This window comes from Canis lupus, chromosome 19 (assembly GCF_048164855.1).
Source record: "Canis lupus baileyi chromosome 19, mCanLup2.hap1, whole genome shotgun sequence".
Classification (NCBI taxonomy): domain Eukaryota; kingdom Metazoa; phylum Chordata; class Mammalia; order Carnivora; family Canidae; genus Canis; species Canis lupus.
Window position 1 is genome coordinate 24,332,270 of NC_132856.1, and position 288,358 is coordinate 24,620,627.

The 288,358-nt window shown below is 39.5% G+C and overlaps 2 protein-coding genes and 1 long non-coding RNA gene across 5 annotated transcripts; 2 read left to right on the forward strand and 1 right to left on the reverse strand.

Annotated features, from left to right (window-relative positions):
- Positions 1–20,500: 20,500 nt before the first annotated feature.
- On the reverse strand, positions 20,501–26,585 carry LOC140611295 (uncharacterized). The gene is made up of 2 exons (XR_012012574.1): positions 25,567–26,585; positions 20,501–22,435 (listed from the first exon to the last, which is right to left on the reverse strand). It is a non-coding gene; the product is annotated as an uncharacterized lncRNA (long non-coding RNA).
- Positions 26,586–26,783: 198 nt separating this feature from the next.
- TAFA4 (TAFA chemokine like family member 4) lies at positions 26,784–200,292 on the forward strand. 3 transcript variants are annotated; one of them, XM_072785453.1, is made up of 6 exons: positions 26,784–27,044; positions 72,798–72,934; positions 76,625–76,740; positions 172,488–172,643; positions 182,193–182,317; positions 190,810–200,292. In XM_072785453.1, the coding sequence occupies exons 2-6, from the start codon at positions 72,921–72,923 to the stop codon at positions 190,819–190,821; spliced, it is 423 nt and encodes a 140-aa protein (XP_072641554.1). In that variant the 5' UTR covers positions 26,784–27,044; positions 72,798–72,920; the 3' UTR covers positions 190,822–200,292. The 3 variants fall into 3 exon arrangements, with proteins under 3 accessions (XP_072641554.1, XP_072641551.1, XP_072641553.1); XM_072785450.1 differs by having other exon boundaries at positions 26,785–27,044; positions 182,193–182,276; XM_072785452.1 differs by lacking the exon at positions 26,784–27,044 and adding an exon at positions 67,057–67,081 and having other exon boundaries at positions 182,193–182,276.
- LOC140611196 (glyceraldehyde-3-phosphate dehydrogenase-like) lies at positions 139,908–141,032 on the forward strand. The gene has a single exon (XM_072788061.1). The coding sequence runs from the start codon at positions 139,908–139,910 to the stop codon at positions 140,907–140,909; it is 1,002 nt and encodes a 333-aa protein (XP_072644162.1). The 3' UTR covers positions 140,910–141,032.
- Positions 200,293–288,358: the final 88,066 nt, after the last annotated feature.

Genomic DNA, 288,358 nt, shown 5'->3' on the forward strand with positions numbered 1-288,358 from the left:
AGCATCAGCAGAAATATCCAGGAGCCCAGGCACATGGGTGAGTGAGACTGTGAGTGTTTTGGTGGCGGCAGCCACTTGCCAATGTCCATTTCTCAGCAACAGGATAGGAACTTGGAGAAGCAGGATGTCAGTGGAAGATGGACAAGGAGGAGACAGAGAACTTGAGGTTCAAAAATGTTAAACTCTATTAAAGGTCAATAAATAGTATTACAATGCAGAAGTTGAGCTAAATATGGAAACAATTTTTGAGTTGTTTCCAGAAATGATTGATACTACAAATTCATATGTGACCAATGCATGTAAGCCATCCCTTGGCATTTATTTTTTTGGGGGGGTTGATTGGTTTCCAGCTAGAGTAACCTTATCCAATGAGGACAGTTAACTGATTCACCAGATGATTTTGAAAATTTGGATCTGAAGTGTCTGTCTCCACCATTCCATTCATTGGTCACCTTCTTGCTTTCTTCTTCTTCTTCTTCTTCTTCTTCTTCTTCTTCTTCTTCTTCTTCTTCTTCTTCACTAATATCAATCTTTATCTAATTTTTTAAATCTAAAAATGGCATGCAGGATAATTTCACAGTACAGAATATCTCCAGACCCTTGAATATTTTATGGAGTCAGTAAAAGATTTTAATTGTTATGCATCAGAAATGTCTCCAGGCACCTACTTAGACAACCCTTGCTTTTCTTCCCCCAAGACTTATCTATCCTATGACCCAGCCCCAGAAGATCAAGTAGTCACAGTGATACTTTGATGAATGAACACCAGCAAAGAAGTTCATAGCTGATAAGGTGTTAATTGTGGCTATTCCTCCTAGTATCTATTTACAATTAACAGAGACTTCTGATGCCATGACTGAAAGGAATGGATAATATAAATGTTTTATTAGCAATGCCAGAGAAAGAAATCTGTGGAGGCAGGAGGGCATTTATGTCTTCAAATCAAATCACACAAGAAGAAAATTTGTAGATCACATTAAAGAATTTGGGTTTTATTCTCAACAGTGTGCCTCCCAATACAATGGAAAGTGACATAATCATATCTGGAGTTTAGAAATGTCAATCTGGATTGTGTGGAAGCAGGGCAGGAGGCAGAGAAAGTAGGAGAAGAGTGTAGAAGTCCATGAACAAGGATAGTGGGTAGTGAGGATGGAGTGATACAGGTGGATATTAGGAATTAGATTCTATAGGCCCTGATTATCAATTTAATGCAGAATGTGAGGGTGAAGGAGAAGTCAAGGATAATGCTTAGGATGCAGTAGAGGGCTACATCACAGCAACACGAAGGCAGGGAGAGAGTCAGGCTTTAGAGGAAAGGTGGTAAGTTCCATTTTGTGCTAGGATCAAGGTGACTGGGAGGTATCCATGTAGAGGTACCTGGTGGTTGCAGGAATCTGGGAACATAGGAAAATAGTTGCTGCTGACATAGAATGATGGTTGAAGCCCTGGGAATGGATAGAATGAGACAGTGGCCAGTCAACAAAGACTACAGGTGAACACATGGGAGATGAGCCCTTCTTATATCAGCCCTCTCAGGTTTGCAGTTATACCTGATAGAATTAATTTCTTTTTTTTTCTAAAGATTTTATTTATTTATTTATTTGAGAGAGAGAGAGAGAGAGAGAGTGAGCAGGAAGAGAGGCAGAAGGAGAGGGAGAGTCTTAAGCAGACTCCACGCTGAGCATGAAGCCCCACATAGGGCTGAAGTGGGGCTCCAACTCATGACCTAGAGATACAACATGAGCCAAAACCAAGAGTTCATCGCTTAAGCAACTGCATCATCCAGGTGTCTCTAGAATTAGTTTCTTTGAGGAGAATAGCTCCTGCTATCAGGGAAGGTGTCAGAGTCATTGAGCCATCTTTAAACATTTAAGTTGGAAGAGATTCTCAAGATCTTATGCAGATTAAAGATGGCCACAGATTTTTTTTTTTTAAATTCTTCCCTTCTAGAGATGGGATTTATTACTCCCTTGTACTCCCCTCACATTGTAAGTCTAGGTGGTCTTTGTGACTGCTTTGAACAATTGATTATGGTGGAAGTAACCTTGCGCCGGTATCTGGGCCCACACACTGCTAGGTACTCTCAGAATACTTGCTCTTGGCCGCCACTAAGAAGTCTGACTATCCTGCTGGAGAGATCACTGGGAGAGGTTCTGAGATTGCATGGAGGAGAGGGACCCAGCTGAGCCCAGCCTTCCAGCTGGCCCCCACCAAGGCACTTGTGAGTGAAACAGTTCTGGATGCTTCAAACCAGCCAGCAGCTCAATACCACAGAGTGACTTCTATGATCTCAGTCAACATTATGGGAAGGAGAAGTTCTCAGCTAAGCTCTGCCTGAATTCCTGTCCCACTAAATTGTGAGATCCAGTGAAATGTTTGTTGTTTTAAGTCACTGCATTTTGGGGTTATCTATTCAGCACTAAAAAACGGAAACAGTTGTCTCTGCTGTATTCCCTCCTAATAGAACTTTGTAAAACATGATATCATCAGGTGAGTGTTCTTTTAAGCCAGAGACCTATATGTTAGACCAAAACCTGTATTTTCATCTGTAAATTGAGCATGAGAAAATCCGCTCTTCCTTCTTTTCAGAGTTATTTTAGAGCTCAAGAAAGATAATATATATGAATGCGTTTCACAAATTATAAAGCACTCTATAAATACAGATGAATTTAAACAGAATCTACAGATACAGTTTAAATATCATTTTATTGTAAAAGAAAAAAAAGTTTTAGGGGCACCTGGCTGGCTCAGTGAGAGGAGCATGCAGCTCTTGATCTCAGGGTTTTGAGTTCGAGCCCCATGTTGGGTGTACAGAACACTTAAATAAATAAATATAAGAAACATTTTAAAATAAAAGAGTTTTAAACTGATATTACAAGTTTTAAGAGTGTTAAATATAAAATGTTAATGAAATGAATGTACTTACAATTTTAAGTTACATTAGATCAATCAGAATTACTTTGACTCTTCATAAATTGATTTGAAAGCTTTTTATCAGTTCTCACTGCTTATTTAGTATTTTGATTCTTTACAAAAAGATGGAAGTTCATTTTTACCTCTTCTTTCACCATGTGTTGCTCTAAAAAGGGCCTTATTTACTTGAAGAAATTGAACAGATTCATTTTGGTTGAGAACAAGGAGTAGAATTGGATCCAAATTGATACACAGCAGGTACTGACTTCCTTGGATGGCTTGGTGCTAGCTACAGATGACTAGCTTTTAAACATTTGTCACATTACCTCTTTAGTAAATTGAATTACCAAATTAGCATCAGTTGCTCAGCAATCTGGTGATCTGGTACCAGTTTTCTTCAGGGTAATTGAATTAATTTGTGTAATTTAAATGAACACCAATCTTGCAATTTTTCCATCACGATGCTTTTGAAAAAGTAGATGGATGTAGAGTTCAAATCAAATTGTGTCCTTTTTTTTTTTTAAAGATTTTATTTATTCATTCATGAGAGACAGAAAGAGAGAGAGAGAGAGGCAGAGGGAGAAGCAGGCTCCATGCAGGGAGCCCGACATGGGACTCGATCCGGGGACTCCAGGATCACGCCCTGGGCCGAAGGCAGGTGCTAAACTGCTGAGGCACCCAGGGATCCCTGAATTGTGTCCTTAATAGAAACATAGGAAGAGATGCTTTCCAGTGTTTATATTTAGTTTATACACACACCTATAGTGTCCAATGCAAAGCAAAAGCAAGATAAAGTCAGCTGTTAGGTGGGGGGTTAGTTAGGGTTTGGTCCTATATACTAGGCTTTCTCATTCTTGACACTGTTGACCGTTTAAGGACAGATAATCCTTTGTTGTATCAGGCTGTGCCGTACATTGTAGAATAGTTAGGAGCATCTCTGGCCTCTACTCACTAGATGCCAGTAGCAAGTCTCAGGCTCAACTCAGTTGTGACAACCAAAAATGCCTATGGCCATCGCCAGATGTCTCCTCTGGGGCCCAGATTGGCCCCTGCTGGGCATCATTGTTGTAGACAATTCAGTTTGTTTCTCATACTAGAGAGCAAACAAATTTTGCCCCAAACTCCTCCCCACTTGACATCCGAACCTCCCCAACCAACTGCTTTAATGCATCACATACATTTCTATTTAATTAGCCCATCCCTGGTAGCGTTTTCTGGGGCAATGAGCTCGTGTTTATCCCCTTTGATATTTGACAATGGACTGCTCTTCATGAGACTCATTCGGAGGCTGACGTCCATATTTGGAGGTGATTTTTTTTAAAAGAAGTCATCCTTTAAAAGGTCATAAAACACTTGGCATTAGGTTCTTAGAGTGTGTGATGAATATTTTAATAGTTAAAAATGTAGCCAGGCAGCAAGGAAATGATTTAATGTTGTAAATAAATCTCTTTGTGGGATTTAATGTGCAAAAATGGACAGCAATGGCTTTAAAAAATCATTCCCCAAATGATGGGATCTATACAATGGTGCACTCTGTATGTCGGATCCATATCTGGAGTAAATGTTCACTATGTCTTTTTTAGATATTGGAGGAAGACACTAAGATCATTTTCTCTCTGAGGACCTCTATCTTTTTTTCTCAAAACTAGAAGCCCATAAAGTCAACTTTCTGGGAAATAGTACTAATACCAGAACCCTGAAGAGAACAGCATTCATTATCTTCTACTAGATATTATGAATACTTTGTAACATGGATGTGGTGCTTATGATGTGTCAAACACTGATCTAAAAGCCTTACATATGTTGATACTTAACACCATGAGCTAATTTAGTTTATCAACTATGGCCTGTGGGCCAAATTTGACCACTGCCTATTTTTGTACAGCCTGTGAACTACAAATGTCGTTTACAGTTTTTAAGAATTGAAACATAAAATCAAAAGAAGAAAAATATTTCTTGACAACTGAAAATTATATGAGATTCAGCAAAAGACATCTAAAAAAAGGACTGTTATCCAACATATACAAAGAAGTTAAAAAATGGGCCAATGGCCTTAACAGAATGGTCACCAAAGATGTACAGATGGCAAACAAAGCTATGAAAAGATGCTCCACATCAGAGGTCATCAGCAGAATGCAAATTAAGACAGCAGTGAGACCCACCACACACGTTAGATTGGCCAAATCTAGGACACTGACAACACCAAATACTGACAAAGATGTGGATCAAGAGAACTCTCATACTTTGCTGGGGAGAATGCACTTTGGAAGACAGCTGGGGTGCTTCTTACAAAACTAGCCATACTCTTACCGTAAGTTCCAGCAAGTGTGCTACTTGGTATTTACCCAAAGGACTTAGAAACCTATGTCTGCACAAAAAGCTGCAAAAAGATATTTAGACCAGCTTTATGGTTAATTGCCAAAACTTGGAAGCAACCAAGATGTTCTTCAGTAAGTGAGTAGATAAACAAACTGTGGAAGATCTAGACAATGAAATATTATTTGGTGCTAAAATCATTAGCTATCAAGCCACGAAAAGATGTAGAGAAACCTTAAATACATAGTACTAAGAAACCAAGCCGAAAAGCCATGGACTATATGAATCCAACTATATGACATTCTGGAAAAGGTAAACCTATGAAGACAGTAAAAAGATCAGTCATTGCATATTGTTGGAGATGAATAGGTGGAGCACAGAGGATTTTTAGGGCAGTAAAGATACTCAGTATGATATTATAACGATGGGTATATATCATGATATATTTGTCCAAACCCATAGAATGTACACTACCAAGAGTGAGCCTTAAGGTAAATTATGGACTCTGCATGATTATGATGTGCTAATGTAGGTTCATCTTTGGTTAAAAGAAATATTCTGGTGAGTAGTGTTGATAATGGAGGAGGCTATTCATGTGTGGGGGCAGAGGTATATGGGAACTCTCTGTACCTCCCTCTTAATTTTGTTTCAAATGTAAAACTGCTCTAAAAAATGTAAAATTGTTCTTAAAAAAGTCACATGCTCAGTCTTATTTGTTTGATAGTGAGAGCCAGAGAGAGAAAGAGAGCACTAGTGTGGGGAGGAGCGGAGGAAGAAGCAGAATCCTCACTGAGCAGGGAGGCTGATGTGGGACTGGATCCCAGGACTCTGGGATCATGACCTGAGCAGAAGGCAGATACGTAACTGACTGAGCCACCCAAGCAGCCCCCAAAGTAAAATCTTTTAAAAGAGAAAGTCTTTTTTTTTTTTTTTAAGATTTTTAAATTTTTATTTATTTATGAGAGACAGAGAGAGAGAGGCGGAGGGAGAAGCAGGCTCCCTACGGAGAACCCAAAGCGGGACATGATCCCAGGACCCTAGGATCACACCCTGAGCCAAAGGCAGACACTCAACCTCTGAGCTACTGAGCCCCTTAAAGGGAAAGACTTACCAAAAAAAAGTCCTATTAAAAAATTATGTGTGATTCAAATCCCAGTGTCCATAAATAAAGTTTTATTGGGACATAGCCACACCCACTATTTTACATAGTGCCTAGGCTGCTTTCATTCTACAACAAAAGCAGAACAGTTGTAACAATGCTTGGACCATGAAGTCTAAAGTATTTAGTATCTGGTTTTTAGAAAAAGTTGGTTGACCCTGAGCAGGGTTTTTTCACTGTCCCCATTTTATAGAGGTGAAGACGGAAGGTACAGAGAGGTAAATGGTTTGTTCAAGTCACACATCAAATATGTGGCAGAGTCAGGATCTGAACTTGGATAGACTGGCCTCAGAATTTCTTTACTCTTCCGTGGTACCAAAATATGATGACAATAAAACTTGCCAGTACGAACTCCTTGTTTAAAAAACAAACCAACAGAAACAACTCCCCACAACTGAGCTCTTTTTATTATACTATACAGTCCATTCATCCTTTACTTTTGTTCTTAGGTCCCTAAGCAGCAATTACTGAATGAAACGGAGAGCATTTTGCACTCCTTAGGCTGTGTATATATTCCCTTCAAGATCTCCAAGGATGAACGTTTGCAATTCTCCTTTTATTCTGCAGGATTCTCGCTGTACAAGGAATCACCCCTGAGGTGCAGGGTCCCACAGGCTGGGAATACAGGTAGGTAACTGTTTTCCTGCTACATGGGAACAGGTAAGGAAGGAGGAAATGTCAAGGATAGAAGGACAGTTTCTGAGTCTGCTGTAATTGAAATTTTAATGTCTATGTAGAACAGTTAGGATCTTAAAAAAAAAAAAAAAAAAAAAAAAAAAAGAAAAGAAAAAACAACCCAGAATCTCATCCAACAGTCTGGCCCAGAATTGGCCGTGCTTCATTCAATTTATCCATTTCAGAAGATGAAAGGCTGTGTCGTCTGCCAGGATTTAGCGTCCAGTCCCAGGGAATCATTGTGCTTCTAATCTGATGTTTGGGCCATGACGCCATCCCCCTCTGCCTGCTGGTCAAGATCAGCTCCTTTTTTTGTGATGTTGTTAAAAGGCCCTTGCCATGGACTGGTTTCAAACAGCATTTGGCTCCATAGGGAACCCAGCTAACAGGTCTTCTGTTTTATTTTATTCCTTTTAGAATTTAGAGGGGTATTCATTCCTAGTAGCAGAGGGCTATAATAATTTTCATTTTATTAAAAACAGCCACACCAAAAGAAATTAAGAGTATGGAATGTTCTAGATCTTGATTGGAGTGATGGTTCTATGAGTAGATTGCACTTGTCAAAGCTTATCCAAACAGTATGCTTAAGAACTGAGCACTTTTACCTCAGTTTAAAGGGCATTAGAGGGGGAAAAGTATGGAAACCAGATTTCTTTTTTTTTTTTTTTTAAGAGTAAGAACAGTTAATTATAGCACCTCTCTAAGGCTGGTTAAAGCCAGAATTACTCTCTAGTAATCACTTCTAATTCTTTAGATTTCTTGAATCCCAGATCAAGGTATCTCCTTGCGGGAGGCTTAAATTCATTCCCTCTAATTTGTGTTCTGCATTCCTTTGAAAGCAGTCATTCTAAGGCCACATAAGGATAACTGATATTTATCCCTATAAATAGTCAGTGTCAGAAAGGTAATCTTTATCTTTGAGTCTCTTTATTATGCCACGTTGGATTTACAATTAAATAAAGATAGAAAATCTACCTGGGATAGGGGGCAGTGAATGTATTTAGTGCTTATTTCCTGCAGCATGTGAGGAGAGTGAAGTGTGGAGATAAGAAATATGACTTTAAAATAAAAAATCTTTGGTTGCAATCGTTCATCATGCCTCCGATACAGATTTCCAGTCTTAGATATAAATATTTCAGGATCAAGATGCTTTCATCTTTCTCTGCCTTGCAAGAAGGGAAGATTGGAAACAATCTTCCTTAAAGTAAGCAGCTTTAATCATTGTTTCTAAATCAACTGAACTGTGTTGGAAAAAAAGAAGATGTAAGAATCCTATAATCCCTGGTTTAGTGGTAATGAAATTGTCCAGGCTGAGAAGGGAACAGATGGATTTTGATTAATTTCCACTAAGACCAGCAAGTATCAACCTCAATATTCTTTATAAACTTGTCAGGGTAAATGTTTTATGGTCATAAGAGGATGAAGAAAAAAAAAAGATGTAGAATAAACATGATTTATAACTGGGTTATGAATAGTTAAGGGGGATATACTTAAAAACAAACACTGCCCTCATCAACATGCCAAAATTCAGATTCACTGGATCGGGGCAATTTTTTTCAGAGACCTTTTCAGATTTAATGTCTTAAAGAATGAAAGAGGTTGTTTTTGTTGTTGTTTTTCAGAGAGGATCCGTTGCCCCAGGTATCCTGTAAACAGGGCCATCCCCTATCGTGGGCTTAATGATAAGAATACAAGCAAGACTCAGAGCTGAGAAGCTGTACCTCAGATTCGACATTTATGATTCCAGGATGATAATTGGAAACAAAGATGAACTTTACGAAGACATAATCTGGAATGAACTTAGACGATTCAGTTGCCACAGTTCATTAGTTTTATGGTTGATACTCAGGGTGCTGAGGGGTAGATTCTCAGCTTCTCCTGTCCTTTTAGGGACCTCCCTCCTCCTCCAGTCCGTCAAAGAATTGACCGGCCAAGGGGATCAAGGGATCCAGGGGCTTAGCACTTTAAATTTGGCATTACCTTGAAATTACAACTGAAGATTTGAAAAAGGCAAAGAAGGAATCTGAAGAGCCTTCCGTCCCACGTTGCGGGGCATGAGGCGTGAAACTCCAAAAGAAAATCAATAACTTTGTTTTCGATTTAAAAATACTTTTGCTGCCTCGCCTTTTTCCCCAGCACAGGTTCACATCGTCCACTTCCTTCCGCCTGGTCCCTGAGAGCTGGCTGAGCCAGGAGAAGCCCAAATATAACCTTTAAGATCATCAATAGTTAACAGATTGCCAATTAAAGGCAGTATTTTAATCAAAACATTCTCGGTTCTCATTTGAAAACCAGACAAAAAACACCAACTTGCTTTTCTGATACTTGGAGTGAAACTGTGACCCGAGAACAGATAGAAAGTGTTCTCTCCTTTCCAGCTATGGAGTGATATAGTCACATGGGGAAAGTGAGGATTATTCATGAAGTATGTGACTGTTGCACCATCAGCCTCTGGAACGTGGTTGCGTCGTAAAGGAATTAGGCATTAACTCAACACTAGATACTCCAGTTTTCTTCCTTTATTATCTTGGCTTCATCGCTGTGACTTGGAAACAGGATCTGCTGAAGGACAAGGAGGCTGGGTCCACTGTAATGGAAACAGGCTCTTTGGGAAATCTGACCCCAGGATCATGATCTTCAGTTGATAGTAGCCCACCTTCCTGGAAGCTTCTATTTTTTGTCTGTTAGGTATGTAGGTAGAAGGGTTAGCATCTGTCAGAGTCCTGGCAGGAGACAAGCGGGCCTGACTTCTCTATTATGCATAAAAGGCACAGTGCCTAGGGCCCAGGACACTTCTAGGAACCCATGAAAATATTCTCCTTTCTTCTAAAATCAGAAGAGAAAAGTAGATGTAATCCAACTGGGATTACATTCATCTTTTTACCAAAGTAGTCACAAAATATCTCTTAATAGTTTTTTTTTTTTTTAGATTTTATTTATTTATTCATGAGAGACACAGAGAGAGAGAGAGAGAGAGAGGCAGAGACACAGGCAGAGGGAGAAGCAGGCTCCATGCAGGGAGCCTGATGTAGGACTCGATCCTGGAGTCCCAGGCAGGTGCTAAACCGCTGAGCCACCCAGGGATCCCCAGTCCCTCTCTTAATAGTTTTTTAGTGGAGGAAGGCGTTCATGAAAATAGAAATGCCATGTAGACCTATGTATAGACTGGTGACAATTTCAAAGATTTTAACCAAAAAGAATGAAGCACAGGGGCCCTTGGTAAAGGTGTTGTTTGGATTTGGTAAATCAGCAAGGGGGTGGTGAAGCACCCAGGGACTAGCAACCATGGGAATTACCACCACCTTTGGGCCTGATTCACAAGGGTGGGTGACCAGTGGCCAAACCCAACTAGAAGCCAGAGGGAAAGGGGCTCAGAGGTTCGGTTCATGTGGGTCAGCTTTGTAGGGCATGGAGCAGGGAACAGGGCAGGCAGGAGCAGAAAATGTGTTGGGGATGGGACGTGGGGTTGTCAACAAAGGATAATCAGTGCTAGGATCATACTCCAACCATTGCATGTCTCTAGATATTTTAGGTGAGTGTAGCTCCTGCCCTGTGTAGGATTAATAGGATCTATGCCTGGATTATAGAAGGAGGAATTTTCTTTTTTTCTTCCAAAGATTTATTTATTTGAGAGAGTGTGTGTGAGTGGGGGGTGGGAGAAAGAGAAAGAGAGGAATTAAGCAGACTCTGCACTGAGCAAGGAGCCCAAAACCAGGATTAGATCTCAAGATCCTGAGATCAAAACCTGAGTTGAAACCAAGAGTTGGACACTTAACCGACTGAGCCACTCAGGGGCCCCAGGAACTTATTTTCTGCTTCAGAAGAAAATACACAGATTCTGAAGGATAGTACTCCATCGTGTGACAAGTGACCCAACCTTTCATGCTCCTTTGCTTTATTTCGGAAGCGTCTGTCTTTTAGCTTTTAGGTTTTCTAAATCCCTTCACAATCAGGGCTCAACCTCCTGTTCAAGCCTAATGAGGAGACAGTCGAGAGAAGTGGCCAAGGAAAGCCTTTTGAATCAGACTGCCTGGCCAGCTGGGATATATATCGAATAGCTGTACAACCTCTCTGTGCCTCAGTTTCTTTATCTGTAAAAGTAGGATAATAGAGTACCTGTTTCATAGGATGGGGGGGGGGATTAAATGAAATAATGGTAGCAAAATGTATGTTGTGTTTATTGTGAGATGAGCACTATTCTAAGTGCTTTATGTATATTAGTTAATATACCACATACAGAAAAGCAGAGATTTCAACATGAAGAGAGATGAATTTGGGATGGTATTATTTGGGTATCTGCACGCAGCTGTGCTCGAAAGTAAAACTGCCACGCAAGTTTTCATATATGTGAATCAATAAATGTTTCCTAATTTTTTGGGGGTGTTCTAAGACAGCCAAATTGAATTTCTGTCACTTGCAACCAGGACAGTTCCAATAAAGTGGATGCTCTATAGATACGTACGTATGTATATGCACCTATGTATATTGTATGTATTTGTATATACACAAATATATCTTCATTAGCTAAATAAATCAAGGGGAAGGGGCACCTGGGTGGCTCAGAGGTTGAGCATCTGCCTTTAGCTCAGGTCATGATCTGGGGTCCTGGGATTGAGTCCCGCATCAGGCTCCCCGCAGGGAGCCTGCTTCTCCCTCTGCCTATGTCTCTGCCTCTCTCTCTGTGTCTCTCATGAATAAATAAATAAAATCTTTAAAAATAAATCAATCAAGAGGAAGATGGAAGAATGCATAGATAATGTTTCTAAACTTTGAAGAATGCTGCTCTAGAGAGCCTTCCATTAAGGGAACTGGTGAAAATGACCTCGAATTTGTTCAGGACTTACAGCCCAGGTGATTGTGTGTATCTGATTTGGAACAGTCCTCACAACCACCCTGTGAGGGCAGTCAGTACTAATGTTATGCCCACTTTATCGAGGAGGATAGAGGAGCCTCAGAAAGCTAGCATAACTTTCCCAAAGTCAATTAGCTGATGAGTTTGTTGAGCTAGAATTGAACCCAAAGCCCATGCTCTTTTTCTTATAATAGGCTTCCTCCTCCTGTTGCCCTCAAAGTGCAAGGATGGATGGACCATGGCTTTGAGCCGGTGTGGTTTTTGCCATCGTCTTTTGTTGCTCAGAGAAGGCTCGCATAACCGCAAGAGCAAGGCAAAGGATGATGGGGTCAGAATTGTGGTGATGAGCACAGTTCATAATAATAAATGAACTGCATGCATCAGCTTTGAACAGGCAACCATCTCTCCCGCAGAGTGACTGAATGGACAGAGACTTTCCTCTACCTGTTGCCACACACTGTGTGTGCATTAATAGCAAAGCTCTCCGTGTTTACTTCTGCCGCAAACCCAGAGAGCAACTGTCTTATTGTGTTATATGCTTTGGCAACTACAGAAGAGTCTGCAATGGCACCTGCTGGCCCACATCCAGAAGCAAATTCCTTCCTAATGATTCCTATCTGTTGACAATAGTGCTGCCCTCTTTGGAACAAAAGGCAGGTCCTACTGGTGAGTGGAGGTGGGCAGGTAGTGGGGGAGCATTTCTTGGGCTCAGAGCTCCAGCGCTTCAGTTCTCCCAGAGGGCGCCTGAGGTCGAGGTGGGGAGCTGGTGAGTCAGGAGGCTTACTCCAGCGTGGCTGAAGCACTCAGCCTTTACCATATCCTTCAACTCAGGAATGAAGAATGGAAGAAATCCGTAGACCTTTACAAGGTCAAGAGTCCCATCTCTTGGGGCTAATATCAAATGATTGTTAAAGTTCCTGTGATCTCCCTGCCACTCAACTCCTCCTGCTTCCTCTGTGCTTCCAGAGCTTTCTACAGCATTCACTATTTTTCTCCAATGCCCTTTCCTTTTTAAAAAAAAAAATTCATTTCCCTCTCCGTCATAAAAAGTCATTATATTATAGAGCACTGGAAAAAGAAATCTCGTAATTCCATACCTGAAAAGAATTATTCTAAACGTTTGCACTCTCTTTCTTGTTTTATTTGTTTATTTATTTTTAAAGATTTTAAGTAATCTCTAGACCCAACATGGGGCCCGAACTTACGACTCTGAGATCAAGAGTCACATGCTCTACTGACTGAGTCAGCTGGGACTCTCTTCCTTTACTTTAGAAGATATTTTATTTTCTAGTTAAAAGCTTGTGACTCCAAGAGGGCAGCAATCTCTTTATATTTTAGGTGGCTAGCACGTAGAGGGTATTTGGGAAATGTTTGCTAATCTACTTGGTTGAGGTGAGCACATATGCAGTATTGATTTTCTCTTGCTTGAAAAATTTTGGGGGGGACGCCTGGGTGGCTCAGTGGTTGAGCATCTGCCTTCTGCTCAGGGCGTGATCTCAGGGTCCTGGGATGGAGTCCTGCATCAGGCTCCCTGTGAGGAGTCTGCTTCTCCCTCTGCCTATGTCTCTGCCTCTCTCTGTCTCTTATGAATAAATAAATTCTTAGAAAAATTTTTTTCAATTAGTTATATCAAAGTTGCCTAGAAACTTCATCAGTCAATTTACACCAAAGACGAAAGATGTTTCCCTTAGTAACTAAACCTCCTGTACCTCAGGCTCCTGGTTCCTTTCTTCTGACTCCTATCTGTCTCTGCCTATTTTTTAAAGCCTTTTTGAGATGTAATTCACATCCCATAAAATTAACCTATTTAGAGTGCACAGTTCAGTGTTTTTAGTATACTGACAGAGTTGTGCAATCAGCACCACTACCATATTAGACCGTTTTCATCTCCCCAAAAGAAACCCTATACCCATTTAGCAGTCAATCCCTGTTTCCTCCTCCGCAGCCTGTGGCTACTAGTCTACTTTCTCTCTTTATGGATTTGCTCATTCTGGACATTTCAGATAAATGTAATCATGCAGTATGAAGTCTTCTGTGCCTGGATTATTTCATTTAATAATGAAATGAAGCATAATGTTCTCAGAGTTCATCCATATTGTAACAAGTATTCCTTTTTATTGTTGCTCTGTTTTACTGTCTATTGCTTCTTCACATTCTTTGAGAGCTTTTAGTGGCATATTTGTTCAGATGTCTCCTGCTATTCAATATTTGCCTCCTTTACCCAACTGTGTTACATCTAACATATCCCTTCACTCGGGGCCCCAAGGATTAAGTAAACAACCATCTCAGAATTTGCAGATTCTAAGAAACGGTTCTATGTAACGTACATTTACCCAATTGGATATTCAACTATTAGAAAGCAAGTATGTTTGAAGGTAATATTCTTATATACAGAGAAAGACGTGCACATAGAGAATGGCTCCAAAGGTTAGGCAGACAATCAGGAGAAGTATAATAAAATTTCTAGATGAATCTGTCAAATACTTTATTAAGAAAAAGTACTAACCTGCAAAAGAATTTCAGTTAACTGAAGGAGGGATTGGCATCAACTGGGTTCTAGGAAATAGAAAAGATATATGATGTTCTAAATTGGCTCATTTTTTGGGTATTATTAGAACCAAGTGAAATTGGTTCAAGTTTATCTGGAGCTTTGAAGTCTAGCCCTCAAATCAGTGAGTGTCAATTACCTCAATGTATGCTGCCAAGAAGATCACTTATTATTAATGGATCGTGAAATGGGATGTTAGGATAATTCTTTGTTATGAGTTCTGTCTCTGAGTACAATTGAGTTGTTTTCCTAACTGTATTTCAGAGGTCTAGGATATTTCTGTATCTAATCAACTCATCGCTTTTTCCCCTGCATATTATTAAGGCATTCATTAGCTTTCAGCAGCACTGCAGAAGTTGGCTTTGGTTTAAAATTGTGCCCATGGTAGAGGGAATGCTTCTACAAACCACTTAAAACATTATTAAGCTGTACTCTTTTCCCCCTCAGAATTTATTTAATCTCATTAAACCTAAAAAATGGCTAAGCAGAGGGTAGCATTTTCATTTTTTCTTGGTGAATCAAAACATGAAAAAGAATGCAAACATTAAGAGGTAATGAACATTGGATGCACTCTCTATTCTAACTTTTCAGACTTGAAGCAGTATAAAATACTTAGATGTCATTATCTAAAATACTTATGATGGGGTTGTTTTTCCTCGATAAGAAATTAATTGGTAATAAATCTGTGTTAGAGTGTAACTGGAAGTAAAAACAGACTGTACCAACTTAATTTGGCTTCAGGGATAAGATGGAAGCAGATGTTGGAATTAGCATTTTAAAATATTATCCCTCTAAGTCAGCATTTGGAGAGGAGATTGGTTGTGGAATTTTGCACGGGAAGCCGTAGGTTCACTCATCCAAGGTCTCATAGCCTTGAACTATGTTCTGGGGCCTCTGGAATACTCACAAAATAGTACTTAGAGACATAACTCATAACCAAGAATTATCCTAACATCCTCATGCCCACAAATTCGCACATCAACCATGAGCATGGGACATACTCGTCTTCTCTGAATTATTTCAATTTTGGCAGCATATATGCTACCAGTGTGAGCACTATCAGCCAAAAGCCCAGGTGACTCAGATAAGATGGGTTTTAGTCCTCTGTTGCTAGATAATTGTGTTGCCATGGGCAGGTCATTTAACTTCTGGGAACACCTGTTTTCTTATCGATAAAAAAGGACAATTAATAGCTGCCCTACATACTCGACAAAGTGGGAAAGTAAAAAACACTAGAGAAATAGAGGGTATATTTTATTTTATTATTAGTTTTAAAGATTTTATTTATTTATTTGACAGAGAAAGAGAGAGAGAGAGAGAGAGAACAAGCAGGGAGAGCAGCAGTCAGAGGGAGAGGGAGAAGCAGGCTCTCCGCTGAGCAGGGAACCCCATGTGGGGCTCAATCTCAGGACCCTGAGATCATGACCTGAGCCAAAAGCAAATATTTAACTGACTAAGCCACCCAGGTGCCCTTAGAAGGTATATTATAAATCAGCAAACTATGACTTAAATTAATGAAATAGCAAATGTTATAGACACAATTCCCAAATATCCATTTTCTCTAAGAACATTCCTTTGGAATTCACGCTAAGAAAACAATCAAAGGAATATATGAAGATATTCATCGGAGCATTATTAATACTGGTGAGATATTGGGAGTAACCTAGACTTCCTGCAATAGGGGACTGGCTGATTAAATTATGTTATGGCTATTTCAAGGAATGCCATACCTCTATGAAAATCCAAAACAGGGCAGCCCCAGTGGCTCAGAGGTTTAGCACCGCCTTCAGCCCAGGGTGTGATCCTGGAGACCCAGGATCGAGTCCCACGTCTGGCTCCCTGCATGGAGCCTGCTTTTCCCTCTGCCTGTGTCTCTGTCTTTCTCTCTCTGTGTCTCTCATGAATAAGTAAATAAATAATCTTAAAAAAAAAAGAAAAAAAGAAAATTCACAACATGATGTGAAGTGGGAAAGTTGCAGGTAACAAAACAGTATAACCTGCGGTTACATGGCTCTACTCTTTGGTTTTGTGGAAATAAAAAATATATATAGGAAAAGTTGTGTGTAGGTAAAACTAACAATGATTATTTCTGAGTGAGTAGAGTATGGATTATTTTCTTTTTTTTTGTAGGAGGGTGATGTGTGTTCTTAAGGTTTTCTGTGTAAAGAGCATACAACTTTTTTATAAGAAAGATATGTGTGTGTGTAATCTCTCTTTCAGTCTTTCTCTCCTCCCATGTTATTGATCCTCAACCTGGTCATTTTCTCTCCACCTTCCACCCTCGTGACTATTTGGCAATGTCTGACGTTATTTTGGCTGTCACAACTTGGAGGTACTACTGGCATGGAGTAGGTTGAGGCCACGGATCCTGCTAAGCATTCTGCAATGCCCAGGGTAGCCTCCCCAACAAAGAATTACCTGGCCAAAGTATCAATAGCACCCAGCTTGAGAAGCCCTGTGCACATCCATCCTTTGTCAGACTTCTGTTGGTGGTCTCACAACAACTAAGGAGAGCTGTCCATGGTGGTCTCTGTAGATAAAGCTCACTCTCTTCTTACTTTCTTCTTTTCACTGGATCTTGTCTTCCGTCCAGCCTATGGAATCTTGCCTTGTCTGAAAGTTAGAGGGGAGGCTATTTTTTCCCAATCTATTGTTCAAGATATGCTGTGGCTTTTTGATATTCAAAAACTTGGCTTCTGGGGCTCAGAAGCCCTTTCAAAACTATTATCTCCAGCATGGGTTTCAGCGGCCTATTTTGAAACTCATAAGCCATGGCTTTGTGTCTTTGTTCTCAGAGTTTTGCTTTGGTACATTTTTCCCTAGGGTTGTAAGCATACTGTCTAGCTGCTTGAATTTGTTACAGGCGAGAATGGAAAGTAGGGTCATGGACTAAAAGGAAGTACAAGGGAATATTTTAAAAATCATCTCAGCACATGTATTTACTCCTTAAAATTTATGACAGTGGTGTGCTAATAATCTTTACAAAATAAGGTGCTGACATGATGAATCATACTTTACTTTTTATTTGTGCCTCTTAAAAATCTTATTAAAATGTTGGAATGTTCTGAATTCACCAGGGGCAAAACCAACTCAGTGTGGAACCTAGTTTATCATGACTGGGTGGAAGTGTCGCCTTGGGGATCGCCGTATTCAACCTGACACCCACTCCTTGATATTCTCTATCTCATTCTCTTCTGCCTGGCCCTATATGCCTGTGCCAATTTGCAAGATTTATTTAGAAATTCATGTGTAAAAGGGAGATTCTCTTGAATTTTCCAGGCTGGGTACAATGTGAGGATATGCAGCATAATCGTGGCAGGAAAATTACTAAGTCCTACAAAACAAACTATTTGAAGTTTCTTTCATCTTGTGGCACGTAGAAGCATGATCACTGTTATCTTCACAAATTCTAACTCAACTTCCCCTTTTGCTGAGAGAGTATGTAATGTGTGGAACCTTGCTGAGAGCGAGCACCAATAGGTGAGGCTGTCACAGCTATTCCCTACCTATGATCCTTCACTTGGTAGCCCCCACTCTCTCTTGTGGCTTTAGTGAATACCTCTAGGAGTCCAAGTAGATAGATGATTTCCAAATCTACATTTCCAGCCCAGATATTTTTATACTACTCAAGGTTCTGAGGCATCTCGTAGCAGGTGGAAACACATTTTTTATTTATAGACTTTGTAGCTTGAAAAATCACATTAAGAAAGATCAGATAGGCTCTCTGAACCTCAGTTTATCATCTGTAAAGTGGAGAGAATAAAGGTTCTCTAAGGGAGTTATTACAATAAGGAAAGGAGATAATGTGGATAAAAACATCAAATGCGTTAGCCATGCCCCACTCAGATCACAAAATTTCCAGAGACTGGAACTCCCAGGAAACTGAGTCAGGGACTCCCTGAACCTTTCTTTCAGAGGTGTTATGGTCTCAGAGTCAATGTTTCTCTTTGGTCTCTAGTTCTGTGGGTTGGCTTCTTTGTAACTTCAGTTGCACATTGCCTATAATTATCTGTCACATAATTATCATGTCAATAAATAAAATAAATAAATAAATGGCTCAGTCTCTTGGGCTCCCATTTTTTTAGGGAGGGGAATCTCCTTTTCAAATTCCAGGGGGAAAAGTGTGATTGGTTCATGCTACTTTTCTAACAAGACCACACAAGTCAGAAATATTGGATGGATGCATAGTTCTAGGCTTAGGAGCCCAAACTAATCTAATTAGCTATTGTCATATGAGTTGGTCAATCAGGGCATTGCATAAGGCAGACTCCCGGAATGGACATTAGTTCTTTTTGGAGGAATTCATAACTGTATGATTATAGTGGCGTTGCTATTCACCTCCTACACCCTGCCTGGGCATGGGGATGGGCTTGTAAAACAAGCTGGCCTAGACTACTTTAACTTGAAGCCAGCATTTCTGTTCAATTTAGGGTCATATTGCTGGATATGGCTTGGAGCTGTTGAAGGACATCTTTCCTGCCTTACCTTCTCTTGGTAAGGGAGAATGAAGCCAATCCACACAAAAGAACAGTCAAGAGATGAGGAAGAAATATTTACACAGTCATGCCCTCCCTCAAATACCAATATCTAGTTACATTTCTAGAGCATCTCAATTATGTAAACAGCCTCTTTTTTGCCTCTGTCCATTTGTGTTGAGTTTCTGTCACTTGCAATCAAGGATTCTGGCAAGGATGCTTTCTTAGAAGGGCATGTTTGGCAGGCAGGAAAATGTCTAGTATTGCAACTTGCTTGAAATCCATGGGATTTGAGGCCTACTGATAGATTTGGCCTCCCTGCTGGATAAGTCCCTGATCAAGAGTATTTCAAATGTCAGACGTCCAAGTGAAGCCTCTTAAATCCTACTTTAACATTTATGACCTTTGACTAAATAATGTTGTTTCAAGGTAGAGGCAAAATATTCAAGTCCAAAAATAAAAGTTGAATGGCATGTGGATTTTGTTGTCTGTATTAAAATAGAGCAAATGGAAAGAAAGTTGGAATAAAACCGGTGTTTTTATTTCTGCTTTCTCCAAAACTTTCTTCTAGAAGTCTAGAAGAGTAAATAGGACAGGTAAGGACTGGAAATACTAATATTTTCACCATAAGATTGCCATATTATTAACTTGCATGATATAAGCTCAGCATCCTTGGAATCCAAGTTCCAAAGATACTTGATGACACTCCCCTCTTTGCCATCATCCTCATCTAGACTGAGTCTTTTCAAAGGAAGCTGAGTTGATGAACAGGGCAGGAAGAGATTCCTAGTACATGTCATCACTCAGCACGATGTGGAGGCTGCCCCTGAGAGTGCAGAGTTAGAAAGGAAAGAACAATAGTGGAGCCAAGGGTAGACCCATGGTGGGATACAAATGTGACTCTAAACTCTGTGTTTCCTCAGAATAGCATTCTTATCAGCTTATCATTGGTCAAGCATTTCTGCATTTCTGCCAATAGTCTCTCCTATGTTTAAAAATTTCAGCCTCCTTCCTGGGCACCTGGGTGGCTCAGTGGTTGAGCATATGCCTTTGGCTCAGGTCATGATCCCGGAGCCCTGGGATCGAGTCCCACATCAGGTTCCCTGCATGGATTCTGCTTCTCCCTCTGCCTATGTCCCTGCCTCTCTGTGTGTATCTCTCATGAATAAATAAAATCTTTTAAAAAATAAAAATAAAATAAATAAAAATTTCAGCCTCCTTCCTGATTTTGTTGGGTCTCACCTCAATTTTGCTATATGCCCAAATTATTATTACTATTATTGTCATGTTTATCTTTAATTGGTGTTACCTTTTAATTTAATCTCATTCTAAATAACAGTATCCATAAAGTCACAAGTTTGGTGTTTTCATTTAGCTTTTCCCTCCCCAATATCCATCACAATAAATTAAAACTATTAAAATAATTCTTCTGTGTATCACTCAAAATAGTTTTGTAAGAAAACTGTGAGATGTAAAGCACATTTTGGAAAAAAAAAAACAACTCTAGGTTAATATACTGTTTCTTGTGTTACTGCATTTACACGTTACAAATACAGGAGAGATCACAGTTAGAAGCTTTATTTCTGGACATCAGTAGTAGACTGCAGAAGGTTATGTTAGAGTCTAGGAGGTGAGAACCAGTAAATTTTGATGGAGCAGAGGGGTTAGAGAAACAATAATTTCTTGCTTACTTTCTTTCTCCCCTGTTAGACTGGCAGCCCTGAGAGGAGTGGCTTTATGGTTATCTTGTGATCAGCGTATCCTAGTAAGAAGCAGAGAGCCTGGCATATAGTAGGGAGTCAATATGTGTTGGAGGAAGAAAGTGTAAACTGAATAAGGATTCCATCTAGGTCATTATGGTATGCTTCTGTTAAGTTCTTTGGGGTCAGGGATTATGAATGCCTTTTACAGTGGAATCTCAAGTGCCTAGTATCATGTCTAGCACAAACGAAATTTAAATATTTTTTTGTTTACATGAAAATATGTTTAGTCTAAGTTTGGTTAACTCTGATACAAATTGAATTACACCTCATCTTTAAAGCTTTACAATTTTGCCATTTTTGATTGATTGATTGATTGTTCAATTTATTTTTTATCCCCCCCCCCAATTTTTGATTGATTTAGAAGAATTTGTTAGTTAAACTATTTTTAGGTTGTGGTAAAATACACATAACAGAAGATTTACCATCTTAACCATTTTTAAGGGTACAGTTCAGAGGCGTTAAGTACATTCATGTTGTGCAACCATCACTACTGTCCATCTCCAGGCCCCTATTCACCTAGCAAAACTGAAACTCTATACCCATTAAACACAAACTGCCATTCTCCCCAATCCGTCTACTCTGCAACTACCATTCTACTTTCTGTGTGTACAAATTTGACTACTTTAGGTACCCCCTATAAGAGGGATTATACACTAGATCTCCTTTCTGACTGGCTTATTCCACTTAGCATAATGTCTTCTGTGTTCACCCTTCTAGGAGCATGTATCAGAATATCCTCCCTTTTAAAGGCTAGATAATACTATATTGTATGTGTATACCACATTTTGTTTATCCATTCAAGGACACTTGGGTTGCTTCTCTCTTTTGGCTATGTGTATAACACTGCAATGAACATAGATGCGAAAATCTGACAAAAACTTTAAATAAATTCATAAAAGAATCAATGAAAACATACATTAATGAATGACAACAGCAGTCTTCTGTGTAGCTGGGGGCAATATGACCACATTGGGAGATGGAGGGGTGGAGGGGACAGAGAAAAAGAGAATACCAAAGGGGTATTGTTTCTCTGATGATTCTACCTGAGGTTGGTCCTGCTTCAAACTAGCTTACATTGCTCCGTGCAACAGCTTTTGTGTGATCTCTAAAAATGCCTTCCCACCGTGGTTTCATAAATCCTTCTTATGCTAATTGGCCCTGAAGTGCTGTTCTTTTGCAAGGCATAAATTATTGAAGCGGTTGTGGTCAGTGAAGGAAAGGATAGTGAAACCCACCTGAGCCTTCCAAAGCGAACGGCCAGATGCCTTGTCTGGGTTCCAGAAGTTTAAAGCAAGCCTGACCACGCCATCCCAGGCAGGAAGTCATTTAACAGCTAAAACTGCTGCCCACTTCCTAAGTGAGGCGCAGGGAATCCGGGATCCGATGAGAGATACCTCACATCTTTTCACCATTGCAAGTTTCCCGGGCTTTTTCCCCCTGAACAAGACTGTAGGGAAGCCACTAGAATAGAAAGTGATTCACAAAGACCGACTGAAGCCATTTTTAGATGTTCATTCTCAGGCAGGAGGACCTATTAGGATCCACGTAAAGAGGGCCAGAGCTGGCTTTGCACATTGTGCTGGGCATCTGGTTTGGCAGGGGGTGTATTTGAGTGAGGGGAGGGACCCCCTTTGTGTTGGGGGAGTGTCAATGTACAAGATACGGATGTCTGACAAGGCAGGGTGAGCTCAGAAGCTTGACTCACATTTCCTCAGAGGATGCTGGAAAAACAAGCTGAAAACAAAAAAAATACATCAGTCATTTCATTTATCAAAGTTCTTGCAGTTCCCAGTTTGAAGTAAGGGGAAGCAAAGCAAATATCTGCCTAGAAAAGTGAACTTGAAAGCTAGAGGGCTGGGGTAAATAAAAAAAAAAAAAAGTCAGAAAACAGTGCTTTGAAAATTTCAAAGACAAATGCAAAGGGATATACAAATGCTTTTTGCTTTCTGCTCGCCTGCCCCAGCCTGAGCCTCCAAGCTCAAGAGACTGGCTCAAGGCCCCGGTCTGGCATCAAATAGCAGTTTCAACTGTAGGCATACTACTTTACCTTTTTTCAGCTCCAGTTTTCCCATCTGTGAAATGGATGTTACAAATACAAGAACTTCCATCCCAGGATTGTGAGGATAATACCCCACATGAAGCACTTGGCATAAGGAGCCACACATAAGCCCCCCATTCATGGTAGTTAGTATTCTTGTGAGTCTCCCAAGTAAAAATTATGTTCAAAGTGCAAATTTTAAAACCGAATCTTCGCTTGATCATATAAGGATTTTACAAACGGGCCTCATAGAGTTAGAATGTTAGCTATCAGTGGATTGATTAATCACCAGGACGTGCCCAACAGATGCTACAAATCAGGAAAATAAACACAATGTCTAAGCCATGTGGTATCACCATCTACAAACACAGAGGCGAGTCAGAGGGTGTTTTGTGAGTGTGCGTGTGCATGCAAAACCCTGTTGGCACAACCTTTACTGGTTCTTACGTAAGAAGGTAAATAATTGGACCCCATTTTTATGAAGCAGACATTAATTGATTTTGCACTATCTCAAAGAATGCAAAAGGCAAAATGGATGTTAAAGACAGAAAGGAAGGGTGTTATGGAATGAATGGCAGGGATTTTTTTTTTTTTTTTTTTTTTTTAAAGAGGGATTGTTTTCTTTGCCTACAACAGTTTTTACCAGCTCTTTGCTTGGATGGCTTTCTGTCACTGAGGTCTTGGCTCATATGTCACTACCTCATGGGGACCTTCCCTGGGCAGCCAACCTAAATTAAACCCATCTAAACCCATCCCCCATTCTTTTAATCCTCTAGCCTTGCTTTCTTTTCTTTTAAGCCCTTACTCTGGTCTGAAATTACCTTGTTCATATAGTTGTTGATTTGCTCACTGTCCAATTCTTCCTGTAACAAGACACACAGGTCACATGAAAGCAATGGCCACATCTGCCTTGTTTTTAACAGTAATCCATTGCCTGGTGCATAGCAGGCATTCAATAAATAGATGATGAAGAAATGGAATAATTGGGGCTTATTTGGCTTAATTTAATTTAATTTAATTTAATTAATTTACTTAGAGAGTGAGTCGGAGTGGGGAGGGGGAGAGGGTGAACGAGAGAGAATCCCAAGTAGACTCCAAACTGAGCAATTTGCTGATGTGGGGCTCAATCTCATGACCCTGAGATCATGACCTAAGTTGAAATCAAGAGTTAGTCACTTTAATGGACTGAGTCACCCAGGTGCCCTTCATTTGGCTTTTCTTTTTAGAAAACATAATTTGCTGGGGCACCTGAATGGCTCAGTTGGTTGGGCATCTGCCTTCGGCTTGGGTCATAACCCTGGGGTTCTAGGATCCAGCCCTGCATTGTGCTTCCTACTCAGTGGGGTAGCCTGTTTCTCCCTCTCCCCACCCCCTTTGTGCTCTTTCTTGCTTTCTCTCAAAAAAATAAATTCTTGAAAAAAACCATCATAATTTGCTCTTGTGGTGATTTGGTTAGTAAATCTCAATTCATCAGATCCCTTTGGCTTCTTGCCATTGCACAAAAGACACTGGAAAATTATAGATGGGATTTAACTATGTCATCTTCCCTCAGAGTCATATACTTTTATTAGTTTTCTAGGGCTGCTTTAATTAGGGGGCCTAACACCAGAAATTTATCCGGTACTCTGTTCTAGAGGTTAGACATCTGAGAGCAAGAAGTTGGTAAGGTCGGTTCCTTCTGAGGGCTGAGAGACAGTCTCTTCGGTGGCTCTCTCCCCTTCTGATGGTCTGTCTGTAATCTTCGGTGTTCCTAGCCTTACAGATGCATCACCCCTATCTGTGTCTTCATCTTCACATGATGTTCTCCCGATGTCTTTGTTTTCAAATTTCCTCTTTTTGTAAGGATGCTAGTTACATAGAATGAAGCCCACCCTAAAGACCTTATTTTAACCTGATTACCTCTGTAAAGACCCCATCTCCAAATAAGGTCACATTCCAAGATACTAGGGGTTAAGACATCAATTTATGAATTTGGAGGATACAGTTAAACCCCTAACAATACTGAACACCCAGGATGGGAGAATATGGTATTAGGTAGAGCCACAGAATTGCTTACATTCCCCTCCCTGCCCCTCTCAACACCCCCATAAGTCCAGGGAAACCTGGATTTAGAAAAACCGCAGTGCTTAAGTGAATACTCAGACCTGTGGCAGGACCATGCTTGATACAAAGTGTCCAGTCAAGAAATATTTGGTGAATGAATGAATGTGGAGTTCTAAATGACTTGCTCCCTCCACTCTTCTAAGTCTTTGTTCCAAAGGTCAGGTGACAACTAGCCTGACCACTATATTTAAAATCACCCCCACCCCAGCACTAATCCCTTTACACATTTAATTTCTCCCTACAACACACCTTCTCCTCAACTGTATTTTACTTATTTGTCACGTTATTGCCAGTTTTTGTTCACTAGAGGGTAAGCTCCATAGGAGCAGGAGTTTTTTCTGTTGTGTTTACTTCTGTAGATACTAGCACCTATTTTCAGTGCCTGACCCTCGATTTTTTCGAGTGAATGAATGAATGAATGGTCTCAGGAGAGAGGTCTGACATCTCCTGGCCTGTAGTTTCAGGTTTTCCTTGTTCCTGTCCTTGTTCTCCCCAGAATCTCAGCACAAAGGGACATCTCAAAGATCAAGCCCCTGCTCTGATGCTTGAATTCCGCCTAAGACTGGGGACTAGTTGGTAGCGGTTGTCTGGCTCAGAGCCCCAATTTTGATAATTAGAGAGCAAAGGATAGAAAGTGTTACATGATACACAAGATAATATGGTATGGGATACGTGTGTGCAGAGGATAAAGGTATGGGGAAGAGAGACAGAAAGGCTTCCATACCTTCGTTCCAGCAGCAGGCTCAGAGAAGGGCAAATATACTTTGGAGTGCAGCTGGGGCAGGATGACGCATTATTTCATGTCGCTGCAGAGTAAAAGGATCAGAAGCTTGTGAGGCAAACCGTCCACAGGGAACAGCATAGTCCTGTAGAGCAACGCTCCTCAAACTGTTTGCATAAACTAACCACCTGGGGATCTTGTTCAAATGAAGTTTCCGATTCCAGGGTGGGGTCTCAAAGTCTGCATTTCTAACAAAGTCTCCAGGGGGGCCTCTTCTAGACTACACTGCGAATAGCAAAGAAAGTGGATTCTGCAACCAGCCTTCCCGGGTTCAAATTACACACAGTCGCCCCTGATGAGCTGTGATCTTCAGTAAATTAGCCTCTTTGTGCCTCAGTTTTCCTATCTATAGAATGGACATCACACGAAGTATTCTCGTGTAAAATGAATACTATTTATATGTCACAGATGAGGGCAGCCCGGGTGGCTCAGCGGTTCAGCGTCAGCCTTCGGCCCAGGGCATGACCCTGGAGACCCGGGATCGAATCCTGCGTCGGGCTCCCTGCGTGGAGCCTGCTTCTCCCTCTGCCTGTGTCTCCGCCTCTCTCAGTGTGTGTGTCTCTCATCAATAAATAAAATCTTAAAAAAAAAAAAAAAACGTCACGGATGATTAGCGTCACTTCACTTGGAGAAGGGTTAGCACAGAGTGCGACTCAAACAAGTCTGAGCTGTACTTCCAGAATTTTTAAAATAAGAAAGGATTCCGGTGTTGACGTTGCGCGTGGATTCTCCTCCTCTCCCATGCAGGCAAGTTACGTAAGGGGCCAGGTTAGTGAAGCCCCAGGGCGGCTAAGGACGCCTTGTTTGCAAACTGTTTGGGGCCCTCGGATGGGGACGCCCTGCGTGGGGGTCGCTTCTGGTTGGGAGCCGAGCTCTGAATTCCGCCGGGCTCCCGCGGCTCTCAGGTGTTCCGGGAGGGTACCTTTGCGCAGCACCTGCCGGGCGGCGACCACGGCGGGGCGCTCGGGAGAGGCGCCGGGAGCCGAGCGGGGGCGCGGGGCGGGGCCGGGGGCCGGCCCACGTGGACCTCCGGGGCTCCGGGGCAGGGGCAGCCGCGCGCCCGGCCAATCAGCGCGGCCCGCGGGGCGCCCGGCCCCTCCCGGCCCCTCCCGGCCCCTCCCGGCCCCTCCGGGCCCCTCCCCGCCCGAGCGCCCCAGCGCCCGCCGGCTCCACCGCGCACCGCTCGCCACCCCGCGCGCGCCCGGCTGCGCCGGACCCGGGGCCCGGAGTCCTACCTGCGCTGCTGCGCCAGCTTCGGAGAGACCTGGGAACTCGCGCCGAGAGCCTGCGGGGGGCGATGGGCCACTCCCGGGGCGCCCGCGGGGAGGTGGCGCGGTGAGCATCCTCCGGCTTCGGAGCGGAGGTCCGTGCCTGCACCTGCGCGCGCCGGCTCCGAGTCCCGGACGCTGCGGCTCTCTCCGGTAAGGAGGGTTGGCAGGGCAGAGGAGGGAGGGGGGCGGGAAGACGGGGTGCGCTTGGCTGAACCCCCCCCCCCCAGTGCTCAGGCTGTCTCCAGGGCGCGGCAGCCGCCTCTCAGGCTGATCCCGACTTGGCTCGGGGCAGCCCCCCTCATTCCGACGCTCCGCTGCGGTGGGTGGCTTGCGCCCCGAAGTTGGGAGCGGCGCTCCTAAGTGCAGCTGGGGCGGCTGCCAACTTTGGGGTTTGTGTCTGCCTCTCAGAGATCCCCGGGGTGCCCCTTGGAGGCGCGAGGGGCCGCTTGATGCATCGCTGTGGGGAGGGGGCGCGCCGGCCCGGAGTGAGCAGTGGCTTCGCAGCCTGGGGTTCAGCCCGTGGGTCTGAGCCGGGACCCGCTGGGAGCCCGCTTAGCCTGCGCCTGGGGTCCTGGCTGCGGGGCTCCCGCTGGAAGGACGCTGCGCGCCCCCGGGGCACAGCTTTCGGCCGAAGCGCTAAGCTTCCCGCCCAAGTGGGAAACTCCAGGGGGTCTCGAAGTGCAGCACCTCGCGATTGCCCGCCAGGCCGGAGGGTCTCCGTCGCTTCTTCCCCTCTTTTTCAAACCTTCTGGTGCCTCATTTGCCTTGGCAACCGGCTCTTGCAAGGGAGGGCACCTTTAACCCCCCACTCCTGGCTTGGGAAGGATGGGACGCGGAGAGGGACTGATACCCTCCCGCGCCTGGGGAGGCAGCCCGAGCCAGGCGCGGTGCCGCCGGTGCGTTTTTCTCCTGAATCGGTATCACTGAACGTTTTGGGGGTTCCACGGCTGCCGCTGAGAGCCTCAGCCAAGCTATGATTCAACTCCCAGGAAGGTGTACATGCGCAGGTTCATGCTGGGAAGTACCCAGGTGTCCACATCCCTGCACCCCAACCGGGATTTAAGCCCCCTTGGGGAAGCACTTGCTGAAGCATCTGCATCCCTGTACTCTTTCCCAGTTAACTTTTCTATGGCCGTCCCTCCAAGACTAGCAAGGTTGATGTGATGTGACAGGCGATCCCGGTGTGTGGGGATGGGCGTGTTCAAAGCCCTTAGTCGGCTTCTTTCTCTAATATCCTTGATGTAGGGATTATCCACACCAACCCGAAAATTCCACCTGCAACACCCAGACACCCACACTTGCCCAATCACAATATAATCAGTGTTTTCCACTTGGTCATTCTTGAACAGATGTATGACTTAAAAAATTCTTCAACAGCTCGCTGTGGGTTTTACAGTGACAAGCACTTCTGCTAAGTTTGTAGTCATAAATCTAGTGCATAAGCCTAACACTTGCTTTGGATTGGAAATACAGATCTTAATAAGGCAGCAAGAGAATGGTTTTTCAGAATCATCGTGACTAATGATGACTTAACGTCCTCCCAAACTGACCGCGCCAGTTGGCATTGCTCAGTTGTGCAAAAAGCTTTCTTCATATGTGTGGACATTTCTTGACCAGTAATCTCATAAAGCTGTATTTCAAGGTTTCCTCCGTCAGTTCTGCTCATTGTTCTGCTTTGTGTGACTTTTCTGCCTTCCCTCTGTGCCATTTTAACTACCTTTGACACTTTAAAATTTATTACAAGGTTTTAAGTCACGATTTGACTTGGCCAATTTTCCCTGTTAAAGATAAGAAAGTTGCTATTCCCAGAAAAGCAAGAGCTGCTAGTTCACTTATTTTTCAAGGACTTTAATTTTTTTTTTTAACTTGTCTCCCAAACACACACAAAAACCTCACAAATATCTCTACTTAATTACCGAATATTTTTCATTGGAGGCAACATTTCCATATTTCTAGTACTAGAATGTTCTAGGTCACTTGAATTTCAATATTCATTTTTTGCTTTTTTTAGAGATGTGTATTGTTTGATGACCTAGTTCCATTTAGTCTAAAAAAAAAGTCTTTGTCCCCCTAACTCCTTTTCAGTGGCACATAGCCTTTCTCTAATAGCTGCTTTTATCTGCACAGCTCATTTATTGTTACACTTAATATAATACTTTGTTATGTAAATGACATGTTGATGCATATGATATTAAAACTGCATTCACTGGGGATTAACCCATGGGGATGACATCATCACCAGCCAATCCTCTATCTGATTTGAACATGCATTGACAAGAGTCACATTATCATATTGAGCAAGGGTTTCTATATTGCCTGTGATGAATGAGAGAAAGAGGGAAATCATTTTGGCTCTTTCTTACTCTCAATTAGCTTCCCAGTTGGAGAGTTTTGGGGATTTCTATACTAAGAAGCTTAGTTTAATAAATTCTCCGATTGCAATTTATAGATCTCTTTAGAATTTGCAGAAGTATGTTTACCCCCTTATGCCTTCCTCTTCTTAGGGAGTCTTATACATTTTGGTTCTATTTCTTTACAAATATGGATAGACATCATAGTAAATGGACTAGTCCTTTGACTTTTTTTAATCTCAATATAAATGGAGCATCTAGATGATGGATTCATTTGTGTACATATGTGCATTTCATCAGGTGTTGGATAAATAAATCTGCTAGAATTAGCAAAATGACTTCAAGTCTTGAAGCCAATTGTGGATGACTGGGAGATCATACAGTGTTCTTAATCCTAATTTGTTAGGGAGATACAGGATTGAGGTGAGGGACAGGCATTGGGAAAGAGACATCCACAAACTGGTGAATTGATCTTGGCCACATTAATCACTTCATAAACTATTTGTTTTGAAAATATGACCAAAAAAAGCTCACGTCCTTCCTAGTAGTCCTTACAGACATAGGCTTGAATTACACTTTGTAATAATACCCCACTCAGTTCATGATCTCTGGCAACCCACCTCTCACAAGATAAAATGAGCTTTGATATCTTTTAGAAAAATAAAAGTAACTCTTCGTGTTTTACAGTTGCTAATTCAAGCTAATCCACTTTCTTTCCTAAAGTCTGTGAAAAAGGGCTCCTGTGTGTTTTTTTAAACATAAATTTAATTGCATAATCTGGTTTAAAGAAAGACTCAAAGGCTCACAGAATTTTAAAGCTGGAGAGTACCTCAAGAGTTCAGTATTCTAAAAGATCAAGGGTAGAAGGTGTTAGGACTTAAGTCTTCTGCAGCGTAAAGAGAACGGGGATCCTAACTTCTAGCCCAGTCTCCTTTCCTGACTTTTCCAATAAAGGCCTGCAAGGTCGTGTTGGGATGGTGGAAGGACCCCTCATTTCAGCTGTCCCTGTAGAGGAGGACTGCGTCCACCTCTTTCACTATCAAGGATCAGTTTGTTAGAACATTATGCTGGTTGAACCCAGCTCAGGGATTTGACACCTGTATGTACCAGCTAGCTTGGGCCACTACCTAGTAGTTGTCGTAATATCTGCAGTTACGAAAGGAACATTTAAAGGGGGGGTGGTGGCGGGCACCTGGGTGTCTCAGTTGGTTAAGTCTGCCTTTGGCTCAGGTCAGAATCCCAGGGTCCTGGGTTGAGTCCTGCATCAGACTCCCTGCTCCACGGGGAGCCAGCTTCTCCCTCTGCCTCTGTCTCTCTCTCTGTCTCTCATGAATAAATAAATAAAATCTCTAAAAAAAATAAAGGGTGGTGGCAGTGGAAGAGGATTGGGGTAGGGTGATTTAATTTGGACCTATTTGAGCACGTGAAAAGACACAAATATTAAAATGAAGATGAGGCATGTTACAAGGTTTGAGAGCTCAGAATATTAATTTATCGTGTGATAGCCTCCTCTTTCATACTTTGTACTTTGTAGTTGCTGTAAAACCAAACTGGTAATTTGGAAAAAACCCCCTCTATTTTCTGGTATGGTTGTAAGTAATGATAATGGTGCCCTGCATTTGTTGAACACGTAGTGTGTGGCAGGTGTAGAATGTTGATGTTAATGAAACATCCTGGTTAATAAATGGCTTTCTGTATATGGGTGAACTACTGATTTTCAAAGAGTCATGAATCTAAAACCGTATTGAATCCTTTTTTGTCACTCTTTTTAATTCAAAAGATGTCAGGATCTTTCAGTAGCAAGTCATTAGCATGAACATAGATAATTTTAATTCAAAAGTATGGTAGTGTCAGATATTAGGGAGTTCTTGTTAATAAAATGGCAAATAAAAATAAGACACTATATTTAGAAAGATAGATAGTAAAGATGTGGCTAATTTGTCTTTCATAAGATTGGTTGTAGTATTGTTAGTGCAGAAGAATAAAATACCTCTTTTAGAAAAATTTCCTTGTATTTCTTATGAAGAGAAAACACTAGGCTTTTTTTTTTTAAATAAAAATGTGGCATTGCCAAAAAAAAAACTATGTGTTTTTTTTTTCTGTAAGTTGATTTCAAACTAGAAAGCAATTGAACATATCTGCAGCATTTCATTTGTCTTAACTAAAGGTGGAACTGTCCAAAGCCAGTTATTATTAGTTTTTAAATGACGATTGTATCTACTTGAATTTTCTGTTTCATATCTGTGTCACATATCCCAAAGTTTTCTCTGAAAATTCAGTTTATTTTATTCATTGACTTTCATCTTTTGCTTAATGAATAATGAAAATACTGATGAGACTTGGGTATGCCATAGGTGCTTCCCTCTGCATTACTGGACCTAAAACTCAGACTTGAGGCACAGTGTCTAAAATAATCAAAGAAGGTTTCCAGCAAGCAAGATATTTAAAGACCATCTAGGGCAGTGGTTCTCTCTTTTTCTTTATTTTTTGTGTATTTTTTTTATTGGAGATCAATTTGCCAACATATAGCATGACACCCAGTGCTCATCCCGTCAAGTGCACCCCTCAGTGCCCATCATCTAGGCACCCCATCCCCCCCGCCCACCTTAGGGTAGTGGTTCTCAACTGGGGGCAGTTTTGCTCTGTAGGGGACCTTTGCCAACATCTGGAGACAGTTTTGCTTGTTATAACGTGGGATGGAGTTAGGTAGGTCTGTAGTGGGTAGAGGCAAGTGGTGCTGCTAAACTTCCAATAAGGCATAGGGCAGCCCCCAAAACAAAGAACCCCGGAGCCTGAAATATGAATAGTGGGGAGGTGGAGAAACACCGATCCAGAGCAACTTGGGGCCCAGACCAGTGAAATGGCTTATCCAGTGTCCTCAGCTCCCTATTTCTGGCAGAGAGCTGAGGTCTCTAATGTATAAGCTAAGATTCTTGTCATCACTCCAGGCTTCTGTTTTGAAGATGTCTTTTCTTTTTGATTTAATTTATAAAGATAATACAGGTATGTGGTAGAAAATTCAAAACACTGTAAAAGGGGTTGAAAAGGAAAGTGAAAAATGAATCCAGTTCTGCCATTGAGATAATACCTTTCTGTGTTTCAATATGTATATTTCCAATTTCCCCCTTCTGCCTTTATCTTCATGTAGATGGTTAGACCAAATCATTTTAGATAAATGGGGTCACCAATCATATAATCGGTACTGCTTTGTTTACTCGGCAAAGGGCCATGAGAAGCCCTTTGGTGTACTCATGGCTGGGGAAGGAGTCTGACATCCATGGGGTCAGATGAAATCCCCTTGATTGTGAAGACTTTCTCTTCAGTGGTGGCCATTTACCTGCATATATATGAGACTCGGATGCACTGTGGAGCCATTCTGGGAAGGATGATAGTTCAGTGGAAAGAGCTCTAGGTCATTCTTTTTCATGGCTGTATGTTTTTTCTCTTTAAAAATGCATCTTCCTACTGGCCGTGAAACACCTGAACTTAAAAAGCAATTTTGAATTTCTTTATAATGCATTCCCCTCTGCCAAAGACAGCAAGTTTCATAATGTCAGTGCTGGAATACGTCCTTCAGTTCGATTTTTTATTGTTGGTGTCCGGTTTAAGATTTTAAGTAGTTTGAAAGCCAGACGTATTTTATACAGTGGGGCATTTAGTTAAGGCCATCTCAAAATACATAGTTGGGGTGAATTCTCTGTATATGTCAGAAGGGGCAAGAATTCACTGGGGCCTGCAATCTCCGTTACTATTTAAATCATTTGGCAGCTCTTCCAGAAGCAGCCAGATTGTAATGTAAACATCTGTTACCTTTTCTCTGCTTTCAGAACTGATTATGCAACCCGGCTTCACATCCGAGACACAGCTTTCTTCATCTATATTTTTGGATTAATTCCTTCTCAACACACACACACACGCGCACACACACATGCACACATCCACGGACAGAAATCAAAAGAGCCATAAAATTGGTTACCATGGGTCCAGTCCTCCCAGGATAAAACTCGTGTCTTCACACTTTGTTCTGCTCTTTGCAGACCGTTGGATCTGCTCAGGAGCATGGAGTTCCATTAAGCAAGCTGGGCGATGGCTAGGAGTCTGTCCCCTGGTACCAGTCTGGTTCTCCCTGTGTGCTGAATTTTCACTCACCTCAGCTGAGGGGATTTGGGGAATGAACTGGTTAACATTTAAACATCCCCAGTAAGGGCGTGTACTACCAGTGGGGGCTGGAGTGGGCAGGAGTGGGCAAGGAGGCATTTAAATGGAATTGGACATTAGATAGCAAATGTCTCTTTCACTGAAGTTTTCTGCAGGTATTTGCCATTTTCACATTAGGGAATGCTTGTTAAATATTTGCTCTTGGCCTTTCAAAAAATTATAATAGCTATAATAGCTATCATTTATTGAATCACTGTGCTAAGTGTTTTATTTTTTTATTTTTATTTTTTATTTTTTTAAAGATTTTATTTATTTATTCATGATAGTCACACAGAGAGAGAGAGAGAGAGGCAGAGACACAGGCAGAGGGAGAAGCAGGCTCCATGCAGGGAGCCCGATCCTGGGTCTCCAGGATCCCGCCCCGGGGCCAAAGGCAGGCGCCAAACCCCTGAGCCACCCAGGGATCCCTATTTTTTTATTTTTAGAGATTTATTTATTTGATAGAGAAAGTGAGAGAGAGAGAGAGAGAGATTGTGGTAGGGGGAGGGGCAGAGGGAGAGAGAGAGAGAAAGTCTCAAGCAGGCTCTGTACTGAGCACAGAGCCCGACATGGGGCTCTATCTCACGGCCCTGAGATCACAACGTGAACAAAAACCAAGAATTGGTTCCCCAACTGACTGTGCCACCCAGGCGTCCCTCCACTAAGTGTTTTAAAACATTGCACTTAAAAAAATTGCACTTAAATACAAATAACATAAGTTTACCTCCTTATTAGCCTTTTTTATTTTTAAAAATTTTTTATTAAGATTTTATTTTTAAGTCATCTCTGCACAACATGGGACTTGAACTCACAACCTCAAGATCAAGAGTCATGTACTCTACTGATTGAGCCAGCTAGGCACCCCACTACTTAACCATTTATAGGTCCGTTTTTAGGTGTGTAATCCAGGGGCTTTAAGTGTTCACAGTGTTGGGACGTCTGGGTGGCTCAGAGGTTTAGTGCCTGCCTTCAGCCCAGAGTGTGATCCTGGGGTCCTGGGATCGAGTCCCACATTGGGCTCCCTGTGTGGAACCTGCTTCTCTCTCTGCCTCTCTCTCTCGGTGTCCCTCATGAATAAATAAATAAAATCTTAAAAAAAAAAAAGTGTTCACATCGTTGTGTAGCCATTACCACTGTCCATCCTCAGAACGCTGTTCATCCTATAAAACTGAAGCTCTGTGCCCATTAAACAGCAGCTCCTCTACTCCCTCCTCTCAGCTCCTAGCAGTGAATTCTTCTTTCTATCTCTAAGAATTTAACTGCTCCAGGTACCTCATTGAAGGAGAATCATACAGTATTTCTCCTTTTGTGACTGGCTTATTTCACTTTGGATAGTGTCTTCAAGGTTCATCCATGTTGCAATGTTCCCTTTTAAGGCTGGGAGCACGTGGGTTGCTGCTACCTTTTTGGCTACAGCAAATAATGCTCCCATGCACATGGGTGTACAGATACCTCTTTGAGTCTCTGCTTTCAATTCTTTTGGGTATGTACTCAGAAATGGAATTGCTGGATCATATGGTAATTCCATTCTTAATTTTTTGAGAACCTGTCATACTGTTTTCCATAGAGGCTATATCGTTTTACCACACTATCATTTAATCCTCCCTTACTAAGTCCCATAAGGTGAAGAGAGTCATCATCTCCTTCCTGTACATCAGGAAAGTGAAGGACATTGGATGGGGCCACAGGTAGCTTGTGGCAGGAGCCACAGTTTGAACCCAGGCAGTGTGATAGAGCCAAAGCTCTTACTTGATCGCTCATTCTTCCAGTTTAAGAAAGATTAACCGAATGCCTCATGTGCACAGCCCAGGTGTGGTGGGGGATAAGAGATAAATAACAAATGTGTTTATTGTGAGGAAAAGCTCTGAAAGTCCTCATCCCGCCTCACTAAGGAATTTGATTGAGATGTGGAGCTCCTGTGGGCCCCATCATTGTGAAATTGGTATTTGATCAAAATAATAAGAGACCAATAAATATACACTGTGGTTATTCTGGCTGTTAATTTTAGTGCTGCCTCAAATCCTCTGGCGATTAATAACCATGCAGCTCATGGTTTTTAGAATGCCATGCCAATGTTTGCTTTTCGTTGGAGGTGGGGGGTAGTGGTGGGTGTAGACAGTACAAGGAAATAATAGAGATCAAGATAAGCTTTAGGTAGGATCTGAATGATGATTGTGTTTCTATTTTACAGAGACGGTAGGCAGAGGACGTGGGCATCTTTCCCTCCAAAAACACAGCTTAATGGAGTTATCGCAAAAGAAGGCACGTTTAGTCACTTTATAGAATTAACAATTGATCAGTTTTGTGGTTCCCGAGTCCTTTATAAGCACCCCATGTTTATTCATTATTGTGATTACACAGTGGAAGCGGCTCTGCTTGATGTGATGAGCAAAAGCAAGACGCCAAGGCATTTAAATACACTTGAAATTAACGTTTGCACAAATAGGTGTCTGATGGGGTATTCTAATTTGATTCTAAAGGCCTAGAAATAAGCCCGTAGCTAAGGGTGTCCTCCTGGGAATCCTAAGTCAGATGTGTGTAAGTTCATTTGCAAGGATTCTGTGTTATTTAAAATGAAAACTGCAGCGTTTGGAACACATCAGCCCCACGTCCTTCGTGGGCGAGCCGGGGAAGCAGAGGACCAGTAAGCTTGGCTGTTGATACTGGCCTGTATTGGGTCCCCCTCTGGGTGGAGGAGCAAGCGCCGGTGCTCCTGATCGCAGAGGAAAAGTCAGCCTGTCCTGATACATATACTCGAACAAAGTACACTAATCATCCTATGGAAGTATTAATCAGAGAAAGAAAATACTCCTCAAGTCTGAAAGTTAAGGTCACCCTGAGAAAAAGGACTGGCAACAGTCCTAGAAAACTCTTGTTTCTTCAAGACATTTGATTCCAAATTTACTCCCTTCACATTTACAAAAGACTCATGATCCCAAGTGTAAACTCAGTTTCTGGTTTGATGTGCAAATATTTCTGAACCATAGCATAAATAGACATGAACTTACAAGCAGTTGACTACATCCATATACAAGTTTCAAAGTCCTCATTTACTTAGAAGTGAGTAACGAGGAGAGATGAATATAGGGTTTATGCTGATTGCAGATTTTCTTTTGTCCTCTGAACAGTCTGGATTTAAAAAAATCTATTTCATGTTATCAATTCTGTTTGGTATGCCCGTATCCCAATTGTAATTCCTTTTATTGAAGTATAGCTGGCAGACAATGTTACATTGGTGTCAGGCGTGCAACACAGCGATTTGACAAGCCTGCACATGATGCTGTGCTCACCCCAAGTGTAGCTACCCTCTCTTCCTACACAGCACTACTAAAGTAGCATTGACACTATTCCCTATGCTGTATCTTTTATCTTCCTAACTTACTCACTACACAACTGGAAGCCTGTATCATCCATTCCCCTTCACCCATATTGCGCAATCCCCAAGGCGCCACCCCCCCTGCCCGCAATTTTGTTTGTTCTCTGTATTTATGGATCTGTTTCTGCTTTAGGGTAGTTTGTTTCTTTGTTTGTTTTTCAGGTTCCACGTATAAGTGAAATCATATGGTATTTGTCTTTTTCTGTATGATTTGCTTCACTTAGCATAACACCCTCCAGGTCCATCCATGTTGTCACAAATGGCAAAGTCTCATTTTTTTTTTAAGATTTTATTTATTTATTCATGAGAGACATGCACAGAGAGAGACGCAGAGACATAGGCAGAAGTAGAAGCAGGTGAGCCTGATATGGTGAGCCTGATGTGGGACCTGATCTGCGGGCCCCAGGATCACAACCTGAGCCAAGGGCAGACGCTCGACCAATGAGCAACCCAGGCGTCCCAAGGTCTCATTCTTTTTTATGGCTGAGTAATATTCTACTGTGTGTGTGTATGTACATGCCACATCTTCTTTATTCATCTATTGATGGGCAGTTGGGTTGTTTCATATCTTGTCCACTATAAATAATGTTTCAATAAACATAAAACATAAGGGTGCCTATATATATTTGAATTAGTGCTTTTGTTTTCTTTGGGTAAATACTGCTGTGGAATTACTGGACTGTATGGTATTTATATTTTTAATTTTTTGAGGACTGTTTTCCATAGTAGCTGTACCAGTTTGTATTACTACCATCATCGTGCATTCTTCTCCAATTCTTTTTTTTTTTTTAAGACTTTATTTATTTATTCATGAGAGACAGAGAGAGAGAGGCAGAGACAGAAGCAGAGACTGGAGCAGGCTCCATGCAGGGAGCCCAGCGTGGGACTCGATCCTGGAACTCCAGGATCACACCCTGGACTGAAGACCGCTGAGCCACACCCTTCTCCAGTTCTTAATATTTTCACTTAGACTGGTGCATAAGAACTTTCTGGAGGATTTTGTTGGAATACAGATTCCCAGGGGTCACCCTCAGAGCTACTGTTTCTATAAGTCTAGGACAGAGCCTAGGAATCTACATTTTTGACAAACTTCCCCTGAGCACTGATGCTGCCAAGCCTGTGCTTCACACTTCTTTTTACAGTTCCGTCTTTCAGTTAAAAAAATTGTAATATGGACATTTTCATACAATGAGGTTGTTTTTTGATTAAGTCGTGAGTTTCTCATTTTGTAATATGCTGGTTGAGTTTGTCTAAATTGTATAATTCTGAAAATCAATTATTTTTTTGTAAAAGATTATATTCATTTGAGAGAGTGGGAGAGAAAGCACAAGCAGGGAGAGGAGCTTCTGGGAGGGAGGGGGAGAAGCAGGCTCCCTGCTGAGCAAGGAGCCTGATGCAAGGCTCTCCCAGAACCCTGAAATCATGACCTGAGAGCTGAAGGCAGACGCTTAACCGACTAAGCTAGCCAGGTGCCCCTGAAGATCAATTTAAATTACTGAGCCCAAAATACAAATTAGATGTTCTTTGGATCAGTGTTATATATGAGAAACTGATTTTGGTAATGTCTGTAAGTTTATTTCAGAGTGTAAGGTGTATTTTCTGCAGTTGAGGACTTTTAGAATAAGAATCATATAGTTTAAATGGATATCGAGGCAGTTTTGCTATACATAGCACATAACCAGCATAGCACCTTCTGGCTGATGTCTATATGGATCAGGAAAAAAAATGTGGCTTCTATTTTCCTATAGTCTGAGTCTGATTTAAATTGTAATCCTATCGGCAGGTGACACACAGGAATTTCGTTTTGGTTCCTGTATAGTTAAGACTCAGCAGATGTTAAAAGCTGATGTGGATTTAAGATTTCATCCGTTCTGGGAATAATTGGAGATTTAGTTAGGACCCAGAAGATGGAGTTGCAGATAGAGTTATAGGACTTGAGGGGGTATGGGAAGTTTTTTGCACAGATGCCTGGCTTGTTGCATTCTCTTACCACTTGGAGGAATAAATTATCATCTGTGTTTGCTTAAATGAAAAGCTTGCAGTGGATTTTACTTTGTCTTGCGCTATTAACAAGAACTTGAAGTTTGCAAACCAAGGTCTCTTCTGAATGAAAAACAAATGTCGAAGAACTTGAGTTTTTAAATCATCATTCATTTTTTTAAAAAAATTGCGGTTTTGTGAGAATTTTTAGAGACAGGCCGACTTACAGAAATATGTGGGTGCCCGCAGGAAGGTGACGATTGGCAGCCACCAAGAAGAGTGGATGGGCTGGGTCAGAGCCACTTAACCTCCTCTGTCTCCAGAGCTGTGTTTTAATTACGTGGCTGGTTTGCAGAGCTGTGGTGCTCTCTCGAAGGCTGCGGCGTGTTGCGTATGACTAGGTTTGCGCTAACATTTCCTCGGGACCCATCAGTCACTGCTGTCCCTTTGGCAGGTTTCACTCTGGTCATCTATGCCCGACTGTCAAAATGCTATAGCTCTCCTCCCTGGCTGCTTGCCATTTTGCCCTTTCCCCCCGTCCAGTGCTCAACTCCAGACAGTAAGAAGATGAGGCTTCCAGGCCGAGTGGCGGACTAGGGCACTGCAGAAGCTGTTTACATGGAAGATAAAACAGAAGGATCCAAACAACAAATTTGCCCTAATCTTTTTTTTTTTTTTTTTTAGAACAAATATGCACTTAAAAAGAAAAAAGTATGGCATTTTATTTACTGTAAAGCCCAGAGCATGGGATGGAATGCTCTGCTGGCGGGGAATGGCTGGTCAGTGTTACTACAGCTCCTATTGTATCAAATGGACAGGGATGCCCGCAGAGATAATAGAGGAGCACAGCAACCAGTGACCTTGTGGAAGCCCCACTGGTAACATGCAAGTTGTAAAAAAATAAAAGTAAAATTGCAGCAAGATTACAAGTAAAGAGCACCCCTAATGACCCCTCCAGCCCATTTCTAAACCTCTCTCCCCAAATCCTATTAAGAGTATGGCTGGTATCTTTCTGCACATATTGAAAATACATTATATCTCAAAGAAATCCCAACATGAGGGGCGAGATTGGCCTTGATGATGTGCTAGTAGACTCTCTAACCATTTGAAGTTCATTTGTCGGTGCTCACTGACCAACAGAAGTAGGAAGCAGATCTGGCATTTTACATTTATTTAAAGGTAACATGTGGAAATATCACAGTCTATTGAACTTTTCTATTTATGTTATTTAAATTGTGTATGTTTCCTAAATATGCAGTACCGTCTGACTTTTCTCACTTAAATAGTAATTTACTACACATCTGGTTCAATGATTTGAATTGTTTGCTTACCTTTGTCTTGGAGATCAGTCCATATCGATACATACATAGCTCTCGTCTGTTTCTTTAGCTGTCTCACTTTCATTAGGAATGTACTACGTTTGATTTAGTTGTTCCCAACAGGTGGGCATTCAGATTTGTCCATTTTTTTTCTATTATAGAGAATATTGTGAGAATTTTTTTTTTGAACGTATAGTTGACATACGATATTATATTAGTTTTGAGTGTACAACATAGTGGTTTAAGAGTTATATACATTATAAAATTAAGTGTAGTTAGCATCTGTTAATACAAAGTTATTATTATTTTTTAAAAAGATTTTATGTATTTATTCATGAGAGACCCAGAGATAGAGAGAGGCAGAGACACAGGCAGAGGGAGAAGCAGGCTCCACGCAGGGAGCCTGATGCAGGACTCCATCCTGGGACTCCAGGATCACGCCCTGGGCTGAAGGCGGTGCTAACCGCTGAGCCACCTGGGCTGCCCTCAATACAAAGTTATTACAGTCTTATTGACTGTATTCCTATACTGTGCTTTTCATCCCTGTCAATTTTTTGTTTTGTAATTGGAAGTTTGCACCTCTTTTATTTTTAATTTATTTATGATAGAGAGAGAGAGAGAGAGAGAGAGAGAGAGGCAGAGACATAGGCAGAGGGAGAAGCAGGCTCCATGCACCGGGAGCCCGATATGGGATTCGATCCTGAGTCTCCAGGATCGCGCCCTGGGCCAAAGTCAGGCGCCAAACCGCTGCACCACCCAGGGATCCCGGAAGTTTACACTTCGTAATCCACTTCATCTATTTTGCCCGTACTGTTTTCCATAGTAGTTGCACCAATTTACATTCCTACCAACAGTCCATGAGGATACCCTTTTTTTAAAAAAAAGATCGATCCATCTATGTATCTATGTATCTATGTATCTATGTATGTATCTATCTATCTATCTATGAAAGAGAAAGACCATGCATGCAAGAGTGGGGGATGGGGGTGAGAAGGAGGAGGAAGAGGAACAGACTCCACACTGAGCTAGGGCCACTGTGGGCTTGATCCCAGGACCCAGAGGTCATGACCTGAGCTGAAATCAAGAGTCAGACACCTAACTGACTGAGCCACAGGTGCCGCGAGGATTCCCTTTTCTAGAGAATATTCTTGAACAAATTTAAATCTCACACTGAGATGCAGTGTTTACCAGTTAAAGTCCTCTAATAATAACATGTAACTTTGTAGCCATTTGTAGTTTTTTTTTTTTTTTTTTTAAGTAGACCTGAAATAGCCTCCTCAGAAGGATGTGTTTTATAGTATCAGGTTGCTTAAGAATGCATCTGGAAGGGGCGCCTGGGTGGGTCAATGGTTGAGCATCTGCCGACTGGTCCTGGGATCCAGTCCCGCATTGAGCTCCCCACGGGGAGCCTGCCTCTCCTTCTGCCTATGTCTCTGCCTCTCTCTCTCTCTCTCTCTCTGTGTCTCCCAGGAATAAATAAATTATATATATATATATATATATATATATATACACACACACAAGAATGCATCTGGAAAATGTGGGGACTGCAGAAAGCCTCTTACATTTTCTCGGGAATTAAGATATATAAACTCCAGAACAGATTAGGCTTTGGACTTTGTAGATAAACATTCTTAAAAGTTCCAATAGAACTTTATGCCATGAGGGAGAACATTCTAAAGTCTGTGTAGTCCACTAGCAGAAGCTACCCAGCCACATGGGACTGTAGAGAACTTGAAATGTGGCTGTAGTGACCAAGGAACTGCATTTTAAATTTTATTTTTTACTTGATTTAAAAATTTTTTTAAATTCAATTAAATTTTATTTAAACTAATTTAGCTTTACCTTTAAATAGCCACTTGTGTGTTGTGGCTGTCATTTTGGACACTGCAGGTGGAAGGTAAACCCTGTAGGAGATACAGCTACTATTTTACTGTTTGACTCCCAAAATGTTTTAGTAAGTGACTCATCAAGAGAGAGAAATTTAGTCTGTTTTGTTCGACAAGAGACCCAAGACTCTTTAATTGAAAATAGAGAGATAAATAATTTACTGAAAACAGGAGGGAGTCGTTAAGATTTATCAGGTGTTTTCCTTCCCTCGTTCAGACTCCTGTCTGGTCTAACCTGGCCAGGCTGCCTGATGGGAGCCCCATCGTTCTACTGGGGCAGTTCTTTGTAAAGTGAATTGATGGCTATGTAAATACAGCCATTAACCTCAAGCACCTCAGACAGCTCCTTGGGCGCTGCAGTTCTCTTGCCCTTGAAAATGCTGGTTGATGGATGCCATGATATTAAAAAAATTTTTTTCTTCTCTAACTGTTTGGAAACACTGGACCTTCTAAGGTATAGGCCAAAGGGGCCAGTGAAATTGAGGGCCTACTAGGTGTAAATACGCTGGCAAGAGTTTGGAATTCTATTGTTACAGAGGGGTATTTTATAGGTTTGCTCTAGAAAGAGAAGAAATAGGACCCTGTATATTCATAGGTACATCTTTGGAAAAAAAAAACCACACTGGGATATAATTTGAAAGCACTGGTCAAAGGAAGTTTGTGGAGAATTTGGAGTTTCTCCAAATTTGCAAATGGAGTTTTATAATTCTGAAATTTTGTATATATTTTAAAATTAATAGCATATCTTGCTGTTAAAAATACCTTCTCTGACTTTTCTTGGAAGATAGGTGGAGGGGACTGAGTGGGGGTGAAGACAGAAGATTGATAAGATTCCCATGTGGAAAATGCACGTGGTTGGGGCTCCTGGCTGGCTCAGTCAGTAGGACATGCAGCTCTTGAACAAAGTCGTGAGTTTGAGTCCCACGTTGGGCATGGAGCCTATGAGAAAAAAAATAAGAAAAAGAAAAAATGCATCTGGTTGTAGGAGAAGTAGCAGTTGTGTAGAAGTAGGGCCAAAAGATGGCAGTTGCTGCTAGTGTCTTGATTTTCTGATGTCATCTATGATCTGTTCCCCTTGCTTATTCTCCTCTAACCACCGTGGCCATCTCTCATTTCCTAGAATGCCTAAACTCTCTTTCTACAGTGACTCTCTATTTGATGTTCCTTTTTTTTCCTTGGAATGTGCATCCTGCTTGTCTCCTTTTCTTTTTTGGCTGGCTCCTTCTCATTCTTTAAATCTCGAATGTTACCCCAAGTACATAAATCCCTTACCTACTCAGAGCAACAGCAATCTGGCCTCCTATAAAGCATTGGTGGGTGTTTCCAATTGCTGACTATGTGGAAATGCTTTGAAAACTGCAGCTTAGTGTATAAATGCACACTGTCATTATTCCTGAAGTTCTGCCAAAAGCCACATTGCCTGTGCCAAGCCGTAGTGATCTTCCATAAGGCTGGGCACTGGTGTGAAAACGCAGAGGTGTTGAATTCAGAGCCTGGGCTTCTACCTTTCCATCTGATCCTCAGTATATGCCATCACTTCTCTGAGCTCTCCATCTTACCACATTGACACACAGGGGAGGAAGGCTGTGATCTTGTTCTTGGGTTTGGATGAGATAGAAACACACATGATTTTATAAGTAAATTTCACAGAAGACAAAACCTGAAAATTCAAACCGTACAATACCTTAGTCTCATAATAAGTGCAGTTGAGGAAGAGCTAATCTGAGGGCACATCTGAAACTTGTTATTATATTAACACGATGAGGAAGTATGCAACACTGACCAAGTCTTCTGCAAGGTTTCCTGAGGTGATGGTATCGGAGAATTTGCCTTTCTTTCATTTACTTAATTATTGATCATCCGTTTCTACAGAGTGTATATATACAATAGAGGGTTGTGGAAGAGATGTTAGTTGACATGATATCTACTTTTTTTATGCATCTAGAAATAGATACATAACATTTATTTTTCCTTCTTCCTTCCTCACACTTTGATTTCTAACCAGGCATATGCTCTACAGAATCATGACTGGTTCACAACCTCTCTGGCGCTAAGGTGGACATGTGAGTACATGTAGAAAAGTCAGGGGGTTTTCTATTCTGCAGAATCTTGCTAAAATCAAGAGTGGAGCCCTTTGTGGATCTCTTGAGTCCTGGAATGTGATGTGATAGTTGGTGCTCCAGCAGCTATATTGGTCTGTGAGGTGACCTTGAGGATGATAGGCAGGTAGGAAGAAGGCAGAAGAGGAAGACAGAAGCAGTGGGAGGCCTTGATGGTTGTGTGGTGCTAAGGTACCTGCCTTGGCCTGTCGACCACTGGACTTAATTTTCATAGAAGAGCAAGTCATTTTGTGTTGAAATCTTTATTTTCTACATCATTGTTGTAGGCAGTGATGTGAAATGATACAGGTGAAAGGTTAGCACCAACTCCTTAATGAGTTCGTAATGTGGTAGAAGGATTTATGGTTCATAAATCCAGAAGATTCTTTCAAGTTTTGTGTAGACATAGCTTTAGTTCTGAAAAACCTGAGTAATGGGAAAAGGCATGTGATACCACAGATTTGGGTGGTGGGGACTCCTCCTACACAGAGAAATACTGAGGGCCATTTCTGGGGAGGGTTAAACAGAGATATTCTGTGGTTTGGGGGCAAGATATGAAGAGAAAATTGCCAGGGCTATTAAAAGCCATTAGAGAATTCTCCAAATTGCCAATATTGAAGTTAGTTACAACTCATTCTCAAATAAATTGAAGTCTTACCCATTTGATGTGTTTTGACAGAAAATGTGTATTTATTGCCTGAAATGACTCCAATTGCTGAGCTCTGAACCACAGTATATCATAAATGATTAACATTAGACAGAGCCAGAAGGAACCTCACACTTTTTCCTGAGCAGCATTCTATAAGAAACAATTTCTCACAACTGTAAGGTATTTACCCTATTTCTAAAAGTACACATGCATCCTAGTGGGCTTTGGACTTGTCTGTCAAAAAGAGTTACTGCTTTTGTGGACAGAGAAATAGTCACTTAAAATCTAAGGAAATGAACAGTCAGCATATCTTGATCAATACCATATTTATTGAATGGGGATTAGAGCGTTCTCTGGGTTTCTTTCGTCTTCCATATATTTCTCGAAGGCCCATTTTGCATAAGATGGGCATGGTACAATTCTTGGTTCTATTATGGCTTTTGTATTCAGGGAGTGGTCAGTCTGGTAAGGGAAGGCAGCGACAATGAAGACTGGAAGAAGGATATTCCATGTGGAGGAGATAGTCTACTGAAAGTGCAGAGGTAGGAAAATTCATCTTCTACAACATTTGACAGTTAAGCTTTCTTTTTTTTTTTTTTTTTTTTTTTACAGTTAAGCTTTCTTATCCTCCAGTTAGCACCCCAATTATTTTCTGCTGGTGCATTTCCAACAACAGCACTAAATGTTGATACTTTAAAAATACACGAGTGCCAGGAGAATGGAAGAGAACTCTAAAGTTGGTTGGTTTTCAAGGAAGAGCTAATCTGAGGGCACAGTAAACACTACAAAGAAAACAGTTTTGCAATGTGCTCAGAAAAACCCATCAGGTTCCCTCGTGATGGTTTGTGACTTCATTGTCTTTTGTGGAAGCATCTTCTGATTGTGCTTTGGTTGCTGTTGGGTCAGAACTCAGAGCTTGCACATGTCCTATGGACTTTATTTTTCTATTATTATTATTATTTTTTTTAAGATTTCTTTCTTTCTTTTAGGGAGACAGAAGGAAGGGGGAGGGGCAGAACAAGAAGGAGAGAAATCCTCAAGCAGACTCCCTGCTGAGCTCACAGCCCAACACAGGGCTCAGTCTCAGGACCCTAAGATCATGACCTGAGCCAAAATCAAGAGTTAGACACTTAATTGAGCCATCCAGGTGTGTCCTGTGAGCTTTATAAAGTCAGAATTTGGAGCCAAGGAGCTAATCCTGGTGGTTATTGGAGAACACCTCAGTGAAAAAGGATTAGAAGAGTATGTGACTTCATAGGGCAGCCTCAGTGGCAAAGATGGAAGTTATCCACTGAAGCTGAGATCAGCAATCCTTTTCTCAAATGGCCATATAGTAAATATTTTAGGCTTTGTGGTCACATGGTCTTTGTTACAACTACTCAGCTCTGCCGTTGTAGAGGGAAAAGAGCCAGAAAGTATGTAAATGAAATGAGGATGGCTATGATCCAATACCAATCTATTTATGGACTTGGAAATCTGAATTTTATATCATCTTTACAATATCAAGAAATATCCTTTTAATCCCCTGCCCTTCCCCCCCTATTTACAAATGTGAAAACCATTCTTAGTTGACAGGTTGTATAGAAGCAGGTTGATTCAGTCCTTGGGTGGAGTTTGTCCACTATTGCACTAGAATAAAGACCCATTTGACTCCCCTTCATAGCTGCCCTTTAGAAATCTAATGATTTCTAAACTTCTAAATTTTATTCATTTTCACATTGCCTTCATGGTTTCTTCCCCAAATTTTTCCATAGTTCTATTGAAATAGACTTATATTTAGTCTCATCTTAAACAGTAATATTTGTGAAATAATGAGCGTGATGTCCTGATTAATGAAAGGCTAAATGCATCACTTCTTAAAATAATCTCTGAAACTATTGATTACTAAAACAAAAAAACATGACTTTGTTCATGAGATCACACCTACCTTACTGACTTGGCGGCTTTCGTTAATTTTTTAAAACTTGAGGTGTAACTTAAAGTACTCCAATATTAACCATTAGAGCCTTGTGAATATGCACATACACGCAGCACACCCACAAAACCACCACTCAGAATGCAGAATTTCTAGTACTTGATGGGTCCCTTATGCCTGCTTGTCATACCCACCCCCCAAAGGTGATCACGAGTCTCCATCTGCTTTGGCTTTCACTCTTCTACGGCTTCATAACTGTAGAAGCAGACAGTGTGTATTCTGTCCTGATTTTTTTAAATTTTTATTTACTTATTCATGAGAGACACAGAGAGAGAGAGGCAGAGACACAGGCAGAGGGAGAAGCAGGCTCCATGCAGGGAGCCAGATGTGGGACTCGATCCTGAGACTTCAGGATCATGCTCTGGCCTGAAGGCAGCGCTAAACCGCTGAGCCGCCCGGCCTGCTAATTAATGTAACAATTTTTCATTTCTGTATTTCATCCTTCTGAATGAGCCCCTCTGTACTTACCCATTCTGGTGTTAAATGTTGTTTTTTCCCCACATTTTGGCTGCAGTGAACATTCTCATGTGTTTTGGGGACACACACACACTCATTTCTGTTGCATACCTTTGTTTTTTTCAGTCTGTTTGAGCCAGGGCTGTTTCTGGCCAGAATTGTTAAATAATGAAAATAAAACATAAAAAACACTCCAGCAGTGCTTGTCATGTGCCAAACACTATTCCAAACTCCTTAAATATATCAACCCTTTTAATTGGGGGGTGAGGAGGACTACTGTCTTCATTCTGCAGGTGAGGAAACTGGAGAAAACAGTGACGTAGCCCCTTGCCAGAGCCACGCAACTAGTTACTTGGAGCTTGCATTTCTCTCCAACTCTCCCTTTCTGCCTTTCTCTGTCTCTGAGAATGTCTTTCCAACATTGATCTGATTAGGAACATTGATCTCTCTGAATAGTTACCCTTCTGCAGGACCTCAGGCCCGGGAGAGAGCCAGCAAGGAACAGTACTGTAAATTGGACTAGCTAGCAGCTCGTGATTTGAGCTGGAATTTGAACCCAGGTGGTCTGGCTTCAAAGGCTCTGCTCATAACCATTCTGCTAAATAAAACAAGCTTTGTCTTCCGCAGTCTTTCCCTGTCCCTTCCAGCACATCTCTCCTCCTCTTCCTGGGCTGTTTGCTGTTCCAGCTGGCTGTGCTGCCTGTCTCCCCTGTGCCCCCTGTTCTGCTCCCCAATGGTTAGTTTTCTTTTGCAACCCTGCCCGGCCGGCCACTAGGTGTGAAACTGGGTAGCCTTCGGAAAATGGGGCTCCGGAGTCACTCACCTGGATTTCAGTCTTGGCTTCGGTCCTGACTGTGCAATCCTGGGCAGATAATGTTAACCCTTTCCGGTATCCTCATCTATAAAAAGGAGAAAAGATCAGGTGTGAGTTGGATGGGAAATGCATGCACAGCACAGTGTTTGACACACAGGAAGTTTTCACTAGATACAGGCAGCCCCTGTATTTGTTATTTATTTTGGCTGGTGTTTTTCAAAAGGAGTGTCATTACGACCATTTCAGTGAAAGACTGAGGAGCTCAGAGTCTTCCGAGTTAATTCCTCTCTCTAAGACAGACAATTCCCTAGTAACCCCAAGTGTTGATCTCTAACAGGATAACCTGGCTGGAGAAGTGTTTTGGGGCAAGATTCCTTCCCCCAGTGCCTTTAATCACACCTTTCCCAGCAGCCACCTGCATTAGGAACCTGGGTAAATGCCTTGAACCCCCAAAGTGAGATCCACAAGTGGTTTAACATGCACTCAGAGGAAAATATTAGAGAACCCAGCCTCTTTTCTTTCCATTTTGTTAATCTCTAGGGGTTTTCCAGAGAGTGCGTTCTTGGGGCTTTCCAATTTCCCAGCTATAACAGAAGAAAAACTGAGTTTGATCTTTTGGGGCTTAAGAGAACAGCCATGGATCAGGGAGCACTTGAGTCGAAGCCAGCAGCACCTTGATCCTCCTGGTTTTCAGCTATACCTATTATTATTATTATTATTATTATTATTATTATTATTATTATTATTATTTCAGTGTGGGGGGCTTGGACTCAAGACCCTGAGATCAAGACCTGAGCTGAGATCAAGAGCTGGATGCTTAACTGACTGAGCCACCCAGGCGCCCCCAGCTGCCCAGCTACACCCATAATATTAATTCTTTCTGAATGCAGCGGCACACTCAGATGAGTAAGAGTGATTAATGGCATGCAGCTCACTTGCTCATCTGGTCCCTGACGCCTCAAAAATGCAGTGGGTTGGGGGTGGGAGAAACCAGGGGTGTTCACTGTATAGAAAAAAAATAAAAGCCCGATATAGTGTTGCTCATCCCATTTTGCATTAATGTTACTGTTTTGCATTTAATTAGTGGCCAGTAGTTACAGGCATCTAACATTTTGGTCGTGTCCTTGAGCTACAACAGTCTTTTAATCAAGCAGTCCCCCGCTCTCCCCCCCTCTTTTGATGTACTATCTGCAGGCAAATAAAAAGACCCAGCTTCGATGGGACTGGTAAAAGTGGAAGGGAGGTTTTGGTTTGCAGGTCTTTCCTTATGTCTCATGATTAAAGGGGCCCTGGCAGGTATAGAAAAGGAAATTGCTCATATACCCTTTAGGAGTGGGCTTCCCTTTAATGTCTTGGGACGTGGGAAACAGACAAGGGGAAAGTAATAGAATGGAAATAATGGAATAAAGGTGAGGGAAATATTCTGTGAGCCTAGACTCAAAGAATGACGGAGAAGGATCAGTGATTCGCTCGAACGTAGCGGATGAAACATTGATCCAAGGGGGCTTAGGGGGAGGGGTGGTGCCTCGGAGGTGAGGTGCGGAGAATTGAAATGATTTCACACCACTTGGGCTGATGATCTGGGCACTAGAGCCCTCTGCATGGATAAGAAACATATTACTACTAATAAGGGCTTTGAGCCAAGACAGCCCCACCTGCTGACACATACATCACAACATGAACATACCCTTTCCAGGAGGCTTTGTGGCATCTTATTTTTCTGTTTAACCTTTTCTGACATGCTGATATAAATTAACCAATCTTCCCTCCCTTTCCCCTTACCTGCTACCCCAAGATTACAAGTGAACTTATATTTTTGTGTCTTTCCTGTTTATTGGTTCTCTGGCTTATTTATAAGCCATACAGTGGCCAGTGGTGTCCAGCACATATACTTTCAAGTATTTGTTGATTAGCTTTGGGGATTGTGCTATACTGTAGAGATGCTTTATATTAGGCGGTTTTCTTCTGAGAGCCTAGCTTGGGGTGTGTGTGTGTGTGTGTGTGTGTGTGTGCGTGCATGTGCATGTATGTGTGTATGTGGCTTTGGGCAAACAATTTAATGTCTCTCATAGCTTCTGTTTTCTCCATGTGTAAAGTAGAGTCAATCATACTCACTAGCTAGGAGGGACATATGATACAGGTAAACTAGCATGAGGACAGTGCCCAACACCTAACATCTCTGTTAGTGTTCCCTTTCTCTTTCCTCTCTTAATCCACATCCAACAGGGGGTGTAAATCTTTTAGAAAATAACATTTAGCTCTCATTGGAAAGCACCTTTTAATTGTTGATGTTTTGTCCTTGTCTTCTGAGATGATAGAGACGGGGGAGAGGAGAAATAACCACGCACAGTCTTCTATAGGAAAAAAATGGATTATGGAGGATTAATTTTTACAGTTCGTTTTATCGATTGGCTTGACATAATTGCTCTCTTCTGGAACATCAACAGTGTCTTTGCTTTCAGCAGCAAGCTGCTCAGAATGTGACCAGTCCGTTAACATGTTTTGGGGCTACAGTTATTGAAATGTAAATTCCACAGAAGGGAAAGAGACAGAGTTTGACCCTCTTTTTGGGAAAGTGACATCTAAAATGAGCAAGTATTCCAGGCAAAAATCTATCATCAGATCTTTTTTACATGCTTAGTAATTTAATAGGAGATAGGAGCTGATATTTATCAAACACTTAATTAAGTACCAAGCATTGTGTCACCTTTTTAATGGTGTTTTGTTATGACAAGCCTATGAGTTGGGCCAATGGAATCTGGCTGCACATGGGGTTTGGTGCTGAATTAAGTGTCTAAAAGAAAAATTGTATATAGTCAGAATTCTTCCCTGAAAAATCCCATATAATATTTTTGAGTATAAACCTGTGGAAGAGTTCTTATTCCTGAAGTTTGAGAATTGCTGATCTAGTCCATAGGAAGGAACAAAGGGAATGCAGAAGTCTGGGCGTTCAAATGTGTTGAATAAATGAATGTTGAATGAATTCTGCTTATAAGTACGAAACTTCTCTAGATGGGTGATGGGTTGAGAATTCTTAAGTATTTCTCTGGCTTAAAGGGTTGGCTTGCTTCTCTTTTAATCTTAAACCTCTTTAACCTAAATCTATCCTATGAGATTTGTTGTTGTGACGTTTAAATACTGTTGTGTGGAGACTAACCTGACACTGCTTACGTGCTAACGTGAGTTTGTGTATTAAGTGTGCCTATAATGACTCCATGGTGCCTTACTGCCTCATTTCTATGGAGGAGAACCTGGAGTGAGCTGACTTGGCAAGGTCACTGTGAGACACTGGGATGGCCGTGCATGATCCCAGCCTCCTAGTGTTCACACCTTCTTGGGCAGGACCTGACTTGCTTCTAACCAATGGAATACAGTAAAGGCAATGGGATGTCATAGCTGTGATTGTTGCATTATGTAAACTCTGCTTGCTCGCAGGCTTGCCCTGGAGAGCATTTTGATAGCTTGGGAGATGTAAGTGGGCATTTTGGGAAGCCCCATGTGGTAAGGAAATGCAGATGACCTCTAGGAGGTAAGCACTGGCAAAAAGCCTTGAAGCTTTCTGGCCTCCAACTGCAAGGATAAAGGACTGACTAGCCACCAACCATGGGAGTGAGGAAGTGGGGTCTTCTCACGTTGAGCCTCCAGGTGAGAAGCTGGCCCTGGCTGACACCTTGACTGCAGCTTCATGAGACCACAAACATTGCACCCAGCTAAGCCATGGTCTGCAGAACGGTGAGATCATAAATGTGTATGGTGTGAAGTCATCAAGTCTGTAGTTAATCTGCTCTGCAGCAAGCGATATACAGTCACACAAATAATGAGTGTCAGGACTTGAACCCAGTCCCATCTGATGGCAGACATGAGGCTCTAAGCAGATCAGGGAGGGCCTTGAAGGCCATCTGGTCCAGCAGCCTTTTGGCAGACGCATGGAGCTTCCACTGTCTCCCTGGCCGAATGGTCAGCCAGCTCTTTCGGGACTCCCGACAGACTGGGGGAATTCATGGTCTCTGGAGGCATTTGCATTCCATGTGGACAGCTTCCTATTTCATTAATTGACTGATTCACTTACTTATTAAATAGAAGTATTTCCTGAGGGTCTTCTCAGTTCCAGGCCCTGTGCTGGGTGATGGGCTGTGGTCTCGCTTTATAGAACTGACATTGTCATAATTATTAAACCCATATTTCTACACAGCCATGACTTTTAAGAAAATTTTACTGTAATTTCTCTAAGTCCTAGTTCTGCTCAGTGGGCTCCAAAGAGTATTTCTAAACCTTTTCCCACAAGATAGCACTTCAGATATTAAATACTGTTGTCATTTTGTCCCCCTGAGACTTTTTTTTTTTCCAGGCTTGCTCTCCTCCCAGCTTTTTCCCACCATTTGGCATATTGCTTAGTCTGGAGCCACGTAGCCCAATATGCTAGCCTTGAGCCATAAGCAGCTACATAAATTTAAATTGATTAGAATGAAATAAAACTAAAAATTCAGTTCCTCAGTCATACTAGCCACATAGCAAGAACCCAGTAGCCATATGTGGGGGTGACGATTGCATTGGAGATAGAGGACGTTTCTTCATGGTGAAAGTACCATGGGGGAGGGCTGAATCTGAAACTGAACCGAATAATATAAAATCTTTCATTCTGGTCTAATTCACCGTATAACCGACTTCTCCCTTCTCTAGTTTTAAGTAATACACTCTTGCTAATGAAACCTAAGGTCAGAATAACATTTTTAGCAGCCATATTGTATTCCTCATTTTAAACTCAAAGTCCTTGGAGGCATTTATGAGCAATTTTCCTCCATGTGCTGTGTGAGAGCAGTTTCTTTCCATCCTCTACTGTCTACTTAGGGTTTTGGACCCAAACTTCATAATTTGCATTTACCTCCAGAGAATTTAATTGTGTTATCTTTCAGTGGATTGGTCACCTTACTGGAATTTTTTTTCAATTGAGCTTTTTTTTTTTTTTTTTTTTGAGAAAAAGATTTTATTTATTTATTCATGAGAGGCACACAGAGAGAGGCAGAGACATAGGCAGAGGGAGAGGTAGGCTCCCTGTAGGGAGCCTAATGTGGGACTCGGTTCTTGGATGCAGGATCACGACCTGAGCCAAAGACAGATGCTCAATCACTGAGCCACCCAGTGGTAAAGCTACAGTAAAAATAGCTTTTGATGTATCAAAATTGTTTTTTTTTTTCTAGGTTCAGATCATCCCCAAATTTGAGTGAGATACTAGCAGTATTCTTCTTATCAATAATTTGGCATCCAAATTATTGATAGGAAGATGAACAGCACGGGGGCTCTGGATAGAGCCCAGAGGCATACCGCTAGAGAGTATACTCTAAATTGACATAAACGTAATTAATCAGCAGAGAGGAAGACTTTCGATAGGTGATTCAGCCTACCTATTTTCATTATGTCTGGCCTCTATTTCTTGATATTTTTGCATTGGAGTTTTATGAAAAACTGACTCAGAATATCTTGCCGAACTCTGGATTTTAAAACCATAACAGTCTCTTGATCGTCGACTTCACCGAGTATGGAAAAAGGGAATGAGCATCGCCTGGTATGGATTATTCTTAGTGAATCCACGCGGATTCCAAGGAATCATCGCTGCTCCCTGCCACCCGTGTTAATAATGCATTTGAAGTATTTTTTTGTGAGGTTGGCTCATGCTTACTGATTTGTGATTGGCACAATCTCATTCCTTTCCATTTGCTGGTACATCTATTCTCCCAGATTTTTCAGAGTTTGCTGGTGATGTTTTTTGCTACCTCACACCTCATGCCATCGGTAGTGTGGAGTTTAATTCATCAGGGGCAGGAGCCTTGGACTCATTTAGAAAGGCCAGACACTGACAATCCCAACTCCTATTGCGATTCCCTCTCACTCGTGTCCCCTCTACCCTTTATGGAAAGCATCTCATCCTTCTTGACAGAACACAGACACAGACTGGAGGTTGAGTAATTCCACTTGCTGTCACCCGTTAGCATCACACCACCCTCGCCAAGCAGGAGACCTATGTCTTGTTGTTCTCCTTGCCCTGAACGTCACAAAAATAGCCCCTTTGTAGTTCTGTGCGTTTTCTGCTGGGCTCAGCTCATTCCGGCCTTTTGCCTTCTTGACACTCGTATCAGAAGCTGGAAGATTTTTCATTTGAGGATCGAGGCATTCTCCGAAGCAGATGACTACCGGAGCCAGCTAGGTAGAAAGCTATTATCTTGAGAATGACAGTTGGTGTGTATCTTTGCCTCTACCTTCTGTTTGGACAATGAGTATTAATTTCTTTGACTACTTTGGGTATTACTGGAGAATCCATTTTTCTAAACCTTCTTTCCCATGCCTTTATCCCCTCTCTCTCTTGGCCAAAATCACTTTATTGAGACCCTTTCATGATGAATGTAACACACCGTGGAAACTGGTTTTCAGATGGCAGTGAGTTCTGTGCAAGATGCAGGGCCTTCTCTCCAGGAAGACTTCCAACCTTCACAACGCTGTCCCCGACGGAGTCAACTGTGCGATTAACACCGACGTAACAAAACCCTTCGAGCTTGTGTTAAGAGAAGGACTCTGGAGCCAGACCCTTGCTGGTTCAAATCCTAGCTTCCCTACCGATCAGCTTTATGACCTTGGCTAAATTATTAACCTTGTTGTGTTTGCATTTCCTCTGAGAAGGTCTGTTTCTCAGAAGACTGTTGCAGGACTCAGATGAGTTAATGCACATAACAAGTTTTCAGCATCATATTTGGCCACTAGTTAGTGCTAAATAAAAGCTTTCTAATAGCAGTGATTATTATTTGCGTACAGAGACTCTCAAGGCCAAGAGGCCCCAAATAATTGAAATTAGAGGGCAGTCAGCTGGCAAGATTTTCAATTCTAATGTCCAGGGAGGGATATATGAAATCGATACCTGATTTTCTGTTGTGCCAATCAATGTATCATCACCCGGGACATGAGAAAGGAGCCGAGAAGCCGAGCTAGCTTTGCCCTCTTGAGGAAGGACGCTGTACCCTTTGACGAGCCCTCAGTCTGCATCCCCGCTCCCTTATCTGGCCTGCTTGTGTACACAGAATGTTCTTCACCGGTACCTGCTCCCACCTGCTCATTATCTTCTCTTCCTCACATGTGAAATTACTTTATGGTTTACTCTTGTTTTCTCCTTTCCAGAAATGCAGTGAACTAGTGGCAGTTAGGGATTGTTACTTTGGGTTCAAGCCTGATTAACACCGTGAAACTTCCAAGGGCAGTGATCTGTGGATGAAAATGTGGAGAGAGAAAAGAAAAAAAAAAAAAAAAGGGAAAGGGAAAGGGAAAGGAAATCCTTTGGTTTGGTTGGAAATTGGCCTGCAGAGAGGACTGTGTATACTGTACGGAACTCACCCCCATCTGAAAACGGATTTCCGCAGTGCGCTCACTCTCTGACCAGTGAGAACCCCTGCTTGTAATAAATGCTTCCTTCCGCCCACCTGATGGGAGACTGTTCTCACTAGCATTCTGGCTGGCTTCTCTGCACCTCAGGGCCTTTGCATGTGCTGTTATTTCTGTTTAAAAGCACTTCCTCCACATGTCCCTCAGCTGGCTCCTTCTCATCTTTCAGGCTCCAACTCAAAACAACAATTTCCCACTGCCCTTTACTGAATTCTCCTGTCTTTTCCCCTTTCCTTGTCACTCTCTGCTGTCATCTCGTTTTATCAGTGTTAAGTACTCATTTTTCTGATGGCTGATCCCAGAATACGAGGCAGAGACCTCGCCTGTCCCCTGCAAGGTGTGTCCCTGTACCTGGAGGCAGCGCTTAATCGCGTGGTTGGGGCTCAGATATATTTGGTGAGGGACTGAATTTTAAAATTCAGCGCTGGAAAGCTGCTCTAGAAGGAAAAAGCCTACATTCCTCCTTTGCCCTGAGTAGAAGGTACTTCTGGTGTCTTATGACATATCCCTCGGGAGCTGCAAAGGACCATCCCTTGCAAGTTCAGAGGTCAGCTGAGGGCTGGAGCACAAGGTACCAGCACTTATGAGCAGCACGAGCTGCTCCCGTTCTGTCCCTAGTGTTTGCCAGGTATCTTTCTACCGTCCTCACGGGGCCTCCTCTGGTGCAGCGGAAGTGGCCCAAGCAAACGTGGGGGGTAAGGTCTCCGATGGAAGTCTAGTGGATAAATGCTTCTATCTGCTGTCCTTCTGTGGGCGATCCCAAGAGCCATTCTCTGTGCTTCTCGGGGGGAGGCCCTGTGAATCTGGCAGTGACCTCAATTATGCACCTGTGTGTCCTTGTCCTGGGCTCTTCTTGGGGGCAAACCCGTCCTGAGACTCCATTCATATTGATCACTTACTTCATTGTTGCCTGCCTTTTGTCAGAGCCTGCAAAGACACTTGCAATAATACATCGGGAAAGCTATTAGGAACCTCCTACTTAATGCTTGCCTGTGTGTGTATTTTCTTTCTTTCAGGATGGCAGGGTCTCTTCGCCCTTGGACTTCTGACACCTGTTACCCTAAGGATCTTTGACACTTCATCTCCCTTCTTACAGCTGTTCACTGAGCAATCTGCTGGCCTCCAGCTCTGCCAGTTTCTTCCTTGAAGATGCAATCATGGAATCCAGCCCGCTCTTGCTTTCCCAGGCCATGTGTATTTATAGCGCTGGCTTTTAGATTGCAGGCTAACTTTCAAATGTGCTTGCTTTGAAATAGACTTTCTGAAGGACCTCTGTAGGGATAATGAGGCCATTTCTACACTTGCAAGTTGGAATACATTACAAATAGTGGTTGCAAGAAGCACTTGAAACGATGGTGCTTTCTATACAGGGCAAATTGTTTTTTTTTTTTTTTTTTTTTTAACCTTGCAAAAATCATTCTGCAACTCTTTCCTGGTGCTTCTGTGACTGGTTTATGCCTTACACAGATGTCAGTGCATCATCTGTGAGTTTTCCTTCCAACTTTCTGTGTCAGTACTGGCTGAATTGATGGGTGCAGGTTTGGCTTACGTAGGGTGGGAGGGGGAAAGAGGGAGAAGGTAGCTGTGATATTACACTTGGTTTTGCCAACTCCTGGGATGTAGATCCTTTAACCTCTTCTGTGCCATATAGGTCCTTTTGGAGGTTTGGTGAGGCCAGTGGATCCTGGCTCAGAATCTGGTTTCAAACACATAAAACAAAATCCACAGGATTACAAAGGAAGCCAACTGTACTGTAGTGTGGTGATCACAACATTAAGTCAGTTTGAGATAAAGAACCTGGACTTTTGGATTAATGCAATAAGCAACACGCTCTACAGGCAGATCCACGAACTATATAATTATGGAGTGGCCATGGATACATACTTTGAGGTATACGGCACAAACTGTAATGTGACTTGAAAATACCCTAGTTTCTATTCATGACCAAGTCCTGGGAACTGTGACATACTCCTGTCATTTGTTGCTGACTTTTACCATTGAAGGAATGATGGGTTTCAAATAGAGGTTAGTGAAAAGAAAGATGTCACTTTTTTTCCCCTTCATCCCAGTTGATGGATCCCTGAATTCTACTCAGAAGCCCCACTCTCAGGATTGGCGGTTGCTTTGAGTCCTGTGCTAAAGCTCCTATTTGCCGGGTGGTGGCCCTTTGCTCCGGTGTCTGTCTCATGGGAGATACTTGGCAAATGTTGGTTGAAGGAAAGCTTTGTCAGCGAGGTACCTGCTGTTGTTATAAGTCAGACCCATGTTAATGACCAGAGTGAGGACCCTGGGATGTTACCTCTCAGGATTCCTGTGTCTGCCTTTTTTTTTTTTTTGGTTCCTTTCATCTGTTATAGAAATGGCCATTGATTGGGAGAACCAATGATGTCTGAAATTACTTATTAGATTGAAAATACTTTGGAAAGTGATTTTACTAACTTGGTTTGTCAGGTTTTCTCAGGCAGGATCCGTTTGCTGATTACTGCTTTGCATACCACTGTGGCGTGAACAGGGCTGATTTTTGTTTGAACATCAAGTGTTTTCATGTCCAATAAGGTTTCAGACCCATATACAAACATAAATATGCACGCAGTGTGAAAATATTGGAAGAGAGAGACTGAAGACAAGGTTTTAACTAGAACGTGTAGCCACAAAGTGAATGATACAGGTATTTGGCTGAAAAAAGTGGTGGTAGGGGTACAGAAAAGAGAGGGTGTGAACACTCATTTCTAGATATTGGAAAGACAGTGTTGTCTGTGGTTAGGAGGGCAGACTCTGGACCTGGGTCCGTATCCCAGCTTGGCCACTTGGTGGTTGATGTTGGGCAAAGTCGCATCACTTCCCTGAATCCAAATTCCTCCTTTGTAAATGGGGGTAATGACAGCACCTACCTCAAAACATTTGGGGAGGATTAATTGAGTTCGTGCAAAGAAAACCCTCAGGACATAGCAGGGCACTTATAGGGGTTCTGAAAGTCATCACATTAGAGGGTGCAGTTTACACAACCTTTCTCTGTACTATGCTTCATTTAGCTTCACAGTAGCCCAGGTAGCTAGTTTAAAATCCATTTTCAAGATGAAGAACTTGAGGTTCAAAGCGGTCCAATGATTTGCCTGTTGAATGGACATGAATGCAGTGGGAACAGGAACCCAAGTGTTGGGTTGGCAAGACCTGCCCAAGTTCCAGTGTCTTTTGTATTTAGTGTATTGGCTGAAGTGGGCTTCTGTGGTTTCTTTTCTGTTTTTTTATTTTTTTATTTTTATTTTTATTTTTTTAAGTAGGGAATGAAATTTTATTTTGTTTGGACCATGAATTTTTGGGTCTTTTTGTTAAAACAGCTTGCGTTCTCCTGAACACCTGTGTTGAGTATTATGTCTCCGACATCCCACATGGGAAGACTTTCTTAGTTTATTTCTTTATTTTGGTGAGCATTCTCTCCACTTGTTTTCTTAGAAGGTGTGCTTGAGGGATCCCTGGGTGGCGCAGCGGTTTGGCGCCTGTCTTTGGCCCAGGGTGCGATCCTGGAGACCTGGGATCGAGTCCCACGTTGGGCTCCCGGTGCATGGAGTCTGCTTCTCCCTCTGCCTGTGTCTCTGCCTCTCTCTCTCTCTCTCTCTCTCTCTGTGACTATCATAAATTTAAAAAAAAAAAAGAAGGTGTGCTTGAGCAGTAAATATTTTGGGAGCTGAATTCCTTTGCAATTTGACTTGTTTTTATCTTTCTGGAAACTTTAAGGATCTTCTGTTTGTCTTCAGTGTTCTGGTGTGCATCTATTTTCAACTATTGTGCCAGGGACTCACCCCTTTCAATCAGGAAACTTGTATCCTACATTTCTTGGAATAAAAATTTTTTCTTTGATGATTCCATCCTTTGCATTTTCTCTATCTTTTTTCTTAGCAGAACTCTTAATATTCAAGTCCTAGCATTCCTAGCTTGGCATTCTAATTCTTAGTTTCTCTCTTAGCTCCCATCCATTTGTCTTTTTGTCTTACTTTTTGGCAAATTTCCTCATCTTCCTTCTACCTATGTTTTTGTTTGTTCCCTGAATATCTCTTCTTTCTCTCTCTTTTAAAAAAAATATTTAATTAATCTCTGCATCCAACGTGGGGCTTGAACTCAGAACCCTGAGATCACGAGTTGCATGCTCTTCCAACTGAGCCAGCCAAGTGCCCCTTCTTTTCTGCTTTAAATAACACCTGGATCTTGTTTCTTGCTTACAGACCCTCTTCCCTCTGAGAAAATTATTTTCATTTTCTTGTTTAAAAGATTTATTTATTTGAGAGAAAGAGAGTGAGAGAGCGAGCATGAACAGCAGGGGCAGACGGAGAAGGAGAGAGAATCGCAGGCAGACTCCACACCAAGTGCAGAGCCCTATGTGGGGCTTGATCTCAGGACTCTGAGGTCATGATCTGAGCTGAAACCAAGAGTCAGACACTCAAAGTAGTGCATCACCTAGGTACCCCCCAGTGAGGATATTATGGATAGATTTTTGTCAGTTTTTTCTTCCTGTGTGGGTTGTTTCTTCCTAGATGCCATTTCCTGTTTCTGCAGTTAATTTTTGATTTTTCAAATGAAGGGGACTGACCCTTCATGGATCCAGTGCTGTCCAATAGAACTTTCTGCAGTGGTGGAGATGTTCTCTATAGCTGTGTCTTTAATATACCATTCATCACGTGGAGCTGGTGAGTGCTTGAAAGGTGCCTCGTGCCACTGATGAGCTCAATTAAAATTTTATTTCATGTAAGTTAATTCAAATTTAATGGCTCACATGGCTAGGAGCTACCATTTGGACAGGGCAGATAGACTTGTTCTTGTATCAGGCAGCTTGGGTATGAACCAATTAGCTTTGTAACTTCGGGAAGGTAAGTTCTGGGGTTTCAGTTTACCCATCTATGAAATGGGGGTAATTCTATTTGGATTCAACTAAAAACTCCCTCTAGTTAGGCCAAAGATGAAAATTATTATTTTAAAAATACTTTTAGGAGTTCTTATGGAATGCAAGGGGAGGGTTGAAGGCAGGCTAAGGAAAGCCTAAAAATAGAACAATCTTCTGGGACCTGGCTCATGTTCTTCTGTCTCATTTCTGCTCTTTGAACAGCTGTGTCTATTTGTCTCTCTGCAGACTGGCTTTTTTTGGTGCCCCTCTGTGTACTGACAGAAAGATGGGCAACTTACAACTCCCAAATTTGTGCCTCTCTCCTTCAATAGCTTTTTCCTAAATGACTAAGAGACGAGCTGTCTCTCAGTCTCAAATCTAAGTTCCAGGAAGAAGAAACTTCACTTGGTGTGGCTTGACTTTCAGCAACCCATGGCTGAAACCACATAACAAACCATACTGCCCTGCCTCTCTTGAGAGGTTTGGTGGAGGCTGGGATGTTCTCAGGGAAAGTCATAGTTCTGAGATGGGTCCACACTTAAGAAAGTGTCTGTAGTAAACAATTTGCCACAAAGTAAATACTGTGATTGAAAACTCAAATTTGTTAGGGAAAGGGGATCGGACATCCTACTTCGGTTAGGTTTTCAAATTCATTTATTAATTCAATATTTGTTGAATGCTTGGCACATGTCAGGTCCAGCACCAAGTGTTGGAGATGAGATGCAATGCTGAGAGAAGACATCTATTCTGGTCTTCGTGGAACTTTGTATAACAATGCAATTCTGCGTAATCAAGAAGAAAAGGCTAAATAAAATTTGGAGATTTTTACTTAGTAATTAGGAAAGTGCCTCCCTTAGGAGGTGATGAAGATTGAGCAGGAAGTAACTAGGTGGAGAAAGATAGAACAGCGTGTTTGCCTCAGAACAAGAGGAATCACATGAGCCAAGTCCCTGAGGCAGAAAGGCTATGAAGGACTGGAAAGTATTGGAATTTCATTGTTTCAGCTCCTCCCGGCTCCTGTGTACAAAGGTGCTTTGGAATTGATTACACTTGATGGGTTTTCAGGTGATCTGTTATTTTAATTAAAGATTAAAGGTCCTGTCGGGTCGCAAAGATAAATCTACATTTTGTGTTTTTTAATGTTATGCAGCAGATTATGGTTATCTTAGTTTTTACATGCATTTCTTCCTTTTGGGGATGGATAGTGCATTTATTACCTTGAGGGCATAAATTTAGGACTAGAAAGAGAGGTTATTCTTTCTTAGTTTCCTGTGTTTTTCTGCTTTAGAAATCTCAAGTGAGTGGTCTCTTGTGTGTTGGAATTATGGGGTCATGACTCCTTGATTTCCTTATATTTCCTTATATGGGCATACTTGCTGTCAGAATGTCTCCCTGATGCCCAAATGGAGCATGATTAGTGAATTCTTGTGTGAAAATGTGGCCTGGGCATAGAAATTTCTTAAAAGTCAGTTTTTGGTTGTAATGCATTATAAATATAAGCTGGGTTTTTTGTTTTGTTGGGTTTTGTTTTGTTTAAATCTTGAATAAGAGGAATGGTCTCATAGGCCTTTATCTGAGTCAATGAGATCAAATCATAGGAGGAGTTTAAGACAGTTGCTGTGAGCAGCAAAAGGTCTTCTCAAATGAAGAAAAAAAAATAATTCACAGTGAATTATTATCTGTGGATAACACTTGTGGTAACTCCCATAGGCCTGAATTTTGTTTTTCACTTTCATAATATATTTTATTTAACCCTCATATCTAAACTCCTGTCCTATCAAAGTGTAATTAATATTTAAAATTATTAATGAAATGGTTCTTTCTTTTGTACTGAGTCTTCCAGATCCGATGTGTTTTGTGCACTTACAACCCATCTCAACTCAGATGACAAGTTTTTATTGGAAATATTTGATAGGTTTTTCATAATGTTTGCACATGAAAGAGTAGATATGTGGCTGGAATTTATTTATTTATTTTATTTTATTTTATTTTATTTATTTTATTTTATTTATTTTATTTTATTTATTTTATTTTATTTTATTTTATTTTATTTTATTTTATTTTATTTTATTTTATTATTTTATTTTATTTTATTTTATTTTATGGCTGGAATTTATGTGATGTATTCCTCAACCGTGTTCATTGTTAAGAGGACTCTATCTTTCCTCCAACTCCCTCCTTGGACTGTGAGGCATTCTGAATGGGACTTTCTGTGTTGCACAAACCCTGGTGATGAGGGAACAGAAGGCTAGGTGAGGACCAAACAGAAACTGACACCCCGAAAATGTGTCGTGTCCCATCCCCCCCCCAGGTGTGAAGTGTGTGACCTTCCTTAGGCCCTCCTGGCTGCCCTAAAGCTAAGGGAAGGCAAAACAAATAGCTAATTTATAGAGATTACAATCCTGCAAGATGCAAGTCTCCCGCAGTTTACAAATGTCTTATAATTAAAAGAACAAAGCATTTTTATCAATAACCTAGCTTCCAGAAGGAAATGTAGATACAATTAAACGTCCTTATAACCTGCAGCCCATTGACAGATACTTAAAGCAGCAGAGTGTAACCATTCTCCAGGAAGCTCCCAACTATCTTGATGTTAATGACTTGCTAGAGGGAAAAACAGCCTTAACTTGATAACAATGGCAAGGCCTCCACTATCTAGCAGGTCCTCTTTAGCATGTGAAAGTTCTTTTGAAAAGTTCCTTTTTCCTTACCCTCAGCCCCCAAGTATATAATCAGCTACCCCTATATTGCCTGCAACTGACTTTGTTCCTCTCCTAAACCAAACCCTACCACTCCTTTGACCCATTACCTCACCTTGTTATCTACCAGGAAACCCTTCTGTGAATCCCAGTGTGAGTCATTGCCTGTTAATTCCCATGTTGTGTAGTGTAGGTAACATTTTTCATTTTATTATTTGGGAATAATTCTTTTACCCTAGGTAGCTGTGTCAAGGTGGGAATTTGGAGTTTTGGTATAATGAGTTGAATGGGTAGACAAAAGAGATATTGACCAAGAGATAGGCCAATCGCACTTTGGATCTGTTTAAGAATATTAAGTAAGGTTGTCTTGTTTATATATTCACGTATTTGTATCTGTCCCCATCAGAACAGATTTGAGAAAGCCTCTAAAAATAGGGAAATGAAAGATAAAGGAAATGAAAGAAAATAGAACAGACTAAGTATAAATTTAGTGTATAAAACACACGGTGAAAGGTTCTATTCACTTACTGAAGGTAGACTATAAATTTGGCTCTGAGCTTCCTAGTAGCTTAAGTGAAGAGTGAAATATGATTGACTCTAGGATGTGCATTGTCCTTAACATAAAAACTAGTGTTCTCGGTATCATGACCTGAGACTTGGATCTTGCAAGTTAGTTCAGTAGTTTTCCTCCACAGAGTATCTAATGTAACCTAGTAATGTAAGTAAGAGGACATCTTCTAAAGCAGTCTGACCTCATGAGTGCTCTACTCTTAAGATAATGAGCAGTGGGTATTACAGAAGAGGGATGAACACTGACCTCCACCTCTGAAACCAGTAATACATTATATATTAATTAATTGAATTTAAATTAAAAAAAAAAGATAGCTCGCCAAATTAATTCTGTCTCTCTTTTTTAAAAATTGAAGTGTGAGGGTGCCTGGGTCGCTCAGTGGTTAAGCGTCTGCCTTTGGCTCAAGTTGTGATCTGGGGTCTTGGCATCGAGTCCCACATCGGGCTCCCCACAGGGAGCCTGCTTCTCCTTATGCCAAGGTCTCTGCCCCTCTCTGTCTCTCATGAATAAATAAATAAAAATCTTAAAAAATAAATAAATAAAATTGAAGTGTGCTTGCCACACAGTGTTAATTAGTTTCAAGCCCAAATTCATGCTCTTACACTTCTAGGTTGAGACCTTAGTGTGCATCCAGCAAGGAGTTGATAAAATGTTTTGCTAGTTTTTTTTTTTTTTTTCTCTTGAGGGCAAAGATAAGGCAGTTAGTAATTTTGTTGTGCTCACTGGTAAGATAGACACCAGCTCTAGAGAGAATTAATGAAGGGAAAAGGGAAGTTTGCTTACTCACTCGCTTGGGCACTCACTCTTCATTCACAAATGTGTATTAGGAATCTGCTGTATGCAAGTGTTATTTAGTCTTTGGAACATGAGTTTTTTCTTGGCTCTTTTTGTCACCATCTTGCTTCAAGCCATCACCATTTCTTGCTGGGACACTGCAGTAGTCTCTCAGCACCTGCCCCTCAGAGTGCATTCCCCACCCAGCAGCTGGAGGGTACTTTTGAAAACCCATCTTCAATTTTTGTCCTGTTTAAAACTCTCACCTCACAGGTGGAATCAAATCCCAGCTCCACGCTATGATTTGCAAGCTCCCCCTTGGTTGCCCCTGGGACCTCTCTGACATCATCTCGTAACCCACACTCCCCTAGCTCACACTCTGCCCCCCACCCCTCTGCTCTGCCTGCCTCTCTGCTCCTGACTATCCCAGGCTTAGTTGGGGTGGGGGTGGGGGTCCTATAGGCCCATGCTGTTTCTCTACCTGGGATGCGCTGCCCCCCCTGGAAGTCCACATTGTGTCATTCACCCTGTGTCAGAGTCCTCTTCTCAAACAGGCCACCCCTGAGCACCCCCTCCGGGTCCAGGTAGCTTCTCATCCACCTTTTCCACCATCTCAAATCAGTCGCTGTTATATTCTTTGCTTTTGTTTCCTTGGTTTCATTGATCTCAGTTCACAGTAACCTTATTCATGCTTGTTTACCTGTCAGTCCATCTCCTCATGCTGGAATGCAAGCTCCAGGATGTGCAGGACCTTATCAATCCTCTGTGCACAGCGCCCAGCCTGGGGCCTGCTGCAGGAGAGTTGACCAAAAAACATATGTTGAAAGAATCACGCAGAGGTGACCCATGAACATGGAGACAGCAGAGAAGACTGTCCAGCCCTTCCGTAGGGCTTCCACGTGTGGTCTGTCCCCGTTACATGCTTCCTCTCCTTTTCCCCTCTCCCCGAGTTTATGGTTTCCTTCAGTGTCCTTTCCACCTCTTCCACCATCTCAAATCAGAACAAAGCAAAACAAACCCACTCATGTATGCAGACCTTCCCCCATCAAAAGCAAAAACCAAATAAAACCATAGATTTAAAAATCTCCAAACACATTTTTACTCCTTTCTCCAAGTATTCCTTTACTCCTTTTGCTCTGTGTGGTGTTGCCTCTTCCAGGAAGTTTTCCTGGATTACAGAAGCCTCCCTGAACTTACTTTTCATGATATTGTTGGTCTTTATTTTTATTATTCTGAAAGACAATACCAAATACCCTCTTGGTTGCCCTATGGATTTTGTCTTTTCCAGTTAGATCATCACTTCTGGATGGACAGGAATTAATCTTGCTCTATTTTCCCACAGCACATCTTGATATAAAGCCAGCACCTTGTAGGCTTTGGTATACACAGGCCAGGGTATTTTGAGCTTCTTTAAATAGCTCGGGGACCTTTGATAGATTGTAACATTGACTTGTGTTATGGAAGTAACAGGAATGCAACAAATACAAAACCCCAATATGGTCTTGTGTTTACTATATGTAGTATTCCATATAAATAATTACTATTTCATTTAGAAGCTGTTGGTATATTTTAACTTTTTTTGTGATGTCATTGAGCATGTTATGGTTATCTAAATTATCTGATAGCTTATGTTTATTTAAGGATAGCTTATGTTCTGTTTCTAAATATGGCTTTATTAAAAAATTAAAATGTACTTATCTACCAAAAAGGTAGAACAATTAATGTTAGCACTGTCAGAAGGCTTCCCTTTTTGGCCACAGGAGGGCACTGTTGCCAAACAAAAGATGATTTTCAGGTTGCAATGTAATAAAGGTTTAGATTAAGCTCTTAAGAAGCATTTATCTCACTAATAGATTAAAATGGCCAATATTGTCTGCAGTGGGTGTTGCTTTGCCATGTAATGCTGTCACAGCTGAATTTGCTGTGTATATATGTCCATGAGCTGTATGTTATCAATAGCTGAATCAAACGGTGTTTTCCCTAAAATGCTCTGGGGGTCGTTATTATAGCTGGAAGGCACCTTGGCCGTCTTCCAGTTGAACTATATTAGTTTACAGCTATGGAATTTAGGGTCGTAGAAATAAAGTGACCATTCATTTGGGAGTGAAATGAAAGACTTCACATTTATCCATTTATTTAACCCAGCATACTGAACATCCGTGATGTGCAGGACATTATGTTAGAGATTAGGGTGGAAGAGAAATAAGATATCAACCCTCCCCTCAAGACCTCAAGAGGTTTAGGTTCTGGTTGTAAGTGAATAGACCCCGACCCCCCCCCCCCCCCCCCCCGCCCCACCATTCCCCAACCCTCTGCCCCAGCCAAGATCATAATGACTAAAGTAGTACAAGTACTGTTACTGGTATTTATGTACAACTTACTTTATGAATCTTTTTTATGTAGAAGTTAGATCACATCACATAAAAACATTTTAGGTAGAAATTCAAGTGCTTGGCAACTTGTGGGTAGCCTTCAAAATATTCTTATGGTGGTTATTTATTATGTTATAATCCTTGGACACTCTGTTTTGATTATTTGAAAAATGAGAAATGAGAGGAAAATTTCCAATTAAAAACTGGGCTAATTAAAAGAAATAAACCCTCTGCAGTAAGGATAATTGGGCCTTGAGAGATTTATGGCTAAATTGCCATTACCGTTCACATTTGTTCAGCCCCAGACTCGGGCGATTTCACTTGGACAACGAGCTGTGGAGTCCTGCTGGGTGTCCCTGAATTTGGTGAGTGCATCTTATTTCATGGAACTTGCCAGTTTGTTTTCTCTATTTTATGTATATAGGCTCTCTATGAACCATTATCACTTAGTGGTGATTGCTTTTGTACTTTGCATGGTCACTGAAAGGCTAGAGGTTTTCTTCATTAACAAAATGTACTGTTTGCCCATAACTCCACTAGAAAGGATTGTGTCACAGCCCTTAAATAAAGATGCTGTGTGGATTTAAGGAATTTCTCAGTTCTTAAAATGACAGTGTGCGAACCTTATAAAAACACAGCATGTCTATTTAATTTATTTAAATCATCTCCAACTGGAAGAGCCTTTTTAAAAGAACTCCCCACCACCTAATTTAGATGAGATGGTACTGGTAACACTTGAAATTAAAATGCCATTTATAAAATTCTTTAATATTTAATAGACACAGTTATTGTCTTTAATGGCTCATTTACAACATGCTTTAATATGTTGTAAAATGGCTCAGTAGTAAGTTCTCCATAGATATTTTTAAGCAAGCAATAAAAAAGCAATTTATGACATGCGTATACCACATTTTGGCAGAAAAACGTGCCCACTTTAACATATGATGGTGAACATGCCCTAAATTACAAAGTAATTCCATGCATCATGGGATAACTATAAATGATAACCCAGTGGAGGCATCAGCCATGCATCACTGTTTGAAATATATTCACATAAGCGTCGATAACCTATTAAATACATTTACCTTCATCAGACACTCTTAAATGACAGAAGCTCATTAATACTGGCTTCAGAATAAGTTTGTTAAGAGAGAGGTTACGTGTGGTTTTACATATTTTTGTGGAGAAGCTGTTTGAAAATTTCCAGAAGACAATTCAATGTGGTTTTGTTACTTAAGCAACTGGAAATGGAAACATCTCTCCTCGTTTCTGCCTGAAGAAATGATGAATTATTTTATATAGGAATTCTATATCCAAATGCCCATTGTTTCTCAGACAAGACATCACTGAATGGGATCACCTTTTCACCTGTTTTCCACTCATAACCACCTCCCCCATTTTTTAACTCCCCAAGTCCAGGTTGCTCATTTAGGGTACGTTTCTTACTTATATCATCTTCTGTCTTGAGTGAGTAGAATTTAGTGTGGTAAAATGATTTACCACAATGTCCAAACTTTTAAGGCTGCCACCTTGTCTATCAATAGCTGGAAGAATTATTCCAACTTGCACCCTGGTACCTGGAGGGCTGAGAACTGGAGTCGCCTTGCCATCCCAGGAGATCCCACCCTGGGAGGTCAGATGGGCTGCTGGAAATAGCCAACTATTCATCTGCACCCACTCTGGAGGTGACACAGGGTGGGACCTGGAACCGTCCCCTGCCAGTGGGCAGGCAGGAGAGGGCAATGCTGTTTAGTAGCATGCGGACCATTTCCTTTGTGATTAAGGGAGGACCTGCCTTGCTGTATTGCCACAGAAATGCTTTCCTATTGGAGTTTGTCAGGAAATGAGTCTGAGTGGATGCATGGGCAAAAATCCATTTTGTTTTGTTTTGTTTTGTTCTGACGCTGAATCCCTTCATCGAAATCAACAAAAGTGATTTAGCCTTCGTGTGCTATGCTCTGGCTCTGGTGGATTTTCTCTGAAATGTTTTAGAAGAGTTCTGATCAGAAGTGTGGTTGTTTCCCATCTGTTTGAAAAATGGCAGCTTAAGTACTCAAGGACTTTAGAATTCTTGCGTGTTTGGTCTTAATTTGGAAAATGACATAAGCCTTTAATAAATCTGCAGCAAATCAGATCCCTGAAGCAATTCTGAATCACTGTTTTTCACCAGCTTTTCAGAGATGAAGCAAAATATATTTAGGGGTTAATAGAAGACCTCCTCGGCTCCAAGTTCTGATCTGCTTGCAAATTCAGTCCAATGGCCTGTATACATTTTTCCATAAATGAAATCCAGAGATTTCATCTTTAGGATGCTGATCAATGTCTTGAATTCCTGAAGAAAGATAGATTTGTTTTCATTCTATTTACTAAAGCATGAAGAGGAACTAACACTTTCTGGAAGTAATTTTACAGGAACTGGAACAGTAGGTGCCTTGATGCCAGATGGCTTGAATTTGAATCCTGGCATAGTTGCTTGCTAGCTGGGTGACCTTGGGCAAGTCATTTATTCTCTCTATGCCCTAAAATCCTCATCTGTATATCAGGTTATAAATAAATCCTACTGTCAAGTGAACTAATATTTTAATGTGCTTAACACAGGGCCTGAGTGCCTTTTAAATAAAAACAAGTAAGCTTGGGTGGATGCTCACAGAGTCGGATTATCTAGAACATTCCAATTATCAACTCTCCTTATTAATTAGGACTGATAATAAATTCTAAATCATTTTTGTGTATCTTATGAGTTGAAGCCTTCTAATTAGTTATTTAATGTCCTATTTTGACATAATTTCTGACATCATGAAAAGTGGAAAGGATAGGACAAAGAATTCCCATAGACCCTTTACCCAGATGCACTAGTTACTCACATGATGCTCATTTGTTTTTCAATTCATTCGTTCATTCTTCTCTTCCTCCCTTCTTTTCCTCTTCCTTCCTTTGTCTGTTTTTTTCCTTATAATCATTTGAAAATAAGGTGGAGCCATTTGCTTCCTTATTCTTAAATATTTTAGGGTGTACTTTTTGGTGATAGGACATTCTCTTATCTACAGTATGATCAAAATCAGGAAACTTAATGTTGATACAACACTTTGATTGATTGATTTTTAAATATTTTATTTACATATTCATGAGAGACACACAGAGAGGCAGAGGGATAGGTAGAGGGAGAAACAGGTTCGATCCCAGGACCCCGGGATCACGACCTGAACCAAAGGCAGACGCTCAACCACTTAACCACCTGGGCGCCCCAAAACAACACTGGGGTTTAATCTGCAGGTTATATTTAGAAATTCTTTGCTGTCCCAATAATGTCCTTTAGAGTTGTGTATGTGTATGCATATATGTGTATGTGTGTGAATGTATGTGTGTATGTGCAGTTTATTCTGAGGTGTGTGTGTGTGTGTGTTTTTTCTAGTCCCGATATCCAGTGTATGATCACAATTGAATTCCATTGCCATGGTCTCTCCTTTATTTGAAACCATTCCTCAGAATTTTTTTTTTTTTTTTTTTTTTGGTCTTTCATGACCTTGACACTTTCGAAAGCAATTACGCCTTAGGATGTCCCTGAAATTTGAGTTAGTCTGATTTTTCGTCCTGATTAGATCTAGCTTTAGGGTTGTTGTGTCTTGCAATTCTAAAAGGAACTGTGATATTTCTTCCCTGTAAATTTTGAGACTGAAAAGATGAGGAGGAGCTTGATGCTCTACAGATTGACATGTGTGGGGTGAGGTGGGTGTAGCAAAACCAACATAGATATACCAAGGGTGCTTATCTGCAACAAGTAAATGATTATATTCCAAAAGAATAATCCCCTTAGGGAGTTCACCCTACTAATGGTGAGGGCAAATAGATCAAGAGAAAAGAAAGGTAAAACCTCACTATTTCCTTGATAAAAATATCAAGTGGATGCAGAATTCTTTCCTGCGTACAACAGAAATAAATTAAACATCACAAGACTGGTCTGCTCTGGCTGGGAACCTCAAAATTTCTTGGTACCAGGAAACATAAACAGGCATTCTGCTCTTTGGCTGGAAAAGAGTGACTGTCTGTACAGTACCAACACGTAAGGGGAAAGATGAAAAATGTAGCCCAGCATCTAAATGCTGAGTCTTTGAAATTCATTCTGAGAATGACTGGACACATGAAAACATTTGTGTGTGTGTGTGTGTGTTTGAGTGTGTGTTTGAGAGAGACTTGGGGGGTGGTGGTGGAGTGGGCTGGTGGTAGGGGTGGAAGGAGGGGGAAAGAGAGAATTTCAAGCAGGCTCCATGCCCAGCACGGAGCCAATGTGGGGCTTGATCTCCTGACCCCAAGATCACAACCTGAGCTGAAATCAGGAATCGGATGCTTAACTGACTAAGCCACCCAGCTGCCCCCAGGAATAATTTTTTCTTCAGTCTAGATATGGGCAGTGTCTTTTATCCTGAAAAGCTCTGAGACTCTTTAAAGACAAATGAGTATGGAAGCGGCTGGCTAGAAATCAGTGTGGTATGGCTGGGAAACAAAAGAGAGAGAAATGAAATGACTGGGAGCAAATGCTTTTGGTGCCATGCACAGAATTATGGATGGTCTTGAATGCACTCAAGTTCAGAAGTGACAAGAAAGAGTTAATCCTTTTAAGCCAATGCCTAGGGTATACCCTGGGAAAATCTGACCGAATGAGTTACTGCTCAGCCTAAAATTAAACTCCTGGCTCCTTGTCTGGCGTACGAACTATTAGATCACATTTCTTTTCACTGATGGATCCATTTTTTAATGAATTGAAAAAAGAGTCCCCAGTGGTTCCTTTTGTGTGAAGAAAACAAGATAAATATTAGCTAGGAAAGGTCATTTTGGTTTCCAATATGTGGGAAGTTCATTATGATAGATTCTGAAAAATTATACTGTGTATTTCTTTCCAATAACAGAAGGTCACACTGTGCCCTTGGGTGGACATCAGGACAAACATACTTAATAAAGTTGGAGGAGGTGGGAGATGAACATTTTCCAAGGTCCCCCCCCCCCCCGTTCCTTATATTTTGTACAGTTAGTCAAAGCCACTTCCCTCTTGTTGAGCTATTCACTCAAGGCTTACTCTCTTTTTTTTTAACCTCAAAGGGACTGGGTCTGCAAGTCTGTCACCTACAGAATTCTCTGGGCAAACTTGTGTGGTTATCTTCAGGGGAAGAGAACGAAAGAAGAGAAAAATCTCAGTTGTGCTTTGAGGCAGATTTGTAATGGATTCCATGGGATTCCAAAGTAACTAGGCTGTGTCGCAAGGCTCATTTTTATCTCAGATTTGCAATTTTAATATTTACTGATGCACACCATTATTTTTCTCCCATCTCCACCACCGGGAAGGCTATCTTTAACTTAGCAATGTTAAAAACGGTGTCATTTCGTGGTCCATTTTTTTTTCCTTGAGTTGTCTTTGATTGGAAACGTCTGAATCCTTCCTGCAAAAATGTTTTCGCTGAGTTGAAAAGTCCTTTTAGGTCTGTGCATTATAGGAGTGTGTTGAATCTCAATTATGGTATTAACAAGCGTTCTTGGTATTTTGGTGTGATGTTTTCTATTGGAAAGATGTTTTTTCTCTTCCTCCCATTAATATTTTTCAGAAAGGATCCTCACAGATTTGTTTAGCCACATCTTCAGATTTATGTCTCACAAAGCTAATTAATTCAGATCTTCATGCTGGCTTTTCCACTGCTCTGTGAGCTTGGGCAAGTTGCAGAACTCTTGGGAATGGGCCATCTCCAATTTCTGTTTTCATCCCATTGTTAATGAAATGGGGAGAATGAAATTTGGCATCATGAATGGTTTGGGATCCTCTGTCAAGTCTGGAATGCCTTTGCTGCCGAGATAACTTCTACTTTACAACTGTATTCTGTTAACTAATCTGTGACTAGTCGATGAGTCCTGGATTCTCTGTCCTTTCCCCCTCATATATTAGGACCCGTTACAAATGTGGATGCATCTGGTTGCCAACCTCGTCCTGAAAACTGCAGGTTTCATCATAAAAAAACATTATTTTGCTACTAGAAATCTGTATCATTTCAATATTAAAATGCTAATGACTTCCTATCCCTGTTGTTTCTTAAATAGGTCTTCACAAGCTAAGATAATTTTTTGGAACTGCAGACATTTTTGGCCCTCGCTACAAATGGGAATTTGGAGTTGCTCTGAAATCCATCCTGAAATAATTGTGCTTGACTGGAACCAAATCTTATGAAGTCACCAAGGTAAAATGATTTTAACAGACACCTAGAGATATTTTTTTTTATGAAGCAGTGAGAATTTAGCAAAACGGAGACTCCTAGAGTTGATGATCCTTTATAAAAGGTGTCTTTTTATATTGAATTTTTGAGCATTTTGGAAATCCTAGTTCTTCAAGTTTTAGTTCTCATTTTTGAAATCATTTCCATTTGTAAAGAAGCAGTGTTTTGGCTATTCGGTAGGGTGATAGGTGAGATTTTAAAAAATAAGCCAATTTTGTTTTACATTTGAACAAAACATTCAAGGGGGGAAGAAATTGATGTTGAAGTATTATGGTAGATGTCGTAGGTCAGAAGTCATTTCGCTGGGGGTCTGGATTATTGACTAAAATAAAAAATGGTTGCTGAATAGCTATCTACTTGTCCCCTAGCATTTCTCCAGGCAGTAATAGCTACTGTGAAGCAAATATCTGCTCTAGGCATGGGAAGCTTCACCCAGGATCCTGGTACATAGAATTGTCCATGCACGAAGATGGATCAGGGATTATCCATTCAGAATGGAATGGCTGCCCTTGAGACTTCAGGTTTGGGGTTTGTTGGGATCCAGCCAGGAAAACAGATCATTCTGATAATGCAGGACAGAGGGAATTGAATTCAGGGAACATATGTTGTAAAGGGAGAGTCAGAGAAGTCAAGCAGAAGGCATGGAGGCAGCCCAGAGGTAAGGAACAGTAGGAAGCTACTACCATCCCCAGAGCTGGTAGCACAAAGGGAAGAAGTACTGTTTTCCCACACCTGGGGGAAGGGACCCTCAGTGGGAGCTAGAACCAGAGTGGGTCTTCTGGCAGGAACTGGCACTATTGAGGAGAGATGGTCGCTCCATAGATCCTGCCCAAGACAGAGAAGGTGGGGAGAAAAAACACCTCTATTTTTTTTTTTGTCATCCATCCTCCAGGCTCTTCCTATCATCTCCTCTTGGTTAAACCCAGTTGATTCAGGAAAATGCAGCCAATGGGAGTGACCTAGAGGAAAGGAAAAGAATGGAACTGAGGGCAAAACAGGCCCAGGCAGGGATGGGCTTCCTATATGAGACCTCTTCCTATGACATTTTAATGAGCATGGCACAATCATTCATACCCGAAGGGATGATTCTCCTCTTGAGGATGACTCCAGAGCCTCACAAAGTAAATTATGCATATTGAATATGCCATCCTCTGTTTTTTTTTTTTTTTTTTTTTGCCATCCTCTGTTTGATGGACACTATGATGCACAGCTCAGAGTCCCCTTTAGGAATGAAGAATTATTTCCCCCCCCCTTACAGCATCTTTGAATTATTCATACCTTTCAAAGAGCCCCCTTGCCTGAAATTCCCCATCTTTTAAGGGGTCAACTATAATAATACTAGAAGCTCACATAGACCCACATATTTTCTTTGCCACTTTTTGAACCACTCCTAGGGTTTCTATCTTCTGTGCATGCAAGATGAAGTAGGGGAGACAAAAGATGGTGTTTTGAGAAATTAGAGCAGGTGTAGGACCTTTAAAGTGGAGAGACCCGGTGTCACTTTGGAATGCTCAGGATTTCCAAGGCCAATGGCAAAAAGAAGCCAACACTTTGTGTCTCCTTTAACTTGGAGTTGTTCAAAGGTGATCTTAGAACCTTGCCTTGCCCTGGCTGCTTCAAAGGCAGACTGAGTCTCAGATCCATGAACTGTATGATACCTTTCCAACAAGATCTGTTTGACTAAATTGTGAGAGGCTAAGAGGGAAGGGTGGAGGTAGAACCTGTTCTATTTAGTATGATTTGGGTGCTAGGTCCCCAAGACTATGCTTTTCCTTAAGCACAGACTCAGGATTCTGGTTGAGATGCTGCTGGCAGCCATGGGCTGCTTAGATCCTTCCTTCTAGAACTTCAGGAGCGTTGTCTCTACTGAGCAAAATGGGAGTCCAACCATAAGTGTTTATACATGACATGTATATGTATGTATGTATGTATATTTATGTGAAGGGGGTTCCTTAGCTCCAATGTGGTGAATTATATACAATAGACACCATGATACATATGTCAAGTAGAACCTAATATCACTGAAATTTCAAATACCAAGTTCTCTGATCCACTTTGCTTGAAAAAGTTAATTAAAAAAAACAAACAAAAGTTAATAAGGTTATAATTTCCCTGTAATGTCAAAAAGAGTAGGAAATTAGTAGAGATGTCAACTATTCTTCAATTAAAATAAAAAGAAAATTGAGGAAAGAATGAATACATTTTTAAAAAAGATTTTATATGTTTATTTCTTTGAGAGAGAGAGAGAGAGAAAGAGAGTGGGGCAGAGGGAGAGAGAGAGAGAATCTCAGGCTGACTCTGCACTTAGCATGAAGCGTGATGCAGGGCTCCATTTCCTGACCCTGAGATCATGACCTGAACTGACAAGAGTCGGACACTCAACTGACTGAGCCACCCAGGTGCCCTGAAAATGCACTTTTGATATTTTATTTTTATTTAATTTCTTTTGGGTTTGAGAATAGTAGACTACACACCCACATTTGTGAGCTGAATTGTCTTTGAGCACCTGTTTTGCTACTGTCCATCTGTATGAAGTTAAGTTTATCTATCTTAGCCGTATTGAGATATAATTGACACAAAACATTGTGTACGTTTCAGGTGTGCCATGTGCTGGTTTGATATGTATATGAATCGCAAAATGATGACTAGCATTGTATTGGCTACCACCTCCATCCTGTCACATAAGTACCATTTCTTTTTTGTGGTGAGAACATTTAAGATCTACTCTTAGCAACATTCGAGTATATGATAAAATGTTATTAGCTATAATCACCACACTGTACATTCGATCCCCAAACATTAATCTTATATTATAACTGAAAATTTGTACCTTTTGATCGATTTCTCCTCATTTTTCTCTCCTCCCAACCTTTACTAAGTAACACTCTACTCTGTTTCTCTGAGTTTGTCCTTTTTAGATTCCACAGATAATTGGGATCAAACAGTATTTGTCTTTCTCCTTCATATTTCCCTTAGCATAATGCCCTCAAAGTCCTTCTGAATTGTTGCAAATGACGGTATTTCCTTTTTCTCATGGCTGAATAATATTCCATTATATATATATATATATATATACCACATCTTCTTTATGTATTCATCTGTTGACATCCATATGAAGTTAAGCTTATTTTATATTCATCTGTACTTGCCCATATTCTCACCAAACTTTGAGACTGATAATCATTTATTAATACACAGAGAAACCAGGAGAAAACTCTCGGGCTGAGTGTGACAATTTCTGTGATTTCTTTGAGATGCAGACACCATGTATATTTTATTTGAATCCAACTCTAAGTGTGTAGCTTTCTAATTTCATGATATAAAATAGTATGTTACCTCCTTGTTCTATCAGGACAAGTCAAGCTACACAGTGGGGCTTCATAAATAGACTTCTCATCGAAGCATGTTGCTAACTTGGAAAACTTGTAATTATAAAAATTGTTCATTGAAAATTGAGTTAATGCACAGTGGGAATCCGGTTTGATTTGCCTTCATTTTCCTTGGGGGTGGTGGTGTGTGTGTGTGTGGGGGGGAAATCCAGCACTGAGCATCTCTCACTGATTTCTTCCAGTTTCCCCCAGATCGTGCTTGTGTGTTTGCCCTAGAACCTTCGTCACTGAGCCCTCACTGACTTGTGTCCTGCTTCCTCTCCAGGATGAGAGTCTCTGCTAAGTCAGTGTTGCTGTCACACTGGCTCCTTCTGGCCTATGTGCTCATGGTGTGCTGCAAGCTGATGTCCGCCTCGAGCCAGCACCCCCGGGGCCACGCGGGTAAGCCCTTTAAGCTCATTATGCGCCCCTGAGATCAATTAATAAAACCCTTTCAAACGTCAGAGTCCACATTTTAGACACAGGTAATTGACAAGGGCTTTTGATGGTGTGTAAATAATCAGAGGAAGCATGAAACACAGCAGAGCAAAGCAGTTCCGTGGTTTGGTGCCGAGTGTTGTTCTAGGCATTTTTAAAAGATGTTTTCCATGCTTTTTTTTTTTCCCCTCCTTTTCTTTTCCTGAGCACATTTTCCTTCTTAGCGTGATTTTTCTCCAAGAATCCTGGAAAACCAGTAGCACTGTCTTGTGTATGTATTACTCCCGTAGCTTTGAAGGTAGAACATCTTTATTGGTAAACTTAAACATTTCCAGGGCGAGAGTGAAGCTTTCAGATCATCTAAGACCTTTTCGACATGTGTGGAGAAAAGTTGGTGAATGATTTAAAAAAATAAAGAAGAAAAGGAAAAAAAAAGGAATGGTAGCTTTTGCAAGGGACCTAAAATAAAATATGTCTAAACTTTTAGGGAATCCTACCCATTTCTCATGAGACCCTTGTCTGTACTTTGCTTATTTCTAAAAAAAAAAAAAAAAAAAGGATGAAAATAATCACTTAAGGATCTGTGTGTGAAGGTGCTTATGTATGTGTGTTTCTGCCCCACCCCACCCCCTTTCCTTGTTATGTCTACATTTAAAGTGCTACAGACTTGGATGGAAACTCCCCAGTAAATTGTGTTTTCCTGAGACATTCAGAGTTGTTTGTGGACTTGCTGCCAAATAGTTAATTTACTGTCATTGCTTCAGTAATTTGAAGTGTGGCAATGCCAGGCTTGCTTTGACTGCTTCGTGAAAAAGTAAATCTCGAACCCTCAACCAGGTATATGTCAAAATCATAAATTCTGTCTCCCACAAGCCTAATGTATGGAGTTTATCAGATAGCCTCACCCTCAGACATAGAGTGTGTTGTGTCTTCCACTCAGTTATTCTGGTATTTTAAGGTAAAGACATAATATTAGGCTTAAGATGATTTAAAAAACCTCTCACGATTCAATTTTCCCTCCTCAAGTGAGAGTTCAGAGAAGACGAGAAAAATAATTGAAATTTTAATGAATCAGCATAAAATCAATACCATTTGGCTGCTGCGAAGTGCCTACAGCTAGTTGGTCATTGCACTGTGTATCTTTTGATGAGCTTGTTCTCAAGGATAGAGCGTTTGAAGTCATTAGTCTTATCTGTTTAATTCATATCTCGGTTCTTGGGTAGAAGTTGAGAGTCAGGGTGGCAATAACGCAGAGCATTTCAGTGGGGCAGGATATCAAGAGCAGATTTCCAGACTTCCAGGAACTCGGCGTGAGAGATTATGTTGAAAAGTGATTAAAAGTTGAAGGAAACAGAAGGCACAACTAGACCTTCAATTTTTATCCACATGGCAATCCTCATTTCTTTGAATTTAGAAAAGGTACAGCCAGAGGGATAAAACTAAATTAAGATTAGAATTACATACACAAGAAATACAGACAATATCTTCTATATAAGCAAAGAATCAGCGGCAGTCCGGACAGCGAGAAGTCAGAGCAAAGCCTTGGCAAATCCTGCTACAGGAATGAAATTTTCAACCTTCAAATTCCTAGATGATTTTTTAAAAAGATTATTTATTTATTTATTCATGAGACAGAGAGAGAGAGAGAGAGAGAGAGAGAGAGAGAGAGAGGCAGAGACACAGGCAGAGGGAGAAGCAGGCCCCATGCAGGGAGCCCGACGTGGGACTAGATCCCGGGTCTCCAGGATCAGGCCCTGGGCTGAAGGTGGCGCTAAACCTCTGAGCCACCCAGGCTGCCCCCTAGATGATTTTATTTGGATTCTCAGCACCTGTCCTTTGGTTTTTGGGGGATTCCTCCCGCTTTCTTTCATTTTTGGGATTTAAATCCTCACCCCTTGTCTCAACAACCATCAAAGGAGTCAGGACTGGTTAGTCCCTGCAGGGGGCTCTGTTCTTCCATTTTATTTTATTTTTATTTATTTATTTTTATTTATTTATTTTTTTTGTTCTTCCATTTTCTTATCGTGCATGCTCGTGTGCATGTATATATGTGATATAAAAAGAGATTTATATTGAAGTATTGGCTCACACAACTGTGTAGGCTGAGAAGTCTCATGATCTGCAGTCCGCAAGCTGAAAACTCAGACCCAGGAAAGCCAGTGGTGTGGTTTGAAGTTCTGAGAGCTGATGTGTACTCTAGTCTAGGTCTGAAGGCCTGAGAACCAGAAGATTGATGTCCAGCTCAACAGTGAGCTTTCTCCCACCTTTCCTCGTTCCCTTTAAGTACTCAAGGGATTGGATGAGGCTCAGCCACCTTGGGAGGGCCATCTGCTTCACTCAGTCCACTAATTTAAATGCTAATCACTTCCAGAAACACCTTTACAGACACACCCAGAAATAATGTTTAATCAACTATCTGGGCATCCGATGGCCCAGACAAGCTGACACGTAAAATTAATCATCACAGCTCTCCTTCCAGAAAATGTGTATACCAGCATGCGTGTATGCACTTATATATCTCTATGCCTTCTGTTTTGATTTTTTCCCCATTTAACAATAGAGTTTATGAATCCTTTCATTTGAGTGCTTACAGATCTAGCACTCTCTGTAACACTGCATAGTCGTCTCTGGCGTGGATGTGCCGTAAATCATTTGATCACTCCCAATTTTTGTGGACATTTAGCTTGTTAGCATATTTATACAATATGTATGTTCCGCCTTCAGGTGAATTCCTAGTAGCAAGATCTTGAGTTAAGGTGCACATATATGTATTAGTGAGAGTCACCTAATTGCTATAACCAATAGTCCAAATAACACATAACAGCTCAACAAGTGGGGGTGTGTTTCTTGCTCATGAGTCCCAGAGGTAGGGGGTGGTGAATGTCCACTGGATGATCCTCCTGTACAGCAGTCTTTATGGGACCTACAGTGGATGGAAGTACTGTCATTTTCAACCTGTGGCTTCCAAGGTTGTCGTAGAGTGGCCTCCATTCCAGCCAGCTGGCAGGGGAAATGAGCCTGGAGGGCTCCCCTGGGACATGTTAACGAGCCGGCCTAGTTGTGGGCTGCATCACGTGCACACTGTTGGTGAAAGCCTGGGCCCACAGGCACATCTTACCGCAGGGCAACTGGGAAACACTAGCTGCGGGCACAGGGAGACGAGGAGAACCCGAATTTTGGTGAGTATCCTGCAGCTTCTGACACAGCACATTCATGTTTTAATAGCGCCAACGTGCCCTCCAGAACTTTTGGACTTTTTAATACTTGCCCCCCAACAGTAACAGTGTTTCCCTACGTCCTTATCAACTCTGGGCGCCACCAAGTTTTGATTTTCTGCCGATCTAGTAATGAAAACTTGTCAGTTATATGGGCTTATGTCTCTTTTTGACTGACGACTCTCATAATGTGCTGGCGGACTGTTTGTTTTTATTTGGGCTATTGTATTCCTTATCCACTTTTCTGTTGGCTCTTATTGCTTAGTTTACTTGATGATTGGCAAAAGCTTTTTGTAGATCGAGGACACTGGGGCGCTTTGACCACCCCTTTCCTGCCTCCCTCCCATTCTAGTGAGCTCAGCTCTGTATTCCATCAGGGTGTGTGTGTGAGATGGGGGAGGGGGTTGGGGACTGCTCTAAATGTTCACTAATGACCTTCAGGAGAAGAAAGTCTATGATCTTTGCAGTGACCATGTGGTGTTCTTCCCAGTAGAGAGCTCAGCTGATGGAAAACTCAGGGTCAGCATCACTGGGGAGGTGGGAGAGGCTCTCTGCTCGGAGACCCTGAGAAACTAGTCAGGTGTTACTCACTTTGCATGCGTCCAAAGCAGCTCCAGAGCCAGGAGCAAGCTGTAGAGGGTTAACTGCAAAAGCCTGTGCATCACTGTCCAGAAGGGCTCCTGACAATGTCTCCCAAGGGCTTTGTGGTTTGTGCTGGCCAATTAAAGGAACTGTGGCCCCAGGAAACCCTAAGTAGGAGTTTATTGGTTGCTTTTAATGGCTCAGATTAGGAGGGTGGCTTGTTGATGGTTGCCTATAAACAAGGAGAGATTTCACAAGGGCTCCCTAGAATAAAGGGGAAGAAGGTGGCATTCACCCCCCAGGTTGAAAGATGGTAGACTAGATGGGGCTTGAAGTTTTCATTTTAGTTCAAGCATTAGGAACCAAACCTAATAAAATCCCATGTAATTTTCTTTTTTTCTTTTCTAAAGATTTTAAAGGGGAGGGGGTGTGCAGAGGCAGAGGGAGAAGCAGACTCCCTGCGGGGAGCCCTATGTGGGACCTGATCCCAGGAACCAGGGATCACGACTTGAGCCAAAGGCAGGTGTTCAACCACTGAGCCACCCAGGCGTCCCCCCACCTAATTTTCATAGGATAGGTGGTGGGAGTCTTTCTTTAAGGCAAATGGCTTTAATAAACTTCTGCAAGAGTCCAGAAGCTATATTTTTAAGGAATTAGAAAACACAAAAGACCACCTGTGTTTTTAAAACTCTACTTGGGGTAATGATTGAGTATGAGACCACGGGGACTCTTGTAGCCTCAGGCTATAGGAAAGGTGAGGAGGGGGCCAATTGATAGGTCAGTTTCTATGAAAAGGAAGCCAGGGGTCCCTGGGTAGCTCAGTTGTTTGCCTTCCGCCCAGAGTTCTGGGATCGAGTCCCGCATCGGGCTCCCTGCAGGGAGCCTGCTTCTCCCTCTGCCTGTGTCTCTGCCTCTGTGTCTCTCATGAATAAATAAATAAATACAATCTTAAAAAAAAGGAAAAGGAAGCCGGAGTTAACTTTTATTTCTTCTCGAGCAATTTGTCCTTTTTTTCACCTTTTTGCTGTAAGCACCACCGTTTGCCCACAAGAGGGCAGCAAACTTATCATGGTGGAAAGATGCTGGCAGTTTCAGAGACTTGAGAACCCTGCGGAATTAATCCTGCGGGGAACTTTGCAAAACTTTCATCTGATTGTAGACCTGATGACTTTGGGACGGTAAGCACCCTTCGTCCCTGAGATTCAGTCCTAGGAATAATTGGACACTTCAAAAAATTAACCATTTCCCTGTTGAAGACAGAACCCTCCCTCCTCTTCTGCTGTAACAGAGAGGTGGGAGCTCAAGGTGCTGCTGGTTTGCAAATTCCTGTCAGTGGTTCTGTTTCCCCAGGAGGCTTGAAGCATGACCTGGGTGGGGGTGTAAATTGCAGCAAATGTTGTGGTGCTTAGCTACTATTTAACATAACCTGTTTCGGCATAAAACCTCCTATGCAGTGTGCTCTGTTCAGGTGTACTATAGGTCCTGAAAAATTGGAGCACACCTGGAAATGAAGCAGTAAAGGGGAGCCAAGTGCTTGGGCTCTGGAGTCAAAAAGAAGCCTGATTTCACACATCTGGCTGTGTGACCTTGTCAAGACCACTTAACCTCTCTGAACCTGCATCTTCCTCTGTGACAATGGAATGGTATGCCTGTTTACCTTATGAGGTTATTGGGGTGACTAAGAAAAAGTAGGCAGGGGGATTAGCACAGGGTTAACGCTCCATAAAGAGTAGCTATTCATATATTTAGAGGCATGCAGAATGAAGGAGAGTCTGGAAGCTTTCATCTTTGAAGAACAGTTGAGGGCTCTGGGTAGGTGAAGGGAGATAGATGAATGCCTTGAGAGGTTGAAGCTTTATCATGTACCAGAGAAAAAGGCTCATTTTTCATTGTTCTAAAAGGCAGACGGTAATGAAGAGCATTGCTTTATGAAGACTGACGTTTCAGCTCAACCCTGAGAAAGGAGGAGAAAAGGAATTTCTAACAAATAAGGCTTCAGCAAGCTAGGGACAGAGTGACCCAAAGATGCCAGCAGCTGACAAGAATTGGGACAGGTCTGAGATTTCAGACTACCTGGCAGCTAACGAGCTAGCCAGTCACAGTTTGCGGGGTGCTGGCGGAAGACATGAAATGCGTGGGTCAAGGGATACAAGGGATTTTTTATGGCATATGGTAGGCACAGTGAGCTACAAGAGCTTCACATTTGCTTGGTTCTCCTTTTGTGCTTGGGCTGGTTATCAAACCAGTTTGGGACTCAGTCTCTTGTTCTGTAAAGTGGGGATAATAAAAGGTAAAAAGAGTCCTGTTAGATTCGTAGAGGTCAATCACAGGCATACTCCATTTGGTTGTATTTCATCTTACTTGCTTCACAGGATTGGGTTTTTTTTTTATTTATTTTTATTTTTTTTTAGGATTGGGTTTTTTAACAAACGGAAGGTTTGTGACAGCCTTGTGTCAAGCAAGTGTACCCGTGCCGTTTTTGCAATAGTGTTGGTTCACTTTGTGTCTTTGTGTCCCATTTTGGCAATTTCTGCAATCTTTTTTTTTTAAAAGATTTTATTTATATATTCATCACACACACACACACACACAGAGGCAGACACACAGGCAGACACACAGGCAGAGGGAGAAGCAGGCTCCATGCAGGGAGCCCGACATGGGATTCGATCCTGGGTCTCCAGGATCACGCCCTGGACTGAGGGGTGGCGCTAAACTGCTGAGCCACCCGGGCTGCCCAATTTTTGCAGTCTTTCAAACTTTCTCATTATTGCATTTGTTATGGTGATCTGTCATTGATTGGTGATTAGACCTTGCTGAAAGCGTGGATGATAGTTAGCTTTTTTTGTAATAGAGTGTTTTTAAATTATGGTATGTAGATTGTTTTTTAGACGTAGGGATTCACACTTAATAGACTGCAATATATTATACACATAAATTTATATGCACTAGAAAACAAAATCCATTTGTCTTCATTGTGATGTGGACTTTATTGCAGCAGTCTGGATGTATCTCAAAGGTGTGCCTGTATTAATGTCTGGAAAGTGCTAAGCATTGTGTTTGCATAGTGAATGCTCAAAGAAAGCTGACTTTATTGAAACCTGCCTTCTCCTTTGGAATGTATTCTATTTTATAGATATCTGTACTGTTAACATTTATGGCAACTTAGATTTCCTGTCTTCTAGTATTTTGAATGATGATGAAAATGTGAATGTTGTGATTGTGTGCTTTTGGCGTCTCAGGGAGCAAGAATATCCTGTCCTCTCTCCCCTAAGTTTAATTCTTAGTCCTTCTAGCTGGACTAAGAATTAAACTGACATGAGACAGATGAACAGGAGAAAAATCAAATTTAATGGGCTGTGTACGGGGAATCCATATAGACATGGAGATTCTGAAGACAGTTGGGCAAAATGAGGTCTATATGTCCTTGTGAACTTAGGAGAAGGGGGTAGGGGTCTGGGTCTTCAAAGGAAAGGAATGTAGTCCTCAGGAAGAATGAAACAGTGAATGGTTAGTAAACAGACATTTGCTGGGCCACTCAGGAACAGTGGGTCAGAAAGGACTTCCATGGAACATGTCTTGCTAATCTTCCTGTGTACCAGACTTAGTTCATATATTATAGTTACCTCTGGTGATAGCTCTCTTCCTGGAGCAGATCTATCAAGATTCTTTATAGACAGTTGTCAGGGGAGGTAAAGAGCTTTCCCTGAATCTGCTGGGTCCTGGGTGCCTTTTTTCTTTTGTTTTTTAAAATTTTATCCATTTATTCATGACAGACCCACAGAGAGAGGCAGAGGGAGGAGCAGGCTCCCTGCGAGGAGCCGGATAAGGGACTCCGGGATCATACACTGAGCCAAAGGCAGATGCTCAACTGCTGAGCCACCCAGGTGCCCTGTCTGTCTTGGTTGCTTTTTTTTTTTTTTTTAATTTTATTTATTTATGATAGTCACAGAGAGAGAGAGAGATAGAGGCAGAGACATAGGCAGAGGGAGAAGCAGGCTCCATGCACCGGGAGCCCGACGTGGGATTCGATCCCGGGTCTCCAGGATCGCGCCCTGGGCCAAAGGCAGGCGCCAAACCGCTGCGCCACCCGGGGATCCCATCTTGGTTGCTTTTAACTCAAAATAAGCTTTATGTGAAAGTGGCCCATCTTGGGGAGTGGCCAGCCCTTGGCTCCCGCAGGTGCCTTGTGTTATTTTTAACTTAGGTTACATGAAGAGTAGTTGTTACATCTGAGTTTGGGCTCATGTTTCTGGCCCCTATATGGCTGTCATTTTATAGGAACCCTGCAGATACTTTTGATTGGTTTGGCTATTCTAGCCCTAATTTTCCATAAGAAATCTGTTCTTTGCAAGGTAACAGTTGAGTGGGGAATGTAATTTCTACTACAGGAGCTTTCTGGTGAGGCTCAAGCACAATATATTATTGGTGAAAACTGCAAATAATGAAGCTGCACATGAAAAATGATTTGCCTGTATTGCCTGAGTTCTGACACTAGGGGGCAGGCAAGGCTCAGAAGAGTCCAATAGCAAAAAGTAAGCCTGGTCTAATGCAGTGTGGCCCAATAGAAATATGAGAGCCACATAGGTGATTTCCAATGTTCTGTAACCACATAAAAAGAAAAAAAAAAAAGAAATAGGTGAAATTAATTTTATTAATCCAAAATATTATTTCTACCTGTGGCCCTAGCCACATTTCAAGTGCTCAAGGGCCTCACGAGGCTGGAGGCTATTGTAATAAACAGCGCGTGCTAACAAATTGGGTCTTAAGAGTACTTGCTGAAAGATGAGAAATAGAAGTTATTTGCGTTTTCATGGGTCAGTCATAGGGCACAATGTTTCATTTCCCTTTATTTCGGTTAATTTATTTTTATGTTTTATTTAGTTCTTTTTTTTCCCCCGTAAATGACTACTTCTAGATTTAGAGAAAATGCCAGGTAAGTAGGGTGTGTAACTTCAAGTCATAAAGACTGGGGAAGATTGTTCTGTTTCCTACTCACTGCCTGTGTGATTGCTCTTTGTAAGAGTGTGCTTTTTAGGAAGAGAGAATGTCGAAATAATTTGAAATGGAGTATGTGTGTGTGAGTGATTCCTCCAGCCAGTAAGTCTTTTTTTTTAAAGATTTTATTTATTTATGAGAGACAGAGAGAGAGGCAGAGACACAGGCAGAGGGAGAAGCAGGCTCCCCTCTTGGGGAGCCTGATGCAGGACTCGATCCCAGGACCCCGGGATCACGACCTGAGCCTTAGGCAGGCACTCAACCACCGAGCCCCCCAGGCACCCCCAGTCAGTAAGTCTTGAAGTTACTCCCTGGACAGCGTGTTTTGACCAACAATGGGCAGTTACCCACCTGAGTGCAATCCAGTGATACAGTTTTCATACAGGTCTTTCCATAATTGTTCCCATTTTCCTCCGCTCCACCCCCAGTGAATGGCTACTTTATTATTAACCATATGGATTTATCTCTATGTAGACAACTCCATAAGAATATCCTCTATTTTATAAACAAGAAAAAGGATGGTGAAATGGTCAAAAAGCCTCTGTTCTGGTGGTGATTGAAAATGGCATCTATATGATGATGCCTACTTAAAGCCTCTCTGGGGAGCTTTTACACACTAAAACACAGGCTTCTTCACAGCTATGCTGCCTCTGAATCTTGCAAGGTGGAGCCCAGGCAATGGTATTACTCAATAGCTGCCCGGTGAGCCTCTAGGCCTGTGGCCAAAGATGAGAACCACTGAATCAGAAGGAAAAAAAAGAAACTTGATTGTAGCTATTATCAAGCTATAGTTTGATCCGGGGCTGTTGAGTCTCTATGTTAGTGGTGGCGGGCCACAGCTGGGCTGGGGGAGGTCTGTTCCCCCCTATGGAGGCGCTGTCCATCTACACTGTTTGGAAAGAGCGTGAAAATACTCCTTTTGCACTGGCATGGCCATTCCTGGATGCTAAAGCCTCTAGCGTGAGAGATGCCATTGACCTCTCTTGTACCCTACATTATTTTCCTCCAGTGCCATCTTCATGGGCTTTTCATAATCTTGGCGTTTAATAAGAAGGGAAAGGAACAGATTACACGAGGTGTTAATATTCGGCTTCTTATCTCCTGGGCTCTCAGTTCAAGTCCCAGTGCCGTTGGCAAGGTCAGCTTTGCAAAATACCTGACAAATGAACAAGCTTCACATCCTTTTTCCAGGGAAAGAAGGGTTGTTTCACTGACCGGAGAGTAAAGAATTTCAGCTCCTTAAATGAGCTTGTGAGCCATCCTGCTTCACAGAGGGGGCTTTCCTGCTGCTCCTTTCTGAGTCTTTGAGGCAGAGGAGGTAGAGACCCACCTTTGAAGAGTTCTCTGGGTAGTTAGGAAAAGGATTCTCCTTACTCTTGAGAAGTTTCCTCTTTCTTCTTTCAAGCCATATACTTAAACTCATTTAAACAAAGCCTCCAATTTGGGGATCAAAAAGCTACAGGTCAGTATCTCATCTGTCAGTGGTAACTAAGGAAATGAGAATCCTTTGTCCCATATAGCGAAAATGAAATCACAGGTAAGAAGGAGCGGTAGAGATGGGGCAGGAAGATAAAGGAGGTTTTGTGTTTTTCTAGGTGTGGCTTGGATGCTTGAAATATTGTAGCCCACATGGTGGTCTCAGAGTAGCACAGTGGAAATGATGTTATGAAGGGCTGTTCAGAAAGCCACCAGGAAGGATTAGTTGATGGTGACAAGGCTATGTGTGTGTATGTAGAGTCAAAAAACTATTTCACTTCTAATGCCATATGCTGTTAGTGCTTATGTTTTAGGGCATGTCTGAAAGCAGGTGAGAACTATCACCAATATAAACAGGGTGAGGAGAGCCTGAAGGCAGTGGCATCTCCAGCTGGGTTGTGTGGTCCTGTTTCTGACCTGTTGGTGTGAGTTCTGGGGTCCAAAAGAAGGGAAAATAATAGAAAACTTTGCTTCAGGAAAAATATATTATAAGCATGAAATGAAAAAAAAAAAAAAAGAATATCCACAGTGTGGTGAGAAGCAGGTTTTTTTTTTCTGAGACTCCTCACTGATTTTGCATAGGCAGCTGCTAAAGGACTAGAAAAAAATACCTGAAGTGTGGGGGTGGGAGACTCGAACAACCTGAACTTGGTGATGGGTGAAGGAGAACAAAGTTAAGGTGTGTGTCTTCTTCCGCCAAACCCAACCCAGTCACCGACCTGCTAGTTTGGAAAGCATTTGCAAGGGATGGTGGAGGGCACTTCTTTCAAAAGGAGCTTCGAAAACTTGCGTGGATTTGAGCCAGGGATGTGAACATGGTTTTCTTTTCAATGCCCTTTTCCAAATGTCCTGTGGTCTCGTCCTAAAGACTTCCAAGTGAGCGGGGACCAGCAGAGGACAGTGGATTCAAACGTGATACTACACGTGCTTGACTGTTGCTGGCCAGTCCCTATCTGCTAGGAAATAACACCCATATGTAAAGAGAGAGCAGCCATCAACATTTATGATTTTTCTAGTTAGTGTACTTTTAGGGCACCACCTAGGAATTTGAAATATCCATAAAATGGCTAGACCAGCAATTTAGTTGCTCTGTGTGTGTGTGTGTGCGCTGAAAAAAAATTCAGGTGTTTTATCTCTCTGGGTGGGAACCAGAAGGTTATTAGCCTGACTTTTCCAGCCTGTGTTGTGCTGGTGTTGAGTTTGTTTTCCAGTGACCCTCACTTGCAACTTGCAACTCTTGTTAGGACTTGGATTGTTTCTCTTAAGTCACTGAAACCTTAATTTGAACCCTATTAATTTTAGAATTTGTGCTGATCCTAAAATGATAGGGCTGACATTTACCCATGTGCTGTCTATGAAAAGAGATTTGCTAAGCAAATAAATAGTATAAATATATTTGGGATAAAAATCTATTTTCTGTCTATCTTCGCCTGGGAACTGTTTGTTACCTTAAAAAATTGTCAAGTGCTTGGAAGCATTTGTTTAACGTGAAATCAAAATGCTTGGGCCTTTGCTCTGTAAAGTCCTAGCTATAGGAGTTGCTAAATAACAAAGTTATTTATTCTCTGTGAGCCTCACTTTCTTTTTCCTGGAAATGGGTATAACAGCCTCCCAAATTTCAAAGTGTTATTGTGAGGTTTAAATGGAATAGTTCATATAAAGAGTTTTGGTATTATGTTTAGAACCTAAGGTATTTCTTTTAATTTTACTTATTTTTAGCAGCCTTATTGAGGTGTACCTGACATACAGTGAATGGAACTTATTATTTTTTTTAAAGATCTATTTATTTATTTATGATAGACATAGAGAGAGAGAGGCAGAGACACAGGAGGAGGGAGAAGCAGGCTCCATGCCAGGAGCCCGACGTGGGACTCGATCCTGGGACCCCAGGATTGCGCCCTGGGCCAAAGGCAGGCACGCTAAACCGCTGAGCCACCCAGGGATCCCCTGAATGGAACTTATTTAAAAAGAGTGCAATTTGATAAGTTTTAACACACGTGTGTACACCATGAAAGTGTCTCCATGATCAAAATGATGAATATACCCGTCACTCCTGAAAGTTTGCTTGTGCTTCTTAGTACAGAACCTCTTACCTCTCCCCCCACCATCCCTGGTTAAATGCTGATGTTTTTCTCCTTATAGAGGAGTTTGCATTTTCTACAGTTGTGTTGAAGTGGAATCCTACAGTATGTATTTTTTGTTTGATTTCTTTGTGCATAATTTTTTAGTGATTCATCCATGGTATTGTATGTGTCGATAGCTCATTTTTTATTAGATGTTTTTTATATTTTAAAAATTCACTGGGCAGCCCGGGTGGCTCGGTGGTTTAGCGCCACCTTCAGCCCAGGGCCTGATCCTGGAGACCCGGGATCGGGTCCCGCATCGGGCTCCCTGCATGGAGCCTGCTTCTCCTTCTGCCTGTGTCTCTCCCTCTCTCTCTCTCTCTCTGTGTGTGTCTCTCACAAATAAATAAATAAAATCTTTAAAAAAAATTTACTTATTTGTTTTAGAGAAAGCATGCATGAGTGAGGAGAGGGGCAGGGGGAGACAGTGAGGGAGAATCCTTAAGCAGACTCCCTGCTGACCGTGGAACCCGATGTGGGGCTCCATCCCAGGACCCTGAGATCATGACCTGAGCTGAAGGCAGATGCTTAACCAACTGAGCCATGCAGGTGCCCCATTAGCTCATTTAAAAAATTGCTGAGTAATTCAATTGTCTGCCGCACACTGTTTGTCCATTTACCTGTTGATGGACATTTGGGCTGTTTGCACTTTGGACCATTTCAAATAGAGGTGTTAACATTATATACAAATGGACAAAATAGACATAGGCTTTTATTTCTTTTAAGGAACTACGAGGGAGCAGAATGGCTGGTTCATGTCACAGATGTCTGTTTTACATTTTAAGAAATTGTCAAACTGTCTTCCACAGTGGTTGTACCAACCCCCCACTCGTACCAGCAGTGAGGGAGAGCCCCAGTTCCCTTACGTTCTTGCTAGCCCTTGGTTGGAGCTGTATTTTTAATGTTAGCCTTTTCATTAAGTGTGTAGTAATCTCATATGGTGGTTTTAATTTGTCTTTCCCTAATGACAAAGGATGTTGCGCATCATTTTCCTGGCGTCTGTGGTGAAGTGTGTATTCAAATAATTTGCCCATTTTTCAAAAGTTGGGTTTTTTTTGAATGTGGAATTTTGAGAGTTCTTTATATATTCTTGATACAGTTCCTTCATCAAATAAATGAATTGCAGATATTTTCTCCCAGTCTGCTCAGTCTCTTCATGGTGCCTTTTGAAGAGCAGAAGTTTTCTGTTTTGGTGAAGCCCGGTTTCCAATGCGTTCTTTTATGTATTGTACTTTTGATGTCTTAGAAATAGTTGCCTCTAACCCAAGGTCGCAGAGGTGGTTTTCTAGAAAATGTTTTAGCTTTAGGCTTTACGTTAAGGTCTGTGATTCATTTCGAGTTAATTTTTGTATATGATCTGCTTAGTGCATTTTTAGTAGGTAAAATAAAAATATTGCTAATTATAAATTCTCCTCTTGTTACCTAGGTGAAGTTGCTGAGAGTACTTGAAAATAATAATATCATAGATTTACTTTTAAATGATTTAGGCATGTTAATAAGCCAGACTGATATTACCACAGCAATTAGTCTGAATTAGAAAGTTAAAATAATGGTGTGCAATAATTTAAACAATACAGCTTTTCAGATAAGAATGTTTTAAGCAGATCACATCTGTGCAGTCTGAACACTGAGGATGCCAACTTGGAAGCCAGGCGACCAGCCTTTCTTCCAGGTTTAGACAATTAACTAGTTGTGTAGACCATGAAAAATTATTATGATAAATTGTTGAATCTCTTGGCCTTGGTTTCTACAGCTGTAAAACACAGAATTTAGATGAATTTTTAAATTGACAATGTGTAGATCTGCTGCCTAGTAGAGGGGGAGGTTTTTAAGAGTCTTTATATCCATCTTGGTAGCAATAATTGACCAAATTGGATAGGTGTCCCTTATCTGTATATATCTCATTTTCAAGTGTGTGGTGATGGCATTTTGATGGAGAAAGGGCCTGAAATCTTTTTTTTTTTTTAAATCAAACTGTAACAATCAGATGAAGCGATTTCTTTTCTTTCTTTTTTCTTTTCTTTCTTTTTTCTTTTCTTTTCTTTTCTTTTCTTTTCTTTTCTTTTCTTTTTTTTTAAATTTTTTATTGGAGTTCAATTTGCCAACATATAGCATAACACCCAGTGCTCATTCTGCCAAGTGCCCCCCACGGCCTGTAATCTTAAAATGACTTCCTAGTAATGCCGTATCACCTATGCATTTTAAAAAAGATTTTATTTGAGAGAGAGCATGAGTGCGGAAAAGGGCAGAGGGAGAGGGAGAAGCAGACTTCCTGCTGAGTGTGGAGCCAATGCAGGTCTCTGAGGACCCTGAGATCATGACCTGAGCCAAAGGTAGATGCTTAACCAACTGAGCCACCCAGGTGCTCCTCATGTATGCATTTTTGTAATCCGAGTACAACAATGCAGCTACTAGCTGATTGGAAGACTGTGAACTTTATTCTTACTAGTAAAATGTATTCTTAGTCATTATAGCTTGAAAACTCCCAGCTAAATCATCTTTTGCTAAGGTTCTTTCAAGCTTTGAGGTATACTGAGGGTATGATGTCTTAAATGGATCAGCAGTTGTGGTTAGTGGGCTTTAGTGTTGCTGAGATGCCAGTTCAGATGGCTCTGGTCCAAGGTGAACAAATGCCTGGATTCTGCTCCCTGGCCCCTGACAATGTTCTTTTTCCTGCTTGGTCTATGTTGCTGATGGTTCAGAAGGTGGCATGGGTGAGAAATAGTGACGCATATTACAATTAGCATATATTTGTAGCTCAGGCTTTCCTGAAGGATAGAGTTAGAATCTATCTGAATATTCTGTAATATGTACTAGTTTGGAAACCCTCAGGAACATGTTAGTCAACAGGTTAATGAGGGTAAAAACATACATCCCTGTAAGGACCGGCATCTGGTGCATATGCTACTCTATGCCTATTTTTACTAACAACTACATGTGTCTACACACACATAAATAGTATTTTAAAATTGCTTGGGTTCTGAACTTAGCACATTTCGATATAACTATTTTCCTTTGCAATCCCATGAATTTTATCTTACACATTTACAATATTTGAGAGGAAGTTAGTAGGCTTCACCATGGCATAAAAGAGATAAAGAATTGCCATGTTTACAGCCACATCTTCACTACCCTGCCCTTGGTAACAAGTCTGCTGTCTTGGTAAGGGGTGCTCCAAACACAGGCATCTAGTGGCATCATCAGAGAATGGTTTCCCTCCATGGTAGGGACTTGATGGTTGTGTGGGAAGCTGCCCTGCCATGCAGGATGTCCGGTGTCAACAAAGATAAGCTAACCTTCAGGCCAGCTGGGAAAGGCCACAGAGGATAAGTTGGTCAGTCGTGGGCAAAAATGGAAGCTCCTGCATCGTATTGTACTCTTGACACGTGGAGCTTGTATGTGACCAGTTGTGGTGACGTGAGTGGAGGTTTTTCGCTGCCCCTGTCGGGTATCCAGTAAGTTGAGTCTTTGTCACTCACATTTGTGTTTTCAATCTGTAGTTCCAGCAGGTAGGAGCCAGGCAGGTCACAGATGGGTTGATTTTTCTGGTGAATCCTAGTGTCTCTTTCTGCCCATGTGTAGAGAGAGAAATAAGGGAATGCTTGAAAACTTCCAGGGCCACGGCATTCTCATGGAGGGTGTAGAACTGGGCCAAGGTGAGGTAGGCTCGTGCCCCTCCATGGTTAGTTAGAGCAGCATGTCCTCCTCCCTCCTGACATCCTCTGGTGGAGCTAACACCTTCAAGTGCTTTCATTATGTGGGTGTGCACGTCTTTTGTGGCCTTTATCATTGAGGATGAAAAGGATTTGTGTCTCTCTTCCAAGGCAAAGAGTTCCAAAAGGATAAGCATAGGTGTCTTATTTTTGTTTCACAAGGTACCTGGCACAATGTCTTTTTTTTTTTTAAACTGAGTGAATATTGAATATAATAGGCTATTTTCTCATGTAAAATAAAATTTCCCAGGGCTTGTCATCTCAGGTCTTCAGGATATAAGAGGGAAAGATTTTCCTGAGTTAGTCCCTGAGAGTGAATAATGAATAGACCCAAGTTGGAATTGCTGCTGAACATTCCATGGTGAACACCTGCTGCAGGTGACTCCATTCTCTTAGCAGTGGACACTTGGGTTGCTCTAGCTCTTGAGCTCTCCACTCTTTAAAACAAAATCAAAACAAGAAACAGCAGAAGTGCATTGGCGATCCATTTAAGTTTTTCCGTATGGACCTGTTTAGCAATTTCCCTGGGATATGTGGATGGCTGGGAGGAATTGCTGGCTTGTGAGGGAGGGGGTACGTACCTAACACGACAAACTACTAACAGAGGGAGGCCACACTGGTCATTCTCCTTTATAGTCACAGAAGCTGCAGATGAGGTCTTCTTTAAAAGGGAGGAATTTGAAGGCCAGGATTTTGGAAAAATAGTTTTTGCGCTTCACTCCATTAGTTTCAGGATCACAGCCCAGTGATTAGCATATGTGATTAGCATATTGGGCTAAGGACCTCCATGGACTACAACAGTCTTTCAGAAAACTCCTTAATACCATAGGATTTCGACATTCTACATGCATATTAGACATTCAGTTTTAATTATGCAGTATTCTAAGAAAATCTGATGCTAGCAATATCTTAAAAGTGGGCATTTGCCACTTGGGACTGAAATATTAGATTATCTTTTTGTCAGAGTTACAAGGGTCCACACTGGCGAGCGCTCATTGCCAACCCTGCGTGGTAGGCTCCTGTCTCGGGCTGCTTTCACTGCTTGGATATAGTGCAGTTCAAGGTTGGTGCATGGTTGGGAAGTTCTCTGCCTAAATTATTTCCATTATTTCCCGAGTCTCAGCCCATTAACCAATTTGGTCCAAAGGCCAGGAAGAGAAATGGCATTCTCGATATATTATTAGCATTTTGCGGTGAATGCTAACTACTGTACATTTACAGCCGATTAAGTTCTGCTCTCTCTATTTTATTATGGATTATGACAGGGATTTTGAGACGGAGTTCTGTTAAATAATAAATAGAACCAGCAAGGTCATTTTCTACCTGACCAAAGGAAAACTTTGCTGCAAGAAGACATGAATTAAGAAATAGGTTTGGCTAAGTGTCTCAGGAGGAGGAAGGGATTAAAGTTTTTCCGAATCAAACAAATATGGAACAGATATTTGCAATGACATGTGAATATCACCAATTACTTATTGCCAATCATTTGACATATTTTTCCCCACCAAAATTTGATTACATTATAGTTTGAAGTCAATGTCCCAAAGTGGTGGCCCACAGGTAAATTAGGCCCACATACGTGTTGTGTTTGGCCAGATGATGTTTATTTATTTATTTAAAAAGATTTTTAAAATGTATTAATGAGAGACACACACAGAGGGAGACACAGGCAGAGGGAGAAGTAGGCTCCCTGGGGGAGCCTCATCTGGGACTTGATCCCAGACTCCAGGATCATGGCCTGAGCTGAAGGCAGATGCTCAATTGCTGAGCCACCCAGACATCCCTAGACAGATAATGTTTAAAAGTATTTTCAATTTGGTTGGGTTTGAAAATCACAGGATTTGACATAAAAATTCAGATTTGGGGCAACACTAAGTTCTTTCCCCCTGCTTTGTAACAGTTTGCTGTAGATTACTGCTGCCTGGAAACAATTTTTGGTTTCTTCCAGATAAGTTGTGTGACCTCAAGCAGATTACTTAACCTCTCTGAACACTAGATTCCTCAGTTAAATGAAACAGCAACTGTGTTTCCTTGTAAGGTTGCTGTGAGGGATCCATTTGCATCTGTGTTGATGTGTGTTCATTAAACATGGACACACTCAGGCACATCCATACCACTTAGAATAGTGCCTCATTCGTATTAACCCATCAAATATTTTTATATACAAGTTGTTTGAAAAAGAAAATGTAATTGGGGAAAAGAGAAATTATGCTTTTATTTATCAACTGAGGAAGGCACAAAGTCATATTTTTGCTTCACACATGTATTCCTTAAAATGGCAGGTCACTAGGTTTATAGTATTATTAACTTCACTATAACATAACTACAAAAAGGACATTGTGAAAACTGATGGACATTATCCTGTTTTTGGTTTCCTTCCAAGCACTGAGACTTGGGGGATGGCACGTGTATAAAGGATGACAAGCATTCCCATGAAGCATTATCTCAAATGAGTGAGCATTATCTCAAATTGTTCCTCATACTGGCATCAGATGGCTGGATGTGATGGCTTCTTTGCTCCACGAGAGAAGTTAGAGATAATGCCACATTGACTGATAAAGTGAGCGGGGCCCGATAGTCCACAGAGGGGAGGAAAAGCAGGATTGCTCTTGTTGGAGACAGCGTCTTGTGGTGGTATTTGGTGTTTGATAAGCAGATGGAGAAGCAAAAATCAGATTTTAATTAGTGATGGAATGAGATGGAGATGAATTGGTGTGCTCTAGTCCTTACATCCTCTCTTGACAAGAGTCATTGCTTAATATTGTATTTCTTTGGATAATACGGCTTTTTCCTACCCCTCTCCCCTTTGAAAGCAATGATGTTGGCTTCCAGAGCTGTTTGGTGCTAAAACTAAGGGCTGTTTTGGAGTAGTTTTTGTCTTTGGAGCTCTAATAACTCAAGGAAAAATTAAGAACATTTCACTCTATTATATGTGTATATTTATATGTGAATAAGTATATGTTTGTATTTCACAATGTATTTCTACATAACTTATTTTTAGATAATGATGAATTAGTAGAGCAATCATAGTATGTAAAACCCATTTTTAATATCAGTGATTTGCAATCATTTTGATGGCAATTAGGGGCATTATCTAGGTGGTTAAAGGTTGACATCCATGGGTTCTCATTAACTAACATCTAACATTATTTCCTGTTTATCCTCTTTTCAAATTAGTTCCATACCTTAGGGTACAGGCTTTGTTTCTTCCATCCTTGCAACACTCTGCGTATGCTTGATATGCTTAGCAAATTGACAGGCCGTGGTGTTCCTTTATTAAGAGGGACTGTCTTTTAGACGCGCTGTATTATTTAGCAATTGTGCCACCAGTGTATCTTTGAGTTTTCAGAAGTGGCTGTGTGGCAACATTTTGACAGTTTGCATGAATTGGAAGAAATCACTGAATGCCACTGTGACAGGGAATCTGATTGCCCCACTTTGAACATGGAACAGGTGCACGGGAGATGATAATAAGAATGCTCTGGGAATTTAAGTTTAATTCAAGAAGAATGTTATTTACATGATGATGAGTTTAATTGATAGAAGTAATTATTATATTATTAACAGGCACTGATCCAAATCATCTACCTTATGCATGTCCTGTTTGACTTCCTATCTCTGATCCTGGAGGTCTGTGTGTTATCCCCTCATATTTGCACTGAGGCTCAGACCCATTCAGTGACCTGAGGTATAATTATTTCTTCATCTGTGTGAATGCTGAAAACCATATCTTGGGTTGAGTGCATTTCCTAGTACCAGTTAGTCTTAGAAGTAAAAGTGGCACCGTAATACCTGTTTTCCAGCTCAGGATTCCTGCCTGAGTATTAGTTTTAGGAGTTAACTTAAAAATCATGTGAAGGTTACTGCTACATATGGAGCCTGGAAAGTGTGTTAACCCAAGAGGCTACTTGGTGGGTTGAAAATCTAGGTCAAGAGAAGTTTCCATAAGACTCTGGAAGAATGTTCTTAGTAGGAATAGTCAGACAAGTTAGATGGGCTTGGGACATATTTCTCTTCAGAGAGGGACATTGTGTAAGGCAACTTAGTGGCCAATTCCTTTGTGCAGTATTATCCATGGACTCTCAGAATGATCCTGTATTCTATTTTTTGACTAAACAGCATACAAATAATACAGCAAGGTTATTTAAAAACCTTCAGAGAGAAAATTGCCTTAGACCTTCCAGTTGTCTTTGCCCATGTGCCCGTAACCAATTTTGTCCTCAGAGACAAAGCTCCTTGAATTCTGGCTCCTAAGAATTTCACTATCCCTTTTCTAATTTTTATTCTGCTGCAGGTTTGGGACCAAAGGTTAGGATTGTAGGTTACTTAAGAGTGATCTGGTGTGTATTCAGATAGTTCAAAGTAAAATGTAGAGATTTTGTGTTACGAGGTTATGGCTGATTCTTGCAGGGCTCCATAGGATGTTTTGTGTTCTTTCATAGCTGTGTTCCAGATGTTTGAGGTTGTTAGAAAGCAGACTTCTATGGAGGTAAAATTATTGTTCACTTTTCTTTGAAAGATGGTTAGGAAAGGAAACACACAAACTAAAACCTCTCTCTCTCTCTCTCTCTTTATCTCTCTCACACACACACACACACACACACACACACACAAATAGAAAATATTAGAAGATACTTGGTGGGGCGCCTGGGTGGCTCACTTGGTTGAGCATCGGACTCTTGATTTTGGCTCAGGGCATGATCTCAGGGCAGTGAGATTGAGCCCTGCATAGGGCTCCATGCTCAGTGCAGAGTCTGCTGGAGATTCTCTCCCCCTCTGCCCCTCCCCCACATCGCCCCCTGCTCCCCACTGCTTGCATGTACACGTGTGCTTTTCCTCTCTCTCTCAAAAAAAAAAAAAGAAAGATAGAAGAACTTGGTGATTTTTTTTTTTTAATCAGTCAAATGAGAAGCAAGATCATTCATTCAATCGCTAAGGCTTTAATCACATACCTTTTCCTTGCTCCAAATTAAGAAGGGTGAGATTCCAAGCATCATAGGACTTGGTGCCTGCCCAAGGAGAACTCACAAGAGCAACTGGTGAGTGTGTAGCATTTTGATGATTAGTGAAAATGTATGTGATTCTAGTATATTCTCCATGTAGCAAGCCATGTCATTTCCCTCCTTGTAACCCTCTAGTGGCTTTCCATGACCTTAATATAAAGCCTGTAGTCCTTCCCATGACCTCCCAAGGCCTTGTCCCACCCAGGCTCTGATTATATCCCTGATCTCATCTCTTCCTGTTGTCCTCCTTACTCACTTTGTTCTAGCCACGCTGGCCTCCTCTAAGAAGACTTTCATCCCAGGCTTGTATTCCCTCAGCCTTGAACCTTCTTTCATGTTCAGTCTCCTATTTCATTGAGGACTTGGCTTAAATGCTACCTCTTCAGGTGCCCCTTGTCCTGCCATATTACTCTCTTATCCTTTATCCTACTTTGTAATTCTTTATGTAACTCATAATTATCTGACATCCTAGTATATTTTTATTTATTTTTCGTTGATTGTTTTTTTCTCTCAATGAAGGAGTGTTCACAATTTTATTGCCCAAATAGCACCTAGTACATACTAGGTGCTCAGTAAATATTTATTAAATCAGTGAATAAGTTCTAAAATATGAAACTGTCACTGTACTGTATTTATTTCCATATTCTCTGAGCCCAGAAATATGCTTAGCAATAGTGGTAGCTAACATTTATTGAGGCTTGCTCTGCTCCAGGCACTGTTACATTATTTTTATTTTTATTTTTTAAAATATATTTTGAATACCAGCTCTTTTTTTAAGTATTTTATTTATTTATTCATCAGAGAGAGAGGCAGAGACACAGGCAGAGGGAGAAGCAGGCTCCATGCAGGGAGCCTGACGTGGGACTCGATCCCGGGTCTCCAGGATCACGCCCTGGGCTGAAGGCGGCGCTAAACCGCTGAGCCACCTGGGCTGCCCCACTGTTACATTAAACTACTACTAAATCTATTTGTAGAGATAGGGAAAGTAAGGCACAGGAGTTGAGTGGCTAGCCAAAGTCATGCAGGTAGTAAGTAGACGATAAACAGAATGCCTCGGACTTGGCCCTTTTTCCATCCGTTAACCACCTTGCTGTACTGTCTTTGCCTACAGTAGTCATTCAATAAATATTTATTGCGTTGAAATGAACAACTAATAAAGGGCCACATCATGGAAAACAGATGGTAAGAGACTAAAGGAAAATATAGACGAGTGCTGAGTATGTTGTACAAATTAGGGTAGGAATTAGCAAAGAGAGCTACCCAGAAAGGTAGGGGTGGTGGCCCAACCTCACCTTACAGGAGACCTGAGACTTACCCAGGTTTTAAGAGCAAGTTTTTTCTAGTAGGCAGGAGGAAAGGTGGGCATTCCAGGGAAAATTAATAATAAATGATAAATCTTGCATTTAAAATATTACTTAAAATAAACTTGAAGTTAAGGGAAAGAAGATGTTATAGATTCACACTTGTATTAAAAACACAACTGGGGTTATCTGTGTGGCTCAGCTGGTTAAACATCTGACTCTTGGTTTTGGCTCAGGTCATGATCTCAGGGTTGTGGGATTGAGCCCTACATTAGGCTTTGTGCTCAGTGGGGAGTCTGAGGATTCTCTCCTTCTGCCCCTTTCCACACACGTGCTCTATCTCCCTCTCCGCCCCCTCAAATAAATACAATCTTAAAAAGAAGAGAGTGAGAAAGCACAAAGTGGGTGGAGGTGCAGAAGAAGAGGGAGAAGCTGACTCCCTGCTGAGCAAGGAACCTGATTTGGGGCTCCATCCAGGACCCCCGGGATCATGACCTGAGCTGAAGGGAAACACTTAACCAACTGAGCCACCCAGGAGCCCCATAAATAAATAAATCTTTTTTTTAAAAAGAGAGAATGGAGAATGTGCCTTTGGGTCAGCAGCCAAAGGGGTTGCTATTGCTTCTCCTTTTTTTTTTTAAAAAGATTTTATTTATTTATGAGGGAGAGAGAGAGACAGACAGACAGACAGGCAGAGACACAGCCAGAGGGAGAAGCAGGCTTCATATAGGGCCTGATGTGGGACTCGATCCCATGTCTCCAGGATCAGGCCCTGGGCTGAGGTCGGCGCTAAACTACTGAGCCACCGGGCTGCCCTAAATAAATCTTTTTTTTTTTTAAAGATTTTATTTATTTATTCATGACAGACACAGAGAGAGAGAGAGAGAGAGGCAGAGACATAGGCAGAGGGAGAAGCAGGCTCCATGCAGGGAGCCTGAGTGGGACTCGATCCCGGGTCTCCAGGATCATGCCCTGGGCCGAAGGCAGGCACTAAACCACTGAGCCACCCAGGGATCCCACCCTAAATAAATCTTAAACTCACAAATAACTCATATCTATTAACACTTGAAAATTTATTTTTAGAACATTTAGCAGGGGAAAATTTTTTTCCCTTTAGTTCTGCAGTAGATAATAATAATAATTAAGGCTAAAAGATCTGTAAACATTTTGACGCTCCAACTTTATATCTATTTGACATTACAAATTAAAGTACAATTTACTTAGAAATCACATTGCTTTGTACATTATTGCCGTGTTCTTGCGAAAGATTCAAGTGAATCACAACTGAACTTTCACATATCTGGTTTAAGAACCCTCAGTTTTCCTTTGAAGGGAGAAGAGTTTATTAAGGAGGAATTATTTTAGAACACTATAGGGGAAACATGTAGAGTTTTTAGATCCAAAAGGATTATCTAGTCTCGTCATGAATATGAGATGAGGGAGGTTATTTTTCCTCCACCCAGAGCTCACAAGAACTGAGGGCTCAGTCTTGTTAGTTCACTTTCTTTTTTTGTAGATGACAGTGCTACACTGAGGGTGGTGTGATAATGTTTGGGAACTTGGTTAGAGAATTTCAATGACTAAGGATTCAGGCTTAGTGAATCTGGAAGGAAATGGATCATGGGTGCATATTGACTTTTAGGCTGAGCATAAGCTTGGCCCATTCAACTCAAAACTTGTGATTGCAGTTTTGGGAGGCTCCCTATTCTAGGTCTGATCTGGTTGAGAGATAGAGGCAGCCAGGCAAGTAGAGATGAGCACATTGCCTTGGGCACTGGAAAAACTGGCTGGAGAATGTGCCTTTGGGTCAGCAGCCAAAGGGGTTGCTATTGCTTCTCCTTCAAATTAGATGGACTTCTGTACCCTGTCACTGGCAGACTTGGACAACCATGGGCCCATTGCATGGAAGTAGCCTTCATGTGGCTCAGAGCTGACCAAATACAAGTATCCTCTGGGAATGGAAGCCCCAAAGGAGAAGGAAGGGATTGGGTTCAATGTATCCTCCTAAACTCACTTGTGCAGTTAGTGGGATGCCTGGTTCTTCCTGATGCTATTACCTGGCTTACAACAGTCACCTCCTTATAAATGAGCCCTTCCTTATATCCCTGTTTCTTTTTTGGTCTTCTGCAGTCTTGACACTTAGGAGGCAGTACTGATTCATCATTTGTTCTCCTGTTTCTCACTCACCATGTGCTAAGACCTCAAGTAGGAATTCTTGAAGAGTGGTCTTGGCCGCTTGCATCAGAATCCCTGTGAAACTATTGGAGTACACATTCACGGGCTCCCACTCAGATGTACTGAGTTAGAGTCTCTTGGTCTAAGCTTAGGGATTTGGATTTTTATTTATTGTATTTTATTTTTTAATTATTTTCTATTGGAGTTCAATTTACCAACATATAGCATATCACCCAATGCTCATCTCGTCAAGTGCCCTCCCTCAGTGCCTGTCAGTCACCCCCACCCCCTGACCACTTCCCTTTCCACTACCTCTTGTTCATTTCCCAGAGTTAGGTGTCTCTCATAGGAATCTGGATTTTTAAGATGAGGCATGCTGAAGTTTGCTCAACCCAGTCCTATAAGTTTGGACTTAATCTTACTCTTGAAGCTGTCTCTGTTTCTGCTGTCACCATCCCAGGGTCCAGCCCTGTTTATCTCTCCCAGGTAGCTTTCCCCTGTAGTCTTCCCTACCTTTGATCTTCCATAACTACTAGATCATAAGTAAGTTTTAAAATTAGATAACCCAATTTCTAGCCTACCCCTAGGTATTTAGTGTAAGCGTACTACACTTATTTGAAGGTTTAAAAGCCTTCAGTGATCAGATGGCATTTGAAGAGGAGGGTGTAGATTCCGGTGGTTTTTAAAGCGAAGGAGGCAATTTTGCAGCGCCCATGGGAAATGGCAACCAGCAAGCCAGACACCCTCTAGAAAAACTGATGAGTGGGAAGGCATGCAAATAGATGAACCTGCTGAGGGATGGGAAGAAGCTGTTCAATAGTGGATTCTTTGGGAGGAAGGTGTTGAGTGAAATGATGTGAATGAAAGTTAGGGGTTTTGAGGAAGGACTGGTTTAGTTGATGCTTGTAAGACATGACTCCAAGACTTAACTTATTATGACTTAACATAATTTTATTATGTTATGATTATAGATCAGGAATCTGACACAGTTGGTTAGGGTGTATTTGTTCACGTGGATTGGGTTGCTAGGTGGTATTTAGATGACATCTGGGCTAGCCCAAAAGGTTTTTTTTTTTTTTTTTTTTTTTTTAAAGATTTCATTTATTTGTTCATGAGAAAGAGAGAGAGGCAGAGACACCAAACAGAGGGAGAAGCTGCCTCCATGCAGGGAGCCTGATGTGGGACGGGATCCCAGGACCCTGGGATCACAACCTGAACCCAAGGCAGATGCTCAACCACTGAGCCACCCAAGTGCCCCTAGTCCAAAGGATTTAAGGTAACTTTACTCACATTTCCACTACTTGGGCAGGCAGCTGGAAGCTTGAGCTCAGCTGTGTCTTTTTGCATGTAATTTCAAGGTCTCTCCATGTACTTCTTAGTTCTGGCTCAGGGCTCAAGAACAAGCTCTCCAAAAGCCAGAGAGTGGAAGTTGTCAATCTCTTGAGATCTGGGCCCAGAAATTGGCACAGTGTAATTTGTGAATATTCTAGTATTTATTTTTATTTTCCAGGGGAGGGCACACAGACTCCAACTCTTCCTCAGAGGAGTGTCAAAGCATTTGTGACTATCAGTAATATGTCACAATGAGTAACCATCACAGCTTAGATCGATCGATTAACCAATAAGAATTTAAGAAATCTGAGAAGAAGGAAATATGGATTTTTGAGTGAAACTCCTACCAGAATTGCTAAATAAATAGTGGAGAAACTATATTGCAATATAATCATCGGTTTTTAATGCTCCTTTTCCCTAGAAGGATAGTTTGTGCTAGAGGTAAGGAATCCATTTAAGGGACAATTTTTAGGGGAGTGTTCTTATTTTTTTACTCCTAGGTATCTTTTTAAATTTTTTATTAAAAAATTTTATTTCGTTATATTTATACATATATCAGTTCCACAGTTTCAACAGTTTTTTTTTTTCAAAGATTTTATTTATTCATGAGACACACAGGCAGAGGGAGAAGCAGGCTCCATGCAGAATCTCGATGTGGGACTGGATCCTCGTACTCTAGGATCACACCCTGGGCCGAAGGCAGGCGCTAAGCCACTGAGCCATCCAGGGATCCCCGGTATCTTTTTTTAAAGTTGACATTTTCCTTGGCAAACTGTTCCAGGGGATCAAGTTGTTTTTTGTTAGGTGAGCTAATGAAATAGAAAGGAGACAGTCTGCCACACTCCATGCACTATGAACTGTGCATGTTCTCACTCTAAGATAGTCATGCCTGGGGAAGTGGTACAGGAGGAAGAACCTCTGCTTTAGGGCAGGGAGTGGTGTAGTGCTGGTTTCACTGCCTCTGTAGGTGGCAATATAAATTATTGCCCCAGCTGTTGGCACTGAATGTGGGAGATGTTAAAAGGGTACAGGGAACCATTGAGAGGATGAGGAAGTAGTACAGTTAAATAAGCCTTCCCATTTTTTTTAAAAAAAGATTTTCTTTATTTATTTGAGAGAGAGAGGAAGAGAGAGAGCACACCAGTGTAGGGGAGGAGCTGTGGGAGAAAGACAAGCAGACTCTGTGCAGAGCACAGAGCCACACGTGGAGCATGATGTGGGGCTTGATTTCACAACCCTGAGACCACAACCTGAGCGAAAACTAAGAGTTGGAGGCTCAACTGACTAAGGCACACAGGTGCCTCCCATTTTTTTGTTTCTAAAGATTTATTTGAGGGGGAGAGGGGAGAGCAAGCAGGGGGTGAGGCAGAGGGAGAGAATTTTCAAGCAGACTCCCTATTGACCATAGAGCCCTATATGGGGCTTGATCCCACGACCCATGAGATCATGACCCAAGCTGAAACCAAGAGTTGTACGTTCAACCAGTTGAGCCACCCAGGTGCACCAGGCCTCCCCATTTTTTACCTTTAAGCCTGGTTTGTGGGACTATTCCCACCAAGGTGAGTTGACCAACCATGGTCCATGGAAAGGCCAAATAGCAGGATGAAAAGACCATGAAATATTCTACTTTATTGATTGAAAATACCTGCTTCCTAAGGAATAGGCACATAGGTCACAGGAAACTCCGGTTATATCTCATGTCTAAAGGACAAAAATCTACAAGTGGAGACCATGAGTTTTATTTGCTGAGAGATGACGAAGAGCAGAGAGAGGATACTGTCTTATTCATTTTCTCTCATGCCACGTCTGGGTTTGGAGTCTTCTGTAAGGTAAGGACCTTGGAAAATGCTAGGCAGGTTAATTTTGTGTGTGTTCCACTTGCATATAGAGAAGGTAGGCATCCCCAGGTGTTGCAGGGTAGTGCTGTATGGTGGTTAACAGCACAGGCGCTAGAGCCAGACTTACTGTGTTCAAATTTTGGTTCTCCCATGGAATAGCTGTGGCAACTCAGATTTGTTACTTAATTTTGTGTGTCTCAGTTTCCAGAGCTATAAAGTGGGGCCGATAGGGATCCCTGGGTGGTGCAGCGGTTTGGCGCCTGCCTTTGGCCCAGGGCGCGATCCTGGAGACCTGGGATCGAATCCCACGTTGGGCTCCCGGTGCATGGAGCCTGCTTCTCCCTCTGCCTATGTCTCTGCCTCTCTCTCTCTCTGTGTGTGTGACTATCATAAATAAATAAAAAAAATTTAAAAAAAATTTAAAGTGGGGCCTATAACAATGTCCACCTTTTAGTGTACATGTGGAAATGAAATACCTCATTGCCTACAAAGTGGACACAGTGTTATAAAAAGGGATAGCTATTAGCAGCAGTAGTATTTAACTTTTCCAGAGAAATCCCTAGCATTAATTCTTGACACAAAGTAGGGACTTGAAAATACTTGGTGAGTGAATTCCGCGTGTGTTTCACTTAATCTCTGGAGGACAAGTTCAAAGCAGGGACTGCATGCAGCAGTGATTCCCATGTTACATATCTGGGAAATTAATGTGGATTCTATGACCAAGTGATTTCATACCTTATTGTGCTCAAATCTACTAACGTGGAGCTGGTGGCCTTTTGAGAAGCCTGGTTCCTCTCAGACCCCTCCAGTAGATCAATTGGAGGTGACAGTGCATGAATTGTGTAGGGTGATAGTCACGCCTGATGATTTAGCTCAGGGGCTGGTGGCCTTGTGCTGTCAGGGAAGAAAGGCAAGAACAATGCCAGGCAATTGTGGAACTGCAGAATGCAAATTAAAGGTGTTTGTGTGTGTGTTTTATTCTTTAAGATCACCTTCTATTTGGATTTGTAACGGAAGCCTTGTGTTAGATTTTTGCACTTAACATAGTGTTATCGTCTTGATAGCAGAGGTGGGGAAAGTGAGACAGGGTGAGTCTAGGGTTAGAAAGCGACCTCACTTGGTTCAGTGTTTTAGGGAATAATAGTACCCAATGCAAGAATGGCAATTGGTGATCAGTCTAGGCATGGTCGGGGCAGTAAGCCAAGTGAGGACTTTGGCAGGCATGGCAGCTCCCAAAGGCAAACCATGAAAAGGCTCCTCATGCAGGAAGTGTTTGCTGCTAAACCGTGGAACTAGAATTTTTCCACATGGAGAAGGGCTAGGGCTTTTTTTTTCCTCTTGGCCATTACCATATTGGGTTATGTGTCAGTGTCATCAGCTAGCTTCTTAGCTCCTGTTTTTGGGTATTGAAGGAAACAATATAAAAGTTTTATTTTGAAAAGCTTCATGTGTTCTATCTCTTGACCATTTCTGGGAGAGACTATTTACCTAGGCTTGCAAATGGTCTTTCTCCAACCACCAAGTGGTGAGAATGATTTCTGGCTACAGACCACTGATGCAGCCCGTCTTTGCCATGGGGTCCTTCTGTCTCACAGTCTCTATCATTTCTTGAGACTTTGATCCGAGGGAACAAAGCATCTCTTTGGAGACAAGACAGTTTCCTGTCACAGTTTCTACTTGAAAACCAAAGGAGGTGAACTGGAGAGTCTAACAAAGCCGTTTTTCTATCAGGCATTCTGCCTGTAGTATAATAAATCTGTAGGCACAGCCATTTTCATGGTGGCCCCGTCAAGAGTCTCTCTCATTGTCCTCACATCGCAGCCCAGCACCTCTGTGATCGAAGCTGATGGTCTCTCTGACCTCTGCAACTTCTAGCCAGTTTACAGAGTTGATGTCCTTAGATTTCCCCCCTTAACTGTAACTCCAAAGACCAGGCACTCCGTGGCAACAAACTACTATAGTGAGGATCTCAAAGTTAATGCTTCTAATGGATTCACATGAGGTTGGAAAGGAGAGTGGTAGGCCATATGTCAAGGAAAGAAGGAATTAAAATGATTTTTTAAGAGGCAGGGGAACATTTCTCAATATGAAAAGGTTGTGAATTGCATCTGAGTGTTAATGAAGCTTGAGTTGGTGCTGACTTTTCCAGGACCTGTTTGAAATATTTGCATGTACATCAGGTAGTAAAATTTTCACTTCTATCTTGACTATTAATATTTGTGGCCTGAAGCCCTTTTTATTATGAGTTACTTCTGTTTGTGTGGACGTTGTTTTCCTATGCTCTCAGGGGTTGTTCATGTTATTCCTCATGAGGATATACAGAATTTTTCTTAAAACCTGTGTTTTATTTATTTTTATTTTTAAAATTCCAGTAAAATTAACCTATGGTGTTATATTAGTTTCAGGTGTAGAATATAGTGATTTCAACAATTCTATACATTTCTCAATGCTCTGCAAGAGAAGTGAATTCTGGATCTCCTTTGTCTATTTCCCCATCCTCCCACCCACCTCCTCTTTGGCAACCACCAGCATGTTCTCTGTATCTAAGAGTCTGTTTTTTGGTCTCTTCTTTGTTTCTTAAATTCAACACGGTGAAATCATATGATATTTTTCTTTCTCTGACTTCCTTCAATTAGTGTTATACTGTCTATACACCCTTGTTTATTGCAGCATTATTTACAATAGCCAAGATAGGGAAGAAACCCAGGTGCCCCCAATAGATGAAGAGATACAGAAGATGTGGCATAAATATGCAGTGGAATATTACTCAGTCCTAAAAAGCAATGAGATCTTGCCATTTGCAACAACATGGATGGACTGGTGATGATAATTTAACTTGAACAGGCCTTGCTGTTCCTGCGAGAGGAGTGTTCATTTCCCTATTTTGTACAGATTTCTGCCTAATTATCACTTTCCTTGGCCACACTCTGTTTAAGAGTCTTCTGCTGTCACTATTTATACCCTTATTACTTTTCTTCATAAAACTTACTTGCTATCTACATTTTAATGTATTTATTTGTTTACTGTATATGTCCTTTTGCTTAGAGTATGGTCTTCCAGAGGGTAGGGGCTCTTGTCTATTTTTATTCACTACTGTAGCTCCATCACCTAGAGTAGGGATCTGCAAACTACAACCCACAGGCTAAATCTGGCCCATAGCTAGTTTTTTGTATTGCATGAGAACCAAGAATGATTTTTACATTTTTAAAGGGTTAAAAAGGGGTTAAAAAAACTCCTGAAGTAGTAATATGTGGCCCACAAAGCCTAAAATATTTACTCTCTGGTCCTTTAGAGAAGACTTCTGCGACCTCTGACCTAGAACAGTGCCTGGCAATGGAGCAGGCCCTTGGTATTTGTGCTATGGGTGAATGTTATGTGGGTCCCTCTGTGTTGGACTCTTGGTTTGCCTAGAATGATGCCTTACCAACCTCTGGTGTTCAGTAAAGTTCCTTGAATAAGGTCATGAAGATATAAAAATGGATTCTTGTCACAGAAAATGATAATTGTGTTGAAGTAGTTTACGTAGCTCAGAGGTACAGCGTTTAACCCATGTCTAGGTATGGAGTCATTACTTTGCAATCAACTACTGCTGACCAATGTTCTGGGAATATTTTCGGTATTTAGAAGAAAAATGTTAGTAGCAATGGACACAAATGATGCTCTTTGAATTTTGCCCCAATTCTACATGATATAAAATACCCTTCAGTGTTCCCAAAGTGATGTTCCAGGATCATTTGTGTCTAAACAAATACCTTCAGAGGGTATTAGTTTAAAAAATTTGGGTTGTTTGACCCTGCCTCGGAGTCATTAAATCAGAATCACTAGAGGGAGGCCTATAAAGTTTACATTTCTAACAAGCTATATATGTGATTCTGAGATTCACGAAGGTATAAAATCATTGTTCTGAATTCATCTATTGTCTGTATTGGTAGGACAGGGAAAGTTGACATTTACCCAATCGTTTTAGAGCAAGAATGCATTTATCATCTTGGCCACACTCCATGGCACTGTTTCTCAGCCTTCCATGTCAAATGAGTCACACTTGGGGATTTTGCTAAAATATGGATTGATTCAGGTCTGGAGTAAGGCCCCTAGATTCTGCTCTTCAAATCTACTGCTGGGTGATGCTGTTGGTACCTGTTCTTGGATCATTTGGCATCACACCAGGATTATAATGGGAATGGCAATTTTTTTTTCTCTAAAGGGTGAAAGTATCTCAGAGAGTGAAAGTATTAGGCTTTACGGGTTAAATAGCCTCTGTTACAGTGACTTATATCTGTTGTAGGATGAAAGCAGCCATAGACTATATATAAATGAATGGGTATGTCTATGTCCTAATAAAACTTTGTTTATAAAAACAGGTGGCCAGTTGGATTTGGCTTGAGGGCCATAATTTTCTAGTTCTGGGTTAGAGAGTCATACCGATTATTACTGTTTTATTTGAGAGAGAAAGAGAGAGTGAGGGAGCGCACGCACATGTGAGAGCTAGGGGTGGAAGGAGAGGGAGAAGTAGACTCCTCTCTGAGCAAGGAGCCTGACTCTGGGCTCCATCCCAAGACCCTAAGATCATGACCTGAGTCAAAGGCAGTTGCTTTAACTGATTGAGCCACCCAGGCACCTCTATTATCACTGTTCTTTGTAGAAATATTCAGCACCTTCCATATGATGGTTAATTTGCTAGGTTCTTTCTTTCATCCTTTGTATCCTGGTAAAATACACAAAACTAAAGATCTAGAAAGTTAATTAAGGAACTTTCTCAAGGATACAGGGCAATCAGTTGGCAGTCAAGACTTGAACCCTGACTTCTGGATTCCAAACTCAGTGTTTTTTTCTGCTATATAAAGTGGGTTCTATGCCAGCAATGAGTCTTGCATTGGAAATAACTTTTCTTTATGAGGGACTACTAGAATGTAAACTCTGTGAGGATAGGAATTTTTTTTATTCTGGTCTCTCTCCTCGCTGCCTGTAAGAGGAACATATAGGCAGGCAGAGCAACCTGGAACACAGGGGGTACTCAATAAAGATTTGTTGAATGAATGGTTAGTTTATGACTTGGCACTTCTAAGATTAGTGTTTTTATAGAAGGTGATTTTAAAGGTAAAGTAATTCAATCAATGATACAGTGTAAGTCTTCAAAGCCAGATGTTTCTGCATACAGGCTTCTTGGTACTCAAGATTCTTGGTCCTCAGGCTACTTTGTATGCAGCAGTTCATTTACATTTGATAAGTACCATTTGCAGGGGCATAAATTATTCCCAGAGGCCTAAATAAATCTGTCCCTCCTTGAATTTTGAGCCTTCAATTCCTTCTCAGTATTGTGTTTTGACAAACATCCTTGCGGATGGAGGAATCAGGATTATTTCTGGGGCAAGAGATTTGAGACAAAAGCCCTATCTTCTTGTAATGGAAAGTTCCTACAGAACACAGCGACAGTGTGTTCTGATGCCAACAATTAGAAAAGATAAGGGGCCTGACAGAAGGTAATATGCACTTTTCTTTCTTCTCTGGAATTTCTCATTTTAGAACCCTGAATAAGATTTTGAAAATGAAATTTGCAGATTCTGCTGGAGTGGTTTCTTTTCTTTCCTCCCCCCCCCCCTTTTTTGTAACAATATTGCATATTATTAGAAAATGCATTGTATTGGCATGGGGTGCTCCTGACGCAAAGGGCCGGGCAATTTTACAGGTGCTTTTGAAGAATCACAAGTCATTTTAAAGAGGGGTACATGAAGAAGAAAAGTAATATGGCTGCCCTGGAATGGAATTTAATGAAGTAAAGATGCTGCTGAGTGGCTGAGAGTCTGACTTTTGATCCTGAGGAGGGGAGGGGAATGGCATGCAGCTGTGGAAGCGATGGGGAGACTGACTTGAGACATAAAGGTCTCTCTATCGTTTCTAAGCATTCCTGCCCCCAGTGACCTAATGATGTCACCTGCAAGCCAACTTTGTACCTATGCAAGGCTGCCACCCGACATCGGGGCTTTGTAGTGAAGCTTCCCACATAATGTTCTCCTCACGCTGTACTTGAGCAGCTAAGTTGACGAGTTTACCTTAGGTGGGGAAATTGCAACTTTGCAATTTTGTGGTTTATTCATTCAAGATACTCATTATTATCAAGCCTTCTAGAAGCAAGGAAGAAAGACATTTGTATCCTGTGCCTCTACCTCATTCATTTGTTTGTTGAGCAAATATTTGGGTGTTATTGACTGTGTATCAGTGTTCTCCTTCTGGGGAAACAAAGTCTTTGCCCTGCAGGAACTTTTAATGCTAGAGAGTGGAGATACACAATGAACAAACAGAAAAAGTAAATATCAGATGGTGATGAGTTCTAAGGAGAAAAATAACAGAGTGGAGGGACTGGGGGAGCCGAGTGGGTGTGGGCAAGGTAGCTGTTTCAAAGAGAGTCATCGGGAAAGGCTTTGCTGGGAGGTGCCATTTAGATAAGGACCTGAGGGTGTCTGGGAGCAAGTGTTCTAGGTGGAGGGCACAGCAAATACAGAGGCCACAAAGGAGGAGGGGAAGGAATAGGTGGTAAACAGAGAGTTAAGTGGAGTGAATACGGCAGGGAGTGTGGACCATATTGGGCTTTGTAGGCCATGGTGAAGACACTGGCTTCTACCCTGAGGTACAAGATCTTGGTAGGTTTTGAGCAGGGGGAGACATTTTCTGACTTACACTTTAAAAGAATCACTCTGGTAATGTGTTGATATGTAGGAGGGCGTGAGCAGAAGCGTGGAGGCCACTAAGGAGGCTGTTGAAATAATTCTTGGCAAGAAATAGGAATGCTTTGGGTGAAGGTGGTACCAGGAGATGTGGCAAGAATTGAGTAGACTCTAAAAATGTTGTGAAATGGAGCCAGTGCAACTTGGCTGACAGATGGAATGTGGATTGAAAGAGAAAGAGAAGGATCGAGGATAATGCAAATACTTTTTGGCTTGATCAGCCCAAAGGAAGAAGTTGCTGTTTCTGAGATGAGGAAGTATACAGGAAGAACAAGTGTGTGTGGAGTGGATGTGGATATCAGGAGTTGATTTGGGATATGTTGAGTCGAAATGCTTATTAGTTACTCACGTGAAGATATCAAGAAGGGACCTGGATATAAGGTGGTGAAACCCAGGTAGGGGGATTGAGGTGGTGCTGGTAGTGATAGCAGTTAGTATTACGAGCCTAAGAATGGGGTTGTAAAAAAAAAAAAAAATAAGAATGGGGTTGTATAAGCACAACAAAGAACGTTATATACCGTGTGTCTGAATTCAGGACCAAGTGATAAATTAAAACTAGAATTTTACCGGTAGAGAATTAAAATTTCAACGTTACTCCTGTTAATGGCAGGATTAGAGAATGTGGCCTTGGGTTTATGGCAAAATGGACTTGCTCATCTTTTACTTTTAAATCAGATGGGCTTATTTGCCAGTTGGGGAGGTTGGGGTGGGTTCTTTACTGCACAGACCCAAGCAGGTCAGAATGTTAATGTCCATTCATGTAAGCAGATTCTCAAAGGGATCTTACCACTGTTGGACCTTGGAATGTCGGATTCGTTCTCTGTAAACTTGCCAATCAGCCAATTTTGTAGGTCTTTCTTCCTCCTCTAAAGAGGGGTTCTTGAAGTTTGGGGAGAGAAGCCAGGATGAACATTAACTCTAATGAAGTATAAGGAGTGGGGAATACATGTTTCTGCAACCCATCTGAGTGTTAGAAGCTTTACAATAATTGTTTCAAGTAATCTTCATATTCTTATCATCTTTTTATAAATGAGGCACCTCAGACTTGAGGATGCCACTTTAGCTAAGACCTTAAGGCTCAGGATGGGAATGCCTCGGTGTGCATTAAATACTAGTCATTTGGGCAGCTCGAGTGGCTCAGCGGTTTGACGCTGCCTTCGGCCCAGGGTGTGATCCTGGAGACCCGGGATCGAGTCCCACATCAGGCTCCCTGCATGGAGCCTGCTTCTCCCTCTGCCTGTGTCTCTGCCTCTCTCTCTCTCTGTCTCTCATTAAAAAAAAAAAAACAAAAAAAAAAAAACTGGTCATTTATTCCTCTGCTGTGTTTTGTAAAGAGAAGAGCTGGTTAGTGGTTTTCATTTCATTTTATTTTTTTAAACAATAGATGTGAAAGTGTTTGATTTCTGTAATTGTTAATGAAGTTTTAAGAGTAGATCTCAGTTAAGGGAAACTTTTATTCAAAGTTTACAAAAGAATTAAGAAAAATAGTTTCTCCAACCAAATTAAATATTTACACACAATTTAAATAAACAAACGTAATTGTAGACTGTTAATTCTTAACAGATTTATTTTTAGGAAAACTTCTTATTTTCACTTCTGTTTTCAAGTACCTGAATGCTTTAGATACTCAAAATAATCTTTACATTGATGGTTTTACTGAAGCTCCTTAGACAGACATGCTCCTGAACCTTGGCTGGTATATTTCAGAGTTAGGTTTCAGTGATGGAAAATTCTAGACTCTGTTTCCGTGTACATATGCTGAATTTGTTATTCTCAAGTCTTTGGAGCACTAGGTAACATCCTTGAAAATGGAAATCTTCTGAAATAATATGTGACCTGCTATTTTATCTTTTATCTGGTTGTTCTCATTACTAGGTAAAAAAAGTTTGAGTAGAAAAGAATTGAATCTTCAGAACAAATGTGTTTTCATTCTTGAGCCTCCTCAGAGTGTTGATAATACTATACAGATCTTTGAGTTACAGTGGGGTTACATCCTGATAAACCCATAATAATTTGAAAATATTATAAGCCAAAAATGTACTTAATACACCTAGCCTTCGGAACATCATAGCTTAGTCTTACCTACCTTAAATGTGCTCAAAACATTTACATTAGCCTACAGTTAAGCCAAATAAGCTTGTAACACCAAGCTTATTTTATAATACAGTTGTCAAATATATCGTGTAATTTATTGAGCACTGTTCTGAAAGTGAAAAACAGAATGACTGCATGGGTATAGAATGGTTGCAAGTGTATTGGTTGTTGGCCCTCATGAATGCATGGCTGACTGGGAGCTGTAGCTGCCACTTGCCAGCCTCATGAGAGAGCATCCTACCATATATTGCTAGCCTGGGAGAAGATCCAGATTCAGTAATTCGATATGGTTTCTTCTGAATGCGTATTACTGTTGCATCATCTCCAAGACACAAAATTGTAAGTAGAACCATCATGAATTGGGGATCATCTGCCTTATGTCTCTTCATCCCCTTCCTTTCCGGGTAATGCTTCTCTACTGTGATTGTCTCCTGAGATGCAGATGAACACGTTTGCAGGTGCATTCACATCATTTTATTTATTTTGCATAACACTCTTCAGGATTAACCTTTGTATTACCCATTTTTTTTAAGTATAAGAAAGCTTGGCATAATCAAGTAACTGTGGTTACACAGAGAGTGGCAGAGCTGGCTCTTCAAAAGTAGGCTCTCTGATTCCAGGTGCTGTGTTCTATTCTTATCTCAATTTTTCTCTGTAGCGCAAATAAAATGCTTCCCTGACATCTGCCGCGGTTTCTAGCTTCTGCATTCTGTTTCTGCCTGGTGGCGCTCTCTCACCCTTCAAAACCCTCTTCATTCTGCCGATCTCCCTGCCTGTTCTGAAGGTCCATCTGGTTTGATTACTTAATAAAAACCTCTTCAGGGATGCCTGGGTGACTCGGCGGTTTGGCATCTGCCTTCAGCCCAGGGCGTGATCCTGGAGACCCGGGATTGAGTCCCATGTCAGGCTCCCTGCGTGGAGCCTGCTTCTCCCTCTGCCTGAGTCTCTGCCTCTCTCTCTCTCTCTCATAAATAAATAAATACAATCTTAAAAAAAAAAAAAAACCTCTTCACAATGTTGACCACCAACCTGGGTCACTGGTGATGTTCCTCCCTGTCTAATGGTCAGGTTTACATGATGGATTTCTGCATACTCCTGCTTCTATCCCTTAGGTGATAAACTGTTTGAGAGCAGGGATGGGCACTTCACTGTGTTCCCAGTGGAGTTCAGAAGAAAGCCTTCCACAGAAGGGCAGAACTGGTCATTGAATGCACCTGAGATATCCCGGAGACGGTCCCACAGATAGTGAAAGGCTTTCCCTTCAAAGTTAGGTTTTCATTCTGAAGTGTTACAGGGAGGGATAAAGAAGCTACTGAGTGAGCCTCTCTTTTTTGCTTCTGCCTACTCTGAAGTGTGTCCATTAAGATAAGGTTAATACTGGATAAATAAAAATAGAATTCTGGACTGCCTGGGGACATGACAGTGAAGGCACTAGGCTCCCCAAAGCCCCAGAAGAGTGCATTAAAGTGAGAGCGGGACTAGAGAATATAGGACAGCAAGTCTGAAGGATAAAGGAGAGGCGAATAATGAACATGTAAAGCAGCTCACACATGGTAGGCATCCCATAGTAGCTCTTGTTAGAGTCTGGTGGCTAAGAGGACCAAATCCTATTTCTGTCCCTTGCTGGCTGTATGACCTTGAACTCTGAACTTAAGACCTCAAAATTCTATTCTGAAGATATTTTCTTTTTTTTCTTTTCTTCCAAGCTTTTATTTAAATTCAAGTTAGATAATATATAGTGTAGTATTGGTTTCAGGAGTAGAATTTAGTGATTCATCACTTACATGTAACACCCAGTACTTATCCCAACAAATGCCCTCCTAAAATGCCCATCATGCATTTAGCCCATCCCCTGCCCACCTCCCCTCTAGCAATCTTCAGTTTGTTCTCTACTGTTAAGCATCTCTTATGTTTTGCCTCTCTCTTTATATGCTGAAGATGATATTTTTTTTTGTTTTTTGAAGATGATATTTTTAAAATCATTGGATTATTTTGCCATGTAAAGCAGAGTTGGAAACAGGGTTAGTATGGTAGGCAGAATGAGGTTTCCCAAAGAGATCCCCATTTGAATCCCTAGATGCTGTGAGGGTGTTATTTTACCTTGCAAGAGGTGACATGGCAGGTGTGATTAAATTAAGGATTTTGAGGTAGAGAGATTGTCTTGGATGAGTCGAGTGGGCCCCAGGTAATCACAAAGTCCTTATGAGTGAAGGTGGGGGGACATAGGAGTGTCAGGGGCAGAAGGAGACATGATAACAGAAGTAGAGTGATGTGGATGCTGGTTGTGGAGCTAGATGGGCCATGCACCAAGCAGCTCGAGCATCTCATAGAAGTTGGAAAAGGTGGGGTGCCTGGGTTGCTCAGTGGTTAAGCACCTGCCTTCGGGAGTGATCCTGGAGTCCCGAGATGGAGTTCCACATCAGGCTCCCTGCATAGAGCCTGCTTCTCTGCCTATGTCTCTGCCTCTCTTGGTGTCTCTCATGAATAAATAAATAAAATCTTAAAAAAAAAAAGTTGGAAAAGATAAGGGAATGGGTTCCCTCTGGAGCCTCCAGAAGGAATGTGGCCCTGTCAATGCTGATTGTAATCCAATTAGACCAATTTTGGACTTCTGACATGCAGAATAATAAAATAATGTTTTGTATTGTTTTGAGCCACCAAATGTGAAGTAGTTTGCTGCAGCAATAATAGGAAACCAATACAGTTGGTATTAAAAAATGATCTGTGTTGTTGCTATTGTTACTATTTTTTGAATAACTTAGAGCAGCCACGCAACCTCTCTGGGCTTCAGTTTCTTCCCTGGTCCTGGGCATTGTCCCTGTACCACATCACCAGTGTTCTTTCTCTGAGTCACGGATTCCTTTTGTAGGGTATTACATATAAATTGTTTTTAATTAACTAATTAAAATTAGTACTACAACATTATCATTTTTTAAAACATGTAACATTTACCATCTGATTTTTTACCATCTGATTTTTCCCAATCTGATTTTATTATTTTTTAAAAATAAGCTCTAAGCCCAGTGTGGGGCTTGAACTCATGACCCTAAGATCAAGAGTTGCATGCTCTACTGACTGAACCAGCCAGGCACCCCAGGAAACCCATTATGTTTTTATTTTTTTTATTTTATTTTTTTGGTAGCCATTATGTTTTTAATTCATAAAATAAAACTAGTACTACAACAAAGAAAACTCATTATATTGAAATACAGTTATCCAATATTTAAAAAAATGTGAGTTAAGGTGATATTTGAACTTTAGTAACACATTTAAAAAGCTCTTGTGGCAGGCCTAATAACTACTGTAATTTTGAAGCAGGAATGCACGTAAGTGATATTTTAGTGCATCTGGTACAGCTGAAATTTGAGATGAAAATATCCATGATTTCTTTTGGTGACAAAAATCGTAGGCACAGCTGTATTCCATTGACTATATTCATTATTGAAGTTGCTGTGAGATTCAGTGTGAGATTAGCGGAATAACTTCTTTGCCTCATTCACGTTCCCTTAACCTGTTTTCACTCCTCTCCGTCCCCCACCAGTTTTGACTGTGGGCCCCTTGGTGTGAATTCAGGTGTGACTCCCTGCCGGGCATTATGAAAAAAATAGTAGAAAGTGTGGTGAAACCCCAAGATCTTAACACTTAAGAGTCAGTGAACATTTTCTATAAATTCTCCGGGGTTAAACGAGAGTGATAGGGTCTCTGAGGACAAGGAAATGACTGTTCTGCTTCATTTGGGAAAGGCCAAAGCCAGTCTTGCAAACCCTGCCAGTTGATGTGGGCCTCATGGCTTGAAACGTTATTTGTAAAACAAGCTTATTAGCAGGAGAGAAGAACTGGCAAATAAATAGTTTCACAGTAGGGTTAGGGAGGTGAGTATGAAATTAATTCCATATTAGCAAAGCATCATAAAGCAACAACAGAAATGAAAAGTGTTACAAGAATTTCAGTGAAGTTGCCTCTCAGAGGTAAATAGCAGCAGCTAGCAGCATTTTCTTGACTGAGAAGGAGTCAGAAGGTCCAGTAAATTCCGCCAACTGTCGTTACTGAGGGGTATACAGAAATGAGCTTCAGTTGGAGTTCAGAAGAGAGTTGCTTATTTGGTAGCATATCAAATAGCTCATTGAGTGAGAATTTTAGGCTTAACTCTGGAGCATGGCTTTGCACATAGTGGGCATGCAGATGTTTGTGATATTGGCTTGATTTAATATTTTATATCCTACTTACCTTCGGGATTACATTTTCTTCAGAAGTCAGTATTTGTTTTCACTGGGTAATTTAGAAAGACAGCTATGGCAGCCGCAGGTAAACAAGTAGCTTTTCAAAGCTTTCCATACCTGCCATATAAATAGAGCGAGCATAATACGTTTTTATTTTGTTAACATGAGGCTCAATAGGATTGCAAAAATTAATACCAGTAGAGGTTTTCATCGCAGATTTACTGAAGGAGCACTCTCAAATATCTCTCTAAGTGATGGATTTGACAGCCGTGTCTTTAAATAGAAGACAGAATGCTGTTAGGTACTTATCATGGTTTAAATGTGTCAATATTTTCTCATTTTTCCTTTGGATAAAAAGTTGTATATGGGCAAAACACCTGAGTGAAGTGTAGTTATCAGGAATGTGCCCTCATGGCCTTACTCTGCGGAAAGATTTAAAATTCAGGGTGGCAGCAGGGTTTATTGTTGGCACAATACGTGAAGAACTCACATAATGCATAATGCACATCATCCAGGACTTGTTTTGTCCTAGGGAAAAAAAATCAAACAAGGTTGACTTCACAGCTCATAAATCTACAGCCGTCATATCTGATTGTTGCTCGGAGGCTATGTTTATTTCTTCCATATTATCTCAAATAGCTCTGAGTTTATACTGAAATTAACAGCGTGGTATATATTTTAGTGGTCATTCAAAAGTGATCGATTTTTGGCCATGTTTTCAGCATCATTGAATGTATGGATGACATCACTATAGAATTAAAAATAATTGTAACTCATCAGTATTGAATGTTAAAACAATAGCATGATAGCAAGTGACACAATTTGTGGACTCGGTTTGTACCATACTAACCAAGTCAGTGGGTGTCCACATACTAAGCTGAATTGGCAGCTTCCTGTGGTGCAGCATGAACTGTTTGTAGTTTCTGTGGCTCACCCACTTTGAAGAGACATTCTTCACATTTTGCTTAACTTGCAAGGGTTTGTGTTGCTCCTAATTTTCAGCATGTAGTGAGATCGTAATATTTCATATCTCACTCTTTTAAATTTGTGGATTTCAAAACTGCAAAATAAAAAAAAAAACACCCAGCCACATATGTATTGGTAACAAATCCTATTTCTAGACCAATAACTACAATCCCTGTACCATTCTGGTACACTTTAAAGTCATGTCCAACTTATCTTGTTGTACTAGAATTTAATTGCCTTGGTAAACTGAATTCACTAACTGGCAGTCCAAACTATTGGTTCTGATTTATACTGACCAACTGTTCTTTCAGGGTTTCGACTTATACTCTAAAATGTTCAGATCCACTGCTGTCGTCATTGTAGAATAAATACCAATAAGTGGATTGTTGCTGACCATGAAACCTGTACCCTAGAGGTATGATGGTATTACGAGGAAGTATTCGCTAGGCAAGTGGATTCATTTATTAAAGATGTTAGTCTTATTTGAAAATATATGTTGTTCCTTCCCTCCCTGCCTCATTGACATCTTGTTTGGTCATATGGTTTGCTTTAGTCAATGAAATTGGAGTGGAAGTGACACGTGTACCTTCTGAGCAAAAGCTTAAGAGTTATCAGGAATCCCCATGTTCTCTTTCTGTCATGAGCAACAATGTTCAAGATAAAGGTGCTCCCTTAATTTGTGTCCTAGAATGAAAATGATATGGAGCCAGAAACATTGTTGATTTGTATTGGACATGTGACGTAAGTGAGAAGTAAACCCTTGTTGTAAGCCCCTGAGACTTTGGGGCTATTTGCTACTGCAGCATAACCTACCTTATATGGACTGCTGTGTCTCACTTAATGACTCCCTTTAGGTTTTTAGAGGGAGAAATGATTACTTAGGACTTCTGTATAAGGAATTTGTATTGAGCCATAAGGGAAAAATAAAGAGTTTTGAGTTAGAGGTGAGAATGGGCTTTGCCACAAGGAAACCAGAAGTCAAAGGTACGAAGATGGGATTTGGGACAGCTTGTGACCTATTTAGGGAAAAGTCTAGATTTGGCTGACTCATTCAGAGGGCCTGGGTAGGCAATAAATTTATTTTAGGAAAACAGGTTGGATCTAGATTGTGAATACTTTAACTTGAGACTTTGGAAGGCTTTTGAGTAAGACAAAGGCATTAGTAATGATCATTTTAGGATGATTATCATGGTAGCTGAATAGATATATGGATTGTGGAACAGGGAACAAGAGGGGTTTGCCATGGTCTGACCTAGGAGGGAGGGATGATGGCCCAGGACCAGCTGGAAGCTGTCACTGATAGGTCCATTTTCAGGGGCTTGTTTATGGATGCGAGTGGTTCTGTGTTGGAATACTCCCCTTCTCCTGTATGTTCCTCCTCCTCCATTCTGTCTGGTTTCAACCCCGTCAGATCCAGTTTTCTTTTATTTTTTTCTAATAAACATATTTCAGCACCTCCTTTACTGTTTTAAGCCAAAATTCACAAGTAATCCCATCTACTTATGCACATAATTAAAGAAAAACCCTCCAGTACAATGTTTTACTCTATTATAAAAGAGAAACAAAAAGAAATAGAATGATCTATAGTTCAATATGTAAATTCTCAGGCATGACAACACCAGAGGGCATTATGTTATCAGATACTTTATGTAGAATCTCTGAATGCAACAGCTTTGGATGCAAATCAGCAGAGATGTGTTAGGTCAGAGAACTTAACACAAAGCAGTCCTATGTAGGTGGAAGGTCTGCCTGAAATGGTGAGCATCTCTTGGTAAAGCTCTGAACATAACAGAACAGTCCTTCCTAGCTTTATATATTAGTGCAGTCCACTTTTATATGCAAAATAGAGTCAGTCGTTAAGTCCTGATAGTTACCAACAGATTTTCACCTATATGAATGTCCCGCAGGGTATTAAAACTCACATAGATCTTAGGATAATTCTTCTCTATAGAGGACTTCAAGAGTACTGTGAGATATCAAGCATCATTGTCCACTGAATTTCCGAGACAACCTGAAATGCCCAATATATTTCCAAAGTGTCTACCTATGGGCAATCTGTCTCTGAGTTGGGAATTATTGTTGCTCTTCATCATTGCTTCTGCTCACTCACTGTTTCTGCTGTGTTATAACATCAGCTAGCATTTGGCTTTAACAAGATCTCACTGTCTTCCTTACAGAACGACAGCCATCGTAAACTCTCAGCTTCTGCTTCCATTGCTAACTGCCTTACCTCTTGCGAGTCTTTAGTGCAAGTTCAAGGAGTAGAAGAAGATCAGTTCAACTTGGTGTTTTTTTTTAAATGCCAGACCAAAGATCTCCGTCACTAGCCAGCCTATGGATTAGCTCTTCTAGATCAGTCAGTTGTAGGAAATGAGGCACAAGATCGTGGAGAATTGAATGTGAGCTGAGAGAGCAAGTAAGCAGGTGTTGTGATTGACACGTCTGATGCACTCAGCTCTTCCTGTCCATCACTAAAGTAGAAGCACAGAGTGTAGGGACTTGATTTTGTTCACTTTCCTATTCTCAGCTCCCAAATGAGTTTCTGGCACTTGTGAGCATTCCTTAAACAACTATTGAATGACTATTGATGACATTAGTGTATCAGCCATCAGTCTTGTGCATTCTTGGCTGAATCCTGCATGTAAGGCTTATATCCTCTTGTCCAAGTTTTGGGTGGTAAGCTTTTTATAATAAAAGAGTATATAATATATGATTTAGTTGTAGAATACAGAATAACAAATTAAATGGCTGGGGCTTCTTTGTTTTTCCTTAAAATTGTTGTTTGAAGTAAAATATTTTTCTTGTTTGATGCCTTTGACAGTTTTTAAAGCAGACAAGTATGGGAACCAGTAGAAGAGTATCTTATACCTGCTAGTGAATTTGAGGAAAACCATTTTTCTCTTTATGTGGAAAGAAAATACCATGTCACAGACTTCAGTGAAAGTGTTTTTCTCTGCCCCTTGATTGCCAGGGCATAACCTATAAAATAAAATGCTGCCCAGGTCATTGGCACACTGCTTTTCTGCAGTGTTCAAAATGTTACCATGTGCTTAAAGTCACCTAAATTCAAGATACTGTGTACCCAATTGGTTGGTTGTGAGTTATTTTCTTATAATTATATATTTTATATGTAATGCCCTTTATATATTGACCTATCCAGAGACCACGTTCTTAGGTGCCTTTGAAATATGGATCAGTAGTTTCTTTAAAGAGTTGTATTGAATTTAGGTTTCTTGAAAAAGTGGGTTAGATGTTTTCTATTCATGGTTTAATTGTATAAATAATGTTTGAAAAAAAAAAAAAAAACAAAATGTGAAGACCCTTGAAGGCTCTGAGCTTCTTGAGAGCAGGAATCTTATCTGTTGGTACAATGAGTCCTATCCTTTTTTTCCCCCTTTTTTTGAGTCCTATCCCTTTTTTCCCCCGCTTACTGATTCTAAGGAAAAACAAACAGATGAGGCAGAGAAACATCAAAACAGCATCTCTACCTCTGGTAAAACAGGATTAGAGTGAGGCCCAGACCTCCTGACCACATAGATTTGTTGATAGTTCCTTCCCCACCATGAGTCTCCTCCTTGGGACTCACCCATGGCCAAATAGTAACTTAGTTATCCACATAAGCCAATATGGCAGATCCTGGCCTTCCTCATACCCCTTGAATGCAGGAAGGCCACATCAACATGGCAGTTGTGAACAGACCAACTGCGCCTGGGACAGCATTAGGGATTAAGGATGTTGGACCTATTCACCTATCAAATGAATTTCTCCTTCCCCCATTTGGAGGAGAGAGGGTAGCAGTTTCAAATCAATTCTGTAGAAACACAGGGAAAGGAGCATTTTTCTCTTGAGGTCATTCATCTCTGTATCTGCAGTTCTCTAGCACAGTAAATAATAGGAATTAACGAGTAGATGGATGGATCTCACATGTAGTTATTTATTGAAACCTGGTAACTACAGAATATTATGACTATAGCTGCAGTTGACAGAAAATGAGCTACCTTTGTAATTCAGCAATGGAGAGAATTTTCAATGAAGATCTCTTTGGATAGCATCTCAGGTATTCAGTTAAGTAGTAGGAACAAGGAAAAAAGTCACAGTATCTAGAGAAGCAGGGGAAAAGTTATACTTAAGCTAAAAGCAAACCATCCCATTAGAGTTGTGCATTGCATTGTTCAGCTCTTCATCTTAACAGTAAGCTGGGATTTTGACAGCAAGTTGCCAAAGAAAGCACTTGAAGTTCTATCTCTAGTTCTGTATTGTGAAAATGTGGTAATTTAATTGAAAGAAAGGCTAACTTCCTTGTCACATAACCCTTAAGAATGAGGTTATCACGTGGTCACTGCTGCATGGAAAAGCTGGCTGATGTCTTGAATGTTCTGCTGTGCTTAGAAATCTGACTCTACGGGAAAAGGATTCTCATTCTTCTGGATGTGTCAGACGATTCTTTCTATGCTCTGTGTTGTTCAACACTGCTGTGTTTTGGCTGCTTTTCAATGCAGAGTACTTCTAGAGCTTACATATTTATGATAACTTCAGGCCATCTGCTGCTCAACTACTATCAGAATGAAGAACAATTTTCAACTTAAACACAGTCATACTTATTGCACCAAGGCTTTTTCCATAGTATTTATTTTCTAATGCACTAGATTTTGTTGTTCTAAACTTACATTGTTATTGCTTGCTGCTTTTTTAAAAAAAGAACTATTTTTCCTGCCAGGAAAAAAATATCACCAGGCTGCCTTTTATTTCTGGGCCAATGTACAGGGCTCTAAACATGACAAAGATTCATTTTGACCTTCTGATTTAGCATGTAAATTAGGATACTTGAAGCAGAAGGCTCCATAGTTTCTTCTAGTTCATGTGTAATGCCAACAGATTGGTATAAATCAAAATGGAACACTTACAAAGCAGATACCATTTATAAAATGTCAATTAGAGAAGGAAAAACTGCATATAAAAGTTAGCTAACTGGTGATATCAATTAGAGTGGTTTTCTCCGTCGCTTACTACCACTATTACCATTTTGCAACAGGGTAAGAAAACAGCGTATTCTCCTCCCTGTTATTTTGAAAAACCTCTTGAATATATGTGTCTATGAATATTCTCTAATTGCATTTACCTGCAAAAAAAACCCTGAAGAAACCAGTGGTTGTTTTGCATCTTGTACCTATAGACACTATAGATTTCTGGAGTCTTGGGGGGCAAACTGCATTAAATTTGTGTGAATAATTTGAATGACTAGAGGAACAGTTCAGAATTCATATTACAGGATTTTCTTGCTACCTGTGAATAGGCTTTCTTAATTATCTGGATCAGAGGTTGGCAATTTATGGCCTTTGGGCCAAATCTGGCCCACTACATCATTTCATAGGGCCCATGAGCTAAAAATCATCTTGAAATTCTTAAATGGTCAATTTAAGTGATTATTCAGGCATTGATGTGATAGCCTTTATTTTGCTGCTTGGCCTTCAAAGCCTAAATATTTACTGTTTGGTCTTCCGAGAAAAAGTTTGCCAACTTCTGATCTGGATTATGGTAGTAAGACTTTGCCTAATTGGATTGCTGTGATAAATATGAGATAGGTAAAAAAATGTCGTTGGGGCCACATTCATGTTGTCAGCAGATACTTGTAGTAAGCAAAACCCCACCATAGCTTGTGCTGTGAATGGAGAGGCTTTAAGAAATAAGAAACTTCTTACATTAAGAAGCTTCTTATTACATTTTTCATGTAAGCCACTGAACAGCCATCAGCGGAAGAGAGATTGGATTGGTTTCCAACCTGGATCTGTATATTCCCCAAAAGGCTGCAGCAAAATTCATAGGGATTCCAGGGCTCATTCATAGCTACATGGTGATGGTCAATCAGATAAAGACAATTAAATAGGGGTGCAGCAGCAAAACAATTAAGAATTCTTAATACTTTGGCCAAGAGGGACATAGGTGTGAGTTTCACTGGAAATCTACATGCCCATGATAGGAGATTTAATAAATATCATTTTCATGTACTATTTGCCTAAAAATAAAATTAAAGACCGTGACATGATGAGTGACCTTTTCGGGAACTTAAATGCAGAATGGGTCTGGCTGTGAAACTCTAGAGTCCTAAAAGAGTGGGCACACAAATCAACGGTGGTCTCTTCCATACCAGGCAGCTGTGCCATTCAACACTTGAAAGCCTAATTAGCTTTGCAGGTGTCAAAAGGTAGATGTCTGTGCTCTTCCCCCTCGGATGCTTGCCACATACCCATGGCTCTGGTGACAAAGCTGATGTCCCATAGTTTTGATCTTATAACTTTGCCTTCTCCTTAGCCTATTTTCAATTCTACATCTCATTAATGATGATTCCAGCACATATTTCATGTGCTCTGGTTCTCATTAAATGTGTGGAAAAGGTACCTGGCAGAAGAACTTGATTTTCTTCTGCTCTTTAAGTTTTGACAAGCTTTCAAACACACCTTAATGAAATTCTTCAAAAGCAGCCTCTCCATTCTGGTGCCAGACCCTGGAGAGCTGAGGAGCAAGTGTGGGGCGAACCTGTTGGAAGTGAGCGTGCACAGTGAGGCAGGAAGTCACTCCTGAGGTTGGGCAGGTTGCCTAGCCACCAAATGGGTCCATCTTTTCATATAAGCAGAACTGTGGGGCTGCATGAGATTTACTCTGTGGTTCCTTGTGTTTTGAAAAGTTTGCGTGATGAAAAAGAAAATTGGCTTTATACCACAAACTTAATTGCTCAAAGCAACACAATTTTATCATTTTACAGTTCGGAAGGTAAGAAGTTAAAATCAAGGTGTTGGAAGGGCTGGTTCTTTTTGGAGGCTCTGGGGCAGGGGGGTGGGTGGGGGGACAAATCTGTGTCTTTTCCAGCTTGTAAGGGCTGCTTTCATTCCTTGCCTATGGCCTCTCATTACTTTGTGTCTTCTCCCTCTTTCTTCCCTTGTCACACTGCCTTCTCTCTCACTCTGAGCCTCCTGCCTCCCTCTCAGAATGATCCTGTGACTCTATCGAGCACCCCAGAATAATCTAGACTATTCTTCCCTTTACAAAGATACTTATTCACATTTGCAGAGTCCTTTTGCTAGGTAAGGTAATACCTAGCAGGTTGTAAGAATTAGGTTGTAGACATTTATTGTGGGGGTGGAGGTGGGGGCAAGGAGCGAGGGAGGGGAAGAGTTGGTTTCATTCTGTCTACTGAGTATTCCTAACGTGTCTCTGTTCAAAAACCCTTCAATGGTTCCCTGTTGCCTAGAACATAAAGTACCTTTAAGATGCATTTTCCTTTTAAAATAAAACAAACAAATACCCACCATTTGCTTCAATGTGGATGGAACTGGAGGGTATTATGCTGAGTGAAGTAAGCCAGTCGGAGAAGGACAAACATTATATGTTCTCATTCATTTGGGGAATATAAATAATAGTGAAAGGGAATATAAGGGAAGGGGGAAGAAATGTGTGGGAAATATCAGAAAGGGAGACAGAACGTAAAGACTGCTAACTCAGGGAAACGAACTAGGGGAGGTGGAAGGGGAGGAGGGCGGGGGGTGGGAGTGAATGGGTGACGGGCACTGGGGGTTATTCTGTATGTTAGTAAATTGAACACCAATAAAAAATAAATTAAAAAAAAATAAAAAAATAAATAAAATAAAATAAAACAAACAAGGACTGCAATAAAACAGGTGGTAATTTCCTTTCTCACCCTGATTACCAGGAAGCTCAGCTCCTATTTAAACTTGATTACAATAACTTTGCTGATATTTATATATTTTATTTTCTTTGATCCTGTTTTATTTTATATGACTTAATTCTACTGGGTTTGCTATTCTGAAAAAGGCACTATATGATTTTATTCTGTATATAGATTTTTAAAAATATTATATAGCACCCTTTCTTCCCTTTGGAGGTAGTAAAGTATATGAACTCTATAATCAGAGGTTTTTTTTTTTTTTATTTTTTCTTTGTTTCTCTACAGTTTGGCCATTTTTTTTTCTTTTTTTAACTTCATCCGCTAATCAATGACTATAAACCCCCTACAATAAGCACATGATTTATTTAGAGTCTATAGATTTTATAACATTGGTCCTGTAGGTCTTTTTTTTTTTTTTTTACCTAAATTTCTTTCCAAGTGGCAGTGACTTATTTAATGTTTCTCAAGCCAAAAAGAGTATGGTGACTCTTGTGAAGGCAGAGCTTGCTCTCATTAAAGCCTGATCGACCTTCCAGCAGTAGCTCCAGGATTCAGTTTGTCTATCTTTTGCCTCTGCTTTCCTCTGGATTTTATTTTTTTGGTTTTGTGTGGTGGCAGGATGACAGCAGAAGCTCAAGCCTTGTACCCTTGTGAGTTTCAGTGTTCTGGGATAGAGCAATAAACTCTTCAGTTGGGTGTAAGACCCAGTTAGCTCTAACCTGCTTGTGTGGGATTGAGTCATTAACTCCTTATCACCAAACCAATTATTGTGACCAGAGGCAAATGCAAAGCATTGATATCTTAGATCTGGATCATAGGATTTGTGCACGGAGCTCGAAGGTAGGACCCTACCTGAGCCACAGACTGAGCATGGGAAAGGAAGGGTCTTGTACTAAAGGAAAATCAGGCTGTTACTAGCATTGAGATAACACATGGTGGGTGGTCCAAAGCTCACAACTGTAGAAGCAGTTCCCATCTACAATGCTTTCTGTCTCCTCTGTTATTTGTATCTACGACTATTCTTTAACGTCTAGTTAAACATTTTAAACCTCTTTTCTGAGTCCTTCCTGCAGGAATCTCAGCACAGAATCATCTTTGATTTATCTGGTTATTTATGGAATCTGTTCTTTCATTTAACAAACATATATTCGTCTTCAGGCCCTGTGTGCTGAGTACAGAAATGTTGATAATTTGCTCTGAGGGACATATACTATGGAGGGGGAGACTGGCATTTCACAGGTAATTGTAGGCATGATGAATGTTACCACTAAAGAGGTGATGGGAGAGTTTAACAGGAACATTTAGTTGGGGGCTTTGGGAGGTCTTCCATGAGGAGGTGTTTTTTTTTTTTTTTTTTTTTTGAAGATTTTATTTATTTATTCATGAGCGACAGAGAGAGAGAGAGAGGCAGAGACACAGGCAGAGGGAGAAGCAGGCTTCATGCAGGGAGTCCGATCCCGGGTCCCCAGGGTCATGCCCTGGGCTGAAGGCGGTGTTAACCCGCTGAGCCATCTGGGCTGCCCGAGGAGGTGTTATTTAACATGAATCCTGAAATTACCTCAATACAAGTGAGGAGAATTTAAAATAAGCTGAATGGAATATTACAGATTGAAGGAAGTAGACAGGCTCAGAAACTTTTTTTTTTTAAGGAGGCGGGGTTGAGGGAGAGGGAGAGGGATGTTTGGGTGGCTCAGCAGTTGAGCATCTGCCTTGGGCTCAGGGTGTGATCCCGGAGTTCCCAGATCAAGTCCCCATAGGGCTCTCTGCAGGGAGCCTGCTTCTCCCTCTGCCTATGTCTTTGCCTCTCTTATCTGTGTCTCTCATGAATAAATAAATAAAATCTTTTTTTTAAAAAAAGAGAGGGAGAATCTTTTTTTAGAAATATATTTTACTTTATTTTATTTTTCATTTTTGTATATTTTTTTTTATTGGAGTTCGATTTGCCAGCATACAGTGTAACACCCAGTGCTCATCCCATCAAGTGCCTCCTCAGTGCCCATCACACAGTCACCCCGTCCCCCTACCCACCTCCCCTTCCACTACTCCTTGTTCGTTTCCCAGAATTAGGAGTCTCTCATGTTTTGTCACCCTGAGAGAAAGACTCTTAAGCAGGCTCCACACTCTGCTTGGAACGCGAGGCAGGGCTCCATCTCACAACCCTGAGATCATGACCTGAGCTAAAATCAAGAGTTGAATGCTTAACTGACTGAGCCACCCAGGTGCCCCAATGCTCAGAAACTTTTATACACCAGAGTCTCAACTTCTGTCTAGGAGGTTGGCCAATAAAAAGAAGTGAGCCAGGATAGGTACCACACATGTGGCAGGATTGTGAATCAAAACATTCAAGCTCATTTCAAGTGGCTTTGTCCTCTGAGCTCCAGTCCAGGATGCTAGATTATCTGATTCTTCAAGAGTTTCTCATTTCACACTTGGCAATTGATTAAAATTTAATTGTATGGGCAAAATAAAATTCTAGCTGAAGTGTTTCTGTGTCTATTTTGTGACTTCTGGTATACACGAATCTGTTTGGGTAGCTAAAAACTAATCTGGAGATTTTGGGTTTTATCCACTAAGAGTTGTAAGGAGGGAAGAGTGAGTGTTGTACTAGATTGCATTGTATACTGGCTTGTGAAAGCTGATGGTTCACTTTGTAAGACTTTGGCAAGCAAGTTGGTAAACCATTGGTAGCTTAAAATCCACCCTGGAGAACTGTTTATACCATGGAAATTGGAAATGCCACAAATCACTCTTCTTGCTTCTGAGATGGTTGTTAAACATTTGCAACATACCACTGAGTCTGTTCATCAAATACATATGTTATATTTGTGTATGTGTGTATATGTATATATATGTGTATATCTATGCATGTATACATATACATATAAAATATATATTTATATACATATATTTTTATTTGATTTTTAAAACTTTTACCTTTTTTAAAGGTTTGTTTTTTTGAGAGAGAGAAAGAGAGTGTGAGTGCACAAGTGGTAAGGGCAGAAGGAGGAGAGAGAATCTCAAGCAGAGTCTGTGCTAAGCATGGAGCCTGATATGGGCCACAATCTTACCACCCTGAGAACATGACCTGAGCCGAAAACAAAAGTTGGATGCTTAACTCACTGTGCACCCAGGGACCCCTTAAGATTTTATTTTTAAGCAATCTCTACACCAATATGGGGCTTGAATTAATAACCCCAAGATCAAGAGTGACAGGTTCCCCCAACTGAGCTAGACAGGTGCCCCACATACATATATTTTTTATATAATATATATATAATATATATTTTTATATAACACATATATAATACATATATAATGTAATACATATATACATATATTTCACATAATACACTTTGATATATATAATTTGAAAGAATGTTCTGGATGCACTGTGGATAGTGGGTTGGAGAGGGCAAAATGGAAAATGTTATAATATTGTAGGTAAGAAATTATGATGGCAGAAGAAGGAGATGAGTAAGTTGATGTAGAAGCTTCTGCTTCAAACATATGACTTAAAACAACAGCCATTTGTTTAGCTTGAAATTCTTGGTAGTTCTGTTGGTTTGTGCCAGGCTCAATCAACAGAGTTTGATTGGGCTTGCTTTGCATTTGCTTGCTTGTGTGTCTTTGGTCATTTAGCAGGTGAGCTAGGGGCTGGATGATCAAGATGGTTCCATTTACATGTCTGAGATTGGTTGGTTTGGTTTGGCTGAGTGAGAGGGTGGCTGGACTTGTTCACACAACAGCAAGAAGCAAGTCCCAATGTACAAAGTGCCTCTCAAATGTTTGCTAATGTCCCACTAGTCAAAGTAAGTCATAGTTGTCCATCCTTGATTCAGGGGGTAGAACAGATAACACCTCTTGCTGAGAGAAGCTACAAAGTCACAATACAAGGACATAGATAAAAGGAGGGGAGAAATCTGTGGCCAGCTGTGTGGCAGTCATGATGGATTTGGGAGGTAGCTAGGAAATTGTATTATCAGGACTGTGGGTGACTACTGAGTGTGAGAGGTGAGGGAGAAGAGGGAAGCATGATTAGTTAACTTGTGTGTGCTTGCAATCTCCCCTCCAGAATATAAATGTAAGACAGAGGGTCACGAAGTACAAGAAGTACAAGAAACTATTGCCTAACACCTTGGACAACTTATTTGTTGTCCCATCCAGTTAAATAATACTATTCTCTTGTCAATTTTGCCACCTGATTAAGTTTGACTAAGTCACAGCACCAATTTGCTATACATAGAATAGTATTCCATGCTCATTTCCTTTCAAATAAACTTGGCCCCAAACTTCCCTGTTTCAGAAAGTTCCACCTGAAAAATAAAATCTGTACATCCTGGTTCCTTCTGCCATGATGCATTTGATAGTCTTATGTTGAGACTTCACTATTTGGCCTCAGTCCTTGAAATGTGTATGCACATAGGTAAAAATGGTTTGTAATTCTACTGACGATTTACAGTGTTGTGATGTCCCTTGTTGCTCTCAGATTCATCGAGTGAATGGCATAGGAAAGATTGTAGGCTCTGTGGGGAAGGGGGACCATGTCTTTGTTGCTCAGAACTATATCCCTGGTGCTGGAACAGCGTCTGAGGCACAGTAGTTTTCAAGTACCGACTTTTTGAAAAAGGGAGCCTTTGGAATTTATTCTGTAGTTCATGGACTGACATATATGTCTTTATTGTCTAAACAAGAGATGCAAAAGCACATCAGAAAACCAGCCTCCACTGTAAGTTCACTTCCTTCAGCTCCTTGCTATAATTCCTTAGTAACCTCCACATTCAAAGAAACATACTTTTTTTTCTGCCAGAAAAGTAGGTTTGTGCTTACTCTGTTACCTGTAGCTTTGTCCAAATGGCTGTAAAAACCCAAGCATGTTTTTAAATGCCAGTGAAGCAATTACAGCACTAGAAATTTAAGGTTTCAAAATTAATGGTGATTTTGCTAGCGAAGCATAAACATGATTCAAAAGCAAAGGCTTAGTTTAGGCTTTATAACACTTGGAAGAATATGTTCTTTTCAACTGTATCTGCATTTAATTCAGCATTTCAACTGTATTGTTTTTCCTCTTTGATTTTGAGGGAGCCAATTTCTACTACTCTTTGCCTTAGTGGTGGTAAGTTGATGATTTTTTTTAAAGATTTTATTTATTCGCGAGAGACACACAGAGAGAGGCCGAGACATAGGTAGAGGGAGAAGCAGGCTCCCTGGGGGGAGCTTGATGTGGGACCCGATCTTAGGACCCCAGAATCATGACCTGAGCCAAAGGCAAATGCTCAACCACTAAGCCATCCAGGCATCCCAGTAGATGATGATTAATAATGAAGAGAATCAAAAAATTAAAAAAAATAATGAAGAGAATCAGAATTTCAGGGTCACATTCATTAACGGGGTTACCTCGTGCTTTCTGAAGTTTGGAGTATATGTATTTATCTCGCCCCCTCCACCTGCCAAGATTGACAAAGATATTCTTGGCCTTCAGTTGCTGGTGCTGATATCTGCAGATAGGCCTATGCTATTCACTACTGAGATCAATACATACCGTGGAATTTTGAAAGAAGCATGAGGAAAGAAGGGAGCCATGGAAAGTGGAAAGAAGTGATTTGGAAGTGTTAACGAAGTAGGAGAGCACGCTTGTGGTCAACTAGGGGAGAAGGAGACAAAATCATCTTGAGACCGGAGATGCCCCTGTGACTTTCCATTAATTGATAGAGTCCTTAAAGTCATTTTTGGTTGCTTTGTAATAATGAAGCATGTATTTAACATGAGTAAAATTCAGCCATCCTATATACCCACGGCTTTTTAAAATTTTAAGGGAAAGAATGCAGAGAGCCAGGGTTGAAAACAAATAGCTCCTGTTAATGATTAGTTTTCCAGGAAGGGGTAAGTAGTAGAAATCATCTTTCCTTAGCTTGTATTCATGGACAAATGACTCCTTCTAATATGAGTTACATATTCTCACCAATGCAAAATAAATCATCCTATGCCTACCAAAGCTTGGTAAAAGATACTGGAATTTTTAAGAAAACCTTGTATTCCAAAGAGAGGAGTTTGAAAAAACGGGGGGGTAGCACAGGTCAGGATCCTAGCAGCTCCTCAGGGAATGAAAGGTGTTTATGTCCCATCGATTCTGACAACCTGCCCACTTTTAAATGAGTCATCGGGGACAGGGTGTAAAGTGAAGCAGCTTCGCAATTCCAGTGTCTTGACACATTTTTTGATTACGCCATTAAACACAGTAAGGCTACATCTTGAGTTATTTTATAGATCGGCAGGTAAAGAGATGGTGTTTTCTGAATTTCACTTTATCTGATTTGGAATCCCACTTTATGTGCCTGCATTTGATTCATCGTTACAGAGTGAATTAAACTTGCATGCGTGATGCAATTTTTAAAATCCATAACTCAAGCTCAGCAATAAAAATGGCAGCTTCCTTTTTAAAAGAACTGGCTCAAAGTCTCATTCCTTTTGCAAAAGATTGTAATTGTTCCTTTCCATGAAGTTCAGCTAACTGTTACAGGAGAGAGCACTGGTTTATGCTAAATGTTTTTAATGTTCTCTTGCTCAAATATAAGCTTAAAATTAAAATGCCATTTTTGCCATTTAGCTTTATGACTAATTATTGCAGAAGTGGCAGTTGGATTTCCGAATTGGGCTGCCTAGCTGTGAACCACCAAATAGGATTGCTTATCAGATATAGTTTGCTGCAAAACCAAACCCTGAAACGAATTACAAGCAAGCAATTAAAACAGAGAGTGTTTTTCAGTAGACCAATGATCACCTAAGTGTGGTTATTGGCTTTCTGTTCCCTTAATTAGGCAGTCTGCTTAGTGGAATTTAAAAACAATAGTCCATCCTTCTTTTTTTTATTTAGTAAATGTTAGGGTCAGGCCAGTGGACTGGCTTCTTTTTCTGAATTGAATCAGACAATTTCATTCGAAGATCTATCTCCCAGTGTAGGATTTGGATAAGTCGGTTTCTCCTTCCCTGAAATCAGAGCGATTAACTGCCTGTATTTGCCTGCCAAAGTTGAAATGCTTTACGAAGTCAAGAATAATAACAGCAGAGATATAGGAAAAATGTAATCCCACTATTAAGAGACAATATAACCCATTGATCTCACAGAAGTAGTAGTGCAGCTGTACAGGGATAATGAAGAGAATGAGGAGGCTTTTTACCTGTGCGTAGATGGCCATCAATTTAATAGAAATAGGAAAATATCAAACTCATTTCATTTTAGTGTTTGAGATTCTGCTTGAATTTAAGATGAAAGGTCTGAGTTTCATTAGGAAAAGAAGCAAAGCTCTATCTATCATCAGAACACATTTTGTGCATAGTTAAGTGGTATTCTTTTAATCTAGTTAATTTGAAAATACTTAAGATGAAAATTATTGCTGTGTGAAGAAAAATAATTACAAAATAACATGGGTAACTTTAGATGAATCTAGTAACCTAGAAGATTTTCATCAACTAAAACAGGACAAGAGATAGTGTAAATCAATCTGATTGTTTTTCTGAAAATTTGAAAGCTTTGAAGGGATTATTTTTGGGATATAAGTACATTATATTTTGAATTTGAAATAAAAACTACTATCCAAGTGTTAGAAAAAGTCCTTCATTCTACTGTCTGTTGTACAAGTTTGCAAACTTTTTTTATTTTATTTTTTTTTAGAAAAGATTTTATTTGAGAGAGAGAGAGAGCGTGAGCAGGGATGAGGGCCAGAGGGAGAAGCAGACTCCCCATGGAGCAGGGAACCCATTGTGGAACTTGATCTTAGCACCTGGGATCATGACCTGAGCCAGAAGCAGACCCTCAGCCTACTGAGCCACCCAGGCGCTCCAAGTTTGTAAACTTTGCTACATGCTAGGATCACCAGGGGAGCCTTAAAAATGTTGATCCACAGGCCATGTCCCAGACCATGAAATTGGGATATGTGGCACCAACTTTGAAATTTCAATTCTGTCTCTCAAAAAAAATTCCCTTGACTCATTCATGGAAAAAATGATTATCAGTGGTTGAGTCCATGTGTGTAATGATAGCTAATGTTCTCAACCAAAAAATTGAGATGACATTGATAATTGATAATTTCCCTCCACTAATGATGAGCTAAGGGTTTTTTGTCCATTGACCTCTTAACGTTGGTAAGTACTATTGAATAATGTGGTATCTGTCCAGCATTTCATTCTATGGGTGAAATGAGCTTGCAAAGATGGATATTGTTGCATGTTTCTAAGAAAAATTAAGATTGTTTAATAACTTCAGAAAATCCAGACAACTGGTGAAATCCACTTGTAGGCTGTTATATATTGAAGGTACTATGAGTTCTTTGCCAGTTTTGCCAGCGTTTGTTAGAATCTCAATCTCTGCGTTGGGGTACAGGGTGTTAATAACAGAAGGGATTTACATTGATAGCTTGTGGGCTGTGCTTGGCCCAACTAGGTGTTGTGTTCAGCCTGCACAGTGTTTCACCATCTGAAAAATATACACATCAAAATCTTAATTTCTTGTTTCTACTAGAAGTTTAGTATTTCCAGAACTAAGAAGTTGCTGCTACACAAAGACAGAGCTTTCATTTGTTTCCCTATTTAGGTTATATGGCTGTGCTTCTTATTTATTCTGTAGCCTTTTAAGCTTGAGATCCCTGCATCAGTTAGGGGTGTGAGGCAGGGAGCCTGCTTCTCCCTCTGCCTGGTCTCTGCCTCTCTCTGTGAGTCTCTCATGAATAAATAAATGAAATCTTTTAAAAAAAGAGGGTGTGTGAGGCAGGGAATGGTTTTTTTCTTGGGCGTTCAGTTCTTCTAATGGAAACAAAGCTTTATCTTTTCTTCTATTCCTTCTTCAAGTGATCTTACATTCCAAAGAGAAATATTGTCCTTTGCTGTGTTAGTTTCCTGGGACTGCCCTAACAAAGTACCACGAGCTGGATGGCTTCCAACAACAGAAATTTTTTCTCTCACAGGTGTGCAGGCTAGAAGTCCAAAATCAACATATTGATAGGGCAGTCTCTACCTCCACTGTCAGCCTCTGGGTGTGTGTTTTTACTTGGTGGTTTCCTCTTCTTGCAAGGACACAGGTCATTTAGATTAGACTTCATCTTAACTTGATTACATTTGCAAAGATGTTGTCTCCAGATATGATCACATTCATTGGTACTGACTTCATTATATCTCTTTGGTGGTTACAGTTCATCCTACAACACTTGCATTGAACAGAGAGCAAGACCAGTGTGACCAGTGGCCGTTGGGCTATGTGTAGTCAGTTCATTAGGGTGGACCAAGATGCTTCCAGCCACACTGATCTGGTTTTGCCATGTTCCTTCCTCTTTGAGTTACATGTGTCTGTTAAGAGTCTCCATCTCTTACACAGCTAAATGACTTGTCCTCCAGCTAAACTACTACACATATTGGGGGTGACCAAAAATACTTCAAAAGTAAATTAGTGTGCTTGTTGGAAGTGAGCATGGATGCCAGAGGCAAAATTTGCCAAAATTTGTCAAAGTAGGTTTCCTGAGTCTTGCTGTTTTCCTTTCTTAATGCTAAGCTGCTACAAAAGGTGGGGGAGATCCTTTAAATTTTTTGCTGCTTCTGGCTTCTAATCTCCCCCATTTTGCCCCAAGTTTGCAGATACAATGGTTGCAGCCATTTTACTTTATTATTATGGCGCTGTTTGTTTGTTCCCTGGTGGTGATAACTTCGGGACTCATGTCTAATTTTAGGTCATTTACACTATTAATTCAGGGAATTCCCCTGTCCATTTGAATGGGACACTGAACTTCTACCTGAGAATCGATTGTGTAATGCAAGTGACCTGACTATAATTAGCATGGTCTTTTCCCTCAACACAGGAAGGGTTCTTTTTTTGTTAAAATTTATAAATACTCTTATTTTATTCAGTCTGATAATCTCTGTCTTTGAATTAGTGTGCTTAGGTCATTTACATTTAATGTCACGTAATATTTGGACTTAAGTTTATCATTTAGTTATTTGGATTTTCTTTTTTTTTTGTTTTTGGTATGTCACCATTGCTTTTTGCTCCTTTGTCCCCTTTCTTGCCTTCCTTTGCCTAAATTTTAACACTTTGTTATCTATTGGGTGTTTGGTTATATTTCTTGGCATTATTTTTTAATGGTTGATCTAGGGCTTAAGAAATACATATCTAATTTTTTAGTCTACTTTAAAGTTAATATTTGGACACACCAAGCAAAACATAGAAGCCTTACAAGCATATAAATCTCTTTATCCTACTTCCTTGATATTATAGTTGTCAAATGTATTAAATATGTGTACATTAAGAACCCCAGTAGATGATGTGATAATTTTTGCTTTCAACGGTCATACATAATTTTCTAAAATGAAAGAGGAGAAAAATAGACTATATGTATCTAGTCATTCACCACTTCGGTTGTTCTTTACTGATAAAGTTCCAAATTTCTCTCTGATAGAAGTTCTCTTCAGCATGAAGAATAAATATTCTTCAGCATTTTTTCTAGGCCTACAATAAATTCTACTCTCATTTTAAAGGTATAAAGTCATCATGGTTTCATAATCGTATATGGGTATGTGTTGTGTATGTGCTTTTATTTTGTTTTCTGATGAGAAAGTTAATTCATTTGATGTCTTTTTTTTCCCAGTGCCTACTGTGTGCCAGGCACTGTTATTCATCAGACAATTGATAATAGAGCAGTAGACAAAAGAAAAAAATATTTGCCCTCTTGAAGGGAGAAAAAGACAATAAATAAGCAATAAATCTGAAAAAAAGTATAGCAGATTTCATGAGTTCTACAGGGAGAACTAAAGTCGAGATCAGAGGTGGACTTTTAAATTGGGTGGTCAAGGATGACTTCTCTAAGAGAATGTGGGAGTAAAGACATGAATCAGGTGAAGGAGCCAGCTGTGATGAATTCTGGGGGAAGAATGTTCCAGGTGAGGAAACAGCAAGTGCAGGTGTCCTCAGTCAGAAGGTGACTGGCATATTTGAGGAGGAGCAAGGATGCCAGTGTGGCCAGGTAGTGAGAGAGAAGAGTGGTTAAGGGATGTAGGAACTCGGCCAGATGGGTGAGGCTGGGATCATAGGGAGGCTGTGAAAGAAGAGGGATCATAGGGATCATAGTGAAAGAGAGGCATGAAAGAAGAGCCATCTGTTACACCATAGTATGAAATTTATATAGAGAAAGTTGTATTTTTAAATTTTTATGCTTTTGGGGATCTAACAGGAGTAAAACCCTCAAATACCTAAGATTTGTCTCTAATAGAAATACGCCATTGCAGGCCTAGCATTGCAATCTTCCAATTTTGTCAGGCAAGCTGGAGATAGACCACTGAGTTAAATATCTTGACTTTTAAATATTGACAACTGAGAAATTAAAATTCTTTTAGGATCCCTGAACCAAACACAACACCTGTGTGCTGAAATCATTTTACAGTCTGCCAGATTTTGAGAATGTACCTAGAAGCTTTATTAACAACAAGCAGCTCCATTCCATTCCTCTTTAAGTAAAACAATAGTCTGTGCACAAATTGCTTTAAATCTGATTTGTACTCCCATGCCCTCTTTTGTTTAATTTAATGTTGTAGTCAAGGACTGTGTACCATAGTGAATAGCTTGGTGAAAAATATTTTATTTGCAGGTATTTCTGCTTGTAGTGTAGATTAGATGTGACCTGTTGGGGTGAATCACGGGGTTCTGGTTTGTAAGTGGCTCAAGGACGAGTACTGTGATGCCACTGGGCATCTACCTTCTTGCCCTTCTTTCTTCTTTACATGGCAGACGTTGGACATTCATCTGACTTTATTGCCTGAGAGGTTTATTGTACTTACCACAGCTTTCTCCACAGCCTGGTGAGATAATTATGATTGTTATCTTCTCCTTATCTTCCCCCTCTCTCCTTTTTATGAGATGAAAACCTCTGGTATAAATATGTGACAGCTAGGGCATGCGCTTTTTCTTCTTCTCAGCCTAATGGATGAACAGCTGGGAGTTAATGAGCTTTTAATAGTGAGTGTAGGGGGTTAGTTTGTTGCAATTTCAGTCTCTGCTGAATACTCTGAGGTCTCGTTGTTTTTCTATTTCCTCTTAACATTAGCTTTATTGATACCTGCAAACACCTGTTTAAAATTCACTCAGCATGGAGGGAACATATTTCTCTTTGGATCACCTTGGCCTCAACTGACTCTCCTTTAATTATGAGGCTCCTGTGGAACTTCATGTGATGTTTTTATCTTCATTTTTAAGGACCTCAAAAATGTTATAGATTAAATTTTTATCTAGCACAGAAATTTTTTAAAAAGCCTTTTGTGTGGATTTTTGTATGTTTTCCTTGACCCTTTTAAGTTTTCCTCTCTGACCTTAAAAACAAAACAATACAAAATCCTTCTTTCAGTAATACATTTTATAGCTATGTTCTTAGCATTTATTTCTCATTTATCTTTTCACCTTAAATAATTAAATCTTCTTCAGACCTATCTAATATAAACCCTGGGTCATAAAATGATTACCTATTGCTAAAAAAATCATGATTAGCAATAATATATAACTTTTATGCCGTTTATGCGACATTCTATAACGGTTACAAATCACTTTCATGCATCTGTATTTTCTCATTTAGTATTCACAATTACCTTCTGAGATGGGCTGGACACGTATTACTGTTTTACAAAGTAGAAAACCAAGGTACAGTACGTTATTAGTCAAGGTTAAATGGTTATAAAAGCTAATACATGTACATGGTAAAATTTGAAACACTTCAAAGGATATACAAAAACTTCTCTACCTAGTGTTGTAACACATTTTCTTGTGTTTCTTCTAGTACCTTTCCATGCATGTTCAAACTTGTGTGTACTTTAAAAAAGTTTTTTTTTTAAACACAGGAGGAGAATGCTTTCCATACTGTCTCGAAACTTGATTTATTTTATTTTATTTTATTTTATTTTATTTTATTTTATTTTTTGAAACTTTATTTATTTCATTGTGGATATTGAACACGTATGATAGAAGTTCCTGCAGATCTCCCTCCTACATTGTATGGACTTCACATAGTTTGTTTAACCAGTCCCCTATTGATGGACATTTAATTTGTTTATACTTTTTGGTACTGAAGAGCCTGATACAGGATTCTGTGTATGTATTACAAATATTTCTGTACCTGGACCAATACACGAATTCCTAGAATTAGAATTGCTGAGTTATTGGCTGTGTGCATTCAAAATTTTGATGCATATTTCTAAAAGTGCCCCGATACAATATTGACACAGCATAACAGTTTACACAAAAGATTGTGCCATACCTCACAACTGCTCGAATGTTTTAAATCACAAAACTTCTTTAATTGCCTAAGTGGGTTTCGTTTGCACTTCCTTAGTTACTAGTGAGGTTGACCATCTTTTCATATGGTTATAAGCAATTTGTATTTTATTTCCAGTTCTTGTCTATTTGTGATTTTTTGGATACTTAATAATCTTTTCTTACTGATTTTAAGTACTTTTTTTACATATTGAAGAACATAGATTCATCTGTCCTATTGCAAATATTTTTCCAAATTATCATTTGTGTTCTGACCTTTCTTTCATTAAAAAAACCCATTCTTATTACATGAGCAAATAAGATCATTATAAGAATGAACATGGGAGGCTCTCTGCTCCTCCCCGTCCGACAGACAGCCGCATCTTCTGGTGCAGGGCCAGCCGCATCCCCGAGACACCATGGTGAAGGTCGGAGTGAACGGATTTGGCTGCATTGGGAGCCTGGTCACCAGGGCCGCTTTTAACTCTGGCAAAGTGGATATTGTCGCCATCAATGACCCCTCCATTGATCTCAACTACATGGTGTACATGTTCCAGTATGATTCTACCCACAGCAAATTCCATGGCACAGTCAAGGCTGAGAACAGGAAACTTGTCATCAGTGGGAAGTCCATCTCCATCTTCCAGGAGCGAGATCCCACCAACATCAAATGGGGTGATACTGGTACTGAGTATGTTGTGGAGTCCACTGGGGTCTTCACCACCATGGAGAAGACTGGGGCTCACTTGAAGGGCGGGGCCCAGAGGGTCATCATCTCTGCTCCTTCTGCTGATGCCCCCATGTTTGTGATGGGTGTGAACCACGAGAAGTATGACAACTCCCTCAAGATTGTCAGCAATGCCTCCTGCACCACCAACTGCTTGGCTCCTCTAGCCAAAGTTATCCATGACCACTTCGGCATCGTGGAGGGCCTCATGACCACCATCCATGCCATCACTGCCACCCAGAAGACTGTGGATGGCCCCTCTGGGAAGCTGTGGCGTGACGGCCAAGGGGCTGCCCAGAACATCATCCCTGCTTCCACTGGCGCTGCCAAGGCTGTGGGCAAGGTCATCCCTGAGCTGAACGGGAAGCTCACTGGCATGGACTTCCGTGTCCCCACCCCCAATGTGTCAGTTGTGGATCTGACCTGCCGCCTGGAGAAAGCTGTCAAATATGATGACATCAAGAAGGTAGTGAAGCAGGCATCGGAGGGCCCCCTCAAGGGCATCCTGGGCTACACTGAGGACCAGGTTGTCTCCTGTGACTTTAAGAGTGACACCCACTCTTCCACCTTCGACGCCGGGGCTGGCATTGCCCTCAATGACCACTTTGTCAAGCTCATTTCCTGGTATGACAATGACTGCGGCTACAGCAACCGGGTGGTGGACCTCATGGTCCACATGGCCTCCAAGGAGTAAGAGCCTCCTGGACCACCAACCCCAGCAAGAACAAGAGGAAGAGAGAGGCCCTCAGCTGCTGGGGAGTCCCTGCCCCAACTTAATCCCCCAACACACTGAGAATCTCCTGACCCCCAATTTACATCCTAGACCCCGAGGAAGGGGAGGTAGGGAGCCCTACCTTGTCATGTACCATCAATAAAGTATACTGTACCCAGCCAAAAAAAAAAAAAAGAATGAACATGGGAAAATCTGAAAAGCAAAACAAGGAAAACGAAAGTCTCCATAGTCTTGTTATTTAGTGCAACCACTTTGGTTATATTTGGTATCTGTTCTTTTCACTTTTTTTCTCTGTGTGAGGGAGAGAGAGAATTGTTTTTCAAAGTTTATTTTATCTTGCAAATTGTGGAACTACCTAGGGTACCAGAAAACCAGGTGGGAAGTTCTGAAACAGATCCATCTACTTTTTGTTTCAGCGGCCCCTTTCCATTTTCTTTTAGAAGAAAAATCCTCAGTGCTAGTAAGGATTTTTTTTTTTTTTGTTTGTTTGTTTGTTTATTTAAGATCACTCCTGGGAGATGGTAGGTGGGCCTCTCCTGTTTGGACTTAAGGCACAGCACTGAAGCTCCTAAACTGGACAGAACTTTTTTGTTTATGTTTGTCTGATTCTGTCATTGCCTGCCTCTGTTTTGATTTGTTATTAGGGATATAATTACTGGATTTTGGGACCAGTTACTGTGTTACTCAGCCTGCATTTAAAAAAGTGTCAGGTTTGGGGGTCCCTGGGTGGCTTGGCGGTTTGGCACCTGCCTTCAGCCCAGAGCGTGATCCTGGAGTCCCGGGATCGAGTCCTGCGTTGGGTTCCCTGCATGGAGCCTGCTTCTCCCTCTGCCTGTGTCTCTGTCTCTCTCTGTGTCTCTCATGAATAAATAAAAAATCTTAAAAGATAAAAAAGTATCAGGTTTTTAAAGACATAACTTACATATACAAAATCATCCCTTTTGTAATCTTCATGCACTGTTGATGGGAATACACATTAGTACTGCCTTAATGGAGTATGGTGATTTAAAAAAAAATAAAAATGGAAATACTATGTAACCTAGTAATTTTTCTTTCAGGTATTTCCACAAAGAAAACCAGAATATTAATTCAAAAACATAAATGCACTTTTATCTTTATTGCAGCAATGTTAATAATAGCCAAGATATAGAAGCAACCTAAGTGTACATCAACAGATAAATAAAGAAGATGTGATATATATACATAATGGAATATTACTCAGCCATAAAGAATAATGAAATCTTGTCATTAATGGCAACAGGAATGGACTTAGAGGCTATTATGCTAAGTGAAATAAGCCACACAGATAAAGACAAATGCCTTATGATTTCACTTGTATGTGGAAGCTAAGAAAACATAAAAACCAGAAACAGACTCATGAATAGAGGGAAGAAACTGTTGACTGCCAGAGGGGGAGGGAGTGTGGGGATGGTGAAAATAGGCATAGGGAATTAAGAGGTTAGAACTTCAGTTATAAAATAAAAAACTCATGGGGATGAAATGCACAGCATAGGGAATATAATCAATAATATTGTGATTAACTTTGGTGACAGATTGTAACTACAGTTACTATAGTGATCATTTGGTAATGTATATAATTGTCAAATCACTATGTTGTACACCTGAAACTAATATAATGTATGTCAACTGTATTTCAATAAGAACAATTACCTCTTTTAAGTATATAAGTTTGATTAGTTTTGATAAATATACACAGTAAGTATAATGATCACAATCAAGATAAAATTTCCATCACCCCCGAAAGTTGCCTTGGGTATGTTTGCATTCCACCTCTCCCTCAGTACCCAGCTCTGGCAACCATTGATCTGATTTCTTTCCTTATAATTTCTCTGTTTTCTGGATTGACATATAAATGCAATGATGGAGTGTGTTGACTTCTTTCAGTTAGTTTAATGCATTCGAGAATCCCCCATATTGTTGTGTGTGTCAGTAATTTCTTCATTTTGACTGTGGAGTGAGTAGTATTCAGTTGTACGGATATACCACAATTTGCTTACCTATTCACCAAGTGATCGACACTGGGATGTTTCCAGTTTCTGACCATTAAGGAAAAAGCTGCTCTAACCACTCACATACAAGTCTTTATGGGGAAATAAGTTTTCATTTCCCTTGGGAATTGTATTGCTGTGTTATATGGTAGTTGCATGGTTAACTTTGTAATGAACTGAAGTTGACTTTCCTAAGTGGTTATAACCATTTTGTGTTTCCACTAACAATGTATGAGAATTCCAGTTTGTTTGCATTCTCATCAGCATTTGTTTTTTTTTTCAATTTTATGATTATAATTATTTTAATAGGCATGTAGTGGCATCTTATTACATTCCTCTACTACATGTTGATGTTCTTGAATGTTTTTGGAGATGCAGCTATATATCCATTAATTTGTTTTCTTACCGAGTTGTAAGAATTGTTTATATTCTGAATATAAGTTCTTTATCAGGTGAGTTTTACAAATTATTTTTCCTAGATTGTGTCTTAAAATTTCTTCTTTTTAAAAAACAGTATCTTGGGGATTCCTGGGTGGCTCAGCGGTTTAGCGCCTGCCTTTGGCCCAGGGTGCTGTCCTGGAGTCCCGGGATCAAGTCCCGCGTCGGGCTCCCGGCATGGAGCCTGCTTCTCCCTCTGCCTGTGTCTCTGCCTCTCTCTCTTTCTCTCAATGTCTATCATGAATAAATAAATAAAGTCTTTAAAAAAAGTACCTTTTGAGCAGAAGCTTTTAATTCTGATGAAGTCCAGTTTAATTTTGTTTTCTTGATTGCACTTTTAGTGTCTTATACATTATCTAAGTATCCATTGCTATAAATCAAAGGTGTCAAGATTCATCCTGACTCCTTCCTCATTTTATTGAGATATAATTGACATATAATAGTTTCTAGTGTACAACAGAATGATTCAATATTTATATACACTGCAATGATCACCACAATAAGTTTAGTTTTCCCCAAAACCATATAAAGCTACATAATGTGCAAAACAACATTGCTAATCATAGTCACCATGCTGTACATTACATCCTGATGACCCATTCATTTTATGACTGGAAGTTTGTACCTCTCGACCCTCCTCCTCCCTTTAAAAAAATTTTTTTTTTCCTCCTCCCTTTTTATCCACCACCAACCTCCTTCTCCTCTCACAAATCATCACTCTATTCTCTGTATCGATCATCTATGAGTTTTGTTGTTTCTTTGTTTTGCTCTTTAGATTCCACATATAAAATTATAGGTTATTTGTCTTTTTCTCTCTGACTTATTTCACTAATTATAATCCCCTTAAAAGTCCATCTGTGTTGTTACAAATGGCAAGGTTTTTTTCTTTTTTTTTTTTCTGGCTGAGTAATAATCTATTGTATATAAATTCTACAATTTCTTCATCTTTCAGTGGACACTTAGGTTTCTTCCTTATCTTGGCTGTTGTAAATAATACTGCAGTGAACATAGGTGCATATATCTGTTTAAGTAGGCATTTTTAATTTCTGTGGATAAATACTCAGAATTGCTAGATCATATGGCAGTTCTATTTTTACATTTTTGAGGTAACTTCACACTGTTTTGCATAAGGACCGCACCAGTTTGCATTCCTACCAACAATGCACAAGGGTTCCCTTGCCTTCACATTCTTGCCAACACTTGTTACTTCTTGTCTTCTTGAAAAAAGCCATTCCAAGAGGTATAAGGTATCTCATTATGATTTAGGTTTGCACTTCCCTGATCATTAATGATATTGAGTGTCATTCATGTGCCTTTTGGCTAGCCATATGTCTTCTTTGGAAAAAAATGTTTATTTGGAAGCTCTGCCTGCTTTTTATTCGGTTGTTTTTTGTCAGTGAATTGTATGTGTTCTTGATATATTTTAGATATCAACCTCTTACTGGATATATTATTTGTGACTATCTTCTACTTTTCCAAAATGCCTATTTCGTTGATAGTTTCCTTCACTGTACAAAAAGTTTGTAGTTTGATGCAGCCCTATTTCTTCTTGCTTGTGCCTTTGCCAGAGGAGAAATACTAAAAAAAAAAAAAAAAAAAAAAAGCCACTTAGGCTGATGTCAAGAAGAATACCTATGTATTCTTCTAGGAGTTCTATAGTTTTAGGTATTACATTAAAGTCTCTTACCGTTTTGAGTTTATTTTTGCATATGGTATAAGAAAATTGTTCGATTTCATTCTTCTGCATGTGGCTGTCCAGTTTTCCCAACACCATTTGTTGAAGAAATTGTTTTTTTCTTTTCCCATTGATTCCTCTTGCCTCCTTTGTTATAGATTGATCACATAAGTATATATATTTTTCTGGGTGCTCTATTCTGTTCCATAGATTTTTGTGTCTGTTTTTGTGCCAGTGTAATACTATTTTGATTACCGTAGTATAGTTTGAAATCAGGGAGCACAATACCTCCAGCTTTGTTATTTCTCAGGACTGGCCTGGCTGTTTAGCGTCTTTTGTGGTTCCACACAAATTTTAGGATTATTTGTTCCAGTTCTGTAAAAATGCTTTTGGTATTTTCATAAGGATTATATTGAATCTGTAAGTTGCTTTGGGTAATATGGACATTTAACAATATTATTTTTTCCAATCCCAGAGTAGAATATATTTTTCTATTTATTTGTGTTATCTTCAATTTCTTTCACCAAAGTGAAATAGTTTTTAGAGAACAGTCTTTCACCTCCTCAAATATATTTCTAGGTATTTTATTATTTTTGTTGCAATTGTAAATGAGGTTGTTTTCTTAATATCTCTGTTATTTTATTATTAGCATATAAAGACATCACAGATTTCCATGTGTGAATGTTGTATCCTGCAACTTGACTGAATTCATTTACTAGTTCTCATAGTGGTGTGTGTGTGTGTATGTGTAGTACTTATGTTTTTCAATATGTAGTATTATGCCATCTGCTAACAGTGACCACTTTGCTGATTCTTTAGTAATTTGGGTGCCTCTCTTATTTATGTGGTTAGCACTTCCAATGCTATATTGACTATAAGTGGTGAGAGTGGGCAACTTTTTGTTCCTGATCTTAGAAGAAAATCTTTCAGCTCTTCAACCTTGAGTGTGATGTTAGCTATGGGTTTGTCATAGGTGTCCTTTATTATGTTGAGGTATGTTCCCTGTAGACCAACTTTGTTTTTGTTATCAGGGCAATGTTGGCCTCATAAAATGAGCTTGGAATTACTCCTTCCTCTTCAATTTTGGGAAATAACTTGGAAAGGATAGGTGTTAAGTCTTCTTCAAATATTTTGTAGACCGCCTGTGAGGTCATTTGACCCTGGACTTTTCTTTATTGGGAGGTTTTTTGTTTTTATGGGTTTTTTTGTTTGTTTTTACTGATTTAATTTCATTTCTAGCAATCGGTTAAGATTTTCTTTTCTTTTGATTCAGTCTTGTAAGGTTATGTGTTTCAAGGAATCCATTTCTTCTAGGCTGTCTAATTTGTTGCCTAGTAATTGTTCCTGTATACACTAATTGTTCATAATATTCTCTTATGACCCTTTGTACTGATCACACTGATTATAATTTCTCCTTTTTTGTTTATTTGGGTTCCTCTTCTCTTTTTCTTGATGAGGTGGGCCAATGGTTTGTCATTTTTGTTTACCTTTTCAGAGTACTGCATGTTTTTTTGTGTGTGTGAGTTTTGTTCATTTCCTGCAGTTGATTTCTAGTTTAATCCTTTTGTAGGCAGAAAAAAATGCTTTGGAAATTTCAGTCTTCTTGAATTTATTGAGACTTGTTTTATGGCTGAACATGTGATCAATCCTGGAGAATGATCCATGTGCACTTAAAAGTAATGTGTATTCTGCTCTTTTGGGATGGAATATTCTGTATGTACTTATTAAGTTCAGCTAGTCTGATGTGTTATTTAAAGGTAGTGTTTCCATATTGATTTTCTGTCTGAATGATCTATTCATTGATGTAAGTGGTATATTAATATCTCATACTATATTGTATTATTGTGTTTCTCTATTTTTGTTAAAATATGGTTTAATAGTTAGGTGCTTCTATGTTGGGTATATAAATAGTGGGAAACGTTATATCCTCTTGTTAAGTTGAACCTCTATCATTTTTGTAATACCCTTCTTTGTCTTTTGTTACAGCGTGCTGTAACAGCATTCATTTTATCTGATACAAATATTATTCCCCAGTTTTCTTTTTTCTTCCCCAGTTTTCTTTTCATTTCTATTTGCATGATACATCTTTTTCCCATCCTTCAATTTCAATCTGTGAGCATCTTTAGGTTTGAAGTGAGTCTCTTGTAGGCAGCATATAGAAGAAGCTTTTTGTTTTGTTTTGTTAATCCATTCAACCACCTTGTGTCTTTTGATTGGAGCATTTAGTACATTTACATTTAAAGTAATAATTAATAGGTATGTACTTTCTGCTATTTTGTTTTTGTTATTTTTATAGTTCTCTGTTCCTTTCTTCATTATTTTGTTTAGATTCTTCACTCCTTTACTTTTGTGCCTTTACTGAAAGTTCTTTCTTTGTGGTTACTCTTCAGCTCACATAAAATATCTTATGTATATAAAGTCTCTTTTAAATTGATAATAACTTAAATTTGAACACAGTCCATAACTTTATTTTTTGATGACACATTTTGCTACTTTTTATTTTATGTATTCTGTACTGATTAGTTATTTTAAATGAATTTTACTACTTTTTTTCCGAGGATATGCCTTGTTCTTTGGTTTACAGCATACTCCTCTGTCTCCTCATTTTGCCTGTCTCTCTATGTTCACCTATGTGTATTAAACTAAACAAGTACCTCCCTCAGCCTTGCAGAAGTCTATTTCTGTAGGAGGTATTCCATATGGCCCAAAAGTGCAGTCTCCCATCTCCATCAGAGCCAGGCAGTCCGTGGCATTTTCCTGTGGGCTGTGTTGTGATTGGACCTTGGCTTCTGTGTGGGGAAGGCAGGATGCTGGGTACTAGATTGCAAACAGATTGCTGCTTGGCCACTGAGCAGGGGAGTTGGGTTGGAGTGGCTTTCCTGTCCTGGTTGTGGCTCAATCTCTGTGTGGAGGTGGGCAGCACTGGGGCATTCCTGTAGCCTGGTTATGGCTCCTCTGCTGCTTGGGGAGGTCATTACTTGGGGCACTTGTTCTGCTGGTTGCTGCTTGGTTTCTGGTGGGGTTGGTGGGACTTCAGGCACTTCTTTGGCCTTGATGGAGATTGGCTGCTGCACAGGGAGGGTAGATTTCAAGGTGCTCAGCATTCCTGGTTTGGAGTTGATCTCTCTGTGGTATGGGCTATGCTCAGGGCACTTGCTGGGGCCTAGTTGTTGGTTAAATGCAGTGCTGGGATGGCAGGGCTCAGGGCCCTGTTGTGGCTCAGTGTCAGAGCTGGATGAGTAGGGCTCAAGGCATTTCCCGGTCCATTTATGTCCCTATTCATTGCCTGGTGAGGGTGAGACTGGGGCACTTGCCTGACCTGGTTTGGCTTGATTACTGCTGAGTGGGGTGGGGCTCAGGGTGCTTGCTCTTCCCAGTTCTGTGCTATAGGCAGAGTCAAGGTGTTTGCCTGACACAACTGTGGCTATTGCAAGGGTAGGGCAGTCCTGGGATGCTCACCCAGCCCTTTTGCAGCTCTGATGCTGCATGTGGTCGGCAGTGTGTGGTAAGGAGAGGACTCCTATGGTGCTAACAGTTTAGAGGAAGGGCCCCAAAATGGCACCCATCAGATCTGTAACCAGTAAGTTAGGATGATTTTGCAAAAATGGTGTCTATCTGCACTTCCCTGCTAGATGATGTTTCTGTAGGTTCTTGCCTCTCTAATAGCTGCTTTAATATTAGTACGTTATTCTCCATTGCCTGTGGTCTAGGTACTCTCAATCTGTTACTTTTGCCCTGGATATTAGGGTGAATGGGTTTGTGCATGAGCCCTTTGAGGCTGAGATCCCCATTACCCGTAGTTCTCTGATCTTCCCCATCTTACTCCACATTGATCTTCAAAGCCAAACATTTTGAGGGCTTATCTTTCTGGTGCTGGCCCACAGGGTGTATCTGGTGTAAATAAGCTGTAAATACGTTGTGTCCCTGATAGGAGATGAATTCAGTATCTTCCTAGCCAACATCTTGAGTTTTTCTTTTATTTTTCCTTTTAAGTCCCATCATTTTGCTTTATGTGTCTTTATTTATGTAGTGTAATGATTTTATCTTTCTGTTAAACTGAACTTTCTATTCTAATAAAATGTTCATCTCTACCCATGTTAATGCATTTGTTTTGAAATATATTCTATCTACTAATATAGCTATTTTAGCCTTCATGCTTACTTTGCATAGTATATCTTTCTTCCATTCATTTATTTTCCCCCTTTCAGTTTTAAAAAGTATATAGCCTCTAGCTAGGATATATTTGGGCTAAGTTTTTATTTTGTCCATTTTGACAATCTCTGCCTTTCAACCAAATTCTACCATCTATTACTAATAGACTGTATTATTACTATTATTAATAAATACTATTTATTTACTATAATTATTTATATGCTTGGATTTGAGGCTACTTACCTCCCTCCCTCCTTATTTATTTATATATATATATATATATATATATATATATATATATATATATATATACTGCTTCTCTTTTTTCCTTCCTCCTCCTGTGCCTTCCATTTTGAATAATTTTTGGAATTCTACTTTAATTTTCCTTGTATTTTGCCTTCATTTTTGAACATAAATTTCTGAGTTAGCAGGTGTTTTTCATTCAATACTTTAAAAGTATGGCTTCGTTGTTTTCTAGGTCATTTTTTTTCTTGATTTATTGTTTGTGTCTCATAATTTGTTATTTAATACAAGACAGTGTATATAGAGCAGTAAACAGATAAATATTATTTATGATAAAAAATAGGCTCATCTCTTTCTCCATGAGGCCATGAGTTGAGTCAATCTAGTGTGTAGTTAAGCTGGATTTCTTTTTTTTTTTTTTTTTTTTTTTAGATTATATTTATTTATTTGAGAGAGAGAGACAAAAAGCAGCAGAAAGAGGGATAAGCAGGCTCTGTCCCAGAACCCTGGGATGGTGACCTGAGTAGAAGGCAGATACTTAACTGACAGAGCCACCCAGGCACCCCTGGATTTGTTTTGATGTTGTTCTTGCTCTCATTACCCTCAGTGGCCCAGAGCCTTCCCATCCTGTCAACAATGGACTTTTGCTAACTTGTGGTTAGTGTTGGACCTGTGTGAAGGTGGTCTTCCTGCTTTGTCTTCTCCCCAGTGGTAGACTGATAGTGCTCTTTATTCAGTGCAAGTCTTGTGATGGGAACAGGGATGTTGATGACTCTTCCTCCAGCATCAGTCTTAGGGAGGCCCTGTATGCTTAAGCTTCAAGAGCAGGACTTTTTCTATGTTTTTTCTTGTGCTCCTCCCTCCATACTGGAGTAGGATTCACCATAGTGGCTGAATTTTCCCTTGTATCTATAGAGGGAAGTTGTGTTGGGAGAGGGCAAGTTTGCTACCTATCTCCTCTCTCCCCACCATCAGTGGGTGCAGACCTCTGATTTTTATCATCATAAGATCCCAGGATTGAGTAAGTTTTCATGTTTTTCCTCCAGTGGCCAATGGTTTTTGTCTTGTGGCAGTGTGGGCAACGTCACTCAGGTTTTTTACTTCCTTGATTGTGACATCATCCTTTGGGGCTATATATAACTTTTTCACAGTATGTGAGAAGTTTCTAGGACAGTGAGTCATGTGTTAGTCTCCTGTGACAGCTGGTCACAAATCTCATATCTGTACTGCCTAGAGCCTCTTTCTGTTTTATCTTCTCCCCAGTATTGCTCTAGAGCACCCAATGGAAGACCTTGTATAAGATTGAGAGCAGCTTCTCTTTGGACTTGGGGCTCCCAGCTCACATTTGTCCTTTAAGAAATGATTAAAATTTCCATTGTTTTCTGAAAACAGGCCACGTTTTTCTTCCTTTTTCTGACAAAAGTCAAACAGTTCACATCCTCAAAGAGACATGCCATCCTTTGGAATTCAGTTCACCTGAATTCAGTTCACTTGAATTCTTTGAGACTCAGATGAGCTCAAAAAAAGTTTTTATTGCTTTTGCCACGGAATTTTTTTCTCACATAGTCAAATATATAATTTTTCTCCCTATGCCTCTGAGTTTTATGGTTTTATTAGAAAGGACTTCCTTATTACAAAATGAAAAAAGTTTTCTCTTAGTGCATTTACATGTTTCTCTATGTTTATTTTTTTGTATTTATATTTAAATACACCTGGGGTATATATTGGTTTTTAGCATTATATATTAATTCATATATTTTTTTCCAAGTAGTTTTTGAGTTGACCAAATCCCATTTGCTGATTAATTAATCTTTTCCCTGCTGCTCCTCAGGTACGACTATCAATAGGTAGTAGGCAGGATTCAGGTTGCATGCTTAAGCTTTACTTGCATTCTATTTAATCAGACTGTCTTGGTTTAGTTTCTGATGTTAATGCTTGAGAGTGCAGAACATGGAGAGAGTTATCCTCTCACAAGCAGTGCCTCTGTGGTCATGGTTTTATCTTTTCTTCCTTCTAGTTCAAGAGCCATTTCAAATGAGATAATGTATAATAAATAGCAAATGCATTATCTTCAGAAATATGTGTTAATCACCATCTGTCAAATCCTTGTGGCAGAATGAAGGAATTCTGTAGAATTAACACTACGCTATAAATTTTTGGCATAATATATTATTCCCAGTGTTATGTTACTGATTGAGCTTAGTAGGTATTTCTAGGGGTAAACTCCTCCTTCTAGAGGCTTCCTTTCCAAGTATTGCTACCTGTCCTAGGACTGGAATGTGGTGAGAGGATCCCATGTTTATTGCTAGACTTCGCAGTGCCTACCCATAGACCTAATGTGACCATTCTGATTCATCTCCTAGATGAAAAATCAGAGTCCATCTCTGTTGGGATTCTCCCTCCACATACTTTGTTTCTATATGAAAACTGTTTTTTTTTTTTTTTTTTTTTTTTTTTTGGCAAACCTGTTGACCACCTTGTTCTGTCCCTAGGCTGTTGTTTACTCCTTGATCTAGTTCCTTTGCTTGCTGTGTGTTCTTTCATCACTGTTCTTAGTTTCCTTGTTCTTCTTAACTCTGCTTAAGCTGCTCTATTCTTGGTGTTCTCTCAACCCAAAATTACATTAAAAATTTAACGAAATCTTCCACCATTTTAATTTACCTATTGCGAAATAATAAAGAACATATTTGGTCATTGTGCCTGTTTTCCTGACACAGAGCTTTAAAAACCTTGAAATTTCCTAGGCAATAGGATTGTTTTTGTTATGCGAATGAGGTCACTCCAGGTAGATCCCTAGAAAGTTTCAGAATGGGGGATGGCCACAGAAAGACCTACATGTGATTGGAGGGTGGGAACTTGCAGCCTTCTGATCTCTGGGTGGAAGAGGAGAGTTGGAGACTGATTTCAGTCACATGGCCCGTGATTTAATCAATCATGACTATGTAATGATATTTCTGTAAAATCTTTGGGCACAAGTTTGGTTCAGCTTAACATTGGTGAACACCACAATGATGTGCTGGGAGGATGCCATGCACTTAAGGGGAGAGGTCATGGGAGCTCAGTGTCCAGGACCCTTCCAGACCTTACCCTATATGGGTAAGGCAAGCATAGTGCTTCCTTGAGTTCTGTGAGTTGTCCTAGTGAATGATCAAAGCTGATGGGATTGTGGGAACTTCTGAATTTGTAGCCAAGTTGATCAGAAGTACAGATGACTTGGCATCTGAAGTGGGAGCAGTCATGAGTCCTGGGGATTGAATGAACCCTTAATCTGTTGAACTGCACTAACTCCACGTAGTGTGAGAATTACATGATAGTATCGCAGTACACCTTATTGGGGTAGAAACGGAAAACCTGATCTTACAGGAGAATCCTTCCCTGTAATAGGGGATAATATGTGCTCTTGTAGGAATGACTGAGCTGAAGTTAACTGTGGCTTTTGTTTTAGTAGATGATCTCTTTAGATGACTGAGAGCGGTACGTACCTGGTTAACTGAAAAAGCCATTAGAGAAGGACTTTTTTTTTTAAAGATAAAATATGCCTTTAATATTTTTTATTTGAACTTAGTGTCTTTAAATGTGCACTCATTTGTCAATCATTCAATGTTAGTATAAAGGTTATTTCTTTGAGCGTAGATTTAATGTTCTGAATTCCATATGGTTTTGTTTCCATAAAGCTTGCCCATTCTGTCCCTCTTGAATTTCAGATCCTTTAGAAAAGTAGAGTGTAGAGCTGAGACACTTGTGAAGCTTTTAAGTTAACATCCATAATTCTTCCACATTAGTAAAATTTTACTCGAATTTCATCTCTTAATGAGATGAAAATTGGGGCGGGGGGCTTTCAATGAACTTAAACTTCAAAGTTTCCTTTTGTTAGGTGGTAATCCAGAAATATTTGCTCCTAGTACCAGAGTGAAATATGGATTGTATAAAAGTTATTTTTTATTTGGTGAGAAAAGGTGAGCTAGATCTGGAGAGCAAGCATATGTGTATTTCCATCATAGCATATCCTATATGTTTAGGTAAGAAAAACAGAGTATGGAGGATACTTTGGAAATTATCTTCAGTGTGAGTGTACCTCTTCAAAAGTCTTTGTGTATTTCTAGAAGTTCACATACCCTACTTTGAAAACTGCAGTTTCAGAACATTGTTTAAGAGAGCTTCTGCTTTATTTACTTCCAGTTTCATAGGTGGTTTTATTTTCTTTAATTATAAAATCAATTCTTGTTTATTCCAAATATCGTCTTCCTTGGTGTCATTTTTCAGAGATGATCACTATTATCAGCAGTGGTATATTGTACTAGGTTTTTTTCTGGTATTTCAAAACATGTTATCACCAACTTTTTCCTGGGTGGCCACAAATGTCACTATCCTTACAGCATTTAAATTGCATAACCCACACAAGTAACCCTATCTTTACCCCTATTTGGGCATCATTTTTAAAGCCATCATGTTTTTAGGAGGGAGCCATTTTTGATAGTGTTTATCTCAAGAGTTTTATTAAAAGCAAACAAAATAAAAAAAAATAAAAACTAACAATAATGAAAATGCAGGATATAAAAAGTTTGGCATTTGAATGGGATTATATTTGAACCTTTTTCTTAAATGAGTCTGAGTTCCTGACTAGCCAAGAGGACAAACGCACAGTCTCCTAAAGGGAAATATTTCTTGGGTTTCCATGATATTGAGGTTCTACTGGCTCAGGTTGATAGGCCATTCATACAGCTTTAATGTAGCAACTGTTTTCTGGTATTAATGGGGGCTATATATGAAAAAGAAGACTAAAAGGATTAACTCCTACAAAAAAGAATTTATTGGCAACTTTGGAGATCCAATCATGAATGAGTTGTGTTCTCTGCCTTCTTGAAGCTTATAGTCTAAGAGAAGGTGCTCAGGAAAAAAATAATAAATATCATAAGCCCAACATTCAGTGAGATTTCCACTTCTGTCTTGAAGGTTTTAAGAAGAGTTTTTAGCCAATGTTCTAGTAAGGATTTATTGTGTATATATTGTGATGACTTAAGGATATCTGAAAGTGCTGCACGTAAAGATAGATTTATTTTTTACTTGAAAATAACCTGTGTCATGGAAAAAAACTTACTTAAAATAGCAAACTGACAGATATTTAGACATAGTTATCAACTGTAAGGAGTCACTTCTTATGTGTATATACATCTGTGTGTGTGTATATATGTTGTGTGTGTGTGTATGTATATATATATGCATATAAGGATACAACTAGAAATGTCAGATGCTATGAGATATGGCTCTGGAAATCATTTGGCTGGTTAGGATTTCAAAATATATGATTAAATTTACCAAATTAATATATTGGTATATTATTGAGTCCCAACTGCTTTCCCTCTTTATGTCCCTAGTTCTACTCTCCAGCTGCAATTATTTTCTTTTGTATCTTAGATTTTCTATTAACACCATATTTCTAAACAATACTGTGATTTATTGATTCATCAATTTTATATTTTTTAAAAAGATTTTTTATTTATTTATTCATGAGAGACCTAGGGAGAGGGAGAGAGAAGCAGGTGCCTTGCAGGGAGCCTGATGTGGGACTCAATCCCGGAACTCTAGGATCATGCCCTGAGCCAAAGAACGACCTCAAATGCTGAGCCACCCAGGAGTCCCATCAATTTTAGATCTTATTATTAACCCTCTATTATTATAAGTAAAGATTATATTGCTTTCCTTGGACAGTTTTACTGTTTCTGTTTTGTTTATTGACATGTATAAATGTTTTTAGCTTATGCATCATATCAGATTCTCTCCTGTTCTAGGGGTCTTCTGCATTCTGGCTAGCTGAAAAACTGACCCTGTGGGTTTGTTTAACTAATCTGTTGGATTGAATTTATTTTCCCATGTCTCTCTCTTTCTAACTTTATTCCTTTATTATGTTACAGCATACCCCCTTGTAAATTCTTTTTTTTCCCCTGTAAATTCTTAAATAATAATTGGGTTCGTGAAAATTAAAGTTTGAAGGGATGTCTGGAATACATTTTGTTTCACACTTTATTGATAGTTGTGTTTGATATAGAAATTTTCCTTTATATTTTTGAAAGCATGATTCCTTTGGTTTTTAGCATATACAGTGCTGGTTTTAAGAAGTCTAATAAAATTGTTTCATTTCCTTTTCTGCATGTTAATGTTTCCTATCCTAGCTTCTCAAAGTTCTTACCATTTTTTTAGGTATGTTTTTGTTGTTATCTTAAAAAGTTTGTTTTGTGATAGTGTGTGTCATGGTGTTGGTTTGCTCTTTATTCTGTGTTTCTAGGCACTAACTGGATTCAAGTTATTCATTCTTCTGATCTTGAACACATTTTTTTGGGGAGGTGATATTCTCACTGTGCTTTTTGTTATTGTTGTCCTCTATCTCTAGGATAGGATTTGGGGCCACTGGATTATTTCTCTAAGTATTTCCTGTATGGTTTCATTCTTTCCATCTCTCACTCTCTCTCTCTCTCTCTCTCTCGAATTTTCTGAGAAATTTTCTTTGGGAAAATTATTGATTTTGCTATTTAAAAATTCTTTTTTTAATAGATATTTATTTATTTATTCATGAGAGACACAGAGAGAGAGAGAGGCAGAGACACAGGCAGAGAGAGAAACAGGGTCCATGCAGGGAGCCCAAGATGGGACTTGATCCTGGGTCTCCAGGATCATGCCCTGGGCTGAAGGTGGCACTAAACCACTGAGCCACCCAGGCTGCCCTATTTAAAAATTCTTAAGAGTGTTTCTTATTCCTAATGTTTTATCATACTATTTTTATTATCCTATTACCTGGATTTGAGATGTGGTTTTGTTTTGTTTGGTTATTTTTTGAATATTTGATGGATGACTTTGTGACTTTACTTTTTGTCAAACATTTAATGAGTAGTGTGTATGTGTGTATGTATACTCCATAAATATGGGATTTCATATATATTTATATAAAAACTAATAAGGGAATATGTACAATGGCATATATATACACACACACATAAATATACACATACTGATACATAGTAAATATTCATCTATTCATCTCCTCCTCTTCCTCTTTTTTTTTTTTTGGTCATACAACTACTATTAGTACTCTTAGGTCTTTGTTCCTTGCATTAATTCTCTGCCCTCTCATTTTATTATTTCACTTTTTTAAGTCTTTTTCATATTAGAAAATTTCTCCAAATCTTGTACACTTACCTCTTGAACTGTGCAAGAGTTAGGGGCACCAACCACTGTGCAGTGTATAACTTTTGATTCCTACAAAAACTTAATTACTAATAGCCTATTGTTTACTGGAAGCTTACTGATAACATAAACAGTCTAATTAACACATATTTTATATGTTACATTGTATTATATAGCATATACTTTGAAGAAAGGAAGCTAGAGAAAAAAATCTTGTTAAAAAATCAAAAGAGAAAACATATTTACTGTACTTTATTTATTTTTAAGATTTTATTTATCTATTCATCAGAGACACAGAGAAAGAGGCAGAGACATAGGCAGAGGGAGACATGGGGTCCCCACAGGGAGCCCAATAGAGGACTTGATCCCAGGGCCCCAGGATCACACCCTGAACCAAAGGCAGATGCTCAACCCCTGAGCCACCCAGGTGCCCCTGTACTGTATTTATTAAAAAAAAAAAAAAAAATCCAGGTGTAAGTGGACCCAGGCTGTTCAAACCTGTGTTGTTCCAAGGTCAGTTGTGCCTCCTTAGGGAATGGTGGAATCTGAATATGGATAGGGTTTAGTGACTAGTGGACTTTGAGTATACTGATGCTTCAGCCCATGCCTTGAAGGATCTTTTTTGAGGCCCTGGGAAATGAATCAGTCTCATCCTCTCAATATCTACTTCTGCCCGTCTGTCACTCACTGCTAATCCACCTGCTTTCCATCTTCCAGAAGACTATTAAATGTCTCTTAGCTGCTGGTACCTCCACTTTCCTTTCTTTGCTTTTGTGAGTTTGGGTCTTTTGTATTCCTTTACTATAGTTTTAGTGGGGTCCTAGGAAAGAGAGATCAACAAAGGCGTTCTTTCACCATCTTTAACTGGAATTAAGAAATTCACAACATCTCCTGAAAATTGGTTCTGCTAAGTGCTGTTAAGAACAGATTGATAGCGCCATGTCAGGGTAATTTTCTACTTTAATTCTAGGCTTAGGTATTTAATGGCATGTATAATATGTCAACAAAAATAATGTCTATAAAAGAGAGTTTAAATAACACCTAAAATATTATTTAGGGTATGATAAAAACACGATGTAATTTCTTGCTGGAGTCTATTTCAGTTAGAAGTAAAAATAGAACAAAATTTCCTAAGGGAAAATGTCAAAAATACGTATGTACATTTTATATGTTATGTGTACAAATAGAAGCTTATCACCAATTTCTACATTATATGTGCATAGATTTATTTTTGTCTACTGAGATGGTTCTGCGCACAAATTTAGTTGAACAAATAAGAAATCTATCCACCTGTGTACAAAATGTTATTGAAATCACAAATGCAGAAATTGAAAGGGACTTGCAGGGACTAAAACGAGTCCTTTCATTTTTATCTTTTTCTCATTTGCCTTTAACTTTATTTTATATGTATAGCTTTTTAAACATGTTCTTTGAACACAGCAATTTCACTTGTCCTCCCTTCCTCTTTCTTTCCTTCCTTCCTTCAACCTTAACTTAGCTTCCCCCCCTACGTGTGTGTGTGTGTATGTCTGTGCATGTGCATACACACCCATGCTAGGTAAGAGGGAGAGGCTGTCAGGGGCTCAGAGGAGAGACCCAAGTGAAGTGTAATGTGTGCTCTCTGCTTCATCTGTTACCTCTAACTCGAGAGGCTTTTTGCAATCTCTTCTACGTCTCTGCAATTACGTTACCCTTTCAGAAGAAAAGTGTTTGGTCTAATCTACTGGGCACGGGGAGGCACTTCATTTGATTTCCTGTCCCCTAGTGGTCCTGCTGAGTCTGAAACCTGTAAAAGTACTAGGCAGTAGTAAACCCAGAAGCCCAAGAAATAGACACTAGAGTGTCCAGTATAGTCCTATGCAGTAGGGCCTGGAATCATGACTCACATCATTGGGAATACCTGAAGGTGGCTCCAACTGGTTTCTAATGGGAGAACTCAGGGTTTAAGAAGGTGCTGGATGAATATTTGTGGGGAAATTAAGGGATTCATGTGCCAGGATGGAAAAAAATAAAACAAGGATTGCTATCTCATATCTCAAATTCAATGAATATCAGTTGGGTAAGGGGCCTTGCAATGCTGGTTTTTTGCTCCTAGAAGGCACTTATTTTTTCCTTATTCTGCGAAGTCTAGTTTTCAAAAAATGAATTGCATCCAAATTTTTATATTTCTTTCTAGATCTTCCCAGTTTAATACTTGTTTAGTTTATAATAATAGCAGTAATAATAGTAGCAATGTGGCACTCTCTATATGACCTTTATGGTCACATCAAAACTCTGAAAGTTTGTTATTTTGCAGATATGGAAACAAAGGCAAAGGGAAGTGAAGCCACATGTTGAAAGCCTCACAGAATAGAGAAATGGAAGAGTAGCTATTTAAACAGAGGCACCTGGGGTCTTTATCTCTATAATGCTTTCTAGTTATTTCTTGTAATGTTGGTTTACCTCCATCTATGCCCCAACCCCAACTTCTTCTTTGGAAACCTTTAAAATCTAAAGAAAGGTTGAAAGGAGAGTACACTGAACATCTTTATATCCCTTGCAAGAGTTACCACCTGTTACATCCAATCATATTAGAATTCCCCATTAAAAATCTGCCTATCTTGCCTTTTTTTTCTGAAGTAAGCAGCAAACTACATGTATTTCCTAAGAACAAGACCATTTTCCAATATGGTCTGGAGTTGTAGTAATCTGTGTTGCTGTAAACTAAGGCAGATGGGGGCCAGAGCCCCAACAGCAGTTGAGGGCAAAGATCATGTCTTTTATCTGACATTTCCCAATGCTCTGGAATGAATTGTAGAAAGCTGTGCCCCATTTTTATGGGACACACACCTGTACACATGCACACATGGAGAGAGACATTTTCAGGAACATGAGTGATCCTGAAAGATTTGTTTTGCCCAGTCATGTTGTTGGTGTAATACCCCTTGGAATGAAGCACATCACCTTTTCTCATTCTGTAAAATTAGAATTAATAAGTTGACTCGGGCCACTATTACAAAATACTGGAGCCTGGGTGGCTTAAACGTCAGAAATTTATTTTCTCATAGTTCTAGGAACCAGAAGTCCAAGATCCACTTATCAGCAAATTTGTTTTCTGGTGAGAACTTTCTTCCTGGTGCGCAGATAGCTACTTTTTCCCTGTCACATCACATAGCCTTATCTCTGTGCCTGGATGGAGAGGGGGGCACCTGTCTGGTAGTTCTTCTTCTTACAAAGACACCAAAGTCTTTCCAGATTAGGTTCCTGCCCTTAAGACTTCATTTAACCTTAATTACCTTCAAAAGGCCTTATCTAGGGATGCCTGGGTAGCACAGCAGTTGAATGTCTGCCTTCAGCTCAGGTTGTGATCCCAGGACCCTGGGATCAAATCCTGCATTGGGCTCCCCACAGTGAGCCTGCTTCTCCCTCTGCCTATGTCTCTGCCTCTCTGTCTGTGTTTCTCATGAATAAATAAATAAAATCTTAAAAGAAGAGAAAATGCCTTATCTACAAATATGGTCACTCAGAGTTTAGGGCTTCCACACTGAATTTTTTTTTTTGTTAAGAGCTACTCTCACAGTTATGAGGTGTTACCTCATTCTGGTTTCAATTTGTTTTTTTGTTTGCTTTTATTTTTTCTTAATTAGTTTTTTTTCATTTGTTTTTATTGAAGTTCAATTTGCCAGCATATAGTATAACACCCAGTGCTCATCCCATCAAGTGCCCTCCTCCGTGCCTGTCATCTAGTTACCCCAACCCCATGCGCACCTCCCCTTGCACAACCCTTTGTTTATTTCCCAGAGTTAGGAGTCTCTCATGGTTTGTCTCCCTCTCTAATTTTTCCCACTCAGTTCCCCTCCTTTCCCTTGTAATCCCTTTCATTATTTTGGTTTCAATTTGCATTTACCTAATGACATTTAACATCTTTTCATGTGTCTGTTTGCCATCTGCATGTCTTCTTAGAAGAAATGTAAACTCAGATCCTCTGCTGATTTTTTTAAGTGTGTGTGTGTGTTTAATTGTTGAGCTGTAGGAGTTCTTTATGTATTTTGCATACTTGCATTTTATCAGATATGTAGTTTGCAAATATCTTTTCCCATTCCATTAGGTTGCCTTATCATTTGATGATGGTTTCCTTTGCTATGCAGAAGCTGTTTATTTGATGTAGTCTCATTTGTTTATTTTTCCCTTGCCTTTGGAGTCACAAAGATGTTCCTGAGATTGATTTTTTTTTTTTTTTTTTTTTTTTTTACTTATGATAGTCACACAGAGAGAGAGAGGCAGAGACACAGGCAGAGAGAGAAACAGGCTCCATGCACCGGGAGCCCGACGTGGGATTCGATCCCGGGTCTCCAGGATCGCGCCCTGGGCCAAAGGCAGGCGCCAAACCGCTGCGCCACCCAGGGATCCCCTCCTGAGATTGATTTTAAGGAACTTACTTCCCATTTTTTCTTAGAGGAATTTTATGGTTTCAGGTTTTCCATTGAAGTGTAATCTATTCTAAATTAATTTTGTGTATGGTATAAATAGTAGTCTAGTTTCATTTTTTTTGTATGTGCCAGTTTTTGCAACACCATTTATTGAACAGACTTTTTTCTCTCTTGTATGTTATTGGCTCCTTCTTATAGATTGTCCTTATATATGTTTATGTGTTTATACGTTCTTAGTTCTTTTCCATTGATCCATTTGTTTCTATTGCCAGTACCATATTATTTTGATTAGTATAGTTTTGTGGTATAGTTTAAAATCAGGGAGCCTGATACCTCCAATTTTCTTTCTCCAGCCAAATTGGTTTGGCTGTTTGGGGCCTTTTGCAGTTCCATATACATTTTAGAATTATTTGTTTTGCTTCTGTGAAAAGCCATTGATGTTTTGGTTAAGTATTGCATTTAAACTGATTTCTTAGGGCAAAACAGACATTTTAACAATATTTTTCCAGTCCATGAGCAAAGTATATTTTCCCTTTTATTTGTATTGTTTTCAATTTCTTTCATCACCATCTTAAAGTTTTCAGTGTACATGTTTTTCAGCTCCTTGGTTAAATTTATTCCTAGGTATTATATTCTTTTTGATACAATTGTAAATGGTATTGTTTTCTTTCTTTTTTTTTTTTTTTTGGTATTGTTTTCTTAATTTTTCTTTCTGCTAGTTTGCTTTTAGTGTATAGGAATGTGCAAATTTTTGTATATTGATTTTATATACTGCAAATTCAGCGAATTCATTTATTAGTTCCAGTAGGTTTTTGGTGTTTTCTAAATATAGTATGTCATTTGCAAATAGTGAGTTGTTATTTTATTTTATTTTTTTTCTGATTTGGATGCCTTTAATTTCTTTTTCTTGCATAATCACTTTGACTAAGACTTAAAATACTGTGTTGAATAAAAATGGAAAAAGTGGTCTTCCTTGTCTTCTAGATCTTAGATGAAAGGCTTTTGTCTTTTCATCACTGAATATGATATTAGCTGTAGGGCTGTTATAAATGACCTTTATTATGTTGATGTATGTTCCCTCTATACTCACTTGGTTGAGACTTTATCATAAATGGATGTTGAATTTTATCAAATGTTTTTCTGTATCTTCTGAGATCATATAGTTTTTATCTCTCATTTTATTAATGTGATATATAGATTGATTTGCAGATGTTGAACCATCCTTGCATCACTGGATTAAATCCCACTTGATTGTGGTGTATGATTCTTTTAATATATTGTTGAATTGGGTATGCTAGTACTTTGCTGAGGTTTCTTGCATCTATAGTCATTAAGAATGTTGACCTGTAATTTTTGTGTGTGTTTGGTATCCTTGTTTGGTTTTGGTATCAGGATTGTGCTGGCCTCATAGAATGTTTTTAGAAGCTTTACCCACTTTTAGTTTTTAGAAGAGTTTGAGAAGAATAGGTATTTTTCTTTGAGTGTTTGGTAGAATTTACCAGTGAAGACATCTGGTCCTGGTCTTTTGTTTGTTAGGAGGTATTTGATTAGTGTTTCAATTTCCTTATTAGTGTATTGGTCTTTTCAGATTTTCTGTTTCTTCCTAAATCAATCTTGGAAGACTGTGTTTTTTGAAACTTATCCATTTCTTCTCGGTTGTCCAGTTTGAAGGCAGTTGTTCATAGTATTCTCTTGATACTTTTTATTTCTGTGGTCTCAGTTATAACTTTGCCTCTTTCATTTCTGATTTTGAGGCCCTTTTTATTTTTAGTTTGGCTGCATGTTTGTCAATGGATCACTCATCTTTTAAATTATATTTTTAGTCTAGATTTCATTTATTTTAACTTTGATTTTTAGTATTTCCATCCCTCTACTAATTTTGGATTTTGCTTGTTTTTGTTTGTTTGTTTTGTTTTTGTCTAGGTCCCTTAGGTGTAAAGTTGGATTTTTTAATTTGAGATTTTTCCCATTTCTTGAGGTAGTCCTACATTGTTATGAACTTCCTTCTTAGAAACCACTTTTGCTGCATCCCAAAGATTTTGGTATGTCATATTTTTGTTTTCATTTGTCTCTAGGTCTTCTTTTCCTATTTCTTTTTGTTCAATGACCCACTGATTGTTCAGTTTTCTTTTTGTAATTAATTTCTAGTTTCATACCATTATGGTCAAATAAGATGCTTGATATTGTTGCAGTTTTCTTGAATTTATTGAGACTTGTTTTGTGGCCTAACATGTGATATATCCTGGAGAATGTTCCATTTGCACTTGAATAGAATGTGTATTCAGCTGCTTTTGGATGGAATGTTCTATTTATTCCACCTGGTCTAATGTGTCATTTAAGGCTAATGTTTCCTTACTGATTTTTTAATCTGGATAATTTATGTATTGATGTAAGTGGAGTGCTCAAGTGCCCTACTATTATTCTATAATTGTCAGTTTTTCCCCCTATGTCTGTTGATATTTGCTGTAAATACTTGGGTGCACTTATGTTGGGTGGATGGGTCTGTCCCCTGGCTCATTGTTGGGGTACATCAGCAACTGCTTCTTTGCATTTGTGGGTGGGGCTTTCAGTGGGTACACCCACTAGTACTAGCAAGTTAGAGGGAGAATTCCAAAATGACACCCATTCAGTGCCAATATTAGGAAAAATAGACTGAGATCACAAAAGTGGCTCCCACCAGTGTCTCAGTTTCTGTAGACAGTCCTTGCTGTCTCCTGCCTCTCCAGCAGATGCTCTAAAATGAGTAAATGGATCTCTTTTATCTAGGGCTTTTCATATTGGTGTTTTTGAGCTGGTTTCTAGGTCAAGTGATTCTGCACATGAGCTCCTTCACACAATTTTTCCATTTTGTAGTTTTATAGCTCTTCTGAACATAATCCCCATCGATTTTCAGAGCCTGGTATTTTGGGGGCTTGTCTATCCTATGCAAGATCTAAGAGTTGGGATGCCTAATGTGAAGCTTGAATCCTGTGCTTCTCAAGGAAAAGTTTCATACCTTTGTAATCCTTCCCAGTTGTGACTCACTGAGGCTGGGATGTTTTTTTTTTCCTGGTGAGTCCATGTCTCTGCCTCTTCCTATCTCATTGCTGTCCTTTTATCCTTTGTTGTGGAGGCTCTCTTCATTAAATTTTTAGGTTCCTTTTAGAGGGAATTATTCCATATGTAGATATAGATTTGTTGTGTCTGTGAGGATGTGGTTCCAGATCTTGCTATGGCACCATCTTGAACCCAGCCCTTTGCCCCCTCACATTCATTTTTGCTTCTTTTTAGGCCACTGGCTACCTTATCTCTTCTTACATACTCAACATGTAAGTGATCCTTTTTTTTTAATAGTCTGGCTACTATTCTTCTTTTGGGGATTTTATCCAGTGTCATGACTTGAAATACTAGTCCATATTACAGTGGTGAGTAACTGTCCACCTTAAAGCCAGACTACAAACTCTCATCTTTTTTTAAGAAAAAACTGGCGTCAACTGCCATGGATTTTTATAAGATCCATTTGCCTTTCTGGGAGCAGAAAGAGCCAGTGCAGCCCCAGGAGGGGCACTGAGTCACACCAGGGCTCTCTGTGGCTGAGAATCCATAGAGCTTTGGCATCCTACCCTGGGGAACCCCACGACCAGCCATCTGTAGCCATCTGCACATACCTCCAAGGCAGTCCAGCACCACCTTCCAGAGCCCTTGGCTGTTTAGCAGAACTTGCTCTATCCACAGTCAGCTCCTTTTCCATTCTGTTCTGCTGGGGGTGGGGTGGGGGTGTCTAAACCTCTTCCTGACAGAAGAGAGGACCAAGACCCCAGAGCCTCCAGCTCAGGCACCAGCATCTACACCGGCTCCGCTGTGGGTTCCCTGCAGTGAGATTGGGAAGCCCCAGGAGGAAGATCCAGAAAGCACTTTTTGGCTGACTTGTGCTGGAGTCTGCTACAGGACAGAGTTCACAGGAGGCCTGTGGGGCAGGCCAAGAGGGGCAGGGGCTCTTTTTCATTTCTTCCTCAGCTGGTTACTCAGGGTTCATCATGGCCTTTCTAATAAACTTGCAGTTGAGTTGAAAAAAAAAAAAAAAAAAAAAAAAAACTGAACTCCAGACTCAAATGTCTAACTGCCTATTTGACCTTTCCCAGTTAAAATTTAATTGGCATCTAAAATTTAACAACCTAGCTCCTAGTTTTCCTCTCATTTATTTAAGGACAACCCCACCTTTTTCAGTGTTCAAGTCAATAAGTTTAGGGTCAATATTGACTCCTCTCTTCTTCTCACATCCTAAATTTAACCCATCACCAAAACCTGCCACTTCTACCTTCTAAGTAAATCCAGAACCCAACATTTGGAATGTTGTGGCAGATGCTATGTCCCTGCTTTCATCCTTGCTCTTCTTCGGTCTGTTCTGATCATAGTAGGTCTTTTAAAAATGTAGGCCAGATGAGGTCATTCTAAGTTCATCATTTCTAAGGGCTTCCCATACCCTTGTGAGTAAAAGCCCAAGCCCCAACAGTGACCCATGAGGCCCTCTGTAATCTGCCCATTTACCCTCCATTATCTTTCTGGCATCATCTATTCATTTTTTCCTTCTCTCACATAGCTCCAGCTATAAGGGCCTCTTTCCCTCTGATACCTGCAGGACTTATTTTCTTACTGCTTTAATTTCTCACTCAAATGTTACTAGTTTCTTAGGCCCTCCCTATTTTATTTTATTTTTATTTTATTTTTAATTTTTATTTATTTATGATAGTCACAGAGAGAGAGAGAGAGAGGCAGAGACATAGGCAGAGGGAGAAGCAGGCTCCATGCACCGGGAGCCCGACGTGGGATTTGATCCCTGGTCTCCAGGATCTAAACTGCTGCACCACCCAGGGATCCCGGCCCTCCCTATTTTAAATTGTACCTTTCCTTGTATTTCTTTCTTCACTAAAATATGAAAAATCCCCGAGGAAGAGAATTTTTGGGGGCCTATTTTGTTCAGCATTGTTTCCATGTGCCAGTACAGAGTAAATACTCAACAAATACTTATTGAATAAATATGTCAACAAAAAACTGTCATTTATTCAACATCTTTGGTTTTTCAAGTCATTCACTGTGTTCATTAAGCACTTTAAAATTCATAACCATCATGTGAGGTAGATAATAAACTACTTATATATGAGAAAGAGTGAGAGGCTCAGTGGAATTTCCCAAGTCTGTAAGTTGGCATGCTAGCTCAGCAGTTCTGACTCCAAGGCCGTTGCTCCCTCTTTTGTTAGCAGAAGGTAAGGGAGGCCATTTCCTCTTTGGGAGTACTGTGAGATACTTTGTTTGGTGTCTCTACCTGTTGATACCAAAGGCCATCTCTCTTCTTACTTATTTATTTATTTATTTTGCCATCTCTCTTCTTTACTGCTCTGTCCTCAACTCCAGCAGAGGGCCTGGCACATTGTATGAGCCCAGGAGATATTTGTTTCCACAAGTAAGTTAGTTACCAGAATTGTCCAGCTGGAGGGTCCCATGGCTACCATAGTTTTACATCTATACTGTGACCTATCCCTTTTTGACTGAAAGCCAACTTGGGGCAGGTATAGGGGGAGAAAGTTGAGCATTATAAGAAAACCATAACCAGGAATAGGCCTGTTTTCCAAAAGCAATGACTAGGCACTACCAATTGTCTGCTTTCATTTTGGGAATTATTTTCAGCTTTCTCTTGCCTCTGTTGTGCTGTCAGAGAGAGAAAGGCTGAGAATGCCATAGAGAAAAACCACACTCAAATAAAATAAATGCCTTCTAAGAAGATCACTGGAGTGTGAGGCTTCCTTTTAAGGGTGTATATTCTTGAGCTGAACAGGAGGAGGAAGGGGAGAAGGGATTTGAACAAAAGGGAAAGGATCCAAGGGAAATAATAGCATGAAGTCACCCTAATCTGATGCCTCCCCGACTCTCTATCAGCTTTCAAGTAGTTTCGATGGAAGAACTCCTATTGCAAATGAGGTTTTGTATTTTATCTCTTTAACAATGGAATGACCCTGACCTGCACTGGGACAAATGGGCACTTCCTTTGTTGTTTGCAACTTTTCTTAAAAATATATTTAATCTGAAAAAAAAAAAGATAAGTGTTTAAACAATTTACTCTCTAGATAAAGTTAATTCATCTTTTATAGCCATCCCAAAGTAATAAATTATTGTTTTGTGAATTATCATCATGCGTTTAATGATGTCCACATTAACTTCAGGTGAGTGAGGAGCTAGGTATCTTACCTTTTATAGTCTTGCCAATATTTTAAGTCACCATTTTTTGAAAAAAAAAAATGCAACCTGATTGCATGGTCAAAAGTGTAGAAGGGAATCAAAGAACAATTTTAAGTTTCCCCACCTACATGTCTCCAAGAGCACTGATAACTGTGTCTTGTACATAGTACACTGTATCGAATTATTGGTTAAATAAATAGAAGTAAATATCCTCCCTTGTACCTACCCAGACAAAACTGGAAGGGAAATGGCCTAGCAGCTGACAGAGATAAGGAGACGGCATAAAGAGAATAGTGTTTTGTTTTCTGTTTGACCAGTTTTGCTTCAGAGAGCAGCTTTACTTTGGGATAACTTAGTCTTACTATCTCAATTCACACTTTGAAACTGTAAGGTAAATCCCATATGAGAAGTTTGAGCTACAATCTCTCACTCTCAATACTTCTGTGTATTTAGCTTTAGTTTTCAAGATGGATGCCCAACCGAAATGTTTCCTGCTGGGAACATTGAAATAAGAGATGTATCTTTGTTTTAATTGAATTTACTTGCAGTGGCCACTCTTTGGTACTAATCTTATTGAACAAGGATCCCTCCTGTACCTTTCCAGAGAACTAAGTTTACCATGAAAGCCTTTAATTTCTTGTCTCTTTTAAAAGATTTCGTTTTTTCCCCCACCTAGCAGGTAACTATATAGTTCTGTGATGTTTATGGTGGTTAATTTTATATAACAACTTGCCTGGGTCTTGGGGCGCCCAATTTGATTAAACATTATTGTGTGGTTTTTTAAGGTTGTTTTGGATGAGTTTAGCATTTGAATTAATAGATTGAGTAGATTATGTAAAAAAAAAAATAGATTGAGTAGGGAAAATTGCCCTCCTTACTGTGAGTAGGCCTCATCCAATTAGCTGAAGGCCTCAGTAGAACAAAAAGACTGACCTTGCCCTGAATAAGAGAGTATTCATCCTGATTTTGGATTGGGACATTAGTCTTTTCCTGCCTTTGCAAACTGAAATGTCAACTCTTGCTGAGTCTTGCGCCTGCCAGTCTTTGAACTAGAATAACAACATTCGCTCTCATGGGTCTCAAGCCTTTGGACCAGACGGGAACTGAACTCTTGGCTTCCCTGAGTCTCCATCTTGCTGACTCAGTCTTGGGAATTTTCAGCTTCCGTAATCACATGTGCCAGTTTCTTATAATCTCCTTATGTTTATACATCTGCTTTGTGTTGGTTCTTTCTCTTCGGAGAACCCTAATACATGATGAACTGCTCAAGCCAAGTATATATTTTGTGATTTCTGTGTATAGTAGCCCACAATTCCTGTCTTCCGCCATCATTCCTTGAGCAATTTGAAGTACTTGTTTCTGAATACTTACCTCCTGGGTCAGGAACTACAGATTACAAAGAAATGAGGCACATTGTTATTCAAAGACCACAGTCCAGTCTCAACAGTCCACAAATGACTAGAAATAGTGCCTGTATGGAGTCCCCTGCACACTGTCATCATGTAGGAAAGTTGTTTTTCTGTGGGAAACTTAGCCATGTCTTGTGATTTGCTGAGAGGTGGGTGGGGAATGCCATTTGGCTCCAGTTAGTGAGATATTGGCTACTGCCTTTCTCTGCATTCTATGACCATATAGACACTGCCTGGGTTTGCATCTATCCTCTTTAGTTTCTAGTTGTGTGACCTTGGGCAAATTAGTGTGTGTACATTTTGTTAAATGTACAAAAGGAAGAAAAATGGTACCTACATTGTAGCATTTTTAAAGATCACATAGGAGAGTATTTGTAAAGGATTTAAAATAGTGCCTGCAACCTACCCTGTTTTATCAAATCTAAGATGCCATCAACTATGAGATACACTGCTATTTTGTGTATTTCTCAGAAAGAAAAGCATTGCCAATTACAATGATAAGATGCTATCAGTTGTGAGACCTGAAATGTTTAAAGATGAGAAAAGCATGTATCTTAAAAATCAATGCGGTCCTATAGTCAGTGTTATATAAGTGAATAAAATCCTAGACCATTGCAGGTTGATTACTCAGAGACAAATTTGAGGAGGAAGAAAATCTGTTTGCATTTGTGGATGGTTATCTAAATAGCAAAATTCTAAGCCAACTACAATATTGGTGAATGTCGCAACCATTTCTCAACTATTCTGTTACTAAAATGCATTTCTTTTATTTTCTTAATGAAGTGTAGTGCTGCCTTCATGACCCCCCAGGGTCATTTAAAACCTAATTAATGTACATGGCTGATATATCAACTGAATATGTGTGTGTCCCCCCACCCACCCAATTCATAGGTATGACTATATGACTATATTTGGAGACTGAGTCTGTGAGGAAGAAGTCAAGGTGAAATGAGGTCATAAGGGTGGCACCCTGATCTGGGAGAGCTAGTAATTTTCTGGAGAAAAAAAAGAAAGGAGGAGACAGCAGGGCACTCTGTTCTGCCACGTCATGACAGAGAAGACAGTTTGTTGCAGGCCAAGAAGAGAGCTCTCACCAGGAACTCAATTGGCTGGCACCTTGATCTGCTGTTTAAGCTGCCCAGCCTGTGGTCCTTCATTGTGGCCACTGGGCAAACTGTGACAGTGGCCAACAGGGAGGGGAAGGTGCTTTTGGAGGACTGAGGATGAATTCACTGTGGCCCTCCCCTCCATGGCTAGTCATTCAGGGGACGTTTGACCTGAAGGTGCTCACCTACAACTGTAAACCAGAGACATGGTCTCCTGCTGAACTCTTCCCAGTCCTTGTCGTTCTGCTTACTCAGCACCAAATACCTGTATTACGTTCCCAACATTGTAATTACAATTCATTTTTATTTATTTTTTACAACTGTATGCAACTACCTGTGGGAAATCAGCACTCTGGTTGTGTACATTTATTAAGGGTTATAGTTTTAATCACTTTATGCTTTCTTCTTTAGGAGATTGAAAACTTTCTCTCATGACGGTGGTTTGATTCTCTGGGTACTGGTTCCATGCTTTTATGTGTTTTCACAAATGAAACTTTGCCTTACTGTTTGTTCTTGCCAGTAATTGAATCTTGCTCCCACCCACATTTTAATACAGTATGCAAAGAAAGGGCTAGAAAATTTTCAGAATACAGAGGTGGTTTTGTGGGAGGGCTCGATTTATCGATGAAAATATTCCATAATTCAGATTTTTTAAACTGGTTTTGTGATTTGAAGTACATGCAACAAACAACAGAAACCAAGCAAAGTATTAGCCCCTGGGAATCTTTGGGGAAACCTGTTTTAATGAGTAGATGAGATATTTATTTGTCAATAGTGTATGTGAAAATTGAGGGTGCTCATGGGTGCTTCAAAAGGTTGTGTTTTATTTTTATTTATTTAAGATTTATTAAGATAAGAGAGAGAATTTTATTTAAGATTTTATTTTATTAAGATTTGAGAGAGAGAGAGCGAGCACAGAGGGAGAGGGAGAAGCAGATTCCCTACTAGCAGGATCCTAATACTTTATGGGACCTTGAGATCCTGACCTGAGCCAAAGGCAGATGTTTAACTGACCGAGCCACACAGGTGCCCCACATTGTATTTTATTAATAATTTCTAAACTTTGCCTGCACAATCTTGTTTACATAATTTTTATCAGAGCAGAGGTAAGTCTCTTCAATCCTGATAGAGCCAGATTTGGTTTATTAGTTATCTATTGCTGTGTAACAAATTGGCCCAAACCTTATTAGAAGCTTAAAACCATCAACATATATTACTTCACACAGTCTGTCAGCATCAGAAATTTGGGAATTTCTTCGCTGGGTGGTCCTGCTTCAGGGTTATCAGATTGCAGTTCAGCAGTTGGCTGGGGTTGGAGTCTTTGAAGACTTGACCAGGGCCGTTGGACCCACTAACAGACATTCTACAAAATAAATGGCATGTATTTTTTTTAAAATGTCAAGAAGGATAAAGGCTGAAAAATGCTTTCTGATTAAAGAAGGCTAAAGAAATGTGACAATGAAATACAATGTGGGTCCTTGAATCCTGAAAAAAGGGGAATAATGTCTATAAAGGACATTATTAGGACAACTGGCAAACCTGCAGATTATGTAATAGCTTTATATAATAGCATTGTATCAGTGTTAAATGTCCTGATTTTGATAATTATGTAGGAGAATGCTTTTGATCTTAGGAAATACCCACTGAAGTGTTACCAAAGGGTCAAGGGATATCATATCTGCAAGTTACTCTCGAATGGCTCAGAAAGATACATGAAAGAGAGTGAATGACAAGACAAATAGGGTCACATGTTAACAATAGTGAATCTGGGTAAAAGATGTTATTGCTGCTGTGACAAATCACTGCAAATATAGTGGCTTTTTCTGTAGGTCAGAAGTCTGACACAGTTTGACTGGATTCCCTGCTCAGCATCTGACCTCTGGGTTAAAATCAAGGTGTCAGCAGGCCTGTATTCTTTTACGGAGGGCCTGGGAAAGAATCTGCTTCAACCTGTATTCATTTTGTTGGCTGAACTTGGTTTCTTGTGGTTGTAGGACTGAAGTCCCCATTTCCTTGCCTTCTGACTGCTCTATCTTTAAGCCAGCAGGGTGTTTCAAGTTCCCCTCATGTTTTGTTTTCTTTTAAGATTTTACTTATTTATTCATGAGAGACCCAGAGAGAGGCAGGGACACAGGCAGAGGGAGAAGCAGGCTCCTTGATGTAGGACTCAATCCCGGGACTCTGGGATCACTACCGGAGCCAAAGGCAGATGCTCAACCACTGAGTCACCCAGGTGCCTGCCCCCCCCCCCCCACCATGTTTTCAATCTGACTTTCCCTTCTGCTCCATTTCTCTGCTTTTAAGAGCTTACGGGAGCACATTAGCTCGATCTGGACAATCCAGGATAATTTCCTTTTCTTAAAATTAACCAGTTAGTGATTTAAATTATATCCACAAAATCTCTTTTGCCATATAAGTCACATAACATAGCTGTGGGTGTGATGCCAGGGGTTAAAGGTCCTGGAGGCTGAATTTCTGTCTAACACAGGATCACAGGAATTTTTTGCACTATTCTTAACATCTTTATATACATACATACATGTGTGTGTGTGTGTGTGTATAAAATTATATCTAAACAAAAAGTTACAGAGATTCCTAGGCATGGTACAAGAAGCTGGAAGATATAGTCATGGCATTGTTCACATACTTGGTAGCTTCATTTTTTCCTAACAATACTGGGTCTGTTTCTTTCCCCCTTTATCCCAGGTCACCACCAAATCAAGCAAGGGACCTGTGAGGTGGTCGCTGTGCACAGGTGCTGTAACAAGAACCGCATAGAAGAGCGATCACAAACAGTCAAGTGCTCCTGCTTCCCAGGACAGGTTGCTGGCACAACTCGGGCTCAGCCTTCTTGTGTTGAAGGTAAGACTTTTTCTGGTCAGTTTCTTTAATATTGCAAAAGTACCTCAAACTACCAAGAACCTCCTTGCTTTACTGTCTTTGCAACTCAAAGAAAACTAGGCTGCTTCTGGGTTAGTGTTGTTCCAAAAGCGAACATCATTGTAACTCCGCGCACTGCTTGGTGAATAAGGTAAGTTATTAATGATATTTCTCAAGGGGTCCCAATGGGGAGTTCTATTACTAGACAATCAGGAAGATATGCTTTTGATTCTTTTTTTTTCTTCCCCGGCTGTCTCTCCAAAACTTATCCATCAAAGCAGTTGCTTCCCTAGATATACTTTTCCTCCCTGATTTCAAGCTCTCAGCTCAAAAGCGATTAGCTGCTTATTTTTTTGACCTTTTTTAAGGTTACAGATTAATATTCTCTTTATATCTAATTTGCTATTTTAGCAAGCATTTATAAAACATCTTCTTTGGAGCAATTTCCCTGAGAATAGTTTGGGGATCACATGTCATTTATTTGTGGTCTCCAAAACCCCAAGCTGAGTACTGTGCCAAAGGATTTTTTTTTTTAATGAATGAATGTTGATGGGTTGTAGGTAGAGGCCTGAGATGGATTTCTTTTGATGCCCTTGGCTTCTTCTAGCACACACCTTGTTAGAAATAAGTTATCAATCCCCAGGAGAACGGGTACATGAGGTTAAGCCCTGTAGCAGTTTCTCTACAGTGGCATGAAAACTCCTGAAAATGAATGCTCCCAGTCTTATTTGATGCATGTCTCAAGGTCAGCCGTTAAAATACACATATACATTTTTAACTCCAGAATTGCACAATCAAGAATAATAATCGACTGACCCATATCCCGCCTCCCCAATCAAACACAGGCACAAATTTATGGTCGGATGGTCACTAGTTAAAGCTGGAAAGTGGATATGGCCAACTTACCATTTACAGTTCCTCACAGAAACCCTGGGGGCCGAATGCATTGCCGAATTCAGATTTTTTAAAGGTAGCCTAGTATGTACAGCATCTATTCCCTAACAAACCTAATGTCTTTTCCAGTTGTATGCTATTGTCACAGATGCTAGTATTCCTACAGTGAAATATGTAGAATATTCTTGCAGAACGAGATAGGGCAAGGTGAAGAAGCTCATGTTAATTCAAATCAGGTTTTGCACCCATCATATAGAACTCCTGTCCATTTTCTGAGCATTTGGGATTTGGGTATAACAGATAAAGGATTGTGGATCTATAAAAGAAGATGAACGTCTTTAACATTTGAAAAAAAAAGATATTTAAAAGAAATTTGCTAAGTTCCTATCTTTCCCACTGAGACAGTTCAGCATGTTTATTTTCTCCATCAACTGAATCCAAACTGTACCTATTTTGCCTCCTTGGTCTGTCTCAAGATTCTCTGTGCCACGGCCACCTGCTGTCTAGGGGCTCACGTTACATTTTGCCAACCTTACTACTCCTGTCTCTCATTTTCTACCCTGCAGCCTTCTACAAAAGCAGAACTCATCATGACACTCTTGTATTTAAAACCACACTTCAGTGACTTCCCACTGTCTTTAAAATAAAATCCAAATTCTTTACCATGGCTTATTAAACTTTGCATAGTCTGACTCTGTCTCCCTCCTCTTTCAGCTACACTCCCGACGTCCAAGGGGGCTCCTTTATGTTCCCTTTTATCTCTGCACTTCTCCTATGTCCTTTGCCTGAATCATTGCCTTCTTCCCCACAACACACATTTTGTCTACTTGATTGCAACTTTCCTTCCATAGCTGCTGTATGCTCCTGTATCTCCCTGTACTTCCAGGTCATGGCATGTATCCCATTCTGTTTTAAGATCTTTTTGAGTGTGTGCCTTCCCATTAGTCTGCAGGTTGCTTGAGGATGGGAACTGGATCTCTCATTTCTCTTAATGCCCCACCTTCCCTTCCTCCCTCGCATTGGCTGGTGCATGAATGACTTTGAGCATGGTAGAGAACCGATTCGTATTCAGTAATCACAGATTGTTTTCAAATTAGTGGTAACAACTGTGTTTCCTTGCTCTATAGATTTTAAACTTCTTCAAGAACTTATGAATTATGACATACTGTATCCAGCATCAAATCTTTAGATCTAAAAAGTCTTACACATTTATCTCAGAGCACTTCTTTCGGTATCTGGAAAGCATAGAGATGGCATGACAATTATATTTAGTATCTTTCTCTTAGTAAAGAAGATATTAATACCTTACTCTCCTGTAGCTTGTTTTTAATTCTTGTATACATTTATTATATGGACCAAATCCCCTTTGTGCACCACTGTCAAAATAACTACAAAAATGTCAATACTTTTTTTTTCGTATATTTGTGTATTTAAGATAGGTCTCCAGAAAATATGGCACATTTCAGTATGAATGTGTTTTACCCAAATGGTATCACATTGAATATTTCTTAATCCAACCTATCAATATTAGGTTGTGGAGATCTTCGTGTGCAGTACATAGTGACCTATTGTTTATTTTTAATTGCTCCACACCATTCCATTGTATGGATAGGCTATAATTTGTTTAGCCATTCCTTTACTGAAGGACATTGCAGTTATGTCTGAGACAAGACAGACTCATAGGCTAACTAAATGATTTCCTCAGTGTTACAGGATCAGTAAGTGATAGAGGTCAATAATTTGGTGTCTGAGCCGAGTCTGTGTAGTGGAAGGTTCCGTGATGATGTACATATTCTTTCTGTATATCTCTTAGCTATGTGTTGATGCACACATGTCCAGTATGATTGGTAACCACTAAACACGTGGCTATTGAGCATTGGAGGAGTGACTGGCATGCATTTAGATTGAAGTGGGAACCTGTGACTAAGCATCCCTGTTGGACAGTGCAGGATCAGCTTCCTATACATATGTAACTTATGAGTACTACATTTGCAGCCAGAGAATACCCAAACTCTGAAGGATAGGATTGTGATTGTATCTTAATAATTGTATCCCCTGCACTTAGGCTGGCAAACAGTAGGTGTCCAATAAATGTTTATTGGGCCGAAGTCACAGAGGAGGTCTAGGAAGTTGTAGTTTAGACTCTAGTTATGATGTGTGCTTTCCTATCCCCCTGATCTTCTATTCCTTATCTGAATGTTTCCATTAGGGCTTTTTAGCTTTATCCCATAATAATCTTTATCCCACAATAATTATGCAGTATCATGCTGCTAGTTGGCTTATGGAAAGACCTAGTCTCTCCTGCTATGTTCCTGTTATCTTATTTGTCAATAAGAATGTGGAGAGGATCTAAAATATAAAATTCACTTAAATTTACATTTAAATTAAAACAAAGGCAAGAAGACATTGGAGCAGGGCACTAATTAATGTTAGCACAGAAAGTGGCATATACTTATGCATTTCTGCTAATCCACAGCAGAGATGCTTATCTAGTGTTTTCATTGCTTTTCTATAAAAATCATAGTTTTTATTAGTTAAAAAGGGAGAAAAATCAGCTGTTTTTTTGTTTTGTTTTTCGTTATAATTAACTTATAAAATCCTCTTGTGGAGTACAGCCACATTTCAATACTACATTTCAGATTTGGGAGGAGGGGCGGGGAATTACTTGATTAAAGCCATGGTTACTAGGGTCCTAAAACAGACAACTGTGTAGCTGGTAACCATGTTCCCTTTTGAATCTTCGACTGGTATAGATACAAGGCTGTTTAATGACATGAACTGTATTCTACACATTTATCAAAATACCACTCTTCAGAGATAATGCTGAATGGTTTATGATAAAAGGAGATAAATGTGTAATACGACAAGGCTTCATTTATTTCGTTAGAGTGACTGCTTTCTAACTATTGGGTTTAAAAAAGGCTGATAAAGGCTGAGGAATGGGAGGCAGCTGCTTTTTGAAACCATTTGTTTTCTTTTGATGATGGTTGAATTTGTTTTCTGAGATGTTGGAAGCCACTTGGTTAGGGTTGAGGGTTCCTGTGCGTACTGCAGACAACTTACGTGGTTTCACAGGCTGTGTGATGAGGTAGGGAGTCTGTCTTCAAGATGCAGCCTTACAAAGTTGTATAATTGGGTATGTTCTCTGTGCCACTTAAAAGAGCAAGCGGTTTTTTGAGCTTTTCCCTGTGGCGGTCGGGTGAATGACAGAAAGATGTACTTTACCAAAGAACTGGGGGAGATGAAAGGACAGGCACCTTTTGCATATGTTGGTTCATTGAGTTTTAATTCAGTGCATTGTGCCTGGAATGTCGTAGATGCTGGGGAATAGGATGCTAATTAGCCTCAGGTCCTACTTTCCAAAAAAGAACTCTAGGAAATGAAGGTACAGGAAGAGAGAGCAGAGAAGGGGTCAGGGATGATATCCTATGAGAACCATTGGGTCTGGTTTTACCAGGCAGGAGGGAACCAAGTGGTAGAGTCGGGTAAAGCGTGTGAGAATGAGTGGGGGCAACTGTGGGAATTAGAAATGTCTCGGTCAGGATCTGAAGTGGTCGAAGATGAGGCTGGAGACTCCTCCTGGTCGAAGATGAGGCTGGAGACTCCTCCAGAGCCTTCACTGTTGGAAATTTTCCATCAGCTCAAACTTGAGGATGTAATTCCTACATTCTGGGAGAGTGGATGAAAGAGAATATGCCAGTAAGAAAGGGTATTAAGTGAGCAAAGGTCTTATCAAATACCCTACAATTGCTGAAAAGGAAAAATGTGATCTCTGAATTTGACAGGTCAGGTAGGTTGTCAGCATAGGCTTCTGGGTGAGCCCTGGAGTAGCCAGGATTTGTGTGTGGGAGCGAGAGTAGTGAGACTGAGCCAGAGAAAACGAGATTCAGAGAGAGAATATGCAAATTTTTGACTTGTAGGATTGCCCACAGTGCAGGCTCCAGGAGGGCATATAAGGAATAGAGCTGGCATTGTGTTTACTCTGTAGTAAGGATTACGAGGTCTGCTGAACTAGCTCAGCCTCCCATTTTGAGCTGAGTATATCTCCATGACCATAGATCAATGTTTCTTACCCAGGGGTGATTTTGGCTACTCTGAGGGACATTTGATGATGTCTGGAGCCATTTCGGGTTGTTATACTGGGGGAGAGGGTGCTACTGGCATTTAGTGGCTAGAGGCCTGGAATGCTGGTCACTGTGTTAGAGTGTGCAGTGTATACCCCTACCATCAGGAATTAGCAAGTCTTTAATGTGCTAAGGTCAAGAAACTCTGCCTTTCAGGTAGATCAGGGCCTGGCAGGGTTGTATTTCTGTGAGCTCACACTTTGTGGAGAAGACAAACCTAGATCTATCTATCCACAGGCTCACTCAGTAGTCTGTATACTTTGTGGAAATAACAATATCTTGTTATGTGTGAAGTGTGTGAACAAGTAAGAATCCTTTAGCAAAAAATCATGTTCTCGGGACTGCTTTTTTCCATGTTACCTGGGTCAGGGTGGAATGGCTTCTTTTCTTGAAATCACAAAATATAAATTAGCAGGTCTTTTCCCCTGCCTATATTTAAAGTTAACATTAAAGAAAGGTTTATTAACTTTAAGCCATTTGTTAATTTGCAAAGAGCATCTTGAAATAACGTTAAGAGCAAAACAGCTAAAGTATATTAAAATCTCAGAGCATATTTTTTTGTGATTGTTTCCATTTTTAAGACAGTGTATATATTCTAGGAAGATGTGTTCTTCATCTTTCTGTCTGTAGTTTCAGTGTAAAAATACACTTTTCTTTAGAAAAGCCTTAACTCTGTAAATGCAACTAAACTGAATCAAAAAATGAAAGACCAGCTCCCAAGAAGTGAGCCTGTTTATTTGTTAGTCTTACTCGAAAGTGGGTTTATAGAAATAGCTATATGAATACACATTGTGTTTTATTTCATGGAGTAATATTTAATTGGGACAAGGGATAGAAAAAAAAATCTCCATCTATTTTATACAACAGAGAGAACAGAAAATGCACCAGGAACAAGATAGCTAATTGGTCCCATTACATTTTCACCTAGAAAACAACATTACAGAAAACACAAGTCACTACCATAAAACCAGAGCTTCACTATTTTTTTTTTCCCTTCCTTTCTGCATAAAACTAGAAATTCATTACAGGTTGGCAGCTTGAAGATAGGGATGTTTTGTATTTTCCCAAGTCAGAAAGGCATGAGGCTTTCTAAAGAATTTTTATTTTAAAAATAGAAGTGACAAGACACTTTCTCATCTCATGTATATTATGGTATTTTGTAACAGGATAAAATAGATACCTCCTACAAACTTATTTTCCTATGGAGACAAGGCTCAGTTAAGTGGGCAGATGTTCTCAAGAGTTATTTTATAAAATCCTACTTCTGGGTCCTTTGTCTCAGCTCAAAGCCTAGCTCAGTAGGCACACGAAGCTTGAACTCTGGGGCTATTTAATCACCTTATGCACTGGTGGGTGAAACCCTCGATTGGTTCTCACCTTCTCACCTTAGCTGCAAGGTCCTTAGTCAGTCTTTAATGCATAAAGGAATTTGAAACTTTTATTGTGGCTACTATGGTGGCTCTCATTAAGACTTTCTTTTCTGATAGAACATTTGCTGTTAAGTAAGTAAGTTTCTAACACTTGGAGAGACCTTCTTTCCAGTGTCATTCTTCACTAGATATGAAAAATGATTTTTTTTGGCAAATAGAAATATTTTACATTTCAGGGCAGGTGACTTTTAAGGAACCTATAATATCTGTCTTCAGAAGAATCACTCCATATTTCCCAGTTAAATGAAAGAAAAATAATAATTTCACAAGAGCTTGATCATACGTGCTTTCTTCTTTTATTTAAATAAATTTAAAGCCTTAAACAAAATACTGTGAAAACATTTTATTTTTCTGTAGTTAAGAATTGGCATAGTTTTCTGTGACAAATGCCTGAATCCATCTTTTTTTCCCCCTCAAGCTCCTTTTTCGATATTTGGCATCAGAATTATCTTGGGACCCCATGAAGCCAGTAAGGACTTGGATTTCTCTACTGAGAAGCTGACATAGAATGAATCAGATTATTTCCTCTGTAGGGAATCTATTCCCATATTTCTCACCTTAATATTTCAAGGGGTCTCTTTCAGACGCTTTTCTGCCCCCAACTGTTTATTATCACCTGCCAGACCAGCTGTCCTAGGCACACAGGTTCCCCTGGTTTATGGTACGCCCTTGTGCAGAAGCTTTCCATGGCTCCCTGCTGCCTGGGGAATCAAGTCTAATCTGGAGTTGGCCTTGAGAGCCCCCGAAGCTTGCTTCTCAGATCACCTTGCTCAGCAGGGTGTCTTGTGCTGCTTTGCTGACCCCTCACTGAGCCACATGGGTCTTCCGGCTTCCAGGCAGGCCACTCCCCGTCCCAACACACCACGCACTCACACTTCGACAGATCACTTGTCCTCTGCGCTTCTGCAGAATCTTCCATGTAGCCCCAGCCCCTGTCAGGAGTACATAGGTTCCCACTGCTGAGTGGCAGAGAATCTGCCTAAGAGAACTATTTTAAAGATAAAAAAAAAAAAAAAAGTATTTTAAATTCAGCTGTAACTCTGTGTAAATATAACTAAGCTCTGTCAACATTTATATAACTTTTGCAATCCTGCAGATGGAATTTTAAATCGAGGGCTGGGAACCATCTCTTATTTGTCTTTATATCTACTTGGGATCAGCCTAAGGTATTCAGAAGATAATGAATGACTGGTCAGAACTTTGAATCTGGTCAAACTCTAAGTAGCATATGTTAATCTAAGCTATTATTATAAGTTGTGGTACAGTAGAAAGACTTGTAGAGACAGAGGAGGAAGTCTAGATTCTAGTACCTCCTCCCTCATTTTACTCACTCTCTTTTACAGTTGTTTTCCTTTCTGGCCATCTGCCACCCCTTCCTGATTCTGAAGGTGGTTGGGATAATTGAAAGAGGAACAGTATGTAAAAGGGCTTTAAAAATCACAAAGCTCCATACAGTTTTAAGGTGAATTTGTTTAAAATATTTGTGACTGAAAAGAATATGGCTTTCTCAGACTTCACCGCACTGTCTCCAGCCATCCACTAAAGTTCAGTGGCACTCTCTGATAAAATAAATAACCCCTTTAGCTATATTCCTTGCTCAGTGTTGGCACCTTCTGATTTAAATAGCTTACGGTTCTTCTAGATCACAATTCTTCATTTATATATTAGTGGTTTTGATGGGACTGTAATTGGGTAGTAGCACAGTATTTGGCCAGAATCAGAAATGGTGGTCTTCATGTGGAATAGACACAATGTCTAGCCACTTCCGCTGAGTGAAATGGTCCGGTGACCTAATCATGCGGTATTGCATATGCCTGATAGAAGAGTTTGTAATGTGAACTTGCTATGTTTCCTACTTTTGTCACTGCCTCTCTACCTCTGGTTGTTTCTACTACAGATCTCTGGTGTGAGGGAGAGAGATTAATTTAATGGCAGATGAAGGGGCTCTAGAATTAGAAATAATGCCTCTGTCAAAGGGCCTCAGTTTTTTCTTCTCTATAAAATGCAGGAAATACATTTAGCAGGGTGCCTGACCCTCAAGAAAACAGCTATTAGGAATTCGCAAGAGTTGCTTGAAATTGAGTTTCAGACTTCCCAGGCAAGGGTATTTTGAGTCAAATCCATTGGCATATTTTTTTTTTATACCAAAGTGCTGCTGTTTCACCAGAAAAACAGGGCCCAATGACCCTTCCCCCTTAATCCATATACCCTACCTGCAGCCTCAGATCTCTGACCTGTACCAGTCCACTGGCTGGGCTCACCATAAACAATGAATCACAGTCCCTTTTGTCCTTTGTAGGAATACCCAGCCAAGTTGATAGTTCCCTTAACTTCTCTTCATCTGCCTCCAAACCCAGAGAATTTTCTGTTTCCTCATCTTATAGGCCGGTGGCAGCAGAGATGATGGGGTAAGGAGGAAAGGGAATTCACAGGTGAGATCACGAGTCTAAAATGTGAGCCTGTGAGGGAGTGCCACGCTCTGCCACCTCATTTGGCTTCCAGTTGGTGAGTTCAAGGGTTTACTCACCACTTGGTTGGAATGGGTTGGAGAGATGAACACCTCTGTGATGGAAATGTTTACTACTTTTAGTCTGTGCCCTTGGCAACAAAGAGCATCAAACATAACAACTTTGCAGTGCCAGCATCCACCATTGGAGCCTACAAAATGATGACCACACCAATAGCTAACATTTTCTGACAACCTAGTGATTGGCCCCTGGTTAGCCAAGATTTTAATTTGGATTAGTTTTATCCTCTTGACAATTGTGGTGAGGTTCTGTTTTTATCCTCATTTTGCAGATAAAGAAACTGAGGCCAAGAGGAGTTAAATAACTAGTTGAAGGTCATTGGAAAAAAAAAAAAAAGTAGCAGTGCCAAAGTCGTACCCAGGCATGCTGCAAAGCTTGGCGTCTTACTGTTTTCTAGAGTGTATGGCTGAAGGCATTCTTTAAATTCACTTACAGTGAAATAGTTCTCATTAACAATCTTTGAAGTCAATATATGGATCCGTATATGAGCTTTATGTTGTCCCTAGTTGGAGGAAGAAATGGTATCACAGACATTATTTGGCCTTTGTTTTACAGCTTCCATCGTGATTCAGAAATGGTGGTGTCACATGAATCCTTGCTTGGAAGGAGAGGATTGCAAGGTGCTGCCAGATTACTCAGGTTGGTCCTGTAGCAGTGGCAATAAAGTCAAAACTACAAAGGCAAGTATAGACAAACACAATTCTCTCTTACAGCCTCCACAGATGATTACCTAAGCGGGTTTCCCTCTTCATTGTATCCCGGCACCACGACGTTATTTTCTGTCTGTAAACTTGCTCGGGCAGTGCCACGCTATTACTCTGGCCCTTTGAACAGCCCATATCCTAAGTGGCACCCGTTATGTCCGATTTTGCAGAGCAGCGTGGTCTGGGGGGATGCACTTGTGGTTTTAGGCAGGCACCGAATGCATCGCAGCTCCTTCGAGCCCAATTTCAAATAAAGGGCTCAGCGTCGACAGGCCAGCGTGTCGACAGATGCCACACGCAGAGGATTCGCTGAAGGAGAATGCTCCCTTCCTGTGAGGAGTTTTAGTAGTTGGGGTCCCAAATTCAGAGTCGTCCAAAGTCAGGAGTTGCCTCCCCCAGAGATTCTGTCCAGGTCTCCCGGGCTCAGAAGGACACCTCTGTCCTTCCGGTTCTTGAGCCAGAAATCTCTCTTCCTTACCTCCCCACGTCCAGTCTATTACTGCGTTTTGGGATTGTCCTTCCCAACTCCCTCCTTGAGCCATGTGTCAGCATCCTGATGCCAGGGGTCCCATCCCCACTGGGGCTCCCCTGGAGGACTAAGTGGCTGCCTCACATTCACCATGGCCCTCTTCAGGCCATTCTCCACACGCTGACCACAATCACTTTTGTGAAATGGAGATCTTCTAACCAAGTTCATCTTGCTCCACTAGCTTTGCCTATCTGGCTCTTTATAAATAACCAGGCAAGTCACCTCCCTTCATTCTTTTTTTTTTCCCCCCTGTTTCAGCCTTCTCTTGGTACCTCTTCCCATGTGCCTTAGTGGTTGCCAAGAAAGGTGTTCTTCATGGAATGGGCCTCCCTCCTTTCTTTCCTCTGGAGCCATTTTGTCTTTGGAGTCCTTCACCGAGTGGATTCAGGTCTCCTGTATCTCTGAGCATTTACTCTGCTTCTGCTTTACACAGAAGGGTGTCCTGAGGTGCTTCGTATCCTAGAGCTTTCTCCCTGGGAAGAGGCCTGTGAAGTCAGGGACCATGTTTGCAGTGACTTTGATAGACTCAGTAACTTTCAAATGGAAAGTAATAAACAAGGTCATTATAATATAATAAAACATTACATTTAGAACAAATGAGAACATTTTATAAAAAAGTGCAGATGTAAATTTGAGCTGACCTCAAATTTGTCAGTAGTAGAGTAAGTCAGCTCATTCCTTAGCTAGTTAGAAATCATAATTTCAAACTCAAAACTATTTCACATTAGTTGTAAACTTTTTGTAAGTAATATAAAGATGACTAGGATTAATGACCTGATGAAGAATATCTCATTTTATTGTGCTTTGTACAGGCTATTTTTTTTTTTTTAATAACCTGAAGGTTTGTGGCAACCTGAGTCAATCAAGTCTATTGGCATCATTTGCATTGGCTTACTTAGTGTCTCTGTGTCACATTTTGGTAATTCTTGGAATATTTAAAACCTTTTAAATTATTTGTTAATGGTTATCAGTGATGTTTGGGGTACTGTTATAATTTTAGTGTGCCAGCCCTGTAAGAGAGCAAAGTCTGCAAATGTATGTGTTCTGTTCCCCTGCCTCTCTTCCTCTCCTTAGGCCTCCTTATTCCCCAAGACAACAACAATATTGAAATTAGGCCAGTTAATAAACCTACTTGGCCCTCTAAGTGTTCCAGGGAAAGGAAGAATCACGTTTCTCACTTTAAGTCAAAAGCTAGAAATGATTAAGCTTAGTCAGGATGCCTTGTCAAAAGTCAAGGTAGACCAAATCCTGGCCTCTTGCACCAAACGATTAACCAAGCTGTGAATACAAAGGAAGAGCCCATGAAGGAAATTTTAAAAAGTACTCCTGTGAGCACACAAATGATAAGAAAGGGAGACAGCATTAAAGCCCATAGGGAGAAAGTTTTAGTGATCTGGATAAAAGATCAGTCCAGCCATAACATTCCCTTAAACTAGAACCTGATCCTGCGCATGGCCCTAATTCTTTTCTCAAAAGAAAAGTTTGAATCTAGCAGATGTTGGTTCATGGGGGTTAACAGAGAAGCTATGTCCATAAAGTGCAAGTGCTGATATGGAAACCGCAGCAGGTTATCTAGAAGTTCTAGCTAAGATAAAGAAGTTGGTTACTCCAAACAGCAGATTTTCATTTTAGACAAAACAGCCTTCTATTGGAAGAAGACATCCTCCGTGACTTTCATAGGTAGAGAGAAGTCAGTGCCTGTCATCAAAGCTTCAAAGGCTGACTCTTGTAGGGGCTCATGCACCTGTTGGTCTTAGGCTGCAGACAGTGCTCATTCGGAAATCCTAGAGTCCTTAAGAATTAGACTAAACCTACTCTGTCTCTAGAAATGCAACAAACAAAGCCTAGATGACAATATATCTGATTACAACTTGGTTTACTGAATATTTAAGACCCGCTGTTGAGACTTACTGCTTGTAAAGGGAGTCCTTTCAAAATATCACCACCCAGTGACAATGCACCTAGTCACCCAAGGGCTCTGATGGAGACAAGTGTTGATTAACGTCTTTATGCCTGCTAACATGATTCCTTGATCCATGGGCTGCAGAATGGATGTCATTTTGACTTTCAATTCTTATTATTTAAATAGTGCATTTTGTAAGGCTATAGTAGCTGTCATGGAGATAATGATCCCTGTGATGGATCTGGGCATTCTAGATGCCATTAAGAACAATGGGAAGAGGTCAAAGCTAATAGGAGTTTGGAAGAAGTTGTTTTCAATACTTAAGGATAACTCTGAGGGGTTCAAGGCTTTAGTGAAGGAAGTAACTGGAGATGTGGTGGAAATAACAGAACTAGAATTAGAAGCGGAACCTGAATATGGCACTGAATGTCTACACTCACATGCGAAACCATAATAGATGAGGAGGTGCTTCTCATGCATGAGCAGAGAAAGTGGTTTCTTGAGATGGCATTTACTCTAGGTTGCAGATGCTATGAAGATCATTGACATGACAACCAATGATTTAGAATATTCCATCAACCTGGTTGATAAGCAGCAGCAGGATTGGAGAGGATTGCCTCCCACTTTGAAAGAAGTTCTGTGAGTAAAATGCTATCAACAGCGTGGCATGCTAGAGAGAAATTGTTCATGAAAGCAAGAGTCAGTCAGTTTGGCAGGCTAGATGGTCTTGTTAAAAGAAATTGCCACAGCCACCCCAGCCTGCAGCAACTGCCATCCTGATCAGTCAGCAGCTGTCAACATCGAGGCAAGACCCTCTACCAGGAAAAAGATGATGACGGGCTGGAAGCTCAGGTGATGGTTAGCTTTTTTTTTTTAAACAAGGTATTTTTTAAGATAAAGTATTTTTAAATAAGGACACATACATTGGTTTTTTTGTTTTGTTTTCTAGACAAAATGCTATTGAACATTTAACAGACTACAGTACAGTGTAAACATTACTATTATATGTACTGGGAAACGAAGAATTAATTTGGCATGCTTTATTGTGATATTCATTTTATTGTGATATTTGCTTTATGGCATTACTTGCTTTACCAGGGAGGTCTGGACCCAAACCTCCAGAATCTCTAAGGTGTGCCTACTGTATGCTTTTATACCCAGAGCACTGGAAGCTTGTGGAGTTCCTCCTTTGTTCATGGAGGAAGGAGGTTAACACTACCATCATTTCTATCAGCTCTGCTTCTAAGCTACTCCAAATTAACTTCCAATCTGTGTAAACCCAAGTGTGCTTGCTAAGCAAACTCTGCTTTAAAGTAATTCTACTCTCCTTTCCCTATTGGCCCCTTTCAGCCTTTTATCCCCCTATCTCCTTCCTGAATAAAAATCTTGGAGCTGCCAATGAACTGGGGTCCTACATCCATCAATGATAAAAATTTCCTTTTATCCAATTTCTTGTAGACTAAGAAATAACATTTGGAAGATTATACTTGTATTGATTGTTAGATATAAATATAAAACAAGACCATGAACACAAGCCAACTGTGTTCCGGAAAAGAATGTGTCTAAGTAGTCTCTTGCTGGAGCAGCTCCCTCTCTATTTATGTGCAGTAACGAAGAGCATTTGCAGGAAGCAAACCTTTAGGGGCATTTCGGCTCTGTGTGCTGGGAATATAAGTTTGCTCTAGCTAAATCCTCAACGGTAGTGACATTTCATTTGGCACTTCTAAAAGTTGTAGAACCACAATACAGTTCCCTAAGCCATAATGATACTTAGCTGCTTTTTTTTCTTTTTCTTTTTCCTTTTTTTTTTTTTTTTTTTTAGTGATAGGCCACTTGAGAATAATCTCGAAGTAGTAAAACTGCTTCCTTTATTAATCCAAGTCATTGTGACTTGAACTGCATAAAACATTTTATGTCTTTTATAGATCTTATGAACATAGAATAAATTCATTTGTGGAGGTGTGACTGGCTTCTGGGAAGAGCTTAGAACCCTAAGAAGCTGTGTCTTTTTCTTAAAATAGACACCAACCTTATACCACAAATGCAACAGAGGTCCTACAGAGGTAAAACCATTGCAGCCCTAGATGGGTTATTAACTATATTACAAAAGAATTTTCATTTTCCTTAAACAGTTCATTGCCAGCAACATGAAAACATGGAAAAGCTGAAAAAAAGAAGATAATCCTGCAGTAAGCCACCTATGTCAGAATTTTATTTTCCATTTAAATGCAAATATGAAAAGAGTGAGCAGTCGAGATATTAACAGACTTAGATGAAGATATGACAATGAGGGGAGACCGTTTCCTAGCCAGTCCTCCTGTCTTTTCCAGTTTTGAAAAGGTGGCCATAAGTTTAGTCTGCCTCTACAGTTTTTAGTGTCCCCAGAGAGTATTCAGCTACTAGTTGTCATGGAGAATTAGAACTCTCTGTCATCCTGGCTCAGTTTTCCTTTACATTTGAGTAGTTCATATTAAAGCTCCTCACAACTGTACAGTGTTGTTTAGGACCAAAGTGAACCATTGGCTGGGGCTGCTTTTTTTTTTTTTTCAGAAGTGGAAGTAAATCATATTGAATTTCAAGAAGTTATTTTTCCAACATCTAAGGGTGAAGAGCTAGGTCTTTAGAGCAATAGTTCTCAGTGGGTAATGTTCCCATCAAGGGGACATTTTTAGTTGCCACAGGGTGGGGACGGTGGGGAGTTATACAAGCATCTTGGGGTAGAGGCCAGACACGCTGCTAAAAATCTTAAAATGCACAGGAGGGCCCCCTCTTAGCAAAGAATTGTCTGGATCCAAATGTAAATAATGTTGAAGCTGAAAAAATCTGCTTTAGAGAATTTTTATTTAAATAACTTTTTGTAAGAATTCTACTTGATTCTTTTCATGTGGTTCCTCAAAGTTTCCATTTAATATCTACATGTTCCCAATATTTCATATTAGAAAATAGAGATAGGAGTTAAACAACAGGTTTTCTTGCAACACACCTCACCTTCAAGATCTAAGATGACCCAGTCCTTATGGTATCTGCCTTAGATCACCCCCTAACTGGTAAGAATACCCCCTAACTGGTAACTTTCCCTCTGTTTCTTAGGCTACCCCTATGGATCATCCTCATTCTCTTTTGCCCCAATATTACTAGTAATGGTAACAGTGGCCACAGGAAACTTATCATGGGAACTGGTACCCACTGTTTTGAGCACTACCCCTAGGATATTCTGGTATAGTAAGACTGGGGTGGGGCTTAGCAAACCATTCTCAAAAAGTTGTTCTTATGTTGATTCTTGTTTAACCAGGTTCTGCATCTGCTCTCTTCTTGTATTTATACTGTTCTCTGTGTTTCCAGGGTAATTTCCCTGTCCAGGTTTCTCCTTGGTGAGAGACCACCAATCGATTCTCAAGGGTAACAGAGTATAAGCACCTGGAGATGAGCCATCAGTGTGACTCACCCAGTAGACCATGTATTTCCATGTCCTACTGCTGCCTTCTTCATCTGTTCCCTTTTTAAAAATTCTAGTTATCTTTTAAGGTCCACCTGAGATGTATCCTTTACCCAGAAGTCTTGTCTTTCCTAATCCCTAGAGCCAGAGCTTGAAATACTCAGAGTACCCTGTCATGTGAGAGTGGAGCTAGTATTGGCAGGTTAGCAACCTGTGTCCACCAAATTCCAAAGTGACATTGACCCTTCCATATACAATTAGCAAAATGAAAACTTGGCAGTAAAACAAATCCTAAAGAATCTTATTATTCAACTTTAATATAGATTAAGTCCAAAATGAGCTGGGCATGCGAAGTAAGCTGCCTTAAATAAAATGCTATTGACAATGACATCCTTTTTACAGGTTGGTACTTGGCTCTGAACACTGTGGATGCATGATAGACCCAGAAAGAGCGAGTGGGAAAAGAGCCACCCTCTCCTGAGTGTTAACCACATGGCAAGCCCTGGACCATGCCATCACATGTCATGTACTCCTTACCCAACTGAGGGGGGCAGGTGTTAATTTAATACTTAGCGGCTGAAGAAGCTGAGGCAGTGATAATCAGCTCAGAAAATTACCAACTCTGTCATCTGGGTATTTAAGATCAAGAGTTTGAATCCTCATCCTCTCATGTCCTTTGTCCTGTTTCTCACAAGTCCTTTTGACAACACCTTTATCACTTCTACCAAAATAATCCTGTTAGGTTGACAGTCTGGAATGCATCCCTGGTCTCATCTTTGTGTTTCAGGTGGGAAAAGGCCAAAGTTGTTCTTCCAAGTAGTCAGGGTTCCCTTGCATCCTTTAAGCATCTCCTCATCTGACGATCCTCTAGAAATCAGTTGAGTTCTATCCTTCTGGCCCTCATATATTTTTTTCCATACCACCTATCACTTCTGGCATGTTTCTTTTCCTGTTGGTCCAACTCTTTCTTCTACAATAGGAGTCCCCAAGCTGTGGCTTGCAAGCCAAATCCAACCCTTGGCCTGTATTTTGTGATCTGTGAGCTAAAAATGGGCTATCCATTTTAAACATTCAAAAAGAAAAAAAAGTTTCATAACATGAAAATTACACGAAATCCCAATTTCAGTATCTACACCAGAGTTTTATTGGAATGAAACAATGCCCATTAGTTTACATGCTGTATTGTTTATGCCCCTCTTATGTTAAAAAGGCTGAGTTAAGTAGTGTGGCAGTGACTGTATGGCCTGCAAAGCTGAACATATCTGGTCCTTGACCTAGAATAGGGCTAGTTTACTTGTTCTATAAACCTCATGAGAACAGGGTTTTTGTTGTGTTTGCTATAGCATTCCCAGTACAAACAGAAGAGCAACCAACTATATTGTAGAATATATAAAATAAAGGCTATATGTCGGGGATCCCTGGGTGGCTCAGCGGTTTAGTGCCTGCCTTCAGCTCAGGGCGTGATCCTGGAGTCCCGGGATCGAGTCCTGCATCAGGCTCCCAGCATGGAGCCTGCTTCTCCCTCTGCCTGTGTTTCTGTCGCTGTGTCTGTCTGTCTGTCTCTCTCTCTCTCTCAATCTGTGTCTTTCATGAATGAATAAATTAAAAAAAGATCTTTTATAAAAAGTCTATATGTCAATTAATAGCAAATCTGAGGTTTGAATAAATACTTGATTGGGTCTTAAGGCCAGCAGTGATGACTATGTCATCAAGTATTTTTATGTTGTAGATATGTTAAAGTCTTAAGCTTTGGATTTTTTTCCCCCTCTAGAGTGTATACAGATTATCTAACCTATAAAATACCTTACACCCTACATGACCAAATAAAACTAAAGAAACTGCTACTTTATTTTAAGTATATAAAATAGAGAAAACAACAGTAAACTTCTTAATATCTGTTTTTAGTAATTATGGCAGTTTTCTAAAAGAACCTATTTTTGATTTTTGAAATTTTCAAAAAGATTTATTTATTTGAGAGAGAGAGAGAGCATGCATTTGCATGCAAGTGAGTTGGGGTAGGGGCATAGGGAGCAGGAAAGAGAATCTCAAGCAGATTTCGGTGAGTGAAGAGCCTGACATGGGGCTCAATCTATTGACCCTGGGATCACAACCTGAGCTGAAATCAAGAGTCAGACGCTCAACCAACCAAGCCACCAGACACCCTAAAATAAAATAAAAGTCAACTGCATTAAAAAGTAACAAAGCTAACATTTTCTACATTTTCTCTCTTGACATACACTCATCTAAATTAGCATTCTTTTGAAAAAAATTTAATGCCTTCCAGAAAGCATGCTCAGCATGCATGCATTAACTATGGGCAACAAATATACCTAATCCGATGGGCTCTTTATAACTCTACAAAATACCAAGTTGAGGTACATAATATCCTGTTGTGGAAGACTTTGTGCATGTTTTCTTTGCAACCTGGAAGCAAGAACTGTGAAGAAGGATTTGATTTGAACAGTGATTAGGTGAGGTTGGTTACAAACTGCTAAATGTTGCACAAATGACACAGGCAGGGACTTCTGAATCCAGTAGCAGAAAGAAATGTCTTTGGTGGTGATGAGATACTGACCGGTCACTTATTTAATTTGTTTTAGGTAACACGGTAGCAAAAAGAGTTGTGCTTGATCCTGGAGGAGCGCCAGGATGCAGAGGTCTCTTATTTTGGATTACTGTCCTGGCTGGTTTGTGGGAAATCGTCTTGGATTTCAGCAACATCACATTTGCCTATGTGTGAGTTAAGGAGTGTCATTTACTTAACTGTCTCAGCCCTCTCCGCTTCATGATTTTATTACATTGAATTATAGCCACGGGCTGCCAACAGTTCACATCTGATCTGGATCCCAAGGACCATACCTCCAAGAAACCCTGGAGGAACAAAGCAGAGACTTCAAAATGGATCTCCACTCCGGTCTTCCATGTCTTTCTGCCTTCACAAAGGAATGTGGACAGGTTCACAAGGTCCTTATTCTGTTCCTCTTTTGAGCTTTTCCTTTAGACCTTGCATTGAAGTGGTTTGAAGGGGGGGGGTCTCAGCACCAAAACATTTTGGCAAAACTTATTTGCAGATGTAGATTAATGAACTCTAACTGGTGAAGAAAATTTATTTTATAAATATTGATGAATAGACTTACTGGGGTTACTGTGTGTGTATTTGTATTTTTTGCTTTAGAGGATTTAAATGTTTGCATTTTAATGTTCTATTAATGTTCTATCGTCAGGTTAGCAGAAATAAAATAACATTTTAACTTCTTTGCACCTTTTTATGGAGTGCTAAGGAAGTCTATCTCAACTCCAATATTTTATAAACCAAAGCTTGATCATGACATATTCACAAAAGAAATAAAACCTGTTGGGATTTTTATGGCTTAGGTGTAGTTATAAAGGTAAATCATTTAAAATATAAAACAGTCTCTGTTTAGATCAAGGGTAATTTCTGAGACCCAGTTTATGTCAATTATATTAAAATATTTTGTTAACTCTTAGAAATGTTGTATTTTTAGGGTGTAAATGATTTATTCTTAGCTCTTTTCTCATTTGTTAGTCATTTCTTTAAATGTAAGTAAAATCTGAATCATTTTTTTTCTTGGTTTAATGATTTTGCAGGAGATGTGTGTCCATATAGTCTCAGATGCTGTCATGCAGAAATATATTACAGATGAAAAGTGACTGACCCAGATATTAAATGCATAATGTCATTAAAACACATACTACTGTAATATGGGATAGATTTTATATATTAAGAAATGCCAAAAACATCTTTTCTGCACTGTTAATTATCCCTGTCCTTTCACAATTATTGGGAGGGGGGAAAATATTACTATGACCTTTATAGCAGTAACAATCACATCTACTTGATTTTAGTTTTGCAAAAGGAATGGAAATAGGTGACACCCATTTGTTGGCTTTGTTTGAATTTGATGGGATGCTTACCAGAATTATTACTGTCCTATTAGTAAGTAAAAAATTCATTCTGCTGATGGTACATAAGTTTTTGTGATTATTTTATTGCTTTTAAACTTCATGTTAATACCCCAGGCTTGGAAATTTTAAATGCAAATGTGTAAAATAACTTAAAAATTACATTTAATTTTGGGCATGTGAACTATATGGCAAACTTAAGACCTAAATATATAGCATTAAAGATAATTTAAAATCTAGGGGGATTTAATTTAGGGCCATGCATGATGCCACCTTTACTATAGGACTCTCTATTGTCAGAGAGTTAAAAAAATCAATTTTATGGTACATGAAAGAGTGTCTCAGTCTTTTGCCTACACATCTGATCTAGTACACCAAATAAGCTCAAGTTAAAATGACACTGCTTCACCTTGAAGTACATTTCTAGGGTATAAACTACTTTTGGGGGAATAAGTGGTCCATTAGGGAAAATAGTGGGTATCACAACTGCCATTTCATCCATTATTGCTTCAAAGTATACTTTTTATCAACTTCAAAAGTTAGTCCTAAAATGGAGCTTGCTTGCAGAAGCATTTTAATGTTATCATTCCTATACCTTTCCTGTAGGGAAGTAGATAAGATAGCTTTCTATGCATTCCAGAATTTTTTTTTTTTTAATTAACTTATTCTCATGTTTGCAACTATGATCCTTCTTTTTTTTAAATTTTATTTATTTATTTATGATAGTCACAGAGAGAGAGAGAGAGGCAGAGACACAGGCAGAGGGAGAAGCAGGCTCCATGCACCGGGAGCCCGACGTGGGATTCGATCCCGGGTCTCCAGGATCGCGCCCTGGGCCAAAGGCAGGCGCCAAACCGCTGCGCCACCCAGGGATCCCTGCATTCCAGAATTTAAAGCAAAGATACCAAGAGAGTTGTGAGGACATTAGTCATGTCAGCATTAAGCCCTCTAATTGTGGCACTTGTGATCAACACCAAGAGACTGTCAATTCTTATATCTTGAAACCTGATACTGCCTAGCAAGGGTTGTGGACTTAGCCTGGGCCTCTCCAAAGAAACCCAGCAACCTCCTAGATCTTTTAGCTTTATCTCACATCCAGATTTGTTGATTTAAACATATGGAACTCTATTCATATGCTAAATTCAGCAAACAGGTAATGAACCTTCTCAAGACCCCCAAATAATCTACCCTTATACACAAAAATCCATTTTTCTTTTCAACCTGTCAGGTTTTTATGAATATTCCCATTTTATAGGATCGATAGGATTTAGGACACAGTAAAATTAAACTTGCCCAAACTTACACAGTTAGTTACTACTAGAAATTGTATGATGAGGAATCATGAAAAAAGAAAAGATAAACTGTAGAATTACTTTTCCTTGAGAGCTCTTCAGATAACATATACTAATCCTGTGTCTTCGGGTGGCAGGGAGATAGGCTAGCCTTAGAATCTGGCTAGCATCTGACCTACTTTATCAGGGTCCAGCACTTGCACTTTCTGCCACAATCTTATAATGTGCCAATATACTGATGAAAAATCTGACTGCTGACTTTTTAAAATTGGGCAAAGGAGATAGTCCCTTCAGCCTAAGAAGTCCCAGAACTCACCTCTTCTCAGAGACACACTGAACCTACAAATCAGTATAGAGTCATTCCTTCTGAAGAAGAACGGAGTGCTGATTGAATGGTTTGGTCACAACTGATGATAGAAAAGGACAAGGACAAAGGGAGACAGGGTAACAATGCGAACTCCAGCCCTGATGTGATGATCTGAACTAGGAAGGGATATCACTGAGGGGCCTATATAAATACTTGCCTGCTCTACGGCACAGCAAAGAGATAGCCATTTAAAAAGCAACTACAATGTAAGTGAAGGAAAGCCATCTACTAACTGTAGAGCATCTGCCAAAGAGTGTGGGAACTCTTTGAACTCTCTCTGGGGTCTGAGGTGCTATCAGGTACCACTGTTTATCTAACCCTCTACCTTAATAGTGCAGATGGGAACAGAGTCCAGGCACTCTAGCCAGCCTGCTAGGGCCACCTCAGCAAGCACCATGCCCTAAACCTATATCAGCTCCAGCCATTCCACCAAGGTGACCTCAGGTCTCCCTTGGACTATGCCCAACCCAGTCATCCTGCCAGGACAGCCCTAGCACATCGCACCTCAGGACCCTGTTAGGCCCGCACCACTCCAGCCATCCTTCCAGGTTGGCAAGTAAAGAGTGCACACTTTCACTTCAGTTCTAGCTATCCCTGCAGGGCAGCCTTGTAGGAGATATGCTCTGAGAAACTCAGTCCATGAATACTCCAGTTCCAACTGTCCTACCAAAAGCTGATCTGGTTCACAGCATCCTGTGACCTTGTGGTCAATTTCTACTCCAGATCTAGCTATTTTGCTAGGGTGACCCTAGTGCAGTACACCTCAGAACCCTCAAGGCTGCACCTGTTTCAGCTCCAGCTGGCCAGCCAAAGCCACCAGGCACATGTAATCTACAAAGAGGATGCTTCAATGCAAAGTGACTCAAGATTGAGAGAGGTAGGTGTTCCAACAAAGAAAGTAAAAAAAAAAAAAAAAAAAGAAAAAGAAAAAAAGAAAAAATAATGAGACCAAAGGATATGTTATGAACAAAAGAACAAGATACTACCCCACCACCACCAAATACCTAATGAAACTAATAAGTAATTTACCTGATAAGGAGTTCAAACTGATTGCCATAAAGATGCTCATACAACATACTACTCCAGAGAAGATTGGAATAATAAAGTAAAAACTTCAACAAAGAGCTAGAAAATATAAGAAAGTACCAAACAGAAGTCACAATATAACTGAACTGAAAAACACCCCAGAGGGAATCAACCACAGATTAGATGGCATGGAACAGGTTGGTAATCTGGTAGAGAGAATAGTGGAAATAACCCAGCCAGAAGCCAAAAAAGAAAAAATAATAAAAAAGTGAGAATTGTTTAAGAGACTATCTAGGACAACATCGGGCATATTTACATTTGCATCATATGGATCCCAGCAGAAGTAGAAAGAGATAAAGGGGCTAACCTGGGGAAGGAAACAGACATGTGGGTCCAGAAAACACAATCACAAGGAGAATCCAAAGAGATCCAAACCAATACATGTTATAATAAAATGGCAAAAATTAAGATCTTAACACGGGCATCTAGGTGGCTCAGTGGTTGAGCGTCTGCCTTTGACTCAGGTCGTGATCCTGGGCTCCTGGGATTGAGTCCTGCATCAGACTCCCTGCAGGGAGGCTGCTTCTCCCTCTGCCTGTGTATCTGCCTCTTTCTGTGTGTCTTTCATGAATAAATAATAAAATCTTTAAAAAATCAAACCCCAACAGAAGAGACTGAATGAAGAAAAGAAGAACTACAAAAACGATCAGAAAACAATGAACAACATGGCAATAAGAATATACCTTTTAATAACTACTTTAAATGTAAATAGACTAAATGCTCCAATTAGAAGGTATGAAGTGGCAAAATGTATAAAAATGTATATATAATATTTAATAAAAAATATATAATATAAATATAACAACTAATATAAATATATAACAACTAGAAATATTTAAATATTATATAATACTATAATATATATAGTATATATGCATATATATATGCTTCCTACTCCCTTCAGATCTAAAAACATCCACAGTCTCGAAGAGATGGGAAAAGGGATTCCATGCAAAGGCAAATGGAAAGAAAGCCAATATAGCAGTATTTCTATCAGACAAAAGAGACTTTAGGAAAAAACTAACAAAAGACAAAGAAGGGCATTACATAATGATAAAGGAGGCAATCCAAGAAGAGAGATAACATTTGTATAGTTGATGCATCCATGATAGGAATACCTAAACATAAAAAGCAAATGTTAACCGACAGAAAGGGAGAAACAGTAATACAGTAATAGTAGGAGACTTGAATACCCCACTTACATCAATGGATAGATCATCTAGACAGAATTAAGAAGGAAATATTGGCCTTCAATGATGCATTGGATCAGATAGACTTAATAGATAAATACAGAACATTCCATCCCCAGACAGCAGAAGACACATTCTACTCAAGTGTACATGGGACATTCTCCAGGACAGATCACATGTTACACCAAAAAACAACTCTCAATGAATTTAAGATTAAGATAATCTTTTCTGATCACCATCATATGAAACTAGAAATCAATTACAAGAAAAAAAATGGGGGAAAACCCTACAAACACACGGACACTAAGCAACATATTACTGAACAACCAATGGGTCAATGAAGAAATCAGACGAAATTTTTAAAAAATACCTTAACACCAATGAAAATGGAAATACAGCTTTCCCAACTCCAAAGGATACAGCAAAAGCAATTCTAAAAGGGAAATTTTAGTCATATGGGAGTACCTCAAGAAACAAGGAATATCTCAAAAAAACAAACTGTATACCTAAAACAACTAGAAAAAGAGTAAACAAAGACCAAAGTTAGTATAAGGAAATAATAGTTATCAAAATGAAAATAAAAGAGATAAAAAAAAAAGAAAAAAAGAATCAGATCAAACATGTTCTTTTGAAAAGATAAACAGAATCAATAAACCAATAGCCAGACTAATCAAGAAAAAAAAGATTGAGGGCCAAAATAAATCCAAAATTAAAGAGAAGTTACAACTAACACCACAGATCCAAAGGATGTTAAGAGATTACTACAATTATTTGCCAATAAATTGGAAGACGTAGAAGAAATAAATTCCTTGAAACACACAACCTTTCAAGACTGAATCATGAAGAAATAAAAAATCTGAACAGACTGAGTAGAAGTAATGAAATCTGATCAGTAATTTAAAAACTCCCCCAAATGAAAAATCCAGTACCAGACATCTTCACAGTTGAATTTAAGAAGACTTAATATTTGTCCTTAAATTATTCAAAAAATCTGAGAGGAAAGATTGTTTCCAAACTCATTTTATGAGGCCAATGTTATACCGAAATCACACAATAACATTACAAAAAAAGAAAGCTATAGGTCAATATCCCTGATGAACATGGATGGAAAAATCCTCAACAAAATATTAGCAAACTCAATTCAAAATACGTTGAAAGGATCATACATCACCATCAAGTGGGATTTATTTCAGGGATGCAAAGATGCTTCAATATCTGCAAATCAGTTAACATGATACACCATGTTAATAAAACAAAGGATACAAATCAAATGATCATCTCAGAATCAAAATGCATTGAATGGGGATCCCTGGGTGGCATAAATAAATAAAAATAAAGATTTAAAAAAAAAAAACATTGAATGAAATTCAACAAAGCAGGTAAGGAAAGCCCTTAGCTCAATAATAAAGGCCATATATGACAAATTGATAGCTAACATCATACTCAATGGTGAAAAGCTGAAGCTTTCCTTCTAGGATCAGGAATAAGGATGCTCACTCTTTCTGTTTTTATTCAACATAGTATTAGAAGTTTTGGCCATAGAAATTAGATAAGAGGGATGCCTGGGTAGCTCAGCAGTACAGTGTCTGCCTTTGCCCCAGGGCGTGATCGTGGAGTCCCAGAATCAAGTCCCACATTGGCCTCCCTGCATGGAGCCTGCTTCTCTCACTGCCTATATCTCTGCCTCTCTCTCTCTCTCTGTCTCTCATGAATAAATAAATAAAATCCTTTTTTAAAGAAGAAATTAGATAAGAAAAAAGGCAATCAAATCAAAATATAGTAAAACTCACTATTTGCAGATGACATGAAACTATATACAGAAAACCCTTGGGACACCTGGGTGGCTCAGTGGTTGAGTGTCTGCTTTTGGCTCAGGTCATGATCCTGGGGTCCTGGAATTGAGTCCTGCATCAGGCTCCCCACGGGGAGCTTGCTTCTCCTTCTGCCTATATCTCTACCTCTTTCCCCCTGTGTCTCTCATGAATAAATACATTTAAAAAAAAAAAAGAAGAAAGAAAACCTTAAAGACTTCACCTAAAAACTATTAGAGGAAATGAATTCAGTAAAGTCATAATATACAAAATACAGAAATGGATTGTGTTTTTATATGCTAATAATGAAACATGAAGTTTATGAAAACAATACCATTTACAATTGGATCACAAAGAATAAAATACCTAGGAATAAATTTAACCAAAGAAGTGAAATAAATTTAACCAAGGAGGTTCAGAAACTACTCTGAGAACTCTGACGGAGTTAAAATAAATTGAAGATGACAGAAATAAATGGAATGATAATCTGTGCTCATGGATTGGAAGAATTAGTGTTATTAAATGTCCATACTACCCAATGCAGCCCCTGCCAAAGTACCAATGACATTTTTCATGGAATTAGAACAAAGAATCCTAAAATTTGTATGGAACCACTAAGAACCCTAGTAGCACAGCAAAATGATTTTGAGAAAGAAGTAAGCTGTAGGTTCCATGCTCCCTGATTTCTTAAAAAAGTGTGTGTGTTTGTTTTTTTTTAAGATTTTTATTTATTTATTCATGAGAGACCCAGAGCAATAGAGAGAGGCAGAGACACAGGCAGAGGGAGAAGCAGGCTCCATGCAGGGAGCCTGACATGGGACTTGATCCCAGGTCTCCAGGATCACACACTGGGCTGAAGGTGGCACTAAACCACTGAGCCACCCGGGCTGCCCCATGCTCCCTGATTTCAAACTGTACTACAAGCTATAGAAATCAAAACAGTATGGTATTGACATAAAAACAGACACCTAGATCAATGGAGTAGAATAGTCTCCCTCTTCCCATCAAAAGACTTCATACATACATGATCAATAATGACAAGGAGGCAAAATATACAACAGGAAAAAGACATTCTCTTCAATAGATGGTGCTGGGAAAATAGGATAGCTACATGCAAAAGAATGAAAGTAGACTACTATTGTATACCATATACAAAAATAAATTCAAAGTGAATTAAAGACTTTAATATAAGACCTGAAACCATGAAAGTCCTAGAAGAAAACATAAGCAGTAAGTTATTTGACATCAGTTTTACGAATATTTTTTTGGACCAGTCTCTTCAGGCAAGGGTAACAAAAACTAAAATATATAAAAATCATCAAACTAAAAAGTTTTTGCAGAGCAAAAGCAGCCATCAACAAATGAAGGATGAGAGAAAAGATTTGCAATCCACACATCTGTTAAAGAGTTAATATCCATACGAGATAAGGAATTCAGACAACTTAATAGCAGAAATGCAAATAATCCAATTAAAAAATGAGTAGAGGACCTGAATAGACATTTTCCCAAAGATGACATGCAGAGAGCCAACAGGCACAAGAGAAGTTCAACCTGAATAATCATCAGGGAAATGCAAATGAAAACCATAAGGAGATATCACCTCAGATCTGTCAGAATGGCTATTATCAAAAAGACAAAAAGTAGCAAGTGGTGGTGAAGATGTGGAAAAAAAGGGGACCCTTGTGCACTGTTGGTGGGAATGTGAAGTGGTGCAGCCACTCTGGAAAACATGATGGCAGTTTCTCAAAAAATTAAAAACAGAACTACCGTGTATTCCAGTAATTCCACTTCTGGGTATTCATTCAAAGAAAATGAAAACAATCTGAAGAGATATATGCACCTCATTGTTCATTGCAGCATTATTGACCAAAGCCAAGATATGGGAGCAACCTAACTGTCCACTGATAGAAAAATGGATAAAGAAGATGTGGTATGTAATATACAGTGGAACATTACTCAGCCATTAGAAAATATGAAATCTTGCCATTTGTGACAACATGGATTAACCTAGATGGTATTAGCCTAAGTGAAATAAGTCAGACAATATCATATGATTTCATTTATATGTGGAATCTAAAACACAAAACAAATGAACAAATAAAACAGACTCAACAGATATAGGAAGTAAGCTGTTCATTATCAGAGGGGTGGAGAGATTGAGGGGTTGGCAAAATAGGTAAAGGAGATTAAGTAGTACAAGCTTCCAGTTATAAAGTAAGTTATGGGAAGTAATGTCAGTAAGATTATAATAACTGTATGATAAGAAATGGTAATTAGGCTTCTTGTAAGGATCATTTTGCAATGTCTAAAAATATTGAATTATTTTGGTGCCCACCTGAAACAAATAGGATATTGTATGTCAATTATACCTCAATTAAAAAGATTAAAATAAAGTAAAATATTCTCTATTGAATTTCTACTTGAGTTTAAAAGAGTAATCTCTTTTATTTAAGGGAGCGTATGGGACTGAGGTGATACAGAACAAAAATTGAAAACCACTAACTAGTACTCTGCGGTTGAACTAGGCTATAGGCAACTCCAAGATTCTACATCCCACTGTGTACACTGGCAGAACAGCAGCCGCCTTCTTCTTCTTCTCCTCCCCCTCCCCCTCTCCCTCCTCCTTCTTCTTATTTAATTTATTTATTCCAGAGAGAGAGAGGCCAAGACACAGGCAGAGGGTGAAGCAGGCTCCCTGCGGGGAGCCCAATGTGGGACTTGATCCCAGGATCCTGGGATCATGCCCTGAGCCGAAGGCAGACACTCAACCACTGAGCCACACAGGCGCCCCAATACCAGCCGTCCTCATGTAACCTTTAGTCAGAGGTTGCATGCAGGCAGATGCAGCCCCAGCATGTTACATGGCTTCCCAAGATTTTTTTCTGCAGATGTTGCAGTAACACTGAGCCCCCATTCTTCCAAGTCAAGACTGTTGGATGGAAAGGAGACAGTGGCCCCTTTGACTGGTGTGTACTCCCTACCTAGTTCAACCCTTTGACTATTTGGCCTGCTTCCCTCCCTTGAATTTTTGCCCATACTATGGAATTTTTGGAAAAAATTTATTGGTGCACAGGTTGGGTATTGACTCCTGAAAGCATCAATGGAAACAACCTCACCAAAGTTCCTAATTCACAGATAAATTTTCCAGGACTAGAAGAAATTTCTGCACATAATTCTTTGTCATGGGCTATCTAGGATTTAATGACCAATGATGAATCCAGTGCTAACCAAGTTTACCAATTAGGGTTTCTCTGAAGTAGGCAAAGCGTTTTTAAGAGTTTTGCCCAAAGCTTTGTCCGCTTCTACAGTAGTGGTTGGCAAACTGTAGCCTGTAGGTGAAATCAGCCTGGTTGTGTTTATAAATAAAAATTTACTGGAACAGAGCCTGGACATTTGTTTATATATATCATCTCTGGCTGCTTCTGCCCTACAACAGCGAGTCGATTGGTTGCGACAGAGCCCACATTATCCACAAAGCCAAAAGAGTTTGCTCTTTGGACCTTTCCAATAAAATTTGCTAATTCTTGACCCACACAAGGGAAGAACAAGATGTTTCTTAGGGGTTCAGGTTCATTGCAACAGTATAAGATAGTGGCAAAGGGTTCAGGAGCAAAGTTTGATTATCAGCTCTGCTACTTAGTGTCACAGCTTTCTACTATGTATGCCTCAATTTCTTTATCTAAACAATGGTTATAATAATAATAAATACATCTCACAGGAGATTTTAAAAAGAATTTTGTCCCCCAAAATGCTCAGCATGTTGATTAGCAAATAATAAACTCTTGATGAAGTTGTTCCTCCTTTATGAGTAACTTGTAGTCCAAGCATGACTTCGTACAAAGAGAATCAAACAGCAGGCCTTCACCTCAAAATGTGGCATAAAGTTTAAGCAGACACAATTGACAGAAAATTAGGACCATATAAGGATAGATCTAAAAGTGTTTTCTCCTTCTTTCTGAGTCAGTGGGAACCTTGAGAAAGCATAACATGGACAAAGGAAAACAACTCGAGGAGCATTGCTTTCCCTTGACCTTGGCCATCAGTTAGGTAGGAAATTGAAAATGCTTGTGCTTTCTTCATGGACAGGTAAATGTCTTGGACCTGTAATGCCAATCTGGTAGGAGTTGAAGCAGCACTGGACAGAAGGATGTAGTACACAGGTACCTTGATTTGAATCTGCAACCTAAGATGACCAATGCCACCCATACACACAAACACCATTCTTTCAACTTCATCTTCAAGTAATCTTGTAAACAGAAACTTTGAACAAAAGAGCCCTGTAAATAATTGATGAACAGTTACCGAAGCATGTTGGGCAGTCTTTGTCGTATTGATTTTGGACTGTGAACAAAGCAGAGCTCTGCAAGCCCATACTTTAGTCCCTTTCTCTCCTATTTGGTGCCATCAATATTCATAGCCTGCTCACATGTTGGGAATGTGAAATGATACTTCTTTCATGTTTCTCATTTGGGCCTTTGCTCTCTGTGGATAGGGTCTCTGACCCATCCTTTAATTATCAGCTTTGATCCTCTTAATGAGGACTTATCAAAATAGTTCAGGACACTGAATTATTAATTGAATAACTGTAATTAACGATCAAGGAATGGAAGCCAGCAAATGAACTTTGGTCGTCTACTTCCAAATTCGAAATCCTACTCTCGGTAGTTCAGCTAAGGTCTCTGAACTTTCTGCCCTCTTTTTGAATTGTATCTTCACCTTTGCTTTGTTACATATATTAAGCTCAACATGCAGTGTTTTATAGACCATTTACAGATATCATAGGAAATAAAATCATGTCCTTGCAATTTTAGCATTGCAACAACTGAAAAGAAAACATAAAAAATAATCCACCATTTTTCTCTCAAACGCTCACTCACATACAAATCAATAGAGCAGAATGCTTAGGTCAGCTCAGTGGGGGCATGGGTTGAACTAGAAATCGGGACAATACTTTGGAATATTTAAATATTTATGAGTGCTCTATATCTCACAGAGGACTGAAACTGGTTCTTAATGCCACAGTAAAGACACTGGAGTAAAACCACTAAGTCTCAGCCTGAGAAAAAGTTAGTGACAACTCTTGAAACTGTCAAAATCAGAACAATTGGTATTTGATGCTGCCATATGCTAGTTCAATCACTGTCATCCCTGATTCACTAGTAGAGCACAAAGAGTGTGACTAGGGAAGGGGATTGCTGAAAGATGCTGTGACATTCTCAAGGGAAAGGGAATCTGCCTGTGGGAAAATCAGCGCAGATGGCTCTGATTTGGTGATGTAGGCATTTGGGCTGTGGTCAGTGAGAGTAAAGTGGAAAGAGATTTGAATGTGTCTTTGGAAGGCTCTTATTTTATCTCTGATGAGACAAAAAAGTAGTGTCAAAAGTCTTCCTCATTTCTTACACCATTCTTCTGGTGGTTTAAAGAGAGGTAGATTCATTTCTCTTTTTCCCTCCTGATATCTCAAATGCAAAAAGGGTGGGAAATGGGGAAGAAGTTTGTTCAGGCTCAGGGGATAGCCTACTACTACCCAATAGGAAAATATTTGTAAAAATTGATAGATTTGTCTACATAAAAGGCAAAACCTTGCACAGGGCAAAACCACATAAAACAAACTAAAAGATCAGACTGGGAATCCAATTTATAGTTTGGACAGCTGACAAAATATTAGCAGCCATGTATACAAAGCTTTTACAAATCAGTAAGCAAAATATGAACACCTCAATAGTAAAGTTAATAAACGGTATGTAATTCACAAAAGAAGAAATACAAAAATGATAATGGTTTGCAGTTTTTAATGAATAGTGGAGACTAAATAGTGTTTCATGTATCAGTTTGATCAATATTAAAAAGAAAGAGAACACTTAACAAGAGTTGCAAGGTGCAGTGATATACTGTACATACGGCATCTCAAGAACCTTCACACTAATATTTCCTGGCCCAAGATTTCAACTTAAGGGAATTTAAGGAATTAAAAGACAAAATGGCATGAGCAAGAATACAAACCACAGAACTGTTCATAACAGCAAAAATCAGAAATCCTATATAACCATCAAAGGGACTATATTTTTGGTTCTGGGCAAGATGCATTCCATTTTACTTATTCTGCTAATTACAAAACATGTAAATCACCTAGCAGAAGACTCAGAGGGAGGAGAGGCAGACTTACTAAGGACCTTGGGACTCAAAGTTAATAACCTAGCAGTGCAGTCCTGGGTTTCTTTTCTTCCTTTCCTTCCCTTCTTCCTTTCTTTTCCTTTTCCCTCCATTGCTCCCTGTTTCCCTTCCTTCTTTCTTTGTGTCTTATGTATCCTGGGTGAGGCACCAAGGAGCTCACAGCCCAAAAATGTCCAAGAGTGCAGACAAAAACAACCCTCCTAAAAACCTACCTTCTTGGGTGCAAATGTGGGAAGACAGCAATTCCCCAAAGCAGAAATCTTTAATAATATCTGCCTGTCTTGAGTGAATACTATGAAAACCATCTACAGCCATCCCCTATCCCAAGAGGTAGTGTAGCAGGAGGTGTACCCTGTCCTTTATCCCTCTCTTCCACAGTGTTGAGTCTGTCTCTGCTCTGTAGGGCCTATGGACCAACTTGCATAAGAGGGAAGGACTGCCCTCCTGCAGGTCAAGAAGGTGTGTCCATCTCCTTTGTAGCCTGTGGGCAGAGGTCTTTCATATCCCCTATAATAACAAAGCAACATCCCTTCCTCAGGAGGCTATGGGAAGAGCTCCAAATCCTATGTTTCCCATACAAGGTAATGAGACAGTGCCCTTCCCTTGTGTGCAGAACAGTGACTTCTATCCCCCACCCCAACCACAACAGTAATGAGCAAGCATCCCTGCCCTGGGTAGACTATGGCAGAATTTTGATTCCATGTCTTCTGCAAGAACAAGGTAACCCCTCCTTTTCCCTCAGATGTGTGAGAGCATAAAACCTGGTCTTTGGGCCCCACTCTGAGATAATGAGGCATATCACATATCTCCCTCTCCCCATCCCAAACTGAGAATGCTACAGTGTTGAATCCTGTCATCAGCACACAAGTAAGGTGGAAGAAAATAGCACTGCAGAGGCTTTGTAAACTAAATTGACATTTCAGCTACAACCTATGAGAGTGACCCAGGGCATATATACATTTAGAACCTAATAGGTTGACTATCTGTCAAAATAGATGATTTAAATGGGACCCAGAGTTTAATAATATAATATTCAAATGTTCAGGATACAGTCCCAAATTACTCATCAATAACAGGAAAATCTTAAATAAAATATCTTTGCTGCTGCAAATTTCAGACAAGGATTTTTAAGCAGCTGTCATAAAAATGGTCCAATAGGCAATTATGAGACTCTTGGAACGAATTCAAAAATAGACTATCTCAACAATGAAATAGAAGACATAAAGAACTAAATTGAAATTTTAGAACTGAAAAGGATAGTAAGTGAAATTTTAAAAAGACCTTCAATGGATGGGTTTCATAGCAAAAATGAGATAGGAAAAAAATCAGTAAACTTGAAGATAGACCAATAAAAATTATCTAATCTGAGCCACAGAGAGGAAACCGCTTGAAATAAAATAAAATCAGCCTCAGGGACCTGCGATAAAAGAACAAGAGATTTAATATTCATCTCCTCAGAGTGTCATAAGGAGAGAAGAACGAATATTGTGTTCAAGAAAATGTCTGATAACCTCCCAAATTTGGCAAAAGACATAAGCCTACAGATTCAAAGGTACATGTATAAACTTAAGTTTTCATTTTTCTGTGATAAATACCCAACCCCAAATTACTATTATTGAGTTGTATGGTAAGTGTATGTTTCACTTTGTAAGAAAGGTTGCTAAACTTTTTCAAAATTGTGACATTCCAACCAGCATTCTGTAAGAGATCTAGTTACTCTACATACTCACCAGCATTGAACAGATGATTATTTTTATTCATGGTAATTATTATTGATAAAGTCACCATGAACACTATTAATGAGTAGTAAATCATTATTCCTATAGGATACATAGGTCTATGTTCCTGTGGGCTTCTGGTTGCATTTTCATCAACCAATCAATCAACCAATCAATACAGTACCTTATTTTATATATATTTCTGTTTAAAGACACCTTGTTTAGAGGTGCATGGGTGACTCAGCTGGTCAAGCATCAGACTCCTGATTTTGGCTTAGGTCATGATCTCAGGGTTGTGAGACTGAACCCCATGTTGGGCTCTACACTTAGCGCTGGAGTCTGCTTGGGATTTTCTCTCTTCCTCTCCCTCTGCTTTTCCCTACTCATGCCCAATAAACAAAGTAAAATCGTTAAAAATAAAGACACCTTATTTCTTTTTTTTCACCTTATTTCAATAATAATTTTGATGAACATTGAACTCTTGTCCAAAAGCCCTATAACTCATGCTGTAACAAAGCTTACTTAGCATATGTATTTTCTCCTGTGTAAATCACAGCCTTCTCGTGCTTAGAAGCACTAGCCAGCACTTCGGCAGTATGCTTGGAGTCCATCTCAGTGTAGTAGCCAACAAGAAGCTGAAAAATGCAAGAAAGTGCGGTGTTAAGTAGACTGAATAAAGGACTCTTATTTACTCTATAGGAGCTGAAAAGGCAAAGTATCACTATATTTGACCTCAGCTGTGAACATTTATACTGGATGACCCAATTTTTTTACTGCTCTCTGTAAGCACATGCCCAAATGACTGTGAACAGTCTCTGAATATTGATTTTGGGTTTGAAATTTACAAATAAATTTTAGCAAGTAGACAAATTCACAAATACAGAACCCATGAATAATGAGGACTGATTGTACCACCATCGATTTTCTGGTTTCAACATTGTGAAAAAGGTACACATAAACTCTACTAATTTTTTAAGTCCTTGTGGGTCTTAAAATGTTTCAAAATAAAACATAATTTTAAGGAGGGGTGGCTAAATATACTATTGTATCTCTAAGCAATGAATTATATTTGAACCATCCAAATAGTATTGACTTATTTCTAGTATAAACTCATTCAATGAAAATAAACACGTGTATATCATACATAACATATTAAGAAGCAAGACAATCTGTGGTTTTAACTCCTTCTTTCACAATGTCCTTTTTTGAGACAGATTCACTAACATGTTTAATCTCCAGCTCGGCTCCCTTTGATATTCCCTTGGCTAACCTGGTTGCTCTAACTTAAATCAAATTATTATTTCAGGGCAGGGAAGACAATCTAGATAGCTAAAAATGACACTCTGTTTAAGTGTCAAAACTCTCTGAGGTGACCACTCTTTCAACTTGATCTCTCATATAAGTCCCACCAACTCAGATATACCAGGTATTGGAATCTTTCCAAAAGAGTGTTGTGTAGCCATCAGAATTCATCTATTGTCTTTCTGTCCGATCACCCACATTCTAAGTTTTGATGCAAGTCTTTGATGAAGAAATCTTTGGCTTCAATGTACAGAAATTGCTAGAAAAAGAAAAGGAACTGATGTTAATGAAAACCAACTATGAGGGAGGCACAGCATGGTCCCTCACTAGTATCTTCCAGAGGAACAGAGTGAGTCTTAGAAAAAAAAGAAAAGCCATCCTGAATACTCATAGATGTTATCAGAGCTTGTCATGTTCCTACCTGGCTTTTTTCAGAAGACTGTAATTTCCTGTGTTAGGAAATAGTAATGTCAGAAACTCCAAGTCATTCTCGTGGCTTTCAGAGGCTTCAAAACCCCCAGAGGAGGCAATGTAAAAATAAAGCTGTATTGGAGTGGTGATATTAAAAAATCAAAAAAGGAAAGAGATTTGGAGCCTAATGTTATACTTAATTTTGTAATTATATATACTATCCAGAACTGGGAATTTGAGTTCTTAGAAAGTAAATAAATTTAGGTGAGAATTACTTAACTAAAAATTTGGTAAGACACTAATTGATTTTAGTCAAAAAGACATTACGTGAAGTATAGTCAGCAAGACTGGTAAAATACAGAAGTACGTGTCTTGGAGTTTAATGGAACATCATCCCAATTGCCAAGACGCTGTCTCAGCAGAAAACAGGAGCCCACAGGATGCTATTAGGTAGGAAGAGGTTGTTTTCATGGCTCACAGGAGGAGTGGGCAGGACCTGGGAGGAAATCTCTTCTGGTTCTACAGCTTTGCATGTGATAACCAATTGCCTTCTGTTCTGACTGCAAAAACACAAGATTTCCTTGGCCAGTCCAAGAGTTCTTCAGGTTAGAGAAGGGTATCCCTTAAAGCTTGGCTACTGCTTAGTCCATAAAAACAGTGACAAAATTAAGGCCTGAGAGAAAAAGAAGCATATTTTCATTTGATCTCCAGGGGAGACTTGAAGCCACGTTTATTTTTAAATAAGTATCCTCATTCTACTTTGTCACAATCTTTCTCTAACAAAGGAGAATTCCCTTTATCTTAAGTTTCTGTCTAAAAAGTTCTCCTTGTCAGAAACATAGTAAGTATTGTGTTGTCATGTGCAATATCAAATCAGTGCTAATGACTGCATTTGGAATAAAATGTAGATAGCAGAAAGACAAATTATAAAATCAAGCTTTATTTTATAGCATCCCCATGGAGGGACCATAGTGGATGTTGATTTATTGAATCAAAGTAAAGCCTTTGTTGGTAAAAGTGCCTAATGACATAATTAAACCTTTGATCATGTGTAATGTTTGAGCCCTGCTTTAGTTTTTCACTGAACATGTAAAAGCAATAGGAACTCTTTGGTTCACAGTTTAAAAAGAGGAAAAATCAAGAAATAACAACAAAAAAGCTTACTTTTCCCCCCCGATCATTGGAAGAGTCGTAGTGTGGTATAGATCAATTGCTAGAAATGCCTTTATACATCAGATATATTCACGACATACATTGATTCAATCGCTCAGAATAAATCAGAGCTCATCTAATGGGAGGTTAAGTTACTAAAGCACATCAACTTCAGTTCTCCTGCAGTTTTCATCCTTCAATTCTATCTGAAATTTAGTTGTCCAGGCAGTCCCAAGGTACTGGCAGAGACATGTAGTTAATTTGCCCATTAGAATCTAAGATGCTTTGAAAGCTAGGCAGATCATTCTCCGGAAACTTGACTCTTTGAATAACAGTCAGAGTTGTTAGCAAAATGGCAAGCTGAAAATCTAGGCCCACCAGTGTGAGTGGTTCTCTTCAGATTTGCTTTCTAGGTTTTTAGTTAGAAATAATTATAGGACTCTCAGGGACAATCCAGAGAGATGGGTCTCATGTCTTTTTCACCTAGATCACCCACTGGTTCCATCTTACATAATTCTAGCCCGGTATCAAAACCAGGAATTCGACACTGGTACAATGTGTGTATGCAGTTTCAGATATAAAATTATTCCATTACCACAAAGATCTCCTTCGTATTACCCAAAACTTTTAAGTTGCACCACCACCTCTGTTACTCTCCATTCCTAACCTTTGACAACCACTAGTCGTTCCATCTCTATAAAAAGGCAGCTCAATGCCCTTGAAATCCATCCAGGTTGGTTGTGTCAATACCTTGTTCTTTTTTATTGGTGAGTGGTATTCTGCGATATGAATGGACCACAATTTATTTAGCTATTTACCTACTAGAGCATATTTTGATTGTTTTCGGCTTTTGACTATTATAAATAAAGTTGCTATGAATGATTATATACGAGTTTTTTGTGTGAATGTTAGGTTTTCATTTCTCTGTGACAAATGCCCAGGAACGCAATTGCTGGGTCTTATGATAAACTTATGTGCTTGCTTGCATTCTTTTTTCTTTTTCTTTCTTTTTCTTTCTTTCTTTCTTTCTTTCTTTCTTTCTTTCTTTCTTTCTTTCTTTTTTTCTTTCTTTCTTTCTTTCTTCTTTCTTTCTTTCTTTTTTTCTTTCTTTCTTCTTTCTTTCTTTCTTTCTTTCTTTCTTCTTTCTTTCTTTCTTTCTTTCTTTCTTTCTTTCTTTCTTCTTTCTCTCTTTCTTCTTTCTTCCTTCCTTCTTTCTTTCTTCTTTCTTTCCTCTTTCTTTCTTTCTTTCTTTCTTTCTTCTTTCTTTCTTTCTTTCTTTCTTTCTTTCTTTCTTTCTCTTTCTTTCTTTCTTTCTTTCTTTCTTTCTTTCTTTCTTTTTTCTTTCTTTCTTTCTTTCTTTCTTTCTTTCTTTCTTTCTTTCTTTCTTCTTTCTCTCTTTCTCTCTTTCTCTCTTTCTCTCTTTCTTTCTTCTTTCTTCCTTCCTTCTTTCTTTTTTCTTTCTTTCTTTCTTTCTTTCTTTCTTTCTTTCTTTCTTTCTTTCTTTCTTCTTTCTTCTTCTTTCTCTTTCCTTTCTTTTCTTTCTCTTGCCTTCCTGCCTTCTTTCTTTTTAGAAAATGCCAGATTATTTTCCCTGTCTCTTTGTATCTTCTTCAATTTCTTTCATAAATGTTTTGTAGTTTTTAGAGTATAGGTCCTTTATTTCTTTGGTTAGTTTTATTTCTAGGTATCTCATGGTTTTTGTTGCAATTGTAATGGGATTGATTCCCTAACTTCTCTTTCTTCAGTCTGATTCTTAGTGTATAGAAATGCAACTGATTTCTTTGCATTGATTTCATATCCTGCCACATTGCTAGAACACATATACATGAATTTGGCAATTTTGGGGAAGAGTCTTTTGGGTTTTCCATATATAGTATCATGTCATCTGCAAAGAGTGAGAGTTTGACTTCTTTGCCAATTTGAATGTCTTTTATTTCTTTTCATTGATTGCTGAGGCTAGGACTTCTTTAGCTGGACACTCTGTAACCTCCAAGTGTTTAAGTTCATTCCAAATTTCTTCTTGTGATTGAGTATAAGTTTCAAAGCATGGCCTGAAAATATGCAGGGAATAATCCCAATCTTTTGATGTTGGTTGAGACCTGATTTGTGACCTACTATGTAGTCTATTCTGAAGAAAGTTCTATGTGCAATTGAGAAGAATGTGTATTCTATTGAATTTGGATGGAATGTTCTGTATATGTCCATTAAATCCACCTGGTCCAATGTGTCATTCAAAGCCCTTATTTCTTTGTTGATCTGCTTAGATGATCTGACCATTACTGTGAGTGTGGTGTTGAAGTCTATTATTAATGTACTAATACCTAGGTGTTTCTTTACTTTGGTAATTAATTGGTTGATATACTTGGCTGCTCCCAAATTAGGAGCATAAATATTTATAATTGTTAGATCTTCTTGTTGGATAGACTTTTTAAGTATAATACAGTGTCTCTTTTTATCTCTTACTACCATCTTTGGTTTAAAATCTAATTTATCTGATATGAAGATTGTTACTCCAGCTTTCTTTTGAGGTCCATTTTCATGGTAAATTGTTCTCCACCCCTTCACTTTCAGTCTGAAGGTGTCTTTAGGTTTAAAAAATGAGTCTCTTGTAGGCAACATATGGATGTGTCTTGCTTTTTTATCTAGTCTGATACCCTGTGTCTTTTGACTGGAGATTTAGCCCATTCACGTTCAGAGTAACTTTTGAAAGATATGAATTCTGTGCCATTGTATTGCTTATACAGTCCCTGTTTCTCCAGACTGTCTGTTTCTTTGAGCTCCCTTTTCACTTACGGGATCCTCCTTAATATTTCTTTCAGGGCTGGCTTGGTATTCACATATTCTTTCAGTTTCTCTCTGTCCTGGAAGCCCTTTATCTCTCCTTCCATTCTGAATGACAGCCTTGCTGGATAAAGTATTCTTGGCTGCATGTTTTTCTCAGTTAGTATCCCGAATATATCATGCCAGCCCCTTTTGGCCTGCCAGGTCTTTGTGGAGAGGTCTGCTGTTAATCTAAAATTTCTCCCTCTGAATGTTAGGAATCTCTTGTCTTGAGCTGCTTTCAGGATTTTCTTTTTATCTCTAAAATTTGCAGGGTTCATTATTATATGTTGGGGTGTTAATCTATTTTTATTAACATTCAGAGGGGTTCTCTCTACCTCTTGGATATGAATGCCTGTTTCTTTCTCCAGATTAGGAAAGTTCTCAGCTATGATTTGCTCAAATATACCTTCTGCCCCACCCCCACCTCTCTTTACACACTCTCAAGAATTCCAATAATTCTTTTTTTTTTTTTCCAGACCATCATTTATCTCTCTGAGCCTCTCCTCATGGGCTATTAGTTGTTTCTCTCTCTTTTTCTTAGGTTCTTTCCTTTCCATCAATTTGTCTTCTATGTCACTTATGCTCTCTTCTGCCTCATTTACCCTAGCTGTTAGAGCATCCACTTTAGACTGCATCTCAGAGTATTTTTAATTTCAGCCCGATTAGATCTTGTTTCTGCACTAAGAGATTCTCTAGAGTCTTTTATGCTTTCTTCAGGCCCACCTAGTAACTTTATAAGTGTTATTCTGCATTCCATCCCCAACATTTTACTTAAATCCATATCCATTAGATCTGTGGTAGAGAATATTACCTCTAGTTCTTTTCTTTTGTTGTGAATTTCTCCTTTTAGTCATTTTGTCCAGTGAAGAATGTATGAGTGAGTAGAGTCAAAAATAACCGTAACTCAAGCAGAATACACACTAGAAAAATCCAAAGAGGTCAGGAGCCAGAAAATGAAAGAAAAAGGACAAAGAAAAAGAAAAGCAAAAAGAGAGAGCGAGGTGGAGGGGGGAAAAGTGGAGAGGGTAGAGGGTAAGAGATTATAATCTTACAAAGTGGACAAAACAGGGTGATTCACTTGGTCCTTAATGTATTTTGGTCTCTGTGTTAGGAAATTCCAAGTTCCAAAATTATAAAGAAAGCAAAACTTATATATATATACAAAAGTAAGATTGAATACAGTGAAAGGAAGCCAAAAATGAAGAATATATCTATAACATGTAATTGTAAAATATGAAAGTTTAAAAAAAGACTTAAAGAGTTGATAAAATAAGAATCTAGTTGAAATGGGAAAAAAATTGGAAAATTTTAAACTGAAAGATAAACAAATGGTAAGAAAAAAACCTTGAGTTCTATATATTATTTTCCCCTAGTCCTAGAGTTTTCCAGTCCTGTTTGGTCAGTAAACTTGCTGTCCACCTGTTCTCCCAGCTGGTCTTCTGGGGGAGGGCCCTACTGTACTGATTCTCGGGTGTCTGTGCCTGGGTGGAGTTGTATCACCCCTTTCCAGGGGGTCAGGCTCAGTGTAAGCGTTGCTGTATGAGGCTTTCTGCACCTCTTTAGAGGGTGAAAATAAAAATGGTCAGCTTGATCTCCAGCCCCAGAGCTGAGAGATTGTAGTGTGTGCCAAACTCTGCAGGCTTCTATGGTCCCTGCCCACTTAGCTCTTCCCTGGGGGGGAGGTGGAGTGGGGGACACTGATTCGTGCAATTTGCAGAGCAGCTTTCACCTGCTCCTGCGTGCACCCACTCCACCCTTCCCAGAGGAAGTGGAGGGTTACCCCATTTCTGTCCATTGCAGAGCCTTGGCACAGAGATTGTTTGCCCAGTCAAGTGCACACTCACTCCATCTCTCCTAGTTGAAGGTGGAGGATTGTTGTGTTCCAGTCCTTTGCAGAGACCCAGCATGGTAAGGAGTCACCTAATTGACTGAGGTTCACATTTATGTCAAAATAAGCTGAGAGCCTCCTCCTGGGCTCACTAACCTAAACCCATTTCCCCGCTGCAATGCTTGGGAACTCTGCTGGCTCAGGCAATATTCTGTGCCTCCAGTAATATTGAGACCTCACTGTCCCACCCATGATTTTGACTCACTTCACCATGAGCACCTTTCAGGCAGGGAGGTCTCTCACAGGAGCAGATTTCTACAGGTTCTGATTTTGAACGCCAGGGCTGTATCATTTTCCCAGAGCCAGCTTACAAAGGCCTGCTCCCTCAGCCATTTATCTTCTAAAATTTCCCCTCCATTTCTCTTCTCCACCCTCCAACCTTGCAAGAAGTGGTTACTTTTCCATTTGTAGAGCTCTAGCCATTCTTTCCTTACATTTCAGGTTGAAATCATCGGTGTTCAGGATGGTTTGATAGTTATCTAGCTAAATTAAGTGGACCAGATGAAACAAGGACACCTACTCTTCTGCCATCTTGCCTCTGCCTCATGTATGTATTTTTAACCACGAGTCTTCAGAGTTTCTTATATATTCTTGGTGTGAACCCTTTGTCGGATATGTGGTTTGTAAATATTTTCTCCCAGTCTGTAGCTAGGCTGTTTTTAACTGTTTTTTTAAGAGTAAACATTTTTTTTAAATTTTTTTAAAATTTATTTATTTATGATAGTCACAGAGAGAGAGAGAGAGAGAGAGGCAGAGACACAGGCAGAGGGAGAAGCAGGCTCCATGCACCGGGAGCCTGATGTGGGATTCGATCCCGGGTCTCCAGGATCGCGCCCTGGGCCAAAGGCAGGCGCCAAACTGCTGCGCCACCCAGGGATCCCAAGAGTAAACATTTTCAATTATAATGAGGTCCAACTTACCAGTTTGTTTTTTAATGATCACTTTCTTGTGCATCCTAACGACTTTCATTAAGCTGTTGGTCCTAAAGATTTACTCTGATGTTGTCTTTGGTAAGTTTTATAGTTTTACATTTTACAGTTAAATCTATGATCCATTTGAATTATTTTTTCTATAGAGTGAGGTTTAGGTCAGGGTTCATATTTTTTTCTTTCCCTGGTGATTGTCCAATTGCTCTGGCACTATTTGTTGAAAAGACTACTCTTCCTCCACTGAACTGCTCTTGCACTATTGTCAAAAATCAGTTGGCCATACTTGTATGAGTTCTTTCTAGATTCTCTTGTTCCATTTATCTATGTGTCTCTCCCTCCACCATATATACTAGTAGATAATAAATCCTAAAATTGATAGAGTGATTCCTGTGATCTTAGTCTTATTTTTCAGAATTATTTTTAGGTATTCCAGTTCCACTCTTTTTCCATATAAATTTTAGAGTAGTCTTGCCTATGTACAAAAATATGATTGCATTCAACCTCTTTACTAATTTTAGGAGAATTGGTTTTTATTAATTGGAGACTTTCAATCCATGAACATGGAATATCTCTGAATATCTCTTCACTTTTTTAGATGTTCTTTTTTTTTTTTCCATTGACATTGTGTAATTTCAGCATACAAGCCCTATATAGATTTTGATAGAGTTGCAACTAAGTATTTCATATTTTTGGAGTAATTGTAAATAATATTTTATTTTTAAATTAATTTTTTTATTATTTTAAATTTAATTTTCCATGTGTTCATTGTTGCCACATAGAAATACAATTGATTTTTGAATGTTGATCATGTATCATAAGATCTTATTGAACTCACTTATAAGTTCAAAGTTCTAAGAGGTTTTATTTTATTTTTATATATCCTTTGGGATTTTTTGTACAGAACCTCATGCTATCCATGGAAAGAGTCAGTTTTATTTCTTCCTTTCAGATACATGTGCCATTTCTTTTCTTTCCTTATGGTACTAGCTAAAACTTCCAGTACCATGTTGAATAAGAGTGGTAAGAGCAGTCATCCTTGCTTGTACTTGATTTTAGGGGGCAAGAATTTAGTCTTTTACCATAAAGTAAAATGTGAGCTCCAAGTTTTTTGTAGGTACTCTTTGTCAATTTGAGGTTCACCTCTATTTCTTTTTTTCTTATAATTTTTAATCACAAATAGGTGTTGAATGTTGTCAAATACTTTTTGTGCATCAAATGATATGATTGTATCCTGTTTCTTCTTTAACTTGTAATATAGTGAATTATGTCGATTGATATTTTAATACAACAACCTTGCATCCTTGGAATAAACCTCCCTTGGCCATGGTGTATATTTCTTTTCACTTATTACTCAGTTCTATTTAAAAATATTTTGTTAGTGATTTCTGTACTTATATTCATGAGGGATATTGGTGTATAGTTTTCCTTTGTTGTACTGCCTTTGTCTGGTTTGATATTAGAGTAACACTAGCCATACAGAATGAATTTTGGAAAATGCTCCCTCTTCTTCTGTTTTCTGGGACACATTTTTTAGAGTTGGTGCTAATTCTGCTTTAAACATGAGGTATACTTCTCTAGTAAAACAATGTGAATGTTGAGATTTTCTTGTCTATGCACACTGACTTTCCAGGTTATTTTTTTGTCTTCAGCACCCAGTCAGAGACAGAAATGAGGCAGAAAGAAAACCCAAGGAATTCACTATCATGTTCCTTGGATTCCAGGCTTCCTTGCTAGTCTGCCTTCTTGTTTCTACCTTTTAGATGTCTGTTATATTTGTCCAGAGCTTTTGTTTGTACTTAGTGGGAGAAATAAGGAAAGGTACATGTATTCCATCTTCCCAGAAGCAGAAGTTTCCTAAAGGATTTTAACCTGGTGGTTAGCCAAGAGAAAAATATTTAGGGGAAAGAGGAAAAGAGGGCACATTTTAGTGAATATTCTGTCTTGGACATAAATGTATAGTGATGCATTGGGTCCAGTGATAAACAACCAATTGCACCTCTTTGTTTTGCTTTCCTTCCTACAGAGATATAATTTGCATCCCACAAAATTCATCTTTTCAAGTGCACCATTCAGTGGGTTTTTAGTATATTAAAAAAGTTTTATAGCCACTATCCAATTTCAAAACAATTTTGTCACCACAGAACGAATGAAATCCCATACCCATCAATAGTCACTCCACATTCCTTTGTCCCTTGCCCAAAGCCCCTCACTCATCTATTGTCTCTATATATTTGCTTATTTGAATATTTCATATATATGGAATCATACAATATGTGTTCCTTTGTGTCTGGGTTCTCTAACTCAGCATAATTTTTAGGTTCATCCATGTTGAGGCATATATCAACATTTCCTTCTTTTTATGGCTGACTGATAAAATCTGGTATATCTATACAATAGAATATTTATTAAGTCAGCAGTGCATGGGCATTTGGATTGTTCCTACTTTTTTAACTCCTGGGAGTAATGCTGCTACCAACATTAGTTTATGAGTTTTTGTGTGGAAGTATGTTTACAATTCCCTTTGATATAGATCTAATAGTAGAAGTGCTGGGTCATATAGTAACTCTATTTTTAACTTTTTGAGACAGTGCCCAAGTGTTTTCCTAAGTTCCAATTTCTCTACATTCTCATTTTTTCCATTTAAAACAAACTACAGTCACCCTAATGAGTATAAAATGTTATCACCTACTGATTTTATTTTCATCTCTCTATTGATTTTCACTTCTCTATTGACTCATGTTGTGATTACTTTATCATGCACTTATTGGAGTTTTGTATATTTTCTTTGGAGATGCATCTATCCAAATTCTTTGCCCATTTTAGAATTTGAATGCCTTGTATTGTTGAAATGTAGGAGTTCTTTATATATTCTGGATATTGGATCCTAACCAGATGAATGATTTGCAAATATATTCCTCCATTTTGTAGGTTGCCTTTATGTACTCTTGACAGTATCATTTGATGCACAAAATTTTAAATTTTGATCAAGCTTATTTTTTCTTTTGTTCCTTGTCCTTTAGATATCTTACCTAAGAAACCACTATCTAATCAAAGGTCACCAAAATTTACAGCTGTATTTTCTTTTAAGTGTTAATAAATAATTTGGATTCTTCCATTTTAGTCTTTGATCCATTCTGAGCTAATTTTAATCTGTGATGTGAAGTAGGCCTATTAGTTTCAAATGGATTTTGTAAAAACAGCACAAACTTAGTGACTTAAAGCAACAGAAATTCATTCTCAGTTTTTAAAACCAGATGTCTGAAATTAGTTTCTCTGTGCCACAAGCAACATGTCAGCAGGGTTGTGTTCCCTTTGGATGGACAAAGGGAAAATCAATTTCTTATCTCTTCCAGTTTCTATAATGCTGCTGACACTCCTTGGCTCAAGACCACATCAGTACAATCTCCACCTTTGTGATATCATGCTTTCTATTCTTCTGACTGTATCAAGTCTCTTTCTGCCTACCCCTTATAAAGGATACTTCTAATTGCATTTTGGGCCCAACTTGATAATCTGGAATAATCTCCACATCTCAAAATTATTAAATTTAATCACATTTGCAGATCCTTTTTCCAAATAAAGTAACACTGGCAGATTCCAGAGACCTGAAACTGATACTTTTGGGAATCATAATTCAGCCCATCACAGTAGGGGTCCAACTTCATTGTTTTTGCTTGTAGATATGCAATTGTCTCATCAGTAGTTTTTGAAAAGATTTCCCAACTGAATTGCCTTGTCCCACTTACTGAAAATTAGTTGACCATCAATATATGTTTTTTTTTTTTCCTGGTTCTTCAGTTCCATTTCATCCATCTATATATCTGTCCTTATGCAGTACCACAAATATCTTGGTTACTGTAGTTTTATACTAAGTTTTGAAATTTGCAAATGTGAGCTTTTCAATTTTGTTCTTTTTCAAGATTGTTTTGATTATTGTGGGTCTTTCCTATTTACTTTTGAGTTTTAGGGTCAGCCTGTAGATTTCTTTAAAACAGTCTGCTGGAATTTTGATAGAGAATGCACAAGATCAGTATATCAATTTGCAGGGCATTAATATGTGTTAACAATATTAAGTCTTCTAATCCATGATCATAGGAGAACTTTTCACCTATTTAGGTATTTTTGAATTTTTTTCAATGCTTTTGTGCAGTTTTCAGTGTAAAAATCTTACACTTCTGTTGTTACATTTATTCTTATTTATTCATTAACTATTAGCTATAATTCTTACACTTCTGTTGTTACATTTATTCCTGTTTATTCATTAACTATTAGCTATAATACATTTTTGATGGATATCTTAGAATTTTCATTATACAAGATCATGTTACCTGCCAATAGAGATAATTTTACTTCATTTTTTTCAGTCTGGACACTTTTTATTTTCTTGCCTAATTACTCTGGCTAAAATTTCCAGGACATTGTTGAATAGAAGTGGCAGGAGTGGCCATGTATATCTTGTTCCTGGTCTCAGGGGAAAATCTTTCATGGTTTCAGCATTGAGTATGATGCCAGCTGTGGATTTTTCATATGTACCCTTAAAACAGATTGAGGCAGTTTCCTTCTATTTCTGGCATATTATTATTTTTTAAATATTGAATTGATGTTGGGCTATATCGAGTGATTTCTCTAGAGTTAGATATCTGATCATGTGTTTTTGTCCATCATTTTATAATGTGGTGAATTATATTGATTCTTGTATGCTAAAACCAACCTTGCATTCCTGGAGTGACTCTTTCTGGGCTATGGTATGTAACTGTTTTTGCATATTGCTGGATTAGGTTGGCTAAAGTTGTATGAAGTTTTTTTCCATCAATATTCTTAAAGATTTTGATCTATAGTTTCAATTTCCTGTGATATTTTTGTTCAATTTTGGTATCAAGATAATTCTGACCTGATAGAATGAATTGGGAAGAATTCCTTCCTTTCTTCTTTCTGGGAGGAATTTGAGATGTTTTAGTATTAATTATTCTTTAATCATTTCATAGTATTTGCCATTTAATAGTATTTTCAAGCTATTTGCAAGTTGGCTTTTTACTGTGTAATGTTTTTCTGAACACTAAATCACTTTACTTATAGGCCTAATGAGGTCTATATTCTATTTCTTTTTGAATTAGTTCCACTAGTATGTTTCTATCTAGGAATTTTTCTATTTAATGTAGGTTAGCTAATATGTTGACATATAATGTTCATAGCATTCTGTTAAAATTCTTTTTATTTATTTCAAGTTCATGTAATGTTCCTTCTTTTATTCATAATTTTAATAATTTTAGTGTTTTTGGTTCTTGGTCAGTTTAAAGATTTGTCAACTTTGCTGACTGTCCAAAGAATCAACTTTAAAAAAAAATTTAAATGTTAAGTAGTTAACATACAGTGCACTATTGGTTTCTGGAGTAGAATCAGTGATCCTTCACTTACAACCAACACACAGCGCTCATCATAACAAATGCCGTCCTTAATACCCATCACTCATCTAGCCCATTCCCCACCTACTATCCCTCCGTCAACTCTCAGTTTGTTCTCTATTGTTAAGAGTTTCTTAGGGCTTGTTTCTCTCTCCCCCCTTTTTTTTCTTCTTTCCCATATGTTCATCTGTTTTGTTCCTTAAATTTCACCTCTGAGATCATATGGTATTTGTCTTTCTCTAACTTACCTATTTCGTTTAGCATAATATGCTCTAACTCCATCCATGTCATTCCAAATGCCAAGTTTTTTGTTTTGATACCTGAGTAATATTACATTCTCTCTCTGTGTATATACACCACATCTTCTTTGTCCATTTATCAGTCGATGGACATTGGGGACTCTCAATAGTCTGGCTGTTGTTGACAATGCTGCTATAAAGATCAGGTACATGTATCCCTTCAAATCTGTATTTTTGTATCCTTTGGGTAAATACCTAATAGTGCAATTCCTAGATCATAGGGCAGTTCTATTTTTAACCTTTTGAGGAACTTCCATACTGCTCTCCAGAGTTGCTGCATCAGTTTGCATTCCCACCAACAGTGCAAGAGGGTTCCCCTTTCTCTGCATCCTTGCCATCACTTGTTGTTTCTTGTTATTTTTAGCCATTCTGACAGGTGTGAGGTGATATCTCATCATGGTTTTGATTTATATTTCCCTGATGAGTGATGTTGAGTATCTTTTTGTGTGTCTGTTAACCATCTGGATGTCTTCTTTGGAAAAGTGTTTGAAGAGTGAACTTTTAGTTTTGACTTCCTCTATGTTTTTTTTCCTACTCTCTATTTCATTTATTTTGACTCTCATCTTTTTTTAAAAAAAACAATTTTATTTCTTTATTCATGAGAGAGAGAGATAGAGAGGGAGAGAGAGAGAGAGGCAGAGACATAGGCAAGGAGAAGCAGGCTCTCTGCGGGGAGCCTGATGCCAGACTCGTTCCCTGGACCCTGGGGTCACACCCTGAGCTGAAAGCAGATGCTCAACTGCTGAGCCACCCAGGTGTCCCTTGACTCTCATCATTATTATTTCCTTCCCTCGTTTGTAGTGGTATTAGTTCATTTTATTTTCTTTAAGGTGTAAGGTTAGCTTACTAATTTGAGATCTTTTTAAAAATATAGGTGTTTACAGCTATAAGTTTTCCCCTGGGGACTGTGTTAGCTATGCCCTGTAAGTTTTTGTATGCTCTATTTTCATTTTTATTCATCTCAAACTACTTTCTAATTTCCCTTGTGATTTCATCTTTGACCACTTGGTTATTCAGAAGTATGCTGTTTAATATCCACATATTTATTCCCCAAATTTCTTTCTGCTAGTAATTTATAATTTAATTCCATTGTGGTTAGGGAACATGGTTTATATTAATTTCAATTCTTTTAACATTTTCAAGATTTGTTTTATTGCCTAACATATAATTTATATAGGTGTTTTCATGTACACTCCTAGTATATTCTACTGTTGTTGGGTAAAGTGTTCTATAGATGTCTATAGTTTAGTTGGTGCATAGTGTTGTTTCAGTCTTCTATTTCCTTGTTCATTTGTTTTATCCATTAGTGAAAATAGGATATGTAAGTCTCCAGCTATTATCATTTAATGATCTATTTATTCCTTTAGTTTTGGCTTCACATATTTTGGGACTCTTTTGTTAGGTGCACCGGTCTCCTGTTGACCCACTTTTTATCTTAATTGACTTTTGCAATTTAAATATGAAGCAATATTCTAAATGTATTTTGTATAAAATTATATTTAACAAAGCAATTGAATAACTAATGTTCTAGATTAAGGTCCAGAAAATTTGGCCAGTAAATGGCCAAATACTGTCTTAGGTTTCTGGAGGACACATGGTCTTTGTTACAACTACTCAATTCTGGGGACGCCTGGGTGGCTCAGAGGTTAAGCATCTGCCTTTGGCCTGGGGCGTGATACTGGAGTCCTGGGATTGAGTCCCACCACATCAGGCTCCCTGCATGGAGCCTGCTTCTCCCTCTGCCTGTGTCTCTGCCTCTCTCTCTCTGTGTCTCTCATGAATAAACAAACATAATCTTAAAAAAAAAAAAAAAACTATTCAGTTCTGCATTTGAATTGAGAAAACAGCTGCAGAAAATATGAAAGCAAGTGAGTGTGACTATATTTCAGTGGAACTTTATATACAAAAACAGTGGGCTGGACCATGTTTACTAACCTCTGGCCTAGATGGTTGTTTTTCGGCAGTGTGATTTATTAAACAGGATATTTTTATCAATATTACTTTCTGTGCACTTTTGGGCTATTTTTTCTGCATAATCCCAGGCAATAATTTGATTTCATGCACTTTACTCATATCGTGAGATTCTAATCGACCAACCTGTAATGAGTTTATTTGCAAGAAACAATTCTTTCTTCTTTAATGTCTTCAGTTCTGAAAGATGGATATGAAAACACATTCCAGTGTTTTGTTTTGCTTTTCTACTAGCCCATGTCTACATTAGCAGAAACTTGAATATTGACATTTGACACATTATCAATCTGAGACAACATAATAATCGCATCCTAAACCAAAACATCCTCATGCATGGATTTGAATGAGTTGCATCTGTGTTCAGAGTAAATCCCTGCAAATCAATTACAAAAAAGCAAACCAAGGTGTGTCATATTTAGCTGAGAACATACGAAATTCTGTGTTAGAAAATATTTGGCAAGTATTGAGACTTCAAGATTCCAAGAATACTCCTGAGGTTCAGAGGTGCAGGGCAGGGAAACTGTGCCCATTCCAACATACAGGTGTGACAACAGGAAAATTGAGTGCTAATTGATTACTTGCTGCTCAGCAGCATGAAGCAGTCTGTAGCAGAGTCCAAATGAATAAATAATCAAATCCCAGCCATAAAGTAATGGAATGATAGATTGCTCAAGGAGGTTCTGTTACCAAGACACGTTAGTCAGACTGCAAGAATACCTTTATGCTCTGGGAGGGAACAACAGACATGATGCAAGGTATTTATCACCATATGATTATCCCATAGCACATTTTTTTTCCCGAGAGCCTTGAATTGCTGCCACAAACTTCATCAGTGAGAGGAGACAGAGGGGAAGTTATCTTGGTTTAACAGACTTGGAAATGATGGCCCACAGTGGCTTAGTGACAGACCAGTGAGCCTGTTCACTTCAGCTCTGGTACCTCTCCTGGGATGAAACCTGGATAACTTCCCAAGCTGCCAGCCTTCAACTGCATTACAGCAACAAGTACTTATCTGGCTTTGGCTGTGTCTGGTGACGAGGATAAGAGGATAATAGCAGCCACTGGCGGTTGCAAGCTTCTCTGGTGCCAGGTCCAGTGTTAAGGTTTGACACGTTATCTCATTTATTCTTCACAAATGATGCTATATAATAATTAAAATGAACCCCATTTTAAAGGTGAAGAAACTAAGTCTAAGAGAAGTTGAACAACTTGACCATATTGAATCTTCTCTGATTCCAAAACTCTCTTAAATACTTTCTGCACGTTCTTCAGACAACACAACTGTTCTGGTTTGCTTGGCAGCTACACAATTGTGCTACATGATACCAATGTCTTTCTGGTTTACTGACCGGTCTCTTGTGAATCTGGGCAGGCCAAATTAGGCTGTCAGAGCTGAATTGGTGATCAAATTAAGTTGCCCCTAAATGATAGTCAGTGGTTTCTTGTGACCCACATAAATGAACTGGTTCTTTGGGTGGGGGGAAATAACTGCCTACTTCTTGCCCATTTCCCTTTAAGTGCAGTCAACTGTTGTGGGAGGTTCTGGAAAGTTAAATGCTATGTGAGTCTGGACAACCACAAGTTGTGGTAGGCTGAATTTTAAGATGGCACCCCCTCACCCCCAACCAGAGATTTCTTCCCTCTGGTATACACACCCTGTGTAATCTCCTCCCTTTGTGTATGAACAGAGCCTATGAATATGACAGGATATTACTCCTGTGATTACATTATATGTCAAAGGTAAAGGGATTTTGCAGATGTAATTAAGACTCAAATTCTATGGGTTTTGAGTTAATCAAAAGGGAGGTTATCCTGGGTGGGCCTGACTTAATTAGGCAAAACAGTGGATTGTTTTGAAGAGATTCCTTCTTATGCTCATGTTGAAGGAATAAGGTGGCACTTTGTAGGAGAACCACATAGCAAGGACAGCAGCCATTTAGAATGACCTCCAGCTGGCACCTATTTAGAAAATAGGGACCTTAGTCCTACAATTAGAACTGAATTCTTCAAACAACCATGTGAGGTTGGTAGAGGATTCTGAGTTCTAGAAAATACAATTTGGCCAACACCTGGATTACAGTCTGGTGAGACCTTGAGCAGAAGACTCTGTTAAGCCATGCAGGGACTCCTGACTCACTAAAAGTGAGATCATAAATGAATGTTGTTTAAAGCCCTATGTGTGCATCTTTTTTGCTGCATAACAACAGATTACTAATATATAATTCTTTCTCACAGAGGGATGGGTTAGTCAGGGTTCTCAATAGAGAAAGTCCCATGATCTGTTGTCTGCAAGCTGGAGAACCAGAAAACCAGTGGTGATATTTAGTCTGTGTCTGAAGGTCCAAAGGCCACACTTGATGTCTCAAGGGTAGGAAAAGGTGGAGGTCTCAGCTCAAATAGAAAGCAATCTGCCCTTCCTCCACTTTTTGGTTCTGTTCAGGTCCTTAACAGATTAGATGACACCCACCCATAGTGGTAAGGGCACTTTCTTCATTCTACTGACTCAAGCATTAATCTATCCTACACACACCCAGAAATAATGTTTTATCTGCTCTCTGGACATCCTTTAGCCCAGTCAGATTGTATAGAATTAACCAATACAGGGGGTATTCCCCACTTTTCTCCTGTCTCTTTCTAAATGCACTGTCCAAAGAGCAGCTTGAATGACCTTTCAAAACTATTTAGCAGATCATGTCTCTCCTTGCAGAAAATTCTGTCATTCCTCCTTACCAGGGTCTACTCTGAACCACCTCAGTGTACAACACTGTAGGACATGGCCCTGCCTCTGTCTACATCCCTGTGCCATTTATCGCCCTAGGCCTTCACTCTAACCTCACAAGCCTTCTTTAGATTTTTTTTTATTTATTCATGAGAGACAGAGAGGCAGAAACATAGGCAGAGGGAGAAGCAGGCTCCCTGCAGGGAGCCTGATGTGGGACTCAATACTCTACCCTGGGATCACTACCTGAGGTGAAGGCAGATGCTCAACTGCTGAACCACTCAGGCATCTGACCTCACAAGCCTTCTGAGAAGGTATCACCAAGCACTTTCCAAATCCAGAGACTTCACCCATGTTTTTTGTCTCAAATACTCTTTACCATGCTTTGAACCACTTCATATTCATCATTCAGGTCACTTGTTCACAGATGACCGTCATCCTTCCCTATATAAATTACAAGTTTTTATTTACAAGCAGTTGTTTTGTCCCAAGGGATGTAACAATGTGTTTTTAATGATCATCTCCATCCTCCCCCCTCATTAGATTCTAAGCTCTATGAGGGCAAGGCACATATTTATTTCATTCTGCACTGAATATCCAGAATGCTAAACAGCAGTGGTATACAATTCATTACTGTTGCTTAGTGATAATTTTTTCTGTCTTCCAACAAGGACAAGATGGAATGGAGCCTCTGGAAGCTGAAAATGAACATAGGACTTACTGTAGCTGATTAAATGCAAGGTGGCTTGATGATCATTACTTCTGGGGAGAAGATTTGAAGGACCAGTGTTTAAGTATCCATGTTTCTCTCTCGCCTAGCAACACATGATGTTCTGGACCTGGATACTATAGCAGCCAGTGGCCAAATGTGGCTATTGAAATTTAAATTAATTAAAATTAAATATAAGCAAAACTTTAGTTCCTTGGTCAGAGTAACCACATTTCAAATATTCAATTGCAACCTGTGACTAGTGGGTACCAGTTTTGGCAGTGTAGATGCTGACCATTTCCTTCATCACATAAAGATTTACTAGACAGAGCTGCTATAGATGCTGGACACTCTGTGCTTCTAAGTGAAGGAACTCTGAAGCCCAGCCTTCAGCCACCTATAATACACATCTTATATGAGTATGAAATAACCTGTGTTATTAGTACCTTATATTTCAGGTTTGTTTGTTTCCGCAGCAAAACCCAACCTATCGTCACTAATATAAGTCACCATTAAGTCTTTCCCAAATAACTTAAGGATTGAATTTCATCTGAGGGAATTGGATAAAGAAGGGGGAAGAACTTTTAAGGGCCATGAACAGCATAAGCAAGGGCTTGAATCTGAGAAGTAATAAGATTTTGGGGAGTAATATGATTTATGCAATAAAGATTCAGATAAGGGAGAGACCCGGAGAGTAGAAGTGAAGACTAAGAACTAGTACATAGAAAATGAGAAGGGGTCAGTAGTAGATCTCAAACTTGCATTTGACCTCCAGATCTACTGAAGAATTTGAATGTACAGAACCTATAACTTGAACCCATGACTGATACTGCATTGCCCATTTAACCGCTATGGCATAGACACTATAGTTTGCTACCTTTGCAAACCACCACATCCTTCAAATGGAGATAACAAATCTACCTCAGAAAATTATTATTAATTTGCTGAGGAGAACATATGTAAAGAGAACTTGGATGACTGGGACCCAGGAGGACATCCTTGTGGTTACAGAATTGTGGCTACGGCCGACAGCTAAAGAAAAGTCTGGAAATATACTATGTTCTAAAGCTAGAGTGAAGGGGGCAGCTACCTCCATGTTGCACTTTCTTAAGGGCACCATTGCAGAATAACTAGCCCATCCTCCCCCACTCAGCCTTGCCACTACATTAGTAAGAGAAGGACAGTAGGAAGAGCTACTGCCTCTACTTCTCTCACTGGGTGAGTGGTGAGAGGTACTTACTCTCCTTAGAGTTAACAGTCTTCCAGGAAACTAAGAAGTTTAAAGCTTCTTAGTGACTGAACTGCTCCCCTCATGGGTTGAGGAGAAGTTAGAGACAGGAGATTCTTTCTTAATGTTGGTGAGATTCAGGACTGGACACAATGGGGCAAAAGGGAAAAACAGACCAGAACAACATTTAAGAACAACCAGGATTGAATCTTAGTACAAATCCTAAAGAGACCATTGGAGTAAGGAAAAACAAAACAAAACAAAACAACAACAACAAAACCACCTAAAAATTGTGGAATTGGGCTGAAATGCTAGGGATGGTATTCAGCTGGGCAAGAGTGGGGGTGATTTTATGTTTGCTTCTTGAAGGCTATTATTAGGAAAAAGTTTTTCCCCAAAAGTTACCCTAATAGTTTGAGACTCTTCAATGAGCCAATTACACTAGGATGATGCTGGGGGACAGAGCAAGCCCTTGATGATCTTCCCAGGTGCTACAGCTAGAGAGATGTTTTAAAAATTGGCTCTTGAATGCTCTTCACTTCCATCCCTTAAGCTCTGAGTTGATGAAACATAAAGTTATCATTAAAAGAAAGTATGGGGATACAATCTGATATTCTTAGAGTATTGCTAGCTTTATAATTAATTCATGGATGAGAGAGCCATTATCTGATAGCATCCAGAAATGTGGAAATTATTCGTTTCAGACAAGCACCCCTGGTCCTGTTATAGTTTTTGATTAAAATGAAAACTTACCAAATTTTATTCTTCAAAATGTGATAGCTTCACGGGCAATTGCAATCAGCGAGCTCCATTGTTGGGTTTCTAATTCCAGGGTTTATAATAATATTTTTTTTTAGAGTCAAACATGACATAATGCTAGAACTCCTGGAGCTAGCAAAGATGATAAAATGTTTTTGCCACAGCAGGTGCTCTGCAAAATCCTTTATTAAAAAGGGCTGCCACACACAGGCACAGAGTGTGATGGATTGTAGAGAAATTAAGAGTGACACACTATGAATTTACAACATCAGAATTTTCCCCTAATTAAAGCAATGGGAATGGCCCCCAAACAGAATCTGGCCAGAGCTGGACAAGAATGATTGTATTCCCCAGGACTCCAGAAGAAGGATTCTTGGCCCACTGTTCTCACAACAAGAGTGCTTGAATTAAACTATGAGCTGATGGTAAAAGGTAACTGACATTATTTAATTAAAAGCCTTTCTTTCCTGTTATTCTTTGACTTCTATTTCCAACATGTTATGTGGACATTTTCCTTTAAAAAAAAAAGTGTGTAATTAGACTTGGTAATGTAGCTGTCCTGTTGACAGAGTACCCCCCCCTTCCCACCCGACAGTACGAGTGTTCTACTTCCAGACATCAGAAGGGCTCCCAGAGCCATTCAAACTGTGACAGAGTATGTGCTAGCAGTGACTGAGCGAAGCTTGACAAGCAATATCTGCTAACAACTCCATGATTGCTGGGGAAGGTGTCGAATGACTTTTCCTTATCTGCACGTTCATTCTTGCACAGAGGGAAACAGAGGTATGTGTATGTCTTCTGCAGGAGGTATTTAATGAGCCACAACTATGATATGAGAACAGATGAATACTGTGTCTTTCAAAGCCTTTGGAAGAGAAAGGATAGGTGGCCAGGATCATGTCTGGAACAGAGCTTTTCAGAAACCATAATGTACCTGAACAAATAATGGCCTCTGAAGCTAAACAAACTCACATCTCCCTGGATGTTTGTTTATCTCCTAATTGTCAGTTATGTGTTTCCCACACTGATCCAGACAGGGATACCCGAGTGTTTCCTTCATCTAGCAGATTTATGGCTTTTTTCCCCCCTTTTAGAACTCCGAGGGCGACATGAAGAACAACACACACACACACACACACACACACACACACACACTCTTACACATTATTCCATATATTCCCATATACATACACAAAAGACTTCAATTTCTCACTGTTCCCTAAATAAATCTGTATTTTTCATCCCAACAAATCATTTATTTTAATAACCTTTCTTTACTAGTGTGAATAGCATTATTATTAATAGCATGGACTCTGAATAGTTTGCTTCAGAGCCAAGCAGCTCTGTAGTTTCTCCAAGTTGGGCTGTTTTGGGCAAGTTACATAACTAAGTCTCTTTTGTAAAAGAAGGATGTTAATACTGTCTATCCTCCAAGAGTCGTTCTGAAGAAGAAAGAAAATTATGCATGTATATCCAGCACATGGGATGCACCCACTAAATGGTAGCTATGAATATTTACCATCATTATAATTATTATCAATGAACTGAGACATGAAATCACTCAAGCTAATAAAAAATTACATTTGCAGAAGCTGAAACTGGTAATAAATTACAAAACTATTTCAGGAAGACAAGGAGAGGCCTCTGCCTTTATTCATATAGTCCTATTTTCATTATTTGCAGTATTCAGGATGGGTGATGTCAGGAGATGGTAAGAAAAATGCAAGGAAAGGAAAGACGGAAGAAGTGAGAAGATGGAGTGAAGGAGACTTCCAGAAGGTGGAGGATAAGATGTAGAGGCACATAATTCTAAGATGACATTCTTCTCTCTTTTTCCCAAACCAGCAGCTTCTCTGACTGTTCTACTTATTTTAATGAGGCCCCAGATTCCTGCTCACATGTTTTGGAAATCTTCTCCAAATGCTTTCCTGTCACGATGATTTTATTGGTGTCAGGGCTGGACCAGAAATATCCTTCTCACTATCAAAATCGCATCTCTCCATTAGTCTGTTCTATCCAAACCACTGTGACTTCTTCAAATTCATAGTCTCAGCATGGCAAATAGAGTCCATTTCCCATGAGTGGTTATGCCCACTTGCATTGTTATGTTGAAAAGATTTCTGAGGCTCTGTCGGGCTACAGCGGCAAAGAGTGGTACAGTTCATGTTATGTCTGCCTCAAGCACCACAGTGGGGGAAGAGGAGGCAAGATTCTCATGTATCACTGCCCCTCGTGTGACCGTTTGCATCTGTATCATTAACTTAATTGGTTATGAATCCTGTCCTTCCTTGAGTTCACTCTTGTCTGCCATCATTTCACCGAATGCCCCTCTCTCCCCCACCCTTTTTGGGGGAATTCAGATAACTTGAAGGGTGTTTTTTCCCCTCTCTTCTATTAACAGTTGCACTGAATGCCTTGCATGCTGTAAATACTTGGTAATTATATGTTGACTGATTGACACCTGGGAGCAGAAATTAAGGTGTTTGAATGAGTATAGACAGCCACATGACAGCTCTTCCTTTCTACTGCCTTTTTTTCTTTCTAAACACCCAGACTGTAACACCTCACCAGCTCCCCTGGTGCTTTTCAAAGGAAAATATACATATGCTATACGTGGAGAGGAAGACATATCCCCCACAGTCTGTGGGATTAGTCTCTGCAACACCGAATTCCTGAATCTGTAAAATAAAGTATTTTCTCTGTCCTGCAAGCCATTGGGAATGGCAGGCCAGAAAAAGCATCTCTTGAAAGAGAATGTACATCTCCTCATCTCCACAGGAACCACATTGAAAAGGGTGTTCAAAGCCAGGGCACACAGAGCTTAAGCTTGCCAAGAATCACAGCTAGGTTGGAAAGCAAGTGCCTACTCACAGTGGTGCCATTTAACTTCTCAATGGGTTCACTAAACAGCTACAATGAACCAACCACGGCAGGAGCATGCTATCAGCAAGGCAGAAGGATTATGGCAACTTCCAGGCTGCTGAGACGTAGGTACAAGAGACAGGCTTTATATTGGGGTTCATAAAGTGAGTGTGTACGTATACACACACGTATGTACATATACCAGTGAAGGTGTACATGGGATCAGCTCAGCCCATGTACAATTTCTCAGGGCAAGCCAGAGAGGTATGCACTCATCAAATAAGTGAGATGTCATGTGGGTAGCAGCAAAAAGGGCTACCCACTAGCAGAATATGGATGTCCACACTTAAAGGATACCAAAGGGATTTACATCCTTCAGACTACCCCAGGGTTTCTCATCCTTGGCTTTTTCAGTTTGAGCCAAATGATTCTTTGTTAGAGCAGGACTGTCTTGTGCATTGTAGAATGCTGAGTGGCATTCTTGGCCTCTCTGCCCACTGGATTCCAGTAGTGCACACTCCTCAGTTGTGGTACAAGTGTCTCCAGGTATTGCTAAATGTCCCCTAAGATAAAATCCCCCACTGTTGAGAATGACCAGACCTTTCTCTTTCAGTTTCCCGAGGGTGAGAGAGACATCATATACCCACAGGATTTACTGGTGATATAGTTTGACAAATTATATACGTGTACCTTGTATTTTATCACTCAGCATTGTCTTGAAGGAAAGTTGTATCTGTCCCAAGCAGCCATTGTATTAAAAATGTCTTTAGTGTATTAAATACTGGCAAGGAACATGGAATTTTAATTTTGAAACATATCAGCCTACATTAATCAGAGCATATTCATGCAGATAGAAATATATATCCAAACACCAAGAAGTTATAACTACAAATCATGGCAAAGCTGGCACTATAACTAAATTGGAAAATGAGTAGACAAAGAAATGGAAACACAAAACATTATAGAATAAACATATCCCTTACTGCATCCTTTTTGGGAATGTTGTAAATTGAAAAGAAAAGAGAAACATGTACAGTGAGTTAAACACAATACATTCCACCTGTCAAAACACACTAACGCAAATAGATTTCTGAACAGGTGTATCTAAATGCTGTGGTCATTAATCTGGATTTGCAAGCATCTTGAGTTTCCAATGACAAGGTGGAGAAAAGTAAATGAAATCCTCATCAGCATTAATTGAATGACAAAACAATGTTTTTTTTAATTTTTATTAATTTTTATTTTTTTGACAAAACAATGTTAAAGATACACAAACTTTCAATCAAATTTTTATGACTTTTATTACTAGGCATTCCTTCTATTTGTTTCTATTCCTTCTATCTGTAGACTCAGCTACCACTAATTAACTTATTAGATGGTCTTGGTATGGAAACAGGACAAAAAAGGGCAAATGACTTTAAGGAAGCTTTCTAGATATATTTTTTTCTAGGACAAAGACAAGCATTTAGTCAAACTGCTTTCACCTAATAAAACTTAACAAATCCAGTGCTTGAACTGTCGTTCATATCAGTAGAGAAAACGAGAATTAGAAACACAGAGTCACCTCAACATTATGTTTACACTGGATAATTTAACCAACTAAATAGTAATTCTATCAAACTGACTGGTCACACTGTTTCTTCCTATCCTAAAAGCAAGGGCGTTTCCCATCCAAGTTAAATTTATTCTCTGTCAACAGTTCCCTTGTGCTCACAGATGAAGTCATTTTTTTTTCATTGTGAGGAAAGGCTTTCTAGTTCATTTGATAAAATTGTGGACTGTTTCATTCTTACTGTATTTAGTATTTTTGCTTGATAATTAGGCATCTGCAATAGAAGAAATTAATTCCTGTGTTAAACTGGTACTCAGTTTCCACTTCTATTATGAAAGCTAATCCCTTTCTTGCTGAAGTATTTCCCCATGCCTCCATTCCAACTATGATTAACTGAAAATACTCTGGGAGCTTGCTTTCTTCCCAAAATGCAGCGAGGGAGTTCCAATCAACCGCTACTGAACTTGTGAAAATGTAAGGTGTTTTATTTTACCAGCTGAAGTTAATATCATCTGTGAATTCATATACGTGGTCAAATGACGGGAATTAAAAAGAAGTCAGCCCTCCAGATTGAGCTCAGAGAATACTGCCTCTATAAACCACTAGCATCAGTCTGTCCATTCTTACTTTGTGCTGAAGCATTTTGAACAACATAACTCCTATTAGCATTTAGCTAATGGTATTAGGATTATTTATTTGAATGCCTCTCTCCCCTAACAGACTGTGAACTACTTGAGGGCAATGAACACATCTTATTTATTGATTTCTCTCTCAGAGATTGTCCTTTCCTAATGCTTAGCATAATTACACTAACTTGTCTAGTGCCTGTCTTCTCTTCTGGACTCTTAGGTGGCAGACATTGATGACTTATACTTACATGGTACTTAAAATGTGTGAGACATTGTTCAAAATGGTTTATAGTGGGGCACCTGGGTGGCTCAGTAGGTTAGGCATCTGTCTGTCCTTGGCTTTCATTATCCCAGGGTCCTGGGATTGAGCCCTGCATCTGGCTCCCTGTTCAGGGGGGACTTGGCCTCTCCCTCTCCATCTGACCCTCCCCTGCTTGTGCTCTCTCTCACTCTCTTTCTCTCAAATGAATAAAATCTTAAAAAAACCAAACCCAACAAAACCAAAATGGTTTATAGTATTAGTATCCTCAAAACAACATATGAGGTTAATACAGCTATAAACTTCATGTTATAATTGAGAAATCTCACGTCAGAGAAGTAACTTGCCTAAAGTAATCCGCTACTAAGTGGCAGGGCTAGAATTTGACCCTGTGCAGTCTGGCCCAGAGGTGATGAGTCTTAATTCCATTATGCTGCTTATCAGGGACCCAAATGGTATTTAGTAAATCCATACAAGAAGGAAATAGGAAGAAAAAGATTGAGTAAATGAAGCAAGGAACAAATAGGGAACTGGTAGTCACCACATGTTTGCTAAATAACAGAAGAGCAGAATTGAAATGCCACAGCAAGAAAACTGAGCATCACAAGAAGGAAAAAAAAGTTTTTTATGGTATAAAGCAGACTATTCAAATGATAAAATATTGAATGATATTAAACATGATAATCTTGAAGAATTCTTTATGGCATGTGAAAGTGCCTGTGCTACAAAGTTAAATGAAAAAAATAACGGAAATCAGTCCATATCAGCTCTGTCCAAAGGAAATATGAGACTCAAATATGGATCACATGAGTGCTTTTTAAATGTGCTAGGAGCCATATTTACTAAATGATTTTTTAAAACTAGGTGAGGTATATTTTAACTTTTATTTTATCTAACACAATATAACCAAAATATGATTTCAAACGTGCAATCAACATAAAAATGATAAATGAGGTATTTTCCTTTTTTTTCATAATGAATCTTCTCAATCTGGAATATACATTCCAATTAGAGCACATCTCAAAAAAGTCTGTCCACATTTCAAGTGCTCATAATCACATGTGGCTAGTGACTACCATACTGGGCAGTGAAGGCTTAATTGTATCATTCCTATGAAACATAGTTGGTCACCTCATCTATGTGCAAGAAGAAACGTTGGCAGGAGATTTTTCTAATATTTTCTTTTCTAATATTTCTAATATTAGAAAATTTCTAATTAGTTTCTAATATTTCCATTGCCATGGATTATAAGAGACTGCTATGAAAAATTCCATGCCAACAAAAAGGAAAATTGTAAAGAAATGGATACATTCCTAGAAACATAAAATCTTCCAGAGCTACATCATGCAGAAACAGAAAATCTAAACAGATTGATTACTAATAACAAAGTTAAACCTGTAATCAAAGAACTCAACAAACAAAATCCAGGAGTAGATGGCTTCGCAGGTGAAGTCTACCAAACATATAAAGAAGAGTTAATACTTTTTCAAACTATCCCTAAAAATACAAAAGAAAGGAATGCTTCCCAGTTCACTTTCTGAGGCCAGCATCATCCTGACATTAAAATCAGACAGATACTTTTGTAGTATTATGGACCAATATCCATGATGAACAAAGATAAAAATTTCTCAACAAAATATCAGCAAGCTGAATTTTAAAATACATGAAAAGTATCATTCACCACAATAAGTGACATTTATTCCAGGGATAAAAGTTTCAAAATATGCACATCAATCAACATGACACATCACATTAATAAAATGAAAGCTAAATATCATGTGATCATCTTGGGCTAACTGGGTGGCTCAGTCGTGTAAGTGTCCAACTTCTGATTTTGGCCCAGGTCATGATCTCAGAGTTGGTGACATTGAGCCCTGTGTGGGACTCTGTGCTGGGTGTGGAGCTTGCTTGAGATGCTCTCTCTCCCTCTCCTTGTGCCCCTCTCCCACCAAAGGGTTATGTGCACTCTCAAAAAAAATCATATGATCATCTCAAACGTTTCATAGAAAGCATTTGACAAAATTCAACATCCATTTATGAAGAAAACTCTGAACAAATAGGTAGAGAGAGAACATACCTCAACATAATAAAGGCCATGTATGACAAACTCTCAACAAATATCATACTCAATGGTGAAAAGCTAAAAGCTTTCCTCCCAAGACTAGGAACGAAACAAGGATGTCTACTCTCACATATATTATTCAATATAGCACTGGAAGTCCTAGCAATATAGTGATAAGAAAAATAAGGAAGAAAAAGAAAGAAAGAAAGAAAGAGCATTCAAAATGGTAAGGAATAGATAAAACTATCACTATTTGCTGGTGACATGATACCACATATATAGAAAACATTAAGAACTCCAACTAAACCTATTTGAACCAAAAATGTAGTAAAGTTGCAGGATACAAATTCAATATACAGAAATCTGTTGTGTTTCTATACACAATAATGAAGTAGCAACAGAAAGATATTAACAGGACAATTCCATTTACAACTATATCAAAAAGAATAAAATACCTAGGAATACATTTAACCTAGAAGGTGAAAGATCTGTACTCTGAAAACCTTAAAATATTGCTGAAAGAAATTGAAGATGACACAAATTACTGGAAAGATACATCATGCTCATAGATAGAATGAATTAATATTAAAATATTTGTACTACCCAATGCAATCTACATATTCTTTTTTTTAAAGATTTATTTATTTGAGCAAGATAGAATGAACATGAGGTGGGGAGTGGCAGAGGGAGAGAAACTCACGCAGACTCTGTGCTAAGTGTGGAACCTGGCCCGGGGCTTGATTCCACAACCATGAGATCATGACCTGAGCTGAAATCAAGAGTTGGATGCTGAACCAACTGAGCTATCCAGGTACCCCAGCAATTTATACATTCAATGCAACCCCTATCAAAACATCAATAGGATTTTTCACAGAATCATAACAAATAGTCCTAAAATTTGTATGGAATTTCACAAGACCTCAAATAACAGAAACATTTGGGAGAAAAAAGAACAACACTGGGTACTATTACAATCCCAGCTTTCAAATCATACTAGAAAGCTACAGTAATCAAAACAGTATAGTACTGGCACAAAAATAGGCATGTAAGTCAATGGAACAAAATAAAAAGTTCAGAAGTAAATCCTTATGTATATAGGCCAATGGATCTATGACAAAGAAGACAAGAATATATAATGGGCAAAAGACAGTCTTCTCAAAAAGTGATGCTGGGAAAACTGGGTAGCTACACGTAAAAGAACGAAGCTGGACCACTTTCTTATACCACACGCACAAATAAAATGGATTCAAGATGAAATGTGATACCTGAAACCACATAACTCCTATAGGAATACATAAGCAGTAAAGTCTTAGACATCACCCTTAGCAACATTTTTGTCATTATGTTTTCCCACACAAGGGAAACAAACAAACGAAAAAAAAAAAAACAAACCCAAACATGTGGGACTACATCAAAGTAAAAAGCTTTTGCACAGTAAAGGAAACCATCAAAAGGCCACAGAAAAGGCCACCTACTGAATTGGAGAAGATATTTGCAAATGATCTATCTGATAGGGGTTAATGCCCAAAATATATAATTAAGGGGTAGAACATCAAAGCAAATAATCCAATTAAAAATGGGCAGAGGATCTGAATAGACATTTTTTCAAAGAAGACCTACATATAGCCAACAGGCACATGAAAAGCTCAACATCACTAATTATCAGGGAAATGCAGGTGAAAACCATGATGAAATATCACCTCACATCAGTCAGAATGGCTATTATAAAAAAGACAAGAAATAACAAGTGTTGGTGAGGACGCAGAGCAAAAAAGAAAACCCTCACGTACTATTGATGGGAATGTAAAATGTGCACTACATAGCAAACAGTATGGAGGTTGCTCAAAAAGTGTAATTAGAAATACCATACAACCCAGCAATTCCACTTCTGGATATTTACCTGAGAAAAATAAGAACAGTGATGTATGTACTTTTATGTTTACCACAGCATTATTCACTATAGCCAAGATAGGGAAACAATCAAAACATCCATTGATGTGCAATAGAATACTACTCAGCCATTAAAAGGAATTAAATCTTTCTATTTGTGACAACATGGATGGATTACAGGGTATTATGCTAAGTAAAATAAGTCTGACAGAGAAAGACAACATGTGATTTTATTTATCTGTAGAATCTAAAAACCAAAGCAATTAAACAAATAAAAAAAATCCAGAAACAAACTCATAAAAACAGAGAACAAACTAGTATTTGTGGGGTGAGGGTGGCAGCAGCAATAGGTGAAATTGATGAAGGTGATTAAGAGGTACAAGCGTCCAGTTATAAAATAATAAGTCATGGCAATGAAAAGTACAGCAAAGGGAATATAGTCAGTAAGATCTTTTTTTTATTTTTTTTATTTTTTTATTTATTTATTTTTTTTAGTCAGTAAGATCTTAATAACATTGTTTGATGACACGAACTACGCTTACCATGCTGAGCATTTCATAATGCATATATTGCATATGCATATAATGCATAATGCATATATCAAGGTGCTCTATACCTTAAGCTAATATATGTCAACTATAATTAAAAATAAGACATAAAAAAAAGATTTGTTAAGTTTAGAATCAAGGAAGCAATTATAGTCTTCACTTACAGTCTCTCAGGAAATACAAATATTATAAAAAGGAGTAAAATGAGAATATGACATGTGGAAGAGTAAATTAATGTAAGTGTCCTGAAAATAAAACAATAATCAAGATTCCAATGGAATATGAAAAAGAAAGAGCCACAGATGCCTTTGAGACAATCACCCTCCACAGTAACATATCTCAACATAATAAAGGCCATATATGAAAAAATCCATAGCTAATATCATCCTCAATGGGGAAAAATGGAAAACTTTTTCTCTGTGGCTAGTAACAAAATAGGGATGTCCACTCTCACCACTGCTCTAGCCACAGCAGTCAGACAACAAAAAGCAAATAAAAAACATGCAAATTGGTAAGGAAGTCAAACTTACACTATTTGCAGATGATGTGATACTATATATAGAAAACCCCCCAAACACCAAAAAACTGCTAGAAGTGATACACAGATTCACTAAAGCCACACAATACAAAATGAACAAACAGATTTTTTTTGCATTTCTATACACCAATAACGAAGCAGCAGAAAAAGAAATTAAGGAATCAATCCCATTTACAATTGCACCAAAAAACAATAAGATATCCAGGAATAAACCTAACCAAAGAGGTAAAAAGACCTGCATTCTGTTTGTTCTCTATATTTAAGTCTCATGGTTTACCTCTCTTTCTCTTTTTCTCTTTATTTTTCCTTCCCCTCCACTATATTCATCTGTTTTGTTTCTTAAATTCCATATATGAGTGAAATCATATGATGTTTGTCTTTCCCTGGCTGATTTATTTCACTAGTTGCTGGAGGGGAGGTGGATGGGGTGATGGACTAGGTGAGTGATGGGAATTAAGGAGGGCACTTGGGATGAGTACTGGGTATTATGTGTAAGTGATGAATCACTAAATTATACTCCTGAATCAAATACTACACTATGTTAAATAACTTGAATTTTTTAAAAAAAAGAATAGGAAGGTAAAAAAAAAGATTTGTATTTTGAAAACTATAAAACACTGACAAAAGAAATTAAAGATGACACAAAGAAACGGAAAGCCATTCCATGCTCATGGATTAGAAGAACAAGTATTGATAAATGTATACTATCCAAAGCAAGCTACCCATTTAATGTAATCCTTATTAAAATACCAACAGCATTTCTCACAGAGCTAGAGCAAACAATCCCAAAATTTGTATGGGACCACAAAAGACCCTAAATAGAGCAACCTTGAAAAAGAAAAGCAAAGCCAGAGGCATCACAATTCCAGACTTTAAGTGCTATTAGAAATCTGTAGTGATCAAAACATTATGGTACTTACACAAAAACAGACGCATAGATCAATAAAACAGAAAACTCAGAAATGAACCCACAGCTAGATGGCTAGTTAAGACTATCCAATAGAAAAAAGACAGTTTTTTCAACAAATGGTGGTGGGAAAACTGGACAGCAACATGCAAAAGAATAAAACTGGACCACTCACCCCATACACAAAAATAAATTCAATATGGATTAAAGACCTACATGTGAGACATGAAACCATGAAGATCCTAGAGAAGAGCACAGGCAATAGCTTCTTTAACACTGGCCATTGTAACTTCTTTCCAGGTATGTCTTCAGAAGCAAGGGAAACAAAAGCAAAACTAAATTATTGGGATTTCATCAAAATGAAGAGCTTGTGCCCAGTAAAAGAAACAATTGACCGAATAAAAGGCAACCCACAGAATGGGTATTTGCAAATGACATATCTGATAAAGGGTTAGTATCCAAAGTATATAAAGAACTTCTGAAACTCAACACCCCAAAATGAAAATCCAATCATTATTGTGCAGAAGACATGAATGGACATTTTTCCAAAGAAGATATAGATGGGTATCAGACATGTGAAAAGATGCTCAATATCACTCACTATCAGGGAAAGACAAATCAAAACTATGATGAGATATCACCTCACACAAGAAGCAACAGGTGTTGGAGAGGATGTGGAGAAGGGGGAATCCTCTTGCACTGTTGATGGGAATGCAAGCTGGTGCAGCCACTATGGAAAACAGTATGGAGCTTCCTCAAAAAGTTAAAAATAGAACTACCCTATAATCCAGCAATTACACTATTAAGTATTACCTAAAGGGTACAAAAATACTAATTTAAAGGGATACGTATACCCTGATGTTTATAGCAGCATTCTATACAATAGCCAAGTTGTAGAAACAGCCTAAGTATCCATTGACTGATGAATAGATAAAGAAGACGTGGTATGTGTGTATGTGTGTGTGTGTGTGTGCATGTGTATAATGGAATATTACTCAGCCATAAAAAGTAATCAAAACTTGCCATTTGCAACAACAGGGATGGAGCTAGAGAATATCATGCTAAGTGAAATAAGTCAGAGAAAGACAAATACCATATGATTTCATTCATATGTGGAATTTAAAAAAAATGAGCAAAGAGGAAAAAACAGAGAGGGAGGCAAACCGAGAAACAGACACTTAACTATGGAGAACAAACTGATTCAGGGGAGTGGGTGGGGGATGGGTAAAATAAATGATGGGGATTAAGGAGTGCACTTGGTGTGATGAGCACAGGGTGTTGTAGGGAAGTATTGAATCATTATATTGTACACCAGAAACTAACATTACATTGTATGTCAACTAAATGGAATTTATATATTTTTAAAAGATTTTATTTATTCATGAGAAACGGAAAGAGAGAGAGAGAAAAAGAGAGAGAGAGAGAGAGAGAGGCAGAGACATAAGCAGAGGGAGAAGCAGGCTCCCTGTGGAAGCCCAATTTGGCACTCGATCCCAGGACCCCGGGATCCTGCCCTGAGCCAAAGGCAGAAGCTCAACCATTGAGCCACCTAAGTGTTCCACTAAATGGAATTTAAATAAAAACTTAACAAAGCCAAAACTAAGTAGAGAAACTACTTGGGACTGGCATTTCTGTTAATATAAAATGTCACAGCTTTCTCTCCAAGTTGAAGAAGGATGCTGGATTTTGTTATTTTTACGTAGTATAGTGCATGAAGTTCTAGCCAGAATAATTAGGCATGAAAAGAAAAGTTATCCAAATTAGAAAGGAAAAAAATAATTTCTGCTTTCAGATGATATAATTTTAAAAAAGAGAAGACTTTAAGGAATCCACAACAAAGCCTGCTAGATAGACTAACAAATAAATCTAGTACATTTGTAAGATATAGTGAACACACAAAATCTTTATTTATATATACTAGCAAAACCAGTCCAAATAGGATATTAACAATTCCTTTACAATATCAATAAAATAACATAATTAGAAATATATGTAACCAAGAGGATGAAAAAGCATGTGCACTGAAAAGTATAAATCAGGGACCCCTGGGTGGCTCAGCAGTTGAGCATCTGCCTTCAGCTCAGGGCATGATCCCACGGTCCCAGTATTGAGTCCCACATTGGGCTCCTTGCAGGGAGCCTGCTTCTCCCTCTGCCTATGTCTCTGCCTCTCTCCATGTCTTTCATGAATAAATAAAAATCTTTTCAAAAAAGTATAAAACATTACTGAAAAAATTATAGAAGACATCAATAAATGAAAAGACATCATGGTATACTTGGGTAGCTCAGTCAGTTAGGTGTCTAACTCTTGATTTTGGTTCAGGTCATGATCTCAGCAGTGTGCAGTCGAGTCCCACGTCAGGCTCTGCACTCAGTGCAGGGTCTGCTTAAAATTCTTTCACTCCCTCTCCCTCTCCCTCTGCCCCTCTCCCTGCTCTCTCTCTCTCTCTAAGTAATTAATAAATAAGATCTTAAAAAAGGAAAGACATCCCACATTCACAGCTTTGAAGATGTAGTATTGCTAAAATTTACCCCAAACAATCTACCAATACAATGCAATCCTTGTCAAAATCACAATAGAGCTTTTTTGTCTTCATTTTTGCAAGAAAAGAAAAACTCATACTGAAATTCCTGTCGAATCACAAGAGATTCTAAGTACCCAAAGTAATCTTAAAAGGAACAGGTAGAAGCCTTTCACTCTCTGATTTCAAAAACTTACTACAAAGTTATACTTAAAATAGTCTGGTACTGGCATAAGGACAGAGAGAGACAAATGGAAAAGAGTAGAGAACCCATAAATAAATCCTCACATATATAGTCAATTGAATTTTGACAAGGATGCCAACATCATTCAATGGAAGAGGACAGTCTTTTCAACAAATGTTGTGTTCGAAAACTAGATATTCACATGCAAAAGAGTGAAGTTGGACCTTCATCTTACACCATATACAAAAGTTAAGTAAAAATGGATCAAAGACCTAAACATAGATAATAACTAAAGCTATGAAATTCTTAGAAGAATATGCAGTGAAAAGTCTTGATGATTTGGGATTTGGCACTGATTTTTTGGATATGAAACCAAAAGTACAAACAGATAAAAGAAATATCAATAAAAGAATAGATAAATTGGACTTCATCAAAATTAATCATTTCTGTATATCAAAGGTCACTATTGGGGAATGATAAAGAACTCCTATAACTCAACAACAAAAAACCAAATAACCCAATTCTAATCTGGACAAAGGACTTCAGTGGGTCAGATCTCCAAAGAAAGTATGCAAATGGCCAATATGCAAATGAAAATATGTTCAATATCATTAATCATTAATTGTTAAAGAATTATAAATCAAAACCTCAGTGAAATACTGCTTCATATCCATTAGGAAGGCTATTATTTAAAAATTGGAAATAGAGGGGGGAGGAGCAAGATGGCGGAAGAGTAGGGTCCCCAAATCACCTGTCTCCACCAAATTACCTAGAAAACCTTCAAATTATCCTGAAAATCTATGAATTCGGCCTGAGATTTAAAGAGAGACCAGCTGGAATGCTACAGTGAGAAGAGTTCGCGCTTCTATCAAGGTAGGAAGACGGGGAAAAAGAAATAAAGGAACAAAGGCCTCCAAGGGGGAGGGGCCCAGGAGGAGCCGGGCTGAGGCCGGGGCGAGTGTCCCCAGGACAGGAGAGCCCCGTCCCGGAGGAGCAGGAGCTGCACCGACCTTCCCGGGGGAAAGGGGCTCGCGGGGAGTTGGAGCAGGACCCAGGAGGGCGGGGATGCCCTCGGGGTCCCCGGGACAGTAACAGACACCTGCGCCCTGGGAGAGTGCGCCGAGCTCCCTAAGGGCTGCAGCGCGCACGGGGGACCCGGAGCAGCTCGGGGGGGGGGGGGCTCGGGCGGCGGCTCCGCGGAGGGGGCTGCGGGGCGGGAGCGCGAATCCACCAGCGCAGGCTCCGGAGCACAGGGCGCCGGGACACAGCCCAGGATCCCGCCTCCCCCGGGACAGGCAGAGGCCGGGAGGGCCCAGGACAGCGAGGACGCTCCTGCCCCAGCTGAGCAGATCAGCGGCCCCGCCCGGACCCTCCAGGCCCTGCAGACAGAGAGCTCCGGGGTTACTGCGGGGGCTGACTCCAGGGCTCCAGAGCTGCCCCGCCACTGGGGCTGTTCCTCCTGCGGCCTCACGGGGTAAACAACCTCCACTGAGCCCTGCACCAGGCAGGGGCACAGCAGCTCCCCCAACTGCTAACACCTGAAAATCAGCACAACAGGCCCCTCCCCCAGAACACCAGCTAGACTGACAACTTCCAGGAGAAGCCAAGGGACTTAAAGTACACAGAATCAGAAGATACTCCCCGGTGGTTCTTTTTTTTTGTTTTGTTTTGTTTTGTTTTGTTTTGCTTTTTGATTTGTTTCCTTCCCCCACCCCCTTTTTTTTCTCCTTTCTTTTTCTTTCTCTTCTTCTTTTTTTTCTTCCCTTTTTTTTCTCTTTCTCTTTTCTTTCCTTCTTTCTCTCCTCTCTTTTTCTCTTTTTCCCAATACAACTTGCTTTTGGCCACTCTGCACTGAGCAAAATGACTAGAAGGAAAACCTCACCTCAAAAGAAAGAATCAGAAACAGTCCTCTCTCCCACAGAGTTACAAAATCTGGATTACAATTCAATGTCAGAAAGCCAATTCAGAAGCACTATTATACAGCTACTGGTGGCTCTAGAAAAAAGCATAAAGGACTCAAGAGACGTCATGACTGCAGAATTTAGAGCTAATCAGGCAGAAATTAAAAATCAATTGAATGAGATGCAATCCAAACTAGAAGTCCTAACGACGAGGGTTAATGAGGTGGAAGAACGAGTGAGTGACCTAGAAGACAAGTTGATAGCAAAGAGGGAAACTGAGGAAAAAAGAGACAAACAATTAAAAGACCATGAAGATAGATTAAGGGAAATAAACGACAGCCTGAGGAAGAAAAACCTACGTTTAATTGGGGTTCCCGAGGGCGCCGAAAGGGCCAGAGGGCCAGAATATGTATTTGAACAAATTCTAGCTGAAAACTTTCCTAATCTGGGAAGGGAAACAGGCATTCAGATCCAGGAAATAGAGAGATCCCCCCCTAAAATCAATAAAAACCGTTCAACACCTCGACATTTAATTGTGAAGCTTGCAAATTCCAAAGATAAAGAGAAGATCCTTAAAGCAGCAAGAGACAAGAAATCCCTGACTTTTATGGGGAGGAGTATTAGGGTAACAGCAGACCTCTCCACAGAGACCTGGCAGGCCAGAAAGGGCTGGCAGGATATATTCAGGGTCCTAAATGAAAAGAACATGCAACCAAGAATACTTTATCCAGCAAGGCTCTCATTCAAAATGGAAGGAGAGATAAAGAGCTTCCAAGACAGGCAGCAACTAAAAGAATATGTGACCTCCAAACCAGCTCTGCAAGAAATTTTAAGGGGGACTCTTAAAATTCCCCTTTAAGAAGAAGTTCAGTGGAACAGTCCACAAAAACAAGGACTGAATAGATATCATGATGACACTAAACTCATATCTCTCAATAGTAACTCTGAATGTGAACGGGCTTAATGACCCCATCAAAAGGCGCAGGGTTTCAGACTGGATAAAAAAGCAGGACCCATCTATTTGCTGTCTACAAGAGACTCATTTTAGACAGAAGGACACCTACAGCCTGAAAATAAAAGGTTGGAGAACCATTTACCATTCGAATGGTCCTCAAAAGAAAGCAGGGGTAGCCATCCTTATATCAGATAAACTAAAATTTACCCCAAAGACTGTAGTGAGAGATGAAGAGGGACACTATATCATACTTAAAGGATCTATTCAACAAGAGGACTTAACAATCCTCAATATATATGCCCCGAATGTGGGAGCTGCCAAATATATAAATCAATTATTAACCAAAGTGAAGAAATACTTAGATAATAATACACTTATACTTGGTGACTTCAATCTAGCTCTTTCTATACTCGATAGGTCTTCTAAGCACAACATCTCCAAAGAAACGAGAGCTTTAAATGATACACTGGACCAGATGGATTTCACAGATATCTACAGAACTTTACATCCAAACTCAACTGAATACACATTCTTCTCAAGCGCACATGGAACTTTCTCCAGAATAGACCACATATTGGGTCACAAATCGGGTCTGAACCGATACCAAAAGATTGGGATCGTCCCCTGCATATTCTCAGACCATAATGCCTTGAAATTAGAACTAAATCACAACAAGAAGTTTGGAAGGACCTCAAACACGTGGAGGTTAAGGACCATCCTGCTAAAAGATAAAAGGGTCAACCAGGAAATTAAGGAAGAATTAAAAAGATTCATGGAAACTAATGAGAATGAAGATACAACCGTTCAAAATCTTTGGGATGCAGCAAAAGCAGTCCTAAGGGGGAAATACATCGCAATACAAGCATCCATTCAAAAACTGGAAAGAACTCAAATACAAAAGCTAACCTTACACATAAAGGAGCTAGAGAAAAAACAGCAAATAGATCCTACACCCAAGAGAAGAAGGGAGTTAATAAAGATTCGAGCAGAACTCAACGAAATCGAGACCAGAAGAACTGTGGAACAGATCAACAAAACCAGGAGTTGGTTCTTTGAAAGAATTAACAAGATAGATAAACCATTAGCCAGCCTTATTAAAAAGAAGAGAGAGAAGACTCAAATTAATAAAATCATGAATGAGAAAGGAGAGATCACTACCAACACCAAGGAAATACAAACGATTTTAAAAACATATTATGAACAGCTATACGCCAATAAATTAGGCAATCTAGAAGAAATGGACGCATTCCTGGAAAGCCACAAACTACCAAAACTGGAACAGGAAGAAATAGAAAACCTGAACAGGCCAATAACCAGGGAGGAAATTGAAGCAGTCATCAAAAACCTCCCAAGACACAAGAGTCCAGGGCCAGATGGCTTCCCAGGGGAATTTTATCAAACGTTTAAAGAAGAAACCATACCTATTCTCCTAAAGCTGTTTGGAAAGATAGAAAGAGATGGAGTACTTCCAAATTCGTTCTATGAGGCCAGCATCACCTTAATTCCAAAACCAGACAAAGACCCCACCAAAAAGGAGAATTACAGACCAATATCCCTGATGAACATGGATGCAAAAATTCTCAACAAGATACTGGCCAATAGGATCCAACAGTACATTTAAAAAAATTATTCACCATGACCAAGTAGGATTTATCCCTGGGACACAAGGCTGGTTCAACACCCGTAAAACAATCAATGTGATTCATCATATCAGCAAGAGAAAAACCAAGAACCATATGATCCTCTCATTGGATGCAGAGAAAGCATTTGACAAAATACAGCATCCATTCCTGATCAAAACTCTTCAGAGTGTAGGGATAGAGGGAACACTCCTCGACATCTTAAAAGCCATCTATGAAAAGCCCACAGCAAATATCATTCTCAATGGGGAAGCACTGGGAGCCTTTCCCCTAAGATCAGGAACAAGACAGGGATGTCCACTCTCACCACTGCTGTTCAACATAGTACTGGAAGTCCTAGCCTCAGCAATCAGACAACAAAAAGACATTAAAGGCATTCAGATTGGCAAAGAAGAAGTCAAACTCTCCCTCTTCGCCGATGACATGATACTCTACATAGAAAACCCAAAAGTCTCCACCCCAAGATTGCTAGAACTCATACAGCAATTCGGTAGCGTGGCAGGATACAAAATCAATGCCCAGAAGTCAGTGGCATTTCTATACACTAACAATGAGACTGAAGAAAGAGAAATTAAGGAGTCAATCCCATTTACAATTGCACCCAAAAGCATAAGATACCTAGGAATAAACCTAACCAAAGATGTAAAGGATCTATACCCTCAAACTATAGAACACTTCTGAAAGAAATTGAGGAAGACACAAAGAGATGGAAAAATATTCCATGCTCATAGATTGGCAGAATTAATATTGTGAAAATGTCAATGTTACCCAGGGCAATATACACGTTTCATGCAATCCCTATCAAAATACCATGGACTTTCTTCAGAGAGTTAGAACAAATAATTTTAAGATTTGTGTGGAATCAGAAAAGACCCCGAATAGCCAGGGGAATTTTAAAAAAGAAAACCATATCTGGGGGCATCACAATGCCAGATTTCAGGTTGTACTACAAAGCTGTGGTCATCAAGACAGTGTGGTACTGGCACAAAAACAGACACATAGATCAGTGGAACAGAATAGAGAATCCAGAAGTGGACCCTGAACTTTATGGGCAACTAATATTCGATAAAGGAGGAAAGACTATCCATTGGAAGAAAGACAGTCTCTTCAATAAATGGTGCTGGGAAAATTGGACATCCACATGCAGAAGAATGAAACTAGACCACTCTCTTTCACCATACACAAAGATAAACTCAAAATGGATGAAAGATCTAAATGTGAGACAAGATTCCATCAAAATCCTAGAGAAGAACACAGGCAACACCCTTTTTGAACTCGGCCATAGTAACTTCTTGCAAGATACATCCACGAAGGCAAAAGAAACAAAAGCAAAAATGAACTATTGGGACTTCATCAAGATAAGAAGCTTTTGCACAGCAAAGGATACAGTCAACAAAACTCAAAGACAACCTACAGAATGGGAGAAGATATTTGCAAATGATGTATCAGATAAAGGGCTAGTTTCCAAGATCTATAAAGAACTTATTAAATTCAACACCAAAGAAACAAACAATCCAATCATGAAATGGGCAAAAGACATGAAGAGAAATCTCACAGAGGAAGACATAGACATGGTCAACATGCACATGAGAAAATGCTCTGCATCACTTGCCATCAGGGAAATACAAATCAAAACCACAATGAAATACCACCTCACACCAGTGAGAATGGGGAAAATTAACAAGACAGGAAACAACCAATGTTGGAGAGGATGCGGAGAAAAGGGAACCCTCATACACTGTTGGTGGGAATGTGAACTGGTGCAGCCACTCTGGAAAACTGTGTGGAGGTTCCTCAAACAGTAAAAATATACCTGCCCTACGACCCAGCAATTGCACTGTTGGGGATTTACCCCAAAGAGACAAATGCAATGAAACGCAGGGACACCTGCACCCCGATGTTTATAGCAGCAATGGCCACGATAGCCAAACTGTGGAAGGAGCCTCGGTGTCCAACGAAAGATGAATGGATAAAGAAGATGTGGTTTATGTATACAATGGAATATTACTCAGCTATTAGAAATGACAAATACCCACCATTTGCTTCAACGTGGATGGAACTGGAGGGTATTATGCTGAGTGAAGTAAGCCAGTCGGAGAAGGACAAACATTATATGTTCTCATTCATTTGGGGAATATAAATAATAGTGAAAGGGAATATAAGGGAAGGGGGAAGAAATGTGTGGGAAATATCAGAAAGGGAGACAGAACGTAAAGACTGCTAACTCTGGGAAACGAACTAGGGGTGGTGGAAGGGGAGGAGGGCGGGGGGTGAGAGTGAATGGGTGACGGGCACTGGGGGTTATTCTGTATGTTAGTAAATTGAACACCAATAAAAAATAAATTAAAAAAAAAAAGGAAAATAAAAATTGGAAATAAAAGGGATGCTTGATGGCTCAATGGTTGAGTATCTGCCTTTAGCTCAGGGTGTGATCCTGGGGTCTCCGGATCAAGTCCTGCATCGGGCTCCCTGTGAGGAGTCTGCTTCTCCCTCTGCCTGTGTCTCTGCCTCTCATGAATAAATAAATAAAATCTTTACAAAATAATTGGAAAAATGTGAGTAAGGAAGTTGAGAAATTGAAATATTTGTGCATTGCTGGTAGGAATTTAAAATTCTGTGGTTGCTGTAGAAAATAGTTTGGTGGTTCTGAGAAAAGTTAAACATTCTATTCTATTACCATAGGATTACCATATGATCTGGCAATTCCACTCCTTTGCAAACAGAAAAAAGATGTCTCCTCTCAACATTTTATTAAACATTGTACTGGAGTTCTTACAGTTTAATAAAGCTAGAAAATAGGATAAAGGCGATAGATTAAAAAAAAAGTTAATGAGCACTTGGGTGGCTCAGTTGGTTAAGCACTAGACTCTTGATTTCTGCTCAGGTCATGATCTCTGGGTCCTGGGATCCAGCTCTGCATTGGACTCTGCTCAGTGGGGAGTCTGCTTGGCTCTCCCTCTGCTCCCTGCCCCCCCCGGCCCCCCTGCTTGTGTGCACACTCTAAAACAGTTAAATCTTTTTAAAAAAACAAGTTAATATATGATATGGGCAGATTACATGATTGAGTATATAGTAAATCTTAAGGAATCTAAATAAAAGCTATTATAACTAGTAAGTAAATTGAACAAGTGCACAAGATCCAGATCCAAGGTTAATGTACATAAATAAATTGTATTTTAACTTAGTAGCTAGAAATACTTTAACATAAAATTTAAAAATACCACTTACTGTAGCACTGAAAAATCATGAAATACATGGAGATATGTTTATTAAAATTTGCAGAAGACCCCTACACTGAAAACAATAAACATTCTTGGGAGAAATTATAGAAGACCTAGATAATCAGAAAGACATAGCATGTTCCTGAGTTATCAGACTTAGAACTTTAAGATATAAATTCTCGAATAAATCAGTAGATCCAGTCAACCTCAATCAAAATATACTTGTTTGAGTCTAGATTATTTTACTCAGAGCAATGTGGTAATGTGGCAATCTTACTCCTCCATGTGGTATCCATGCATTGATATTTTGTACCATTTTGTTGCTGAGCAATATTCCACTATGTATCTGTTTCTTATCCATCCATCCATCCCTCTATCTTTGATCCATTTTTCTGCCATTAGACATGGGGTTATATCAAAGTTTGGGGAGAATAATGAATAAAAATTTTATGAATATTTATGAATGAGCATTTATGTGACCACACGTCTACATTTTTCTTAGGTAAAATACTAGAAATGGAATTGCCTCTTCATATAGTGTATATTTATCTTTATAAGATACTGCTACCATTTTACAAAATGATTTTATCATTTTGCCTTTCTATCAGAAATATTTCAGAATTCTAATTGCTCTGTATTTTTGCCAACACTTGATTTAGACAAACATTTTTTGTATGGAAAGTTTTTGAGGAGGTAATTTTAATGGTGACAGAAAACATAAATGTTTGCTTGAGGTGGTGGGGTTGATTGACTACACAAACATTTTGAGGTAAAGGAAATAGCTTTTATCTTGATTGTCTTGGTGGTTATATGGGTTATGCAGTTGTCACATGTCATCAGAGTGTATGCTTAAATGGGTGCATTGAGGCATTGGAAAGACTAAAATCTTTGTGTGACAACCAACCTAGCAACAGAAGGTAGCTAGGTAGGCTCACTGTCTCCTGGTTGAAAAGGAAATCTCTCTGACAACATTGGGAGATTCCAGTACTGTCGGTAAGGTGGAACAATTGGGATCCCATCAACAAGTGGCCAAGAAAATTTCTTTTCTTTCCCAATGGTCTGGAGATTTCCTTTCTCTGTCAAGAGATCCAGGCAGGCTGGCAAGAGGAATTTAGCCACCACAAACATTCAGCTTGGGAAGCATTATCTCCCTGCAGGCAAAGAAGATTCCACTATAATAAGTAACTTGAAAGATTGGCTAAAGAAGTTCTTTAAAAATAAAATTTTAAAATGAAGAATATTACAAAATGAGAAAGGAACAGTAACAATGGGAAAAGCAGAAATAAAGGTACATATAATACATGCTCTTTTTCTAACTAGTTGTATAAATCAAATTTGAAGATTGAAACAAAAGTATAATGCCATCTGATACAACAATGATGATTAAAAATGGGAAGGTAAAGGGACATAAATGGAATTCACTTGAAGTGGTAAAATGTTCATACGAGTAGACTTTGATAGCTCACATAAGGAAATTATAATACTCAACCGCTACAAAAAACACATAGAGATATACTCAGAAGCACCATAAATGAAGTAAGATGAAATTCTAAAAAAAAAAAAAAAAAAATGTCCACATCACCCAGAGGAAGGCAAGAAAGGACAAACAGAGGAATGAAAGTCAGAGGAGACAAATATGAAACAATAGAATGGCAGACTTAAGTACTAGTATATCAATTATTACCTTAAATATAAATGGTCTAAGTAGAACAATGAAAAGACAGAAAAGGGCAGAGCACATTTTAAAACTACATCATTCAACTATATGTTATTAATAAGAAACTCACTTCAAATTAAATGACATAGGTTGAAAATAAAGGGATAGAAAAATATATAACATGCAAGCTTTCACAAAGAGTACTTGTGGCTATATTAATATCTGATAGTTGTAGACATTAGAACAAAGAAAATTACTAGAGACAAACAGGATATTGTGAAATGATAAAAGGATTAATCCATCAGGATGATAGAATGATCCTATGTGTTTAACACCAGACAATAATGCCTCAAAATACCTGAAATAAAAACTGATAGCGCTGAAGGGGAGAAAGACAAATTCATATTATAGTCGAACACTTCAACACTCTCCTCTCCCCAAGTATATAGAAGATCAAACAACATAATCAAGCAACATGATCTAATGACATAGAACATCCAACATCAGCAGAACATATATTTTTTCAAATGCCATGGTGCATTCACCAAGATACACTTTTTCTTGACCCATAAACAAACCTCTACAATTCTGAAAAAGTTGAAATCATATAGAGTGTGCTCTCTGTCCATTATGGGACCATACCAGAAAATCATTAATAAAAAGACAACAGTAAGACCTCTAAATATGTGGAAAGCAATCAATATACTTCTATATAATGTGTGGGTGAAAGAGGAAGTCTCAACATAGAACTGAAGTAATATAGAAATACAACCTATCAAAATATGTGGGATACAACTAAAGCAGTGCTGAGAGGGAAATTTGTAGCACCAAGTACATACACAAGAAATGAGGAAAGATTTCAAATCAAGAATTGTTTAAGACTTGAAAAAATCAATGTAACCTACCATATCAACAAGCTAAAGAAGAAAATTTATATAATCATATCAATTGGTTACAGAAGCAACATTTAACAAAACCCAACAGCCATTGTGATAACTCTCAGCAGGTTAAGTATAGAAAAGATTTGCTTTAATTTATAAAGCACATCCACAAAAAAATTACAAAATTTTTACAAATAGTTTCATACTTAATTCTGTCACTTTGTCTTTCTAATATCAGGAGAAAAGCAAGGTTTTCTGCTATCACCAGTCATTTAACATAGTACTGGAAAGACATATATATAGGAAAGGGACATATAAAATTATTCTTGTTGCTGATGACATGATTATCTATGTAGAAAACCAAGTAATGTCCAACGACAAAATACCAGTGCTATAACTAATAGCCATTGATTTAGCATGGCTAAGGTATAGAAGATCAACATACACAAATCAGTTGCATTTTTCAATACTGAAAGTAAATATGCAGAAAGTGAAATTAATAACGCAATACCATTAACAATTACAAAAAAGAAACAAAAGTAAAGAAAGAAGATATACTTAGCTATAAATCTAACTAAACATGGACAAAATATTGATGAAATAAAGATCTAAATAAATGCAGAGACACATACCATAATGGACTGGGAGCTCAACATTAACAATATCACCTATCCTCAACTGATCTATAAATTTAATGTAATTTCGAGTCAAAATCCCAGAAAGGTTTTTTGTAGACACAGACAACACCATTCTGAAATTTGTAGAGAAAGATAAAGAAACTAGAATTTTAAAACATTGTTTAAAAAGAAGAGTAAAGTAGGAGGAATCATTCTGATATTAAAGCCCACTATAAGGTGACAGTAATGAAAACTGTATGGTTTCACAGAGGGCTAAACACATAGATCAATGGAATAAAAAAAGAATCTCCCGATAGCCCCCTATAAGTATAACTGGTTTTCAACATAAGTTTAAAAGTTATTCTGAGGAGGAATGTTAGCTAACAAATACTCCAGTTAGCTGGAGTAACTGGGCATCCATTAAAAAATGGATGAACTTCAATTTAAATTTTATGTTTTATACAAAAATTAACTCAAGATGGATCACAGACTTATATGTAAATGTAGGACTACAAAACTAAAAAAGCCACAGGAGAAAAATATTTGCAATATAGAGCTACACGAAGAATTCTTTGACTTGACATCAAAAACAGTTTATAAGAGGAAAAATAAATTGGACTTACTTCATCAAAAGTCAAAAAGACCATGTGAAAAGGACAAAACGACAACATATACACTGGGAGAGAGTATTTGTAAACCATACATATAACAAAGGCCTAGACCTTAGAACATATTAAAATTTTTTCTCAAAATTCAACAATGAAAAATGAACATATTTATTAGAAAATGGGCAAAAAATATAGAGACATTTCCCTAAAGAAGATATACAGACAGCAAATATAAGCACATGAAAAGATGTTCAACATCACTGGCCACTGAGGAAATGTAAATTAAAACCACATTAAAGCTATTACTATTGCCTATCAGAATGGATAAAATAAAAAATGGGGATTATACTAAATGTCAGTGAGGATGCAGAGAAACTGGATCACTCATACATGCTGATGAGAATGTAAAGTGGTATAGCCACTTTAGGAAACATTTATGTGGTTTTTAGAGTAAAACCCCACATGCAATTCCTACACAATTCAATAACTGCACTCTTGAAAATTTATACCAGATTTCTCTTGAATGTAGGTTCATACAAAAATCTGTACATTAGTGTTTATAAATTTTTTCACAATAGCTCCAACTAGGATCAGCTCAGATGAACTTCACCAAGAGAATGGTTAAACAAAGCGTGGCACAGAAACACCATAGAATACTACTCAACAACAAAAAGGGACAAATTAGTGATACCCACCACAATTGGATTGAATTATACTGAGCAAAAAAATAAAGCCAATTGCAAAATGTCAAATATTATATAATTATATTAATGTGATATATTTTAATGTCAAAATTTTAGAGTTGGAGAATAGAATCAAGGTTTCCTCTTGTAAGGGTTACTGGAAGTGGGAGACAGATGGTTGTTGTCAATAAAAGGGTAACCTGGCTGAACCTCCAAATGTTTGAACTGTTATTTTGACCATGGTGGTGGACATGCAAACCTATACATTTGATTCATTTGTATAGAACTAAACACGCACACACACACACACACACACACACACACACACAAATACAAGTCAAAGTAAGGAAATCTGAATAAATGTCGTAGACTGTATCATTGTTAATATTCTGGTTGTGAAATTATACTATAGTTTTGCCAAATGTTACCATTGGGAGAAACTGACTAAAGGGTACATGAGATCTCTCTATTTATTCTTTTTTTATTTATTTATGATAGTCACAGAGAGAGAGAGAGAGAGGCAGAGACATAGGCAGAGGGAGAAGCAGGCTCCATGCACCGGGAGCCCGACGTGGGATTCGATCCCGGGTCTCCAGGATCGAGCCCTGGGCCAAAGGCAGGCGCTAAACCGCTGCACCACCCAGGGATCCCTCTCTATTAATTCTTATATCTGCGTGTGCATCTACAATTATCTCAATGAAAATTTTAATTAAAATTTTATTAGTTTTGAGAGAAAATAGCTAATGATGTAAAGGATATACAGATTTTTAGAAAAGGAGATATAAAATTTGCAAAATGTATAAAAGATGAAGGGTATTATGTGTGAATGTTGATCAAAAGTGTCAATTTATTGCTCTTTTGGGAGAAGGCCAATTTTTAGTAGAAAAAAATGACTTAAGATGTTACCATTGAGGGAGACGGTAAAGTATACAGAGACCATGTATGACTTTTTATGACTGCATGTGGATCTAGAAGTATTTCCAAAATAAAAGCTTCATTTGAAATTAATGACATATTCCAAAAAGATGAGAGGTCATGGAGGAGAGAAAATGGGTATAATGCCAAGAGAGATGCCATATGTATTTAATAATGGGATAAAGAGAGAAGTCAGGCCCACAGCTGCAACCTGACCAAATAGAGAAAGAGTTTCCATAAAGACTGGATATTTCATTCTATTATATTTGATAGGGCCAGTACTTAATGATAGGGATACATTAAAAAGAAAAGTCATAGGTAAGTTAGCTAGAAAAGAACTAAAAATCAGCATAAATCAGATTATTTCCAGCAGTTGTTGTGCCAGTAATTGAAGGTAGAGGAATCCATGTAATGCCACACCTTGGACTGATTTGGGGAGGCCTGAGGACTGCATACAAAGGAATAATTTGAATTTATAGACAAATTCTATTGAGACCACATGTCCAAACATTTCTAGGTATTTCATATACCTATTTCCCTCACTGGTTCAGCCACTGCCAGAGACAAAAAATTAAGCAGCTATAAAGCCATTCTTTCACGATTCTACTAATGGCCATCACTATAAGAAGATACTTGGACTCTGGGATGGGAAAACTCACCGTCCTGGTGGTCTGTATGGACCTGCATCTTAAGACTGCCTAGAAAAAAGGAGGTGTACTAGAATAAAAATGTCAGCAAAAAAATCTCAAAAGTGTTCCTAAGGTAGAAGCACTACAAGGCACATATAAGTGTAACATAGTAAAAATTTAATGAATTGGAAACTCAACCTTCTAATGCTTTTTAGGTGAAAGAGGAAACCAACAGTGAAATTATAGACTTTTGGAAAGTATTGTATTTATTAAAGTGTAGGGGATGCAGCAAATAAGAAAAACTCAAAATAAGAAAAAATGCCCACTCGTCTGTAGTTCCACTGAGAAGAAAAAAAATAAGCAGCATTAAATAAAGTTAGTACAAAATATAAAAAGAATAAAATAACCAAAGAGAAATTCGAAAGAGTAAAATTAAAGCAGAAATTAATTTGAAAGAAAGAAGAGATATTTCTAAGAGCTAGATATGTAAAAAGACAAATAAAATAGATCAGTTTTCCTTTTTCTTTTAAAAAATATTTTATTTAAATTCAATTTGTCAACATATAGTATAACACTCAGTGCTCATCCCATCAAGTGCCCTCCTTATAGATCAGTTTTTCACTGGTTCGAATTAAAAAAAGAAGAAAGAAAGAAAGAAAGAAAGAAAGAAAGAAAGAAAGAAAGAAAGAAAGAAAGAAAGAAGGAAAGAAAAAAGAAAGAAAGAAAGAAAGAAAGAAAGAAAGAAAGAAAGAAAGAAAGGACAATTTTGTAATTAGAAACAGCCAACAGCCACATTTGGAAGAAATTTTTATTTATTTTTATTTTTATTTTTTTAAATTTTTATTTATTTATGATAGTCACAGAGAGAGAGAGAGAGAGAGAGAGGCAGAGACACAGGCAGAGGGAGAAGCAGGCTCCATGCACCGGGAGCCCGACGTGGGATTCGATCCCGGGTCTCCAGGATCGCGCCCTGGGCCAAAGGCAGGCGCCAAACCGCTGCACCACCCAGGGATCCCTGGAAGAAATTTTTAAACAACAAAACAATTCTGTGTAAAGTATGTCCATTTAGAAACCTAGGTTAGGGGTCATAAAAAAAAAAAAAAATCTAGGTTAAATGGTTGACTAAAGAAATACTTAACAAAATGAATTACAAATCAGCATATCCATAAATTAAATTGAAAAGGGTACAAAAGATCTGTCTTTCAAAAAAAAAAAAAAGCAGAAGAGAAAAATTTGTTGATGAATCTATAAAATTATTTAATACTTTTCGGAACACCGAGAAACATGGTGTTACAGGCTGAAGTATAACCCCCTCTCAAATTCTTAAACTGAAGCCCTAATCTCCAAAGTGACATTATTTGGAGATAAGGCATTTAGCAGGTAAATAGTGTTAAATGAGGTCAGTAATGCCTTAATCTGATAGAATTGATGGCTTCAGACACCAGAGCACTTTTTTGTTCTCTCTCTCAGCCATATGAATACACAGCAAGAAGATGGCCATCTCCAAGGTGGGAAGAGACTTCCCAGAAACCCAATTAGCCTACACATTGACCTTGGCCTTCAGAACCTTAAGAAATAAATTTCTGGGGGCAGCATAGGCAGGTGAAAGAATGAAAAAAAAAAAAGAAAGAAATTTCTGTTGTTTTAGCCATCCAGGCTGTGGTAATTTGTTATGGCAGAGAGTAGCCCAAGCTGATTACAGGCGAAAACCTTCCCACTTTATTTTTACGGGAGTAATATAATACCAATTCCAAAAGCTGACAGACAATAGTACCAAGAACTGATTAACCAACCTCTTAAAGATTTAAAATCCTAAAGAAAATATTACCAAGTGAATTTAGCAAAGTATTCAAAGAATTAACACTATGAAACTCTTGCATTTGGATTAAGTAAGAACAGCTAAACATTGCTAATTTTATTATTCTAATATATGTATGAGTAGGCTAAAACATAAGACAGAAATTGTGTTCTATGTAAGACCAGCAGATCTTCTAGGTTTTGTGGGGAAAATTAGTCTCTAAGTACTCTGCCAATGTCGCACAAAAGCATCCACTGATAATATATAAATGAACGGGTGTAGCTGTGTTCCAGTAAAACTATTTATAAAAACAAGCGGTGGATTTTGCTGACATTTGAGCTAAAGGAGAAAAATAATATTTGATGAAATTTGACATACAACACTGTAAACAGCAGTCCTAGTAAAATAAATAAAATCACTTTCATGAGCATGAATATCAGAAAGCAATCATATTTTATAGGGAAACACAAGAAGTACAGTCATTCAAGTCAGGAAAAAGCTTGCTGATGCCTGCTATTCAGTTATATTGGAGATCTTTGTCAATGCATAAGGCAGAAAAAAAGGGATAAATATTCTAATAAAGAAGATGATTTTTATGCAATATTTTTTTTCTATTCTAAAATACAAGATAATCAACTGAAAAATTATTAGAACAAACACAGATTTGAATGTGTGGTTGGAAATAAGATAAATATATTTAAAAAATTAGAAGTGTTCTTCTTTACAAAAATTGACATAAGAAGACTCACCAACAACATCATTCTTCAAAACAAATGATGCACCCTGGACAATTATAATAGGCCCCATTGAAGGGAAACACAGCTACTGTGAGTCACTGTTAGGAACAAAAGTTGGCTGCATTTTTCAGGAGGCCTAAATAAAGAAGCAACTACTGAAAATCACTGAAGAATGTCAAGAAGTCAGTCATCATGAGAAATATATCTAGTTTCCCTGGATGAAATGTTGACCATCGTAAGAATACTTAGTCTCCAATAAAATCACGAAAGAACATTTTTGAACTAGAAAATTTTTTTTCATGCAATTACTCATTCATCAAATGATTACTCCAGCCCTTTTAAGTGCTTGGATTCATAAAAGAATAAAACAGGCAAAGGTTCCTGCCTTTGTGGAGATTACACTCTAGTCAGGCAAGATCAGTCACAAAAAAACCTAGTGAGTAATGTTTAATAGTAGGCAATGTATATAGCAAGGGAAGAGAGATCAATAATTTAGGAGCAGGCAGGGGAGTGGTGGGTTCCAATTTTAAATAGGGGGTTAGATGTGACCTTTTTTTGTGACCTTTTTAAAAAATGTTTTTTTTAAAGATTCTTTTATTAGAAAAAAATAAAATAAATAAAATAAAATAATTCATTTATTTATCTGAGAGTGAGAGAGAGAGAGAGAGAGAGAGATAGCAAGAGAGAGCATGAGTGGAGGGGGGAGAGGGAGAAGCAGGCCCTCCCACTGAACCGGGAGCCTGCTGTGGGCCTCAATCCCAGGACTCTGGGATCATGACCCAAGCTGAAGGCAGACACTTAACAGACTAAGCTAACCAGGCACTCCAGGGAGTGACATTTTTGAAGAGGCACATTTAAGCAAAAATCTGGAGCAGGTTAGGGAGGGAGCCATGGTGATATCTGATGGAAGGAACGTCTGGAGGGGTGAATGTGGGGGAATATCACTTAGTGCCAAGGCTTTAAGGCATGAATGAGACTAAGGAACATGAGGGAGAGCAGGGGTCAGCCTGGAGAGGAATGAGCACATAAGTGGAAGAAAAGTAAGAGATGTTGTTTATGAGGTGACAGAAAGGGATCATGTGGAAGGTTACATCATTCTGTGAAACTAAATAACATGCTAAACTTTAAGTAGCACAATGTTAGAATGGCTGGACATAATTTTTTAAAACATAAGTGAGCCTGTTATGTAACAAGTAAATAAAAGAGCTGTAATAAAACAGAAGAAATTATTTAGGAGAGCCACATATATTTGATAATTTAGTATATGAGAGATGTGATGTTTCAAATTTAGAAGAGCTATTGGGGGAAAATAAAATCTAAGTTAACCATACCATGGAAGAATAGGGAGGAGAATGAAGTGTAAGAGAGAACTGACCTACCATAGCTTGGCTTTGAAGACAGAAACAGTAGGTTCTCACCAAGGCATATGGGTAGACTCTAGAGGCAAAGAATGATCCTGAGCAAAGAAACGGGGACTTCAATCCTACAATTGCAAGGAAATGAACTCTGCCATCAACCTGAATGAGCAAGAAAATAGGTTATCCCATAGAGCCCTGCCAACAACTTGATTCTAGCCTGATGTTTTGTGTTTAGCCTCTTGTCAATTTTTCACCCATAGAGCTTTATGATTAATAAATCTATTTTGCCTTAAGTCAAAAAGAAAAACATTAATTACATCTGAGTAAAAAAAATTAAAGATTAAATAATTTCTAGGAGAAAATACAAGAAAATATGTTTGTAGTGTTGGTAACGGAAGACCCTTCCTGGGGGAGAAATAAACCCAGAAATTTTAAGGAAAGGAGTTTTAGTTGTAGTATATGTTAATTAAAAATTTCCAACATAGGAAATGGCATAATGAACATAAAATTAAAAGAGAAACAGGGACCTAGAGAAACTTTTTGCAATATATTATTACTATTTATTAATATTTTTAACCATGAAAAACTAAATAATCAAGGTAAAGAACAGCCTCCTAATAACAAAATGCACAAAGGAAGGAGACCAAAAATTATAAAAAAGAAATACAAACAGTAACCCATAGAAACATATTTAAACTTACCAATAATGAAAGAAATGCAAATTAAGAGCTAAATGTGTCTTTCTTATCAGATGGAAAAGGACTTGGGCTGGCAATAATGCTCAGGAATGGAGAAGAGATGCGATCTCTCACAAACTGGTAGTCTGGTGGGTATTTAAATTGTTACACCCTTTGAGATCATGATGACAAGGATAGCAAGATTCTAAATGTGGAGTTGATTTAGAAATTTCATCTCTACAAGTTTATCTTAAGGATAAAGTATGTAACTCTGTAAAGATATGTAAAATTATATATACTGTAACACTGTGAATAATAGTAAAAACATATCAAACTGGTAAATATCAATTCATAATGGATAATCAAATTATGGAACATTCATATAATTAGATCAATATGAAGCTATCAATAAGGATGAATTAAGTTTGTATGCATTACAAGGCAGTTTTCTTTCCTCCCTCTGTTGAGTTAAAAAAGGCAGGTAACAAGTAGTATGGGCACACTTATGAAACAAGATGAATGTTTCACATGTGGCTATATACGTACACAAAGTCTGAAAAGGAACATTCCTCAAGTATAAGAAATATTTGGAGTTGGGAAAATTAATAGCAACAATAACAATTATCTCTGTGCATTGTGTTCAGTGTTTTCATTTTTTTTTCTTGTCTTTTTGGATTATTCCTGAATGAAATATGTAGCATTTATAAAAATTATTTTATACAAAAAATGTGCTAAGCTGTAAGGAAGACAGCAAATAGATGATAAAGTAGCCAGGAAATCAATTATTGCAGTACACAACAGCCTTCTTAATTACATCTAGAATGCAGGCAAAACAAACAGGTAAAAAGTAAAGGAGGAAAGGGTAGAAACACAAAGAAATACATATAAGGAAAGACAACAGAATTGTTGGAACAGAATGAGTAGGAAAGAAAGGTACAGAATGGTCAATTCTTCTGTCCTTAAGAAAAGTCTGAAGAAAAATTAATGAAAAGAGCTAAATGCCTAGGCTTATCTGGTGACATCTTCTGAATTTTATGAACATAGAAAGCATCTCATCAATAACCAGGGAAAATGTCACTTACAAAGGAACAGAATTCCAGCTGTATGTAGGAACTGTAATACTAAACCAAGAAAATAAACAAATCATGTACAACATTTGAGAAAAACATTTAATTCAAGAAAATTACTTCTGGCTAAACAAGTTCTCATCTCTGAAGACAGCAATAAGCAGTTCTTAAACATTTAATGGCTCAGAAAGTATCCTACACGTATATTCTTCCTCAAAACAATTACATGTATATGTGCACATAAATTTTATATATGTATACACATTTAAATTTAGATATATATGTAAAACTTACATATAGACGTAATGGTTTAAAATGAATTATAGTACAAGAGCAATTAGCACTGAAATAAAAGAGGAATTCTACATGACAATTGTGAATGGGATCACAAAACAATGGAAAATTAAAAATAAATCTTGAAAGACTTATAGTGTTTTAAAAATCAATCCAGCTTAAGGTTTAAGATATATCATTAAAACTGAGCAGTGGGTACAGAGAAGATATAAAATAAGTATAAGGACTCATCTACTATAGACCAGATATTTTTTTTCAATATTGAAAAATTCATAACAAGTTGATTTTTTTATGTTAAAAATAATCATTAGTCAGGAGGTGGGGTGGAATAAAGAGTTCACATTTTGCCTTAAGAAAATGTTATTTTCTAGAAGTTTTCTAAACACCTGTTACTACACAACAGATTCAATCTAGCCAAATAGATAATTCATGTTTCTCTTCTGCTGGTAATTAAAATAGATATGTTTTGTGTAGTATTGTTTTTCCAGCAGATTAAGTGCATTGAGAATACAGGGATTTTTGCTGATCACAAATGATGGAAATGATCTTAAACATTTAGTCAGTCATGGTTCAGTCAGTGAAGTGTCCACCAAGAAAAAAGAAGTAGAAGACAGGATAGGGAGATTTGGTTAGCCAACACTGTCTTTTCTTCCCAGGTCAACCCACATAAAAACTGTGTCTTGCGTATACCCATGAAGTATATTGACAGAGAAAGATACATTTAAAACAGCAATAAATAAAGAGGACCTCTGGATGGGGCTTGCTTTCTTAGACTTTTGAGACCAAAGAGCAGGTGTTTCTGAAATGGCTAGATAGAAGATCCAGAGATGGTTTTTGAGATAATCCCTCTCAAATTCTAGTGTTTTTCAAGGAGACAGCTCTTTGAAGGGAAGCAATTTCAGTTTCCATAGATGCAAACTTCTGACAGATATTTTTTTAAAATATAGAGAGCCGTTATGGTGAGTTCATATAGGAAAGAGCATCTCTTAGAAAAGCATGGCTTCAAAAAAAAAAAAAAAAAAGGAGAAAGAAAAGCATGGCTTCTACTTTTAAAGGGTAAAAATGATTCCTGATTATAGGAATGACAAGTGGTTGAGTAGGCTTACATATATGAGAATGGGCATTTGAAAAATCCTGCACTACGGGCACTGCAAGCTCTAAGACCTGGCAGAGGAGGTCTGGGAACCCCACAGGCAGGAATCCCATGGTTGGCCTCAGCTTCCAAGCGGTCACTGGGAGGTCCTGTGAAAGGTAAGGAGCCTCCCCGGGGCCCTGGTTTTCTCTATCCGTGTCACTGCCTGATTTCCAGACACTCCTAAATAAGCCACTGAGCACACATCAGTGCATGATACTGGATGAGAGCCCAGCGGTTCAGTGTTCAACAACTCTATCGTTCAAATCCTGATTTGACCACACAATCATGGTGAGACCATGGGTAGTCTTGCTTTTAATTGTTCTCATCTGCAGAGGGGCACAACTCCTAATTTTATAGGTACATATAGACTAAACAGATATATATTATGTCTTACACAGTCTGAAAGTGTTCAGTAATTCCTTTATCAGAAGGAGAATATTCTTGAACTAAGAGAATGCTAGTAATCAAAGCCTGCTTCTTCTTTGCCAGGCACTTAATTGCTACCTACAACGACTCCAGAAGAAAGGTTTTATTATTCTCATTTTACTGATCAGGGAACAGATTGACAGGGATCAGAAACTTGCTCAAATAATAAACAGAAGCACAGAGCTTCTAGTATATTTCAGGTCTAACTCCTTCCAGAGCTCAACTTTTAGCCACCACCATTTAATGCCTGAATAATTACCTATATATGTAAGACATTTCACATACATTACACATTTTACCTAAAAATGACTCAATTAAGATCAAGTATCCATTTTCCTTTCCTGATCTTGAATTGAGGTGACTCATTTGGTGGCACGCAAGCTGGTTCCTTAGAGAGTTAGAGCAATTCTAAGCCCCTCAGGAATCAGTAAATGGTGAAGTTTGTCAAAAAGTAAATTATTTCAAAGGCAGTTGCTATTAATTTTTCAATTATTGCTGGATCCTAGTTCCATCAGCAAAAAGCTACATATATATTCTGACTAATTTGATGGGGCTGACCTTCAAAGGCAGATTAAGTCTTTTCAGGTTTTTACCTCAAAGATAATTAGCTTGAAATATAGGAGGTGAGAATACTGTTATTTCAAAGACATTTCCTTTCACTCAATCCTGATTTGCTTGACATCTCAATGCATGAAAAGTAATATTCCATCTGTACAAAAGTTTTTCACATTTTTCACATTTTTATATTTTGTCCCTGGATGGTAATTTGCATGGCTTCCTCTCCTCTTGTGTGACAGTTATTCAGTGATTGCTTGGAACCTTTTGGGTATAAACAGTAAATAAAAAAAAGTGGTAAAAGTGAGAAACATCAGGAAGTTAAAGACGAAGGGAGGGAATTGTACTTTCTAAGCTTGGGAGAAATAGCTCAATTCTCCTTGTTGCCTTGGAAGACCAGGAGCCACTCTGAAGCCCTTCTCCTGTGGCTGGGTTATGTCAGCTTGAGCCCTCACCAGCCAAGAAGGAACCTCAAGATATTTATGCCTGCCTGACAGTTTCGAGCAAGGTTTTACCCAATATAGCAACATTGACATCTGGGCAGTGCTTGGGAAATTGAAATAAGCATTTGTCAACAGAGCCCCAAGTTTGCCTTAAAGGACTTTTTTAAAAAAAGTATTGTCTCATGTTTAGCAAAGCCTCTACATTGGGACCACGTCTAGACAAAGTCCAAGTTGATTTCTCTCTGGTGGCTTTGCCTGATGAGTCATGCATCATGCCCTCTCCCGACTTATGAACTGGGAGTTAACATTTATGTTAGCCTTCTAAAGAATTACTCTTAACACCACTCATGCATCTGATTTCATGGCTCACTATCAATAACAAGATCCCGAGTGGAGTTAATTTCTGTTTGTCATTCCTTCTGGATTCACCAGCCACATCCTGATGACAGTGTTGGTGTTTGGGTGCTATGGTGGCCAAGCAAGGGAAATATTTACTGTGGAAAAAATTATCTGCCCTTTTCCAAATCCCAGACCATGTCAGTCTTTTGATAAAACATTTTAAAACTTGACCAAACTCTGGGAAAAAAAATTGTAATAAATGCTTACCTTTTGTATCACATCCCATTTTTTACCTCATTACCATGAGGAAAAAGTGTATTAGTGACCGAACATCTCATCAGTTCTGAGAACTGTAGCAGTAGGCAGTTCATAAAATGGAAATTGGTAACTGGTTGGATTCTTATTTGCATATGTACCACACCCACAATTGTTTAATTTGCAATGAATGTGTATCCTTTGGGCTCAAATCATGTACATGTGTACTGCACTTGCGCTGGGAGTGGGGGTATTGGTTGATGGTGGTGAAAGAAGTTGTTCTAATAGAGTCTGAGAGACAATTAGGGTTGCTTGTGCAGTAGGTAGGAAACTAAAACATTGTAAAATATTCTATTATTCCAAAATGATACGTTACATGTCCTCTTTTTTAAATTGAGGTGTAATTGAGCAGCCCCGGTGGCCTAGCGGTTTAGTGCCACCTTCAGCCCAGGGCCTGATCCTGGAGACCTGGGATGGAGACCCACGTCGGGCTCCTGGCATGGAGCCTGCTTGTGTCTCTGCCTCTCTGTGTCTCTCATGAATAAATTAAATTGAGGTGTAATTGACATAGAGCATTATATTAGTGTCATGTATGCAACACAGTGGTTCGGTGTTTGCATACATTTCAAATGATCACCACAGGAAGTCTAGTTAATGTCTGTCACCATACCTAGTCACAAAACACTTTTGTTTTCATGTGATGTACATATCCTCTCTTTTTTTAAAAAGAGTTATTTATTTATTCATGAGAGACAGAGAGAGGCAGAGACATCAGCAGAGAGAGAAGCAGGCTCCATGCAGGGAGCCCCATGTGAGGCTCGATCCCAAGACCTCAGGATCACGACCTGAGCCAAAGGCAACCGCTCAACCACTGAGCCACCCAGGTGCCCCACATATTCTCTTCTGATGTCACCGGTATTTATATTTTACCTTCTCAAATTTATTCTAGGGCTGCACCGAGTGGAGTATGCCCCTGTATGGATCAGATAACAGAATCAGTGCCTGTCTTTTGAAGCCTTTGTATGAGACATGAAATTGATCAAGGTGACATTGATCTGCGCAGATCACCCTGGCAACTCCCAACAGCTCAGTTGTTGTTGTTGTTGTTGTTGTTTTCCTTCTGTGTCAAAGCTCTAACCAGACAGGTAGGGGCCAGGAGGACCTGCCTGGGTATCTCTTAACACGAGCTATTTTCTCGGCATTTTTCTGTAGGATGGCAGATCATTTGGACATCCTCACTATCCGCCATGTGCCACAGGCTTTAGATTGTTACTGTCACACCCATGCACATATCCAAGCATGAGCTTTGGCATTGCTGTTCTGAAGTCGCACCGTGGAGTGAGTGTTCACCCTGACTTATGCCCTAATAAGTGGACCTGTAACTAGTACGATATGTGGTAATTTGGAGCGAGGTTTCAGTACTTGGGTATGTTTCTGTTCCTTGACTTCAAACTCAGGGCACCTCCTTAGGATCTTTATTGATTGTCATGTGAGCCAAGCTTGCAAGGGCTGCAGTCAGGTTCAGCTGCTGCCAATCTCTCATGCTCTCCTTGCAGTTAACGTTGCTTAAAAGTTGAGTGATGAAGACGGTGCATTGCCAGCTTCCAGACCAACCCATCGGAGCAGGTTGGGGGAAAGGTATCCCTGCCAGCTAAGGAGCCATTTTGAAGACCAAAATTAATTCTCCAAACTTGACTTATGCTATGAAACAGATTGCAGTTACTGGGACAGGCACAGGCAGGAATGTATCCCCTGTAGGCAGGTGCCCCTGCTTCTCAGGGGCAGTTCAGGAATGTTCACTATTGGACTGAAGATGACGGTGACAGAGAAGGAGCTCTGAGCAGCTGGGATCTTCACTATGACAGGTGAAGATAAGATTGACAGGTGGTAATAAATCTTCCACTGAAGAACTGGTGATTGGTTCTATTTTTGTGTTGGAAAACCCTCAAAAGAAGAAAAATCCACCCTAATAAAGGGACTTGTTGGGTGCTGGCTGGCTCAGTCAGTGGAGCATGTGACTCTTGACCTCAGGGTTGTGAGTTCAACCCCCACATTGGGTGTAGAGATTACTTAAAAATAAAATCTTAAAAAAAAAAAAGAATGTAAGTACTAGAATCGGGTTAATCGCCTTGAGGGGATTGGGCAAAGTGGACTCATGTTTTAGATAGACACCAATCTACCATTTATTCTGGTGTTTAGAAAATATATAAATTTTTAAAATTCTATCTTCATTTCTTCCACCTTGTACCTTGACAAAAGCAGAAAACTTACTCTATTCAATAGTCAACTGGCCCACAATTACTGGTTGACTAGTCAGTAGACTAGTATAGTTACTCTGGGAAATATAAAACCATGATCCTCAAAAGGATTTTATCTGATGCAAAAACAAAACAAAACCCTTATACTCAGAAACAATTAGAGAACAGTTGTATTTTATGAAAATTTTAGATCATTACATTCTGGGGCAACCAAAGGTGTTTTATAGAGTGAAAGAAATTGAGCTTTGAAAGCTAAATAGAATTTAGATAGGCATTTTACTTATCCACCTATTTTAACATTTGGCTGGTTACACCGCAATTTACTTGGTTGCATGATCCTCTCTCGTCCAGGAAAAGTGAGTTTCAAACTTTGTGAGTATGAGAATCATGTACTGGGCAATCAAAGTTCTGGGCACTTTCTCAGCTGCATCTGTGCCTTCTCACATTCAGAAGTGGCTCTGAGCCTCTCCTTGGGTTAAACCCTCTTAAGAAGATAGTCAAAAATAATATGTAACAACAATTTCTCCTCTTACAAACATTTAGAAGTATTAATTTGTCTACACTTACAACTGGATTAGAAATCTATTATTCAGATAAAGATCCTGACTTTGGGTTGTTCTTCTTGGGTACCTGGCACAGGGCTAGCGAGGGGTCTGTGGATGGGATGCTGCTGGCAGGTGGATTAAGAGAAAAGGGAGGAGACAGGGGACTCTGGTGGGACAAATTTATGCTGTGAAGTGTGATTATTCTAGTCCCTAGGGGTTTGAATCCTGGCTTTGCCACGTCCCAGCCAAGTGACTATGCTCAAATTTCTCAGCTTACCGGATGTCAGTTCCTTCGATAAGTGGATCTCGGTGCTGCTTATCTGAAATTGGTATTAATATGAGAAACATTTACTCAAAAGGGTTGTTGTGGGTGTTAAATAATTTAACACCTAGGAAGCTTGGTGGGATGAAAGTAAATTAGATTTATCTTGTGTATTTTGTTTATTTTTAAATTTTTAAATGTGCCATATCATTGTTTACATTTCATTGTACCAGTAAAAATGTTTATAGGCATGCAATACATGCATTACATTTTTAAAAAAGATTTTATTTATTCATGAGAGACACACACAGAGGGAGAGGCAGAGACACAGGCAGAGGGAGACCAGGCTCCATGAAGGGAGCCTGATGCAGAACTCGATCCCAGGACCTGGGATCACACCCTGAGCCGAAGGCAGATGCTCAACCACTGGACTACCCAGCCATCCCCATGTGTTACATTTTTAATAGCTGAAGCTTTTAAATTTTAAAATGAGGATAGAAATGAGTACAATTTCTTGCATCTTATCCTAAAAGAGCAGGATCTGCAGTGTGGTCCCAAGAACCCTGCATTTTGGAAGTCAATCCAGGTATTTACAACACAGACGATGTTTGAGCTACCTTTTGAAAATCAGTGCATAAACTCCAAATGTCTTGTTGGGAAGATTGTAGGTCACTTTTCTGGATATCTTCAGCAGCTAGTACAGAGCTACTCAATAGACATTTGATGAATGAGTAAAGGAGTGAACTGTTGGATGAAAAGGAATACTAATCCTGAGTTTCCCAGTCCCAGTGTTGACATTTGGGGCCAAGTAATTCTTTGTCACAGGCACTGTCCAGAGCATGGTAGGATGTTTAGGAACATCCCTGACCCGTACCTACTAGATGCCAGTAGCTCTCCTGCCAGTTGTGATAGCCCCAAATATCACCAGACGTTTATCTCATGGGGGCCAAACCATGTCCAGCTAAAGCTGCTGTCCTAGGCTGAGGCAACAGTATAAGGGGAAAGCCCTAGCACACTGTGTGGCACACAATATGCACTGAACAAACCTTGGTGCTATTGCTTAAAACGACTTGGGATGGTAAATCACTGCAGATGAATTGGAGGAAGTTCCAAATGAAAGGGTTGCATGATGGTTATATGTGCCTTGACTGAAGATTAGATAATTACTTTCTCCTTCAGAATGGTTGAATATGGTCATAAGAAAAAAAATTAATTTGATTTTGAGCATCTCTACTGAATGTCAGTCCCTTAACTTAAAGAACAATGTTATGTGTTGTAATTTATCAATGTGATTCCTATTAAGTCAGTGGGGAGTCAATGAATAAATCCATATACAAGACTTGAAAATGTAACCTTGGGTGTGATCCACTTGTTATATTCATGAGAATTATAATCGATTGCCTATATATGGACACTTTTTTTCTATTCCCTTTGACCTTTAAAAATTTAAAGCCATACACACTTTGTAAAAGGAATTCATTTTGTCATAAGAAAGCAAAAAGAAAAATGAAATATAAAAGATTAGTGTCATAAGCATCATTTTCACTTTATTCTTTTAACACATGGCCACTCGTATAGCTTCAACCAAACTTTTGAGTTTCCCTCGGGCAACTGACAGGTACAATTTGAAGTGCAAGCAGGTGAGACTTTGTGCTCTCCTCCATCAAAGGAAAAAGTGAGGATTAATAGCTTTATAGAAAGCACACGTGGATACATATCTCAGGTGTGTTTCACTTGGGGTTCAAAATCATGAATTGGGAACTTTAGTGAGACAGCTAAAATGAAAGAAATAATAGAGAAATCCAGCCCGAATGCTGCTCAGACTTCTCCATGACAGCAGCTATAACAACAACACTGACAACAGACACAGACCACAAGGCCGCACACACCTTTACTACAAGAATTACTACCAGTACTACAAACTTCTGCTTGACAGCTGCTGCTACCACAATCATGGCAAACATGATTCCTACTGCATGTCTATGCTGGGAACAGCTGTGATGACAACCATGAGTGCTACTGCCACTACCACTCCTCCACCCCTGCCAGAAAATAACTGTATTGACAACTCCCCATATTCCATAAATTTCAAACCATCCTATGAGGTAGGTATTTAACTCCATTTCCCAAATCGAGGCTTCGAGTTTATCTCCTGTGTTCACTAAAGGCTTATCTAATGATAAGGGCTCCAGGGAAACCAGTCAAGCTTTGAGTCCTTGCCTCCAGTTCACTGAGGTCACACACCCCAGCCAGATGGCTCCGCCTTCCTAGAACTGGGCCACCTTGTTTATGGAATGCCTCCGAGAATAGATGGATAATGTATAAGCAGTTTCCTCCATTTCTTCTCAGACTTACTCTATCACTGTATTATGTAAGCCCAGAGCAGCATGGCACCACACAGTGACATGGGACTGAATGTTCAAATGTGTCCCCCCCCCCACCCCCCCCATTGGGACAGCTGGCTAGAGCTGTGACTCAAGCCAACAGGTGTTAAGTGAATTTGTCCTCTCCTGGCCAACATGACAATGTTGAGATCAGAATCACCTGGCCCGGCCCTCCCCTCCCCCATGTCCACACCAAGGCTGGCCATCAAGCCATTTTTATTTGAACTTTGAAGTCCAAAAAATGATGACTATGGAAACCCCAAAGGTTAGACATTCATTTTTTTTTTAAAGATTTTATTTATTTATTCATGAGAGACACAGAGAGAGAGGCAGAGACATAGGCAGAGGGAGAAGCAGGCTCTCCGTGGGGAGCGCAATGTGGTTCTCAATCCCAGGACCTGGGGATCACGATCTGAGCTGAAGGCAGACACTCAACTACTGAGCCACCCAGGCGTCCTTAGACATCCTTTAAAAACACATTCCTCCAAGAAGAAAACCTGAGAGAGGATTTGAGAGTAGGAAGAACAAGTTCAGGCCTGTTTGTAAATAACAGAGTCGCCAATGGCAGTAATGTTCCTAGTAGTGCTGTTTATAATACCAAAAAATTGGATACCACTTACAAGCCCATCAGGAGGGGTCTGGCCACACAAATTACGAGATCTCCCTACAGCACAATGCTGTGAAGCCATTAAAAATGACGCCTAATTCTACATATGACACAGAATGATACACATTTCATGTAAGTGACAGGATAAATTATCATCATAATCCCATTTACAAAAGATAATTCCTCATCTCAAGCTCTATATGAACAAGGAAAGTTAAAAATATACATACACAAAAATATAAATCACCAGTACTTCTTGGCAGCAGATTAAACTTGATCTTTATTTTTGTCTGTATAAATTTGAAATAATAGGCAGAAGAAAAGATATAATGCTATTTCTAATGAGGGAAAATCTAGATGTAGGAGGCTACAATTATATTCTAGTGACGATTTTCTATCTCATCTCCACTTTGCATGCAAATTGTCTGTAGACTTAATTTACATACTGTATTAGGAACTCAGACCTCTTCTCTTTAAAAATCCAAATCTCCTATCTGATCAGTCATGTTATTTGTTAGCTTTGATTCTGAACAACTGGTAGCTTCTCACAAAAGTCAAATCCCTCCAGGAAATGGACTAATATGGCAGGTGCAAAAGGATGCCCTATAGGTTGTGATGGCAGCTCATGTGAACATCACTGGAAAAAATACGAAGCTTCAAAGTCAACTATAGGGAAGGAAACAATGCTTATTTGAACACATACATTATAAGGTGTGAGGTAACAAAAGCCCTCCCCCTTTTTTCAAGCATGTAAGCGAACACAGAGAAAGATAGTTCCCCTTAGCCTAAGTTTTATATGATTTTCAAATTAAGCCTTTTCAATCTCCAGTCTTGCTTCCCAGACCCAGTTTGGTTTGCTGATCTATTTTCATCCGTCAATTTTCTCTTTGAGTACAGTGCATTTTGGGCTCATCTTTTCCTCGAGGCCTGGAGGCATTTTAATAGGATGAGTCAACAAATGAGCTTAATTGATCCTGTTGGGCCTTTGTTTATGCAAGGATGGTGAGGAGCTGCTGGCTCGGTTCTCTTCTGAAAATTTTAACTTGGGAAAAATGCATTTCTGTCTAATTTTACTTGCTGAAAGGATAGTCACCTATCTATTATTCAACGCATATTGACCACTAGATTACAAGCATCCTCACTTTAAAAGACACATTTCCCCAACCCTGCTGGAATGAATGCTAGAACACTACGGTGATTTATAGCAGCTATTCTCCAAAAAGGTTCAGGGCTTTTAAATACATTCTCACAGTTTCCACTGTGCTCCCTGCCCCCTCAAAACCCCTTGGTAGGGTGAAGGAAAGAAGGAAACCTGATTTACCAGAGGATTTAGAACTAGCCCAAGGCCGATATCAAATTTACACCAAGGAGCACAGCCAGACATTTTTCTCAGGTGCCTCCCACCTCCCATTCCAACTGCTAGGGTTTGCCTCTCCAGCATTTCTTAGGCTGCCAAGACTCAGTGAATTCCTTGGTTTATCCCGAATGCATTTCTCAAAATAATGCCCAGTGCTGGAGATGTTGTGCTGTCTCCTCCACCCCCCAGCACAACAGAGAAGAGGATGTTTTGATCATTTTCTCAGGTCAAGAAGCTAGACTTAGAGAATTCTGAATGGTCCTTTGTTAGTAAATCAGGGAGAGGTGGTCACTCAAGTGGCTTGATTAGGTCCATGATTCTGAACCAGGAGTGGTTGTGCTTCCCATTGGACAATGTCTAGATACATTTTTATGTGTCCATACTGAGGGGGAGGGAGAAGGAACACTACTCGTATCTAGTGGATAGAGGCCAGGGATCCTGCTAGACATCCTGCAATGTACAAGAAGGCTCTCAACAATCAATAATTATCTGAGCCAAAAAGGTAATGGTGGTGAGGTTAATCTTGGACTAAGCTAGTTTCATATCCTGGTCTGTTCACTTGCACAGTTTCTGATCCCTGGCTCTAAATAAGAAGCTTGGCAGAGATTTACAGAGAGACCAAAAGGCAATCAGGCTAAGGGAACATTGCTTTAGGAGTAGTTATCCTGCCTTCCAGTCTCAGCCTGCTTTTAAGTATATGATCTTAATGGTCTCACCTATTCATTCTATTTGGATCATGTTAGGGACTGAATTGTGTCCCCCTCAAATATCATATGTTAATATCCTAACTTTTAATGTGGTTGCATTTGCAGATGGGGCTGTCCGGGTAATTCAGGCTAAATGAGGTTGGAAGGGTGGGGCTCTAATCCCATAGGGCTGGTGCCCTTACACAAAGAGGAAGAGACACCAAAAGTGTGTGAAGCCCAAGGAAAGGCCTTGTGTGGACATAGGGAGAAAGTGGCCTTTTGCCAGCCAGGAGGAGAGGACTATCAGAAACCAACCATGCCAGCACTTTGATCTTGGCCTTCCAGCCTCTAGAACTAGGAGAACATAAAAGTAAGTATCTGTTGTTTCAGGCACCTGGTCTGTGGTATTTTGCATGGCAGCTCAAGATGACAAATGCTGATTGCAGATAAGCAGTTTATGTTACCTTGCATACACTCCCCAGCATCTTGATTTTCCCTTAGAGAACCCCCTCGACTTTTATATCAATCTCCATAGTTCAAGTAGGGTTGAGCTCACCCTCTGGTTCCCAGGGCCGACCCATGAACTAGGCTTGGCTATTCGGAGCATTTGATCTCTTGACCACAGCGACTGAAATGAAGCCAATAGAAAGTCTCGGATTTTCGTTGGATTTATTGGAAAATTGGATCTTGCCTTCTGCTGGCTTGAAGCTAGGAATATGGGATACTGCAGCTTCCAGGTATCTTTGCAAGGCTGCCTGCTGGGAAAGCAGAACCAAGAAACAGAGAGAAAGCAAGTTACTAATGACTTACAACCAATTAGGTCCTGCCTCAAATTGCCTTGAATATAAAATTAAGAAGGTGGATTTGCCTTATAGCTAAAAAATGATAAGTTGCAGTAAATCAGACTGAGGAGCCAATTTGGTACAACTTTGATAATTACCAACAATAGTTACCTACAAGGTGAGCTTTGACACCACCCCCAGCCCTCCAAGTGTGAACCGTAAATCAAGTTTGAGGCATAAGGTCGGGATTAGAAGATCGTGGGACTCCTCTCTGGGATGAAGTTTAAATTGGAACCAGGAGAAGGCCTGGTAGCATTTGTGAGGAATTAAAGTTCAAGGAGTACAGCAAGCCAGCTCTGGCCTCATGGAAGACAAGAGAGAGGAGAAGAAATACAACAGTAAATTAGTATTTTAAAGTGTGCAGGCCATGTGGCTTTGCTGCTAAGTCTTCATGTATTACATACATCCCATGATGTACCTAGTGTGGAAACAGGGTTTATCGTCCCTAGGAAAAGACCGTCATAATTCAGAGCTATTAACAAAAATAATAGGGCTGGGGCCCCAAGGAGCTTTTCTTAGAATGCCTACACATATTCAACATAACCTAATTTAAGCAATGTCATGAGTCAGAACAGATCCCCATCAAGTCTGTCATGCTTGTCATAACATGGCATTTGAATAGAAGACATCCCTTCCCAGGAGATATTCCGGCTAAGGAACTGTGTTATTTAATGGGGTTTAAAGATTCCTTTTAAGTTTCAGGGCCTGTTTGTAGGAAATTTGCATTGGAGAAAGCAACTGTTGGCTGAGCTCCACTTAAAGGGCAAGAAGCTTTCTCCAGGCTAGGATTTCGGAGGCCGGTTCCACAGCTGTAATTAGCTAATGATGGCAAAGAAGCCTAGCAGAGAAAGGAAGGGGGTGGTGGGGGCTCTGGCTTGAATTTGGAATGACAGACAAAGTTTTTTTTTAAAAGCTACCATCTGTGATTCTCACTTACTTCCCAAAAAAACCCCTGTGGTTATTCATGATGATGTTTGCATTTCATGGTGTCACCTCTCTGGATGAGGTGACTGGGCCAAAGGTGGACATCTGGCCCAGTTTAGGCCATCATATATCCTCTTGGGATTCGGAAATGAGACGCAGAAGTAGTCTAATCTGTTTTTGAAGAACTTTGTTTTCTGGAACATGGGACGTGTACATTTTAAGAGGAATAGGCTGATGGAGGCCTCAATTTCCATTTAGCTTGCCGGAAGGAAGAGACTTAGCTTTGAAGCCTTTGGAGGAAGCCCTAGAAAAAGCAGAGGGATCTAGAGCAAGAGCAAGATCCAGTGCACTTAGTACCTGCCATCTAGTTTCCAGACACGGGACAGATTCCTCACCAGGATAGTGATTTTAAGGCTAGTAAGTATTAAGAGAAAAGAGAGTATTTAATGATCAAGACCACTTTATAATGTCATTTCAAAAGTGGCATCTCAAGCTCTTTGCATTTCTGCTGCTACAGAAGTGAGAGTAATAATGTCGCTGGAGTTACGTAAGCAGAGAATTATTGAGGCATCTTGTTCTTACCCATCTTAAAATTCTCTCCTTCTTGTAGTCTTCACCTTTTCAGATGATAGTCACCGGTTTGGTACACATTTTTGACTTGAAATGTACAGACGTTAACAAATTTTATACCGAAGGAAGGAACATTACCAGAACGGCACAGGAGGAGTCACCCAAAGCAATTTGGAGAAGGATATCTGCTCACGAAAAGGGAGACACTGATTGCAGATACAAAGAGGCTGCGTGGGTATGTCACTCACGTTCCCAAATATTGCCAGTTCCTAAATATCTGGACTCATCTTAAGGTCATGGGCTGGGTCAGCATCCAAGTGATTCATTATTCCTCTGGATATGTTTTTCAAGGTTTGTTTGGCAGTTCAGTAGCAAGAAAAAGTTATATTTTTCACATCAGGAAAAATTTGCAAATAAGATGAACCCTCTCGTTAGCGACTCTCCTTTCTAAATGCTATGTTGCCTTATTTACCACACATCCTGACAGCCCATCACTCGAACCTTACACTTTCTGTGTTTCAGATTCCCTTGCTTTCTTTACTTACCTATTGTTATCTGTCTCTTTTACCTTCCTGATGAGAAAAACCTCGCAAATGCTATTTTAGGACAAGTGCCAGCTGGAAGAGAACAGGGTTGGGGTAGAAAGAAAAGTAGCTCCTAAATGGTTCATGTTTGGGGGACTTTGGGCAGCAAGTCACAGTTGGAACATTTGTTGCTGGGTCAAACTATGTTAGCCCTGCATCCCTTCTCAGCGAGGGTTATAAGGAGAATTCTCCAGGTCTCTCAGAGATGAATGGCTTAGCTTTCATAGTCTCCAGAGGATTGGGGCGGTATAGACAGACATTGAAGTGTCTCCATAACTAGCATCAAATGTTCCGACTCTGGCTGGGGTCAGCCTGCTAAGCATATGGAAGTGGTGCTGGCAGCTTGGCTATCAGTTCGTATTCCCGACCAATTAGTCCTGGGGTGGTCTCAAGAGCATTTGAACTGCAGCTAGACTCTCTGGCTGAGAAAGCTAACTCATGAACATGGGTAATTTCACCCCAAGATGAAATCCTTGTGGGAGAGCATATTTATCAGGAGTTTCTCTGTAGGGATACCAAATTCTCAATTGGCTCAAATCCCTGGGAAGTCAAGGGAACCAAGAGCTTCAGGAACAGCTAGATCCAGGGGACCATTGTGATCAATCTCTCCCCATCTTTCAGCTCTGCTTTCTTCTGTTTTGGTTTTTTAGTTTCACACAGGCCTTCTCAGCATGTGGCCCCTGATAGCTCCATGCTTATACTATACTTAAAGCCAGGAGAAATCCAAAAATTCCAGCAGAAAGACATCATCCTCCTTAATAGTTCTCCCCTCCCCACCCCTCATCATTCAAAGAGTATTCCTGAGATTGGTTCACTCTGATCTGGTGTGGGTAATGAAGCCCCCTGACCAGACCAAAGAAGTGTTCCTTTCTGGAGTCAGGTGTATGTGTGTGTGTGTATGGGAGAGGGTATTGTCAGCTCCCACTAAAACCCATAGATAAAGAGTGAGAAAAAGGTGACTTCCCAAAGAGAACCAGGGTGCAATTGCCAGAAGAATGGAGGCTGGAAAATGGGTTCATAAAACCAGCATTTGCGGATATCTCCCCTAAGGAAAGCCCTACAAGGACTGCCCTTCACCCCTAACTACACAAAGGTTGCTGATTATCCAGACCAGGCATAAATGCTCACATACCTTCATTCACACAGGCTAGTTAACCCTGTTTCAGTTAGGTTTGACCTGTTTTAAATTGACTGGGATGAGCCTAGATGGGAGGGGAGTCCACTTACCTTTACCGAGTGCCTGCCATATACTGAGCACTGCCATATATATGATTTAATTCTCTTCTTATGGTGCTCTTTCAAGGTGGGTTTTATTAGCTGCACTTTAATATGGAAACCAAAAAAGTAAAGCAACAAAGGAGCCTGTCCACAATCATACAGCTAGTGAGAATCTAGCTCTTGTTTTCAACCTAGAACATTATTTTTATGTTTACATAATTCAGAAAACTAATAAGCCAGAGGTCTTATTGATGGGGGTCACTTTTGATGATGGGGATCACTCCCAGAGCCTCAATGTGTTGTTATTTTTCTAGCCCTTTTTTATTTTTTTAATTTAATTTATTATTTTTTTAATTTATGATAGTCACACACACACACACACACACACACACACACACAGAGAGAGAGAGAGAGGCAGAGACATAGGCAGAGGGAGAAACAGGCTCCATGCACCGGGAGCCTGACGTGGGATTCGATCCTGGGTCTCCAGGATCACGCCCTGGGCCAAAGGCAGGTGCCAAACCGCTGCGCCACCCAGGGATCCCCTATTTTTCTAGCTCTTGATGAAATTTCTATGGTTTGGCTGCTTGTCTATCTTAGTACTCACAGTGCTGTAACAAGATACTCTAGACTGGGTGGCTTACACAATAGACATTTATTTCTCATAGTCTGGAGTCTGAGAAGTTCAAGATCAGTGTGACAGGGTTCTTGGTAAGGGCTTTCTTCTTAGCTTACAGATAGTCACCTCATTGCTGTGTCCTTGCATTTGGAGAGAGAGAGAGAAAGTGAGAGAGAAAGCTCTGCTCTGTTCTTCTCATAAAGACACTAATCCCATCATGGTGCCCTGCTCTCATGATTCCATCTGAGCTTAATTACCTCCCAAAGTCCTCATCTCTAAAAACCATCACACTGGGGGTTAGGGCTTCAACATATGAATTTGGTGGGGGGGGGGGCACAAATATTCAGTCTGTAACATCATCCTACCTTCCATCACAGCGGAACTTAACTCATAGTCATTTATTCTGGTATTTCTTTTCCCAGTTCTGACTGCCTGCTGTATCTCTCTGCTAAACCTATCTATACCGCAATAAAAATTTCTTTTGGAAAATGAGCTGGAGTCTCTCTTTCTCTCTCTCTCCTTCATCTGATACCAGGCATCCTTCGGCAGGCATCTTAACTCAGAGAAGGGAGAACTGGCTTTGTAGAGGTCACTTTTGCTTCTATGTTCAATAATGCCCACATCTTAGAGCTGAAGGAATCACTTTTACTCTTTCACTCAGGCTTTACCGTATTTCATCCCAATACGTCTTGGGATTTTTGAACCAGTGATAGTTATGAGTTGGATTCCCAATTAGCTTTCCCAAATAAAAAGGAGGGGCACCATATCACCCCATTCATTTTGATAAAACAGTTTATTTGGCACCTACTGAGAATAACAGCCTTAAGGTGTTAGCTGGCTGGGCTGAGTAGATTAATAACTTGCCTTGGGTTATCAGCTGAGTTTTATCCACAAATAAATCCTGTCTGATCTCTTGGTACAAGCCATGAGATTATTCCATCTAGTCCAGAGGCAAGGATTTCTTGCCTTGTAATTGAGCAGCAAAATGACTCTGACTAAAGCATATTTTGTGTGTCTCAGGGTTTGGCTAATTTATGAACTAGGATCATGGGAGAAAGACGGTTTGCTCACTGTCATCAGCAATTTTATAGTCAAAGAGCATATGATTAAGCTACAACAGTGGTTCTCAGCCTGGGGCCAATTTTGCCACTCTTCCTGCCACCTACTCCCCCACCCCCACCCCAGCAGACACTTGGTAACATATGGAGACATTTTTTTATGGTCACAATTGAGAAGAGGTACTATTGGCAACTCACAGGTAGAAGCTAGGGATGTTGCTAAGCATCCTATAATACTTAGGACATTCCCTATAACAAGGGATTATCCAGCCTTGGATTTTATTTTATTTTATTTTATTTTATTTTATTTTATTTTATTTTATTTATTTTATTTTATTCAATATTCATGTAGCTAAAGATAATACTTGGATTTCTTATTAGATAGAATATTTTTTTAAGCTCAAAGAGGAAACATCTTTCTTTTTTGCAGATGCTGCTGATAAGGAACTTAATCCTTATATTAGTGTCCAATGGCTAATGTAACAAAAGACCACAAGTGAGATGCCTTGAACAATACAAATGTGTTTTGTTACACATTATGGAGGCCAGCAGTCTTGGTATGTCCCTTCTGGAGGCTCTAGGGGAGAATTAGTTCCTTGCCTGTCTCAACTTCTAGAGGATGCCCACATTCCTTGGTCTGTGGCTCTCTCCATCTTCAAGGCAAGCCATCTTATCACTCTGACCCCCTGCTCCAACACCACATCTCCTCTGACTCCCTAAAATACCCTGTCTCCATCTTGGAAGGATCCTTGTGATTACATTGAGGTCACCGATTAATCCAGAAAAATGTTTCCATCTCAAGAGCCTTAACCACATCCTCAAAGCCCCCTTTGCGATATAAAGGTAGCATATTCACAGGTTTGGGGGGATTAGAATATGGGTATCTTTGCAGAGCCATTATTTTGCCTATCATGGTCCCCTTCCTCTACTACAAGAATCTGTAGATGACCCCTGATTTCTGAGACATCTCTGCCTTAAGCTCCTGTACATTATTAGATTCCTGAGACTATAGGAAAATTAAAAAGCAGTTCTAGACAAACAATTCAAAACAACAACATCCCTAACCACACACAAAAAAAAATTCTTTTTTTTTTTTTTTGAGCTCAATGCAAGTCTTGAACTCACAACCCTGAGATCAAGACCTGAACTGAGGTCGAGTGACGTAACTGACTGAGCCACCCAGACACCCCCTAAAAAGACAATTCTCTTTAAAAAGTTTCTGGCCACTTGCTCAAGCTATGAAGCTAATCCACCTAAGGTTGAATACAATAATTCTAATTTCAAGAAGGTGGGAGAGTTGAACCATTCTTTTGGTCTTCCATCATTTCCTCTTTCCATATAGAGATTTGCAGTAAACAGAGTCTCCTTTTTAAAATTTTAATCTCTAGAGAATTTTTAATTCTCTCAGTCTTGCTCAATCCAAATTTCCAAGAATACAGCTACTATTTTGATCCAGGTGAGAGTCAATATTCAACTCAGTCATCCTGGCCTCCCAAAACGCAGATTCTGAACTTGAAACTCGCCATAACAGAATTCCCCATAGGGTCTGTATTAACTGCACCTATATACTTAGCACGTGCTTTAGAGGGCAAAAATGGAACTGGGGAAATGCAAAATATCCTTCCAGGGTTCAAGGAACTTAAAACATTTTTGGCTCCACTTAAAGGGTTTGGGAACTAGAAGAACAAAATTCAAGCCAACCTAGTAAACATCTATGGAGCATGTACTCTAACACTAGCTTGGCATAGAATGCTAAGATATAAAGATAAATACACAAATGCTGCTCTTGAACTTAGGACTCAAAAGGAATGTATCCCAATCTTTCTCATTAGGCTGTGTTATCAAAGGTATTTCTATGATAGCAAGGCTTTAATTTGTCTCTACCTCTAAAAAAAAATCTCTAAATAAAAGTGACACTGTGCAAAGAAAATCAAGTCATTTCCTCCCATAACTAAGCATTCAGATCCTAGAATTTCTCTTAGGGTCTCTTTTTAGAAAGGCAAAATGACATGGTCAAAAGCACTAGCTCTCAAGTACACAGACATCAGTATGACCCCAGTTTGGTCCCTTACCAGGCAGTAGGACTCTGTGCAAGTCACTTACTATGTCTCAGTTTTGGTTTCTTCATTTGTAAAATTGGGCAAATGAGGGTTCCAACTAAAACACTGTAGGAAGGACCACAAAAATGCTGGAAGGACCTTACACATGAGTGCTGGCTACCCTCCTCACTCTCCTTTTCTGTCTCTGGTCCCTGGACCCACTGCTTACATGCAGTCTTACCAAGTTGAAGTCAGGTTGCACATTCATCCTTTATGGCTCCTTGACTTCCCTCATGGGCTTGGGAAGAACTTAATATGCAGACCAGTTACAATTGCCCACATTCTCTAAGTTCACATTTTTTCAATATCTTTAAATGTAACTCACTTGTCACATAATTGGATGCTATAAAAGCCTGCACTTTTTTTTTTTTTTTTTATTACACAACTGAGTATCTTCTAGAAGGTGCTGACTTTACACTTTTTAAAACCAGTTACTAATGGAGTCATTTCTCACTTTGGAAACAATCCCTCATTTTCATGGAGCACACAGGGCTGGCCACACAGCCAACTGGGAACTTTTACAACTCTCCATTCCATTCATCCATCTCCTATTTGGTATATTTTGCCTGGAGAAAAAAATGGTATTGACATTTTTGATCTATCCCACGCTTCTAGAAAATTTGAACATTGACATCTTCATTATATGATGCAATATTTTTGTGGTTTTGAATTGGTGAGCCATTGAGAGCTTGGGATGTGGAGTCAGGGTGGATGTAATTTCAATTCCAACTCTGCTACTTACTAGTTATATGGCTTTGGGAAAGATACTTACCTTTCTGTGTTTCAGTTTACCCATCTGCAGAATAGAGACTATAATAGAACCTCGTTAGAAAGGTTTGGTGAGGACAGCCTGGGTGGCCTAGTGGTGTAGCACCACCTTCAGCCCAGGACCTGATCCTGGAGACCCAAGATCGAGTCCCATGTCGGGCTTCCTGCATGGAGCTTGCTTCTCCCTCTGCCTGTGTCTCTGTGTCTCTCATAAGTAAATAAATAAAATCTTTTTAAAAAATCTTTTTTTTTTAAAAGAGAAAAGTTTGGTGAGATTAGACAGGGTACTATAGTGTCTAATGCATACACTATTTTTGTTGTCATTACTATTATTATTTATGATTTATTATTACCATCATACTATTATATTTCATTGATTTATGGTTGGGATAAATTTAGATATTAGATATAAAGTACTTATAAAGTCTGGCATATCTTAAGTTCTTAGTAAAAGGCAAATATTATTCATTATTATTTATTTTTACTTACAGAAGGATTTTTATAAACAATAACTTACTTAATCATTGTCCTAATTTCCATTATGCCCATTTCAAAGACAGCCAAACTGAGGTACCAAATGGCTAAAAATCTTCCTTAAAGCCACAGAGACATTAAGTGGTAAAGCTGGGATTTGAACTCAGCAGTTATTAAACAAAGCTCCATTTTATTTGTTTGGCTGTAAGACTCTGCTCCATCTAGAATCTGTCACCAAAATGCCCCTTGTATGTCATTAAAGTCATGGCCATGCTGAAAGGCCAGTTAAATTATCTAGATCTAGGCAAGATAAATGAGACTATAAAAATATTACCGGACTTAGTGTGGTTTCCCCTCCCTTCCAGGGCAGCACACCATCTGGATGGCCTAGAGAAGGTAGGAAGTCAAAATCGTTAATAAACTGGCTCCCTCAGTGTGGAACGGCCATGAATTCAGCACCCATGACAGCATGTGAGACACCCATGACAGCATGTGAGAATTTCCTTTATCTTAGTCTCTGATTCAAGCAGACTGGCTCTTTAGCAAGAATAAATAAAACTTTTAATTGTTTTGATGGCAATTGAAACAACTTCTAATCAGCAGCTGCCTTGCTCCTTTATGAAGAAAGAAGGTCTTCCAGGGGATGTGGTTTAGGAACACTGCTTCTGATATGAAGCTGAAGGGGGAGATGACATTATAATGCTGACCGGAGCCTATTCTGTTAGGGCGATTGGCTGAGAGAATTCAGAGGGTTCTGGGAAATCAGTGGGTTGGATTACTCAGTGCAAAACAGAGATGCTGCTTCTCTGAGATAACCCTCCTTGGCTCAGGGCAATCTGCTGTGCATATAGCCGCTGCATTTTACAGTGCAGTAGCAATGATGGATTTGACAATATTATTCTTAGCGGCCACCATTTAGTGAGCGTTGATCAAGGGCTTGGCCCTCCCCATACTAATTCTCACTGAATCCTCATACCAGCCACCTGAAGCAAGTAGAACTTTTTTTTTTTTTTTTACCATTTCACAGGTGAGGAAACTTAGACACAAAAGCTTGAATTTTCTCATGTGGCAGAGTCAAAATTCAAAGCCAGGTTGGGCTGACTCCATCACCTACTAGTCTAGTTACTCAGCCACATAAGTCCCTAAAAATGGTAGAAAGAACCAGATCAGAAGAATTTTAGTTAGCAGGAAGTATGAGGATTGTGCATTGTTTTGCACGTTGTTTTCTCATCCTTACAATGAGGAGTTTGTATACAAAACATCCTTGGTGAGTCTCTTTGTCCTTTGGAAAGATAACCTGAAGAACAAATATCATGTAACTTCAATGTTTCAAAAAGGTAAGGAAGGATTCCAATTAAGGCAGCTTGTGATTTTCCACTGTTAAAACAAAACGATTAAAGCTGGGATGAAAAAAGCCAAATTTATAGAGACTTTATTAAGAAGGACTCACTTGTGGTGTTGACAACTCTAGCATAATTGTACTTGTGGACACTGGCTGATTTTCTATCAGCTTTCTGGATCACTCAACAGCATTGCTTCTCAAACTTTAGTGTTCATGGAAACACCCAGAGGACTTATGAAAATGTGAATTGTAGGGCTCCATACACAGAATTCCGATTCAGGAAGTCTGCACTGGGAACACAGCAGTCAGCATTTCTTTTTCTTCCCCCACTAAAGATTTATTTATTTATTTGAGAGGGCTTGTATGCACGTGCATGCAGGGAGGGGCAGAGGGAGAGGGGGAGATAAACCCAGCAGATTCTCCCCTCCCCCTGCCCCCTGCTGAGCTCTGAGCCTGACCTGGGCCCCAGCATCCTGAGATCATGACCTGAGTGGAAACCAAGAGTAGGTCGTGCAACCAATGGAGCTACCCAGGGCCACCCAGGCAGTTTGTATTGCTAAGTTCCAAGCTAATGCTGACTCTGCTGGTCCAGGGATCACACAGGGGAAACCACTGATCACGAGACAGTAGTATATTTCACAGGACGCTCATTCACAGGTACACACAATATCATCAACACCCAACCGCTCTCCTCTCTTCTGTCACCTGCAGGATTTCCTTTATCTTAGTCTCTGCATTTGCCTTTAGCAATTCCTCGCTGTAAATAATGCAGCAGTGTTTCTATAGCAGTGCTCGATTCTCTTTCTTCATACCTCACTTTATAGGGGTGAGAGAGCAAGAGTGCCTCTTTCCTGGAGACACCATCTCTTTGTCCAAAATGTTCCATGTATCTTATGGGCTGTCGTCTGTTCAGGTGCTCATCCTGAACAGCCAATCCCTTGAGGACTGGGATTGATTTAGGCCAATCAGAGACCCTGGAAAGAAGTGTCAGGTGAACCCCAATTGAAACACATGGCTGAGAATGACTGATGGATAAATCCCCCAAAGAAAAATCAAAGACCTAAATTTTCGTGAGTTGGAGTGGAGGTAGATACTGGGGAGATAAGCAACATATTCCCACAATTTTATGATCAGATGCGATCCCTTGATGGAGTCAGCGCTGAGGTCAGTGCTAGCTCTTGCCATTCCTATTCTGAATTTCTTCAGGAGACAGCCTGACTCCTCAGAATCCTTAGCTGTGCTCATGTGGGGTTTTGCTCCATTGTCTCTTACTAAGTAGGTATTAGGTGTTCAGGATTAATGTTACCTCTTTCTGCTTTCATGGCTTCCTAGCACTAAGAAAGAGATCTTATGGTCAAAAGATCCCAACTTCCAGTTGTAAGGTAAGTAAGTCTGGGGGATGTAACGCACAACGTGGTGACTGCTAGTAATACTATATTGTACATATGAAAGTTACTGAGAGAGATCTTGAAAGTTCTTATCACAAGAAATAAAAAAAAATCAAAACTATGTGATGGTAGATGTTAATTATACTTAGATTTCACAATATACACATGCATATTGTGATACATGTGATACCCATGTATCAACTCATTCTGTTGTACACCTAAAACTATTACAATATTATATTGGAATAAAAAATAGAGACCCTAAAAACTGACAGTGTGACCAATTTTTAAGCCTGCAAAAAAAAAAAAAAATCTCAAATCACCATCAGCCCTGATGATGACTGGGGTCTCAAGACAACTCATTTCTCAATCCTTGGTAATTATTTAGGCAATAAGCATCTTTACTATGTAGCTTGGGGGGCTCCACAGACATCTAATCCACTGTCTAACCAATGAGGAAGAATGCTCCACTTTCAACAATGTTTTGGTAAAGGAAAGAATTGTAGTCTGTCTTTGTTCATTATACCTGAGGTTAGCCACTTGGAAGGGGGCCTGGGTAGCGACAGCTCAGGTGAGGAAAGCCATATACATATGGCTTCTTATAGAGGGTCAGGTTCCTGTCCATTACTTCACCCAGGCTTTAGGTGTCTCAGGCTAACCTAGGCTGACCTAGAAGTACTTGGAAGTCTTGACACTGTCCCTAATTCCCCAGCCCCTAACATATTGCTTGATAAAAATGAGAGCTCAAAGTATTTGGCCATTTTGGCTGGACTTAAAATCTTATTTTTCATTCATTTCTGTACATAAAGTGTTCAGTCCATCTGTTTTGCTGCTGCCAGGGTCAGTGACCACCAGATCTTAGAAAGTATTCTTTGGACCTTAAAAGGATTGTGGAAGAGAATAGCCACAGGGAGGGAAAAAAATTCTCTCAGTAGGAAGTCTTATGATTGAGTCATTATATTCACAAATTAAAAGTCATGACCTCATATTGGACCACAAACTAGTAAAATTACAAGTCAGTAAAATAAAGATAACAATAACCACAGTAATATTTAGTATATTTTTGAGTGCTTCTTTAAAGGCACTTTACATGTTTTAGCTATTTCAGTGTGTTCATCATAACCATATAAATACTATTCCTAACACCATTTCCCATATGGAGAAATTAAGTCTAAGAGGTTAGGTTATTTGCCTAAAGTCATGTAGCTAGTAAGTGACATATGCTGCTTCTGGTCTTAGATTCTCAAATATTAGTAAGCAGCAAATCCCCCTGGATCATTTGTTAAAACACAGGTGGCTAGCCTACATCCCTAGAGTCCCTGATTGTAGGTCTGGGGTGGGGCCTAAGAATGTATATTTCTAAGTTCATAGGTGGTGCTGATGGTGTTTTCCAAGGGCCACACTTTGAGAACCATGATTGTAGATAGACAGGTTCTGGAGTTTACAAATTTACAAATTTGGGGTGAAAAGGACATTCATTAAAGAATGAATGTGACACTTGTTCCTTTGTCTTTTTCACTCTACATTCCTGGCATGGGATCTCATTTTTACGCTCAAGTATGGGTCATGCCTCTCTCATGTCCAGGACCACAAGCATTCACAATGTGCCCTACCCAAGCCCTTTGTGGAGGGTTCCCACTGCTGTAGTGCAAGGTTGACTTTCCTTCCGCTGATTCTCAGAGTAACCTGCTACACTGGCTTGAGTGACCCCAAGTCTAGTGGCCATCATTTAGTGATTAACTGAATAAAAGTAAATACATTAAACAAAGGAATATTGCCAAGCTGGAAAAGAATGGTGGTCCTCCTAGCATCCATTTCCTGCTTTTTCCTGGCTCTGTGGCTGGTCTCATAGAGAAATAATTTCCCAGATTCCCCTGCAGTTAGAGGCAGCCATGTAATTAAGAGGTCCCCAGATGAGATGGATGCAGCTCTCATTTTATTTCTTTACGGGAAATTTGCTTTTTCTTGTTTTCTCCTTTCTGCAAGGTGGAATATAGACAGGATAGAAATATGGCTTTGATCTTATAGATGATGAAAGTACCCTAAGGAATAACAGAACAACAAGATAGGAGGAAACTGGGTTCCTGAAAGACTACGTTGAGCAGAACTTCCCTATCAGCCTGAGCCTGACATCTCCAAACTACTTTATGGAAAGGAAATGGTCTTATGCTTATTTAAGTCAATGTATTTTAGGATTGTTGTTTTTTTATTAGACTTTGCAGTAACTAGGAAAAATGACATATGATGGTATATATTATCCTCAAATTGAGTGGCTTAAAGAAACAAGTGTTTATTATCTCACAGTATCTGTTGGTCAGGAATTTTGGAACCGGTTATCTTGATCGTTCTCAGTCTCTCATGAAGTTGGAGATAGGATGTTGAAAGAAAGCCTTACTTAGACTGGAAGATTCACTTCCAAAGTGACTTACATTGTTTTGGCAGGATGCCTTGGTTCCTTGACTCCCCAAAGAGCTTCTTGAGTGCCCTTGGCTTCCTCTAGGGTGAGTGATCCAAGAACGAACAAGGAGGAAACCACAACGCTTTTCATGACCTAGTTTTGCAAATCATGCTTCATTCTTTCTGCAGTATCTTATTTGCACATGTCAGCCCTATTGAATATGGGAGAGGACTGTATCAGAAGAAGGGATCACTGGGGTCATCTTAGAAGTGTTCCACCATATGGTATGAAACTATATCTGAGTAGGGAATGAAAGGTAGGCACAGTATGCTGCCATTTGTTTTGATTTTTATGGACATACATAATACCTGTACTCACACACACATATGTGCCTAGAGATTCTTTTAGAGGACCCCTAACAAACTCCTAACAGAGATTGCCTCTGGAGTGGGAGTTAGGGGACTAGGGGTATAGAGTAAAATAATAATATCTTTTATGATATGTCATTTTGTACAGTTGGATTTATATATTTATTTGTAGCCCATGTTTAGTGAAAACACTTTTTGTTAAAAAGTCAAACCAGAAATAAAGAAAACAAAGCAAACAAAAATTGTAATCCAAACTTGATTCTAATATACAATCATTTCTTTCAAAAGCAAGCTAGGGTTAGAATTTGATGCTGTTCCTTTTCTCCCTCAGATTAATAACTCATTATTATCTAAATAGTATGTTTTCCTATGTAAAAAGCAGTTTTCCAAAATATTTTTTTTTGCAGTTAATATCTTTGCTATAATACACAAATATTTGGAAGGTGAAGTTGGAAGTGCCGAAAAACACAAAGCATCCTCAATAGCAAATGTGTTCAGTAGGCAGAAATAACAAAGAACCATAATGAACTTCATATTTCACTTTTAGAAGAACAACTTCTTTTATGTCACCAAAGGCATTTAAAATGCTCCTAATTGATATGGTTTATGTCTTGAAACAAAGCAGCCCATGTCTATAGAATTGCAAAGTTATTTGCAAACAATGAACAAACTCTGTCCCCTGGAAGGCATTCCAGAATGTTTATTTTAGATTGTGTTCTCTAAAGGAAAAGGGAGATTTTTGAATTAGCTAGAACAATAAGTTGGCAGAAATAATAACAATCTTTTGTTTAAGACCCAAGGGTTGGGACGGTGAATGAGGTTTGCGTAAATAACTGTGGAAAAGTGAAATCTTGTTTTTCTTTCATGACCATTCACAGCCTGTTAGCCACATCAGTGGATATCAAAGGACTTGTAGTGAGCAACATTTTTAAAACCTTCCAGGCCATGGTATGACCAATATATAGCTCATGCCATGTGTGACTTACCAGACAAGTTAGACAGCATTCAAACTGGCCTATTTCCTTTAAAAACAAAACAAAACAAAACAAAACAAAACAAAACAAAACAAATGCTAAGTTCAGTGAGCACATGCTCGAATGTCACAGTGATGTAAAATTGTTGGAGAAGCATCTGAAACTTACTCTCTATTTCTATATTTACTGTGTCCCAGACCTAGTCAGACAGTTCATGAAAGGGATCAATCACCGGGCTAGACATTAAACAATACTGAGCTATATCACTGTTTACGGATGGGAGATGATTTGGGCCAGTAAAGTATAGTTGGACGTGTTAGTCTCCTATATGCTGTTGTGGGTTGAATTGAGTTTCTTGAAATGATATGCTCAAGTCCTAGCCCCAGGTGCCAATGAATATGACCTTATTTGGAAATGATCTTTGCAAAGGGTGTAGTCGAGTTCAGATGAAGTCATACTAGATTAGGGTGAGCTTGAAATGCAATGACTTGGTGTCCTTACAAAGAGAGAGCCAGCTGAAGACCAGG

Coding starts and splice junctions, on each gene's coding strand:
- TAFA4 (XM_072785450.1), top strand. Junction 76,741..172,487: donor GCACCCCCGGGGCCACGCGG/GTAAGCCCTTTA, acceptor CCTTTATCCCAG/GTCACCACCAAATCAAGCAA. Junction 182,277..190,809: donor GGTGCTGCCAGATTACTCAG/GTTGGTCCTGTA, acceptor AATTTGTTTTAG/GTAACACGGTAGCAAAAAGA.
- LOC140611196 (XM_072788061.1), top strand. CDS start 139,908: ATGGTGAAGGTCGGAGTGAACGGATTTGGCTGCATTGGGAGCCTGGTC.